Consider the following 272108-nt stretch of genomic DNA (forward strand, 5'->3'; position numbering starts at 1 on the left):
TTTCCTTATGAGAGCAACAAAAAATGGAGTCCATAGAAGTTCGTTCCTCATTTTTTTCCTACTTTTTTTTAATTTTTCGATATTTTCTTCTGCGCAAAAAGAAGCATAACGACAGGGATTTCCTTGGTTTTAAGTGAACGCTGACCATTCTGTGGACGTTCTTTTGTTCTGAATTACTGCTTAAAATTCCATGAATCTTGTCGAAAAGGAAAATGATCACGATCGTCAGATCAGTAATGCCCGAGACACCATTTTCCTAACTTGCATTTTCCCACTATAAAGAAGTTTTCAGCAAAGCAACATTATTTTCATAATTCTTTTTTTTCGGAAAACCTAACCAACTTAACCCAAATTTTACGTCAAACTGTGCTCATTTGAGAAGTAGGTTAGCGGACCAAGTACTTCCATAGATATATTTCCGCGAATTTTTATATTTGTGTGACAAACAGTTGTGGAATTTGTGCTTACAACTTCCATTGGAATTTACAACATAGTTTTTTTCTCCAAAAATTCAAGATTAAAATTTTTGGTAAATCTATCCTCAAAAGAGGAATATACACACTCCTGAATTTTTGTATCTGAATGAGAAACGATTATAAAATCATCGTCCACAATTCTGAATCACTCGAGGTGATGTTTAGATTGTCGAGATTGCCGAAAATCTTAGTTTGGAATAAATGAAAAATGTTTGATTTGATCGAAGCTAGCAGTTAATCGAACAATTCGTCGATTCTTCAGCCGCTATTACAACGAAAGAAGAAAGGTTGTCCAGAAAATTCCATTTCCACTTGGACTTGTGGTCGAACACTTTTTGACGCAAATGACGTGCTTCGAGTTCGTTCGTATTTCCGCCATTCACGCATCCATCAGCACGATGTTTTCAATGAGTGTCAACTGTGCATTCCGAACATTCCAAGGTCTGCCTACCCTCTTTCCTCATGCAGATTGCGGAGAGGCGGGGCGGAGCTGAGCAGCAGCAGCAGCGGCAGCAGCAGTTCTTCTGCCGCATAGCTCAAATCCGCTTCCAGCAGTGGCAGGTTATTTGGACTTGGTAATCGTGCTTCTAGAAACCACCAATCGCTAATATTTCCCTTTATAACAATCCACAAAAGACCATTCTTTTAGCTCTATGTGTCTGCTTTGCGAATATTTTCCATCAAGAAGATTTATGTGTATACATATGTGGTTGAGCTAATTTTAACTTTCTCAATGGGATTTCCTTGTTAAGAACGCATAGCTCAAATGATAGCTTGATCATGTATCGACCTTGATCATGCATCGAACTGATCCGTTCTCATTCCCTACAGTCTTCGAGCACCACATCCGTTTTAGAATTTTTATATAGATTTAGCATCTTTAAGCTTATTCGCATTAAAAAGTTAACAGCCTGGAGCATCAGTTAGTTAGAATATTAATTATTTCTCCTGGGGAAGAACCGCTACGTTATATAATATGTTTGAAGGAGGGAGAGAAAAACTTTTTGAATCCACAAACCTGTTCTCTATTTTTGAACTGGTGCATTTCTTTGGTCTTTGATTCCTGAATATCCAACGAATTCGTATTTGTGGTATGTTTTCTCAGATTCGCGTAAAATTGGAGAATTTTCGTAGCGTAATCTTATCTTCGTGTCTTGCTTTTTTTGCTTTCATTGTATCAGATTTCATCAAAAAATAATGTGCGTAGACAAAAGAAAAATTTTATTTTAGTGACCCTAATTTGTTTATCTTTGGGATCTAGCTTAGTCGGCATCAACTAGAGCTTCTAAAGAAGTGGTAAATGATTTCAAAAAAAGCAATAAAGTATATAAAAATAAAATAATAATGTATAATAGTAAAAAATAAATGAAATCTGTTAATTCCACGGAAATAGGAAAAAGGAGGACTAAAGGATAAAGTCACTGGCGTTAATCAATCCTGCCAGACAAGTCTGGTACCAATTTATTGACCTCAGATTTCATGAAAGGCTTCATTCACTCTACGACAGTTTCGAACCATCTACTGAACTTGTCTTCGCAGCGGAATCTCTTACCAACTGCGCCACAACATTCCCGGATGAATGGGAGGGAACTTTTTAATAATCCCATCAAGTCATTCTGAAAGGCCAACGGTAAAAATTGATGGAATGTGGCTGGAGCCCTTAACACCGGTTTTCCCCTGATGATAAATTCCACCGTTCAAAAACAACCACCACCAAGTCGATGTATTACTTTCTTTAATCCTTGACTCCGAAAATTCTGCGTGTGTGTGTATGTTAGGTGTTTTTGTGTGTGTGATTTTTGAACGAGCACATCACGGTGCCGTAAAAATCAAATTTCACACTTCAGTGACGAACATGGCAACGACATTTCTATTCTTCTTAGGACTTTTTTTTCCTGAATTCTGACCCAATTTCCTGTCATTTTGCGGCTTAGCGAAGCACTTTCGTCCGATGTCCTTCTAGAGAACTGAGATTGCTTCAGCACGCACTTCTTCATAAACTAAATAGGAATTGTGATCGGAAAAGGGTTGTTAATCTTGAAAGAGTTTTCCTTGAATTTTGCCTTGAGGTTCATGTCCTGAACAAGAATGTTGTTTCTTAGAGGTCGTGCACAAATCTGTATGAAATAATGAGACACTTCTTTGCTGAAAAATGACTCTGAGAAATTGTTAAGAATCACTTTTTAGGTTTTAAATTAGCCAACAAATATGAATGGAATGCTTTCAGTGGAAAATCTCTCAATGAAAAAAAAGTAAAGGACCTAACAATATGATTTATTCGCAACAACTGTCACATGTTTGATAGGGAATCACTGGAGTAGCGCTCTTCGGATGTGATATCCATGCCACAATTAGCTTCGATAGTAAATAAACGTACAAGTTCCCTTGATTATAACATTTGTCTCTCATCGAGAATAAATCACCTCGACAAAGTTCATTTATCTTCTAGGAGGTTTTTAAGTTTTTCAGGAGGTTAGAAATAGATATGGATGAATCATTCCATTTTCATATTCTCCTCACCTATCTTTTCTTTTTCGCCATTATTGAAAATCATCTCGTAAAAAAGCGATTTTCCTCTTTTTTATTAAGGAATGTTTTCCAAATCTTTTCATCTAGGTATAGGAAGTCAGAATTACGAAGAAAATACTTCAAACAGTTGAAAAAACTGGATAGACAACCGGGGAAATGGGGGCAAATTCATTCATTTTTGATTATTTATGAGAACATGCTCATACTTAGCTACTTCCTTGGTAACTGTTATCAAAGCGTTTTCTAAAATTATTCACGAAAAGAGAAGAACGAAAAAAAATTGCCAGAAAAAAACAAAGGAGAGAGTGAAGCAGTCTACCAACTTTTTCCTAATAATTTTGGAACATAACTGCTCCGTAGCCCACTCTTCTTCTGCTAACGCGTCTATTTATTATATTATTATATTTCTTATATTATTATATTTATTACACAAGTATACTTACTTATACCATTATATTTACCACATTATTATATTTATTACATCATTATATCCTTTAGGATGTTATATTTGCCAGTATTTATTATTTATTATTACTTATTGTCTATATTTATTTAAAGGTATTTATTTACAAATTATATGATAGATATAATAGTATAATAAATACAATAATGCAACATACATATTTATTAAAAATATTCATTCTCTATAGTGTTTAGTTATTATAATAATAATTTATTTGTAATATTTTTTTCAAATTTATTATATTATTTAATGTTCCCCGCACTATTTTCTCTAAGATGCATTTCTACGAAGATCGGTCTCGTCAAGATTTTCGAGGATTTTCTTAGATTCATCTCTTCCAAAATATAGGAATATTTGCAAATTTTCAGCTGTGTACACCAGAATTCGTTCCGGTTTGGAGATCCAGAATTCGTTTTGTTAGGGAAATATTTGAGATGGTGGTACGGGGATTTTGCAACCACATGAGACAGATGCAATGCATCACCTCCGCTTGTGTGCGTGTTGGTAGGCGGGAGAGCAGCGCGATTCGATCTACATCCATCCACGGGCTCGTCGTGTTTACTAGTCCACATCGATGTCCATAGGCTTAAAGAAAAAAAAACGTGGCATTTATGTTAAGCGCCCCCGTTCGACACAACAATATCTTCGCGGGACGCACTGGTATTTTGCACATGACACATTAATGGCCGGAATCCCCACTCGCCGCATCCTTCGTTCGCCGGAGGGGGGGGAACGCGCGCACTTTCGAAAGTAATGAATGCATAATTCTTTAGCACTTTAAGCACTTCGTTGAGGCACCCAGCGAAGCCTTTATTTTCAATGATGAATATGGGCGATAGAAAAGAGCTTTAGCGATGATATACGGTTGTTCCCGGCACTACATAGCTGGAAGAGATTTTTCTGAATATACCATGGAAATATCCGAATCAATAGCAGCATGTCACGAGAGTCCAAAAACACACGGAAGGCGATTAAAGCGCTAATAATTGTTGTTAAAGGATACTTGGGTTTTTTTTCTGGAAAATAGAAATTTCTCATATTGATTAAAATAATGGAAAAAAAGAAACACTTCCGTGCACTGCTAAATTTCCTAAAGTCCTTATGTATAGTGTGAATAATTACATAGAGAAATTCATTGCACTGATGCTAACAGTTGTAATTTCTGGAATGCAATAAAATGCTCTATCTCTCGATACTTTTTTTTCTTATTTTCATAATTTCTTTACGAGAAAATTTTCTGCACATTCTCTCGAAAACTACAACAAAACGTTGTTTCCTGTTAAAAAAAAGACTGGTTCCTGAAAATCTCTTCAAATCCTGCGGAAAAAATAAAAAGCAAAGGAAATAGGAGAAAGGGAAGTATCAGCAATAAAAATATGGCATGCTCTGCTCCTTTGGGTGCTTTGGGCGTATGCTTCAGTTTTCGCGAACATCACGTACTTAGTCCAATATTTTTACGGATTTTCTTCACACTGTGCATCTTCTGCTGCAAAATGGAAGAAAAGGTTTTTTTTTCGGCTCAAAATTTGATTTTGTAAGTATCACTAAACGGACACTACTTTTTTCACAAACATCTTTTTTCATCATCATCTTTTTTCACATTTCTGAAGACTATTTCAAAGAGAACTTTTATTAACGTGTAGATGCTTATAAACCCACTCTCTCAATCCAATTTGAGTGCCAGTAGTGAACATAAAAATAAATCTTACACCTTATTTCTCTCATTTTGTTCGCTTTTTATCCTATCTATGCACCATTTAACCACAGAATTCCATAAAATGGTTGTCGTGGTACTTCTGGGATTTATATCCTTTGGATAGTTCGAACATTTCTTGGAGCTGTATTTAGGGATTTTAAAACGTATTCGAGAAATTTGTTGCTTAAAATTTAATTAATTCTATGATTAAAGAATTTAGGTTTGAAAAAAAATGATAAGAAAGATCTATAAAATCTATGAGAAGTCTAAATGTATGAAAGAATTTTATCCTATTATTAATGTATTTTTGGCATATTTATGACCTTATAATTGCAATTATAATAAAGATGATAATATTATAATAATAATGATCTTATAATTCCAATTATAATTATAAGTAAGTATAACCGCAAAAATTCTATTTTAAGAAACCTTCGTGGCGTCACTGCTGCCGTCACTTTTCCTTAGCAACCATTAACGTGAAAATGTACTCTATGGGTCTCATTTCAGTCGGAACAGAATTTCCCTTTGGATTTTCGTGTTCACACGTTGGTGTGTGGTGCTTGGATATATGCGTGTGTGTTTCGTGTGAGGTCTTAAGTTGAATATTTCGGTGCTCGTCTGAACTCCCTTGCGAGAACGTGAAACGCCAGCAACGCATTGATCCTATTTTAGACTCTACGACGAAAAGAAATCCGCTCGTCAATGTGCTGCTATTGTTTTGAGTGCAATCGTTGTTTAGCGCTGGATATTTGTGTGTGTGTGGATATCGCTATCGCGTGTCCATTTCTCCAGTATCCTTAGAAGGGCCCTACTAGATATCATAGTCGTACTGATGTCCACGGAAAACTCCTGGAAAATTCCCCACGAATTTTTCTTTCCTTATTTGTTAGGCACTTGAGGGTCCGTATCTGATTTTATCGTATTTCATCCATGAATTCGCGTTATCCACCACGAAAAGGACCGCGTCAAGCTCCACTGACAATAAGTTTCCACATTTTTTCTTACAAGTTCTTATTTTAAAAAAAATTGCTTTCTTTTTTTTTCTTCCTGGTGCACCATTCGTTTATGCGAATAAAATAAAATAAATGAAATAAAATAATAGATTCGATTTGGCGTGAAACTATTGTCAACAACAGCCAATGAGTTAAAATGAGGTCTTCTCATGTCTTTCGCAAAATTTCAGGTGAATTATGTGCTCCTCTGTACACAAAAATTATTTCCACTCTTTCCTGGTGAACTTCTGGAATTCTTCGCTGAATTCATCGCACAATTCTGAGGATTTTTTTCTTGGCAGTGACTTCTAAAGCTCCTGAATCCTTCTCATCTACCGTCGTTGAAGGTTCTGCCGAAAAAAGAGGCAGTGTTTCGTTTGGTTGGGGCCCCAAACAGAACATTACCCAAAGAATAACAAATATATGTGTCTGTGCGATGATGTCATTCATATTATGTGCTGAAGCACCGGGGAATAAAATTCTCCAGTGGGAAATTGTCTTTTTCCCCTCGTCAACGAGTTCCTCCATTGTACATATGTTATTCAAGCATTTTTCAGCGTTTCCCGGAAGCTGTAGACAAAATAGTTCCGGATGAAGTTTATGGATTATGTTTGAGGGGATTCTTAGAGCTCGACGAAGCACATTTTTGCACTTTTAGGTACGTTTCCGGGGAAAAAAATCACCTCACTGCCTATCACTCATCTTTAAGCTTTCAACCCGTTATTTTTCTTTTATTCGAATGATAGCTGTGCCTAAGAATTGCTCCTGAAAGGAATTTAAGGATTTGACATCGGAACCAAATAGAATTTAAGCGAAATAGCGGCAGCTAGATCCACTTTTAGGTTCAACCGTTTTAAAGAGAAAAGTAACCGTCACTAATCAACTTGTTATTAAGTCCTTTTGTAGGATATTACTGTATTTTCCACAATTTTTTTGCTCAGGGGAAGTACGTTTGTAATTTTTGGTTGTTTTTACATAATTTTAGTGTCATTTCCTTATTGTATTGTATACAGAGACAGCGGCATCGAACCAAACGTTTGAGGTATTCCTAATCCGATTTATCCATGTTCACATTTATCAGAAACCCTACTGTCTGGATAAAATGACTCATTGTAATCTATTTATTCATTTGTTTATTTCTTTGTATGTCTATCTACTTAATAACATATATCAATGTTGTACTAGGAAAAAAAAACAGAAAAAAGTGAAATATTTTGTCTGATTCAGAGCATTAGGAAGAAATGGCGCGCACGATTTATTGACAGTGGAATCTGGCGCAGTCCGCTTTGTGGCAAATAACATGTCATGAATAAATAAAATTAAATAATAGTAAATAAAATAATAAATAATATGTGAAACATGACACATAACGTTTTTATATTTGTTCGAAAAATCGTACATTCGTCGCAATAAAATTTATCTTTTCCTTATGCAGTTAATTAATTAGTAAACCAAACTCATACCAGAGTTTTTTTTTATTTTTGCTTTCGATTCAAACCATGATTTCTGCTTTCGGAATGGAATGGATAATAGACTAAGTAGTACAATAAACAAAGGAGGAATAATATTTAATGGACTAAAAAAATCCTTGTTCTCTCAGTTTACGTGAAAATATAATAGTTTGAAAATAATTTTATAATGAACCGATACTAAAACCGAAATATGTGAGTGCGGTTTAGCTCCCATTAGAGTGAATACAAGCTTTAAAATCAAAAACTGACCGCATCTTTCGCCGAAAAGTGGAAAAATAGCTTTTTTCTGTTCAAAATTTGATTTTTTAAGTGTTAATAAGAGGGCGCTTATTTTGCTGACTTTCGAAATCTGAAATATTTCAGGATTTTCTTCTTAGCGTGCAGGTGCTTATGAATTCTATCTCCCATTTCACGTTGAGCACCAATAATGAGTTTAAAAAAAATCAAATCTTATATTTTATTCCTATCATTTGGCACACATTTCATCATATTTCTCCATCGTTTAGATTCTCCATCGGCAGAAGTCTATAAAATGGCTGCTATTGTCCTTAATAGGATCAATATAAGGTTGTGTCTGGATTTTCTTAACCCCTTCATTTATAAGAAAAGGTTTTTTTGAAATGTCGCAAAAAACATTTTTTTTGTTTTGTTATCGTGCTTCTAAATGAATTCAGCATTGCCAAGTGTAGTTGTTACGTCCATTCAATTTTATTTATTTAGTTGTTATTCCATCACATGAACAGTACGCCGTGAGAAATTAGAGATGAGTCAAGAAGACTGCCAACATGCTGCCGTTTTTCCGTGATCCATTGTTTGTTTTGGTGATTTTGTTCTTTCCTTCTTCCTGTGTACTGTTCCTATTTGGAATTTCATAAGCTCTTCTTCGATTCTTCTAAAACTGCTTCGTTGTGTTTTTTCTTTCTTTCGAAAAATTAACTAATCGTTATATTGGTTTCAAATTTCTTTGTTTTCTTTTCTCTTTTCTTCTTCTTTCCTTTTCTCCTCATGGTTTTTCCTTGAATAACGGGGGTGAAATATCCTATTTCTTGAGATAATTTATGAGGATTGGCTGTGGCTAGGTTATTTCGGAGCATTTGAAACCTATCGTCAGAAGTCTAACTCCAGAGGTATCTCCATTAGAAAATCTGGATTTATAAAGACTCTGTCGCATATTTATGAGCAGGAAAACATATATTTGTCAGCGATTTCACCGTCTGCGCTGTTATTTTATGCACTTTTCGTTCAATATCAATTTGGTTCGAGCCTTTGTTTCTTTTTTCTTTGAAAGGATCTCCTCCTGGGAACTTCTTCCAGCATCTGTCAGCGGATTCATTCCCCTGTCAACCTTCAAGAATGAATTACATTAAAAAATGCTGAAGATTGACTTCTCCGGAGGCATCCATGAAGTCACACACTCTCGCTTTCACATCACTTTCAAAGCATTTTTCCCAATGCTCTCTTAAGTACTTAACTTGTACCTGGCAACTTTATCCTTTACCATTATTACCGTTTTCATTTCTCTTTTTTTTCACTCATTTCTCGTTATCGATGGTGTCGATTTCCAATTTTCTACCTACGGAAGTTGGTTTAAGCACTCACATCAATTTCTACTTTTCCTACAGCTGATTTTCCTAACCTTTGCGTGATAGGCTACTTTTTACTCTGTCCACAGCTATATACGTATGCAACGTATGTAGATTGATGACATAAAATGTAATCGAAGCAAACTACAGTATCTCGTTTATTTAACTACAGTGTTTAAACTACAGTATCTCGTTTGATCTATGATTTGAGAATAAACAAATCAGATCAAGAGAAACGCTGCATGTTTTGATCGAAATGGAAAAAATGTTCTTTTTGCTTAGCTGGTTGATTTTTGTGTTAGAAAACAAGAATTATTTTTTTTTTTACCAGCTTTTGAAATCTTTAAAATATTTCAGAAAGGAGTTTTTGGCTTATTAAAAGTCGAACATTTCGATGAGTAAAACACTTTCAAGCACAAATTCATGAAGTTTACAGAAGAGCACACAAAAGTCTTCCGCTTTTTTCTCTTTCTCTCTTTTTCTTATCGATCGATAGTTAGGAAATTTCATGGAACGTTCTGTGGCTAAGTATGGCACGAGGCACTTCGGGCTTCATCATGTCGTCGTGTCAGCCGTCTGTCGGTTGTCTCAAAATTCAAACGCATAATTTTCAGATGAATCTCGTCGTTGCACTCTTTGTGCTGATATCCAGCACAAATGAATTTGTCATCTCTCAATGGAAATCGTTACGAGAAAACGTAGAAATTATCTCTGATGTAGGTCCGGATAAAGAGAAAAGGTAGGTGGACAGTAAAAGGAAAAGGAAAGATAAAGGAATTTTCTTATTTTTGGCAACTTTCCAGGCTCCTCTACATGCATAACTCTGATGGACCACTTTTCCTATTCGTCACACCATGTATAGCGTCAGTACATTGGCGACTTTACCGTTTCAAAGGAAGTCAGTATTTGAAAGAAGTTTTTGAAAAAATAATTTTTCCCAACAACCTTATTGATTCGTCTACGTTGTTCTTCCCAATGAAGAAAGAGTTGGAAAGAAACCCTTTCAATTTTTAAAAAAATTTTTGATTTTCAAATTAACTTAAACATGAAATACATCGAGCTACAGTTGACTGCAGTAAAATTTCACATAGTGTTTGAAAATCCGTGACTACAAGTTTTTTTTTCAATTATTCTTTCCATATTTTTGTGTTCCATAGGTACATCGAATATGAAGGAAAATCTCAATATTTTTTTTACCTGATTTTTAACTTCTTGAATATGAAAATTGACGAGAAATCCCTAAATGATTTCTATGATGATAATTTTCAATTTTTTAAGTCATATTCTATTATTTATTCTAGTTATTTTTAATGTGGTTGATTTCAATGTTACCGTTTCTTTATTCGTATATAGATGTGCTTCGGGACCTCCATACCTCTATTCACTACCGTAGCCTCCGGAATTTCAACGGTTCCATGAAAGCGTTGCGAATTTTGAAGCAATTCATTTATTATTTTATTTACTATTTATTTGTTGCGTTCATTGTATTTGTTATCTGTTAAATATATTATTTTTTGTTTATCTCATTATTTAATTGTTAGTTATTACTTATTTTTATTTACATTTAATTATTTCCGATTATAAAATCTCAGCTGTAGCTGTTACTAACAATTAATTTGATATGTTTTCATACCTTTTTGATTTTCATCGCTCCATTTACAATAATTTTACTTTCCTGCTTCTAGTTGAATTTCTAATTAAATGTTTATTTCTTGAAATACAATTATCCTTCATTTATCATCTCATGAAGAATCCAATATTTTTTAGCTCTCTCTTCCTCAAAATGTTATTTTCTCAAAATACAGACAACTTAAAAATTTTTTTCGATAATATTCTATGTAACTATATCCTGAAAAAAATATCCGTATCGAAATTAAACCGTGAAACTCAACATAAAAAAGGTATTCTTTTCATTTCTATGCTATTCCGATTTCTCTACGTGATTTCTCTTTCCAGCAGTATGTAATTTTTTGTACATTTTTCAAGAACTCTGCAATTCATGTAGGTACGGCTCTTCGACGGGAAATATAATTCGCTTTGGAATTTTTCGATATCGAGGCTCTAAGAAGATGCAATACATTTTTTCATGGTGTTCAAAAGTGCACTGAAGGCAGATATTGGTTTTTTTCCGCGTTTCCCATTTATCTGGCTTTACAGAGCAGGTTTTTTGAGAAAATTTGCTTAGAGATGCATTTCCAAAGGGGGAATTTCATTAGAATTCCTCATATCGTTGAACATTTATTGCGCAGAAGCAAAAACTTTCTCTTGTTTTTCTCCTCTTTTTTCTTTTTAAATTGAATTTTCAAAAACAAGAAAAAAATTCGCAAAACTATTTACTGTGACTATTGCTAAAACTCTTTGCCCTAAGAAGAGAATTCCAGAAAAATTCACTCATGGATTTTCATGGAGTCGGGAAAAATTTCTGCGGTTCTTTCCACGTCTCGCATAAAGCGGTGATGTGGTGAGCGGAAAATCCACCAACGCTACAATGGCCGTAAACATAATTAGCGCCCACCACAACGCATTCATTCGGCGTTGTTTTGCATTAGGAGCCCAGCAACGTCTCCACACAGGAAACCATTATCACCACCGAGTTTTTCTCTGGACTCAATGGACAACATAGGGTCGGGAAAGGGGGAAGAGAGTGCGGCTCTTCCGTGCATTAGTGAGCTTTAAAGTATGGAAAAATGGATTATGCAGCTGCGAAAAAAAACCATTTTCTCTATGCAGAGCTTTTGCAAACGCGAACATGTGGAAAAATATCTGGAAAAGATGGGATAAAGTGTATTTTGCGTAAAGGCGTCAGTGAAAAACTCCCTTTTCACTTTCAGAGGCTTTGAATAGGTAGCTAAAAATTCCCTTCAGGTTCATTTTTTGTCACAGAATAAAAAATAATGATGGTATAGTAGTATTAAAATATAAATAAATAAAAATTATGATGAAATGCTAAAAAATAATGAATAATATTCTAAAAAATGGTAATTAAATGCAAAACATGAAAAGGAACGGCAAAATGAGAGTGATAATGAGGGTTAGGAAGTTTCGTTTTTATTTAAAAAAAAATTAAAACCATATCTTTCTGGGACGTTTGCAGCACTCTCTTAACTTATAAAAATCTCTAGAATAACCCATATGTTTTTATCCCGGATTTGGTTAATGATGTCAAGGAACTTAGGAGATTTCAATTCCTCCAGAAAAGCTCTTGTGCAAGTGTAGCGCAGTCGGTAAGAGGTATGATTGCGACTGCACGACGGGCCACGACGGAGAAACCGCACCGAAGCCAACCAAACCTTCGTTGTTCCGGGTTCAGAGAGAGGTTGATGCCAGAATTATTTTGAAGGATAAAACACCTACTTGACATATCAGCTGACCCCGCGCAAGTCTTTGTCCGCTGCGCTCACAATCCACGATTCTGAATTGAAGTTGCGTCGAACACGCGTGGGCGCATCCCGAAGGAATTGATTAACGCCGTGCCCTCTATCCTTTTATCCATTCAGACTGCTGTTCCGGGTTTATTTTCAGGAAGAAAAAAAACTTGGAGAGCACACGAAAATCGGATCTTTAACCTCTAGGTATCTTAAGATAGGGTAATGTATTATTGGTTGTGAAAAGTTTGTGAAAAGTCTGATTCCGTCCCTGAGGATATTTGTAAACTTGATCAAATGGAATGTGAAAAACAAAATGACAGGAGAGTTTTGAAAACTTCGCGGAGAGAGGAAGTGTACTTGATTTCTTTGTTTTTGTTTTCGACGACTCACAACGCTTTTGAGCGATTGCTGGCTGCTTTCGAGGGGAGAGACGTTGTACGAAAGCACTAGCACAGCACTAGCACGGGGTCACTCCGAAAGATGTATGGATGATCGGATGGTAAAAGGAAATTTCTGTGGATCTACGATGTAAACGTTGAAATCCTCGATGATTCAGCGGAATTCATAGAATAATTGCGATAATAATTGTGAATAATTGTGTGTGGTTCGTTTTTATGGCGACAAGTCGCTAAACAGTGGGACCTTGATGAAAAGAACATTGGGACACGAAATAAATTCGGAAAATAACTATGCTTTATGACTATTTTAAACACATTTAGTGATCAATGAATGAGCTGGTCAAGCTCGAATGACTGACTGAATGAATGAATGAATGACTGAATGAATGAATGACTATGTATTAACTGAGTAAATAAAAGCGCAAATTTGGCGAAGTGAACGACTGAATAGAGCTTCATACAATTCATGTGAGTGCTGTACAGTACTGTATGGAGTACTGGTCATAAATTCAATTCTTTTCAATTTAATTCAATATTTAATCCATATACTCGTATAAAAATTGTGGAAAAACATATTGAATTTTGGCCAAAAGCGCTTTTAGGTTGATTGCTACCCCATTTTTCTAAATATTTCCACCAATATTGATACTTTTTTTTCACATAAAACCAATTTATATTCTTCCCTCAAGACTGAGGTTGGCTGTATAGCTGTTCATTTAAGACAAAAGTTACTACATGAATAAATGCACATGTACTATCCGCCCAGGCAAGCGTTTAGGTCCCACAATGAAATCCCCTTGTACCATGTTTATTATGCAGGGAGCCAATATAAGGATATTGGATTGCATGGTTTGAAAAAAAAAATGCACCAAGGACTGCATATCCAACGAATTTATTCTTCCAAGGACACGTATCTATTGGTTCTAGGCTCTAGAGCATCTGAAAAAAAAACGCGGCTTAGGCAGATTTCAGAAGAGCTCAGCAGCTCTTTGCATTAAAATCTGGATAGGAAATAAAGGAGCGCTTGTCCATGTTTAGAAAAGAATTCTCTGGAAAAACTCTGTTCTGGATTTTGTTTGCCAATGCATTATTATTAAAAAATCGCGTAGAACTAAATCGAGTGCAAAATTCCTCTACAAGCCTATTTTACATAACATTCACTATGCATTCATGTTTGCCGGAAGGAAAAAAACTAACCAGCACGGAATTTCTTTTCTGGACACATACGCGCCGCTGTGTGAAATACGAAACGAAGGGAGCTGAGGGGTTTTCTTTGCGGTGATGATGGTGGTCGTTTCAAACCGTCGATTTACGTCAAACAATCGTAACGCATGTGACGCAGTTGAAAGGGAAAGGCGATTTTTCCTCGGGTGAAAGAAGGAGGAGAGAAGGATTTTCTATGAATTCGTGAGGGATGGACTCGACTTACTCGGTGGATCAAATTTTCATAATTGGGAATTTTCTTTGAATTTTGAGTTAAGAATAGTTTTTGGAATGTTTTCAAACCCTTCTTTAATCCAGGATTTAAATTTATGCAAACGTGTGCTATATGTTCGGCGAATTAATCATTTATTTTATGTATTTTATTTATTCATACGTATTGATAGTCAGATAATTTTTTTCCAACAACTAGTGGAGCTCAAAAAGTCCATTTCCCCACTTTTTTTCCCAAAATTTTCATTCATTTCTCTTTTTAATTCTTTAAAAATTTGTAAGAATTTAGCACAAGGAATTTCACACATTTTTAGATTCTTGCGGTAAACATGAAATAATCGGATATACTGACCCGAGGTAGAATTTCTAAAACTCCTAGTTATCATAGGAGGCAATATTGTAGGCGATACAATTTTTACGTCACATTTTTCTCATCTCTAAGAGGTCCCGAATTTTTCAGTTTTTGTGTGAGGAACACATCCTAAAAATCACCCACATCTTGAAAACCTTTCAGCTTCTAGAAAAGTCTCCTAGTCAAACCGAAAAGAAACGAAGAATTGTAACAGAAGAAGAATCTCTTACCATGTGATAGTGTTGCTTACTGATTCAGGGCATCATGTAGTATTGCTAAAACCAACATGAAAATTTACGCAGATTAGAAAATTTTTCAATTTTTCCAAAGGCTCACTCATGGAGCACTTCACACCACATTTCATTGAAGTCGATTTGGCAACGCTTTAGATGCAAATGTGTTTTTTTTTTTTCAGAGTCTGCAATTTTCCTTTGATTCTTTATTTCTGCTTTAGGAGTTAGAAGTTTTTTCCTCATTCCCAAAATATTCCTTTTACAGATCTCTCTGATCTAGCTCCGGAGGAATCATTGGATTCACCAAAACTTGAGCTGATAGCTGGTCAGGAAGACGATAGACGGATGACCTTCTTTATGCAGCATGTTCCGAAAGGTTAGAAATATTTTCGATAAAATTATTTGTGATTTTATCCAACAAAACTCATGCGTACGTTACCGGGTTACTGTAATGGTTCCTATTCATCCCATTATTTTTGCATTCAGACATTTTGCCTGCGTTTTTGAATTAGCGAAACTTTTGAGCTAGAAAATGTACGTTTCTAATTCGTGGTCACAGGAAGTAACTGCCAGAATCGTCCAGTATTTATTTCATATGGAATTGCAGACGTTATTTTCACCTTTCGTAAGCTTTATAGGGAGTTTTTGTTTAAAAAAAAATTCCTAGAGGTTATTCTGTTCGAGGTCCACGCACATACTTTTATGGAATACGGTACCATGAATTTTGAATTATTATATAATAATTTTCGACTGTATCTCCTTGATTTTCTTTATTTTTCTTTAAATAATTAATTCCCTAATTAATTTTTTTGATTAACAACAGGAAAATCCCTACTGTAGATTTATATATTATCAGAAAATCACTGCAAAAACAGTATATGTGGTAGATATAAGTGGTCGACAAGTGGCACAACAAAAAAAATTGCAGCTATATCCGTAACACAAAGACATTCCACGGATACTCCATCGCTCGAGACTACCGTAATCCTGGCGTCATAGCCGTGTTTTTTTTCTCCGCTCTTCGCAGGAATGTGCTGTTTGTTAATGTCACATGGCATGGTTTGACCCTGAGGCCTGGGGCGATGATTCGGCGCGCCCGACGGGGGCGACGAACAGTTGCAGCGGCGGTCGGCGGCGCCGAGTGCTGCGAATGGCTGCGAAGCGCAAATTCCACACATTCCACGTACTCGACAACTGTCTACTTGGAGAGTGCCGATAGATCATCAAAGGGAGAACGAGACGAGGGGAACTGAGGAGAGTTATGGAGTGCAGAGTTATAGAATAGAACCATAGGGTTTGGTTTTTGGTATTGATCCCAAAAAGTGTAAGATGGAAAAAATTGATAATTTTTGAGATTTTAATTTTTTTTATTAGATAAGATAATTTCTGGAAGCATTTCATTGCGTTTTCCATGTATTCCATCATTATTTTTCAGAAGAAAAAGCCAAAAAAGAGCAAAAAATGGGTAAAATGTAGAATGGAATTGCATCGGCAACATTCCTTCAATCTATAACTGATTGCATATCCCAAAAAAAAAATACAAAATGTTCCATCTCATCTCACATCATTTTTGGCTAGGAAATTTCGTTACCGGTCCATACTTGCCATCAAAAACCAATTAGAATTCACTAATTTGTGATGGCGTTGACAAAAGCATATTTTTATTTTGTCCTCAGAAAAAAAAAATCGCTTTGAATTATTCGTGGCCAAAAACAGATTGTACTCTTTCATATGGATAAAGAAATGAATAATAGAATGTTATTTGGAGGAAGAAGAAAAAGAAGTTTCAAAAAATTCGGAAATTAGAAAGAATTGGAACTTTGATTTCGTAAAAATTTAACAATTTTGGATGTATGGAGCTTTTAAGCGCGGATCAAGGCGAATGACGTTTCTTATCTCTGCCTTGACCGTAAATTATCACTTCTCTGGAAAGATAAAAATTTGAGTAAAAATTTAAAAAATTAAATAAAAAATAGAACAAAAAATAGAAAAATAATGAATAAGAAAATAAGAAAAAATAGAATTAAATTTTGAAAAAAATCGAATGCGTTGTTGCTAAATCCTAAAGGGATTCATTACTTCATCCTGGCCACTTTTTCCCGCATCCATCGAGAACATTGCTCTGATTATTGTATTGGAAGACGCTTTAACAGTAGTGTTCTAGAACAGGATGATCCATTTCATGAATTTCATTCCTGTTTCGAAATCTCTGGAGATATTGGTGATGTTTTTTTTAAAGTACCGTTTCTGAGAATATTTCTTCTATTGAAATATCCATGTTTTCCCACATGCTGCTTTTTTCATTCTTCTTTTGCTCTTTCTCTCTCTCTCTTTACACTTCTTCATAGAAAACAAGTAAGATCTAGTCAGAATGTAATATTGACTTTGAATCTACCGTAACCAACTGGCTAGTTGAATTTTTTCTGCATACGAAATAATCGTTCATCCCCCATAATGATTTAGAAAGCACATTTTTCCTTGTTGACAAAAAATGAAGAGAGTTTCTTGGTGTTCATAGCTTTTTTTTTTTAGCTTCTCATCAAAAATTCATATTTTGCAGGACCTCTCCTCCTGGTGCTGACCTCGTCAATTCCATCATCCGCTCGACTATTCCTTTCACATTCACAGGATGAAATGGATGCTTTTTATCCGCCTCTGCCTCATGATACTCGTCTAGCGCATGCGGTTTCGAAGAACGATGAAAATTCTGAGACAAATCAGGTGTTAATCACATGGAAAGTTGCCGAACGAGTGAGGTTTGTTGCTTTGAACGAGTTCTTTTCTTATCTACAGGTGCTGAAACATTCCTACTATTCCATTTCTCAGTACGGAGACTTTTTTTATTGAAGGAAAACTTTTTCCAAGGGACATGTTTCTGTTTTTTTGGTCTTTAACGTTGTCTATTTTGCTGTTATAATCCCATGCTGTTGCCTGAAGGATCAGAAATTCTTCGTGTTGAGAAAAAAAGCATAGGGAGACTGGTAAAGAAGAGAATTCCGATCCGAGCTGCATTTAAATATATACATGTGTATAACTAGAGCTTCAGTGACAGCTAAAATTGCTAAAAATGTTAAAATTTTGCAAAATTCAAAGTCAGAGGATGTACACATAATTTTCATTTTTTTCACTGCATTGCACTATTTTCATTACAAATAGATTTTCATCTCAAACTCTTAAAAAATGACTTTTTTAGCATTTTTGAAAATGCATTAGAACGGAGTTTTACCTTATTTCCATGGTTCAAGTATAAAATAAATAAGTAAACAAATAACAAATATATAAACTCTTACATTAGGGCTTGGAAACCACAATTACCTGCATAGAAAGGAATAGGGGCTGTTAAAATTCCCGATGCTCCGGGTGAGCAAAAGGAAATAAGAGAGTCCACGTTATCCTGGATAGTCGGTGAATTATCACTTTATAGCACAGCGGAAGCGAATCGTTACCGTTTCTGCGCGATTGTCTCCCGTAAAGTTCCCGATTGGGCGGTTTGCGGAGAACTGAACGAAGGTCTCGAATCCATACATTGTGTTCTTCAAACTAATAATTCGATGATTATTCAAAAATTAAGGTAAGTTCTCCTTCTATACCGCTCAAACATCGTAGTGCTACCGGAAAAATTTTAGATCCGGAAAGCGATACTTCATCACGTTGTTCGTTCGTGATTCACTTCATGGAAGTACGTCCTCATATGAGACGCTTGAGGTGAATCTACGAAAAAATCCCGAGAAAAATCACATGGAAGTGAAGAAAGAGGAGGTAAAAATTGTGTTCTTCGTGGTTTTTTTCCACCGTAATTGTTTACATTTATTTACATGAGTATTTAAAGGGAAAATTATTACATGATGCTGTGCTGGAGACCGGTACGTTACCGGCGAAAAAGGCCGCCACTATCGATTATCAGTTCGTGGTTTCCAGTAACGCGACGCAAAGTGGCAAAGTTAGTTGATTTTTCCGATTTTTTTTTCGCCTGATGTAGGCAAGAGTTTTCCTTTCATTTATTTCCTCTTTTCCTCTTCTAAAATGTGTACATAGTTAGCTAATATAATGTTGAAAATAAATTCACTTGTTATTTCAGCACAATTTCTTGTGTAATTTGATTTTATTCAATTTTTACTCCAAAAATTAAACATTGGGAAATTTGATTCTAAGTGAATACCGTAATTTTACAAAGGTGTTTCAAAAAACTACTCCTACATATTTTTGCACTCCCTCATTGAACTCTCTGTCAATCCATAGATTTTGGAAAATCGAGGATCCTCTACGTTACTCCGTGGAATTTTATTGTGTTTTCTCATTCGACGGCTAGAAGTGTTGATCACCAAAAGCACATATTATGTACGATGTTTACTTGCTGGTATACTGTAGCCGTAACGGCCGGCGGTGAAAGATTCAGTGATCTAAACTCGGAGTTCTCCGTGCTGCTCAGTTCACTTTTTCATAATAAAGCGGCTATAGTCCAATCGCAAATGTGAGAATAGTTTTTCCTTCTTTTGAGGAAATGGGAAGAATGGGAGGCGAGCTAGCCCTTCTTTTAATACTCAAATTCTATGCCGTTCATAGTCGTGTGATTTTTGTAATTTCCCAGAAACAGATATCTTTTCTGAAATGGGTGGAGTGCTTTTATTCTTTTTCTGCAGAAGTCAAATAAAAATGAGCACTTTGAACTCACGGAGATGTGATGTAGCCAACAAAAATACTTCCCGCAAATTCCTTCGCTCAAAATAGCACCGTGCTTACGTCAATGCCGGCGGCAGTTGTCAGCAGCAACGACTGTAAGCAAACGCTTTGCGAAAACCGAATGTCATAGAAGTGAATGTGTAATATTCTGGAAGTAAGTGCAGCAAAAGTAGGATTTTTATTCTTTCAGTGTGATTTTTGAAAAATTCGTCTGTCAATGAACATCCGGATAGCAAGATGTCGAATTGCTTTTTAATGGGCTGTACACGAGGTTGTTATCGATCGATTTTATTGGATAACGCTTCGGGAAACTTTTTTTTCGAGAGCTTTTAATGGGCGATTACTTGTTTTGTTGGAAAAATACGCACAGAATTTAGCTGTGAATCGAATCGCCCATTTCAGGGTCCGAAGAAGGCGATTTTACCGGAACGTTAGCCAATAAAATTATTTGACAACCTAGTGTAATTTAAAAAAAAAACTGCAACTGTTAAAAAAAACTGCAGCAACAGGAAAACATTATTTCCGACAAAATATGCATTTTTTCTGAGGAACAAAGAGGAAAGAAAACAGAAATCGAAATTTTTCGAACATTTGCACCCGTTCTTAAGAATATTTCTAAGATTCAGTGGAAAATTTCTGAACAGGAATAGATAATTATTGATTTTCAGCAACGAAGAATTTTATCAATTTTATTTTTCTCTAGGTTCTACTCATAGTTCATGCTTGTGATGGCTACGTCCGAATGTCTGTGTATAGAAATGGGAAATTGTTGAAGAGAAGCGAACCGTTTTCAGGATTCAGGAGGTATGCGTTCAATTCCATACAAAATATTAGGTGTGAGTGGAATCTACATTACGGTATACATATGTATGATGAGAGTTACAGATGGTTTTCTTTTTTTCAAGTTTTTTCAAGTGTCACAGTATTTTCTTTAAAACTTCCAAAAAAACTTCTATGGGATTCTGTAAAAGCAGATGAAGAAAAGTTAAAGAATGTGCGATAGTGTGTAAGTGGCTAAAAGGGAATGAAAAGAGTCCGGGACAGCCTCGAAACGAAAGAAATTCCTACTTTTTCCAAGTAAAACTGCGATATGTGCCAAAAGTAGTCTAAGGACCCCCTGGCATACAAATTTATCATTTCATGGATGATCACAAGCAACTTAAATCGATCGTTCCCCCTTAGAATCACAAAATTGACGGCAGACACGCATTATAAAATTGATACATATTAATCAAACTCTCTATATGATTTTATTCCTGTATTTCTAATTTTTTTTTGTTCAGATCAATTACTTGTTCGTTTATTTTTATGTCTTCTTCTGAACAACTTAAAAAATGCACTTGTGTCCTCAAAAGAAGTTTGCGAGTAGGAAGTAGAGAACTTTTTAAGCGGTTTTTCAGAGTAAAAACAGAAAATATTTCTCGTGCTCGTAGTTTTCGCTCTGGTAGTGTTGTCAAAAAAAAATCTACTCGATATTTAATTTCTTTTTCCGGGAGAGGCAAGGAAAATTTATAGTTCCCAGCAGTTACATCTGTAACTGCGGTGACTGCGACACATGTGTCACATTTGTTTCCAAGAAAAATATACCTGATATAGCATTTCTTTGATTTCTTCCCAGATCAATATGTTGGTGTATTATTACTACTATAACGTCACATTATTATTACTGTTATATTAGATTATTACCACTATCTATTATATTATTATTATTATTAAGTACAGGTGGTGGTTGGTTCATATTTGAATATGTCAGGTTGGGTTACACCTGGTGCCGATGTTTAATACTTTCCTTAAAAAAAGAAGAAGTTTGGAAAAAACAAATTAAACCATATAAATCTTAGTTTGGGATATCGAATCCTATCATAGAGCCCTTTTTCTTGCTAACCCGGAAATACAACTTTTTTGCTCTTTTCTGCTTCCTTGCTCTTTTTTAGAACCTATTTTTCATATAAAAATTATGAATTTCTTTGGCATTTTCCCTTTATCAAAATATTCCTCATCCGTAGTGTTGGAAAACACATCCATTCAGATTTCTGGTAGTTAACGTACGTTCCGGTCAACTTCGATTCCAAATAGCCAACGATGATCCAAGGACGAAAAGTGTGCATTTATGGGCTAGCACTCAAGCGGAAAAGTCACCATATCCGAAATTACCCGAGGATACAAGGTGAATTTAAATTAAATTAATGAATTTAATCATTCCAACTCAATCAAATATGTTTTCTTCTCTTCTTCTTTTCTTTGGTGCACCCTTGGTGTAAATAGAATAAATGAATGAGTAAATAAATTTACTTTGATCTTACTGCAACAACGTTATTGTATTATTACCATTAATATTATTATTACCTTAGCATTACACTTATTATGTTGCGTTGCTTGGAAAAATCTTCTCTATCGGTTTTTTCAATGTCTTCTGCAAGCGCCAGAGAGGCACCCTAGGAATAATTGATCTTCCATAAGGATATCGCAACTTCTATACATCAAGCATGAGGCGAGACTTCGTTAGATAAGTGCACTTCGTATGCCTATACGTGCAGATAACTGAGTGGATCCCCGGGGAGGCTGCGAGTTTAGAAGAGCGAGCTCCATCTTTTCTACCTTAATCTGCCTCAATAATTCACTAATCCTGCGGAATTTCCCCTTCAGGTCCGATTCTTCATGATGTGGTTCCACTGTGTTTTTGACCTTTGCTCACCCATTTCATTGCCAGAAAATGTCCTGAAATTCAAGCAACATTCAAGCTAAACATGTGCGGGGGGCCTACAACGATTATGATTGATGGCGTAATTGTCGGCCAGCAGAGAAGAGACGAACAACACAGCGATTATTTCCGGACATACTGAAATAACATAGGGGTGCTGTACAACTTGAACCGAAACAAGATTTTTGGTTGAAGATAAATAATATCTCTAGGATATTCATGGATAATCTTCGGTGATCGTAGTCAGACAGCGGACCCACCTCTCATTAACTACCATTTCTTTGTTTAGTGTTATGGTCAAATACAAGAGAAAAACCGTTTTCAGCGTGAAAGTAGTACGACGCTCGTGCTCCACAGCAACACTGCAGTGGTTGCGTTCAGCTGACGAGCATGCCGAATACTGCATCTATATGCGACGTGAGAACGCCAACTACTTGGAGGAACTTGTGAGCAAGGTAAGCTCGTTTTCTGATCAAAAATTCTGGTACCGGACAATTCGCAACTAATTGAACCATATCAAAGCGAACCGTAGTGGAGAAGTCTCGAAGAAGATGTTATTACGGGAAAAAACTGCATGTTCAAATATAAAGTAATATATCTGTCCTCTTAAGTTGCGCCGCACACAAAACTGCTAGAATCCTTCATTCTTGACTAACGTTTAGGTCGGTGAGTTCGCCTTTTCCAGATCTTGAAAAGTTGGAATTTATCCGATCCGCCTGGTGAAACCCTATACGCGGTTGCTGTTAAATCTCTCTTTAATTTGCTCCGTCACATTACCTCCTCTCCCAACTACTGCTCTTCTTACTAAGTTCCGCATCTTCTGACTGATTTGGTCTTGACTGCCGCTTGTCTGGTCAGTCGTTTGAGGATCACGGAATTTGCTGAACCCTCTTGCTTAAGTTTCACCGCCAGATTCGCTACTAGCTCCAACGTGCTCCTTGTGCCTTAGGCTAAGTTGGCAGTCCGAACCATGATTTATCGATAACTGGACCAAAGCTAAGCGCTCTGGATTGGGAAGTAGATGCCATAAGAACATTCATCACTTTCTGTTGTAGGAGAACGATATGTTTGACTTGTTATCCGCCACAAAAAAAAGACAGCGCCAGTTCTCTCTGACAATAAATCGGGTCCCGGTTTTAGTTAAATTTGTTAAACTTTTTTCATATGATTTTTTGACTCAGACAAAGTGTGTTCCATTTTTTATCTTTCTTATCTGGTTTAGAATTGATGTATGTGAATAAATAAATAAATAAATAAATAAATAAATAAATAAATATCCGCTCAACGAAAAAAATCCTAAGTCTATTGTTAGATCTTATAGCCACAAGTGGAAGCGTAGATCGTATATAGGAACGGAGGACATTCTTGACGCGACAAACTCAAATAGGGTCGACTTACAGCATAATTTAGGAAAATTACTCTTTGCTTTTCATATTTGGGGTCTTGGATGGATTCAAAACGCTTCCAGAGCCTTTCGCGTAGTTATGTTAGGTTTACGCACCAATATCGTGATCTTAGCTTCGAAATTTAGTCCGTTATAACACCGTACCTTATGACTTCTGCCGTCCTTTTATAGTAACTGTGGAACTACATATTGTACTCATCAAATAAGTGGTTTAACTACTTTCACAGATCTGCACATAGTAGCAGCTTCAACCGCACCGCGCCCCTTCTGTAGGGCCAGAAGAGAGGGCGGAGAGAAAGTTTACGTGACCAAAAAACCAGAGGAAGGGCGCAGACTGAAGCGGACGCGTCGCGGTCACTTGGCTGAAGAAATTCGCTGTCAATTGCATTAGCGGACTTGGAGGCGGAGTATCAGTGTTGAGCTTTCCCCCCTCACAACTCACATCTCTCTACCTCTAGCAAATTTAGGATGAACAATAAATTATTCATAAGAAAGAAGGGTTGTTTCTGAGTCACCCGCGTTGCTTTTCCTAAGAAATTGAGTGGGGTAAAAGTTAGCGATGAGACCATTGCTAGCTTCACTCAGACTGCAGTGGTGGTTGGTGCTAGAGAGGGTACCTACTCAATCACAACCGCCTCCGCAACAATCTTCAAGTCGTTTTCACCTTACTTTACACACAATACAATAAATATTTTAATTGCTGCGACATTACAAACGAAACAGATGACAGCAAGAGGTGAACTCACCAATGATAATTTGAATGCTGCGACCTGTTAGTCTTCCATGTATTGTTCTAGAAGTATCTACGGGTTTAAAGCATCACCACCTACTTATTCGTTTCAGATCTGTAATTTTCAAACCATCTCTACTTACTTGCTGTTATTATTTATGTTATACTAAACCCGATCAATGCATCGATTTCTAGGTGAACAACCTTTGTGAAGGAGGACTCGAGTCGTCGAATCTTGTCGGTTGCTATTCGCATCGTGGTCCTACTTTGGAAGCGTTGCTTAGAGATGATTCCGTGGGTCTCATTGAGACCACGGTAGTCGGCCTGGAGCCTGCGAAAACGTATCGATTCGATCTGCTAGCCACGCCACTTCAACGTCTTCACGCGCAATCGCTACCATACCGAACGGTATGGGTTCGAACAGGCAATTCGTGCTAGAAAAACTGCGAATTCTACGCACTATAGTGTATATAGTTATTGATCGTCATATTAGTATATACTATTGGGTGAGGTTTGCTACAGAAAGAAAGAGGTTAGAAGTGAGACAAAATGCTTCGGGGAATGTAGCAAACTCCATTCACAGTGCCAAAAGTCAGGTTAGAATGATCTGATGGGATGTGCAAGCAGTTAGCGCATGAAGTGGTTGGGACCTTCACTTGTCTCTGCAATTCGATTGGAGTGAGGGTCCCACCACGAGCGCAACCGCTTCAACAACCAAGCTTCAGGTCTTTTTGACTAGACCGTGTATTCCGTTGTTTTGCTAAAATACAGTATTTGATAATTCTTTACACTTAATGAATTAAAATTCATATCTTTTATAGTGAATTATAGCAATCTGTATAGGTATCTGCATTTTGTAATGTGAACTGTCACTGTTCCGGTGATTTTTTTCCTACTAGTTCGATCTCCAAGTCTTTCATTCCTTCTTGTGAAAAATGGATGTTATCTCTCTTTTTTAAATTAAATGTTATATGATAATACAGGTATTTTCTAAGTCATGCTAGCAATTATAGTAGATCTGTGTATGATTTTGCACTAAGAAATGGTTCGTGTCTTGTCATAGTTATCATAAGTTTATCAATCGATAAATCTTTTATACAAAGCAGTTCAATGTACATACCAGAAAAAAAACAACTTCTTGCCGGCATCTAAACACAACAAAGATTTGTTGCGATTTCAATCGAAGGCACATGATACACCGATACTGTAACAAAACTGATTCTGTAACTTCACATTCCACACAAGATAATATAGAGTACTGAAAAAGTACCGGTAGTAAGCAACAGACAGTGAGAGCTCGACTAAGCTATTTTTTTTTCAGCATTTTTGAGTTTTCTTGACAGTTATATTATCATTCAGCGATCTTGAGATGCACCTGTTGTCTCCACGATGACATTCACTCTGTTTTCGTAAATAACTAGACCTCTGGGATCTCGTCCAACGTAGCACCTTCGCCGACTTTTCACGGATACCCAATAGCGAATCATATTATTTTTGTTGTTCCGTAGTTAAAACATGAAGTCTGATCGACTGATATCGCGAACAGAGGAGGCGAAATACAGTCATTCTGGCGACCCTGACGAAACATAACACAATTCATAACATAACATATTTGTGCACATCACATAGTCCTCCATGGAATGGTCGTCATTGCCGTAAAGGGATGAACTGGAGCCACTGCGGGCAAAATTCCCGGAGCAATAGTCGCCATTTTCAAATTCTGTTGATATTGTAGTGCTAACAAATGCTGTGCCATAAAACTGAACCCCGTAGGAGGCCTCATCGGCGGAGAAACCATCGGTGTAACTCGAGCGGGAAGCGTTGGCAGCGAAAGAGGTGTCGACGTTGACGTTGCTGGTAGGAAACTGCGCGACTCTTGCGATGTGGGCGGTGACGATGAGGAAGAACGTCGTCGTTTCGCAGTAGTAGGCCCATCAGAGCTCGATTCAGCCCTGGATGGTGACGATGCAGCAGATGTGGGGTTCGAGTCACACCTTTTTCCTTGCGACGAGAACGTTTCGGCAGTAGCTGGTACAGAAGTTGTGACGGTTTGTGTGGAAGGCTGGTCTGAAAATTGTTCCATTAGTTGTAGAGTTTATTTTATTGAAGAGGACCTTTCAACTTTGTTTGCTATTCCTAGCACTCCTAGCTAGTCAGATCGGACAGGATGGCCTGTTTTCAATATGAAGTGGCCGTAAGCCTCGGATACCGTAAAATGTCAAACCGTGTGAGTATAGATAAAACGGTATCTATAGAACCATTCAACCGTCAAATTTCTTGAGAATAAGACTTAAGTAGGACAGGTGTAGCACAGTCGGTTAGATGTTCCGCTGCCTGCACGATCGATCGGAGGTTCGAATCCACCCTATATGTCGCCAAGTTTTTCATCCCTCCGGCATCGATAAATTGGTACAAGACTTGTCTAGGAGGATAAAGACAGTGAATTAACCCATCGGCTAGCCCACGCAAATCATTGTAGAGCCCGTTCTTAAACCTTAAGCGATTCTGAATTGAGGTGAAGTATTCGAATACGGCATAGTAGATTATGGGAAGGAGAGTGATTCCGTCCACTTCTTCATAATTACCGTAAAAAACGGCCCGGAAGATACGGCTTTGGGCGTTCTGGCGCACTTTTTTCTACAAGAAGTTCAACTGGAGCGCGCCAGCCTTGTGCGGCGCCGCATCATCCAAGCCGTTTTTTTTACGTCAATTAGGAAGAAATGAACGGTATCACCCTCCTCTCCATAATCTACTATCCCTTACAAGAATACTCCACCTGAAGTCTGCACCACCTCAGATTTGTGGGGTGATGCCTTTAACGCCAGACACTTCATCCTTTATCTTTCAATGCTTGAACACGATATCAATCAAAGGAGCTTTCTTTGTTCTAATTTTCATTTTCGTATTTCCTACCTTAGCTATATTGAGTATTGGACCCTACGGCATTTATTTCTTCAATTTGTCTGTCACTGTCAAACATTGTACATACAACCGCTGCCGAATGTGTTCAGCCAAGAAAGGATTGAAGACAGCATCCTTTTAATCTGACGTGGTATGCATTTCTCATGGAAAGCTTCTATAGAAGGGTCGTCGATTGCGGAATACCACGCGGTTCCGCTCATCTCTCCGTCGTGAGAAACGACATGGAAGTCGTTTTAGTTCCTACGAGATGCGTTAGAACGCGCCTCTATGCACATATCCCGTTTCTTCCAGCAGTCATTCATTAGCTTAACTTGAGTAGAGTGGCGAGGAGACCTTATTAATCCTCGAAGGCTCGCTCGTTGAGCGCGTGCCGAAGGATGGCGCCTTGCAACGTAAGCCGTAGTAAGAAAGGTCGGCTTCCGGGCCGTTTTTTACAGCAATTACGGAGAGATGAGCTGAACCACCTGATTTTTCGCAATCTACGACCCTGTATGGAAGCTTTCCATGGGAAATCCATACCACATCGCCTTTAAGGGATCACCTCACGAATCTGGAGTGGTACGGATTTCCGGTGGAGTATTTGTATACGGGATCGTAGATTATTAGAATTAGGTTAGATTATAGAAGGGTGATTTCGTTCATTTTTTCCTAATTGTCGTAGAAAACGGCCCGGAAGACACGGCTTCGAGCGTTCCGGCGCACTATTCTCCACAAGGAGTTCGATTGGAGCGCGCCAGCCTTGTGCACGTGCGCATCTTCCGGGCCGTTTTTTATGACAATTAGGAAGAAATGGACGGAATCACCCACCTCTAGATAATCTACGATCCCGTATACCAATACTCCACCTGAAATCCGTTGAGCCTTTGAAATAGGTTCCTCCACCGAGCAAATGAAGTAAATCGAGACACATTCTTTCACAGAAACTTATCTTGCTCTTCTCCATCACCCACCCACCCTCCGAAAGGTGTAATAATGTGTTAGTGTCGAATTACACGTTTTAGAAGCGTGACAATCGGTCGAGTCGTATATAAACGAGTTCCAATACAACCTTTTAATATGATGCATGTGGGTCTCAAAAGGAACGACGAGCTGCCAGCCGTCAGCTGGTACAGCGACGGAATTGATGATTTGATGTAGAGATGTTTTCCGATGTTTGCCATGACCACACCTTAACTCGACAGACAACCGGTATGCGAAACCAGTGGGTGAGAGTTAGTTGTCCTAGAGGCCTTTATGACTATGTGTGTGTGGTAAAGGATGGGATTTATGCCTTGTAACTAAAAAAATTCTCTTTTATCTTTAAGGCATCACCCCACGAATCTGAGGTGGTGCTGATTTCAGTTGGAGTATTTTTATAAGGGATAGTAGATTATGGAGAGAAAGGTGACCCCGTCCATTTCTTTTTAATTGCCGTAAAAAACGGCCCGGAAGAGGCGGCGCCGCACAAGGCTGGCGCGCTCCAGTCGAACTCCTTGTAGAAAAAAGTGAGCCCAGAACGCCCGAAGCCGTATCTTCCGGGCCATTTTTACGGCAATTAAGAAGAAATGGACGGAATCAATCTCGTCCTCATAATCTACTATGCCACCTAAAATCCGTACCACCTCAGATTCGTGGAGTGATGCTTTTAACGAATGTGTTGTACCTGCCCTACAGTATATTTATATTTTAACTAAATTATTTTATCGAATGTCGGATGATATTTTATCGAATTGCTTCGAAATCACTCAATGCTAGCCACATCTTCGTCCTTCCGAGTCCGATAAATTCTTAGCAAGTCTAGCAAGTCCTCTACTATTCTGAATCAGACGATCACGGATTTCGGTCAGACGCGTTGGCTCATCTCAAATGATTGATCAATGACCTACACATTATTTTTTATTCTTCAGTCTAAATATCACAAACAGCTGCATACGTGCCGTTATGTTCGAGTAACGACGATCGTCGTCGACATGTAAACACCACCGTGTCGACAAACGGACGATTGACCGACCGGTCACATCAACACACTTCTGTTGAATTGTGTGTGTATGCGACAAGGTTCGAAAATACTTACACACAGAGATGATTAATCGTGGTAGCGTGGATGCTAGGACCCGGCACGCCCGTCTAAGCAAATATTGACCAGTCTTCTTTCCTTCTTTTTTATTGTTCTATTCTTTGAAACGTTACGAGTAGAGCGATGCGTCAAATGACAAACAGTAATTTTCAACTTACTGTACTGGTATTAATTTTTCAGAAGAAGAAAACCAAAGGTTGCGTTATCCGGGAAACATTCCACTTGTGATGAAATCCAGCTTTACTACCACTACAGACTTAAAAAGTTACACCATCGAATAAAATACGGTTTTTGTGTGCTCTTCAAGCCCCTAATCTCTGATTTTATAAGGAATATGACGGATTTCTTGCTGCTTTTCTTAACACATCTTCCTAAATCCACAAGACGCTGCTTTTATCTCGTTTTCACGCTTCTTTTGCAGATTCTGGATAAAAAAATAACCGGCACATACCTCGAAGATTTCGTAATTTCTTGAGATAGTCTACAGTCATTTCGAGGATGTCAGCTTTTTCCCATTTTGCGTGTCCGGCTGACTAAAAATACGCGTTGTGCTAAATTTAAACATATTTGTAAAATTTTCTGAAATAAAATGAAATTTGAATGAAAATGAATAAAATGAACGAGAAAATACTATATCATTTTTGTCATTTTTCATCGTTATTTTTAATATAACATTTTCAGCATTGAAAAGGTTTGAGAAAGTGATATAAATTTGATTGGAGCTAACAATAATAATATCAGTTATAGTAGTGAGAAAAATAATTCGCAAAAAAATGGTTATGAGACAGTACTAAGAACAATCTATTTAAAAAAAAAACGTTTTTTAATTTGTAGGACAAAAAGGTCTACATAGAAAAACTTAAAACTTAAAAAAAAATCTACATGTACAGAATTTTTAGCCTTCTAATCTACGTAGGTTAAATCTACCTTTTGGGTTCCTTGTGATACCTTTACGCTAATTCCGGCGCGCATATTCGTCATATTCATCAAAATCGGGAACCATATATCTATTTACTTATTTACTCATCTGTTTATTTATTTAATACGCTTAATAGCGTGCCAGAAAGGATTTAAAAAGAACAAATACAAGATAAATCCGTAAATACACAGTGAAAAAAGGAAAAAAACAAGAACGTGACGAGCTGGGATCCGCTACCCGTGTACTGTTCTGGCCCCCGGCTATTTAGTTCTGTGTTACAATAACATATTATATATTATGCATAGATACTTTGGAAATCTACTGTAGTGGAAATCAGGAATGTAGTCTGGAAAATTTATGACGACAATGAATTGAATTGTCACAGTCAATTATGATTTCTTTGAAATTAATTGAAGTGGAGAAGTGAAAGAATTCGTTACTGGTGTCCAGTGTTTTATGAGATGGGATGGGCACCGTTTAAGTGTATGATTTTTTTTAAAACTTTTCCACATTTCAATCAAAAAATATTATGTTAATGCATGCGATGACGGTTTTTTTCCTAAATTCAAATTTAAACTGGCACATAGGATAAGATGAGAGTATTTGCTGTTTGAAAGTGCATTTTTTTCTGTACAGAATAATGTTTTTGGTTTTTTTCTATACGGATTCCATTTCCGTTAATTTTTAGATGAATATAATAGTTGATCTGCGTTTAAAAAAATCTAATCGAGGAAATCTTTAGGTTTTGTGGAAACAAACTTACTTGTTGGTCGTTTTGTACATAGCGAATACCGTTTTCTACGAAAAAAGTTATTGTTCAGTAATAAGAGGGAATAAGGTGATCCATGTGGATCCATTTTGTCTTTTTCGAAAAAAAAAATCTCTTGATGATCCTAAAGCTGTAGACTTTTGGAACGTCAGTATCGGGAAAAAGTGTCTGGACAATTCGAAAATGCATTTTATTATATCTATTGTATAATTCATGTTTTCATGCTTATTACGGTAGTTAATCCATTCCAGAAGGGCTTTTGCGTAGGCAGAAGGGATATGGTCCATGGACAAAATTAGAATAAACAGTTTTATTTGACTGTTTTTATTTATAAATGTGACGAATTGCAACGGGTGTCTGCACTACACGAGTGTTTTCTTCATTTCATTTCAAACTTTCCACATTTCGACGACACTCTCAAAAGGTGGTCGTCGTCGAATTCTAAGCGCGTGCGCAAGGTGGTCGGTCGTCGTAAAGCTATCGGCGTTTTCGAAGCGGAATAATTGATGCGATTTAATTTTAATTTGGCGTACGTACGTACGCCGTACGCGTACACGCCGCGACTCTCTTCTGGTGGCGCGCAAATTATTTAGTAGCAACATCAAACGTCGAACTAGATCCACTCCCCCCACCTCCCGCCCCCGTACATACATCGCCGACGATAGATCGACACATCATTCGCACGTCACAGAAGCACAAGGATTTTAGCAAGAAACATCAAGGCTGATAGCTAGTATCCTCAAATTTCTACTTGATTGTTTTTTCTTTTGGGTTAGATTGATCCGTGGAAAGCACAAATATCAAGTGCTGACGAATCGAGAAAAAAAAAGTCTGGAGAAAGAAATCCAAAAAAAAATTGTCCAAATCAAGGTGGCACATTTTAAGTACTTAGGTAGTAGTTTAAGTTTTCACAAAAAACATCGTTACATACATGGACGACATATGTAAATTTATATATAATGAATTTTAAAAAGAAGAGCAGTGAAAAACAGTAGTATCTTTCGAAAAGTAGTCTCTTCTAATCCTTTAGAACTTAAACATATCTAAATTATAATAATATTTTTGTAGTAAACTGACATATATGTACATTTTTCCAGTGTACATATTTCAGTGCAGTTATAGCCTAAATAGTCATTCTCAACATAATATAAATATAATGAAAAAAAATCGTGGGTGACAAATTTCTGCGTTCATATTGCATCTGCAAAAATTGCAAAATCAGCAAAAAATGTTCAAAAATTTTCTTTCTTCGGAATTTCTGAAGATTTCATCAATTTTGTCAAGGAAAGCTGTGTACGCTACAGAAATACGTTCAAACACGACAAGCGAATTTATGGAATTAGAATCCAAGAAACTTTAGGATGCAGAGCACCTATTGCTTCGTTTGTTCGAGAAGGAGAAAAGGGCTTTACGGTTAGAAGAACTGTACCAGAAATAAAGGAAGACTAAAAATTAAATTTCATAATGAAGAGCCTTAGAAAAAATAAAATAAAACTATTAGAAAATATTGTATTATATATTATATTATATTATTGGAAGATAAAATAAACAATTCGATTTTCAAAGTTGAGCAGAGAAATATTAGGAGGAATTCTTCAAGAACTAAATATTTACCGCATGTTTATCACATATCAGTATCTCCTTCAATTCACTGAGGCAATGATTGATCCGAGCACGTCGTTTCTTTTCCATCATCGGCTTGTTTGTCTGCAAATAAAAAGGGGAATGCTCCAGTTTCAGGGCATCACATCCAAATATTTCTCTTATCACTCTGATTACTACCAACACAGTATTTTTAAGCTCAGATACAGTATCCTAACGCCAGACGGTCGACTTTAGATGAGGTAGATTTTCAAGGATAATACTTGAAACTCTACAGTTTACAATGATATGTTCTTAGGCCAAGAGTCCACAGAAACTATATTTTCGTAGACGTTTTTTTTCCTTATCCACAAAAAGTAATGTAAATACGAAAACTACTGCAACTGTTAATTAAACAATTTATTAATAACAGAACAGTAAATACTGAGCAGTCAAAATATCAAGAGGAAAGTGAATTTTCCCGCAAAAGCTGTGAATAAACAGAAATACAAAATACTTAGCCTCACCTTTTTCATATGACCTCGTTCATCACTTGAAAAACTTTCGATATCCGAGTACATTCTGAAGATTTTTTCTATCAATTGACGAAATATCAACGAAACTATGAATATTCAACGTAACGAAATAAGGCTGACAACAATATGTTTAGGAAGGAAATGAAAAAGAATCACAAAACGCAGGGAAAAGATACCGAGGATCAAAGTTAAGCTCTCGTACGGATACGTAAGGATAGATCTCCGCTTCTTCGAAAACAGCACTCGAAACGATTGAACTGTCTCGTTAGGAAGAAATGAAAATGTACTTTATTTTTTTACCTTATTTTTTATTGATCTTCAATGCACTTGAGGATTTTGAAAGAACAATATCGAATATTTTGTCTCCTTAAAGAACTTGTGTCAGGATAGAGAGAGAAAACCATGAAATCACGGAAAAATTATGAAAAATCCATTATTCAACACGATATTGTTTTGATTTCCACGGGTGAAGAAACTGGTGCGACTCAGAAAAAAATCTGTCGCTACGCGCCTCCGCTGGAAAAGAAAGCATTAAATTTTGAGTTAATTTTTCACGCATATTGATGCATATTTTTCCTTCAAAACGAAAAAAAAACTGTGTTTTGGAACGTTGAAAACGAATTTCACGAGTTTTGGTGAATGCTAATCCGACGACGACACGATCCAGTTATTGGGAGGATCGAGATTGTCCCCACAGATGCGTAATGTAATGGTTGGTGAAGAGGACAAAAAGGAAATCTCCATGGAACTACTGGCGGATTCGGTAGAGCATTGTAAAATCCTCCTGTTAAGCTCCCATAGGAGGGTCAGTCTGTCATTTATTTGTTATCTGATATTTGTTAATTTATTTATTTGTTAATTATTTGCGCGATCAACCACGATGTCATGGTTACTCAGGGTAGTATCGGACATACACATGCAGTACAAGATACGGTAGCCGATTATTTCAGTTCAGGACCGCATCCCAACATCTGCTCCATAGTCTTTGGTGCAGTCATGGTGTCGTCGCCGTCGTCGTCATTGGACGCCGCCGCCGACTTGACTGCCCAACACAGTGACGATTCCTTATCGCAACGTGCTGCAATCGCTCATACAGCCGACCGAGCGCTCGCCATTGAAAACAAAACGACGCCACGAATACCGTATCGACGGTGGAAGATGAACTTGTTCGGTGAAAGGACAAGAAACACTAAGAAGTTCAGATCAGAAGTCAGTGTAACTGAACTGCTATGGTGACTACGAGGAGTATCCATGTGACAAAGCGAGGATCAAATTCGGGATCTGAGTAATTTACAAGGCATGAAGACCTTTCTTCTTCTTTATGTTTTAAATTTATTTGGGTATAACATGAAATTCAATTAACGACTTAAGAAATGATAAAGTTCTTGAAAAAAAAATCCCTATAATTATCTGATACGGTAATTATGATGGTTCAATTAATATAGGTGAACTCAAAATTTTATAGGGAAGAAAACTGGAGCACTTCAGAAAGAAATTCACAGAAATTGGCATTTCTTCCTGATAGGAAGAAAAGTTAAGGAAACTGAGCTCCTATCACGATTCAAGATCTAAAAATACGTCGCCCTAAGCAAATTGAAGATAAGAAATCAGATGAAATCTCAAAATTACACGACGACACCGCAACTTTAGGAGAAAACGAGTTCGAGTCCACTTTACTTTTGGAAGGATGCAGAGCAGAATTTAGCGAATCATCTGATGCGCGCCCGCAAAATTCCTTCAAAAATGAACTAACCAAAAGTTCACAGAACTTATCATAATTCATCTTTTTCCGATGGTGTTCGTTAGTTTTTGAAAGAACCACCTAACCAACTAGTTGATACAGTAATTATGATGGTTCAGTCACAATTCAATGATTGATCTACATAGTTTAATTTTGAAACGATTTAAATGTGACCTACCTACTTTCAGAAAGTGCAGAACTCTTACATACAAGCGGAAAGCAGAAAAGGTTATCGACAGCCCTCAAATCTCTTAAAGTTACACCTATATAACATCGTAAATGCTGATTGTAAAATCCTACAGTAATCAACACGGTTTTATTGTTACTATTGTAAATTGTATCGTCTCTATATGAACAAAATAGAGCTACTGTCTAGAAAAAATGGCTTCGTACTGTTTTTTTTTTTGGTCCGCATAAAGTATTGCCGTATTGATTTTCACAGCATCGTAAATGCTCAATGTAAGATCTCACAATAATCCACACGGTTTTATTGATATTAGAGAAAATTCTAGCGGGTCCATAGGGAAAAATTCCGAAGAAACAAACATATTTTTTTTACAAGACGGGTACTGCAAGTGCACCACAACAGAAGAAATCAGATAGCGGTTTCTGTCAGACTGGAAATAGAGAATTCGATAAAATAATTAAATATTTTGACGTGCTAATAAAATTTTCAAGTACTTGGTGGTCCTGAGAATTTCGTTTGTGATAGACGTAAAATTGTATGTGCAAAAACTGTGATTATAAATAATCTACATCGTTCTTGATAGAAGTAGATCTTTCAAAGAAAAGGAAAAAGATCAAAGAAAAATCTTAAAAATGAAAAAAAAAACATTTAATGAATTCGTTAGCAACAGACGCTTAAAGAAATGTTCAAAAGGAGGAAAATTAGGTAAGGTTGATTATGAGGTTCCTCTCAATATCCTTTCTTGAAAAAACTGAACATGCGGCTCAATAAAAAAAGGAAGAACTGAACATCGTTTAGGAATGAAAAATCATTTTCTCTAAAAGCTCTATAAACTGGTGATCTTTGAAAGTGCTATGAAAAATCCAAGAACTTTAACTGAGAAATCTTATAAGTTGAGTAGGTAACAGACAAAAGTTATCCTCAACTAACCACATTTTTTCCTTTCTTCTACTTTTATTTTAGTCTTTTTTTTACTTTTTTATCCTTTTAAGAGGATGTAATCTGCATTTATCCATTTTGTTTCAACCAAGCAAACTATTTTTCAGGATAATAAACGTTTTTGCGTTCAAAATATGGATGAAAGTACAATTGTGAAATTAGGGGTTTTCTTAGAAACTTTGCACGGAAAACGATAACAGATCAATTAGTAGATACATCAGTTACATTTCTGGATATTATTAGATTGGTTTCGCAGAACGAGAGATCCAACATGATCCACGAAAAAAAGGCGAGGTAGCGACTGAATGAGGCCACTTCCGGACCGAGTACGAGTGCAAATAGTATTCGGCTGATGTCAAGGAGGTGATTCCCACGCCCACTGCCCAGTATGTAGCAATTAGGGGATTAGCATTGATGTATGCTGATCAACTTAACGTCGCCCGCTTCGCTCACTCGGTCGGCACACTTATGTGCTGGAGGCTGAGGCCGTAGGTTAACGCGGAGCAGCCTTCCGGTGGTGGCATGCGGCCGACCGCAGTAGCTGCTCGGAGAGTAAATATTGGCACTAACCGTTCATCGTTACCACCGCCGCCGCCAGCGCCACCGCTGCCGACCACCACGCAAGCACGGGTCACAAGCATCTGATCGAAAATAGCAACGCAAACAACGCTCGACTCGACAACCAACTGATTCGGTGTTGGTGGTTTGTTGAGTTTTGACGAACGAGGGAGTTGTCACGTAAACAAGGCGCATGGTTAGGAAGAATTTCAAGCTCCAATTTTTTAATTCCTAGAGCAGAGATCCCTTAGAGACGCAGGAGATCGTATTTACGATATTGAGTCAGTGAGATAGTCTGCAGGTTGGTTTATTTCGACAAATCATACACAAAACAGGAGAGTTTGACTAGCCAAATATGTTATAACCATTTTTTGTGTTTTTCCATACAAAGGACAATCGTAAATACTCCGAAAAGCATCCACGACAGCGATGAGGCGATGATTACAAGTTTTTTTTTTCTGTGAAGAATTGCTCTGTCGTACTACCAATAGCAAAACAAAAGTAGCAAAAAGAGTTTTCGCTTGGTAAACTGCTAGAAAAAATTCTGATTTAGAAAAAAGTGTCAAAGATTCAGAAGAAGTCAAATAACCACTGCATTTACTTTATTTGAGTGGATCAATCACACCGAGAAAAAATCTCGAGTGCATTCACTTTTTAGCGGCAGAAAAAAGAAGTAATTTTCTCTGTTTCACAAAAGAAAACGTGCGAATCAACAAAAATACCCAACCACACCTATCAAAACTGGATCCTAGCGTTTATTTACACACGTAGGAAATTAATTACTCGCACCTCCTCCGAACCAGCTTACGGTAGATACGAAAACAGCAGTCACACCGTGAGTGTGGCACTAGGAATGCATAGAAGTGTGTGTGTGTGTGGTGGCACACGCGCATGTCGTGTGCCCGACGGGTGCGAGATCGGAGCGAAGCGCCGCCCGTCCGCCGACGACGACGGTGGCGATTACGGTAGCGTGTACGCTGGCGCGCGCGCACGACACATGATGTCCGCGTACAGTAGCCGGCCGTCGCCGTACGTTCACCACATCATCACACATTACGTTCGTTCAACTCATTGCAGATCTATCTAGATATGATATGTATAGCTAAGGGATTTTACGAAAAAGATGGCTAAGGAAAGGAAATGTGATTTTTTTTTTCGGATTGAAAGGGTATCATCAGATCATCATGGATCGAGGAAGAGGAAAAGAAAAGTGAGGATCAGAATAAATTTTAAAGAGTAGAAGTATTGGAGACCTATCAAAATATAACATATTAATAGCTAAGAGATTTTACGAGAATGATGGCTAGACGAAGGCGTTTTTCCGGATGGAAGGGAAATCACCGGATCATAATGGGTCGAGTAAGCAGAAAAGAAAGTGATGTTCAAAATAAATTCTAAAGAATAGGTCAACAGATTTGTTTCAATTCAAAACTTCATTTCTACAAATTTTGTAATGTTTCATGGAACGTTTGACGTTTGGAATAATCCTCTTTAGGACGGTCACACGAATTAGATTTTCCCGAGAAAAAAAATGCAACTGTCACTAGAATGTGTACTGGTTGTAGAAAATGGAAAGATTCGAACGTCTGCTTACACACGGTCGAAAAAAAAAAAACAAAAACGAATGAATCACTAAGAAATATAATTTTTCGCAAAGAGTCTTACTTTTCCGCTTTTTATATGTTGTATATTATTATTTTTGAATTTAATTAATTTAATGATTTTTTTCTCGATGAATATTAAATTCGAATTTTATAAAAGCTTGGAAATAGAATTTGTCGCTATTGACTCTAGTAACTACTAAACCCACTAAGGATTAGGGAGTCCTAAAGTACCCTCGAAGTCAAACACTGGATGGAAGAAATCCTGTTGGGCGTAAATTCTTCTTTTTTTTCAATGAATAACCATTTTAAGCAACATTTCTGCGAAAAAAGAACACTTCACTGACACGTTAACGAAAACAACAATTGGAAGAAAACTTTAGATGTGAAATTAATGAGAACGGTTCCAGTTACTTTTTTCTTTCGTGCAAAAAAATCTGTTGTCACACAAATCATAGACTGAAAGACGTTGAATTTTTGTATTTCTGAGCATTTTATTAAAATACAAGACAGGAATAGTTTACACAGAATTGAAAAGACAGGAATAGTTTAGTAGATTTTGTTTCTACATAGTATGTTCCGTTTTCAAAACACATAGAAAAACAAAAACATGACCTAAAGAAAATTTATAGAGTTTACACAGAATTGAAAAAATCCCGGTTTTTCTCGTCTTCAAGCGGAAAAAATCCCATCATTAACATAGATTTTGCTTTTACATTTATCCTGAGTATTACAGAGCATCTGAGGTAGAACTCATAACTGAAAGATCGTTCCTTCGTTAGGAAAAAAACTGAAAAAAAAAACAATTCCTGCAATTAAAAACGTTATTTGCGCTCATTGAAGCAATTTACGAAATGATTGAGGCAATTTAAAAGAAAATAAAAGAAAGAAAAAATAACAAAAGTTTTTTTTTGAATTAAAAAATGTTAAAAAGCTGTCCTTCTTTATTGAGCTACGCAAAGTGTGTAGAAGGGAAGGGTCCTCAGCTCTTGTAACCAGTTCAATAGTGCCGCAAAATAAAGTGAAATTTAACGAAAGTCTCAAAATTCCGTTCAAAATCCTTGGAGGCTCAGGCGATTGGATCCAGTGGCTCTAATATTTACGGATTGGGCTGCTAAGCCGCTTGCAAAAACCCCTAAGGTTAACAGTTTTGATACGACCTGGTCGACTACGTCGGCAGAACATGGGGTGAACATCACATCTACTGTTTTTCACTGAGTTTCCGAACCGTTTGAGGGTGTTCTGTAGGATTATGAGTCATATAAGGCGATAAATCACCGATAGCTTTTATCTTTCCAAATTCTGATCGAGGGGATAATGCCGAAACATTAGTTTCTAATAAAAAAAGATTAACATCAGTGTACAGCTCAAGTAAATAAGTTTTGAAGAAAAAACAGCCTAGCAGAAGTAAAATTCAGAGCAGAGTGTGAGAAAAAACTGAGCTCACTCAGCTGTTGTGGGCAGACATCAGAGGATCCAAAGAAATATTATTACTTCAATCTCGAATGGAAATCTCTTAACAAAATTCATTCAAATAGTGCTTAAGCTAAACTTGCAAAAATACTCAAAAAAGAGAAGAAAAATAAGAAGAAAAAATACTCTACTTAGCTTAAATGAGATACTTGTATAAATAATGAAAGTTGATCATAAAGTTGTATAGAGATCGGAATCTGTCTGATCATTCTATCCACACCAAAAAGTATAGGAATCAAAAAAAGGACGATAATTCACTTAAAACACTAAAAAGCGTTATTTAGCTACTTATCATATCTTTCACCATTACATTCAAAATTCCTCATTTCCTCACCTCCTTTCCTCAAATCATCGTTTTGGTCTCTCTATATCTAGAAATTTGAATCATAGTAGTAAAAGTTTAGCAGCATGACATTGTGACTGTTACGGGGAATCGAAATTCCTCGGACAATGACGTTTTGAAGAGAAAGTGACTTCTCGTGTCTCACCTCCTGCCTCGATGGGTTGGTTTACTGTACTCGTTGTCTCTCACACATACGCCCACACACCCACACACGCTCACACAAAGCGGTGATTTCTTGAACGGTTACGATCACTCACCTGATCTGGCCGAGTTGGAGCGATTAGCCTTACGCGTCCTACCTACCTATAGCGACCTGTCAGTGGGTATTAGAGCATTCATTGATAGAATTTCACGATAACGACGCCATCAAACGTCGTACCGCTTCGGGCTCATCGTCGTAGAACTTTCGCATACGCGCAGATACGTTAATCTCCGTGCGGAAACGATTGGGAATTCTCCGATGGCAGAAGTTCTTCGCCTGAGGAAACATAAACCGTGTAAATACATATTTTCTCCGGCAGGTCTTGCCTCATAAGAGGACCAGCAACTCATGTGTGTTTTGTTCAGAAGGTGATCGGTGCTTGGTATTCAATAATACCTGCTGCACAGAATAATATTATATATATATATAACATAATACATAGTAATACATAATGTAGTGCATAGAATAGTACATATAATAATACAATAATAATAGTAATAACATAGTGCTTGTCTCGTAGAAGATATGGGGCAAAGCACAGTAACAGGTGATTATTGAAAATTTTCAAAAATAATAAAATGTAAAAAAATATAAAAAATATAAATATAAAATAAATATAAATATAAATAAATAAAATATAAAAAATATATAAAATAAAATGTAAACTAGAGCCATCCAAACATTTTTTCGGCTTATTTTCATTTTTAACATTTTCGTGATTAATACTCACAGCAGTATAAAAATATGATAATAAAAAATAAAAATAAATAGAATTTTCTCTTTTTTTATCATCTTATTATTATCTTATTATTATCCCATCATTATTTATTTTATTTTTTATATTTTTAAAATATTTTTTTGTCCAGTAAATGAATAAGGAAAAGCCGAATTTTTGAATATTACGTGAATTTCTCAAAATTAGCAGAATTTATATGAAATTTGGAAATCACCACCCACAACGATTTTCCGCTTTGATTACGTTATTCATTTAATTTTGTGCAAAATACTTTCTACTGTTATTTTTACGGGGCTAAGAACTACAGAGTTTCATCCCGTACTCACAACGACTTGTTTTTTTGACGCTCAGTAAAATCAAAAAAAAATCTTCGACTTATAGGTATTCTTCTAGGATTCTGTAGAGTTCTTCTTCTCCGAAACGTTGCCCGTATTGAAACCTTCGTTAAGATGATTGTCGGATAGACTAACGACGAATATTAAGGATAAAGAATAAAATGCTGCTTGTGGATCGATCCCTTTTGAGCTTATTGTATCACCGCTTTCGATTTCACCTTAGAAACCTTCATAATTTATGAACGCGTGGCCCAGTTAGTCAGGGACCAACCGATGTGTGATGCCAACCATTTTATCCTTCTGGTACCGATTTATTGACCCTCGAAGGATGAAGGACCTGGCTAACCGTGGCCAGTTCCAAGCTGTCTACCGTGTAGACACTGCGGGACCCTTTTGTCAATGCGTTTGTACTTCATAATTTTTATTTCCGATGATATTCTTACCGGAAGGCATCAAATCCCAATCCCAATGCGAATTAGGGAAAATATCTTTCTCTATCGCGAACAAAAATTCCACATTAACAACAAGAATCATGTAGAAAACAGGCGAAAAAAAAACTGAGGAAAAATTTGGAGAGATTTTGACACGAAAAAGACGATGAGGACCATGGAACTCATCGAAGGAGTACGCCGTGTTTTGAGAAAATGTGTTCGTATGTTCGCACAGAGTGCATCGAAAGTACTTCGACGTCCCACGTATCTTTTACTTAAAAATATATCAGTTGCGCTACAAATTGACCAATGAATAGAATTGTTTAAATTTGTTGTGGTTGGAGCAAAGAGAGAGAGGAAAAAAACTCTCGTTTCAGTTTAATGAGATTCTAACGAATAACAAAGAATCTTTCTGTGGCTCTCATACACACACTTGCACAATGAATTCCGATCTCGACACAAAATTACACAATTCCTGTCAACGCAAATTACTTCACGTAGGCAGCGGAACGTTAGATCTTGGGGATTCTGTTATTGCAAACGACACACCGCCACCGATCACATCGGTGAGCGTCGTCGGCAACGCAAGGAAAAATCGCCGGAAGAAATTTGACACGTAATTGCCAAGTGCAATTCTGACAGACTGCACTTTTTCAGATCTTTCTCGCAGGTAATCGGTCTTATTGCGTCGAAATGTCTACCCTGTTATAGCATGAAAAGATGGAGATGGTATGATGTTATGGAATTTTCGAGAAATCCCGAGAAAAACGAAATAGAACAGCAACAGAGAGAGAGAGAGAGTTCTTCTAAAGAAATGATCATAATTTGAAAGAAATTGTCTCACGACAGAAATGGTGTGAATTTTTGAAAAAAAAAGAGTCTCAAAAATTTGCAAGCAAAAGTAAATAGTAACCTTTTGAAGAAACTCACAGTAGATCTAAAAATAAATGTAAATTTATTCCTTAGAAAAACTCGGAATTTTTCAAAAATCAACACTTCCTCAAGTATTTTCAGATTTCATGTTATCCGCACCTTATGAAAGTAACCGAAATAAATTGTTATTCATAAGAATAAAATAAAAATATGGACTTTTTAGAGAAATTATATTCGAATTAGGAATTAGAAACGCAACACCTATTGACTCATTATTATCCCCCAAAAACTACTGAAATAACGGAAAAATCCGAGGAAATTTTAGAAGCGAATGTTGGCAAAGTGTTTTATTTTGACGTATGAAAGGATGTGAACACATTTATAGATGATGCAACGAAACGATGCTGGACAGAAGGGAATCTCGGAAGAAGAATGAGTAAAACGAAAAGATAAATTACTAAACAGCGTTGAAATGAACTTTTGGAAGTCCAGCAAAGGTAACAAGAATTTCAAGATAAACTAACTAACTAATAAATTTAAAGATTCCAAGACAAGATTAAAACTTTCAAATTTATTTCAAAAATAAACACCTATTCTTCTCCTTCTCCTTCTTTTGCTGGAAAAATGTTGATGTTGTAAACGTTAAAATAATAATCATAATTGAAAATATAAGAACTAGTTTAAAAAGTTCTACCGATGCATATTTTGAAAAATATTCTTTTTGGAAAGCATTTATGAGCTTCCAGAAAATCCCACGCTCCTCATTTTAGTGAACCGTAGTCTATAATTTTACCATTTTTCGTGACAATTCACTCTTAACGAGCAAAAATTTCGCTTAACAAAAGTAATGATGTGTTTAGTGTAAGAGTTTTTTTTTAATGGATTGCCTAAGAAAAGACTTTGTGAGATTTTTTCTCTCCAAAAAAGATTAACTACTTTCTGATACTGTCAGATCTTGTCCATACATATACTTTTATCTATCTCGAAAATGTAATTTCTCCGAATTTCGAAACAAAAATGTGGAATTGTTCAGTTATTCAAAATAACAAAATGTATATACATATATGTGACCTCGAGCAACAATGACATTCTTCATTGAGTTTAGGTTTCCAGAAATATCCTTGATGTAGTTTTCGTTTTAAAATTTCCCAAGACGAATTAAGATTAAGATAATTTGAACAAGATGAGAACATGGTTATTGATCGGTGAAATGTCAAAATTTTTACCAAAGATTCTGTGCAATTTTGGAACAAAGTCCTCAAAACATCTACATCAATTCACTAATAGATACACTATCGGAAGAGAACTGCAAAAGTTTAAGTTTCCAGAGCAAGGAGTTATGAAGAAAGTAATCAATGTTCGAAAATTTTGCAGTGGTTGGATATCCGCTGAATTCCGTAAAATAGGAAAATTTTACTGAAGGCAAGAAAAGATAGAAATATAATGGACGTTTTGAATTGTACAAATCCCACGTTCTGAGCCAGAAAACCAAAAAAAACAACAAACATCAACAATCTTTGACTAAAAAAGGCATCTGATTATTTAAAAAACCGAAGAAATTTCCCCTTCTTCACGATCACTCAAAGAATCAAATAGTTCTCTTAGGCTGTGCGAGCGAAGTGGGATTTGAGAGTAAATAACGAAACCAGTCACCATAACTATCCAGAAATCGTCATTAGAGCAATTAGTAATCACCGAAGGCCCGTATCGCATATCGCAAACCACGCGAATAGTCACGGATACGGACCGAATCCGTGAATGATGGCGACGTGATGGCGCGACAACGCGTCGATGTCGGAGGCGACGGTGGTGGTGGCGGCGGCTGCGGTGACGGTGACGGCGGAGATGGTGGCCGTCGTGTGCGTGGCCCACGTCAATTCATCAAATTGTTCGTTCGTTCGACTCATTCATTCGCTATCATCACCATCACCATCACCCACCCACCCACACGTTTAGAACACTAACCCCATAGAAGAAATTGAGACGTGACATTGCAAAATCATAACTGGTTACGATTTAAAGATTCTTTTCGTGTAAAATGTTCCGAAAAATGCGTCAGAATGTTGTAAGACGTTCGGCTAATAAATGGTCTCACATGTAAAATTTCAGCTTCCTTCCACGTACCAATTTTTTTAATCAGAATTCTGGTAGTGTGGTTACTTTAATCGATTCATAACCGTATTTTATTAAATCGTTCATAATTTGTCAGATTTCCAAGTGTAGTGATTAAAGTAACTATTATTGATTGTTAAATTTAAAAACTCCGTTCATTTATGGTTTCATCTTTAATTTTGTTCACGTCCGTCTAAAAAATATTTCTACTGTATATAGTCGTCACTATTAACATAAATCATTGTCAACATTCCAGTATAAAATTTCGTTTGAAAAATAAAATCTTCTTGGAAAAAGAAATTTCGAAAGAAAGAAAGAACGTTTTCTAAAGGAGGACCTTTACGGAGATCTACAAGGATCAATTTTCCGGACAATGTGTTGTATCTTCTTGCTGTGAAGTTTGACTATGGAACAATCTACTTAGTCCTAGGGGAAATCTTCCATGCTCTTGCTATTTGCGCTTTTTTTTATCGATATTCGTATTTTTCCCTCATTTATGCTCCTGCCCTCATGGAGGGTGGAGCAATTTCTAAGAAGTTTGATTGTGACTAGCTGGTGGTCGACGGTTCGAAACCACCCTGGAACCACCAAGCATTTCAGGTCATCCCTCTGAGGTCGACAGATTGGTATCAGAGTCCTCCAGCGATACCCCAGCAGCCAATGGAAAGTTCTTCGATCTTGAGCGTCTGAAGAGGACTAAATTCCCGAATTGTTAGCGAATATAAATAATTAAAAATATAAATACTAAATCATCATGATCCCCTACTATTTCTTTTTTATGCACTTTTTTCTTTCTTTTTGAGGTCGCACAGAGAGAATTCTCGACAACGCATCTCAATTCAGTGCTTTTATCCTTCCCCTGATGAGGAGTCTGATGCCAATTTATCGACTTTGGAGGGATGAAATGCTTGGTGGCTCTACGGTGGTTTGGTGAGATTATTGCTTTACAAATCTACCAAAAATATTTTTAGAATATATCTTCCATAAAGTGATTATACTGCAGCCGTAGAGCCGTAGAGAAATTCTCCTAATTGCTTGACAGATTACAGTTGAATGGAAAACCTACGTACTACCACTTTACCATTTAATGACTTCTATTATAAACGGCATATTTAATACTGAGAAATAAAATAAATTGAAAAAAACAAGAGCTAACGCAAGCACAAATAATATAGAAGAATGTTTTAAGCGCAAAAGAAGGCTTTCCCAGCGTCATACGCTCTATTAGTACTACGATAATACTTCTCTTGTTTTTTTTAGTACGATACTACACATTTGCAGATTGTGCTTTAGATCATAATTTTACGAAAGTAATTAATCAGAAACAGAAAATTTATTGTACCAAAATATAATTCTAAAAATACAAACAAGTAGCAGGGAAACAGAAAAAATTCTGCAAAGTTTTTGAGCATATTGAAAATTGTAAATTAAATTAGCTACAAAAATAATAATTAGGTTAATGCAACAAAATTTTTAATACAGTAAAAGTAACATGGAACTTGATGAATTGTAACAGGCAGGTTTTTTCTTCGGGGAAAAAGAACCTACAAAATAATGATGTGTTCAAGACAATGCGAATGTCGAAGTATAAGAGTTACTGTATATCTGTTTCTTCTACCGATGAAAACAACGGTTATTGATTTTTGTGTGATAGTTATTTTTGTGAAGTTGTGAAATTTTGTGAAAATTTTGTGAAAAAGAAAGTTTTCTAAAATTCCAAGAAAAAAGCACTGCACTACATACGGAACCAACAATGTCACTGTAATGCTCTGGAAACGTGCATCTTAAGCTGCATTACAGTATTTACAGTACGCCCACCTAGCCCCTATATTTCGGAAGAAGGGCATTGGCATTTGTATGATGATGTAATTATATTGTTGATCTATGTAATTAAATCGTTAATTTGTAATAATAAAGTAATTTTTTTGGAAAAAAAAACCTCTTCAAAAGGACGAAAAAATATGCAAAATTCGCGTAAAAGTAAAAAGTGTAAAAGACCGACTTCCTTTCATGGAATTATACCTTTATGTCCCTCCAAAGATGGAAAATAATCCCAAGAGAAGAGGAAAAGCGGTTCGGGAGTTTCATTTATAATTTCTCTCGGATACTGTAGTGATGAACTGTAACATGGATTATCAGTGAGAAGTGTTTAGGAACGAACATTCATGGATCCACATGGATGTTCCCCTCTTTTTTCATTTACTCGTTCTGTTTTCCTGAATGGAAGTGGTTGCTCTGTTGCCCCAAATCAAATTTCCTACAATTTTCAGTGATGTCCTTTGTTTTGTAACCCAGTACGCTTTTTGACGTATTTTCAAAGAGGAAATTTCCTTATTTCCTTCTTTTTTCATTTTTTTTTAATAAATATTAAAATATAGTACCAGAATCTTTGAATCGCATCGTTTCTTTCGTTATTTTGGTAAATAAAAGTGCAAAATTGAAATGTTATGTTATTATTTCACTAGTTATAAAAAGATTACGGTAATTTGTTTGCATGGCGATGTGGAAGACCATCAAACACTGATCATACATCAGACAAATGCAACAGCATGATATATTTTAGCGAAATTGGTCGAGAACTACGTAAATGTCCCTATCAATGAGCATTTGGTCAAGTAACCCTTTAGACGACAGCGCGTCTCAACGGGGACCCGCTTATTTACACTTATCAACGCTTTTTTTAAATTGATTTCCTACTTTTTAGAGGTTTTTCCGCACTTGATCGGTTTTCTTGATGGTGTACATCATCGAATAATGTTACGCTCACGCAACATCAGGAAAACTCATCAGGATCAGGAAAACTTGGACTTGGGTCACGGCGGATCTGAAGAAAAGCTCATTCTCGTCAATAAATTAAGAGAAGAGGAGATTTAACAGCTACAAAAAATTCCAGAGTGAGAAGCACATTCGACTGATGATGTTTTCAGTGCTAAATACGAGTTCATGGCTTCTATCCTCAAAAACAGAATTATCCTGGACATCTATAAGAAATCCGAACGTGTCCAGAAGAGAGAAGTGCTTCGACCGACCTATCTGTACAGATTGTAAATCACAGGCAACCTTAGGTCTAACCCAATGTGCGAATGAGATTTACCCACAGCTACAATCGGTCAGTCAATATCGTTGCGGGAACTTTCCATTACACAACCAACGATTAAATTGAAGGATTGTCACGCCTTATTCGTCTAAAAACTCTTCTTAATGGAATTGTGCCAATGTCAGTAAAAATTGGCTGAAAGGAGATGTGATATGTGCTGGATCAGGTGAAACAACACTTTTAGAGTTTCTCGTAAGTAACGAAACGTCAGCAGGCCATTAAATAAAATGAAATCTACAGCTGAGGGATTTTATGGACAAAATGTAAGAGAAAATTATTCAACATTAAGTCATTTATTTTAGAAATTTCTCTACAGTTTCTACAAAAGGATAAAGTTTGTGAAAGCTTAAAATGATTAAAAAAGAAGGCAGAACATAGAGAACTGGATAAGTGCATAGTGAATGCCAATATGAGATGTCCAATTTAATTAATTTTATTTACTTATTTATTCATTTATTTGAAAACATCTACAGCCTTGTTCTGTAAAAAATAAGCGGAATTCGAGTTTATTTACAACTTTCAACGTCTATTTTTCATGATTTCCTAATTTTATTATTCTATTGAGCTCTGTTACATTTTGTTTTTCCTTTATGGTACACCTGTAGATGTTTTCGAATAAATAAATAAATAAAATTAGCTAGATTGGATGCAGAGTTTACTGGAGTTTAGAATATGGCCAACAACAAGGACTGCTTGGCAGTGTGCCATGATCTATCCATGTAAGTTGTGGACGCGCACGCAACCCTCAGCTAATCACCATTAATTATTCCTAACCAGCAAATGTGGCGCACTCACGAAATTCGCAAATTTTGAAAGCTCATTGAAAATGGGAATTAGAAAATTTTATGGAAAGTTGAAAAATCTCATCCTCTTATTTTTGTGCATGCGCCCATCATCTAGCAATAGCTAACAATTGTTGCCAATATGAGTGAATTCAGGTGATTCGCCCGCAATCAGGATATTGCAATCAGGAAGACTCTGATCTTTAGTGATTTATCGATTGATAACCGAAAATTCTATTTCCTTACTTTGCTTGGAAAGAGTTTACTTAATTAAAATTTGGAAACAGGATCCGAAAGAAGAGAATTCGCTTCTACGACAGAACTTGGAGTAAGTTTGTTTTGGTCGAAAAATGCATTGAAATCATTTTTACACTGTACTGAATGATTCATTTCATATTTATTTTCATTCTTCAATTTATTATTTTTCATCTTTATCTTGTACTGATTGGTTCATGAAATAAATAAGTGATGGAAAAACCAAGTTCAGAGAAGAATATTCAATATATATCGAAAATAAAATTAATTCAAAAAATAATTCGAGAAGAAACAAAAAAAATTGAGAACTATTTAAATAGCAAGATAATTGTAATGTTACTACATAATAATTAAGTTGATATTGTATGTAACCGAAATAAAAATAATAATAGGATATTAGTATTGATCGAAACAAAAAACTTTCAAATAACACTCAGTTGCTCAACGAATGCAGAACCCGGTCAGGTATGTACGTCATGAAAATCAACTGATGTTCAGTTATTTTGCTCAGAATTGTAAACACAAAAATATAACTAAAAATGTAAGTATAAATTATATTCATATAGAATTATACAGTTGGTAATTACAAAGATGAAGTTATTATTAGTTAACAACTCTATGGTCATGATGAAGAGTAGTACTTCATGAGATCTCAAGAGAAAAAAAAACAACAATCTAAAAAAAGACGTTACATCATGTTGCGATCGGCTACTTAATGAGCGCATATATTCTACGTAATCGTTTTGTGGTGTTAGCGCAGCGGTCATTTCGGTGCCACACACACACATGAAACAATTCGGGCCGGACACTCTCCGTGCCGTCACCACTATTTCGCCGCAAGATGAGCCTGCACAATTTGTCCGTGCGTACTAGATGGATGACAGTGATTACGATCGTCCTTCCAGTTCTGCAGCACCAACAGTGGTCGTCAAGAGAAAAAAAATGTCGCGACCGCGATACGGTATGAAGCCGGGCGGCCCGAATCGGCTGCGGAAATAGTGTGCGTCGCGCAGGAGACGACGCGCAGCAATTCGCCGTGACGACCGACCACTCCACCCAATCGCTCATCGTACGTGCACTACGTTGCGAGCGCGCGCCCACACCCAGTGTATGCGCGTCTCGTTCGCCACCGCTGCGGGATAATGGATTACCGTAGTCGACTGTCAGATAGCTGGGTGGTCTCGTCACGATATGTGCCGATCGACAATGACTGAGGACATACGTGGACGTTGATTAATCACTGGCTTTGTTAGGAAGGTGATACGATGCTGGTCGATGCAGCGAGAAATTAACACCTTCATGTTTCAGAAATGTTTCCTCGTACAGGGAGAAATTTTTACTCAATTGTGGGGCAAAACAAATGAATAGAAAACTTTCCTGAAATTCAATCGTAAGCGAACTTCATTGATGGAGCGGATGACCTTGGGAGTTGTTTATCAGATAGTGACGATGATGTGGGGAAACAACTTTGGTAACTCCATCACTCACAAATCCGTAATGACTCAGAAAAATTGGAAAAAAATGCGGCCTCTTCCAAAGGCACACCAAATCGTCGAATTCAAAATTCGGCAAAAAAAAAACTAGCAACAGAACCGACAATTTTATTTATTTTCTGCTCAGGTCCACTATGAAGTGGCTCTTTTTGTAGCTGTACAGGAATCGACAGTAAACCTACTAACTTAGTGGTATCCATGATCATTTGGAGGCACTCAAGGATACTCCTCTTTCATTTTTGAGGACAATACTTTCATCCATAATTTAATTTACGATAGTAGTAGATCATGTTATCAACGCTGTTATTGAGCCCCCCAAAAATTCAGGGCAGTTTTCACAAAGCTACCTTTCTACGTGGATGTAGTTTGCATCGTACAATGAAAAAATCCTTATTCCATTTCATTTTGCATTTTGTTGAAAGCAACGTATCACGAAATTAACTATGATTGAATTTCCACACGAATATAGAGAGGAAGTAATCGGTGTAGTTGGTAAATATGATCGTAATCACGTTCACTTCCACTTAGTGAATGAGAAAAAAAGCGTATTGCACCTCTCCCCCTAACGATGCGACTTTTTACGCGATAGAATGCGGACGATTTCATCGCTCACACGATGTGGCGTCATAGCAGAGAAGATTTTGAAGTAAAGATCACGATGTTGGAACCGCGAACCTAGTACTGTGGAGGTTTGGAAGCGTTTTGGATTCATTCCAAGAGCCTAAGGATGAATCCCAAAGAGAATGGCTATGTATCACGCGAGAACTCGCCCCTAATTAAATTTGCTTTTTGATTGCGGTAGTCACGTGGTCACGGGTATTTAGCAGCGGCAGGAAAGTCCTCTGATCTGAGTTACGATCTACTCTTCTACTTGAAGCTATGAGATCCGGAAATATACTTAGGATTCTCTTTACTGGACGGAAAGAGCGTTAGATTAGATAAATCACTCTTAATTTCACCCTTTCAGGCTCTAAAGAAGGTGAACTCGCCGAAGCGTTCGCCAAGAATAAATGATTATGAAAACCATGTGTCCGGCTCAAATTTAGAAGACTGAGTTTCGTCGTTGTGTAACGTCCGCAGTCGGACAAACACAAATAAGAAATCGCCCTATTACGTGCACTACAGCGGCTGCACCGTTCTACTATACGTACTGAGTTACATCGTTCGGAACATAGCACAACCAAGGCTGCTTCACGCATCTTTTTCTGAATTACTGAGAAGAATTGAAATTGGGCGTCATCACGCTCATACTCGTAATCAATACAGATACCTTATCTATTTGCGCACAAATCTCTCCATTGTCAATTTCCTGATGCGCCGCTTTTGAAGTCTTTTTTATTTTTATCTCTTACTACGACTGAGCGAATAGTAAAATTCAAAATTCGGAAAAAAAAACTCAACCAAAGGACCTATAGTAGAGTTTTTTTTTTGCTTGCACAACAGAAATTCCCTTGAGGATACATTGAGTTCCAGGAAAAGCAGGAAAGAGGTAAGATACAATGTTTAGATAAGCACGCATTAAAAGCTAAATAACATGTGTTGTTATCACATGGAACACTCATGACGATGCTCATAGCGATTCTAAGGACTATGTAGATTCTTTCTTGGATGTGTCGTGCTGCCTTATTTATGTTTTCCCAGTGATCCTTATTTAATCGTTGTAAGACCAGCTCTAGATGAACTCACTGTACCAACAGGACGGCAATGGCAGCGTATGTTAGCCGTCGAACGCGTCTATCTGGGCTGACACAGTACTTACTTAGACACTTACACAGATGGCCCATCTTCACTGGACGTGCGGGTCCCACCATCTTTCCGACTCGTTCTGTCCCCTCGCCACTGTCATCTAAGATGATCTCGAGTTTCGTGGGCGACGTTGACGAGGTCCTTCACCAACCAGCTGACCTTTCAGCTGATCCAGCCGTGCAGCGAAAACGCCACACCATCTCGTTGACAAACTCAGTCGAGGGCAATTAGCATCTCTTGGGATCCACACCAGCGTTCTTTTAGTACATTTATCATCGATTCTTCTCATAATGTGACCAGCCTATCTATGCTTTGCTTTTAGTCCGAAGCTTATACTAAGCGCAATCAGACCTTTGAGAATACGCTACGGCACGTACAGCGTATATAACTTACACAGTTACATGGCAAAAATTAGGCAGACATGGCAAAAAGGTGCTGTTTTCCAGCACACTGCCAAACTTCTCCCATATAGGTAAACTAGCCAGTGGGAGCGTGGAATCTTTGGCAACAACTCTCCCTTTCGTTACGCTGAGTTCTCGGACAGTGCCCACTTGAAGTACTGGGGTCACTCGATATCCATACGCAGCTCATACGAGACAACGAGTCTCGCAAGATATGAAACAGTGACCAATGGATGGATTCAGCGAGAGCTCTTGCTGTGGATCGAGAGCGTTGGGCAGAGCTGTATGTCCGAAAGAGGATGTTCCTTGGCAAATGTGTGGGCCACCACGTCAGGCGATAATATCAACTTGTTGTTTAAGTCAAGTAAGTCAAATTACTGCAGCAGAACTACATCGATAAGTTCTTCAAAACGCCATCGCTCGCGTTTCGTCAGCAGTGCGCAGGACGATGCGCTCGCGTTTACCGCAGATGCCCCGCGTTACTCAGGTTGAACAGCACCGCAAGAGACCGGGCAGACACCTTACAGCCAAACTGATGGTCTCTCCGATCCGATTTTTGCTTCCTCGTTACCACTTGTCATACGCCACCTCGTATTAGGTAAGGTATTTGCGTTGCGTAGCCAGGCAATGGTTTTCTACATCTAAAGATGGTGCATTCGCCCGTACATGGTCACGTGAACGCACAATTAGTTGGAAGTGGTAGCACGTTGCTGTTCCCTAAGTTAAACACGGTCGGATTCCGAAAAATCCCACTTTATGCGTGTAGCTGAGATCATGAAGAATCAAGCCCTCTTTGGTGATTTTTCGTCGGATTTAGTCCGCCCTCCCAACAATGTTTTTGTGGAACTCTGGACCATTTAGATAAGTTTATTTATCTGGAAAATTTCTTCGATGTGTCACGCTACTTCGGCTGAAACAAGCTCATTTTTGATGCTTCGAGGTTAGTTTTTAGAAATTCCTTTCTTTGAGACTGAATTTACATGAACGTTTTTTTCTGATTGAAATAAAAACTTTAGTTTATTTGAAAATAATGGTGTATGCAAGTTACATGAGAATTGGCAAAAATATTACAATATAATGTTCAGAGAATATGGGGTATGGATTTTTCGCATCGACCGATTTATGGTTGCATGTCAGTTGAAATTTAGAATCACAAAAAATCAACATAACCAAAAAATTAAAGTGCAAATCGCTTTGGAATTGAAAAGTTGCCCGAAGTTTGCGTAAACACCTAAAAGATGCGTGGAAATCGGGAACAAGCGAAAGAGTTCATATAAAAAGCAAAAAAAAATATAGTAAAAAAAAACAAAATTCGAAAAATATAATGAAATAAAATATAATTATATGAAAAATTTAATTATAAAACATACAAAACTTGAATATCGAATAAATATAGTGCAGACGTTTTTAAACTTTCACCAACTTTCGAAGCAACTATGAAACGGTTTACTGTCTCCTCTGAATATTTCGATATTCGAACATTCGACTTGTTTTTTTTTCACCAAAGACAAATATGAAATAGTCGCGTGTCGTTGTCCACAGAAAAAACAATATCGATCTTCAGCTTTTTTTTCTTCCAACCTCTATGTATATTGTAAGATTGAACACAGAAAACTGTTATCTCTTCAGAAGATCTAATCGTCTACGTCATCTATATTTACGACGCTGTCTCGTTCACCTTTACTGACAAATCGTTCGTTTTAGCGATGAAAAATAGAAAACGCTAGGTGATTTATCGTATGCTGCACCATGAACGAAATCGTGGCACGTGGGACGACGACGATAGAGGAGAACCAAAAAGATGACATCTTAACAAAAGGGATTAGGATTTTTTTTTTCGGACGGAAAGTCGTATTTTCCTTCTCCACTCGGTGAAAATTCGAAAGTGATTTTTGTAGATCCGTAGAAAGTTGGGCACGGTTCATAACAATTCATGCTTTCTGGCACTTGGAGGATTTCTAGATTCTCTCTTCGTTGCGCTGAATGGGCGCTGAATGTTCCAGGAATTTTCGTGTGTATAAATCCATCTTTTTCCAAAATATTCTTCGCATTTTATTCGATGAACGCTGAGAAAACGTATCGGATCATACGAGCAGTCTGTGCTGTAGGATAAGGTGATGGATGATGGGCGCAACGCACAGCGCGAAGAAGAATGATAAACTCGCACACACACACACACACACAGCGTTCCATCGTTTCACATCCATAGGGGGCCGCTTACGTCACCGGAAGAAGAAAAGGCGATGTGGAAGAATTGAATGGAATAACAGTGAATTTCGATCGGATGAAGGTATTTTTGGTGAAATCTGCAGTAGAACTCTTACTCGTATGCGTTTTCCTATACATCCACAATAATTACCAATAATAATTACTAATATTTTTTTTATTTCACAACACTAATGATTGTAAATTAAAAAGGTAGTAAATTCTAATTAATGCAGTGATTTTATAATAGAAAGTTTGCTATAGAAATTTTAAAAAAAAACCAACAGCATAGAATTTATAAAATTGTGCCTAACATATTCTTGAAAAATCGAAAAATTCCTTTAAAAAAATATTTTCTGAGTTCAGCAGTCTACTGAGTCAAAAGGATACGGTCAGTTGAAAATATCCGTTGACCTTGCATACCAATTTTTTTTAAAGTTTCCTAAGATCCTGTATGCGTCGTATAATGTGGTTGAACGATTGTTAACTTATAATTTCTGTAAAATTGTTTTTTGAGGATTTCTTTCCGATAATTGAATCTTACGATAGAAAATATTTCCAGCTATAATGACACAGGATATTTCTGCAATGTCCTCAACATTTTCGCTTCGAATGAGCATTTCCATCCTTAGGAAGAATGTGAAGAGTTTAGATCAAAAATCTGATTACGAATCCGAATATTTTAGTCGGTCAGGATACAAAAACATTCCCTTAATTTCACGGAGTTCACAGCTTCGTTAATTCACGACACAAGAATTACCGTATTCGCATCGTCTTAGTGAGAAAAAAAAATCTAATTTTTTTTTGAATAGAGACAAAAAAATTAATGCCGATATTTTTTTTGACATGCAGCTAAAGATAGAACCGTATCAATCGCAAGACGACCTATAGGTTCTCAAATCCTTCTTCAGGATTTGTATATTTTTACAGGACCAATAATCTAGAAATTGGCCGTCAAAACTTTAATTATCACATTTTTATTATTTTATCTAATTATTATTTTAATTTAATTGTTTTTATCATAATTAATTTGTTAATCTTTTCATTCTATTTTTATTTTTAAAGAAGAAATACCGTTAACAATAACGAACTCGACACATTGCAAATCAGCGTAATGTCTTTGTTTACAAATGTTTATTCGCGACGAAGTTACGAAGAACAGCAGCGCAGACACCTCTAAATACGCTCTAAAATTCAGAAACTAGAAGACTCTGTTTCTCCAACGAAGCAACTCTTTACATGTCTACAGGAACAAAGAACTAAAAACTTGTGAAACTGATCAAATCACTTCTGGAGGTTAAAGCCAGTTTTGAGCTGATGTCACAAGAATCCCCTTAATCGCTCTCAGTTTCTGGTTTCTCTTGTTGTAAAAAGTTGTCACGTTTGATAAATTGAGACGTGTGTGCTGCTGATTCCTCTGAATGATTGTTTTTGTACAGTAGCGATGTTTCGATTTTTTTTATCATCCTTGAAAATGAGCGCAGTTCTCAGTGGAGCCCTTTGGTTTATAGAATAAAAAAAACTCCTAGAATAATAAAGAGAAAATAATAAAAAAATAAAATACTTAGGAATTCAACTAACTGTCAGTGGTTACAACTCCTTAATTCCAAGTAAGTCTAGCAGTCGAATGGGTCCCGACGCTCTCCGCCGAAAACAAAGAGCTTTTCGGGCTCTCTCTCTAAAAAAACAGGAGTGATAGCCGCTATGTCCTTCCCCTACGCCCCTTTCCAAGAGCACTGGATCTCATCGAAATGTGATTGACGTAAGAAATTGATTTTTCCACGTTCCCCTCACCTCTCCTATTCCTCCTCATCCCTTCAGGCACAATTTTTTTCTCATTTTTAATACTCAAAAACGCTTTGCTCTTTTAACTTTCCACTATCGATTTTGTAAGATGATGATCTGTTTCTCGAATTTCCATACAAGAAAGTAAAGAAAGAGGGGCTATTTTTGTTCCGAGGGGCCTTCAATTCAATCTAGACATCAGGTTGTACTAATTGAAATCCATAGAAACAAAAGTGTGCATTTTACATATCTTTATTACGTCTTCAATCGAGAAAAGGGTTCTTTTCAATGAGAAAAATAAAACCAACGTAAGAATAGCAGTGGAAATCTTCATGTATTGCGAAAAAACAAACCGTATTTTTCTTTCAGGAAGAGACATCGATAAACAGTCCTATGATAGGAAGAAAATGTGCGAGAAGGAGGATATGTAATCGAGTAGAAATTCTGGTATTTCCCTAAAATTTGCGTGCCAAAAATTGAGTGCTCAAAAAAACTGGTTTCTGATAAAAAAAAATACAGACCAGCTCAGCAGTTGATCGCTGAAAGACGGACGCTGCCATCTGAATGAGGAAGCATTCTTATTATGTATAAAAATTAACTAACTATGTAACTATAAACTATACACTAAAATAAAGTAATCTTTATTGTTATTATTACTTATCACTGTATTATTCATTTATTTTATTATGACAGTTCATTTTGAGATAAAAGTAATTAATTGCTGTGATTTCCTGGCAAGCAGCCAACGACAGTGAAATGAGAAGGTACCAGATATAAAGAAAAGATCAAAGAACCATCCGATCACCGCTCCCAATGGTCACACGATCATGGATTTTTTTATCAGCAGCTGATCTCTGTTCTCACGTAATCGTTCTATACGTCCATATATGCATGAGTGAACCACCTTTTGAGCCGCCTCCGATCGCCGATGATCGAAAGTCCTTTGATCGATTCGAGATTTTTGCGTGATACTGCGTACAACACGCAAAAGATCTTGTCGTCAAGTTTTTTCAAGGGATGACTTTGACAAATTTCCATCCGAAGACAATTCGCGATAGATTTGATGAGCAGCTGCGGAGAGGACAGGGGAGGGGCCGCCGCCGCCGCTGCGGCTGCGATCTCACACTACGCGCCACCATGCACAGACAGATATATTCAGTGAGGGACCCAATTTTTTAAGCTCTCCATAGTTTCACACGCAGAGAATTGGGATAGATAAAATCCCTGGGACCTATCTTTGCTCAACGCAAATCCAGATAGAAGCACTTCCATGGTCCGATTATTTGATTTCACAGTTCTGCTATAACTTTCCGAAAAGAACAGCTGGGATAACTTCAGGAATTTAGCTTAAAAAAGGATCAAAAGGGTCATTAGGAGAAAGGATAGAGGCTAGAATTGAAAGGGTAGATCGTTTCGCCTCTACCTAAGCGATCCACTTTGGATTAGCATCTCTTGAGGCTCTTCCGCAGGGAAGAGAGGTTAGTCGGAAAGAAAATTAATAGTAAAAATACTTAGATACTTAGATACTTAGATGGCCCGTCTTCACTCGACGTGCGGGCCCCAGCATCTCTTCCACTCATTTCGTTCCCTCGCCATTGTCATCCAAGATGTTCTCAAGCTTCGTGAGTGACCTTGACGAGGTCCTTGAGCCGTATCCAGCTGAGCTCTCAGCTGGTCCATCCGTGCAGCGAACACGTCACTCCATCTCGTTGGCGGTCTCCCTCGGGGGCGTTTAGCGTCCCTTGGGATCCACTCTAGCGTTCTTTTAGTCCATCTATCGTCGATTCTTCTCATGATGTGACCGGCCCATCTATGTTTTGCTTTCGATACATACTCCGCTGGGTCGCGAAGACGGGACATTCCTCTTAAGTCGGAGCTACGAAGACCGGCAAGGTGTTGTGTGCGCCGGTTAAACTTCAGGAGACATCTTTCAAGGGCTCTGTGGGTAGTAAGTAGCTTCCTAGACGTGGCCGCGGTGTCTGCCCACGTCTCCGCTGCGTAACAGAGCGCTGGAAGGACTGTCGAGTCGAACAGATGGGCACGAAGATCATGGTCCGTCAGTTGGTCCGTAGCTTCCCTGACGGCTGCGAATGCTGCCCATGCTGCTCTCATTCTTCTATTCAGTTCTTCCTTCAAGTCGTTTTCCATGTTCATAGAACGTCCGAGGTATACGTATGACGGAGTTTCCACGACTTGGGAGCCTTCAAGTTGTACTCCTCCGTCCTCACAGTGCGCGTTCTTCATGAACTGTGTCTTCTTTCTGTTTATTCGTAGTCCTATTCTCTTCCCTGCTTCGTTCAATTCGTTGAGCATCGTTTCTGCTTCATTGGTACTGCTCGAAAAGAGAACGATGTCGTCCGCGAAACGGAAGGTTCGAAAGAAATCTTCCATCAACACGTATGCCCCTTTCTTCCCAGGATAGTGATTTCATTATCCATTGCAATGCAGCCGTGAACAGCTTCGGCGATATGGTATCGCCTTGTCGTACCCCCTTTCCAATGGGTATGGTGAGAGGGCGGTGGAAAAGCTGTATCCTAGTCGTGCATCGTTCGTAGCAGTTGGCTAATGTCCTCACATACGACGCGTCCACACCTTGATCGACCAGCGCTGACAGTATTGCATTCGTTTCTACGCTGTCAAAGGCTTTCTCATAGTCGACGAAGGTTAGAACAAGGGGCAGGCGGTATTCCCGGCAAACCTCTATGACCCTCGACACGGTCTGGATGTGGTCCAAGCAGCTGAACCCTTGGCGGAATCCAGCTTGTTCTTGAGGCTGGGCTTCATCCAGCGTCCTAGATATGCGCATGAGGATGATCTTGGTGAATACTTTGTATAACACGCTCAGCAAGCATATCGGACGGTAGTTCCGAAGGTCCTCTCGGTCACCTTTCTTATGGATAAGAACGGTTCGCGAGGTCTTCCACTGGTCTGGGATCCTTTCTTTCTGAAGATAGGATGTCATGTGCGCTGCTAAGATTACATGAAGCGGATGGCCACCAGCCCGAAGAAAGTCTGCTGAAATAAAATCAGGTCCGGGGGCTGTGCCAGGTTTCATGCTCTTGATAGCGACTCGTACTTCCGAAGGGAGAATCCGTGGTGGAGCTTCGCCAGTGGGGATGATTGGGCTTGACACAGGAGTTGATGAACGGAAAAGGTTCGAGTAGAACCTCTCCGTAATGATTTCCATCTCACGACGAGAAGACGTGCGAGTCCCGTCTTCGCTGAGCAAGGTTGCTAGCGGAATATTATATTCGCGGAGATCCCTGCGGCACTTCTTTAGACTCGTTCTTCTTTGTGCTGCTTCTAGAATCTTCTTCTGCCTGTACTTCAAAAGATCCTCCTGCAACGCTTTTCTGCAGCTAGTGTTTGCTACTAACCGCTCAATGTGCGATGCATTCGGATCAAGCCTCAAAGCCCTTCTTCTTCCTAACAATTCCTTGGTGGTCTTCGAAATTCGATCCAAGTTTGTCGTGCGCGACTTCGAGGCACGTTCAGCACAGGCTCGTAATCCTCTGAGCAGCATCTCGTAGTCCACGTTTGGGTCCTCCTCGATGTGCCAGTCACCTTGGGACAGGGAGTCCTCGAGTACGCAATCGTCGTAGACGACTTCTTTTCTCCTTCGTTGCCGATAGCAGATGTTCTTTTCCATCGTGTGGCTAAGTCGTATTTTCGCACGAAGGAGACGGTGATCAGAACCACTACAAAAGGATGGTACTACTGAGACGTCAAGTAGACACCACCTCCGGTTGGTGAGTATGTGGTCGATCTCCGCACGAGTCGCGCCATTGGGCGATTCCCATGTCCACCGACGATGATCTTTTTTCATGAAAAGAGAGTTCCCATGAAAGAGGCGAGCGGCGGACAACAGCCCGGCGAGACGATTGCCATTTTCATTCCGGTCCCCTAGTCCAAATCTTCCAATCCTGTATTCCTCTTCTGTGGCCTTTCCTAGTTTTGCGTTGAAGTCTCCGACAACGAATTTGTAAAAGGACTTCTCGTTGTGGACTACTTCCTCCAGCTCCTCGTAAAACGCGTCCAATTCGGAATCATCAGCTGCTGATGTTGGTGAATAGCAGTTGATGATACTGATGGATTTTTGGCGCAGAGGGCGGAGGCGAAGAATGGCCAGACGAGGTGACAGGATCTCGTGAGAATCGACGAGATGGACGACAGATGGGTGCACAACGAAACCAACACCGCCTACATTTCGCGACGGAACCTTCTCTCCACGAATGACGAGTGTACCGTCATTCATCTGTCGTACGTCGCTCCTTCTGCACTTCGTCTCCTGCAGAGCAATCACGTGAAATTTGATACGCTCTGCAGCTCCGGAAGGGCATGCAGGTCGGCGTCTGTGGAAACTGTTCTCGCGTTGTAAGTACACAGTCTGAGACAGTCTCCATGGCGAGTCGTGCGTGTGTCGCCTTGGTCCAGAATCAATGACGTCCTGAGCAACCTGAGATTTGATCGCCTCTCACCGGTCGCCATACCGTCCGACGTCTGAGACGGCAGGGCCCAGTGTGCAGGGTACTGAGGCAGTGAATATGCTGGAGTGGCAAAGAGACTTTTCCCCAAACTAAGCAGCCATGCCACGGCGAGCTTAGCTTTCACCACAGGTCGTCGCCCAACCTATATGGATCAGGGAACCACCTTGCGACATTTTGCCAAGACGGTGGTGAATCTTAGCAGTGGTTTACTCTTAGCTAGGCTTCCGATTCCGAGAAGTCGGAATGTCGGATGTGTCGAACTCCTTCTCAGCTTGGGAGACCCTGCCGGAGGACGAACCTCCGCTGTGCATCGCAGTTCGACGCCCAGTGTCACCTCCACGCCACTATGAGGCGGTAAACCGTTGTGGAGGTAAATAAAGAATAACAAAATAAGAAAATAGAACAAATAAAAACAAAGCCATTAACGGCAGTTAACTATTTTGTGATCTAGCGTCAGTAGACTTTTACGAGCTACACCCGAATAAGGAATTAAGGACAATAAACAATACTAAACCCTTTAAATACAAAAAAAAAAGTTTCTAATTAAGGAATCATGAAAAACAACTGTTAAAAATTTAGACAGCTTCGCGCTGTCGTCCCAGAATTAAAAGAAATTCTGAGCATATGAACTTTACAGTCACCGATGACACAAATTCTCAGCGGAGCCTCTCTCTGACTCCCGGGAAGAGTGCTAGTTCGTAGTATTTAATTTTCAATACGAGATCAAACTGTTCTATTTTTCAATTAAGTCTTTTTTAATTTTTATTCAACATGGACGCGTCTGCGACTCTCGTCTTTGCATGATTTTTCGTTTTTCGGTTGTTCAGGAGAAGTCCAACAATTAATACTTTCCCAAAATTTCACCACATATACAATATATGGTTTCTTTCAAATCGAAAAATCAGCTTGTGCGGATATCTGAGGTTTTAATTCACAGGTGGATCGTGGTTGTCTCAGGATTATATTGTTGTTTGTTACAAATAATTTGTTTTTAATCGCCTATGACGTCACAATTCCTAGGAACTGTATCGACGTTCGTGGCAACAAATTATAGGCACCAAAAAGAATTGTGTTCGGTTAGTTTTTGCGATGATGTACAGAGCGAATCTCACCAAAACTAGTCAAAAGGATTGAAATTTGATGGATAAATGAATGCTCTGAAGGTTACATTTCAAAATGTAGCGAAAGAAAACACAAAAATTGTTAAAAGAGGTATTATGGTTCACTACACCCGACAGTCGACCAATTACTCCTTCTTCTAGACAAAGTTTCCTAAAAAGAAACCTCTGCACAACACAAAAATAGGATACGTAATGGACGTGTAATGATTCAAGCAGTCGAAAACAGGAAGAAAGAGAAATATGTATTCGTGCAGCTTTCCTGAATGAAAGAAAGAAAAAAGATGATGGACCCTATGGAGAGATTAATGAAGATGGAATGGGAGTGGGGAAGCTAGAAGAATGGGGAAGAATGACGCAAAAACCAACTAATTTTGTACATAGCTCTGATTTTGGTCCACATTCTTCCCCACTTTCTTCAACAACTGTAATGTATAAGGGGATAGGAGTGTCGGAAGTAATACGAAGACTGAAACTAGGAGATCACAAGCTATATATCAACATTGAAATACAGAGGTAAATCGGCTGCTTTACAAAAATATCTCGGAAAATTTACTGTGTTCTGCTTTACCTCCTGGATAACATCGTAAGATAATTGTTTGCTGTTTTCTTTGTTTCGTCACAAACGTCTCTAGCAGCTAAATTTCGATTTGCTTTACCAACACGTTTGAGTCAAACTATTTACTTTCTACTTTAATGGCATGGATTAGACAAGAACGATACTATTCTAAAAGATCCTTCAAATATTTTTTTTCAGCAGAAGTAGTCTTGAAATTAAGCTTCAAGACGTATGAACTTGCGTTAGGATATAATATATGAAGGCCAGAGGAAGAATTTCCTCAACATTATCAATGAGGAAGAACAAAACAAAAGTACAACAAAAAGTAACTAAAAAATGGGTGAACATAGATGCCGAGGGTTGAATTAAGTAGTTAGAAAATTTTTCGTACTAACTACATGCGAATTCTTCTTACAGCAACCCTAAAATGTTAGTGTTTCCATTTCTACACATGGACTGACCGAGCAGTGAGCTAGTATACAAGTTTACCGAACTGTCAGCTTTACACCAATGACTTTGATGGAGAAGGGCATCTGGCGGGCTGATATGAACGGGGTCACTAATATCTAAACCCTGTTTTGGTAACTTTGATAACTCTTAGATCTTAGCAGCTCAGCTCTTAGATACCTAATCTTCCTTCGGAATCCTCGATGGGTTCGAGTGCTAGATCACCAGAGCCAGAATTGTACGTGGAACTGAAAAATTATACGCTTGGACTGTATCTATCTAAGACGGAACGCGATCGCGATTATAACCACCAACAAAGATGCTCAAAAGCTCAAGAACCTTACCGAAAATCGATGTCTCTCTATCGCCCAACCCTCGTCCCTCAGTTCATTCATTATCCATTTTATTTTTATATTCTTAGTTTTGGGTGGGTGTGGCGCAGTCGGTTAGAGTTCCGCTGTAGCCACACGGTCGAGGGTTCGAAACCGTCCTAGTGCAAACTAAGCCTTCCATCCGTCCGGGTTGTAAATTGGCCGCTTGTCTGGGGGTAAACCGACGTTCGGGGCGATTTTGCTTTTTTATTTTTTTATTAATTTTTTTTGTTTTGTTCTTTGTTGGTTTGTTTCTTGTTGTTATGGCCTTTTTTTGTACATATTATATGTGTATTATAGTGCTGTTCATTTGGTTTGAGCATCCCGATCTGGGTGGTTGGATTTGTGGGTTTGTTCGGGTCGTGATTGAAGGGGGGGGGGTTCTTCTTCATCGGTACCGAATGGCGGTTGGAGACAAATGCTCGGTGTTTTGAAAACGGTGGTTTTGGTCGTTTGAAACTCTTAGACTGATTTCCGGGACTCTTCGAAGCTTTCCGAATGCGTAGTGAAAAGCAACGTTTGTATTAGCTTCTTTTACTGGTAAACTTTGTGAATGCACCGAAAACCGAAATTCACGAGCTAACAGAAAGTATCTATCATCCTTCCATCATCATATCGTATCATCCTTCCATATCATTTTAAGGCATCACCCCACGAATCCGAGGTCGGCACAGATTTCAGGTGGAGTATTCGCATACGGGATCGTAGATTAAGGAGAGGGGGTGATTCCGTCCATTTCTTCCTAATTGCCGTAAAACACGGCTGGAAAAAAACGCCCCCCCCGCCCCCCGCGCCCTTTTTTTTCCCCGACCCCCTTTGCCCCCCCCCCCCCCCCCCCCCCCCCCCCCCCCCCCCCCCCTTTTTTCCCCCATTAAAAAAAAAAAAAAAAAACACCCCCCCCCCCCCCCAACTACGATCTCGTGTACGAATACTCCACCTGAAATTCGTACCACCTCAGATTCGTGCGGTGGTGCCTTTAATTAACCAAGATTGAGGTTGCCTTAATATCACACCGGCACGTTATCTATCTTTCTCGACGAAATGTAAGGCGTGAAGCGTTAGTTGTTCATTCTTAGCTTGTTGTTCGAACTGTACGGTGAAATCGTACATAAACTGTCTAAACCGATTCGTGGGATGTACTACAGTTTGCAAGACGTGTTACTCGTAATCCGTGTTATACTCCATTGCGTGGCAGAATCTATCCACATTACGGTACAATGAGCGCCTCCATTTTACTATCTTAGTGCTCTAGAATCTGTTCATTAGCAAGAAATCCTCCCATTTCTTCTTCAATTTACTTCAACGAAGTCATAATTGGCCATGACAATAGAATCCATTGTCATTTATGCATGTTCAATCCTAAATTCTAACTGCTATTCTAAGCTGTTTATATATAATAAATATCAAGTTATTAGAACTTTCAACTAAATCACTTTTCTCGTTGTATTCTTTTCTTCTGTCTTCTGTACTTTTCTATATTTGTTTTGCATCTGTCCTCGTCACATCCTTTTTGGCACTTCATTGAGCCTAATCATGCTCTACAATAACGCGCTTAGTCCGTATGTTTGTGTGTGTGTGTGTCTGTGTGTCTGTGTGACACGAAAATACTCCATAATGATACAAAGTTCTACACTGGTGAGGTACCGAACCATCGTCATGCACCTGAAAGGCGAACACTCTACCTTTTCACCATTGTCCAAATATATGTGGATATATATGTTGGCTTTGATAAGGCAAGTTAGTTTCTCTCATGTGTTAGTGATGGTAAATAAACTTTTACGTTAATGTATACTTCCAAATTTGCAAACTATCATGCTATATAATAACGGGCGTAATCTATCACGTGCATCCGTCTGTATACGCGTGTCTCAGTCAAGAAATCCCAAAAAGAGAGGGAGACGGATACCACGGCGGCGGTTTGGTGCGCTGGAACCTCAAAATTGGGTGAGACGGGTCCCACTGCGTCGGATTGGTGCGCGGGAGCCCTAAGGCGGTAGAATGGGTTCCTGTGGTTCCTTCGCATATCTATTTTCCAGCATGTCTTCTCATGCTGCTAACATCCTTTCTTCAAAAAGAAATATTTAGTAGCCAGCAGTTTACGCGATCTGATGTAGAATGCTATTTTTATCACTACGATAGTGATATTCACGTCATTCCATGTTAGCACATCATTCTGTGCTAATAGTTGAGAACGGAGGAGACTCATACTTCGAATGATGTTTCCAATTGTGGAGGTTTGAGAGAAAAATAGATGTAAAATTGAGCTGGATTGCTCTCCAAATATAGAACTGAGCGCATAGGGAAAAACCATAAAATCTTTCATATCTGCTTAGATTTTCGAAAAAAAAAATTGAAGAAAGCGTTGATAGGAAAAAGCAGCTATAGTTTTTCAAGAAAAAAATGTCGCTACGGTTATTTCTGTTATTTCTTATTGATCGGTGAAGGCGAGCGAAACCAAAACAAGCCTGAAGTCCGGCTTTGGCCGGACGCTCAGGCTGGTAAATAAATAAATAACCAGGATAACGCATTCACAAAACATTCCGTACTATTCGATAGTGAATTTGTAGCTCTATGCGATAACAGTGTACTGATTTTTAATTGCACTGAATCCTTACACTTGGGAGGATTGAAGCAGCTCTGTTTTTCGGAAAATTCCACATTTTTCTCCATGTTTTAATTGTGAAAGCACTTCAATTTGAAAAGGATAGATGTATGGATACCATTACAAGTGATATTTATGCTAGGACACAGGATGAGCTCGTAAACCTTTTCAGATCAAAACAAATCAATCTCGTCTTCTCCGAACGTTCCATATGGTGTTGGTGGTCCAAGATCCACCAACAAACGACTCTCTGTGACATCTCTCTGGTGTTGGAATCTGGTCTCAGGAAGAAAGAAGTAAAGAACGATGAGGAATATAGATCTGAATACTATTCGATGTATCCCTCAAATATCGATTCAGACAAAGAATTTGGAACTCACGTAGGAATAATGAATAAAAGGTAGCTCCAGCCTTTTACACTTTCATTTAACGGATAGTAAAGAAGTGTAGTAATCATGGAGCTTATCCAATTCACCGCAACAGCAGCGCCTAAAATGCCGTAATTTATCTTTCAAGGATTTTTTTAAAGGTTACATCGATGTGAAAGTTTCTCATTAAGGTTATGATTATGCATTTAAAAAAAATTCGCTTTAAATCAATGCAAGTACAACTTATTATTTATTTCTATCTTATTATCCCATCAAATAAAACTATCATAATATTAATAATGAGGAAACAACAATAAAACAATATTAAATAAAGATTATTATTAAAATATACTAAGTGAAAAATCATCTGAAATAAGATCTAAATGGATGATTTGTTCTAATATTCTAATCGATTTCATTTCTTTACTTTGATAAACCGAGCTAAATTTAATGATTTTAATTGTTTTAATTTATTCAATTATTTCCCTTTCATGTGATGCACATGAATTTACGAGTTTTGGGTCTTGGGATAGCCAGTATTCTCCTGAATTAAATACTATTATTATAATAAATAAATAAACAAATAAATAAAACAAATAATATTAATATTAATAGTTGAGCTCACCGAGCGATACGCTGGCTGCTTCGGCAGGGACAAGTTCGGCAGGAATGAAATATGCAACTGGTCCTGCACCCAAATTATATCCAATTCCGTAGATGAAGAAACTGATGAAGTATAACCACGAAGCCCAAGCTTCATCTAAATTAACAGATTTAGCACATCAATGTCACTACACTACAACACATTGTTTTTTTCCCCAATCAATAATATAACATATTGCAACGCTGCCAGTGAAAGAGTCCTTTCGGAAATCTTATTATTTCCTACCTTATCATACCAGAGTAAACAACATCAATGTGACCGACTGACTGACTCTGCTGCACTCATGAACACAGAACGATTGATTTTTTAGGGTAAATGGAGAAAGAGGGAGCTTTTTCAGGAGTCGAAGCACTTCAGTGAGATCCGGACAACAAATGGAAAGGATAGGAGGAGGTGAGAAGCAAACGTGGAGTGAAAGAGATTGGAGAATTCTGCTGCAATCCGAACTAATAGTAATAATGCTACCAACGACAGAACAGTGATAGTGATAATTTTCGCGCTTGAATAGTCCTGAAGCATACTGGTGGCATTCGAATTCTCAACCAAAACTCCTTTTAGGAGTTTCCAGAAAGGTAGGAAACACAAGTCCTGAGCAAAACGAAGTGATCCACAAAATTGACGTTTTATGTGGCACCCACATAACTAAAGTGTAGTGAGGACGGTTACTTTTTTTTCCCTCGGTAACGTTAGCTTAAATGTCATAGATCCTCCACGACTAATGCTTAGGTTCAAGGTCCCGATTGATTCAGTTATTTACTTCCGGAAATAGGGCGCCACTGAGCGCCTCCCGCCCCCTTCCCCTCCCCAGCTACATTTTACCCCCGGTGTTTAGTCATATAAAATCGACACCAAGTTTGGTGAAGCTATGTAGCGCTAACACCACACTTCGTTAAGCGATCCTTTCTCGTGACCTTTGCTAGCACCACATCACGAACTGAAAAGATGAGTAGTGCTAGCAATGGTCCTCCTTCAATCCTAACCGCTACGCCCCACAGCACCGCTACGAGCGCAGCCGCGTACGTAACTGCACCGAGTTTCATGTCGTTGCGACCATACTATAAAAAGGATAAAGGCGTTGGCGTATCAGCACACTTGGGATGCGCTAACATACAAACTTTGTCGCCGCCAGAACAGAAAGACGGAAAGCTTGGTTGGCGCTAGGGTGGTTTCGAACCATCGCCCGTGTGGCTACGGCCCACCTCTAACCGACTGCGCCACACCTTACTATAACTGTGTGACATTGCTGCAAGTTCAGCGATCTTTTCTATTTAGTTATGACATAGATTGGATTTTGTTGCAGCGAAGAACTATGATACTATACGATATACCATTAAATTAGTCAAACGTTACCTATGGAAAGCAGGGAGAAAATCAGCAGTAGACAATCAGCCAGAAGACATAACGTCAATGTTTTGAGCAAAAGAGATCGTCGAGTGGTCGTCTCTACCTGTGAAATTTCAATCATTACCGAAAATTGACATTAAAAGAAGAAATAAACTATAAATTATAGAACAAAATGATTTTCTTACAAGTTTCAAAGCAGGGATAGTCATAGCGATTGATACAAGCGAACCTAACGCTGGTAAAAATGGTATCAGTACTGCTGTGAACGAAACCGCCGAGAACATACTGAAATATCGTAGCCTCCTTGGACTCAGCGATATTTTTCCCACTAATTACAGATAGCGAAGAAGATAATCGCGTTCTTACCTCGTCGAATATGAAATCGAAGCCATACTTCCAGAAAAAATTTGACTAGCGCTTACCACCATCCCCAGAAGGATACCTTTTCGAATGCTTGAATTTGTGATAGCGGCCGAGATGCACACTTGACTGGGCATCTGAATGATGAGAATTTTATCTTTGAGGAGAAAAATTGTTCTAGGGAAGAAAAGCAAAAAGAAAAGAAAAAGTGCAAATGACACAGCACTGACCTCAGGAACCATGTCCCAGTATTCTTGAATGGCTTCGTCATCATCATCGTAAGCGATTCCATAGAAAAACATGAAAAAAGCACAAAATCATGGAATGTTTTAGCAACGTCACGGTCCGAGCACTTGCTATTATCTACCAGGTTGGCAACAACTTCTGTTACACTTTGCAACATTTTTTTCTGTAAACTTTTTATTCTCACACGTTTTTTTTTTCAATCACTGACATATCCTCCAACGGTATCGAGGACATCCCGCCAACGACCACGCATTTTGTAGTTCCTCTTCCTGTCGAGGTCCGAGCACTTGCGATCGAAAAGTGACTGAAGGGGCGTTTTGAGTTCATCCTTATCAACAAAATGGCGTTCTTCCAGGTGAGAAGCCAGAGATCAAAACTAGTCGTAGTCGGAGGGGGCAATATCAGGACATTATGCCGGATTGGGAAGGATGGTCAGTTAATAAAGACTGCGCAGCTTCATCTGTTTCAAGTTCGCGGAATGTGGGTCATGAAAGAAGAAGACTTTCCCCTGTGTACCTCTGAGCCCCGCAGCCACCCGGTTCAACTTCCAGTGCTTTTTCGTACTAGTAGTGCAATCATATGACAGAAGCTCCGAATGAGTGACTCCCTTACGATTCCGCCCGCGACACAACATCGTCTTCTTGGATTCCGGTCGAGACGTGGAACTTCTTAAAAGCATCACTCCACGAATCTGAGGTGGTACGGATTTCAGGTGGAGTATTCGTATACGGGATGGTAGACTATGGAGAGGGCGGTGATTCCGTCCATTTCTTCCTAGTTGCCGTAAAAAACGGCCCGGAAAATACGGCTTCGGGCGTTCTGGCGCACTATTTTCTACAAGGAGTTCGACTGGAGCGCGCCAGCCTTGTGCGACCCCGCATCTTCCAAGCCGTTTTTTACGGCAATTAGGAAGAAATGGACCAGATTGACCCTCCTCTCCATAATTTACTATCCCTTATAAGAATACTCCACCAGAAATCCGCACCACCTCAGACTCATGGCACGCTGCCTTTCAGAGCACCGCCAGAAGCAGAGCCATTAAGCTGGAGCGTTAGTGATAGAATATGGAGAACTTAGGATAAGATAGAATAATCTGTAGCATGCGGCTAGTGGGTCTGGGTCGAGTAAATTAATTCCTAGGCCAAAATCTTTATATTGTAACAGAACTTTGTAGCCAGCCTAATAAATAGATCCGCGAATGTGAGCGGGAACCCAACTCACTTAATTGACTGAATAGCTTGGATGTAGCTGCCAGTTTGAAGGTAATAGTTAGGTGTTTCAGGGATTAAAAAATCTGCAGCAATTTGCAACACTCCTAAAATAAGCAAGTATTATCACATGTGATCTCTGAGAAACGGGAGAGTCAACACGCTAGGAATAGCAAACTTTTCTCACCAAGTAATCCTGGAGCGACCAACAGATATCCCCAAGTTTCTGTGCCACCAAGCATGAAATCCAATGAAAGTATCGCCCCGATAGCGGCACCAAAACATACGGAAATATGTATGAAACAGCTTAGAGAACTCTGAAGTAGCTCGACTCGGCCGTGCTCATCAGGGATCAAATTTGATCACGGAACGGAAACCCGAAATACCTTGATCTCCTTCGGAGCGATTTGTTGAACGAAAAGCGGTAGAAGTGCGCATGCTATACCGGTAAATACTCCAGTAATGATTCGTCCAATAATGAGAAGTGGCGGGAAATTCAATAAAAATGCTGCCCACCAAAAACAGAGATATCATAAGAGAGATCGAATATGAAGAGAAAAAAAGAGATCCACCAGTAAAAAAAAAACTAATAGTTACTATTCTGAAAACTCACATGGTAAGTGATCCTACTACAAGAAATATATTATTAAATAACATTAGTGCACTTTTAACGCCACATCGATTCAGCAGCGGAGTGACCATCAAGCAACCCAGCAGAGCCCCTATACTCTGACAGGATACCACTATTGACCTAAAATTGTTTCTGATTTTAAATTATTTAATTTTATTTAATTTTTTGGTTTCTAATTATCAAAAAAGGCAAAAAAAAATGTTACCAAGCATCGGGAATGGAACTAACCAAAGCAATGCAACAGAGCTGGACGATAGCACCACTCCGAATATATTATATAAACTCTGGTTCATTGATCGTTGAATAACTTCTTCGGGAACATTCAAAGCGACCATATGATACCTACAAAGGATATGATCACGGTTACCATCCAAATATCTTCGAGTTTCCAAGAAAAAGCTTGAAGAAAAATTCAAGCAATAATAGGGACCTGAAAATAAGGAGAAATACCTGACAGCCTACCACACAATGTAGTGAAAAGGGCCGACACTGTTGTATAAAATTTAGGTGAAACTTCGCGAAACTCTGTTTTTTCCTTGTTTTTCTTTTATTTCATGAGTATTTTTTAATGAATAATTCTCCTCATAATACAGTTCTGGCTGTATTAACGCAAAGAACTTGATGAATTGGGATAGAATTCTGCGGAAGACAACGGATATCTGTTCTGGAATGAGATTCGAGTACTTTTTCGAGCTTATTAACCTTAACTTCCAGAAAGGAAGAGAGCAAATCGCTTTTATCGGTATCCCAGGGTGAAAGTTAACAGATCTGTAGAACTGTTCCTGAAGAGAAAATGCTGCAAGGTACATAAGTGCCAAGATCGAGGGAAGAGGTAATAGTTCTGTGGCACCTGGTCGGTGCTGAATGTTTTCAACTAAGCCAGCGCATTGGTTATTCGAACGGTGTAGGACAAAGGGAAGGGAACATCCGTGTCAAGCAAATAAAGAGTGTGAGTTGCAGCAAACGAGTCGCGTCTACCCAGTAGAATCGAATCAAATGTTTATACTACAGGGGAATTTCCTGAACTTCCTAGTCGGTTAGAAATCTCTAGTCTTCATAACGTATTAATTTTGTACCTCACTTAAATCCTTAGATTCCCCTCAACTTATTACTCGAAAAATCCTTTCAGCTTTATGCATGATTCAATTTTTTTTACTGAAAGTGACTTTTTAGCGCAGAAATAGATACCCCTTAATTAATTAGATATGTGACAACATCACCGATTGTTCGAAACCGCCCTAGTGTCAACCAAGCGTTCATGCCTCCGGATTGATACTGATTGTCCGTTTGTTCGCAGACTCAGGGCATATGCCTGCGCTCGCCTACATGACACGTTGCCAGGTGCCTCGTAGAAAAATTCGATCGATAATCCGGTTTTCCATAACGTTTTCCCGGGGATATTAGGAGAACTTTGAGTGTGACCGCGCTCGTACTCGTCGTCTACATCACTAGCTCTATCTTTTCGTGGAGAGTTCCCTACATCGTCAGTTTTGTGGAATGCTGCCTTTAACACAAACCGAATATGTGGAGATATTTGAAATGCTGGTGAAAGATGATAATGAGGATAAAGGATGAAGTGCACGGCATTGATCAATCCCTACGGAGATACGCCTACGCGTTCGACTTCAACTCAGACTTCGTTTGAGGTTTGTGAACGCGCGTGCAGCCTTACAATGACAGAGGCTAGCCGATGTGCCAAATTAGTGTTTTTATCCTCCCAGAGAAGTCTGATACAAATTTATCGACCTCGAAGAGATGAAAGGCTTGGTTTTCACTAGGGCGGATTCGAACTTCCGATCGATTGTAGCCACAGAGGAATCTCTTACAGACTGCGCTACACCCGCCTCAATGAAAGATAACGAACTTCACCAAATAGATGTTAGCAACTTAATGCACCAATCCTTAATGAGTCAAATAAAAAAAGACGAACCCAACTGGCATGATTGTAAATAGTGAAGTCAGCAGTATAATACATACAACTTTGCCACGATCCTCATGTCTCATCAGAGTTCGTTTTATGGAAAAAGGCAACGGCATCTGAATTAGCAACAAAAACACTAGCTTTTTTTCTCATTTGGTGATCAATATTTTTGAAAAAAAAAGTTCAATAAATGTTTCGCTAACCTTACTTAAGTGATTCAGAACATTCCTTGACATGCTAGGTGTGTTTTGAAATCTGGAACTCCCTGATTACTAGGATAGGACCTTAGGAAGTTTTAAAAGAAGTCTAAAAGTTTCTTTTTTCAATTTAAAAGTGCTTGTAGATCCATGGGAATGGAAAAAACGTACAAATAGAGAATAAATGAAGAGATTTGAAGAGAATTTAATGCAAAGGAATTTTTTGGGGTTATGAAAGAACCGGTGCTACCGAAAAGCAAACGTCATGTGAGTGTAATTAGTCGACTAAAGTGAATGAGCATCAATGACAACATCTCTTATCATTGTGGTGACCCGGTCACAAACCACATGAACGAACGTGGGCGACGGCAACAACGCTTCACTTACCGTTTTGACTCGTCAGTGCGTACTTAAATTCATGGATTCCCGTGTCGAGTTCGATAAGGACGTATGGTCCCTTCTAGGAAACCAAGATGAAGTACATCAATAAATTCTTCTAGGGATTTTGGTGACACTATAAGGTTTATGTGAAAGTTTACTCGCTAATAAACTTTCCATTTCTTATCAAACAAATATTTACTTTCGAATTTTGAAAATATGAAATTATTTCTGTTCATCTCAACAAAAAAAAATAACTTTTCTTATGCCATAAATAATTCAATGGTGTTCGACACCACTGAAAACATAAATGGGAGAAAAAAACAAATAAATAAGTTAAATGCAATGTTTTTAATGAGAGTGTACAACAGCTCAAAGATATTTGTTATTTCAGCTTCTGTTGAGACTTCGAACTGCACTCGAACAAAAAAAATAACGGAAATATTCGCATACTTTATTCTTAGTACTAAAAAACCGATTTTTCCTTCTTTTTTCAAACTAGTCGTTGTGTCGAGAAATAAAAAGTGATTAACGTCCCTAGTATCTCCTGAAATCATCTACCGCTTCCAGTACATCACCTCTGTAAGATTTTAAAAAAAATTGGCATTTTTATCATTAACTCAACCAAGCTCCTAATCATGAGGTAAGGTCAGCAGATAATTTCAGAGAAGCCATCAATGAGCTTTTCTCAAGCTTTGGCAAATTTCAAGCCCATATTTCACAGTATTGGGATCTCACAGAACCGAAGCCATTACGGATAAGTCCAAAACTTTTCTGAAACGAAATCAACTCTTTTACAAAAACAAATTAATGGGAACAATGAATTCTCCTGTAGAATTCGCTGTTCATAGTCAGTAATGCGTTCTGATCTTCGCGAAAAAAAAACTGCATAGTTAGGGAAACTAGCTATTATCTTCACGCTTGAACTGTTTCTTTGTGTCAGATAACGCTGCTAATCAGAGCAGGCTCGTATTCTTCTTCGTTTTTTGCTCCTGAAATGGTCTGGATCCATGCTGCTGTTGCAATTTTAGTAATTCTTCTTACAATTCTCCAAAGAATTCGACTAGCAAAAAAGGTAAAACTTTTCAAATTTTCTTCTTTTTTATTCTTCCACTAAAAATTAACATCAAAGCATCGGCGCATTGATTTGAATGCGAAACTGTCGAGACAGCGTAAGGAAAGAGCGATCAATTTCGAAAGTGCCAGGAATAATGCCGAGAAAATTGATCCAGAAAAAGCCGAAGCGATTCTTTCGTGGAGTTTTGAGGAACTCAAAAGTGAGTCTTTGACCTCAGATATCCTTTTAAGACTATCATTGAAGAAGTAGACGCATGGTTGTAGGAGTAACACCGATTTCATTGATGTATTCTACATATTGTTATTATTATATTATCATTATTACATACATATTTTATACCGTATTATTTTTTTTAATATTTCACATATTTTGTAGTTTTGTTCCGTTAATTCAATTTTCGCAGAATTCTTGTTCACTTTTTAAGTTCTTATGCGCTTTTTAAGTTTCTTTTTAAGTTTTTTTAGGTTTTTTAAGTTTTTTTTTTAAATCTGTACCTCTTTTATATGTCCTTAATATAGAAGGTCAACAGTATATTGAGATCATCTTTAAAGGAAAACTACAAAATGGCGACATAAGTTGTACAGATGTACTGAGGGCGTACCAGAAAGCTGCCCTTTCGTCCACAGAACGCACCAATTGTGTGTGCATGTTTATGGAGGTAGTTATTTTGAGTTTCTTGTAATATTTATGTACATTTTTCCAAAGATTATCATAATGGGTGAGTGCAGTGCAATCGGTAGGAGGATCTAATGTGACTACCGGATTTGTCTGGTGGGATAAAAACAGTGACTTGATTCGGCTGGTTTTTGCAAGTTATTGTAAAACTGTTCATATTGTATGTTCATATTTATTGTAAAACTGAGTTCATAAATTTTAAACGGTTCTCAAAGGAAGTCGAAAACGTAGGAGCATCCCAAGCGGGCACTTTATCCTTTGATTAACGCTGGACCCTCTATTCTCATTATTACACATATCATACGTATTGATATTAGCACTGAAGACTGTTTACTGTTTCTTCTCTTGAAATTTACACGCAACAAACGGCAAAAATGAATTAGTTGATCCCTAATTAACTGAAAAATGTTTCCGGCCAATATGTAGGCGAAATGTTATCTACTACAGACGACGAAGCTATCAGTTACCATATTTTTCTAAAGACAACCCAATTTTGGGGACTTTTAAAGTCTCCGAAATAATTGCCCTGATCTTCTTACATTTCCATCCTCATCCGCTCCGGTGCCTTTAGACTGGAACCTTACTCATGCTTGAGTCGTAACGTCGTCTTAAATCAATCGGATGCAACGTATTTTCTTACGTAACTTCATACGTTTTCTTATTTTGCATGATACAGGCGCCGTCTTCTTCCCCCCCCCTACCGTATTTGAAAGTCCATTGCGCTCAACCAGCTGAAAATATTTAGGAAAAAAATTTTGTCTATATTCGGCTCTTACCCGACACCAGAAAAATGTAGGACGCTGCCGCCTGTTTCAGGGTATAGTATCGCTTTTATAATTGGTTGTCCTCATTTCACAATTGTAATTTTCAAACCAACCAGCAACTGGAGTAGACAAGAACAGTAGATAACTTTACTGTGTACAATAACCTTTAAGGTAATTAAATGAAGTTGATATGTGGAATGAAAAGAGAACAATTTTACAACATTTATTTGTGAGTCACTCTCGATTTAAAAAAAAAAAAAACGTTGGATGCTTTCTCTGGAACAATAAAAAAAGAAGCAGAACCTTCCAATATCTTCTCCATTACAGGATGCTATCGAAAGAGCAAAGCAGTTAGATGAACAAGCGGCAATGCCAGGATTTCAGAAGCCTGCATTGTTTGGTATTCCAGTCAGCATAAAAGAAAACATAAGGGTGGGTTCAATTCACATGTTGACTTTTTCTTTTCAAGCATATAACTCAAATTCACTAAAATGTAAACCAGCATCAACCATCATCAGCGGTTTACTTTCCTGCTTAAATGGTGGCATATCACGAAACTGACTAGGAGGATGAAAACTCCAGGAAAACCGTAGAATTTGGGTTATAGATTACGGAAATCAGAGGAGTTCCGCTTAACTTTCCCATAATAATCGTGAAAAACAAAAAACAAAACAAAAAACATAACAATCATAACAACGTGAAAAACGGCGCGGAAGACTTCGTTCTATCTCATTAGCGACGCGTTGCCGTTGTGCACGCTCCGCGTCCACGAGCGAGCGGTTGAAGGTCAATGATGGCCCTCCACCAGCCTATTCAAGTGAAACCTATCAATGGGCTGCTGAGGAGACCAAGACGTGCACGTAGAGGAGCGTTCTAACGTACATCGTAGGAACTAAAACAGTTCTCACGTCGTTTTTTTACGACGATTAGGGATAAATGAGCGGAACCACCCTCCGGATTCAGAAATCTACAACCTCATCTCTGTTTTTTTTTTCCCCGCGGATATCCTTACTACGTCAGATTCGTGGTGCACTGCCGTTAGTCCTCGTTTTCACTTATTCCCCTCAGGGACAGAATTCAAATTCACCAATTGAAGCAAACCAGAATCAGATACGGTTCACTTTCCGGCCTAATCAAATTCTGAGTTCACTCTCATTGCTTCGCCTTCGTCACTACCGCAGAAAACAAATATTACAATTTTACCTTTAGCCAAGCCTTTAGCCAATGATGATTGAAAGAAAAGCGCAGAAAAAAAAGTAATTGGAAAGCCATGTGCTCAGATTACAAATCCAATCATAAGAGTTTTTTTAACCAGCGAATCCACGAAAACCTGACCGAATTTTCAGGTGAAAAATATGTGTTCAACCTTAGGATTCGTGCAAGAGCTATACACTCCTTCTTCTAGAAAAAACGCTGTGCTTGTGGATCAACTTCTACATCATGGTATATTTTTATTCTGAACGGTACTTTCAGCTAAGATAAATACTTCTGTTAAATACTATTATATACGAAAATACTACTAAATAAACAAATAAATAAAATAAGCGATAGATACTATTTTCAGGTATCAAGTAATTTTATTATTTTTTTAAAATCAATAACTTAGTAATTAATTAACCTCAATCTTTAGGTGCCATTCCGTTTGTGCATACAAATATCCCACAATCACTACTTAGCTACGGTTGTTCAAACCCCATATACGGTAGGTGTGTTTGGATCCCCCACAATGCAGTCGGGGTCCAGTTCAGAAGTGGTTCTCCGTTTACTTTTAGGAAATTGATAAATTAATGCTCATGTGAAACCAGCATGATAATTTTCCAAACAGCTGAGGTTCACCAGAAAAATTCCCGAGTTGCTGGGAAATTTCTGGAATTTTTGCTTCGTACATCTTCAGCAGCAATTCCGATTTTGTTTCTATTGAGAAAAGAAGAGAATTTTGCTTAGGGATCCACAATTTCTTCATTCTGTGCGAAGAATCACCGAAGATATCTACTTCAGGACTTTGGAGCCCACCGAAAGATCCCGGACTTTCTACATTGGGCTTTCAATCAGTGTCTACAAAAATATTACCGCAAGAATACGTATCTAAATCCGATTCTGCTGCGATTTGTAATTTTCTGCCTAGTAACGGGTCAGCAACATTAACAAAGCTGCACAAAGTCTTCCGGACGACGCTTCTTGTTCTATAAACTGTGAAGGTGAATAGAACCCGACGAAAAACAATGTTTATAGTAGAAAGAATATGGCACTATGTATGATTCACATGTCAACTTGTCCGTAATATTCAGGAGTAACAACGAATCCGTATAACCCGGAACGCGTCCCCGGAGGTTCATCCGGTGGTGAAGCAGCGCTTATCGCTACAGGCGGTAGTGTGCTCGGTATTGGAACAGATATCGGTGGCTCCATAAGGATTCCGAGCACTTTCTGCGGAATCGCTGGCTTTAAGGTAAAGTTTTACTTACTTATTCCTTTATTTATTTATTGAAACACCTGCAGGTGTACCATAAAACAAAAGAAACAAGATGGAACAGAGCTCAGTAGAATTTCACCTGAATTGTACACAACAAGACTGGCCCTTCAAAGCATAAGGGCTGGTGGGTTGGCAGGTCATTCTCCTGCTACGGAAGGTGAGAAATCCTCACGCGAGTTCCTTTTCTCAGAACACTACGGTGGATAAACGGATACCAGGGTTTGGATGATCAACTTAACCTCGAACGGAGGAATCCGTCAGGGACCCTGAGCGAACGGGTGGGGGGACCCCAAGGGGCAAAGGCTCACCAACTTTACTATCCTTGAACGACTTTATTACGGAAATCCTTCAAGAAACGAGACGAATTTATGTTAGCTTCTGTGCTTCATCTCCATCCAGGGAATCTTGACAGCTATCTAGGAATTTTGATGGATATCTAGTTGAATTTTTTTTTGCCCATCAGCAAAAAAAAATGTAAGCACCACTGAAACACATCCGTAGTATGTTCGTTCGGGTATTTGATAGAACCCTGACTCTTATATGTACCAGTTACTCCATTACTGTAGATGTTCAGCCTTCATCACTTCGTGTCTCACACATGTTCACCCCGTCAACACTTCCTGGTCGACAGATGCTCATATCCAATGAAGGTCCCATGGCTAGAAAAATTGGCACATGTATTGAATACTACAAAGTAGTGAGTGTTATTTTCGTTTTTTTACACGAAAATCTATGAAAAGTACTAAAATAAGGCCAATCATAAATTCAGTACTAAATTACCTAAGCCGGAATCGTAAACGGAACCAATTCCTGCTCGTTATATACTTTTTTCTGTCTTGCACCATATGTTTACTGTATTGTCCATTCTATTTTTGTATTTTATATTATTTACTGTATTTATTTTGTATTTGTCCGGATCACATCTTTCTTAACAAGTCACAGACGGGAAGAAATAGATAAATAAGTAAATATATGCAAATTCTATCGCTTAACCTTCTTTTGATCTAGATTTGGTCGGATCATTACCTTAACAATAAGGATCCGTTCGTGCCGCCAGTAAAATGGCAAGAGGAGATGTTCAATTCACAGAAGAAGCTAAGAATTGGTAGGTAAATTTCATCTCAAAAAATCGATTTAAAAAATTTACACAATGCATGGTTAGATGCTGTGAGTTTCAGGATTTTATACTCATGACGGATTCGTCACTCCAGCTCCAGCCAATCAGGTAACTCTTCTCCTATTCGTTCTTGCCTATAATATCGTTATTCTTTTCCTTAAGCGAGCTGTAATAGAAGCGAAGAAGATTCTAGAAAGCTACGGCCATACATTGGTACCATTCTCAATTCCAAATGCGGAGCAAATGTTCCAGTTGTTTATGGGAAGTGTTTCACCGGATGGAGGGAAATTCTTGAGTAAAAGACTTAAACGAGTAAGTGAGCTGAGCCAGCAGATGTGAGGAAACTGTAATTATTTTTGAATTCTAGGATATTGTTTTGCCTGAATGTAGGCTACATCCGATAATGTTGCTCCCAGTCCCACTACAACGACTGATAGCACGGCTTTTTATCAGATATCCACGAATGAAAGCGGTTCTCACATCGGTCCCAAACAACTGTCAAGGTTTCTATGTCTATCTCTAGTTTTTCGATCTTTAAAAAATCCATCACACTCTCACACGAAGCCGATTCGGACCCTATTTATAATGAAATCAAAATTTCAGATTTGAATAGCGTTTACGGAAGAATCGAGAAGTACCGCTCTGATTTTATAACACAGATGATGGCACAGAACATTGACGCTCTCCTCTGCCCAGCTATGGTAGGGTTCTTCCTGTGTACATGGAGTCCATGCCACCTCAGTTGTGGTCGAAATTATATTTGCAGGGAGTTTATCCGTTGAAAAAAGGAATGCCCAACAAACTTTTTGTTGGATGCTGCTACACGGCACTTTTTAATGTCTTGGATTATGCTGCTGGTAAACTTTTTTTAGCTTAGTTTTACTTTCAGTTTTACTTTTTATTTCTATATTTAATCTTCATAAGGTCAGCTTTTGCTAAAAAAAAACGACATCTGCGGGAAAATTAACCAAGAAAATTCCAAGCTAGAACGAATTTCGTTTCTTGATATTGTAATTAAAATACCAAGATGAAAGGCAGGGGGGATTAGGCCTGAAGGGTGGAAATGAGTTCAGATTTAGGGCTAGGACTAATTCCATTCCCTTTATCATTTGAAAAAATTAGCTCCGTCGTGAATCTAGTTGTTTGTTTGTTGTTGTTTGTTTGTTGTTGTCTGTTTACTTGGGTTAAACACTATTCAGTAAGGTAAGCTCCTTAGAAATGAGGTAATCAGCAATAATCTTACAACATGGGCACCTGACCTCCGTAGATCCGAAAAGGATATTCAAAGGACAAGTCGCTGTGGATTATTACTGGTACTTAGAGTGAGGTATTGGTATCAGGATGGGCTGATCTCTGTTTCAACAAATTTTTCTCGAAAATACTAAGAGTCCTTCTTGTCATGTTTGGGCTAGAGTTAGCGTGAATCTCATATATCTTGACCGGAAATATACCTCATTCAGGAATATCTCTTTCTATACATTCATACTTATAAAGAGGAAAGAATCTTTTCTTCAATATTTATCGTTTATTTTTGCTTTTTTCTAAGCACGGATCCCCTTTTCAAAATCAAGCAACTCTGCCAAGAAAAGTTGAAAACGAAAAAGACCAAAAATCGAAAAATTCAGCCCATTGCCCGGAGATGTGAGGATTTTGAATAACCGGATGGCTTGAATTTTAAAATGTTTTTTTTCATAATTTACGACAAGAAGAAGAATCGGAAAAAAAGAAATTTCTCATTGTAAATAAGTTGAGATAGTACCGTAACGAACAAAGGGTGAAGCTCTTGGAAAGGGCAGCAAGTTGAAAAAAAACTGGTATAACCTCTGGAAATCGAGAAATAAAGTTAGAATAAATTTTAGCGATTGCAAATAGTTACTATAACGCTTAATTTTGGAAAGAAAAAAAAACAATTTAAATAATTAATTTGATCCATAACCGAAGTTTTTCTAGGTTTCCAAACCACACCTTCACTGATAGTATGAAGGCGTATGAATCGTATACAGAAATAAAATTTTGTCACCTAATCCTAATCACTTTGATCATATTTCAGGTGTAATCCCATTCACAAAAGTCAACGAATCTGATGAGGAGGAACTTGCATCATATCCAGAAAATGACCCATGGGACAAGCTCATTAAGTCGGATTCCAAGGTACAAATTATGTAACTATGCAGGATCTGGGGGCATATGCTTACCCTCCACATCCAAACCAGCGTTTCATCCAAAACGCCGTCAGCTAACAGTGTTTTGAGCAGAAGTTGGTGAACCTCTGAGTCTTTGCAGCGGCTTTTAACGTTGCTGACCCTGATAACTGACGTATTCGATGAAGCAGAGAGCCAAAGTCGTGAAGTACGTAGTGAGTGGACTGAGATCCCAGCCAAGATCAGCTTCCGCTAATCCCTCATTTCAAAGGCAGTGTATCACGAAATGGTTCAGAACCCCCACAAGACCCGTAGAGTTCGGAATGTATGTTAAGGAGCCCATCGTAGCTCCGCTCGGCCTCCCGTAATCGTCGTAAAAAAAAAACCTTTTCTCCCACGAAGTAAGTTGGAACGCACCACCCATCCGCACGCGCAGCGTCCATGAGCGAGCGGTCGAAGATCAATGACTGCCTATTCCAGGAAAAATGATAGCCTATTTCAGTAAAACCAAAGACCAGGCCAGTGCGAGTACCACAACATGTACAAGGGGATGTGTTCTAACGTAGGAACGAACGGCGTTCTCACGTAGTTTTTTTGCGACGATTAGGAGAAGCTGACGGCACCGCACAGGGTCCCTTAATCTACAACCTGAACTCTACGGGTTTTCGGGGTTTTGGTACTATGTCAGTTTCGTTATACGCTGCCTTAGCACGAAATATGCGGAAAATGTGTAGTCTCGAAGAGTCACGACTATCAACTTTAAATAGAAGTCATCGTAAAGCAACTTCATGGCAAAGATTCAACTGCTATCCCTGGTTTTGTAGTAAAGAAAATAAAAAAATATAGCTGGCAGAATGCTGGGAGCATTTTTGACTTTGCCACAAATACTTCAAAAAACAACCAAAGAAGAAATACCCAACCAACAAAGTCCCTCTATGCGAAAAAAAAATGGCGGATTTTGATCTTTGGAAACAGAGGCAGTGGCATCCGACTTATTATTAGCAGTAGCAGTGCTGCATAGTCGTCCGTTATCATCTCGGGCACGTTGCCATCAAAGTGGATGGCACAGTCGGGACAAAACGATATGAAACTCGGTTCATTTGCGTAAGCGGTTGTCATCGAAGTATTGCGGTGGGCGTAGCGGTTAGGATCGAGCGGGACCATCGCTAAGTCCAGCCATGAGTAGCGCTAGCAAACGTCCACACTCGATCCTAACAGCTACGCTGCACCTCACCGCGTCGAGCGCAACCGCTTACGCAACTGCACTGCTACATGCTGTTTGGATATGAATATTTTGGTTTTTAATTCCTGTGTATACTCTATACGTCTGAATTCCTCCAGGATGGCATCTAATGTTGCGATGAGATGTTTAAGACGACTTTTCATTTTCTATTCCACTGACTTTCTATGCTACCAGGGAAGCAACGAAGCAGAAAAGTTAGCAACGAATACACTCTAAGTCGGGTCAAAACGATCTGAAACCTAATGCAGTTACGAAAGCTGCGCAAAAAGCGGTGCGGTGACCCTGGTGGGTTGCTATCAAGTGGGACCCTCACTTGCTGGAATCGAACTGCATGATGAGTAAAGGCCTCAGTGCAGCCTCTGTAGTTTACTTCGAGCGCATTCGCCTACATAACTGCATCAGGCTGCATGTCATTTTCATCCGACTATAATAATCCTGGCTCTCGGCCTAATCTAATAAATTGATAAGTGGTCGTCATATCAAATCTCAAACGAAGGGTAGAGGATTCGCTTTTTTTTAGTAACGTTATAAGTGCAGTATTTCCTTTTGTGTCACTTCAACGAATTTACAGGATTGTGTGGGTCTGCCCGTTGGCATACAAATTGCTGTGCCACCATATAGAGAAGAACTCGCTCTCCGCCTTCTCAAGCAGATCGAATCCCACATGATCGAAAGAACGGCCGATATTGACCATGACTGATTACAGTAACAAATGTTACCATACTACAAAGAAGATGTAATAAAGAAAGTGTCGTTATTTTTCCTATTTCTCTTAAAGTCACAAGTGAAGTTAAAACGGGCTAAAGCTCGGCACAGTTCCGTAGGCGGCTGCGCTCCGAGTGTCAGAACGTAACGATTGGGATCGAATGGAGTATCATCGTTAGAATGGCTTATCGCTGCAGGATGTTTGAAGCTAGCGAGGGTTCTCCACGACCTCAACCGCATCGCTCCACTCCACCACCTCGAGCGCGGCCGCATACGCAACTGCACTAAACTTCATGTCGTTTTGGCCCGACTGCATCATATTTCTCAGCCCCTAAGGCTATTCTACTGGATGCGACAGAAATAACTCCTATATTCCAAAGGAGAACTGAAAAAAACTGGTACGAGTTATCACTGAATTTTTTAGTTACCAAATGTAGACATGGGAAATTTTACTTTGAGTTCTATGAATTATAAAATACCATCGAAATGGTGGCGTTGACGGCTGATACACATTTTGATCCGTTTTTAGAAGGAAATTTCTTCAATATGTTCTCGAATGGAGTCCTTTAGTTGATCTTAGGACCGCGGACGAAAACCTCGGCGTGAGCTACTTGTACAGAAGTCACGGAGACATAAATCAGAAGGGCACCGTAGTCAGGGAACTGCCTCGCGTGAGGACACGATGTTTCAGTGTCTTTGGAATCGCACATCTCTGGAACGAATCCACGACACCGATGCTCTCCGCGTCGGTGTCGTAGATTTTGTCATTTTTGAAAAAAAAGTCTCCACCGTAAAGCCACGATGCTCACCCGATTACGGGATTATGGCGAGTGAAAACCTTATTACGTACCCTACCCAGCGGAATGGGCCTAACCACTATCCCTGCTTTGGGGATCCCACAGTGATTTTCCGGAATGTGGGAGAAATTTCTGCCACACCTCGTATTTAGTGCAATGATACTGCTGCCAAGAGAGTAGGAAGCTGAGTGGTAGCTGCAAAAAAAAAAAACTAGAACTATCTAGTGGGATAGTTTGACTAAACGTTCTCCAGACTGATGAAATCCAAGAAAGTCGTCTACTTGAACTTGACCATGTTCACAGCTCCATGACCGTAAAACTACCGCACGAAAAGCTGAATCTGTGAGGCGATGAAAAATGCCTAGGTGCACTCGATGTCGATGAAAATCTCAGGCCAGACGTCATATAGGTCGATCCCACACTAATTTTTGCTACACATCATACGGGGAGAGATCAGTCAGTTCGATGATGACAGTCCTAGGTAAAGATACTGGAAATCTAGTCAGCTCGACGATGAAATCAAAGTAATTTAGTAATGCCAGTCAAAGATGATGGTAAAAAAAGATGACAGACAAGAATTTCATCTCATTTCCTGATATTTACTCAAACACAGAAACACTCAGCAATCAACAGAATAACAACTGATGCAATCCTATTTTGGTTTATAATAATCATAATCTCTAGTACTGTATCCTGACGGTAGCAAATTGTGGACCTTTGCGTGTCCAAACAATCCGCTGAGCTGATCTTTTGTAAGAGAAAACTGGTAGTTTGGTGAAAGCTCTCTCGGCGGTTTGTCAAGAACGCGTACGGGTGGTAGAGGGCGAATCTGGAAATAATTGACAGTCACTTGAACATTACACATAAACCACATGATTTCCCTTCAAATAGCAAACCTTTCGTCCAAAGTATCCGTCTTTCTTATGGAACAGCCCACTGGCCATTTTGTATCCAAAACGTCGATGCATCTGAGCTGATCCATAGATTTTGTTGTCAAAGTCAGTATGTGATAATCGACCGACAGTTGCCATACAGGTACGATGTAAAGAGAATTCGTGTTTATGCGGTAGCTGAAAATTAATACATAATACGCCTTTCAAATAATTAGGAACTGAACCAACATGAGATGTATGGTGCATTTGAAACGAAAAAAAAAAAACGGATGAGATGCCAAGGTTCCTTTTGGAAGAGAAATTCATACAAAAAGTTTCCAATGAAATTATTAAAATTAAATATTTTTCGTTTCTAACACAAAGAAGAATTAGGAATGTTAAGTAAACAGATCTGCGATTTATGGGCCTTGGAATGCTCAAAGCTTAAAATGAATCTAACTTGAAGTTCTCGAAAGTCTCACCCGAATCACAGTAAAATCTCCCTGATGTCGTACAATCGTGGCTGCAGTTCCTGCTTTAACAACAAAAACATCGCTGTCCAGATTCTCGCAAATTTCTGGATACCGTTCAACGCTGTTAACTAATGTTCCGGGCACCAAAGCACCAAGTGGATAAGCGTTTCCTTCCACACCAATAACTGGATTTTCTGGGATATGACAACTAGTGGAAATAATATCTCCTGCTCTAAAAAAAACAATAAAGAGAAGTTGATTGATACAGAGATAGTTTGAACTCAAATAAAACATTTAATATATTTCTAACTTCATATTTTCAGTTGCAAGAATCCATCGTTTTCCTTCTGTACCAGCAATGAGGGCTATATACGAAGTTCGGTTAGGGTCACGGCGGACTTCAAGTACCCTTTCATCGTATGTTTCGCCCGCTTCTGTAGGTCCTCTGGAATGCATAAATAATATCTCCTGTTTTAGAGGAAATGAAAAAAAGCATTCATGGGTCACGTCCTAATAAAAATGTTCCAGTTTTTAATCCTTCTGTTGAAACCATAAATCTCTCTGTAATTCATCACAAACACGAGAAATTCTAGTGCCAAAGCATGCGCCAAACGAAATCGGATCTCCCTCTGTGCTGAATAAAATGTCATCAAATCCATCCCTATCTCCATCGGATATTTGCTCTATCGGTGAGTGCAAATCAAACGACACTATACAACCAACAGTTTTGAAGCATGCTTGGGTGACTCTTTATCAAAACGAGAGAATAATGCACACCTTCTGTGATAGTCGACCATAAAATAGTCGAACTTCACTCCACCACCAATGTGTTGATTCACCTTCCTTCCCGTCTCAGGATGACGACCTCCAAGTCTTAAAGAAAATCGAGAGAATTGATCACAGAGAAATTGCAGGGATAAGTAAAATTTCATAAACAGTCCTATCAGATATAAATAGAGGGAAAAGGTTGTAAACTGAGATAAGATAACAATCAACAGACCTATTTATACGTAATGGCTGGTGTGTGTACTTTCCATCAGTTTTTTTCTGCAAATCTTCCATATCCCATAAATATCGAGGAAGAGGTTTCGTACCTCTGGCAGGAAAGAAACGCTTAGCTACTACCTAAATATGCAGAAAAAAACTGGATTCTCTGGAAAAAAAAACCGGCCACCTTAAGTTTTACGTATTGGTTTTCAGACAAAACGAAGTTACCTGAGCTCCCGGTGTTGCGCCCCGCAAAAAGCCTAAATCTAACAGTGCTTTCATCATTTTTACAAATCGTACATCTGGAAGTAGAACTAAAAAGAATCAAAGGTGAGCGAGAAAGAAGAGAAAACAAGAGAAAACCATGCAAGAGATACGCTTCCTGAACATACACTATAGCGAGAACTTCAAAACAAACCCACTTTGAAATTTTATCCAGAACGGAACAACGACTCCTATAATAACGACTAAACAGTTGCACGCAAATATCTACACCTTCAATTCTGGCAGTATCACATCTTTGTCAATATAAACAATAGAGGAGCTGAGGAAAAATGATGGGTGAGGAGTGTACTCGGGCAACGGGACAAAGGTTGCAATCTTACGATAAAGACTAATAGCAGAAAATTCTGATTCAATTTCAGACGTCCCTCCTATAAATTCAATTTCCCTGTAATCATTACATATTATTACAATATTATATAGTCGGTAATGCCAATTAGCTATCAAAAAGTCGTTAAGGAGACCGTGGAGACCATGAATAAGTACGAGAAGTAGCACGTTATCAACATTATCTTCCGAACATTCTAGAACCATATCTGAAGCATCACGACTAACTACTTGTTTTTGTTTCGAAAGCCAATTCTGTTCCGCTTGACTGAGACATGGATCCTGAAAACAGTTCCGCAGAGCACTAGATTGGAATCATCTCAAGAACTAGTTCCAACAACGGAACTCAAAAGTTTACAAGGATAAGATAATCCCGCAAAAATAACGGAGCCTCTACTAAGTCTGCGAGAAAGTGAACACTCACCTGAAATACCATCATAGCCTGAAATTCACGACATAACTGCAGAACGAGAGCCAGCTGATGTGCTCCAGGTTCCCAGGAAGCATCAAAATGACCGTTCCCAACTACGTACACTTGACCAATCCGACGATTTCCGATAATGGATTTTATCTCGGGGATGATCCATGAACTGAAAAGGGAAAAACAATATCTGGTAGCTCTGAAGGAAAATACAAAAACACAATATACCACAAACCTCAGTCCACTGCTCTTTATCTGTGAATCAGCTTTTTGAAGAGCTACTCGGATGTCATCCAGTGAACCTTCTATCCTCTGAGCCAGTCTTACTCCAGATTTCTTCTGCCATGACTTGCCTTTTCTATACGTGACTACCTTAAACCCGTCATCCTCCATCTACAAATCCTTATTCCCACAGCACGCAAGAAAATACACAACGTTTTGGTCATATACAATAATTGCGATGATACAGAGGGAGGAAAAACAAACAAACAAAAGCAGATAGAAATATTTAACAAATTGTAATATTGCAAATTGCAAATTAAACAACACTGAACACTATCAGTCACTATTTGTATTCAGAAACGCAAAACGTGTTCTCCAACACATATCTCTCCAATGAAAAACCTATAAAAATAAGATGTCTAGTAAACTTCGGCAGCAATTATGTACCGTAGAAGTGAAACTGACAACGGGATTCTCTGAGCTCACAACTGGCAAAACGTAATGACTAGCTCGTCACTGTCTTAGCCCACAGCGCTTATCGGTTATCAATAAGAACATGAGTAGTCTTTGGACGTCGCTTCGTTTCCACATACAGAAACCGCCATTGCCAATCACCATCTCTTTGCTCCATTTCCGCCTGTGCAATGCCCTCGTCACGATCTCCCTAAGATCATGACGAAATTTTAGGAGCAACTTACACAAGTTATGAATAACTATGTGAAAGGAAAAGAAGTGACCTTCAAATGGAAAAGGACACGTATTCGTTGTCTACCGTCTTTTTCATACTTGTGGTGAGCAACATGGCGGCGACGACCTCGAGATGTCTCTTCGCCGAAGCCAGCAATTGTAGAACCAAAAAGATCTTGGCAGCGTCCATCTTCTCTTACCAAAGCGAGAGCACTGAAATATGAATTGATTCAAAATTGAAGTGAGCAAGGAAGTCGAATAGATAGTCACTATTACCTGCTATATATCTTCTGTGGACTATCCTCGGCAAAAAATTCACCAGCTAACAGGTAAACGAACACACCTAACATCCCGACGGCTGCAGCAACAGCTGCATACAGGAATGTGTTGGATGCTTTTTCAGCAACCTAAAAATGAAAGTTAGTGAATGTACGCGCCTACGGTTAGAGAAAACACTCGAGTTAGAAAGTTCTCTTGGTTGAAAGAAAAACTTAACAAAAATTCAGCGTTACAGTGGGCACGAATTGAATGTATAAACCGAAAATCATTCAAAGGGAAAAAAGATGAAACTCAACTTCCCAGTAAAAGTTGTCGGTTTTTGTTTCTCTTTGATCAAAACCTCCTCAAGAATCGAGCGTTGTAGCCCAGTCTGTTCCTGCTTTCTGGGCTCCGCTAATTTTGTGTCCTTCTTCGTTTTATCAGAAAAATATCGAAGCCCACCTATTGATCTGCACGTAACACCATCAGTACTAATTCTTCTAGAATGATCTTAGGAGTGTGTTTGCTTCAACCAAAGTTTTCAAATAGGAAAATGTGGATTTACTACCTCCAATTGGTGGTATCGAGATTAAATCCCCGAGATGAATAAGCTATTCGAGCTAGATAGAACACGCGGTTTCTTCCATTTCTGCTAAGTGTGAATAAGCAATTTGAAGTCATAATACCAGCATTGAACCATAAAAAAAGACTGCACTGAAATGAAACCGTCGTACTGGCTGTAAAACGCTTAGTGGAATGAAAAAGTGAAGAAAGAGTATAGCATAGTAAATCAGACCTTTAGACGAAATGAATCAGCAATCAAGAGAAAGAAGCATAACGGCAAAAACATTACTGCGTCTACTATATGATCAGAAAATCTTCGGAAAAAAAACTGAACACAAACAGGTCCTATGGTTAAAATTACTACTTGAGGTTTAAAAAAAATTGGTATCATTTATTAAAGTCTAGCTTATTTCCTCTTCATTGGTCTGACTATTAGCTTTCATTAGTAGGCAAAAACAGTTCTTGATATTTCCTGGATCGATTTACTACCAAGATATGTTTGAAAGAGGTTCAAAATTTTTGAAAGGAAAAGTCGATAGCAAGTAATTTAAACTCTAAAGATTGCCCTCACTTCACTGGAAACAACAAGTTCAAGAGAGAAAAGCATTCAACACGTAAATATGTGTAAAAAATAGCAGAAAAAGTTTTATCCGATAGATCTCAATTCACTTCGTCGGAAGTGAATAGAACGGAGCGCAGACTCATGAAGTGCTCGTCGAACAATACGACTAGGCAATTAGCAAAGGATCGCCATCGTAACAAAAATCTATTAAATTTTAAGACCATCTGCATGGTCCACACCTAATACAGAATCTCTTAATCTCTTCTAATCCCATAATCCAAAAGAAAAACCTTTTAAATGTAGTGTGGTTCTAGAATTTAGTTTCTGAGATAATTTTCGATGATGGCGAAAAACAAACAAACAAACGAGGACTACCGAGCACAGAAAAAAAACTGCTAATAAGAAGGTGTCAATTTTCATCTATGACAAATGTGCCCAATAGAGAGACCTAGGAAAATATGTTCCACAAAGCAAGCCGGGTTCCACTTCTCTTCGATACATGGCAGGTTGGTAATGACCATTAGTTTGCTGCACAACACAAACATCGTTAACGTTTATTTCAGTTTCAAAAGGCCAATTAATCTAACACATATTAACCGTATATACAAAGTATAATAACGATCTTCTACTATTTATATTAATACGGAAAGCAACACCGAAAATGCGTGAGTGGATCGTCGAAGACTTAACCATTGACCAAAATTAAAATCACATACGAATGCACGTCATAAACCATGACCTCAAAAGCTCTTATCCAATTTGTAATCTTTACAATTACAGACATTACAGCAGTGACGCTTAACTGCGAATTTATTCCAGCAAACCCGCCATACTGAAAAGCGAAATCGTGCATAGATCGTGGACCTTCTGCAGTCCTTATTTACAAACCACCAGGATGCTGCTTAAGAAAAAAGACTATTTTTTGTCACAAACAGTGAGCACCTGTCACGGTTACAAGAAAGAGAACACAGAGTTAAGCGAATCCAAAGCCTTCGGTGCATTCGCGTATGGCCATCAGCAGCGAATCACGTAGCTTCTCATACGATTCGTATTGCGGAAGATCCAACTGGTTGAAGCTACAAAACCAATAAATTTAAGAAGGGAAATCATAAATTTCGTGACGATGAAAAACAGGATTACAGTTGAATGGTCTTTAAAAAAAAACAGAAGTCTATTACAAATCATATTACCAGGTATGTGCAGCAGGTAGACGATCTCCTCCGCGGCAATCCATATGAATGCTGAACTTTTGGATACCATTCATGCCTTCCAAGCTCGCAAACCCTTGTAGAGGAACCTACAAAACATAGAACAGTGCGGGAACTTGAATGAAACAAACAAAAAAAAACAAAAAAAATCCACTATCGTCATTTAAAAATATTGTCAGAATGATACCTTGCTGGTTCCTGTGACAAACTGCAAAAATTTCGCCCTATCTTCTGGTTCAAATGAGCGAAGTGCCCTCCAGAACCACTGAATCTAAAAAAAACGCGAATTAGTTACTGATAACAGTAACGGAAGACACGAACTTAAGGAAGAAGTAAGAATAAACCAAGTAGTAGTAGTTTGGAAACGACGTAATGAAAATGTCAAACCTGTGCACTAGTTTTCGTGTACATTTTGTACTCCGTGTTGTTCGCTAAGTCATCAATATCCACATCAGGTAGTCCACTAATAAGCAACTCCAATTCTTGTTCATTGAACATGCTGATCAATTGTTTAGGTATAACCTCATAAAAACCAGTAAGGAATGCGTCAAGTTGTTTTCGTATTGATCCTAGAGAGATAGGGCTTTTCGAGGGGGTGAATAATAAATGACAGGAAAAAAAAACTTGACACTCACCAGTCATCTTCATCTGACACACCAATTTCACATACTCTTCTTTATTTGCATCAGTCACGTCGATTTTTCTCCCATCGGGCTTCAGATCACGAATAGATCTGACCCCGAATTCTTCCACCTACGAGGTAATCGATTTACGAAATACTGCGCATAGGATATGTTATAGGATAGATAATATCCTACCTCGAGACTAAAGCTTAGGTCTAAACCTAGATCGTCAATGGGGTTGTTGAGCAAAAACTCAAGTGAGTTGTAAAAAGCAGGATCCTGTGAAACAGAAAATTATGGAAGTTAAACATTTAGGAAGAAAAAAAAACTTAAGGTGATTTGAATACAAAACAACCTCGCTCTCGATATCTTGGTACCGGACTGGCAAGTTGAGAATATGTTTGTAGAAGGCACGAGTGAAATAACAATCCAGAAGTTTGTTGTCATAAATTGCCTTTGCAATAAGTCGTCCAACGAACTGTAAGCAGTATGTATATGAGTAGAGAAAAATATTATACGTAAAGACAAGCTCACTTTGAAATAATCCAAGTGTTCAGGATTAATATATGACGCCTTGTTTATCATATAGGTAACCATATCACCCGGAGCAGTAATGAATAACGCGTAATTAGGGTTAAAGATCTCCCTGGTTATAACAGAGAACCATTCACGAAGAAGTCCACCGGCATCCTGACCTTCCTCTCCTAAGAAGGAAAGTAATAGAAATAAAGCAAAGTAGAAATTTTGAAAAGAGGTATGAAAAACGGTACCTTGGAATATAATGTAGAAACGGTGCTTCCACTCATTCGGACGAAGCCGGTACAATTCACGGAATGAGTCGGAGAAGATCTGTGATCTCCTCACTTGCACTTGGACGTCAGCACGGCGGAAGCTAAACGTCAAATCTTTTTCTCTCACGTAAACACAGAACAACATCAAGGAGGAATAATCGAAGCGATGTATTTAATTTCTCAAATAAGAAAATTGCATGAAAAGTGTATGAATTTATATTCTGAGGAATATTTTTGCTGCTGTCTTCAATGAGTTTCCTAATCCATAACTTAAAAATGAGAAGCTTAGCAAAAAAAAAACAAGTTAAAAGAGATATACATAATATCTAGGAACAACAAATTAAGGACGTGCAGGGATAAAATTCTGAAAAACTGGTTACCCTCGGTCTCCGTCCATCTTCCCGAGTTCTTTACGGAAGTACTTTCTTTTCACATCAAAATCGAGCAACTTGGGGAATTGAATAAGTGCCGCGAACGGTCCTCCTGGTGATAAGGCAGTATTGTTCTGCCTGAGGACTTGGTTGAGTACTTCACGGTGTTTCTCTGAAAACAACAGAAGTAAGATGTTTTCGTATAACTTAAGATCCGCACGGGAATAAAGCACAAACGAAAGTTCACCTGCGAAAGCAATCATTTTCAGTGTGTCAGGATCATCATGATGATCCACAGTTGAATTCGCAGGACGAGGTACTGCATGAACAAGGAAGAACGCTTCCGCTGCTGGTTGAAGGGCGAGAACAGCATGATGATCGGATGCTTTTCCGAGGCGAAGCAGACAAGTTGAAACGGAGTCCCAGAGTCCTTAAGATAGAATTTGGATTACCAATATAGAAATGAGGATTAAGAAAATAGCATCAAACAGGAACCAAAAAAAAGAATTTTTGTCGCACATGAAACCAACACGACTACTTCAAGTCCAAAATTATGCTGATTTTGGTAGCAGAATTAAGCGGGTAAAGTGAATTTTTATGTTTCAAAAACATTAAAGAAGATGGTCAGGTCGTAAAAGCTACTGTCCAGTTAATATTTCCCGATCAAAAATATATACATCTTTGACTACAAATGAAATTAGCAAAATAAAGATTTTCGCTCTATAAAAGTATTCAATGAAATTTCATTACTACTAAACAAAAAAAAATTCAGAAATACCATCTAGTCTTGTTAAGCGATGACTTAAGACCACGTCCTCGTTGTTCTCCTCTTGAGTTATTTTCTTCGGCATTTCCTGATTGGCATTCAAAATTGATGTTCCAGGAGATGTTGGAGCAGCAGGGAGATCGACAGACTCAGAAGTATGTGGTTCAGCTGACGTCGATGAATCATCTACGGCAACTGGATCAATCGTTCTTTGCTCGTTAGTCGAATTTGAAGTTGCTTCTGTTGCTTTAGATTCTTCTTCCTTCTGAAGCTCCACAATAAAAAAAAATGCTCACAGCAATAAAAACCATCTAACTCAACCTTTTTCTTCTCTAACTCCTCCTTTTTGCGACGTTCTTCTTTCATTTGCCTTATGGTGTCACGAATCTTCGACAAAGTTTGCAGAGCACTTAGCAACTTGTATTGAGCACCAGACTTGTCGGTAAGCATCGTTACAGCGGGCAGTTGGAGTTCAGGGCAGGAACTTGCACTTAAGGTCTGAAAGAGAAATTGATCACATGAATAGAGAATGAATGAGAAAGAGAATGAATGAATGAATAGAGCTTTCGTTAAAGACTTACAAATCGACTAGTATTTTCAGCATCGAGCACAAGGCGACCAATACGGGTTCGAGTTAATCGACGGTCCCTATCTATTGTAGTATTTGTTGTAGAGATCGCTGTTGAGTTCTCATTATCAACGTTGAAAGATGGCGCTTTGCTTGTCGAAGGCACTTCGTCGGACAAAGGTGACGGAGTTTCTGGTTCACCGAGCTCTTCAATAAGCCGATCTATCTGAATAAAAATCAAGTGGTCCACACAATTCATTCGTAAAAGGATTGAGCAGCGGTAGAAGTGAAAGTGAAAGAAACCTGTGGCTGTAATTCTAGTCCAACGTTTTCAACAGCCGTGAAGAGTTGCTCATAAATTGCATCTGTTATGGAAGGAGGAAGAGCTCGCATACATTCAACCAACAGGGTACTGTAAAACGAATCTTCATCATTACAGTCAACTATTTTCGAGACAGGCACGAGAAAAGAGAATATTTAAGAAAGGGACTATTCAGTGGCGTATAGAGTTTTTGACATATCAGAAGAAATGCAATTCTTTGCGTGTGGAAGCAGACATACTCACTCGATACTACTACAAATTCTTGGGGAGTTACGTCCTAGATAAGGTACACGGCCACTGATATCCCAAAGTGCACCACTGTATCCCACTCAAAGCATTTTTGGTGAACTTTTTTTTCTACACCAGCGGTGCACGACCTGCTTTCAAATGACCTTTCCTATACTGGGCGAAAAGAGTCTCATCTCACAAACACAAACATATAGTAACGAAGTCTTTTTCCAATCCAGCATCACTCAAACAATCGAAAAAACCAGGATTGAAACAAATACTAGAATGAAAACATGTGAAACGCACCGTCCATCCGCCAAGCCTTCGTTGCTGCATGAACCACGCATTAATACGTCGATCACTGCTTTCAGCTGACTTTCAAGTGGATGTGGACCTTCTAGATCACCCAAAAGCGTCATTGTTTCATTCGGCAGAGTTTGGACAACCTGTAACTTTACTCATTATTCTGAGAAAAGAAAGGAACAGTCAAAAAAAAAATCCCATACCGTACTGATAACCCGCAATAGGCGATCCTGGATAGTTCCCGTTTTTGCAACGACTGGCTTACTCAGATGCTTCATTAGACGCCCCACATGAGAAGTTTCCAGGGACATACGTTCCCCGCTTTCACGTGCTTCTTTAGCAGTAAGCGATTTACATGATGATGCCTAAAACGAACAATATTTCCTGCTGCTGCTGCTGCATGCTTACACATAATAGAATCTATCTCTAATCTTAAATGTGCGCATAGTTTACGTGTATCACATACGCATAATTTACGTATGTCACATACATAGTATAAAGGATAAAGGGTCTGGCATTAATCAATCGCTTAGGATGCGCCCCCACGTTCACTTCAATTCAGAATCATTTGAGGTTTACGAATGTGTAACTGGCTTATACAATGATTTGCGGGGGCTAGCCAATGTGTCAAATCAGTGTTTTTATTTTCCCAGACGAGTCCGGCACCAATTTATCGACTTATGACGGATGGAGAGCTTGGTGAGCACTAGGGCGAATTCAAACCTCTGATCAATCGCGCAGGAAGCGAAACCTCTAACTGTTACACCCGCCCTATACATACTATAGCTGCCGCCATTTCTCGAACACATATCCTCAACACTGCGCATGTTTACATTCCCTTTTTTAAAATGTGAATACCGCATGCTATTCATTTTCCATTATTTATTAATGCAAAAAAAGCTAACTCTTACGCACAACATCAAACTTAATTTATTTCATGGCAATTCTCGAGATAGAACCATTATTGGCAAGGCATAATTCGGAACTCGTTTTACAAGAACAACACAGAGCTGTGTACTCAACGCAATCCTATGTTTTTCTTAGATTTTCTTTTTCTTATTTAGAAAGGACGGCGGTAGTGCCCATGCATTAACTTGATACACCATGCATTCTTTCAAAATTTCACGAGATAATAAGAAAAGATAAAATTCTACTAGAGCAGTAATAAAAATAAATCCGCTTCACCACCAAAACACATTTCAAATCCACAAATAATCTGTTATTCCCAATACATGATAATGAAGACAAAAGTGAATAAAAGTTATCACCTGTACTAATTCCCAGAATAAATCCATAGGTGGGCTCGCATCACGAACAGTGGAGGCGTCAGAATTGTTGTCTTTTGTCTGGGTCTGCTGCGCCTTTCGAAGACTCGATGGCAAGAAGTGGCCAGGATAAGTTTTCGCAATTGTAGCAAGTGTGTCCAGAACATTCTTGGAAAGTGGTAGAGACAAGAGTGGATGAATGGCCACTAGATAAGAAGACATTAATTGATATAAAACAGTAATTCTTAACTCCGACAATGTCCATCTACATACCTTTTGAAACATGTTTGCCAATTTTGAGCGCACGTTCGTTATGACCCACACCGGAGACGGTGATAGAGTCGAGCCACGAAGGACAAACAGACACTAACTGAAATTCTTCGAATGCAGGCGAAAAATTATTGAAATACGATTTTACGAAGCTACATATCACGTTACCTCCTCCTCGTCTACTGTCCCATCATGAGCTTTTTCGAGAAGAGCAAGCAGGCACCAAATCACAAAGTCGCAAGTGTTTGCATGGGAACACGCAAGGCGAATAACCTGCAGAATAAGCATAGATGACATTATAAAATAAGATTTTGTGCCTAGAAAGATTTTATCAAAATCGCTTTTGAAACATTGTCATAGTTGATGCTAACGTGAAATTAAGACGTTTTCTTTCTCTCTCCATTTTCTTCAACAAACTTTACTTAGACATATCAGTGATTAGTGGAAAGATTTTACGATTATTGTTTTATATTATAACGGTAACATATTATAGGATGGTCTAAAGGACATGAAGCACGGTGCATGTAGGCGGTTGCCGTCGAAGCGTAGCTGTTAGGATCGAGTGGGGACCACTAGCATCGTCCAACGGTGCAGTTCACGATTCACGTTCACGGTCCCATGTCGACTCCGACCGCCATTTCCACCGCCTCGTGCTCAACCGCTCACGTTATATGCTTCATGCTACGGATGTACTCCCACTGTGCTTCATGCCATTTTGACTCGACCATATACGATATTACTTTCGGAAAGTTATCACCGTTCTGCCACAAACAGTTCTTCGACGATGTCTTACCTTTTGCAGGCGCCCGTTGCTCAGCCGATTGTCAACAAGGAACAACATGGTAAGGATTAGAATAGAATCACGGTCTAATAACTGCAGTGATTGGGTATTTGCTGTATTCGCTTGTCCAGCAAGACTTCCTACAGCAGGTGCACCGCTAGTTCCAGTCCCGCTTCCACTTGTTCCCAATCCTCCATAACTGGTTCCAAATCCAGTTAAGTTAACATTAGAGCGAAGTCCTCGAGACCTTGAGGATGGCATTAACAAATGTCGGAATCGTAGGATGTTCTGCAACTAAATTGAATAGCTTTTACTTCGTTGTCATCAAAGAACCAGAAAAGAAATTTTCTTTGAAGAGTGTGTATGCTCACTGGTTCAAGACTGGCACGTGCACGCCGAGCTTCATCTTGCATATCGGCTGGAAGGCGTTGTAATTCGGACTCGTCCATTTCAGCCAATACCTGTAGAGTTACAGTGTTCACCAAAGTAGTACATACTATATTATTCCTTCAACCTACTTGAGTTCTTTCATGAGCTGGAAGGGAAGCAATCACCGCCGCGCCGTCCATTTCAGGCTCAGGCGGAACAGGTGGAGCCGGAGCATTGGCTCGGCGTAGGGCTTCTTCTGCCTCCCTAACTGCACGTTCATGTTGTGCAAGAATCTCCTGAAGAAAAAAGAAAAATGATTTTCCTTCGTGTTCAAATCCTGACCGTAATATTCAAATCTAACCTCCTGTAACTCTGGAGGCAGAGCAGCGAGGAAATCTTGATCGATAGGTTCCACTGCCGGCACCGCACTAGGACCACCTTCACTGTTTCCGTCCTAAGGCAAACATTTATAGAAGATAGCCGCCGAAACATTTAACCTCACAAAGACAATTTCAATTTTTCCGAAACATACAAACCTGTGCAACTGCTACAGTAGGTGGCTGCGCGGCTCGTTGTGCTCGCTGTTGTCGACGATGGTCACGGATTACTTCTGCGCGCATATCTTCAGGAAGGGCAGCTAGGAAAGCCGGATCAACTCCGTCAGGGATCTCAATATCTGCAAATACGAAGATGGAATTACAACGGTTGTACGAGTGTATCACTACTGATATCTTACCACCAAGGATGTCTCGGAATTCTTCTGGGATTGTATTGTTGCTATCTTGTGGAACTGTGCTACTTACCGCACCATCTGCTGATGGTTCATCTGTAGTTGTCTCAGTATGTCCAGAGTTGTCAGACCTGTACAACAATTACATTTAACTATTGAAAACAACAACATATACAGTCAGATTTAAAGGATGAACTTTGGAAATAAATAAACGATGCGGATAGAAAACAAACAACCATTAAGTGAAAGTCAGAATCTCATTACGAAGTAAAAATGAAAAGAGTTAGCTTTTGTTTGGCAAAGGCAACTGCGAGGGATATTTAAAAAAAAAAACAAAGAACAACATAAACCATAACTGCTGACTACTTCAGGAGTTCACAACATGTACGTACCTATCGCTTGCTTCTCTCTCTTCTCCATCTCGACTGGGATTTTGAGCAGTTGATAACGGGGGAGTGATCATGCGTTCTTCATCTCCTTCTGCTTCAGGCAATGAGGATGCCACCGTAGCTGCGGATGAATGCGGTGGTGCTTCATCCATTGATACATCCGCTTCAACATCTCGTGGTTCGAATGCTTCTTAAATAAAGTAATATTAGTAAACGCTTCAAATCAGATCAGCAAAAGTTTTGATACCTGATGTATCCATAGCTTCTCCATCGACCACTGGCAAACTCGGTATATCACCGTCGTTCACAGTATCGCCTGCTGCACTTAATAGCGCAGTGGTTACATCAGGCTCTCTACTGCTCTGGACGGATTCATCCCAAGCCTGTCGCGCCACCTCAGTAGGAGGGTGAGCCAGAACAGTTGCCGTGGCATTAGAAGTCCCTGTTTCCTCACTTGTAGAAGGTGCATTTTCGGACGACGTTGGTTTAGCGCCGTCTTCAGTTACCTTCTTCGCAGCTTCTTCAGCGGCTTCCTTGGCTTTTTCCTAATATGAAAATGTACAGCAGTAAACTCTTTACTTGAAGCGAAATAGTTACCTCATCGACACGCTTCCTTGCTACTCGAGTTACGATTGTGTTAATAATAATCGCAACATATTGCATGGAGACACCATCCATCATGTCGGCACCATCCGTAAATCTGTCAAGAGCTGAAGGGGCTGAGGCAGGTTGCCGCATTCGCCGCTCTTCTGGGCTATCAAGAAGATTGGAGCTCTGGAAGTTCTGGCACATCCCATAAGAAGCTTTCATAGTCATTTGGATGAAAACAACTGTGCCACTACCAAGTTCTTGAGCACTATTCGAGGTCAATCATCATCATGACGATTGGGCACGACCTCTCGAAACAATCGCCCTCGCAAAATTACGCAATCATACCGAAAGAAGGCGGGTGTGACGGCAGTAACAAATTTTTGCAAGAGACGGAAACGCTTTGTAGTGCACCCATAAGATTTGGCAAGTAATGAAAACGCTCAGGTGAGAGCAAGTGTGAGCATCATTAGGCTTAGACGTTCATTAACAACTTCGTGAGAAGAGTGCTTTAAGAAATGGTCTCGAGGATGTTTCGTAGAGAATTTCTACAAGACAGCTAGATTACTAACCTTTGGGACATGCCTCGTTTTTGGTATTTAGATGAGACACAATAAAATTGGCATTTTTGCCAATAGAGAAGACTGGGAAAAAGGAAATTTAGGGTCCCAAAAAACTCAATTCAACCACTTCGTAGAGCAAAACTTCTCCTACGAAATGCTTTAAATAGTATTTCTCAGAGTTCTGGGTTCTCATAAAGTTATTATCGACCAACTAAATCTGATCTGAACATTTTTGTTTACCAGTTATTAATGAATTCAAGTATTAATAGTTGAAAACTATGTAATGTTAATTTGCTAATCTCTTAGGTGCTGTTTTAGGCTTTCAACACTGATGAACCAGCGAGGTCGTCATTGCAGAGGATGTGCTCTATTTTCAGTTTTTTTTTTTTTTTTGAACAAAGGACTTTTCATGGTTGGTGCGCCACCAGCCATGGAAAGAACACCGATGGTTAAATTCCTACATCTTAATACGTCTTTCATTTAACAACAACCTCTCTGCTCTTTTTCCACCTTATTCTTTAATCATTGCTCCTTTACAACATCCCACCCATCTCCTTGAAGTCCCAACGTACGCTTGACCCTGGCACTATTGTTAAAAAGAAATCATTCTTGGGAACTTACCACATTCACAATACGCCCGTTTACGTTCATCAATGGTCCGCTTCGATCTCGCGCATGCAAGTCAAATAACCTATCGAAAAGCTGACTGGTTGGTCCAACATAACCACGATCCGTTCCTCCAATACGGCGAATAGCATTTTGTCTTGTAAGAGTAACAGGGATTCTTGCTCCACCGCTATCCAACAACAAGCTGCGGTAGTTGCCCAGCTGAAAGCAGTAATTATTGTCCCCAACGAAAATACTTGCCGCAAGAAAAACAGAGTATTAGTGTTCGGAGATCAATTCTCAGATGCTCAAGAAAAAGAGAGGCATTTGGTAGACCACTAAGTCAAAAAGTTAGTTCTTCAAAAGGTCAAAAAGTTTCTTGTCTAACGATGCATCGCAAAAAGCGAAAATTTTTAAAGAAGAAAAGGTAAGATAAAGAAACTGAAAATTACATCTGATTTTATCTCATAAAACCACACCATAAAAAAATCTAACGAAATGTTAATAAAATAAGTACAAATAGCAGCAGCAGAACCAAACATTATTTCCGATGGGATCTACGAGAATTGCCAATCAAATAACTTGAACACACAACCATACAACATCTCCATACATTCATTTTCTTGAAAAATCAAATATTCAAAATGTGTTTGCTTTGAAAATATTGGTTAATAGAAAAGTTGTGAGCATTTTTTTTATTTTAAAGTAAAAAAATGTACGCAGAAATAGAAAAGTTCTCTCAGTTCTCTTCTGTTGTACATTATCCGGTATAGAATTTCTTCATCTATGAGAATTTACTGCCCCAAGTTTTTTTTTTTCCAATAACATTGATTAATGTTTTAACACAAATAAAAAGCACTGCTCGAAAACACTGTTTTTGCTCCCAAAGGTGAAAATGTTGGTCCCTAAGACGTATCACACCCTGGTCGACCACCTGTCGTGGACTGAGTGAAGATTCATTTCTTCCAACAAAAGAACGGCTGTTAATTGATCAATAGCGTACTCTTCATTGTTGTTCCTCCTATTGTTCAGGACATCTTCTACCCATCATTCAATGGATTCTCCCATCCTTCATAGTGTTTCATGCTTCTATTGTGTTTGTTGGAAGTTCTTCATGTTCATTCGATACCCTCCACACACAGCACAAAAATAAGAAGCAGTTTTGGCGGCTTTAGCAGCTCGATTTAAAATAAAAAAAAAGCAGGTGTCAAAAATGTCACGCTTTGTCCACTTGACACTCAATCTCAATTATTCGAAAAAATAAGAATCGATATACTCAGAAGATAAAACATTAGTATCTCATGGGATCAGAAATTCTTTATCGAATGATGTGGAACATTTTGAGAGCAATTCTTGTTTCTATGTGCACTTTTTCAGTTTGAAAAAAAAAAACGCCCACGGTACTCCTCAACCCAGAACATTCTTTACTACTCAAAACACCGTGTTATTAACGAAAACAGGACTCTGTAAAAAAAAATTCGCTTAAAAAGGTCTTTAACATCTCATGCTAGCATCCCCCAAAACATCTTTTAAGCACTGCTCTAAAAAATACAAAACAGGTTTAAAAAATTATTTCTGGAAATTTCTGACTACAACAGCCTTTCTTCGTTTAACCGCACTGGATGAATGAAATTTCATTCTTCCATTAAAAGCAAGTTTTTCTCTATAGTAATTAGTATTCGTAAAGCAATTTGCGAGCATTACAGCGAAAACACGAAATACACTCTATGAACATAGAAAACATAAATTAAGCACCGGTCCACCTAATTTACTCAACAAAGCTACTCGACAGCGCAAATCGTCTCGAAAAATAAATAGATGAAAGTCGAAAAAGTAGGACAGACATACCCTGGCTATGCGTTCGAGCCGACCGACCGTTGGCGCAGATTGTAGATTATGTGACGGTTGCGAGTCAGCTATATGAGCTGGACGAACCATCAAGGGATGCACACCAGCGCTCGACTGCTCTCGACGCGCACCACGATGCTCCCTAGGTATTCTGCTTGATATGTAACGACACGAAGTATAAAGTGCAAATAGTGGTTAATTCAAAGGAAATTTAAAGTAGAACCTGTTGATTCCAATCGGAGGTCCAAAGATAAAATCGTCAAATCCAAAAGAAGATAATCCTGGACGGTCGAGCAATTCAAATGACAGGTCATGAAGCTTTAAAAGAAAAGAGATAAATGGAAAACGGAGCATACAAAACTACGAAATAACCCACAGTATCCTCGTCCTCGTCTGGGTAATCGTACATTTCTTCGTCATCGTCTTCTTCTTCCTCCTCACCATCCTCACCGCTCTCTTCAGCATCGACCCTAACCGTTGCCTGCACTTCCCCTTCTCTCCGTCCATCTTCGTCATCCTCTTCTTCTTCTTCGTCTTGGTCCTCACCATCCATAGTGTCATCTTCCTCGCGATCATCACCTTCCTCATCTTCTACGGTTCGATCTTCGTTGTCTTCTTCACCAGATGACATGGAATCTTCCACTGCTTCCTCGTCCATTTCCTCATCCATAACTTCACCCCGATGATGGTCATTTTCTCGAGGTTGATCATCACGATGTCCCGAATTTTCGCTAACGCGAACATAAGCCTTAAAATAATGAGAATATGGATCTACAGAATCTGAGTTGGGTATTTTGATATGAATAAAAGAGGTCAAACCCTGTACTCTTTTGATTCGAAACTTCCAAAAAAGGAAAATGGATAACGTAGATGTATTTTGTTACAATATTTTCCAAATACAGGAATTTCTAGCATTCAGTCTCTTGAGATAATCTACCTTATAAGGTCTGAGTACTGGTTCCGGATGACAAATGAATCTACCAAAATTTTAAAAACTGACTTGAACACTTCGATCATCTTGATCCTCTCCCATTTCATTGGAATCATTAAGGAGGTTATTGGCTAAGATCTCGCTGAGATCGATGGTGCCAGCAAGACCTGTATCTTGACCACTACTTGGCGAGGGAATTCTCACTGCATCAGCAACAGCGGCATTGATTACAGCCTGAACAAAGAAATGAACGAATGATTTGAACAAGACAACAAGACCGCAAAAAAGAGATTTCGAACACTAAGAACTCGACAAAGTAGTCTACGAAATAGCAATAACTCCAACAAAAAAAAATGAAGAAAATAAACAGCAGTACAATGAGCACCTCCTGTTTCCCAACTTTGAATAATGGGTTACTTTACAACTATCTTTACTGTACTTTCATATACGCTGTCTCTAAGCTCTTGAGCTACCACAAGTGCAGGCCCCTACTTTCTTTCAAATAATATTCTATTACCGATTATTTTACATCAAATAATGATGTATAATGATGAATAATCATTCTTGTACTGGTCTACTAAAATGAAAACGAAAAAAAATCGAAAAATTAAAACAAATACAGTTTCATTATACTTTCATCATACTAGCAATTCCAACACACCTGAGCTCGAGCTACATTTCTTGCACCATGGGTGATACTAGCAGAATTAGCTGACGCCCCAGAAGAGTTCGTGCTTCTCATCAATGTTTCTAGGGTTTTTAGCACTGTATTGACGGTATCAATGGCTTCCTTAAACACACATTCATTGTAAACGCTTGATCTGTCACTACGATTAATACGAACAATTACTTTCTGAGACAACTGTAGATAAGTAATTGTCTTCACTAGGTCATTGCAGATTCTCTTTTTATGGAACAATTTGGTTATAGGGCTTGGAGCTCCTCCGAGCAAATGACGATGATGAGAATGCGACAATGATGCGGAAGATGATGGACAGGAGTCAAGCATCATAACCAGCAAGGAACATAGTTCACTGACCTGACAATAAGAAATATACTTATAAATCAAAATTTAAAGGCGAAAAAATAGAATGTCCCAATACTTTGAAGAAATTATGCACAATACAACATTTATACTTCAGTCGTGAATACCTTGCTGCAAATCGCAGTAGATGTCAGGGACGAGCTTCCAACAGAAAGAAGTGAAGCCTTCATATCAGACACTAATGATTCCTGCGCTTTCGGAGAATGATTACATGCAGCCAATATTGAAATAAGTGTTTTCAGTGAGCCAAGAGTATCCTGGAAAATTACAGATAACTATAAGGTTTTTATGTCGTAAGAAAACGCAAGAAAATCAAACTTTTTCTTGAGTTCCGTCTATGAAATGCTCTATGAGCTGATGAATCACGCTTTGACCATCCTCTTTGGCTTCGCAAATCAATGTTGCTACACCTGGGTAAGACTTGACCAGTTCAGCCAATAAGCTCAGGATTGCTCCTCGGCTGATCTAAAACGAAAAATTTCAACCATAAAATGGAGAGTCGCAGTCCGATTAGAGCTATCCGAAACGACTCGCAAACTTTTAACTTATATGGTTTAATTCTTTTAACTTTTTCACATTTAGCTACTTCTTCTTCCTTTTAAACTTTTGCGACTCGAAATGAAGTCCAACCTTTTTTCTTCATCAACAGTAGCCTCATTAACAAATATCAGTGCAGTGCATTTTTAATAATTTTAAAAATTAGGAAAAAATTTAACTTTGTATTCTTTCAATATCTATATCTTATTGTTTTTATTTTCTATCTTATTTGCCAACCAGTTTTATATCTTATTTGGAACCGTGATCAAAATAAAGTCAGAAATATGCGGATCTCTTTTTTTTTTCTTTTTCCACACTTCTACTCTAATGTTGATCCTAACGTCTAACAGGAACTTAATCTAATTTATGTTCGAATCAGAGTGAAGGGTGCACCTTTTGCACTATGCAATACTACGACTCTTACTCAAAAAGCATACAACATCTCAAAAACAAGTAGATTTAGGTGTGCTTCGTTTATCTCACAGCAACATTAAAGTAGAACAATTTGAACACTTACCATCCTTGTGTGTCCTAAAGGTACACTACTTTCAGACGGCCATTCTCCGTGAATACACTCTCGAAGAAGCAATTGCACTATCTGAATGAGTGTAGATTAAAAATGAAGAGGTTAATATATCCAAAAATAGACAAATATTGAAGCCAACAATATAAACAGATAATAAAAAAAACAACTAATCCAACGAATACCTGCTGAGTTCGCTCATTACTGGAAGGAGGTGAGAAATGGGGTTTTGCTGAGGTAGAAACCATCAAGGTGCCATCAAGTTTCGCAGACTTCTCCATTGTATTAACAAAAATAGCTGGACACCTAATTCATGCAAATATTCATTGAAAAGAATTGAAAAGATTACTATAGACAAAATTGAATTCTAATTTCAAGAAAGCAGAACAAATACCTCGTTGACAGTGGTGCAAGCTTATTAAGAGTTTCGCACCAGTCCTTCGGTTTGTTTTCGGACATGCCAAGATATTCGGAAAGAGGAGTTGACTGTACAGGATTTGTAACAACCCTTACACTTTTCTCCATAACCTAAATAAAAAAAAGTTGAGCTATTTGAGATTCATATCAAGAAATGTGAAACCCTCTCGAATTCTAAGGATTCTCAAAGAGAGGATATATGAGATAAGATTAGAAAACAAAGAGGATGAGTGTGTAACAATGGGTGGCAATAGAAATAATACGCAAATGGAGCTGCCACGAATGTTCAGGGTGTTTAGGTTCTGGAAACAAGCGCAGAAAAAAATCAAAGAAGTGGATGACTTTCGATCCTGCAATGTTTTTTCTTCTCGAAAACTCGAAGCCCCTCTAATTTTTAGAATGAGCGCAATGAATTCTAGGTTTAAAAAACCTACTGACTTCCCTTGACTAAAACATCGGAATGAGGAGTACCGGGCTTTGCATCTCGTTAAAGAATGCCTTCATTAGTGAGGGCAAACAATAGCAGTAGACACGAAAAACGGAGAATGTTGGTTCACTAACTACCTGAGTCATCATATTCTCATCATCAATGCACTGGCGAATAATAAGTGACGTCAAAACTGAGGTGGACGGAGTAGTGGAACACCGCAATTGGAGCACTGCAGTTATTCCTCCTTGCTAAATCAAATAACAATTTTGAAAACATACGAATAGCTTTAAAATTCTTTCAACCTATAAAATCTCCCCACCTGGATGAAATTTACGGCGCAACTTGGATCTCTTGTCAATCTTGCCACAAAAGCTAGAATAGTGTGAGCAGCAGTGTGGTGAATAAGAGACTTGTGCAATAAGCTGACAACTATGACGAGCAATCGCGAGGTTTCTGCAGTAGTCCAAACAGATTCCCGTTCCTTCAAAAAGTAATCACGGTATATTAAGAATTAACACTATGCGAAAAAGGTGGATCTTCAACACGAACCGATTTCTTCAGAGTTTCGATGTCAATTTCCGCACCATCTGGTAGTTCTGCGAAAACGGCTTGATTGCATGCAAGTCCATCCGTTTGTTTCATCAGGGAGAAATCCACAGTGAAATCCTTCTCTTTTCTGAATAGAGGACAGTTACTATTAACTCCGAATAAACCACTATGTCAGGACTCCACTAAAACGACCTTGGGATTTTAAGCACACAGTTTGTTTTGCCAGAGAAGAATGCCTTATTCAGTTGAAGCTGGTTCACAGGTGAATATGGCTGCCATTTTTTGTGACCTATAAAACTGGAGTCATCTTTAACATGTATGAGTCACATGAAAGAAAGAATTACAATAATTGCAACTAATACGCACTTCTTCCTGCACTAATACGTTCTTCTTCAGCATGATACGACCATTTTAGCTGGGGTGATGCTGCTTTTAGAATATTTCGACGTTTAATAGCTCGCATTCCCTTATCGTATAGATCAAGCCATAGAACAACAGGTGAGAGTAGCCTGAGGAAAAAAAAAATGAAAATAAATGTTCAACAACGGTCACCGGACTAGACTTACCCATTTTGCATATAGTCAACGTCGAAGTTGTCATACACAAACCCGAGAAGAAGGAGCATCGTTGACACCATAGGTTGTGTTCCAATCGCCTAAAGTTAATACTTAGAGAAAGTCCTAGGTAATTATATACTATGCACACTGTATAGCGAATTGACCTCAAGGTATTCGTCAGCCACGTGATCAAAAAGCAAACATGCGAAATGAATCCTTGTCGCAAGCACACGAACAGCGTGTTCCGATGGTCCGCTCATAACAGAGCGTGCCATAGCAATGATCTGAGAAGGCTTGAAAATTAACAAGAGAAAAAAAAGCAGAAAAATTTTGAGGAATAAAGTGCAAGAACACCTCTTCAATCATGATTTGGCCGATCAGCTGACGACGACGCCATTCTTCCTCCAGAGTGTTGACCATGCCTGACACAAGGTCAGCACATGAGAATACAAGATCCGATCCAAGCTCCATAAGACGCTTGCACAAAGGCATAAGTTCAACACATGCACGAGAAATTGATAAGTCTGTCTGAAATAGTATAACCATGACAAAATGAGTTAGGAATGATTGAAAAAATATGTGTTCAAAGAATGTAAAAAAAAATCATATTAACTGGACTGGATGAATAAAAGCAGAATGATAATGAAAGCTGTTCAAAATAGATATTTCGAACAAATATTAAAAAGTTCCCATATCCCAATTCATCAGAAAATTCCAATCAGATTTATTCCGCCTTTCTAGCGTTCAAGATGATAAGGTAAGCATAGGTAGCTGAAATCAGTATAGCACCTTTTAGCTCAACAAGTGCAATTTTACGCAGTTATAGCACCGAAATACAGTGCAGTTACTCAAAAGAAAACAGAAGCTTTTTCTCAAAATGATTAAACTCTATATAATCCCCCAGTTGAAGGAGATTTTTTAAATTTCTGGGCATTGTGAATACGGTACCAGTTACTGCCAATTAAACTACTGACACCATGAACGAATAATATCATAGCGGAGAGGCACTAATTTAAGGATACACAGTCAAACATAGTACGCCCTGATAGGAACATGCTACAGCGATTGCAACCGCGTAATTGAAACAAAAGGATGTTGCAAAAAAAAAACGTTTAGGGTCTTCAGGTGATACACTTATATTTTTTGAAAAAAAAAAACCTACATCAATGTTGAGCTCTTTGAGAGGTGTGATTATAGGCATTTCTATAGAATCTTCTGCATCAAGTGCAGCACTGGTACCCGCTTTCTTACCAGAATCCCTGTCTTCGTTTGTTCCACCACCTGAAAAAGAATCAGAAATGTCTTGAATTGGGTATGTTCGCAGAGTTAAATAATGAGTTTCATGCACTTTCTCTAAAAAGCTCGAAACTCACTTGATGAGCCAGCAACTCCCAAAAGAAAGGGTAGATTGGCATCAACAAATTCACCTTCTTCTAGATCTCCAACGTCGTTACTCCGTTCAAGAGCCTTAAAAAACAAAAAATAAAAGGACATCATAAATATAGCTATGTTTAAGAATCAATTAGCTACCTGCTGAAGTCCTGCTGCATTTCTATTAATGAGCCATTCAGTAGCACCTTCAGTTGAGCCAGTTTCTTCCAAAGCTTGTACAACCAGCTCATGTGGAAATCCCATATCAACCTTTAAAAAAAACTCCGGGACATATGAGATGACTAAGTGAAGAAGTTGCCACAAATCTAAAAGAAGACACTCAGATCTTACCAGCAAAGAAACACTTCCTTCAGGTAGCAGTTGTCTCAGAACTGCATCTCTCTGGGATTCTTCCCCGTCAGCGGCTTGTGCTCTCGAGTCCACTGTTTCGTCATTTTGGGGACGCTGGGTTTCCTCACTCGCCGGAGTAAGGCTATGCGCAACCTATTAAACAGAAGCGACATGTTCAATAAAGAACTTTGATACAAGGCAGAGCAAACCACATACATCTTTGTAAACTGATATCGCCGTTTCGCACAACGTTTGGCAACATTTCAGGTCAACTTTCTCGTCCGACAATTTCGAAAACAAGACGCAAAAAGCGCGGAAGAAATCCTGAAAGATCACTGTTGTTGATAAGAGGCTCAGTACTTGAGCAGCAAATTAAAAAAAAAAACGGGAATTAGCCAATAAGCTGCAAAAAAATAAGGACAAATTTCAGCTCGAATAAAGTGAATCCGTTTCAAAGGAAATGCGACAGATTTGCAAACCCACGTTATGTACTAGCTTGAGATATTTTTTCGGATCGAACTCAATTGTAAGTGGCTGGGGTTGGCGGTACATTGTGTGAATCATATTCTGCTTATTCGCCAGCCGACTCGCAAGACGGAACCATTCGAGAAATGCGAGCTCCAACCAGTCTGAGCCAAATTGTCAGATATCAAAAGAAAAGTAAAAAAAAAAACACTGGTGATCAATTTACCGTTATATTCATTGCTGAGAGCAGGAGCGAGTTTCTCAATCATGAGGTCACAAAATGCATTATGACATCCAGAAGTATAGAAACGTTGCAGCATTGCGTGAAATGGTTGACGACGATCATCGAAAAGTGCAACAGACATCTGGACTATAACTTCTTGGAGTCGTCCAAATCTGAAAACAAGATACTCCAGCTGGTCTTAAAAAGATAAATGATCAACGCACTCCATGGGTGGTGTCGATGAACGCTCCGACAACTTATGACAACTCCATTTTAAATCACGGAAGAATCCAGCGAAAATCTCATCAGCCATTTGCTGCGCAGACTTCGACATGGTTGATGCAGAAAAATCGTAACGGCGATTGCGCCTCGTCGGTACGAAACAGGATCTCGATAGTTGGCTGAGGAACTCCGACACAGTCCTACAACGTATACGCTCTCATATTCAGTAAATTGCAAATCTACTACCAAGACTCACTTGTTCGCCTTGATTACCATATCAGCAACGTTCTTGTGTCGGTGCCAGAAAGCATTTTCAGCCTGCGTTATTCCAGCTAAGGCCCAAGCCGGTTGGCGAGCGGCTGTGGCAGGTGGATCAACAGCAACAGACATGACATTATTTGGTTCAGACGAATTTGACCTGCAAACCAAATCTCAAAGAAGAAAATGAAGCATTTAGCGTGGTTAAAGTAGATTTTTTTTTTGTTAGACGTTCACGGACCACAGATTTCCCTGATAAAACGTAATTAGCAATCAAGTCATCAAGAGAAAGGCAATGACCAAAAAACTACTTCTAAACATGAGAATATCGCAGCACCCTTAACATTCTAGTCATTGATCTCTTTTACAAAGTTATCGCTTATTCAAAATAATAAACGCTTCGGAAATATGGAACTCACGTCAACGGCGAACTGGTTCCAACACAAAGCGCTTCGATTTCACTAGGGTCCGTTTGAGTTGTGGCGACGGTCTTTGTTGGTTCAATCATTTTAAGAAGAGCTGTTTCCCAAGCTAGCACGCGTGCCACCTAAAAATTCCATTAATACTAGGTCGATTTAGTAACAACTCAATGGGACCGACTCTCATACTTCTAATAATATATTTGATAATAATTCTAATAATATAATAAAAATAATAATAGTAATAGTAATAATAATAGCAAAACTCATTTGTAAGAATTATTAGATGGACATCTTCAGGACTCTGATATCTTCAAAATAAGCTAGAATTCTACACGACATTTATGAAAATCGAAAGTAAAGAAAATTCCCAAGAAGAAACTACAGAACCTTTCACATCTGCCCTTTGAGGTCTTCAACAAACATTAATGGTTTTATCCCTATGCAAGAATTAAACTTTTGTCAGCAACAAAAAGCAGCTCACAGCACCTAGGAGATCATTGAAGATTGAGAAATAAGATCAAATAAAGTAACCATCAAACAAATTCAAAAGATTACTGCAAGATATGGTCTAAAACACACTTTGCGGAATCCTATGTGTAGTCTCTTCCCTGTATCAGTAAGCCAAGCATCCCAAACACGGTTTCGGAGGTCTCCCTGAAACAGTGTCCTGTATGGTAGATTAAAAGAGCAAAGTTCGCCGATTTACCTGTGTTGGTGGGACCGAAAGGGCATTGTTCTTCGTCAACATGCTGAGAATGGGAACAGCATTGCTCATACTCGTAATAGCTGCCACTATTCCCTCATCACCGAGTGGGACGAGCAGAGAAGCCCCACCAGTGTTCGAATCACAGAATTCACGAGAGGTACGCGCAACAAGAGGACCGATAGACTGCAGGAAGACCTCCATGATGGCTAACATCAGCTTATCGCCTGATTTCACGTGTTGCTGAAGAAAGTGACGACGAATTACGCCATGAGTACTACAAAACAGAGCGCAAAACAAATTAAACTCACCAACACAAACTTCACAATAGATCCAACGCTAGACGAGAATGTACTTGCTGCCAAATCTGCCGCAAGTGAGGGAAGATTACATAAAGACAATATCTGGAGTACAAATCGTTATTAAGTCAAAGGTTCTCTGAGATGTAACGTCAACGAATAAAACCTCCTGGCACATACCTTCTCCACGCCATTCTTCTCCACAAAACCCTCAACGAGATCTGCAGCAGCAACTTGAGTTATGATAGCTTCGAATATCTGAATATCAGATGTAGAGGACAACGAAGGAATTTCATATGTACTAATTGTTGCATAAAATCACACCAAGGATGCATAAAAGATTACCTTGGTGAAAATCAGTAGATAATCGCCAAGTGGCAGTAACCGAGAACCATCCTTCGCGTCCGAAGGGCAGTCCATTTCTAATCCCTGTAAGGAATAATTATTTGAAACCTGGATTTCAAACGGTGCGATAAAGTATTTGTCGCTCAAAAATTGCAAAGAATCAAATTACCATTTTATCAGCTACGCACTGTCCAACTCCACTAAGTTCGTCCATACTCATTTCAGCTTCTTCATCATCATCAGACATTTCTTCGATTTCAGGAGGGGACATTGGTAGCTGAAGATTCAATTTAAAAGGAGATGAAATAGACTAAGGAAACACCTTTCCAAGATATGTAAATACCTGTTCAACGTTGGGGGTGTTAGAACCACTGCCGAAGCTCTGGCTGGCAGCTTTGCTGGCCGATCTTGATAACGCCATTACAATCTTTGTATTAGGCGGAGGATTACTGCCAAGTTCGACAAGGCGATTAAGCATCTTAAAACGAGAACAATAAGATATATCTCATTCTAGTACATTAATGTGGCCATACCCCAAGAACTGAATCTAGCATCAAGGGTTTCAGGGTAGGTTGGTGCCGCAACAAATCATCCAAAGAGCTTCCGATTCCTTGAGCAGCATCATCTTAAAAGAATTCAATGTACACATCATCAGCATGGAAGCACAGCCTGGCTTTCGACAGGAAAATGGATAATACATACTCATTTCACTACGTTTTTTCTTCATAGTAACGATGAATTTGATGCTGAGAACGATGTTGAACAAGTGATCGAATGGAGCATAAGCTTTGAATTGTTTCAGTCCTGAAAAAACAACATCTTCAAACAGGTACAAAAACCATTTTCATGATTTTTGTGTAGATGCGCCTATTTTTTCTCTTTCGTGAACAACACTCGCAACATTTTATCAGCGCCTAGTTGTAGAGATGGTCAACCACACGCAGACATTTTCAATTTCGAAGTCGTTTCCAATTACGGCGGAGTTTTAGTTTACGCTGCAACACTCCACAACCAGTAATGCAGAAAGTTAAGTGATTTCAAACCGCTTCCTGGTAAATTGGCGAAGTGATCCTCATTACTAGCGCTGCACCCCACGAGCTAGGCCACCCTCAACTAGGGCGGGTGCGGCCCCTCCCTATCGCACGAATGTCTTTATTATTCAGTTCTGAAGGAATAATACACAGAGGAACGGACGATAACGCTCTTTAGCAAAGACCTAGAGCACTGCTTAAAGCGTTGAGAATTTTTGCTGTCTCCTTGAAAATAGGTATGCACAAAACCTGCGAAGTTGGGAATCTCCTATTTTCGCACCGCATTAATGGCGCGAACAAACAAACAAAAGCTTCTGGATGTATGGTAGTCAATATGTTATTTCACGACTACATAAGAATTCAGGTCTATATGAAACATTAGCACTGATGGATTTCATGCACGATCCCCTTAATAAATAAATACAGGATTCGCTACCTTTCTCGTTGAGACAGAGGGCTGTGAACACATTCCCCATATGGCTGATAACATCTCGTGAGTTTGGAAGCTGGAAAATTTATTTGTACAGAAATTAATAGACAACATCTACCAAAATATCACCTCTTTCCGGAGCATGCTCTGTAGAATGACATAAGGTACATGTCTGTTTTGAAGAATCGTGAGTTGAGATGGCTCCTGGAAGGTTTTTTTTAAGTCAAGAAATGATTTGAAACAAAGGATTGGGCAAACAGGATCGCACCTGATAGATAAAGTTCACAACGAGCTGAATGGCGTGATGGTAAAGCGATGCCGAGTAGTACTCTGAGTTGCTGATGATATGCATCAGTGCATCCGGCAATTGTCCTTCCATTACTGACCAATGTTACAGATTAAACAAACATGAAACACAGAAAATTAAAATAAGTCAAGTCTCTTACTGTGTCTCACGCTGTCTTGGAATTGACTATCCTGAATCGCTCGCTTAATGAAAGTGATGAGGGCCTTAATCAGGCCTGATCTTTGCGGATGACACGTCTTTCCTACTGGCGGTGCTCGTACAAAAACGCTTCCCACAGTGTCGTCGTCCACATCCCCGGAAGTATCAATTACAAACGGCTGCTCTTTGCGACACTCATCTACTTCGTACTGGAATACATATTTTCTCGTTCAAAGTTTACTGATATCACGTATATAAGTTCCTTTGATCAAACACAAGAAACATACAATCAAACGGTCGATACAGATGTCCATTCCTCTGCAGTTGTTGAATCCTGTTACATCGATTGTGGTGAAATTGTCTGTTATTCGTGTACAACGGGTAGCTAGAGTCGCTTGGTCAAGAGGAAGAGCATGGTGAGAAATCACGCTCAAAAGCGTTTGCGTGAGACCGCATGCCGCCAAGGTTTCGCCTAAAACCATTCCACTAAACTCCCAAATATTTCAGTTGTTTGTTGAACACATATACACATGCTCTCCAAAGTATAAGTTAAGTAAAATGTTAAACAAGGTTAAAATAGATAAAAACTATGACAAGCAGCTCTAGTCCAACTACGAATAGTTTTTAACAAACGAAACCAACCACCAGGATCTGCATTGCTGAGATGATATATAAACGACAACAGTGCTGTGCTAAGTGCGACACTCGGTTTTCCAGGAGTATTAAGCAGATTGCGCTTCATGTCTTCAACAATACTCCTTGTGAATACAGCCAAGAAGCCGTGATAAGACCCGGCACTCAACACATCCAGAATTTGAGATGTTCTGAAAGTGCAAAAAATGGAATCTACTGTTACAAATCCTCACGACTTGTAATAGTAGAATTCAAGGTCATCATGTCGAAACTATAAATGTCCAAATCTCATTCTTAAAAGATTTCCTTAAAAATACTTCTTGGAACGTTTCTGTTAAGCGAAAAAGGGAAACACATTCTCTAACTCGATAGAAGTTGTTCTATTTCTATCTAAAGTATTCCAGTCACCACATCAGTTTGTTTAAAAAAACAGCGAACTAAAAATATCGATACAAAAAGAACAGAAAAGCACAAGAAGATAATGGCTGCCGTAAGTATTGTACTATTTTTGTTGAGGATAGTGAAAATAAAGAAAGAAATCGTATAGAAGACACAATCACTGTGCGATCTTCACCAATGAGAATACAAAACTGTGAGTGACCCACTTCCGACTCCTTGTTTACAGCATCATCAAAAGTGATAAACCTTTATCTCAAATTTCTTTTGGAAAAATATCGCTCAACTAGAACGCTTCTTCTTCAATCCCCTTTTTTGCAACACTTCACTCTCATATGACTGCGAAAAGTATATGGATGTGGAAGATGATGTGTGACAGGACGGCTTTTTAGTACTGAGATACAGTGTATACAAAAATCGATGTAAGCAAATAGAAACTATTTAGGTAAAGGTCAATACAGACTGAATGACAATTTTGTTTCACTGCACTACTATCTATTAAAAGAAGGACCAATCGTAGTGGTGAGTAAAAGAGAATTAATAATATACAATAATAAAGCTCGATAAAAAAAATCGCATATGAAGGAATATCATCATGCCACTGTCCTACATTTCCCTATATTATTTTCCGCAGCTGCTATGTCACTTCTTCTGTGTGAATGTTTTAGTTCACTTTTTGCAATCAAATGTAATTTTGTAATGTGCATTTTTAAGAATAAAAATCAATGGGCTAAAATGGATTACTGCCAGTATTGGGAAAAAATTATCCCAAAAAGAAAAGCCCCCATTAATTTCTTCCCCACTACAAAATGACCAAAACACTGGGCTACGAAACCACAAAAGAAATCTCACGCTACACGATAGACGATGAACACGAACAAACAGAAATCGGAGGTAATTCCATAAGCAAACTACCACGTTCAAACCCTAACCATTGTTTTTGAAGTAGATCCGATAGAATCAAATGACATTATATTCAATATAAAAACGCAACAAGAGCCTCGTACCTGCTAACTTTCTCTAGCGACACAACACTGCACAACATCCGTAGGGCTTCGGTTTGTATCGGATCTATGAGCTCGTGTGAATTTAGGTCTACTTTTAAAAGAGCGACAGCCTCTTCAATAAAGCCACTGTACAGTAGTGCACTGATTTGAACTTCGTCTGGCTGACATTTGCAATAGACTGGAAGGAAGTGTGTTGCTGAGGCTTAGTATGGAACTATCACTAAATTTAATTTCATGATCGTACTTAGCGTCGATATGGAAAGCAGGCGCACGATGAGGCATTGCATTCTGTGTTCGCGAAGTTCGAAATTTCGCAGCATTCTTATTCTTGCTAGCAAACTATATCGATCCTCCGGCGTCATTCCTGTGGCGAATTCGTCTACGACTTTGAGCAGCGGCTGATTCACCTGAAAACGACATATTTAAAGGATAGAATATGAAGCTGTCACCCTGAAAGGAAAAACTACTGAACCTACCATGCGACGCTCGAAAACTATTGAGTTTTTGGCTTTGCTGTCTGTGAAAGTGAACGGAAACAACGGTGGAAGCTTCACATCGCTTCGTACGCAATCTTCCATTTTTAAATTGCGCAGTTTCCCTCCCCAGCACTAAAGTAGCAGCAAATTAACTGATGAAATTCCATGTAACCTTCCAAGAAAGCGAAATACCTGAGCCATTGCAGTGAGACTCATAACAAGGGAAGCTTGATCTTCTGGACACAATCTTTGCGTGAGGAATTTTGAACGTTTGCTGATGGTCTGCAGAAGTCGAAGCACCTCGCTAACCAAGTCCATATCCGTGCATTCCGTAAGGCGAATAATGCGCTAGAATTTACAGAGACTAATAATGTGATAAAAGTTGCAGCAGCTAATTGTGAAAGTGAATGGTTGCTACTAATGAAGACATGAACAGGTGACAATTCTGCATGAAAGTGATCATGGGACAAACTGTCAGTTCAAAACAATGAGCAGTAACTTCCGTTTGCATATGCCACTGAACAACTTTTTGAAAAGAAGTTCAGCAATAACAGAAACGTGGGCTAGAGGTGTATGAGTTTAGATAGACTTCATTAGACATAAAAGTTACGAAAAACACTAACATCCGTGCTTGCGTATATACGTCGAGTAGATGTGCAGTCAAAAAGAAGCCCCGTGAAGCGCAATATAGAAATTGTGTTGTACTTCGTTATTGGGCACTTATCCACCTGAAAATACACATTTGCATCTTCACTGCCATTATTTGCCAAACTTCCAAAGACCTGAAAAAAAATTTAAAAAAAAAACAAATAAATGGATCATTCACCTTCATTTCATGGTTCTGTATAACAGTCGCATCTTCCAGGATTTCGTCACATCGATTCAATACATCTGCCCAACGTGAAAGCTCTGTCTAAAAAGTTGATATGCAATGGACAAGCTTGGTAAAATCCTTGAGGTGGTTTGTTTGTAGTTTGTTTATCAAAGAATTTTAGAAATGATAGTAGGATCTGCTCACTTTTCCTAAGACCGCTTGAAGATCTCTAGCTCGATTCAACTCTTCGATGAAACGCTCCACAGTGGTTGCACTTTTGATAGTTTCAATCAAATTGGCACAAAGCGGAGGCTGATATAAGAAGTTATTTATGGATTTGAAAGATAAGGTAACTCAGAAACGTTCCTTACCAACTCTCCGTTGCATGCTGAAAAATTCTGATAATCGATTTTCATTTGCGGCGTTGCATCCAGGATTTATTGATATACAAACAAACTGAAATAAGAAATAAAGAATGTTAAACAATACATGGTAATACTAAGAAGAAGAAAGAATGATAGATAGAATGAGAAAGAGCGTAGAATATGCGATTCCAAAGCAGTTGTGACTGGATAGGTCCTAGCAGCGATGAATGCTGCCGACAACTGCACCGTACGAGTAGAAATGGTGTATTCAAGGACTCAATGAGTTGAACATAAAGAAGAGCACTCAGCACCCAGAGCACGGTGATGATGACAAATTCGCCTCGGGAAGGTGATTTCGAAACTTTTCAATCCATAACTTTGAAAAAAACCAAATCAGCACAGGTATGTAGTACGTCACAAGCAAAACCACTGCGGTGGATGACGATGCACGAACCCGAAAACACTCAAAATTGAAGGACTCTCACCCAGCTACTGTAGTTGCGATTAGAGCATCGAGACTGTCCCTCGTCCACGCTAATCAACACGCAATTGATTTCGCCTTCCTTTTTTTTTGCGATTCGTTCTGGTTGTGGTTCATTTCTGTTCTTTCATCGAAGACATGCGGTTATAGGTCATATACTCGTCGTTTCTTCATTGATTCAGTTAAAGTATTGAACTTCAGCGTCTATTCCCATTGCTCCTTGCACGAATTTTTCCACGAAGAATTTATGAGTGATAAGCTGTGCTTGTATTGTCCATATTTCAGGTGATGGACTTTTCTGCGATTGATGAAATTATCGAGAGAGCACGGAAGAACGATGACTATAAAACCACTGACTCCCTTTATAAAGAGGCAATTTCGGAGATAGAAGCAGTTAGTGTAAATCTTGGCGTTTCGGAGAAAAAACAACTACGGCATGTAAGTTGTAAATGGTTGAGAATCGTTTTTTCCTGCCTTTAAACTACAGAACAGTCGTGGACTGAATAGAATTGACCCTAAAGCCACATCATCATCATGAAAGAAGAATCCATATATTTTACTGTTTCCGAATCCAGTTGAAGTTCTTTTTTTTTCCTTGAACCTTGGATGTTCTAATCTGATAGGGCAAATGACACTCTCAATTTATCGGTATTATTTTGTTTTTTTTAATGGTACTGAATACTAATAATTACTTAATTTTTAATGGTATATCTAATGAAGAACTTTCTTGCCCAATTAGAAATCCAAACATTCAAGTTATTTCTGGTTCTATGCGCGGATTTTTCTTGTACTTTGCGCTTAGCAGCATATTTGCCAGCTGGATGTTCCGAAGTGTCTGGCCACGACTTACCTTCACTCCCCACCAGCCTATTACTTGTTATGCTCCATATTCAGGTTATCACACTTCTGCGTAAGGAACGTAAAGCGAAAGCTCGAGAAGCAGAAGCTGTTAGAGAACTATATGCAGCGATGCAATCGCTGGAGAGCCCCATCGATGCACCTCCTGCTGATCCGGATGTCTGGCCTGCTCCTCCTCCGAAAAGAACCACCACCCAGAGTACTCGGACGAAGACAGTATCCACTAAGGTACAGATAGTGATTTCTGCGCACAGATGGAAGCTTAGCATTTTGTTTATTATCCTCTGAATTTTCCTCGTCTTATCCAATGTTTTCGTTGTTCAGAATCGTAATAATGAAGCTAATGAAAGTATTGTCGTGAAGAAACCAGTGAGAAAGTCAAGTAGTCAAAACGCATTGTCCGACAGGAAACCCAAACAAGGGTGAGTGTTCATCAGTTGCTTGATTTCTACAAAATGACAAACTGTCACCAGGTAGAAATCAATCAGTATATTGCAGCGCTGCGGCAGCCAGTACTTCAACAGTCTCTGAGCCTCCAGATTCTGCCGCAAATCCTCCTGAAGAAAAACGACAGGACGAGTTTGTCCCAAAAGGATATTGTCCGGTACATAACAAAGATGATTTTTGTTACATTGAAGTCAGCGTATAACGACTTTGACGCAGTACGAAAACCACACCGAAAGCCCAGAGTCTGGATTGTAGATAAGAAAGTAGAAAACAGCGTGATTCCGCTCATCTGTCATTAATCGTCGTAAAAAAATGGGGTGGGAGTGGCGTTTGTTCCTTCTCCTTGCTTACGCTACGATCCCCTCAACAGCATTGGTTTTTCTTGAATAAACTAGCGAGAAGACCTCATCAATCTTCGACCGTTCGCTCGCGAATGCGGCGCTTGCATAGTAGTGGCACGTTGCAACTGTTTTCTTAGGAAAGGATACGTCTTCCTCGCTGTTTTTCTACGGCGATTAGGAAAATACGGACGAAACCACGCTGGTTTTCGTAGAGGGCGTTATCGTCCGTTCCTCTGTGCATTATTAGGTCAGGTGACGCGGGTCTAGTTAATGGAGTGCAGCGCAAGTGTTGGGGATCCTTTTGTCAACCATCGAAAAGTTTTCCAACCGTTCAGAAGTGAAGAGAATCTCACCTCCAATTGTCCAAAAGTGAAGGAGGTTTAGCTTCGGCTCCTACTATCGTATGTATGCTACAAGCCGAACTCTAGGCATTTCCCCGTGGTTTCCGCCCCCGTCAAAATCATGATACGCTGCCTTCAAATACTAAAGCTTCATCATGGCGTCGCATGTCTGTACTCTTCCTTCAGGACCTAGTGGAAGCAATAGAGCAAACAATGACACGTAATGGTACGGAGGTCTCATGGGATGATATTGCGGGTCTTGAGGGTCCCAAAGAACTATTCAAGCAAACTATAGTACTTCCTGCACTCATGCCTAGCTTTTTTAAAGTATGTTACTGTAGGATGTTTTGAAATTTCTGATTTGACCGTACATTTTGCTGCATTGCATTGTAGGGGATTCGGCGGCCCTGGAGAGGAGTTTGTATGGTTGGACCACCAGGAACTGGAAAAACTCTTTTGGCAAAAGCTGTTGCAACAGAATGTAAAACGACTTTCTTTGCTGTAAACTGCGGAGATCTTGCTAGTAAATGGCGTGGAGATTCTGAGAAGATGATCAAGCTATTGTTCGAGATGGTTGGTACTTTTCTGTATCTAGTCAGCAGTGCACATTACAGATTTATATTTGTCTATTCCTCAGCAATCTTGAACTGGACTGGTCTGTTCCGAACATCTGAGTTCAAATTTTCATGTTTTTACCTTGTGGTTCCAAGGTTAAGTGTGAGCTAGCTAAGGTGTCTAGTTTTTGATTTTTGAGGATGTTCTCAAACTTTAGTCTTACCTCACTTAGTTGGGAAAATTGCATAAGAATTATACAGTAAAAAAATCGTTTGTGAGAAATATTGCGAAAACGATGGAATTTTCTGCGAGTATATAAATATTACACAAAGTGTGTGTTTTGCAACTTCTTGGTCACAAAACTTCACTTTATGTAAAATTTAGTTTGTTTGAGACTTAGCTTTCACTCCTATCTTTCCCATTCATTATTTTCAAGGGTGTTTTCCGATAAGCATGTTGGTTTTTCCTTTTCAACCAATGTACGCTCACGTGTAGAGAAAAAAACCACATATTTACATTAAGGCTCGTCACTTTGCTCCGTCCACAATCTTTATCGATGAAATTGACACTATTGGGAGCCAACGAGGGCAAGCTAACGAACATGAAGCGAGTAGACGGTAAGCACCTTTCCACGTGGAGATAGTTCTCATTTTTGGAGTGAAGATATAGTGACGTTGTTCTTTGCCGTCTATTGTATTCCCATTTAAGCCTTCACCACTGCACCACAGAAAGAATGTTATTTCCAATATAATACCAATGCAGAATTATTTCCTCAGTACAACCAATTGTTCAGTTGTTCTATATGCTCACATTACTCTTAACATGCCTTCATATGACCATTTATGACCATGAAATCAGTGTACATTCGGAACAAAGCGACCTGAAACATGATCTAGTTGCGCAGGCGGCTGCGTCTCGAAGTGACCCAGTAGAGCTGGTGTATGCGATTGAGGTGGTACTCATCTTTGTGATTCAGTTCCAGCCATAGGTGTGATAGGAAGGAGCCGGACCCTCCTCAGGTGAAGGGGGTCTAGCTCATGGGGGGTGGTCCAGATGATGAGGATCTCCACAAGTGAAGGGGTCCCTTCGAAAACCGTCAAGAAGTGAAGGGCTCCTCGACTATCGCATGTATGGTTGCAGCCACTGAGGTTACGCAATTTCACAATTTTGCTTTAGGTGGTTTAATCCGCCTATGAGGCTTGACCGGAGCTCATAATTGGTCTAAAGATTGGTCCGGCGCTGTGGAGCCAGAGGTTGCTATGGAGGTTGGGCCATCATTAGCTTCACCCGGACCGCAGAGATAAGTAAAGTTAGCGAAGGTCCCGTCTCGATCGTAATCTAGCTCCAGCGCTTTGCTTCGAGCGCAACTGCACAGGGTTTCAGTTCTTTTGGTAGGACTATACAATGTTATTTCGCACCAGCGTTCCATCAAACAGTAGTGTGTGTAAACTAGACTCATTACTCTACCTCCTAAAAAAAGACGTGCTTTTACACATGATTTAGCAAAGACACACTTCAGCGAATCTGTTTCCGTCTGTTTTATACAACCGCCATACAAAATACATACAACCGGGCAGCCGCTGAATAATTTGGATTTCCCTACGAACGTCCTATTCATCTACCTCATTTCACCTTACCTCATTTCGTATTTAGCGTCAAGTCGCAGCTGCTTGTCGAAATGGATGGATTCGCTAAAGAGGAGGACGGAAAAAGAGTGCTCGTTCTGGCTGCAACGAACTTTCCTTGGATGCTAGGTACGTGTATTTTTGTGAAGGTGATGTCAGTTTAGTTCATTTTTATTTGTTCTTCAGACGAAGCACTGCGCCGTAGGTTTGAACAACGGATTTACATCCCATTGCCGGATCAACCAGCCCGACTATCTCTGTTACGTTCATCTCTAAAAGAAGTTGGTTAACTTTGATGAACGCTCATAATTTTTTGAACAGCGAACATCTTGGTTGCCCAGTTCTCTATTGCACTAGTAAGACGTACTCTCTGCTTCTGCCATCCCTAGTGTCAAAAACGGTTTTTCTTTGTCTACTTGGCATTTCATTCCTCAGCTCTAAAATTGGAACAAAACTGGTTTTCATTAAAAAGACGTTTACAGGTTTTTGAACCATACTTGGCTAAAAATACGGAAGAAGGTGCGGTAAAATGAACGTGAAATAAGGGGAACTGCAGCAAAACCTAATAAAAAGAACTTTGACTTCCTCCTCCTGCTCGTAGCTTGCTGCTGGAACATACATACATAAAATCAAATGTGAACGACCCTTTTTGTTTAAACAAAATTTATTTAATAGGAAACATCTGCATTTCTGCAAATTATTTTTCTAAATAATCTCCTTGTTTTATAATACATTTTTCCTAACGTTTTGGTATTTTCGCTGTTCTGTTTTATTTCTCCATTCCTTTATCCAAGAATGAAGTTGGACGGGTATCTAATCGGTTTGTGCACGAATGTTTCCAATTGATCGTTGGTCTCAAATCGCTTGCCTCCAATTGCTTCTTTAAAGTGTTCAAACATGTGAAATTCGCAGATCGTTAGTCTGGAAGGTGGATGATAAAGCGTTTTCTGGTGTGTTTCCACTAGTTTCTGCTGCGTCACAAATGCGGTGTGGGTTTCACTGGGCTTCTTTGGCTTTCCTTTCTCCACTTGATGCTTGCACGCATCCAGCCTAGAATCATCGCGATTTTCACATATGTGAACCTCTCAAAGAAGCATTTCGAGGCAAGTGATTTGAGACCAACGATCACATGGAAACATTCGTGCACAACTGCGCGTACCCGTCCAACTTAAAATTGAAATTTAAAAGCAGTCCAGTCACTTTAGGTCCGTGTGGATGACGATGTAGATCTTGAGACCTTCGCTGGGCAACTAGAGGGGTACTCTGGCGCTGACATCACGAATGTTTGCCGAAAGGCTGCGCTGATGGGAGTGAAGAGGTGAGAAATATCAATTCTATATATTTGAAACATTTTTAACTTTTCGCTGAGATGGAAATTTGGAACAGAATTTCGAACTTTCCTTCTTTTTGTAGACTTACCAAGGCGATGACGCCAGCCGAAATAGCCAAACTTTCTCCAGAAGAGCTAGACCTTCCTGTTACTTGGCAAGATCTACAAGAAGCTCTCGGCGATACTAACCCGTCTGTTTGTGAGGTTAGCTTGCTTGGTTTCCGTGAGCACTAGACTTTTTTCTCGCAATTTTTTCCTTCCGATTGTTTAATAGAGTAGAATACCCGGATGTGAGATGACTGAACTTCCTAAAGTAGCAAATCTGCCGACTAAGAAATTACAAATATATCAGCTTAGAATCGATTAAAAACATGTTTCTTTCATAGTGTTGAAATTTTGAGTGAATTCGGCCTTTTCGGACCAAATTATCCTTCCTATACATATTCACTAAGAAATAAATTAATGCTTAGCAGTGAGGTGTCTTCAGCATCGTCAGACTTGCGCACTCAATCTCGACACTGACTTGAATACTGGTACAAGTGTGAAGAGTTGCATAGTTGTCTAAGCTGAGTAGTCTTTTGGTGCTCACACGATTTCTTCAGCAAGTCTCTTGCGTATTTGCTGAGAAACGTGCAAAATACGTACTACGGGCCTTTTGTTTTTCCTCCAGAGAATAGGACACTGAAAATTTTGGTAGACGTGATTTTAGAACAGTGAAAGAAGTGAGGCACAATGGCATGGGTTACACGCGTCTGAAGGACCCAACGAGTCCAGGAATTGACAAAAGTATGTGGCGAGAAAGCTGGTATTGAGTTACCCAATCTTACATTAATGCAACGAATGAATCTGACCACGTGGTCCAGGTGGACTATGAGAAGTGAGGAGACCTATCAAGCCGTCAAAGGAAGTTTAGCGAGAGGTGCTCAGGAGTATTAAAAGCAGACATAGCATTCTCGCGTCCAAGCGAAATGAAGCACGGTGCAGTCGCGTAAGCCGCTGCGCTCGAAGCGGCGCGGTGGAATCGACGGTTGGAATCGACGTGAGACCGTCGCGAACTGCTGCGATGAATAGTGCTAGTGAGGGTCCCCATGGATTCCAACCGCTACGCTCCACCGCGCCGCTTCGAGCGCAATCTCTCACGCAACTGCACCGTGCTTCATGTCGTTTTGACCTGACTATACATTGGAAGTGAACCGGACAACGAGGAGGATTACAAAATCAAAACGAAATAGAAACAAAAGTGGCAAAGGTGAACAAACAAACTATTAATTTACAACAAGATCGCTAAAATACAAGTTTACGAAAAAAAATGCTGTAGCATTGGCCAGTGTCTCCAATATCAATGAAATGTTAAATTATGTCAACATTTTTTTTAAATAGTTGGGTCCTTTCGTACGAATTATGAGTGGTGTCATTTACGTATGCTTAACTGGATGCTTTTCTGAGCGAATATTTTTCTTTCAGGAGAATATCCAACAGTACACCGCTTGGATGGAGAAGTATGGCTCTACATAGTTTTATAGTACGACTCTATGTCTTTCGAAGTTTAGTGTTTTCTTTGTAACATTTGTTCTTGTAACTGTGGGGTTTTGTGCAAAAATGACCGTGTTCTCAAATGTGTACTTATGGGTTTTTTTAAACAACTGAACTCAGTCATCTTCTTGGCAAAATTTACTCCTTGTTAGATTCCAAATGTACAGTAGCGCTCTTAAATATTGGAACTACCTTTATTGAACAATCAAAGTTCTGCTGTATTTCCTCCTTGGGTCTAATTGCAATGGAGTCTGAAGATTTACCACTTCTTAAAACTAATTTCGAAAAATAACATAATCACGGTGGTCGAAGCCTATTTTTGCTACACTTATTGAAGCTTTCCTACCATCAGTATCAGTTATTTCCGGTTCACGAGAAGCTACTTTCAATTATCGCATCTTCGTGGACCCGCTTTACATTTTGGTGAAAAATTGTGCCTTATTGCAAGAAACACCAATAAGACACCGTTTTGAGTTAATTCTCTAAAAATTTTAAATATAAAATGATCTCTGGCAGTCTTTGCTGCTGTCTACTTTTGGCGAAAAAAATTGCTGTGTATGTCGACATATTGGGGCTGTTTCCTTCTCGTGATTTTATAAGGGATTGTTTTTTTGGTAATTAGTTTATCATCTCATAACTAAACAATTTACAAATGATTCAAAAGCGGAAGGTTGAACGGATATGTCCAAAATTTATTCTGCTTGTTTGTTATTGCTTTGAATTTTCACCAGTTTGATAGTTGCATTAGTATTGGTGGATTATTAGTAGTGATGCGTAAGGGAGAGAAATATAGATTCATTATCTCAGTCCTTCGATGAAGTAGGTATGATTTAGAAGCCCTCATGTGTTTTCTGTAAATCCTCGAATTCCATTGCAATCGTTTCATGTTGAGATGAGATACACCAGAATTTTTTTCGTTCCAGATGGGAAATTCACATATTTTTACGCGCTACTGTAGTTGAGGATTTCTTCCATTCATCAGTTATGTCTCTTCCTATTTTCTTGTGCAATAACGGGCAGCCGCGAACGTGCTAGCAACGCCCCGTTCTACGATCTTGTTATGAAGTACGAAAACATATTTCCTCTAATTCTTGAGAATCTTCCAAAGTTTGCGAACACAAACTTTCCTTCTCTTTCATTCGCATATATGAGCTTGTTCTGATTGTGGTACACAGAACAGTGCCAGGGTGTTGTGATAATCATCAACTGTGCATTTTCTATCCCTGCATTCCAATTCTTAAAATGTGATATTCTTACCAAAAATCGAATTAATTGGCTTAGCTTTGATTACAGTTGGTTTTACTCATTGAGTGCAATTAGGTACATATTTAGAAGAAATGAATAAAGGTGATTCATTCGATTTGCGTCAAACAAAATAATGTATAAAAAAAAATAAAAGTTTATGAGAAAGAAAGCAGTGGGAGCAGGAAATCTGGTACTCCAATATGGAAAGTTTATCAGCTCGTGTGAGCTGATCTCAACACTGTGACATAGCTACAGTACGTTGTTAGCCTCATACAACGACGGTACCAAACCTTTCCGAAAAGAGCATGAATTTCATGTTGGGATCTCTATCTCGTTCCTGATGTTAACGTTCTGTTGCTAATTTTCACGCTTCTCCTCTTAGAAGGAAGTGTAGAAGTTTCTTTCAGAGAGCTTTCTTTTGTTAATTTGCCTTTTCAGCAAATATTAAGAAACAAATTAAAAATTGATTGATTCGTATTCATACTTCAGTTCTGAACAGCTCCGAAAGGCAGTCAGAATTCACTTCACTTCCATTGTTGACACATCCCGACGTAGACGTGATTGTTTATCAGATATATGTATACACCGTTCACACAAAAGAACTATATTTTGCATCTAAATTTCCTAAACTCTTCTTTACTGTACATCCGGGGCGCAGGCCGTGGGAATTGCTTGCCACCTTCATTGACAAAGTTTTCCCGTTCTTCGTTATGCTTGAATGATACCGCTTCGTCTAGGTCCAACACTGGAGTCACACAAGCGTTTTTCCCTGAAATAAGCCGTCGACATCCTCAATAAATTAACATTGTACTGACCGACCTTCGAAAAGAGCCATCCATTCGTCTCTGGTCTTAGTCCGGAATATTTGTTCCATTTCAGCAATCATGCCAGCTGGATCTGCGTACATATCCGCCATGTTCTTATCCATTCCGAGGACTGGAACATTAATTTTTACTAGATATGTGGGCGTTATGATTTTTGCAAAAAAACTGAAACTGATGAGAACTATGATACAATCGCAAAGAGAACTACATCATGTGCTGTATACATTTAATTGGATTAAAACGACGAAGCTCGGTGCGGTTGCGCTCGAGGCGGGGAGATGGAGATAGCGGTTAGGATCGAGTTGGGACCACCACAGATTACAAGGAGGAACGGTGTCAGCAAAGGTCCTCCCTAGATTCCACCGCAGCGCTCCGAGCGCAGCCGCTTACGCAACCGCACCGAACTTCGGGTCGTTCTGAGCCGAGTATACTTCTAGCAGCAAATTTACGAGTGTCGTACTGATACTGGCCCTACATTAGAAGTTTGGCCTACAGTAGACCGGCCGAGCCTCCGTCTATCTCTGTTTCAGGAATGAAAGACAGCCATTAGCCGCCCCTTAATGATACGTTCTCGGTCTCCTACTAAGTCTCCTATTAAAGACCTCACCCCACGAATCTGGGGTGGTACGGGTTTCAGGTGAATTATGTCTATAAGGTCGTAAATTGTGAGGAAGAGGCTGATTCCGTCCATTCTTTCCTAATTGTCGTAAAAAAACGGCCCGGAAGATGCAGCGCGTGCACAAGGCTGGCGCGCTCCAATAGAACTCAGAGCCGTATCCTCCGCGCCGTTTTTTACGGCGATTAGGAAGAAATGAGCGGGATCCCACGTTGAGGACCGCTTCGCTTTCAACGCAATACTGGCGGGAGTGATTGGATTGTGGGTGATTGTCAGCTAACATTCACTACAATCATGGAAGACTATAACCTGTTTACTGCCACGGTAAGTAACATTCTGCAACACCCTTCAATATAAGTATCTGCTACGTACATTTGAGTTTTGGAATTGGTTAACTGTCTCTCCAGAGTTACTGTTGAAACATCGAAATTGAAAAAAAAAGAAGCAAGACTCACCTTCAAACAAGTTGGAGTTAAATTTGGGTTCGAGAGCACCCACCGCTAGCCATTTTTTGTCTTTTGTTTCGTAAGATCTGCAAGATTAACATGTACAATTTGAAATTGTACGGCGTCTAAAAGAAGGACGGATACGGGTTTTGAAGTACAATTTGAAGTACATTTTTGTTCACAGCCGGAAGGAAAGAAGAAACATTGGTCAGCGATCTTTGCTACAATTACAGTTGACGACGAGTGGCGGAAATGTTGTGGTAGAAGATCTCGATTCGAGAAAGACGTTGCGTTGCTCGCGCGCTGACGCGTCGCGGCAGCTCCCTTGAACACGTTCGACGCAGACTATATACATGGTCCGAGCTGTGTACTTCAATTATAGTTTCCCACGACAATGGAATAACCATCCAGCGATCACAACCCATTTGTAGATGTCATTTATTCAAAAACAAAAAAAATCCCTTTATTTCAGAATAACTGAATTTCTCTATTCCTTGGGAACAAAGTAATTCCAAAACGACATTTTTACGCTCCTATTCTCTAATTTTAGGAGAGGTACCTATCGATTTATAAGTTTTCAAAGGAATAATGGACATCGGAGAAATTCGTAGATTGTAATTGTAATTTCGTAAATTACAATTTTTCACAATGGTTGACACTTAATTTCGCTGATTTAACACTAAACTGCATCAGTTACAGATATTTTGAGGAAAAGTGCTAAAAATGAGACATGTAAGGAACACTCACCTATAAATTGGGCAATCTCCAGAAAATGCTGCATATGGTTCAGTCCACAAATGCGCGATGTCGTGATAACGCCGGACGAACGATCCCAAATATGAAAGACCTTCGGACATTGAGCAATCAATGATACAACCGTGTCCACCTTTGAAAATAAGAAATTAGCGAATATTTTCTCTTATTATGCTTCGAACGATTTTGCGTTTCTATCAAATGATAAAGGGGGGAAAAAAAAAATCTTATTAGCGAAGAGGCCTCGATCGAAATATTTGTCCGAACCAAAAAAAACGGGACCATAAGATTCATAATTTCTTTGAGGACGCTCACATATTTTATATACTCTTTATTTCACATAGTTTCGCGTTTAATATAGAACTTTTATTGTTGTATTGTCTTATTGAACGAGAAAAAAAAACTATTCAACGTTTATGTTCGGTGAAAAAAAAACGACGGGTGCGTGAATCATCAGTCTACGATTTTTTTTTATTCTGAAAGGTAGTCAATTATCTGTTTCTTCTTAAATAAAAATAACTCAACTCTCAGGTTTATCCTTGCTGCGGGAATAATACCAATAGAGATTTGTTTTTGCAAAGAAGCAAAGGAACTAGTACTAGAACTTCAGAAGAATAGATCTGGCATTACCAATCACCCTTAGTTTCTTTTGGGAAGAAGACAAACTATCAAACTATTTTCACTTTCAATTTAATTTTATTTTGCATTATTTTCCAGATTAAACTTTCGTTTTAGAGCTATTTTCAAAAATTTTGTGAAAGATAGATGAAGGATCCCACAGATTCATTAGTGGTCACCTTTTACTACTGCTTCAAACGACTTCACCTAATGCTTCAAACGATTTTGCGTTTCTAGTCTCAGATGATTTAAGAGGAAGCAAAAGATAGGGTCCTTACCATTCTTTTCTCTTTTTAGTAGAGCGGCGACTATCCCAAATGCAGCCGTTAGTCCTCCACCAGCAAAATCCGCTAGCAAATTTACTGGAGGCCATGGACGCTGACAACTATGACCGGAGATCGTCGGCAGCAAACCTTAAGTGTTAAGTGATTGTTAGCGAAATTTTTGATGCAGAACAATTTCCGATAATTAGTATTACCAGTAATAGCAACATAGTTAATATCATGTCCAGCTTCTTGAGCTAAGGGACCAGTTTGACCGTACCCTGTTAGCCGACACACTACCAGTCCTTTGTTTTCCTAGAACAAGTCCTTCGAAAATATGCTCCATTGCAATGTTGGGATGAATCTTTCTGGAAGGCAGCTTGTTCTTGAACTTGGGCAGAGACAGCATAATTATTTGAAGCTATATCTTATCTATCTTTTTTTTTGCGGTTTCTTAAAAATAGAAACTAGTGCAGCTGTTACATAGCTGGACAGCCATCAGCACTCATGAGAGATATTTAAAAAAACCAACAATGACCACCAAACAAGAACAGGATCAGAGTTTTAAAAAACCAACTTCTATGAAAAAACAAGGATTTGTTAAGCTTAGCAGAACCTCTAGAAGGTGGACTGGATCAAGACCCATCTTCTCCAAAACTCCAGGTCGATATGGATCCAAGAGAACATCGCTCTCTTTGCAAAGTTGTCTCAGCTTGGCACAATCTTCTACGGACTTCAGGTCCAAACCTTCTACTGTTTTTTTGTTGGCCATCCTTTGCTCTATGATACCGTCATTTGGCTGCAATAATTCGAGATGGATTTCTACATCTCCAAGAATAAATCGAAAAAAAGTACCTTTTCGATCAGCGTTACGGTTGCTCCAAAATCGGCGAGTACCATTCCACAATGTGGTACTGGAGCAAGGCCGGCCAATTCAATTACTCGAACTCCTTGCAGTAAAGTACGATTCATCTGGTAAAACAGCAAAAACTGGCTTATGCACGTAGGAAAACGTTCAATTACGGGAAGAGTTCAATGTAGTCACGAGGGAGAGGATAAGAGGACGTTTCATTAAGATAAATAGCTTGCAATGAGCACTTGAAGTACTTCGCATGCATGGGCAGAGCGCTAACACTTTTGGGTTTTCAGCAGGAAAAAAAAATTAGTGAGATATGAGAAACGAGAAGTGTGACGAAGACGATGATCTGGAATTGATGTGCGAGTCCACGTCCACTGGCGGGTCAAATTGGCGTAGTTCTGGTTCTAGGCCTATGATTCTAGGCAATCTCGCAACAATTGGGAAAACCACCAAATAAATGGGAATTGTGCACTAAACACTTTGTCGATGCACGAGAAATAATCCAATAATCCAGAAAGTAATTAACGTTATATCGATCCTTAGGGGGTTAACCTGTCCAGTTCGCCGCTCATTCTCTCTTGTTTACTGTCGATAGGACGCACATCGATAAGAACAGCGAGTGTACAACGCTGTAGTTTGTGGAAAACATGCCATCCACTGAGCGTTCGAGGTGTTTTCTATCATAAAGATCAACGCTGCGGTCTTTACTCTCTTCTCCATTATTATTGTTTATTTATTTATTATATCTATTATCTAGCTAATTAATAATTTCAATGTTTATTTAATTATATATTACTTATTATTTATTTATTTACACGAGAAACAATGCCAACAAAGATCTTTCAAGAAAATAAAACATGCTTTGTTCACGGATTTGAAGTAATAATAATAATAATAATAATAATAATAATAATAATAATAATAATAATAATAATAATAATAATAATAATAATAATAATAATAATAATAATAATAATAATAATAATAATAATAATAATAATAGTAATAATAATAATAATAATAATAATAATAATAATAATAATAATAATAATTTAAATACCTACAATTGACATTATGTATAAAAGTTGTAAGTTTTTGTTTTCATTGCGGTGCCATCTTGTTGCCGCTTTTCTTTTTTTGGATTGACAAGGAAGTAATCGGTTTCGTGCCAATAGAAATGGGTGACATGCAAAAAAAAGGAAAAGAGAAAGGAAGAAGATGCACTACAAATTCCTTCAAGAAAACCTCTGAAGGTTTGTTGGCAGATTTCCTCATGGGATTTGAGCAACAAGGTGTAGAAGCTGATCTGTGTCGAAATGTTGAGTATTAGTATTCACTTTCCGATGATGTGTAACACAGTCGGTTAGAGGTTCCGCTGTTACTGCACGATCGACGGATCGGATGGTTCGAAATCGCCATGGTGTCAACTAAACCTTTCATCCCACCGGGGTCGACAAATTGGTACCAGACTTGTCTGGGAGCATAAAAACACTGGCTTGACACATCGGCTGGCCACCGCAAGTCATTGTAGAGGCCAGTTACACGTTCGTGAACCTCAAACGATTCTGAATTGAAGTGAACGTTCTGGTGGCGCATCCCAAGCGGATTGATTAACGCCAGATACACTTTATTATTTTCTTTACACTTTCGACTGATCTGTTGTTGTTCTATAGCAGTTTTGGTGTTGTTGTCACATAAAATACAATATATGTAGTGACGGGTTCTTGTGAAGTTTCCTTGAAAACAAGAATAAAGCAGAGAAAACAGAAGATTTAAGATTTAGCTTGATTGTTTAAAAAAAAAACTCGTCTTTTCATTGCAAATCACCACGCCTATCTAGCGCTATCAAGCGATCAAGCCTATCAAGCGCTTGAAGCTATCAAGCCTATCGCCTGTCAAGCGTTGAACTCCTCATTTTATACTAGAATTCCAGAACTCACCACATCGCTCTTTCTAAAGTTATCATCTTCAAGAAGACATCATCTTGAAAGATTATTTTCAAAAATCGCGTTAAAATTGCTGTAAGGGCTAGATGTTAGTTGTTGCTAACAGAAAAATTCAGAATGAGCATTTTTATTTTTTTAAGGGCTTGCATTCAAAGACACATTGAAGCTACAATCGCTTAACAAAGTGCGCACGTTTTCCCCGCGATTTTTTATGTGTTTATGAGTCTTTACATTTATTGGATCGATCTACAAAAGGAAAGAAACGAAGAATTAATAGTATAAAATTATAAGAACTATTATGTTGTAGGAACCTTTCGAGATTTCGCCAAATTCACTGCTCTGCTCCTAAGATTAACAGATGCTGAAACGCCTCACCACTTCCTTGTTTTTCTGATTTACTCCTTCCGTCCTTCAAGTCCCGAAAGAGCATTTTAATCAGCCTTTTTCTGTTGTGTTCAAATACATATATTTATTACAAGTTAGTAAAACAACACAACAACAATCCTTACGAAATTACTACTCTGAGGCTTCAATCGTATTGCTACGTATATAATTTCTATACAATGCCTCGCTCTGCATAATTTTTTCATCACGAGAATCTGTTCGTTGCGGAGGTGAAATCTCAATACGCGCTACATTCGTTTTAATCACTGGATCGGGTGGATTCCATCCTTTCTTGCCAATCAGCCAAAACGTCTCCATTACGCCTTTGCCCTAAAAATCAATAATGAGGCGCTGGTAAACGATGTGTTTCTTAGCATTTTTCGACGTTTCCTATGAATCACCACTGGATCATCACTCCTTGGATCAGCGCAGAGGTTTTTTTTTTAAGAATTCAGCGCTGCAAAGGCAAATACTGAAGCCTACAAATACATTTATTTACATCTGTGGTTGTCACAGAATCCTTCTATTGGAAGAAGAAAAAGATTTTTCCTGCTTTCTTTCTACTGAAAGGAAGAATCGTTTTGTTTGGACGCAGGCGAACTATCCGTACCTCAGCTACCCGTGTCTTGAACTGTTCTCGGCCAAGAATATATAGGAAGCTAGAGAATACATAAGGATTGAACTATAAGTGAATTCAACGGCAATAAATTGTGAATAGCGTGGAAGTGGCGGAGTAGGTAAGAGGTTCCGCTGTGGCTGCACGGTCAATGGTTCGAAATTGCCCCAGAGCCAACCAAGCATATCACCATCTCCGGAATCGATAACCTAGTACCAGACCTATCTGAGAAAATAATACCACTGATTCGATTCATCGGCTAGCCTCCTCAGGCCACTGACTGTATAGGCGAGACATACGTTCGTAAACCTCAAACGATCATGAATTGAAGTGACCGTGTTGGCGCATCCCAAACGGATTGATCAATGCCAGTCATGTCATCCTTTGAAGTATGCGGTGATAGTCGAGAGGCTACAAAGTAGGTCAATCGCTTCCCATGCAAATGTTATTAACACTTTTTTTACAGTCGGCAAAGATGGAATTTCTCGTGCGATGCTCAGTAAGCCATCAGATATACTTGAATTAACCACGAAACAAAATTGGATGTCTGTCCCTTTTAACGATCTGCTAGGAGATACGCGCACTATTTTCTCTACTTTATTGATAAGCCCTGCGTTTTATTCATTCCTTATTCCTCTGACTTTCATCTTCACAATCAATTGTGAAACACGCCGTTCTTATCGGGATACTCAGAGACAGACTTTCCGGCTCAAGCGAAATGCAAGCGAGCCTTCTATCGCTGAAGAGACAACAGAAGGAGCTAAACAGATCCCTCAGCTAAACAGAACTTCTAGAGACTTTGCGTTCATGCTAGTAAATAGTCATTGTAAAATGAGGTTCGAAGCCTACAGTTTATGATCTGTTGGTTTCCTATTAGTGGTCTGGATGCGACCGGAATCTCCGGTGTGAAAGCCCACAAACTTTCGAAATATATTTGGAAACTTCAGTGTTCATTCAATGAGAAACGATCTTATTTTTGTCCGTGATCCACTAACTTTTATTATCACTTCTCCTCTTGATTGAGTTTCATAGTCCTCAGGATATTTACCGTTGAGCAAGTTGCGGGCTTCTTTCGATAGATGAATATGGCCGGCTGGAAATGAAAAACTCTTCGACAAAATCAACGACAGAAAGTTTCCGAAAGCTTTTTTATACGTTAGTCATTATTAATCGCTAATTCTTCTTGTTGAACTTTTCCATAAGCACTGTAAAGTAGCCCTCTTTTACCTTTTCCATTACTTTCCATACGTGAAGCCGTATTAACTGTGTCTCCAAACAAGCAGTAACGTGGCATACTTAATCCTACGACACCTGCCACACACGGACCTGAAAAAATATTACTTCAACAGATTCAACCACTTTGTAACACCGGAGCCGAACGAATGAATAGCCAATTTGAGTTCACCTGTGTTCATTCCTATCCGCAGTTGAACTCGTTCTCGTGGGAGTGGGCTGAATCGAAATTTGTCCGCAAAATCCATAAATGACAACGATAGGTCGGCAATTTCTTTGATATGTGTGTAGCCATTCCTTGTTGGTAGTCCCGACACACATAGGTAACCATCTCCAATTGACTCAACCTTTGAAGAGGACCGAATTAATTTGGAGACTCGTGTATTCAAACGAAAGCTCGGATTATTTCGTACAAAAAAAAACTTGCATAATTTAAATATACGTAAAAGGAAACCTTATAAACGCAGAGTTCTTCAATGATTGAGTCGAAGCCGCCGTAGAGATCGTTTAACAAACTGACAACCTGAAGCAAAATTGGAATGGAAACGATTTTCAGTAATTAATTGGTAATTATTCATCCAGTAACGACCATTATCTGCAATTAATTACCATTATCTGGAATTAATTAGTAACTATTAGTTTAGTAATGATCTTTACTTGGAATGCAGAACACTTAGCAGCCAGCTGCGTGAACTTCACCACATCCGAGAAGAATACTGTAACACAGTCGAAACCCTCAGGCTCAACAGTTTGTCCTAGTTTCAAGCGATCAGCTACTTGCCTATAAAGAATGAAATCATTTTATGATGCATGGGCATCTTGTCGAAATCCGCTGCTTTGCAGGCAATCTCCATACTTCTCGCTAAAGGTTGCGGCACGTGCGAGAGGTGACTCGCAACAATGCTGGTTAAGTTTACTCCAAACAAACGAAGTGAGGAGCTGGCTTAGATCAAAAAGTACACAAGAATCCCTTTCGCGTCGTCCGTACATGCCTCGGACGAACTTGCCGCTCCGCTTTCCTACTTGGGAAGATCAAGAGAACTACAGTAATAACCTGTATTTGACCTGCGAACGTGTAATTATGGAAGATTTGAATTATTTCATAGTAATAGTAGCAGCAAGATCCTTATTCGTAAACATCAACGCTGTTGTGATATCGATTGTCAAATTATCGATTGAGGGGTGCAGAGAGCTAGAGTGCTGACGGCATATCCGTCGGGGTTCCGACACCACCATCGTGCCTGTCAGGACGGCACAATACGCCAAGTTCTCTGTTTTCTTACCCACGGAACTCACCTTGGTAGCATTCTTCCAAGGAGAATGTCAGCTTTCTTCTTCTCTTCCTGGAGTTGTTTTGTTCGTTCCTCAACATCCAACTCAAGTGTGGTGGTATATTCCTCTAGCATATTAAACATATGATCCATCAAGTTCGCCTTTGTGTCAGGCATGGTTGACTACAAGAACTTAAATTAAAGAAAACCATAAATTCAGCCTTATTTGTTCCATTTGACCTTGAGAAGTTTACAAATCATCTCTGCTGCTGGGCGCTCGGATGGATTCTCGGACCAGCAATCCCGGATGAGGTGGAGCTGAATGACCTCGCTCGAGAGAAAAACGTGAGAAGAACGTTGAAAATAGTACGATTTTTACCGTTGCATTGCTTATTTCCGCTTCAGCGCTGAGATCCGGTCGCAATGGAATAGGTCCACCTTTTTTGATCATATAAATTAATTCTGAATTATCGGTGTTGTAAGAAAGCCACAATTAAGAAAGAACTGCTGAAATTTTACATCTTATTTACCATCGACACTCTCTTTGCGCTCGTGGATATTCCACGCTGCTCTTCGTGTAATAACTTCTGAAGAAATAATAGCAAACGAAAACACATCTCCCTCTTTAGAGGTTCTGGAATCCCTGAGGTGCTCGGGAGCAATCCAAAGAAGACCTTAATAACTTCTGTTGAGATGAGGATGTGTGGTGGCACTAATTAGAACACGAGAGGAAGATTCTACGTTTTCTTTTTAGCCGCTCTTCCTCCGCCAGTGATTCGATGCCGTAATCGGATATCTTCACTTGCCAACTATCGTTGACTAGACAACATCCGGAGCGAAGTCGTCCATGAGATCCGATGAAAGAAGCATGCAGGAAGCGCAACCCCTTAATCAGGACGATTTCTCCGCTTCTACCGAAATACTACACAGATCACTTACTTCAGCAATGTCTCGCATAATGCAGAACATGAAAAATGGGTCAAACCACAGCGATCCTTTTGATATAAGGTCCTGAAAGTAATGAAGCGAAATACACATATCGAGACCACAAAATGAGAAAAGAAAAATTTGCTTGCCTGCAATGTTCCTCTCTGACACATTCGCCAAATGGCAACATATTCCGCTCCATCGATAGACAAACCGATGAAACGGTTTAGGTTATCGTTATCCAGTTTCCTCATCTGGTGAAAAAAAGCGTAGCTCTGGTTCCAAAGCACAAATTTTTTATTTATGTGAATGTTTTGATGGATGGCTTCGAAATCAGTGAATACATAGTTGGGACATCAATGGAGTAAATTAGTATGACTCGAATAATTGAAACCATTTGAAAATTTCTGGCAAAAGTGAATTAACAAGATGCAAGCTTCTAGTTTTTTCACAACAAAATTTGATTGAGGCACTGTCGAAAAGAGAAAAGAGGAAGTTTTCTTCCATCGCTCCGCTCTAATCAAAGGTTATTTGTAACTGCTACGATTCTTCAAAGGTTATTCATCCCTTCCCATCGTTTTTTTTTCTAGGTCCTAAGAGCTCAGACTACGATTTTCAATGTGATTCATAGCAAATATGCATCCGCTTAAGCTATCCACAATTTCCCTTGGAGAAATACCAGTGGGAGCGCCACTGAACCATATTATTGTTTCTGTAGGGTTTATCTTATTTTTTCTCTTAGTATCTTTACCCCACATGCCATGGATCTTCTAAAACTAATGCTTAGATTTTGTGGCTCCGACCAACTTAGTTATTTACTTCCAGAGATAATCGTACCGCTGAGTGGTCCCCCACCAAGTACACTTTACCCGTCAGCTGCATGTTATTTTGCGAAACCCTTGACATTTTTGTTTATTTACAGATGACACCATAGAACACTTTACAAACAGATGAAGCCAAATCAGTTGAGAGGCTTCAGCATACCTTTGGAAATCTCACATAATCCTCCTGTGTGATAGCACTTATTGGATGTTTTGTGGTGAGAACTGCATCCTTGTCGATGAAATACACTGTGTAGTTACCGAAATTAGCTTCCGAATTGAATCGTGAATCACCGGTTATGGTTGAGGGTCCTGACTGGAGTGAAGGTTTGCTTAGATGTTGAAGCTCTTTCTGAAAAAAGGTTTTGTTTTCATAAATATATTTGCCTTAGCCGTGGTATTCTAACGAAAGGTGGTTTCAGATACGCATCATTCAAGAAATACTAGGCGACAAAAAATATGAGAGGAAGTTTAGATGGTGAACTCAAGGGACGATATTTACTGCGGGATTGAAAATGTGCAAGATTTCACCTTGCTAGGAGGTTTTCTTAGCTTAATATAGGGCACCTGCCATTGCAGTCGCAGTTGTTCTTGTTCCATTTGACGAATTCTGAAAACTCGTAAGGTATTTTCATTCCAAAACACTTAAACTAATGAGTCACAGAACCACAACATACCTCTACACCTATGAGTCTATTAGGCACCCAACTAATTTCTGTTACACTTTTACAACATTTCGTTTGCGACTACAACTGCTTATTCTCACACACTTAGCAACCACTGACGTATCTTCCATCGGTATCGACGACATGTTGCCAGTGTCCGGACAGTTTGTAGATCCCATCCTTGTAGAAGACCGTGGACTTGTGACCAAAGAATCACTGAAGGTTCGTTTTGAGCTCATTCTCATCAGCGAAATGACGTCCCTCCAGGAGATGAGCCAGAGATCTATTAGTCGGACGGGGCAATGTTCGAACTGTATGAGAGAGGGGGTAGTATGGTCCAGTCCAGACTGCTTCATCTGAGTCAACTTCACGATGTGTGGGCCATGGAAGAAGAAGACTTTCTTCCGCATTCTTCTAAACTTTGGATGCCACCCGCTCCAGCTGTTCGCAGCACCTCGCAGCGTTGATAGTAGAACCAGGGCCCAGAAGGCCCTATTGAGTGACTCCCTTGACATTCCAACACCAACACAACTTTTTGGACTTTGATCGGACTCCCTTTACGAAACAGAGGAAGTGGAGTGTCTCCAGGAGATGAGCTAGAGACTGGAAGTCAGACGGGGGCAATGTACGGACTGTATGGCAGATGGGCTGTATGGCACCACCAGAAGCGGCCATCAGAGAGGAAGCGTTGGTGATAGAGTACGGAGTATTACGATAGATTAATAATCTGTAGTACTGGGCTAACAGGTCAACTCATTAAATTCCTGGAGCGAAATCTCTAAAGTGTAACGGAAATTAGTTGCCAGTCTAATGTTTCATGTACGCATTCGTTTTCCACGCGTTCTCATAGGACTATTCTGTGTGAACTATCCCGTAAGTTGCATAAACAGAAGTTGAGAGGAAACAGACTGACAAGAGAGCAGTTTTTATACTCTTACGCGAGTGAGAGTATAAAAACTTAGCCTATAGGATCGAGAGTGGTCCCTTGCTAGCAATACCCCTCCTTGCATTCCGCGATGGTCCCACCTCAATCCTATTCGCTAGTTACACCGCACCGCTTCGAGCGCTGCCGCTTGCGCAAATGCGCCGAGCTTTATGTCATTTAAATCCGGCTATGGACATAGAGTCTTTCCTGTAACGTCGCTCTATTGCTCGCGACATTGTCGGTCTATTACAGCCTGCCCCATCCCGTCCTAAACTACTGGCACTCTCCTAAAAAAAGAAAGGAAAGGTTTGATTTCACTTGTCTTGCAGCTACGTACCGCACCACTTTTTCGAGTTCCTGGTGGCCAGTTATGTAGCGTGGGCTACTGTATTTACTCCGAACGGAGCGAGAGACATAACAGTTCTTAGCCTATGGGCTCAATAGGTATTGGACGCTATTTTAATCGTAGAATTCCAAAATCCTTATCAATTACCTTATGATATAGACGAAGAAGAGAATAGTGGCTAACAAGAAAAGTGCGAGTATAGCTGCTCCCGTAATCACGTACACTGAGTACTTGTCCCAGAATGCCTCTGGACAATCTGTGCCACTGTAACCACAGACAGGACGAGAAAGTGGACTGAAAGTATTGTTTATGTTCTGTAGGTGAAATAAGAAATTCAGGAGCAATACCGTTTCCCACGTCGCGTTGTCCAAATTGAAGTCGCTTCATCCGTATACCCTTTAGACATAACCTTGAGAAATTATCATTTACTGGAAAAAACGGTTGAAATCACAAGTGGTATAGTTTGCACGACTTACAGGGACTCCATTGGCCAAGGTGAAATTTACAAAGGTGACCTGGTTGTAGTTACTGTCAAGACCATACACGGAGAACAGTGGTACTCTGCTTCCATTCTCGTTGATAGTGACAGCTCCGGTGAGACCTTGAACAGTGCTTATGCAATGTGAGACTAAACGTTGAAATGCGGGGGTTTAAGGGGATAATTTAGAGTTTAATTTCAGGATTTTGCGTCCAAAGTCAACTTGGACCTAGAACTGCAACGATAACACTCAATAATTTAGCAAAATGAATACGGAATATCGGCAGAAGTGTTGTATGAAAACGTAATACAGATTGTATTATGGAAAAAAAAAAACTGATCCATAGTCGGATCAAAACGATTTGTAGCTCAGTGATTTTTCCAATCCCAATCGCCAGCTCCACCGCTACTTGAGCGCAACCGCTTACGCAACTGGATCAAACTTTTAACAGACTATATTTGTGCTTCGCGGCTTCCCAGCACTAGCTACGCGTGCGTCTTTGATTGTGTGGTAGAAATCATGTATGCTTACAGGATTTTAGCAATTTACTTCGATATTTTATCATGCCACGAATGAATTCGTCGGTAGGAAATAACTATAGCGTGGAACAGTTCCACACCCTTTGAAGGCACGAAATTGTTTGCGATGTTGAGATCTTTCCAGAACAAGATAGGATTAGGAGTTTAGGTTATTATGAGTAAGAGCGAGATTACGCTCAATTTCTGCTTGCTGTCCTGAAAAAGTGCGTGAGAAACGACGTCACTGGTCATTTTTCCAAACGAGGCGCAGTTAAACGCACCGCCACCGTAGTCGTGAACGAGCACAGGGTATTCAATGAGGTCTTTTCAGCAGTCTATCCAAAAAAAAACGGTGGATAAGCTGATCCACTAAGAGAAGCGGCGCGTATACAAAGTGGCGTTCTCACGTGCCTCGTAGAAAAAAAAGTACCAGTTAAGCCACTTTCCGCACCGTTTCTGAGGAAGCTTAGGGGGTATTGAGTGGGATTACGCGTATACTCATTATTGACACCAACTAATCCAGCATTTTCCTGGAGTGATCGGAACATTATCAATTTCGTGGTATGCTATCTTTAACCATAGCCTTCTTAAGAAGTAATTTTTGAATAAACGCCTTTTCCGCGAAAGTGGACTAAGTAATTGGCAAGAGATAATCCATCCAGTATTAGGATTTGCAGAAAAAAAAACACAAGAAATTTTAAAAAAGGACTAGAGCCTCTACTAAAAAAGAGTTCATTGTGATGGTCTAGAACGTCTGTTAGGGAACTGTGATCACACTATACTGACGACCTCACAATCAATATCAAAATTTCAACATTTGACAGATGTCTGCGTGGTATCTAACAGCATAAGAAAATTTTCAATATTTACTAGTATTTGTTTGTTTACTTGTGTTGTTGATATGACCTTCGCAAGTCTCTACAGTAAAAAGCCGTAACTTGTCCTTGACTGCTAACAGCAAAGCTCACCAACAAATGATCGTCTCATTGAATGAGAAAGAGTTGAAGCGTTAGATTGTCCTCCTACCGGATCCAGAGTAAGCGAGTCGTTCAAAGATAGGCCGTAAAGGTAGAAAACGTCGTGAAGATAACGAGCCCATGTGGCCATCTAAAATGAGGCACTGATCCTCTCTTCGACCATAATAACGCATGATTCTCACCGGCTTTCCATCATTAGTTAAGCATGCGTTAGTGGAGCAATACAATGGATCCTCTCTAACTCGTGGCACAACATTCTCAGTGAAGTTTTTTAGTGTCTCTCGATCAACGTCATCGCCGTTCACATCCACCTTCGAGATATGTTTATAATCGATTCTAAATGATTCCTCAAAAATCTTGAATATGTCTAGTCGGACATACCACGAGTAATTTCAAAGAGGCCTCTTTGACTATCTGATCGTCAGCATGATTGTTTTCCAGGTCTTCCCAATAAGGAGTCAAACCATTCGCCACTGAAAACACACAACAGTAACAGAAACTTGCATTTCTAAGAAAGCAAAGTGCAAGTTAGAAAAATCTGTCGCACATGCTTCGATCGATTCAGCTCCTCCGCCTGAAAACAATAAGAAGTGGTGAAGAATCTCAATAGGAAAGTGAAAATGAGGTCATTCTTATTGAAGGAGGGAAGAAGTATTGCCGTAATCAAATTTCAATGGTGTAAATCACATCGGCACGTTGGAGAAAAATTAGCACATGCTTTATAGAAGTACAACCCTAGTTTGGAATCACTTTCAAACAAAACACGTCGGAAAGATGCTTACTTTCGGCATTTCCTCGAACTGCTTGTCCTAAAAATAACGAAACTGAAACAAATATTGATATCAAATATTAAAATGAATATGAATAATGTTCCTGTCTTCACGAAAATTTGGGAAAACTACTGAAAGATCGTGAAAGTGCTCGAATCAAAGGTACTCTACTACTACTCGACGACGGATCTAACGAGTGAAGAAAAAAAAAACCGCTTTCACTCAACCGTTGGACAAGAACCGTGAGACTGGGTTCTACAAAAATTACGTATTTCTCGCTGCTGTTAGAGAGAATCGCGAAAAAGACGAAAAAAAGAAGAAAAAACGCGAGAATCGAGAAAGAAGCGAAAATATTCGTTCATCCCGTAAATAATGAGTTCCCTTACTTTCTTTTTTGACTCAAAGGCATCACGCCACGAATCTGAGGTGGTACGGATTTCAGGTGGAGTATTCGTATGCGGGATCGTAGATTAAGGAGAGGAGGGTAATTTCGATCCACTTTTTCCTAATTGTCGTAAAAAACGGCCCGAAAGATACGGCTTCGATCGTTTCGGTGCGCTATTTTCTGCAACGAATTCGTTTGGAGCGCACCAGCCGCGTGCATACGCTGCATCTTCCGGGCCGTTTTTTACGGCAATTAGGAAGAAATGGACGGAATCACCCTTCTCTCCATAAACTGTGATCCCGTATACGAATACTCCACCTGAAATCCGTACCATCTCAGATTCGTGGGGTGATGCTTTTAAAGTAGCAGCTTTTGTCCCGAGCTCCTGTTCACTCGCATTCGTTTTATGGAAAATGTGAAGCATCTTATTCTCAGGACCTAATTTTCTGGAATACTTCAGTATTTTCCTTACGCCTAGTTGTGGACCATAATTCTAAAACGCACACACACACACACACACACACACACACACACACACACACACACACACACACACACACACACACACACACACACACACACACACACACACACACACACACACACACACACACACACACCCACCCACCCACCCACCCACCCACCCACCCACCCACCCACACCCACCCACACCCACCCACACCCACCCACCCACCCACCCACCCACCCACCCACCCACCCACCCACCCACCCACCCACCCACCCACCCACACCACACACACACACACACACACACACACACACACACACACACACACACACACACACACACACACACACACACACACACACACACACACACACACACACACACACACACACACACACACACACACACACACACACACACACACACACACACACACACACACACACACACACACACACACACACACACACACACACACACACACACACACACACACACACACACACACACACACACACACACACACACACACACACACACACACACACACACACACACACACACACACACACACACACACACACACACACACACACACACACACACACACACACACACACACACACACACACACACACACACACACACACCCACCCACACACACACACACACACATAGGTGGACCATAGCTCCAACGTACATTTGCAGCTGACAGTTTGCGTATGTTTATAATCACAAGAATTTTTAAGATCTGCAAATACGACCAGAAGCGACACAGGATCGATAAATTTATGGTTGATTTACGGTTTCGAATGAATTCAGGAAGCTTCTGAATTACATGCAACTCAAACGATCTGTTCCTTAACTATTTCTACTTCTTTAATTTTGTTCATTTTAACTAAATGACATTCGAAAAGTATCTAGCAACGTACCAAATGCAAATCCACGCATTCCTAGGAGCACGTAGACGAACTCATCCGAAACCATGTCCAACCTCAATGCTGTTTTCATAAAAGTTCTTCTATCTTTAGCAGTGTCGAGACACATTACTATTACTGAAATATCGAAATATCTATAATATTTTCAACGACAAGTTCTGGCTTCGAAGTGCAAAGGACTACTTCTCGCTGCTCTTTTTGCACGAAGCATTTGATTTCTGAAATTGTCATCATCTTGTCGATTCCACACCGACTTTTGTACCACTTCCACCATGTAAGTTGATTCATCAGCGAACGCTCCCTGAACACAATGGTTTGTCGTCGTTCTTGAAAAGTTTCTATGGCTACGTTGTGTTTACCATTGCGTCGTCGATGATACTGTCACAATATTGAACTTCGTTTGGGCTGTAGAAAATTGCCACCCGGTTCCAATCATACATTTGGAATAGTTGCAGCACGCTTTTCATCATACTGAAAAAGAATTTACGGTTTTTTTAAGGCATCACTCCACGAATTTGAGGTGGTACGGATTTCAGGTGGGATATTCGTATACGAGACAGTAGATTAGGGGGGTGATTCCGCCCATTTCTCCCTAATTCCCATAAAAAGCGGCCCGGAAGATGCGGTGCACAAGGTTGGCGCGCTCTTATCGAACTCGTGCAGAAAATAGCACGCCGGAATGCTCGAAGCCATATCTTCCGGTCCGTTTTTTGCGGCAATTAGGAAGAAATGGTCGGAATCACTCTCTCCATAATCTACGATTCCGTATACGAATACTCCACCTGAGATCCGTACCACCTCAGATTCGTGGGGTGATGCCTTCAAATCAAATACGCCCTAGATTCCTAGACCTAAGAAGAAATTGTTCATTTTAAATGGAACAAGGAATTAAATTATGCAGAGTGCAAAGTTATCTTCACACATTCTAAACTGTTAGAAATTTTTGAAATTACTGAAATCATTTTGGTGGGAATTTCACACAGCACCTTTATAAATAATGCGAGTAGTTCTATGAAGGTGACCGGAATATCAACAAAATGGATCAGGCTTCATTTGAGTTTTCCCTTAACAACCAAAACAACAAAGCTTCATGGTTCTGAGCCAACAGTTGTTTTGATCACTTGCAGAGGAAAAAAGAAACAACATAAAAATGACAAAAAGTAGAATTGGCTTTGATATTTATTGCACACCTAGAATCCTAATAGGTACACTTCAATCCAAAAAAATCGAGATTTTGCCCCAAAATCTGTTGATATTTATGGGATGGACGCTAGTTTTGTGCGAGTGGTTGTGAATAAAAACGGAAAGAGACAAGAGGCCAGCAAGGTTCACTCTCTACTTTAGCGTTCCCAGCCAGCTGTGATGTTTGTTACTCAGGGAAGAGGTTCTAAGGACCAATAAAATATTGGTAGCATAGATAAAATTCCTAGTAATTAGAATTGGAATAATAGATAGAGTTTTTTAGCAATCGTTTTTTGCATGTATTTTAGGCAGAAATTAACAGCTCTTTTGACAAAATACCATAATTGCAGTGAATAAGTTCGGAAATTCCGATAGATAAAATAAGCCCACAGATTTGGGGAGAATGAACTAGCGGTAATGAACCTGTAAGAATGCTTCGAAGAGAAAACCTACAACTAGTCGTATTTTGACATCCGAGTAAATCCTTAAAAATTGAGATCTTAATCATCACCGTTTCAATCTAATTTCAGCATTATAAGCAAGCTACCTTAGTGAGTCTGGTAGAGCTTTAGTGAGATAGGGGAAGCGTTCCGAATCACTGAATTCAGAGTCAGATAGAAATCCCCATCCAAGCAATGTTTTCTTGTAAAACGTCGACAGATGAGCCATAATTTTAGCCGCTGAAAGTATGTTGCTTATTTTTTGACTTGAAGAAGTTATTTTGAATGGGATGACCTTCTGGACATGGTGGAGCGATCACTACATCCATGTTCCGATTCTTCATAAAATCTACTGCAACACCAGCAGCTTCAGACCCACTGCATTCCGTATAGTTGACGAAGAATCTTCAAAAAAAAAAGGTCCGCATGAAAAAATACAAAAACAATTTTCTTCTATTTGTACAGCTAATTTCTATTAAGTTTAATTTTGATGGAAGTTGATTAAAAAAACATGTTCTTCAACGCAATTGATCTAACACTCGCAAAAGTAAAGAAAGAGCCTAAACTGCGCGGCGCATGTATCAGAAAGGATAAGATTTTTGACTTTCGTTGAATGCTGTAAGAAGGCACAAAGAAATTAGAGATAGAAGATATTTGTTAAGCACACATTTTACAACAAATGTACACGGTGAATGCAGCGCGATATTGCCAGAATTTAAACGAACAGTCCTTTTAAGAATCAGTGACCTCTCCGTCGAATGTGTAGAAAAACGTTTGTGATTAACAAATTAACAAATTAATCACAAAAGCAATGATACTACTGTTAATCATTCAAATTAATTGCGGTTTATGGTTTTATTGAATAGCGCGCATGTTTACGGAGCTAGCGGTAACTGATTTTCAAAACAGAAACCTCTATTTACGTTTACATCGTAAATCCAATCAATGACGTATTTTCGTCTGCATTCGAATATTCGAATGCCGATTTTCTACCTACTGTATTTAATCGCGTAGAAGTTGCAGTGAAATTCGATGTAATTACATCTCAAATCCAATCAAATTGCTTTGTAACGACACGTTTGTTGGTATTTCAATACAAATTGAGACGATTCTGTTCACAGCACCTGAACTGGAATCCATATGTAAGGCCTTCTGCTTCCATACGATCTAATGCAATTCCAATAGCGCCACCACTAAGCGAGTGTGCCATAAATGAAGACAATACCTGTTCCGTTGCTGCTATTCCTACATTGATCTAAATGCGAAGGACTAGTTTAAAGCTCCTATGAAAAAAAATAAGATCTAGATAACATATGTTATTTCTAAAACAGTCTGCACAACAGTATGTGATAAAGAAGACGTTACAACTCGCCGTTTTCTTCTGCTGTGAAAATACTCCCGAAAATAAACAGAAAGCAACGGGAAAAAACATAGCGAATGTGAGGTTGTGGGTGTGAAATGAATGTGCGAATGTGATCTTCACAGTCGTTGGCTTCTCCTTTTTAAATTAACAAGCAGTCAAGAATCCCACATTTTGAAGCCAAACAAAATCAGTACGCTTGGACTTGCCGACAACATTGTTTCTGTCCCTTAACACAATGAAATTTGTGGAAGGTGCTATGTTAGTCTGTGCACAGAGCAGGAATCAAAGGTTGCAGCAAAATTTGCTGAATTCTTTCATAAAACATAGAAATGAAACAAAGTAGATTAGAGGCAAAGGTAAAGAGACACTTTCACTCTGTGTGAACTTTCCTTTTTTCGTTCATAAGTTCTCTGTCACTATCTTTCCTTCATGAATAAGTGGAGTCGTATTTACCAAAAACTACAATTCCTATACCTACCACTGTGAAGACTCAATAACATAATTACAAGAACAGTTAACGACCCTAAGATGCTCGTAATAAGTCTAAAAAATGAAAAGGATTCTCTGTCTTACGAGAATTTCAGAAAAAATTAAATATAGGTGCAAGCATCGCTTGTAACATTTTCCTGTTCTATAAAACACCACGAATACGTGCGTACGTCAAAATTCTCCAGAAGAATCTTGAAGTTACAATAACTTCGTTTTTGACCTGCAGACCATAGTCGTGTGAATATTGGTTTGGTGAGGAAATTAGTTGTTAAACAATTCTATCAATTATCAGACGTAGAGGATCCATCATGCACTGTTTTTTAAAGGCAATGTTGACAGCACTTACTGGATACCATAACCCTCTTTATCGACATCGTTGTGGGACCAGCACTTTCTCCTAGCTACCGTGTGTGAATGTGATTTCGCAATCATGTAGGGGCAAAAGAAGCCTTCGCAATTTACATTTTTGGCTCTGTAGTTGATTCACGTTGGTTTTGTGTTACAAATTTTTTGTATCGCATTATTCATTCTTGAAGTACTTCTGTATTCTTTTGTTTGTTCGACTTTTCGTCTTGGAACAATTTCAGTGCTGATACTTCCAGATTTCTAAAATACTTGGCAGTCTTTATAGTGTTGACTGTAAAACGAGGTCAGTCTTACATAAACAGTAAAGTAGGAGTATATCCTTCATAAATAGTTTCCACCTTGAAAAAATAGCTCTATAACTAACGGTTACGCACAAACTACAGCTATTGCTATCTATGACTTAATCTATTAGTAAATTCCGTAGTCCGACGCCAGTTTCGACGAGCTCCCCAATTTCAGGAGTACTTCAAACTTGAGTAATTGAACTGATGCAACCGATCCATGCAGCCACTTTCTTGTAGGATGCTTTAGTCACACTGCCAGAATGTCAATACAGAACCAACAAATAAACTTACAAGATTTCTAAGAACTGTTGAAGTCTTACTTTTACGGATATTAGAGGGTGCTGATCACGGACATCACGGACCATATGAGCAAAGCCTTTTGACAAATGAAGATTTTTGTCGATTTCATTCCACCTTCATAGTGATTATTATTTGAGGAAAGCAACGAAAAGCTTTGCGAGTGTTTGTGAATACGATAAATAATATTTGGCATTATGGATATTGACATCATGTTGGAGACGCTTTTCGCCAATTGTCGATCTTATTGATTTTTGCAATTCTCTTCGCAAAACCGGCACTCTCCTCACAGAGACACAAGCGGAAACAGTTCCAACAACGGATGCTCAGCAACATAAATATCAGGTTCAATGTTGTTCTTCGTGTATAAACCGCCCAGCTTCTGGTTCGAGGGAGTTTTAATGCTCTCAGAAAGAGAAAGCACGGTTGACAGACATGCGATCATCGTGTTAAGAATGTGTGTTGTAAGGAAATTATGAAATTGTGAATGTTATGCGTGTATAGAAAAATAACCAGAATACACAACCTCATAAGTGCTACATAAATTTTGTCATAGCTGTAATTCTAAGCCGATGAACGTTATCTCCAGTTCGTGTTTGTGAACACTACTTATTAGTTTTTTTTAATTACTTCACGCTTTACTTTTTCTTAATGATAGTTATATAATATGTCAACAATTACTCGGCAGGAAAATTTATTCTCTCATGAACACAAATCGACTTTTCAGATTTTGGAAAATACGTTTTTTTTTGCGTTTTCGTTACTGTCAGCAATGTGGAAGTCACCGAAGAGAATTTCAAGGTGTCATTCCATGTATTTAAATAAGAAGGTATTTATTCTACATTAATAGAATACGACAAGAAGTTATTATAAATTAATAGAATAAAATATCCAGTAACTATAACACTACCGATCTGAGGCTTCGATGGTATTGTTACGTACATAACTTCTATACAATGCTTCACTCTCAATAATTTTTTCATCTGGGAATTCTGCTCGTTGTGGAGAAGAGATGTCAGTCCGCCCTTCATTATTCTTGATAACTAGATCAAGTGGAATCGATTCTTTTCTGCCTATTAGCCAATATGTTTCCATTACGCCTTTGCCCTGAAATCAACAATTAGATGTAAGTTTTTGATGGACTCCGTGACCTTTTTTTGTAATTTCTTCGAAATCACTGTTTCAAGAATCATTCCGGAAGATTTTTTTTTCAAAATCTTTGGATTATGAAACCAAAAATTGATGCTCACGGATATACATATGATCGATCTCATGGAAAACTTTTTCTTTAAGGATGGCGGATTGGGATGGATTTTTGAGGATTTTTGAGGACTTCTGCCGACTCGAATCGTTGCGATAGCGGGGTCACGCTTGCACTTTCTACAGTGTTCCCCATTGCATAAAGACCCGTACCTAGCATTTCTGCTCTAGTTCTTACTTCAATCTTGGTGACTTCGTAATATCGAGTTCGATCTTAAAGTCACTTCGATATCTTCACGACTGATTTAATGTAATGTCCTTAAGAAAGTACCATCTAAACCATGTCGAGTCGCGCACTCCATATTAACCATGTCACCGCTTCAGCAAGGTCCTATTATGATGCACCATTTCAACATATATTATATGTGTTGACGCCATCTTTCGATGTGAAAATTATGCCGTTGTTATGTTTCGTTTGAATTGTAGTACAACTGTTACTACATAAGTCATTGTAGTTATTTAGTATACATAAACCATACGATCCACGAACACGAAGGGCACGTAGGATCCTGGAGCGGTACGTTAGAGAAAGCGTGGTAGCCCCGAAGTTTTCAAAAGAGAGCCCTGCACATGTCGTGTAGTAGCACAAATCAGGCGTTTATCGCGACCGTTCCAGCGTTTTCAAGTTTGTATTCATCACTAGTGCTTAAGAGAGTTCTGCGAAAGTTTTTCCGTACAACATCTACCCTTCAAGAGATCCTCTCACTGACCTAAATTGCTGCCTTTTATGCCGGTCATGTACGCTGTGTTCTTTGTGAATCCTGTGCTCTAACAACTGATATTCAACTGGAACCAGGCAGCAGTATGGTTGTTTTGTCGTGAGCCCCTCGCTACGCACAAATATGGGTCAAGGGTTGGGTCATCTGGCAGCCTATCTTAGCATTACCCCCTGGGGATACGGCACTCGGAACAAAGGTCACTGATGTCCATTGCTCCTTCATGAGAAATACCAGGGCACGACTTTTTTTGATAGGAAGAATATTATCACTTGGAGGAGCTATTCTTTTAGCCGTCTTTCTCTCTTTTGAGTTCTTCACGACCAAAGCATGTACGAGCTGAACATATCATATAGGAGGCTTTTATAATATGTCGAGCGACTCCAACGCTCATTTATTTTTTTAAGAGAAGAACTTATTTTGCTTCATGTACTACCAACTTTTATTATCACTTCTCCTCTTGACAGAGTTGCATAGTCGTCAGGATATTTATTGTTAAGGAGACTGTGTGCTTCCTTCGATAGATGAATATGGGCGGCTGAAAGTGAAAAGTTCTTTAAAAACTCGAAGAAAAAAGGTAACACTACATCAATTAGCCACTGTCGGTCGTTGATACTTCTTGATAAAGTCCAGTATAAGTGCTGTATAATTCTCTTACCTTTCCCATTACTTTCCATGCGTGAAGCTGTATTAACTGTGTCTCCAAACAAGCAGTAACGTGGCATATTTAATCCTACTACACCTGCCACACACGGGCCTAAAAACAGATACTTTCAGTGAACTCAGTCAGTTTATAGGACCGCAAACGGATTCCAAACAGTCTATTTGAGCTCATCTGTGTTCATTCCAATCCGGAGTAGAATTCGTTCTCGTGGAAGTGGGCTGAATCGAAATTCGTCCGCAAATTCCATAAATGACAATGACAGTTCGGCTATCTCCTTGATATGTGTGTCCCCGTTCCTTGTTGGTAGTCCCGACACACATAGGTAACCATCTCCGATAGACTCAACCTTTTCAAAAAGAATCGAGCCAATATGAGCAGTCGTGCATTTGAAGATAATGTTTGAATTATTCCGGGTTTCCACTTGGTGTCATTGGAAAAAGAAGTTTGTGCAATCTAAAGATTTGAAAAGAAGACCTTATAAACGCAGTGCTCCTCAATAATTGAGTCAAAACCACCGTAGAGATCGTTTAACAAACTGACAACCTGAAACAAAATTGAATTAAGTAAACTTGAAATCCTCTCAGTGACCAGAATGGTTTTTACCTGGAATGCCGAACATTTTGCCGCAAGCTGTGTGAACTTTACCACATCAGAGAAGAACACTGTGACGCAGTTGAAACCCTCAGGTTCAACAGTTTGCCCTAGTTTTAGGCGATCTGCTACTTGTCTACAAATAAAACCAGGAATCGAGAAAACTATCGATGCTGTATTTTTCCTTGGTAAGTACAGTTCTCAAGGATGAGTGAAAACATCAAACCTACTCTAGAAACACTCGAATCAGACACACTAGAAGCACCCAAGGCCTCATTTTTTGGTCAAAGCTAATTTTTATATATACATATATATACACATCTACAATTAATGAATCTTTCTTCGTTTTCAACTCGTCCGTAAAGAGGATAAATGTAAAGCGTGTTTGGTATTGAAAAGGATTAAACATTTCAAAAACAACGATGAATGGAAATTTCCCTGACTTCCTTCTCCAAACCATTCATTTTGTGTTTTTCAAATGGCACTTCTTGTTAAGTAGAAGTTTTTTTCAGAAAGGAGTGACCACATGTCCACTACTTCATTTTAAAAGTGATGTCGTTTCCGAATTCCTTGCTACCATGCATCCTTTAGTCATTGCTGAAGCTCTCCCGTTTTCCCTAACTCATGTGTCTCAATGTTTTAAGGGTTTTCCTTTCTTTTCATGACAGCTTCAGTAGGTTCTATTTATCCAACTTGGCACTGAATAACGGTGTTCTTGAAATGATTGTGACTTTTTTCCAAGCATGATTCACACAGAAACTTCAACTTCGTACTTATAAAACTAACCTCGGTAGCATTTTTCCTAAGAGTATGTCAGCCTTCTTTTTTTCTTCCTGAAGTTGTTTTGTTCGCTCCTCGACGTCTAACTCAAGTGTTCTGGTGCATTCTTCTAGCATATTAAACATATGATCCATTAAGTTTTCCTTTGTATTAGGCATAGTTGACTAGAAGGAAATGAAATAAAGAAAGTCATAACTTCAGCCCTATATGATTCATCTGACCCTAAGAAGTTTACAAATCATTTCCGCTGTTGGGCGTTCGGTCGGGTTTTCGGACCAACAGTCGCGGATCAGACGGAGCTGAAATACTTCAATCGATAGAAAAACGTGAGAACCTTAGAAATAGTATGATTTTTACCGTCGCATTGCTTATTTCTGTTTCACTGGTCATATCTGGCCGCAGTGGTAAAGAGCCACCCTTTCTGACCATATAAACTATCTCTGAATTATTGGAATTTCAGTTGTGCAAGTCGATTCGTGTTACTGTTACCCTGACAACTAATTTCTGTTACACTTTGGGGTTTTTTTTAGAAATTTACTTAGTTGAGCTGTCAGCCTAATACTATGGATTATTTATCTATCCTAAGTATTCTATCATTAACGCCTTGATGGCTGCTTCTGGCGATGCTCTTATTTTACCTCGTGAAGAGGCTTCAGAAGCTTTGAAAATCGTGTTGTGTTGCTGGTGGAAATGTGAAAGGAGTCGTTCGTTGAGAGTTCCTCCCATGGTTCTACCTATTAATGCGGAGAAGTACTGCGAACAGCTGGATCGGGTAGCTGCAAAGCTTAGAGGGATAGAGAGAAATGGATCGGGTAGCTGCAAAGCTTAGAGGGATAGAGAGAAAAGTATCCTTCGTGCATGATGCCCATATATCGCGAAGTTGACCCAGTTAAAGCTGCGCAATCTTGACTGGACTATCTTTTCCTATCCGCCATCAAATTGTGACGCTTCTTCTTCCTAGCGTTTGTTCCGCGTTGTTTCAGGGTTCGTCTTTTTGCTTCTTGTCTTCCATACGGTTCCATCCATCGCATCCGCCGCACACAAACACGCATCTATCATATCCAGCTTCACACGGTCCAACCAGCGAATCCTTGGCCTCCCGCGCTGGCTCACGCCTGAAACGTCGAGCTTCGGAGCGGTTTTGGCAACAGAATTTTCCTCTCGCTGCAAGACGTGACCAAACTATCCACAAAGGTGTCTGGCTAGTAGCCCGGTCCATGGGCCATCAAATTCGGAAACTGCCCGCCCGAATTCCACGTGTTCCGATCTCCTTTTCATCATCCGGGACAACGCTAGTTCGTTGATCAAAGTGACCTCAAAACGGACCTTCAATCATTTTTTGGCACCAATTCCCCGAATTCTGCTATGAAAGAGTACTGCAAACTGCCTGAAGCATGGCAACATGTCGTCGACACTGAAGGATAGTGCCATTGAAATACAAATGAAATGTAGGAAAGTGTAACAATAATCAGTTGTCGTAACAGAAGATCCTTCTCCCTTTCCGCATTTTTGAGCAGGAGAAACATAATTAGCTTCCAAAAACTGTTATTAGCTTGCACATTATTTACCATCAACACTTTCCTTGCGTTCGTAGATGTTCCATGCAGCCTTTCGTGTAATAACTTCTGAAGAAACAATAGCAAATGAAAAGACATCTCCCTCTTTAGAGGTTTTGGAATCCCTGAGGTGCTCGGGAGCAATCCAAAGAAGACCTTAATAAGCTCTGATGAGATGATAATGAATATTGGTAGGAATTGAAACATGAGTACGTTTTCGTTTCTGGCGGTCTTCTTCGGCCAATGACTCGACGCCGTAATCGGATATTTTCACTTGCCAACTTTCGCTGACTAAACAACAGCCCGAACGGAGCCGCCCATGACATTTTATGAAAGAGGCATGCAGGAAGCGCAACCCCTAAAACAGTACGATCTCTCGACTCGCACCAGAATACTGCGTAGATTATCGTAGGTTACTTACTTCAGCGATGTCTCGCATGATGCAGAACATGAAGAATGGATCAAACCACAGCGATCCTTTTGATATAAGTTCCTGGAATTGAAACGGCGATCCTCATATCTGATTACTGCAGAGACAAAAATAAATCTTATCACCTGCAATGTTCCTCTCTGACACATTCGCCAAATGGCAACGTATTCTGCTCCGTCGATAGACAAACCGATAAAGCTGTTTACATTATCATGATCCATATTCCTCATCTGATAGAGACAGTAAAAGTCTGATTTCAAAGGAAATTCTCAACAAACAATAGACGTAAATTTGTTATTTATGAGTTGAACCTGCATTCTTCGATTGAACAGTAAATTCAAGTGCACGATTTCTCCATTGCTACTTTGATGTCTTTTTATGGATATCACCATAGAACACTTATGAAGAGAAATAAACCAAAGCTTCTAAAAAAATCCAACAAACCCTCGGAAATCTCAAATAATCTTCTTGCGTGAGAGTAGTTTTTGCATGTTTTGTAGCGAGGACTAAATCCTTCTCGATAAAATAGACTACGTAGTCACTGAAGTTTGCTTTCGAATTGAATCCTGAATCAGCGGTTATGGTGGAGGGTCCTGATTGAAGCGAAGGTTTGCTCATATGTTGAAGCTTTTTCTGGAAAGGTTTTTTTTTACAAATTGTTCACCTTTCCCATGTTTCGATACTCTTATCAAAATGGTTCCATCTGAATATAATTTGGGAAAATACTAGTCAATAACAAAAATAGGAGGGAATGCCCCAATGTTGACTTCACTACCTGTTGTGACGTAATAAAAATGAAATTTTGCAAAACATACCAAACTAGGGAGGCTTCCTAGTTTAATGTACGGCACCAGCCACTGCAAACGCAGTTGTTCCTCCTCCAGTCGGCGAATTCTGAAAAATTCAGAGGCATGTTCGTCTTAAGATTCACGAAATAGTGGGCAGACGTTGGTCCCATCTAAACGTGTATATCCATTCTTCGTGCGCATATATGCTCATATCATCTACTTTCGTCAGTTACCAGAGAAATTGTTCGAAAGAGGAACTGGTAGGAGATGATGTCAAGACTGGTCTCTACGACCATCAGTGTCATGTTCATCATCTTCATCTATCAAATAAAACTTAGACAAAATTCTGTATCTACTCCTCGCACTCTGACCATGTAGGATCGATCAGTAAGGCCATCATGAATAAACCGAATCCGTGTGTGGTTGGAGTTTGCGCACAAAAAAGCGTCATCGATGAATTTGTTCAAACTGATCAGTGCGCCTGTAATTTCCTTAAGACCTGCGTCCCATGGGATTGACGGCTACTGTGCGGATGAGAAAGCTTCTACGGCTTATCTGAGTTATATTAGTTGGATTCCGGATGATAACTGGGAACGGAGCTGCATAGGCCCTGTCGCGTAACAAGTTACACCGTTAGAATGATCGGATCACACAATCTGCACAGCGTAATTTTTTTGGACTGCTGAGAAAAATTCAGTTTGATCACGCTCACGCTAGTTGTAATCCACGCTCCTTCTCTATTAATTCGTGATGAGATCCCAACATCATCAAATTCCTGCTTTTAACAGCCTTTAACAGGCCCTACATCTTCTCTCTGCTCTGCTCTCAGCCTCAGAGTGGCACCCTGTTGAACATCCGAAGCGTCTTATCTCACAGAGTATTTCAATACACTCGTGTACAAAACTTAAGGACGAGACAGGTAAAATAACATTGTATAAACAACTCGGAAGAAATGAATGAAAGTGAGGACTATGTTGATGGAGGTCGTCCATTCCTGCACAGGAAACTGAACTTCGCATGACCTAAGGACACTGTGGGTATAGCGCAACTGTGGACTACAGGGCCCCATCACAAGGACTCCTTACCAATCTTGCGGTCAGCGTGGGAGCACGTCACAGAGCATGCATTGCTATCCTTGGTGATCACACAACCTGTTAACAACCATACCCCACCTTTTGTAATATCTAGGAGACCATCAGAAATCGCGGTTACTTTAGTGGAATTACTATCTCTGAATAAAAGTGCCACTTCTGTTCGTTTCATTGCGTAATTTCATGTGTTACTTTGTGTGCTATACTGTAGCAGTTCTTTCTATGTGTAAATCACGTTTCATCGAGCTATGCTACACACTTTGCAGTCACACATGATGCAAAAGTTACTTTCGTGCATAGGTTCTGCGAGCCAGTGTAGTTAGTTTCAACTGTTGGTTTCGTTGTGGAGTGTTTATTAGTGGATTCGAAACATTGGAGTAACAGTAGAGGCTCCATTCGAGAGAACTCCAGAGGAACATGTTCCTTAATTTATTTGTTAGAATCAGTTGGCACTTTATCGACTGGCATTAAAATTAACTTCTTTTACAGCTAAATTCCTCACTTGAGTGATGTTTTTTGTTCGCAGTTTTGGTTGTTGTGTTCATACTGCAGTCTCGGATCATAGTCGTTATAAAGGTACCAGCCTGAACGTCCGGCTAAAGCCGGACATCAGGCTTATTTTGGTGTTCGCTTCGCTCGCCTTCACCGATCAGTAAGAAGTAACAGTTGCGAAATTTGTTGGGGAATTAGAATTGCTTTTTCTATCAACGCTTTTTTCAATTTTTTTTTACCCGAAAATTTAAGCATAGATGGAAGATTTTATGGTTTTTCCCTAAACGCATCGGTTCTATATTTGGAGAACAATAGAACTTGATTTAACATTTATGTTTCTCTCAAATCGCCACATTTTGAAACCATTATTCGAAGTATGAGTTTCCTCCGTTAACAGCTACTAGCAAAACCAACTTGCCTTATCAAAGCAAAATATTTAGCTATATGGCTTAGACAATGGTGAAAAGGTAAATTGCTCGCCTATCAGGTGCATGGCGATGGTTCGGCACCTCACCGGTGCAGCGTTTTGCATCATTATGGAGTATTTTCGTGACACACAGACAAACACACACACACACAGACCATGCGCGTTATTATATAGCATGATGGAAGGAAGGACCGTACTGAGCCAATGTGCTTAATAAGTATCAGATGCTGTTTTAGTGATGGAATCTCAAAAGCTCATCCATTACCTTAGTACATAGACGAAGAAGAGAATAGCAGCTAGTGATAAAAACAGAAGTATAGCTCCTCCTACGAGTACATACACTGAGTACTGGTCCCAGAATGCCTTTGGGCAATCAGTTCCACTGTAACCACAGACAGGTCGAGAAAGTGGGCTGAAAATGTTATTTATGTCCTGAAGGTGAATTATGGTCGGGTAAATAAGATATGAAGCACGATGTGGTGATAGGACGGTGCGCGAGCGGTCGCGCCATAGCAATGCAGTTTTTTTTACCGGACCAAGCAGGCTGCGAGCGGTCAAAAATGGCGTTGCTCCTGCGCAAACTCTCGCGCACCGCGCTTCATGTCGTTCTGACCCAACTATAGTTCATGAGCAATACCGTTTTCCCTGTCGTGTTGCCCAAATTGTAGTCGCTTCATCAGTGTACCCTTTAGACATATCCTTGAAAAATCCTCGCTTACTGGAAGAACTGTCACAAGTCGCATAGTCCGCAAGACTTACAGGTGCTCCATTTGAGAAAGTGAAATTCACAAAGGTGATCTGGTTGTAGTTGTTGTCAAGACCATATGCAGAGAAGAGTGGGACTCTGGTCCCTTTATCATTGATCGTAACAGCTCCCGTGAGGCCTTAAGCAGTGCTACGAAATAACAGCATAAAACTTGTGAAATGGTAGTTGAAAAGTTCGACTTTCAATGAACCTCGACATAGTTGAACTTATATTATCGAGTTTGATAAGCTGTACACGAGGTTGTTAAATAAATTTATTGGCTAACGTTTCGGCTATATCGCCTTCTTCAGAGCCTGAAAAGGGCGATATTCAATCTACAATTCAAACGACCAACCTCTCCACAAGTAAACTGATAAACTCCACGCCTACTTTCAATCAGAAATTTAGCGACTGCGCTGAATGCTCACCTTAGATCGGAGACGCCTAGCATGGACCGCTGACTGATCGATCACGAGGGCGAATGGTTCGAATGTCACATTCGGATCGGAAGAACCATTCGAGATATGGCGCGAGTTCCCGCGTTATCGACAGACATTCACCCTTGCGGTTCATTTTAGGGTTTTTGGCTTGGATCCAAAATGCCTCCAGCGATTTTCGAGCCAACGTTTTAGATTCGTGCGCTAAGATTCGGACCCTAATTTCAAAATCGACTCCGTCGTGTTTTTGTGTTCTATGGGCACCTAAAGGTGTCCCTTCTCGTAACCTATTCTTGCCGCTCACGTGCTCTTTGATGCGGACATACAGCGGTCGTGCCGTTTCACCGACATACTCGTCGCCACAGTTCGTGCAATTTGAAACGTCAACGTTTGAATCGTTTGTACGATACCATCTGTACAACACCGAACTGTATTATTTGTCCCACAGGTAGACCAGGAGACTGTTTGAGATCCGGGGTAATCTAACTGATTTCTTGCACGAACTGTGGCGACGAGTATGTCGGTGAAACGGCACGACCGCTGTATGTCCGCATCAAAGAGCACGTGAGCGGCAAGAATAGGTCACGAGAAGGGACACCTTTAGGTGCCCATAGAACATAAAAACACGACGGAGTCGATTTTGAAATTAGGGTCCAAATCTTAGCGCACGAATCTAAAATGTTGGCTCGAAAATCGCTGGAGGCATTTTGGATCCAAGCCAAAAACCCTAAAATGAACCGCAAGGGTGAATGTCTGTCGATAACGCGGGAACTCGCGCCATATCTCGAATGGTTCTTCCGATCCGAATGTGACATTCGAACCATTCGCCCTCGTGATCGATCAGTCAGCGGTCCATGCTAGGCGTCTCCGATCTAAGGTGTGCATTCAGCGCAGTCGCTAAATTTGTGATTGAAAGTAGGCGTGGAGTTTATCAGTTTCTTGTGGAGAGGTTGGTCGTTTGAATTGTAGATTGAATATCGCCCTTTTCAGGCTCTGAAGAAGGCGATATAGCCAAAACGTTAACCAATAAATTTATTTAACAACCTCGTGTACAGCTTATCAAACTCGATAATATAAATTGTGAAATGGTAGTTTCTACGCAATTTTGACATTGAAATCCGGATCTTAATTGCAAAACTTCGAGGTCGAGTACAGCTGAAACTGCAATAGTGATGCTCAAGAGTTCAGCGAGATAAAGGCAAGATATCAAGGGAACATTCATTGGAAGCCTTATGCGGATTCTACCATGTGTTTATGTCTGTATGGAAGAAAATAGAAGAAGAAAATAATGCATTCACATTAGGGTCAACTGTGGTTTAAAGGCATCACCCCACGAACCTGGGGTGGTGAGGATTTCAAGTGGAGAGTTCCTACACGGGGTCGTAGATCATGGAGAAGAGAGTGATCCCGTCCATTTCCCCCTAACTGCTGTAAAAAAGGCCCCGGGAGATGCGGCGCGTGCACAAAGCTGGCGCGCTCCAATCAAACTCGTTGTAGAAAAAAAGCGCCGAAATGCTGAAAGTCGTATCGTTCGGGCCGTTTTTTACGGCAATTAGTAAGAAATGGACGGAATCTCCTTTCTCTCCATAATCTACGACGTGTAGGCATAACCCACCTGAAACTCGCACCACGCCAGATTTTGAGGTGATGCCTTTAAGGCTTATAAGATTTGAGCACGTCACTTCCCACTTTGAACAAATAAAGAAGTGACCTTAGAAGTGAGCTTCCCTTAAAAGAATTCTTCAAAGAAGAAACCGGTGTACCTACAACGATGATTTCAATGAAAGATTATCCTTATGGACTTCACTCTGACAAGAGGATAAAGGATAAGGCGCTTCCCTTTGATCAATAGTTTCAATACGTGTCAAAGCGTTCGTCTTCAAAAATTAGAATCGATTGAGACTTATAAAAACGGTTACGTTAGTGTTTCTACCCTTTCGAACAAGTCTGATATCAGTTTATCGATCCCGGGGAGATAAAAACTAATTTGGTTGTGTTCAAACCATATGGAACTCTCTGCCTCACAGACATAATGGTGACTTTTTATTCCTGGGCTTCACCCAACTTGACAGAAAAAAAAACAACAACTAAGAACTGAAGAATGGAATCAGAGATGAAGACAGCATACAACGAAATTGAGGGTGTTGGGATTTTTCTATGGATAGATAGGGCTAGGGGTGTAGTTCAGGAGTGTGAGCGCTCTTCTTATGCTACTGGTGTTAGTTATCGAGAAAAACAAGCTTCGTAGGTGGGAAACGGCCTCGTTTCCCACCTACGAAGCACCTGAAAAAGCGCCGGGTCGCACAATGTGTTGACTTTTAGTGCGTTTTCCCTTGTTTGCCGGCGGCGCATGTGCATCTTTCGCAGACGAGACCCGCTACCGAGTGCCTCTTAGGGGGATAAGGACGAATTCCGCGCCTTTTTTCTGGATATTTAGGGGGAATCGAGTGCGATAGCGCTCATACTCGTGAACTACACCCATCCTATCTAAACATGGAAAGATCTCAACATCCTCACTCTCGTGATGTGCCGCCTTTGAAACATCTTTGCAAAATTCGCAGCTTTTATATTTATTTACTTCAGCTGTGGCCAAGATTGGTAATGATCTTTATTAGCAGCTAACGTTTCGGCGTTGTCGCCTTCGTCAGAGCCTGGAAAAATCAGAGTCATCTTTAATTTGTCCTCTCAACTGCCTCATCACCTACAGAAAGCATTCAAGCAATAGGCTACTTAACGAGCAACAAACCTATCAGGTAGTGCTGACCCCATTTGTTGAATATGGTAACGTAACGGAACAACACTTTTTACAACTATAAGTCACAAGGGTTTTTTATAGGGACCTGATGACGCGTCACGTAAATCAAAACTCGGACAGATATGACATGAGGCTACTTTGTTTGTGATCGCAATATACTCATCCTGTTTATTTTTGGACTTTTGGCGGTTATTCAAAGTACCTTTAGCGCCCTGCGCGTTATTATCTCGGGCTCAAAAAATAGTATCCTAACTTCTACCTCTATTTCGGACTTTTGATGACATATTCTTCGTTGTGCTCCAAGTGGGGTAGAGAGTTTAGATTTTGTGAGTCTATCTAGGTGCTCCTGAGCCCAAATACGCAGATGGATTCCTATTTCCCCATATAATCGTCACCACACGACCTGCACGTGATACGATACGCCACTCTTGATACCATGCAATCCTCCTGTCATGTAGGCAAATCATGCAGGTAAGTTGTGCAAAGTCGGTCATTTGCACGATTGCGTACCAGATAACTAGAGGTTCGTTGGTGGTATTTCCGCAATCTTCAGGTCGTTCTGTAGACCGACTTGGCGTGGGCAACTTCGTCCGCTCTGCTAATATCATCACATATGTAAGACAGACAGAAAGGAACTTTTTTTGGCCCATCCACTACGTTGGATCTTCGAGAAGGTTGTCGTGCATGTCGAGCAACACAGTCTTCAGCTGGGTTCCCGTTGGATATTGCCACTTTATGGACCAGATTCTCAGACCAGGCACTAGCTGATGGGTTTGCTGTTTGTCGTTAAGTACGCTTATCGTTTGAATGCTTCCTGTAGGTGACGAGGCACTTGAGAGGACGAATTACAGATGGCTTTGATTTCCCAGGCTCTGTCGAAGCCGATAACGCCGAAACGTTAACTGTCAAAGATCATCACCAATCTTAGCCATAGCTCAAGCAGATCAATATATACGCTACGAATGCCGAGATGCCAAGATTCAAGAACAGTCGAACATGGGCAATAGTCTTTGTAGAATGTTTATGAACTTCTGATTATGCTATATCGCAGTCCTAGCTTAAACCTAATTCTGAAGTGATTGGAGATAATTGTATTGGGTCAAATTGAACATGTAATTGCTCCGTTGTCATTTCTGTTGATGTGATTTTGATGGATTGTCACGTTTTTACAGTATAAAATCCATAATTTGCTTTATAACTAATAACAATAGAGCTCACCAACAAATGATCGTTTCATTGAATGAGAAAGAGTTGAAGCATTAGACTGTCCCCCTACCGGATCAAGAGAAAGTGAATCATTCAACGACAGACCATAAAGGTAGAAAACGTCATGCAGGTGACGACTCCAAACTGCCATCTAAAATAGGCGGCGTTTTTTGCAGAACAATCGTAAGAAACGATCTTTACCGGTTTTCCATCATTTCCTAAACAGGCAGTAGTGGAGCAGTAAAGTGGATCGTTTCTAACTCGTGGACCAACATTCTTTGTGAAGTCGTTTATTTTCTGGGTATCAACGTCATCGCTGTTCGTATCAACCTTCGATATGGTCATAATTAATTTCAAAATTTTCACCAAAACTTTTGAATCTGTCCAATCATGCATACCACAAGTATTCTCTTGGAGACCTCCTTGACTAGCTGGTCGTCAGCGTGATCATTTTCTAAATCTTCCCAGAAAGGAGTCAGACCATTCGACACTTAAAACACACAACGTAGCGGAAACATACACTTCTAATAAAGCAGAGTGCATGTAAGAAAAGTCTCGCACGTCTGTAGAGCAGCATTTTCGCCAGAAAACAAAAAGAAGTATTGAAGAATGCACAAGAAAGTGAGAGTGAGATGATTATACATAGTTGAAGACTATTACAGTTGTGTTGAGAGCTCGATGTATTTACACTTCAGTGGTGTAGATAGATCTAGCAATCATATAGCCACTTTGGAAAGGTACTGGGAAACTTAGAATTAAAAAAAAACAAGAAATCATGCTCGTGCATATACTCTATAAAAGTGCAAGATGTTTTGAAATCCCGTCACGATTATTTGCACTTCCTATCAAAATTCATTTAAAAAAGTTGCTACTGCTTACGTTGCGTTGTTCCTCGAGTTGCTTGTCCTAAAAATTGTAAATTTAACAGAGAAAAAACTGCCCTGTGTAATCATCCACGATCGTGGTAATGTGCTAGATTTTTGACTGCAAGAAAAGTGGTAAAACTACATAAATATAAGAAAATTGAGGAAGCAAGATTAGCCGACGGTAAAGTTTAAGATATGCACCTTCCTTAACTTTGAGCATGACGTGGATTTCACAAGAGCAGCTCCAAGACATGATTTTCTATGAACGGCGCCGTAGCAGTGGAGCTACGAAAGCAGTCCGCAACCTCAAAAGTTCATTGGGGAAAGGAACCACTCCTAGCGGGACTGTCTACCTGTTTTTCGCTCGCTTCGCAAAGATCTTTGACAGCAATCCCTGGTCAGTCGCCTCCGTCACTAGGCTCTCAGCCACAGAAAAATGCTGACTCGATGGATCCCTCATAGATTGGCGGATGACAATCTATGAGGGATCCATCGTGGGTACAGCCGGGAGTCCATCCACCAATTTCTCCTTCTCCGCCCGCACCAAAAGAATTTCATGGAAGATCAGATTACTGGATATGAGAATTGGGCACTCTAAGATTCCAATTCACATCGTGCCGTGTAGTCATATCGTTTTGCCTCGAGGAGAAGATCTTCTAAATCGGACATGCACCCTAGAATGGCCTTCTATTGCTGCTTTTGGGACTCGAGTAAAATGCTGTACTACGAGCTGCTCCCGCAAGGACATACTATCACCGCTGTCACTTATGCCGCTAGGCTCTGGAACTCTGAAAAGTTATCCGAGAACTGCGGAAGATGTCAGCTTCGATGCATCTCCCTCATGATGACGCGAGACCTCATATACCTAAAGAACTCATATAGCCATCAAAAACTCAAAAAGATTAGCTGGAACAGAGCACTCTGATCTTTTGTATCTTCCTATCATAGCCTCCTCTGATTATCACTCATTTTGCCCCCTCAATGTTTTCGTGGCTAAGAAATTCCATTCTCTTCAATTCCAACTTTAACCTAATTCGATGACATTAGTCGGACGTTCCCGACTTCTTGGAGTTCCCAGCCTCCGCAGTTCTGGGGGAAGGGGTCGCTGATTTTCCCGTTAGGTGGAGCACTGGGGTGACTAACAATCGCGATTATGCTGTTGAATAATTTCCTCTGTATGCTGAATAAAAAAAAACAAAGAAGAAGAAACTATAAAATTGACAAGATTTTTTAAAATCACTCTAACATTATTGGCTTCTCAAGAAGTCGGAGACGAGTTGGAGGACAGTTGAAAAGTTTTGGTTCGATTCATCTAATTCTGGATCATCGTTGGTCTCAACAGAGTTCTTAAAGTAGCAACTTTTATTGACGCACATTCGTTTTGATGGAGCATGCGATCCCTAGACAATATCTTGCAAATGTCAATGCAGTGCTCTGCCTCTGTGATTCACACATAACTATGGCAGACCTCTAACATATCTAGGTTCCATATATAATTAATTGCGACAGTTTTGCGATTTCAAATCAAGGAACTCCGAGCGTGACTAATTCTTGGTTAGTTCATGTTTGAAAATCAAAACAGTTAGTTGATTTAATTGAAATGAATTTCACGTTCCCTAATAAAACGTTGCTTGACGCCTGTTCGAACTGCATTCTGATGGCGTGATTTATTTCTCGATTATTTCAACAATCTTTTTTCAAGAAAATATCGTACCAAATGCAAACCCTCGCATTCCTAGCAGAACGTAGACGAACTCGTCCGAAACCATGTCTAACCTCCGTGCTGCTTTCATGAAATTCCTTCTATCTTTAGCAGTATCGAGACATACTACTATTACTGAAATCAAAATATCTATTTCCAATCTATACAGTCTCGAAGGAAATTGATACTTCTTGATGATCTTTTCGCACGAAGCATTTCATTTCTAAAGTACTCGTCATCCTGTCGGTTCCACACCGTCTTTTGTATCACTTCCACGTAGTAGGTTGATTCATCAGCGAACACTGCCTGAATACAGTTGTTTGTCGTCTTTCTCATGAAGTCTTCTTTCTACATTACCATTGTGTCGTCGATGATACTGTCACAATATTGAACTTCGTTTGGTGTGTAGAAAATTGCGACACGATTCCATTCAAACATTTGAAATAATTGCAGGACGCTTTTCATCATACTGAAGAAGAAGTTTGAAAAGGTCAGTTTCTATTAAATATACCTTAGACCTTAGTTTGCAAGGACGAAAAATTTTTATCTCCAACAATTTATTAGGTTGAGTCGAAAGTTCTAAGAACATTATGATAGCGATGATTTTTACAGATAATAATCCAGCAAAGAGCTAGTAGAAATGGACGCTTTAGCTACCGTTTGATAGGGTATAAAAGGTTCTTCAGAATTTAGTTTAACAATTACACCAGAGTAGTTCCTTTCCTGCCACCATGCCGCGCAACTTCAAGACGTCGTCACTCCATGTCCGCAACGTGTTCTTCATCTATCCGGCCAAGATATCCCAGGATATCGATAGACTTTGACGGAAGTTTACAAGGAGCATGCTACCGCTAGACGTGCACTCTACAAGTGACACTCGATGTTTGCGACGGGAGACGGTTCCATCGAAGATGAAGGCCGTTCGGGACGCCCAGTGAAGTTGGATTTAGACTTGCTGCGGAGACAGGTGGAAGCCGATCTGTATCAAACCACTCGCGAACTGACGTGCCCAATGGGTTGACAAAGGTACGGATGCAGAAGACGTCCCTAAACTCAATATACACGCCAAAAAGGTTATGCTCAGCACCTGGTGCAGCGTAAACGTCATCAAATATTGGGAGCTGTTCGCCGGGGGATGTACGGTGATAGTGGACGTCTTCGTTGACCAACTGAAGAATTCCAAGGCAAATCTGGAAATTTCACACTCGCAGCAGCTGCTTCTACTTCCAGCCTACTTCTAGCCCGACAACGCTCAGCAGCACGTTGCAAGAACGACCAAGGCTGAACTGATGAAGTTCGGGTGGGCCATTTTAGCGCACCCACCGTTTTCCCCAGAATTAGCTCCCTCGGATTACCACCATTTTTCCTATGAGCAGTTCTTCAAAGACCAGTCCCCACAGTTCTGAAGCAAAGGCATCTACGATCTGCCTAAACACTGGCAGAAGACCTTCGATGCCAATGGGGCATACTTCAAATGATTGACAGTTATCGTTTGAAAATTGTAAGATGTCCGAAAACTTTTGACTCAACGTCATAAATCATGCTTGCAAAGTTATCTTCACAAAGCATAATATATGATTCCATTCGCCCTGAATTTTTGATTCGAACAAAATTACTGGCTACTATTACTATTAAATAATAAGAATTTTAATGAGAATTTCACGCATGTCTTTTGGAAGAAAGAAGTTTGCACTGCAGGAAAAAGGAGCCAGAAAAAATCAGCAAGAATCTGCAGGTTTTCACCGTTGAACCAGGAGAAAAAAATTTCGAAAAGAAAGACAGACTAGACTAAAAGAAAAACCGTTTAAAGCTTCTGCTTGCACATTACTTCCTATTTTTTAGTAGTAGGAAATTAATACTTCAAAATTGTCTCTTTCCTTTGCCAGCCTTCGGAAATGCAGATTGAAATTGAACACACATTTCCAAGTTTGTTCTCTGAAACGTGAAAGTGTCGTGTCTGCATCATCTATAATTTCGGCCTCTACAATCAATAAATTATCGGAAATTTTTCTTACGAAACTGGCAGCAGAAATATGTGGATTCTAAATCTGTAAATTTCTCGGCTGTCACCTACATTGGAGAAAAAATGTCAATGATAATACCATCCTACTTCCTGACCTCTGACAACTAGAAGAAATTGGCAAAAACCGAGATTTTTCTGAAGCTCTAGAACACTCTAACCTTATGCATACTCTGGAGTAAGTTACCTTAGTGAGTCTGGTAGAGCTCTGGTGAAAAAAGGGAAACGTTGCGGGTTACTGAATTCGGAGTCCAAGAGAAAACCCCATCCAAGTAATGCTTTCTTATAAAATGTCGAGAGATGAGCCATAATTCTTGCTGCTGAAAACATGTTGTGTACCTTCTGATTCAAAGAGATTGCTCTGAACGGAATGACCTTTTGGGCATGGTGGAGCAATCACTACATCCATGTTCTGATTCTTCATAAAATCTACCGCCACACCAACAGCTTCCGATGTACTGCATTCCGTATAGTTGACAAAGAATCTTGAAAAGATCTATAGGAGAAATGCTAAGAACAGTGCGCTATATAAGCGAAATTTTTCTGTCTTTCGCATCTCATTTTAAAGAATAAAAAATCATGACGAATTTAGCTGGCTTTTCACCGTCTTTTCCACCAAAATTTGCTAGTGGTTTTTAACATATAAATAGTTGTATATTTACCCAATTTGTTTTTATTCTGCTTCGTTTATTTTTCTTTCTTTTCTTATTGCTGGAGTTTTGCTAATGCACTGCTTCAAGGGTTGGGTTCAAGAAAACACACAGTTGTAGTTTTCAAAAGATGGCAATCGAAAGAACAGATGCTGCTAACTGTTTTGTTACGTTGACATCGATGCAATCTAAATTTTTCCCCTGAGAAGGTATGTTTAGGATGGTTTACCTTATTTATAATATATCAATTGATTTGTTCTAAGGTAATAAGGAACATCGTTACATCATTCGCATTTAAGTAAATGATACACGTCGTTGGGAAGTGCCAGAAAGAAAACTGGAAGAAGGAAGGAGCATATGGCTCCGAAGGGGCTTAAATTTTGGCTTTCGTCCAGTGCTACAAAAAAAATTGAAATTAGAGAAACACCAGATATGCATCCACAGTAAGCGAAGTGCGTTAATATTAGAACTCAAAGGAACAGTTCTTCTAAGATTCAGTGGCCTCTCCTCATAATGTGTTTGAAAACTTGAGCCCAGCGTGAATTCTTTGAGTATCTAATGCCAACTGAATATTACGAGCTATTTTTGAACAAGGAAGAATGAATAAACCCACTAAGAAATTTTTTTAAAGAACCAGGAAGTGGTGAAAGTAGCCGTTGAAATCTATGCGGCCTAACGTCGTGGGTGAATTATAAAATTAATAGCTCTTACGACATGTTATCCTAATATAATAAGTCGTTTCGTTAGTTGATCTCGTAGGATTTTTTTTACCGATTAAAATCGCCCTACCTTCTCCCATACATTTCAATTTTACTATGGTGAAATTCGAAATTAATAACAATCATAATCGTTTGCTATATGCGGATGACACATTACTTTCCTTGATATTTCGACGGTTGTGTTCACTCTACCTGAATTGGAATCCATACGCGATGCCTTCTGATTGCATACGATCTAATGCAAGCCCAATTGCGCCACCGCTAAGCGAATGGGCCATAAACGAAGGTAGCACATTTTCCACTGCTGCTATTCCTACATTGATCTGAACATGTTGAAGCATTTTTAAGGCCGCTGATGTGGAAAAGTTGTAGCATACAACACATTTTATTTCTGAAACAGCCTGCACTTCACTATCTTATGTAGAAGACAACATATGTAACTTCCCGTTTTCTTCTGTTCCTTTGAAAATACCTCTGCGAATAAGTAGAAAGCAATAAGAGAAAACATGATGAGTAATAGATGGTTGCGTGTGTATTTATGGCATGATCTCTACACTTGAACGCTCCTCCTTTCGAGATTAAAAGAAGCCGAACAGAAGAAGCCCACGGTTTGAAGCCCCACAAAATCAGCCTTCCTGGACTACAATAGTTCCTTGACTCTACCTTTGGGTCATACAACTCATTAAAATTGATTTTAAAAAGTGCCACTCAACTAATCAAAGAAGAGAATGAGAATAAGAATCAAGAGTTAAAACGGAACTTGGGAAATTCTGTCTTAACTTGAGAAATGGAACAAAGTAACAGTTGTGTAATTCTTTTCCTTTGTTGCAATCTTTTGTAACTTCTCGGTATTCCTCCTCGCTCTTCCTCTCGCAATCCTTCCTTCTCTCCTTTTTTTCTCTCTCTTCTTCTACCTTTTAACGAAATGATGACAACCGCTTGTGATTCTCATCTTTTCCGAAACTTTGAGGACCTAAAACTTGCTTCGATGATTTTCTGAAGTAAATACGTTGTGAAGAAGCACTTTGGTGAAGATGTTATTCAAATAAACACGGATATTACAGTATTACATATACGCAGAAATAATATTGTAATCAGAATTGTAATGTTTGCGATCTCTCCCGAAATTCGAGCTTGAACACCTATCAGTATTTGGGATAATCCAAATATTAGGAATATTAGAGGTTCCGCTTCCTGCACGATCGATCGGAGGGTCGAATCCGCCCTCGTGCTCACCAAGCCCTTCATCTTTTTGCGGTCGATAAATTGGCACAAGAATTGTCTAGGTGGATAAAAACACTGACTTGATATATCGGTTAGTACCTGCAAGTCATTGTATAGGCTAGTCACACGTTCGTAAATCTCAAACGATTTTGAATTGAAGTGATCGTGGTGACCGATCCCAAGCGGATTGATTAACACTAGACAGTTTATCCTTTATTCTTTATACAATTTTAATGTCGCAAATTTTACCACATATTCTAACACAAAGTTCCTACTGTGCAGCATGCGCTACAAAAACCTAAACGACTACGATTTGCAGAGAAACGTGTTGGCTCATCAAGTGGATTGGTACGTTAGTGACTTTATCTGACCTTTGACCTTAAATATTAGCCAGTTACTTTGATATGGGGCATGTCTACTCCAATTCTTGTAGTGGCTTATTCGGCGAGCTGGACCAAGGCGTATCGTCCTTCAACATGTCTCTCCCCGACCTTCTCGATCTACAACAAGATCTCGCACAGAATCCATCCACCCGTCACTGTTTCATATTCTGCGAGACTTAGCTTTTCTGCCTACACCGATTGGCTCAAGTACCGTTAATCTAGAATGACCGCTGTTTCTGTGTAACGAAACAGACGGTTCTTACCAAAGATTCCATACTCCCTTTGAGCGTTCCACCTATGTTCTAGATGACAGCACCTTTTGGAATATCTGGGTAGCTTTCGCTATATAACAGTGCAAGTTATATGATCCGTATGTGCACAGAGAGCACGCCGATTGCTTAAACATGTAGTAGAACCAGGTCCTCAGCAATGAGGTAGCAATCAATTACCTAGACGGGATGTCTTCACTGTAGCAATTTGAATAAACTCGGATTCGCAAAAGTCTACGTCACTCGTTGTAGGAGCTTTGTGTAACTAATGAATTTATATATATATATATATATATATATCAGTCTGAACATCCGGCTAAAGCCGGAATTCAGACTTTCTGTCGTGTTCGCTTCACTTGCCTTCACCGATCAATGAAACTTAATAGTAGTGGCATTTTCTGTGAAACTAGATTTGTTTTTCTAACAAAACTTCCTTAATCTTTTTTTTAAATTATAAATAAAGTCGGAAGATTCCATAGTATTCTTTCTAAACGCGTCAGTTCCACATTTCGAGATCATTCGAACTTCAGCTTCAAACACTCCTTCGATGCCAATATAATATAGACACAATTTGAAAGTATTACTCGAAGTATGGGTTTTCTTCCTGTTTTTTCCCAACAGTTCTCACAGAATGATGTTTAACATAAAATAACGTGAAAGACATCATCGTACTGATAAAGCTAAGGCCCCAAGTGAGATCATGTAAAGTGATAGATACTATTTAAGCAGCCGTTTGCATGGTTGTTTCCTCTATCTGAAGAAGGCATGTTACCAACCTGCAGGAAACGTGCTGAGAAATAGACATGTGGAGGAGACATCGAAGAGAAGCACAACCCTGGCTATGGCCATGGTTATTAATCGGTTAGAACGACCCATTTACCTTTTGCGACATGCACACGAACTTACTGTGCTTCACTACTGCACTACGGCGTATCAGTTCGACGCCGTGGGACCCGTCGCACCCATTTTATAGATATGTAGCGCCGGCGTACCATTCCTACATCGTTGGACCCGTCTCCCTCCCTTTTGGAATCTCCTGACTGACACATACACGTTACAAAATAAGCTCGTTATTATGTGGCATGATCGTGATGCTTGTTTACACGTAAATTTTTATCTTTAGCATATAAATGTCACAACGAGCTTCCGGCTTCGTCGGCCTATCGCTCTGCCAACACTAATTTTAGCACAATACTATTGTGGGAAAGTAAAGCGTGCTTTAAAAATATTTAACTGCAAAATCCCCAACTACAGATTGTTTCAGAAGATCAAGGATTTTTTAGGACAATTTGGGACCAACATGTGTAAAAACCTCAGTTGAGACGTTTCCACTGATTTTGTATTAAAGACAGGTCAATATCAATAATATTAAAAACCGAACGTGGATGTTGTATTATTATATTTCATATTATGTATAATATATTATTATGCTATATATTATGCACATTATTATATATTCACAATTAGCTTTCTCGATTGCCTAGTGTTGAGTCTCATTTAGATAATGACGACAAATGTGTCCTCTTTTCCGAAGTCCGACATTCCATTATGTCGGAGCATTTCGCGCCACGATCAAGCTTAAACATCAGGATAGATTCCTTCCACCCCTTACAAATACCCTAGAGAGGCTATTCGCTTGTTATCTGTCAGAATGCAGGGTTCCTAAGCAGTGGAAGAACAGCAATCCTGTTGTATTTTGGATTGAATTGATTTGTTGATGAATTTCTGACGACGGAAAGCCATGTGAGCAAGCAGGATTTGGAAAATGGTTCAGGACGGTTGAACAAATTAGTATCGTTTCAAAACTCTGAGAAGTATCGTGAGAGTGTAGGATGCCGTTGCGTCCCACATTTGTGGACCTGAAGAAAGCTTTTTCAGTTGAAGCGGTCATGAAAGCCTTGAATAACCAAGAAATAAAGGTACTTCATAAGCATAAAGGTACTTCATAAGTTAAGTACTAACGTCACGACCAAAATTTCAATACAAGATAATAATGACACAGTCGACGTGAAAAGAGGTTCGATAGGATGACACAACCTCACCCAAAATGTTCAGGGCCACTCTCGAGAATGTTAGGATAGGGATGGAATAACATGAGAGTGGAAGTTGATGCCTGACAGATACACATTCTTCTTTCCGTGAATGACATCGTTCTGATAACTTGAAACATCGAGCAGGCGCAAGGGGTGCGGTCCAAATTTGATGAAACGAATAGAAACATCAGTTTTCAGCTAAACCTGGAAAGGAAGATGTTCCTGAGTAGAGGACGGTTCTCTGATCCCACATTCACGCCCAACGAAACAAATATATTCGAGTGCACCAATTAAGCATATCTACATCTAGGAAATGAGCATGATGAACGACCTGATCTCCGAGGTGGCAGGAGGAAACGAGCGGCTTGGTAAGCTTATAGCAGCATCAAGAATTTAGTTCGATGAACAACAGTAACCAGCTCCGTGCTCATCTATTCAAGACCACCGGTCTTCCTACTCCTTACACTTTGAGCATCTACGGCTTTCGCAAGAAAAAGGAAAGTGCAGTCGGGGTCAAAGGCATAAACTGAAAGGGTGATGCTAGGTCTCACTCCGTTCCAAGCGATATTGAACGGACAACAGCAGAATCGCAGATTCACAGATAGTCACACATTTTCTACACTGTCATGGAAATCAAAACACGAAGCTCTGAGTCCCTTGAAGAGAAAAGACCCTATCGGCAACCTTGTCACGTGGTCTGGACAAATGAAAGTGTTCCAGCAACTCGGAGGAGAACAGGATTGATACGAGTTACAGAATACCTCCATTTTGAGTTATCATTATTTGATAATTCTTACGGAAAGTGTTCGATAATTGGATGCATACTATAATATAAGCACATTTATTTGCTGAACCAGTGTGAACGTCCAGCTAAAGCCGGACTTCAGACTCCCTGTAGTGTTCCTTTCGCTCGCCATCACTGATCAATGAAAATTAATAATACTCACATTTTCTGCAGAATTAGAATTGTGCTTTTCTAATAACGCCTTCTCCTTCTTCTTATAAATTTAGGCGAAAGATTTTAAAGTTTTCTTTTTAACGCGTCTTTTCTACATTTGACATTCATTTCAGAGAACATTCAAATTTCAGCTTCAAACACTCCTTCGTTTCCAATATAATATAGACACAATTTGAAAGCATTACCCTAAGCATGGGTTTTCTTCCTGTTTTACCCCATCAGTAATCACAGAATGATGTTTGATGATAAAATGACGTGAATAGCATCACCGTACTGATACAAACAATGTACCATATTATCTTGTAAAATCAGATCCTGTAAGCAACTCTTTAAGCAGCCGGTTTCATTCGTGTTTCCACTATCTGAGGAAAGCGTGCTACCAAACAAACGTGTAAGGAAATAGACGCGCGGAGGAGAAGAGGTGAAAACTAACGCGCGCAGTGACCACAGATATAAAACGGTTGCATCTCCCCTTTACCTTTTGCGACATTCGCACGAAGTTACTGCGCGATACTACTGCACAGTGACGACTCACCAATTCCACTCCGTTGGACCCGCGTCAATCCATTTTACCGCTTTACGACGCCGACGCACCAACGCGACGCCGTAGGACCCGTGTCGCCTCATTTTACACAGCTATCTGGCGTCGGCGCACCAATTCGACGCCGTGAGACCCACCGCACTCTTTTTTAGAATTTCGTAACACACACACACAACAGACACATACACACACACACGTGACAGACTAATCCCGTTATTATACAGCATGATCATGATAATTATCATTGACACTGTTTTCATCCAGTAACTTCGAGGTATTTGTATCGGATCGTGGAAGGAAAGTACGGTTCATATTCACTTTGAAATTCTCACAGCTGGTTGTTGCATTTTGGATAGTCTTCCTTTTTACTTTCAATTTGAGGTGCTATAGATGAAGACTGCCGCATCCTACAAAGCAAACAAGATGAAAACACATGCAGATACAACTCAAGAATCTAACCACGTAGCATTTGACTCAGATGAAAATACTGTAAGTGAAAATTGTGGATAACTTTTCTTGCAATAGATTCATGTTTTCTTGCAGGAGTACGTTGTTCCTACCAATAATCAAAGTCCAATGACAACGCTCTCATCAAGTGGTGCTTCTAATAGCTCGTAAAGTTTACAAACATTTTGCAAAAAGTGTAATTTCCTGTCAAACTCAGCATATTAAGGCGTTACCTCGACGAAATCGCCTTACTAAAACGCGGAAAAATTACTCGAGATACTCCGAAGCACACGTATAGGAGAGGAATATCTGCTGAGGATTCTAAGCCTAGTACTGTCCTGTGGGTGAAAGAAAAACTCAGCTTTTAGTTACGTATTGGTTCAGGATTGAAAATTTAGACAAATAAAGAAAATTCGCACAACTTCTACGTCAAAATCGTGCCTGCTAAACTTCTGTCATCTGCAAATAAGCAAAAGCTGGATTCGAAAGAAATTAATCGATGTGGATCAATACAATAGATGATCGATTTTAATCAGTCAGATGATCTTAAAGGGAAATTCGAGTTGCTTATTAAGCACTAAGCACAAATATCCTTCTTCTATAAAAGAGTTCGCAACGGGACTAGCGGTCGTGTTTCAGAGAAACCACCTAAAATTGCAGTGCTCTTCTTGCGCTCACCGCCTACATATTTCTGGAGATGTCACTTTATTATGCTGCCGAAAGATTCTACAAGTTCTTTATTCGAACTGATTCCTTCCTCGACATTGCGACGAGTTTGTGAGGATCTCATCAAACTATGTGCTCTCCTTTTCCCCGTTGTCCGCATTCTGTCCCATGCCGATGCATCCTTATAGGGTCCCTTGGACAATTCCAGTAATTAGACATCTGAGGATGATAGGAGTTTTTTTTTAACTGACTTCAACAGCCGGAAACAATTGGAGCTATTTCTCAGATCATAGGAATTCCTAAGATCCCTTCTCAACACTATTTCAGGCCTATCACAATGGCCGAGCTGAACAGCCGTGGGCTTAGAGTCGATCATGATCACGTGGTCTACAATATCCCGGAAAGGTCAGTGCAACTTTTCATGTCACTGAGTGAAAAAGTTGTTAGAAAACCGCACAAACTAAAACAATGACGTTTGGTATCAGCTGATAAGCAAATTTCCCACGATAGAGACTGCTCAGCGACCTAATTTCACGAATCCTCGGTAAGAAACTTCTCTCTCCACACAATTTCTTGTTACATATCTCATCTCGAAGCATATCAGAGAGGATCTCTTTATATTGAATATTTTTTCCACAATAGAATGCAAAGAAAAGGTCGGAGCGATTACCTTTTGATTGTAAAACAATTTTATTGCAAATCTTCTTTCCCACTTTTGGATTTAAATCTTTATTTTAATTTGTTTCGGAAAATTTTTGGAACGGTGCAAGTCAAATCTGTGGCGGTCATTTAGACATGATATGTTGTTACGTCTGTACGTAAGCAATGTATGATGTCTGAACAAAGAGTTTGTTCCAATCTCTCCATTTTTTATAACTTTCAGACGATAATTTTCATGATAAATTTAAAGCAACTATGCGAAACTTCCATTCAACACTAGCTCTGAATATCTTGTATTTCAGTTCGGAGCAAAGAACAACTTCGTTAAATTCGAAAACATCACATTTGAGAAGTTCTTCAGGAATTAGCGCTACCTCATCGACATCAGGCCTAAGCTCTATCCACAGCGTGATAGTGAGTACATATGGTATCTCTTTGAGCAAGAGGATTCGTGCAACTCGATACGTTCTAGAAATCACCTAAGAATGTAAAGGAGTACGAAGTAGGGACTCCTGAAGAAAATGCAACGTTGCGAGTCAGTTCAATAGCAAACAAAGGCAGAAGGTGACTTTTTATTTGCTAAAGAGTTTTTTTTAAGTAAGGTTTGCGTCATTACATTAATCATCGTTGGCTCTCTTTTCAGTTATGAGCTGAATGTTGACAACGATGTTTGCATTTTGCAGCAAAGTTTTAAGGTGTTTATGTAAAGATTCAATCAACAATGGCGATCATTACGTAAACATCAATCATTTTCAGAATGTCGTTCTCATTACGTGGAAGAATTAAGTATCGGATTTTGCACATACATACATTTCTGATAAACATTGTGTAGTTAAAACGATGACGTTGATATGCATTGTGTACTGAAAACTGACATAAGAGGAACAAGTACAATAGATGTTAAACCAATGCAGAGTATCAAATTCACATACCAGTGTGGAAACCATATGAATAACAGAGTTTGAGGCGCAGATGATGAATAGGAGCGTGGCCCCGCTCACTTCTCCTTATTTTTCTTTAAAAAAACGACGTGAGTTCGAGGACGTTGAAAAAACGACGAGTGAGCAAGTGGTAGGAAATCAATGAGGTCTTTTCAGCAACCTATCTAAGTGAAACCAAGGAAGGCACTGCTAAGGACCCGAAGAATGAACAAAGATGCCACATTCTAACATACCTCACAGGAACAAATATGGTTCTTACGCTGTTTTCTTAAGACGACAGGAAGAACTTGAGTGGCGCCACCCCAATATTCGTGATCTATATCCCGAACCCTATCTGTCCCATCAGATTTCTACGTTTCGTCAATTTGTATTAGCGGAAAATGAAAGCTGATTCAATATGTCATGATCGTTATTGGTACGATAGCGCGAATGAAGTTTTTGACCGTTAAAAATAGGCTTGTACTTGCGAATGGGAAATTTGGTGGAAACGACGGAATTAAAAATGCGAATATATTTTCCTCTAGCATTCCTGAGATGACGAGGATCGTCCCTTCAGAATGGATCAACGAAAGGGTGCCTGACTTATGGAGACACGCTATCACAATTCCTCTCCACAAGAAGTTATCCGCCACTGAACCATCGAGAATGTCACTGCTGCGTGTTATGTACAAGTTTTTGGAGCGGATTGTCCTGCATCGACTGACAAAACGCCGCGAAGAAACAATTCGCGACGAACAAGCTGGGTTTTCTGCAGATTCCGTAAATTCCTGACATCAAATCAAAACTATTGGTGTCATTGACATCATGTTGTATCTGGCTCAGAAGTGTTTGTAATGGCAAAAGATTTCGCATTTTTCTCACTAAAACTGTTAGAATTACAACTTCGAAAGTTATTCATTGAACTATCACTCAAGTTTAATTACATATCTATCAGCTAGATCTGTCGACTTGCTCACCTTCTCGTCCTAACGCTATTAATTAGGCACAAGTGCTAAATCCAGTACTAGGTACTGTCGTGCTCGAGTACGCTCTAATGAGGATTAACAGGCATAAACCCACTACTACATAACACGATATAAAAACTACCGGTTGTACGACACTACGAAATCGACGATGTTGGGGTCGTTGCAGGACAATGTAGGGTTCAGCTTGTAAATAAGGAGTATGAGCACACCACGCTTGATTCTTCCTAATCCTCCTGGAAGATGGCCCAGGTTCCTGCAAGGTACGTTTGAAGGCACCGCTCCTCCATGAGCAGCGGTCGACAGTCAATGAGATCCCTTCAGCAGTCTATTCAAACAAAAACCTTGAATAAATTACTAGGTGAACCGGATGTGTACTAGGGTGGCGCGTTCTAACGTACCTCGCAGGAATCTAGGCCGTTTCCCAAGCTGTTTTTCAGGATGATTGGGGTTGATTGGGAGGAATTGAGTGTAGCCACGCCCATATTCGTATGCTAGAATCCAAACTCTATATTGTTCCACAAAGACCCCATCAGTTTCATGATATGTTCCCATTAAACAACAAAACAATCATATCATTGTTGACGTATGTCTGCAAACATAAACTTGTGAATAGCAAGTAAGATTGTATGTCATTTGTATTTTCATACTCGACAAGGACTGGTCAGGCCTCAGCTCGTCATGTACTGGAACACGTTTCTACGTCTCTTAAATAAGTGAGTGCAGCACTGCACGGTTAGATCAAAATTGCACCTGTTTTCCTTTAATATCCTTTAATAATTTCAGTTCAAAGGATAACACGTGTAGTCAGTCTATGGAGCACTCAAAAAGTAAAAGTGCTGGTAGAAGGTCTGGCTCAAAAGAAAGACGGCGGAAACTTGATAAAGTCAAAAAGAAACGTCGTAAGAATGTGAAAGAAAAGAGTCAGAGAATAGACAGAAGTATCGAGAGGTGCAATGCAGATATTACTGGAACAATCTTTTGCTAAGTCTCTTATAAATTCAGGGAGGAAAAAAGCACCACAAAGTCTTTTCAATCACAGGAGCAAGAGTTTCCCCCAGAAGATAGAAAAAGCCAAGTGGTTGGGCCTTCTTCCATAAATTTGTAGAACTTCCTGTAATTTTTAGATATGCCAACAGCAAGTGGACTGCATTGAAATCGAAGGTGTGATTTACTTCAAAGGAAGGAAACTAGCCAAAGGAGGAAGCGGCTCAGTGAGTTCTTGATATAACAAGACTTGAACAAAGATCTATCATTGATGATGTATTGGTAGGTGTGGCATGTAACAAGAAAGGACAACGGCATGAAGTTCGCATTGAAGGAGGCAAGCCTTAAACGCAATGGGGCTATTTATCGAGGAGAAGTGGAGCGATTACAAGCATTGAGCGGTGCTCCTCACATCATAGCTTTGGTGGCGCAGTAAGTTTCCCACTCATTCCCCTTCGTTCTGGGGCATTGATTTCCGATAGAATTTCCAAATTTTCGAGCTTAAAAGTAAATGAGCGGTGATGTGTCTGGAAGGTTTGGATTGTGCATTTTGAAAGAAAGTTTGCAAAACCTGAATACGAATCCATACGAACGAACCTGTGTAACTGCAGACGATTCTTCTGAAAACATGTTCTGCAATAGCGATCTGCGATGAAGAATCAGTTGGAAGTGTACGCAGATGATTTCATTCAAGATTCGGCGGAATGCAGTAGCCACATAGTCGTACTGCTGCATACTGATTCGACAAATCTAGCACAACATTTTCTTTTATAACGCCTGTACTGCTAAGCGACAACATTGATTAGGCCAACGGACGCGGAGTGTTTGGGAGAGCTAACTTTGATGAGATCAGCTTCAGTTTTTATCCTAAAAAAAACTCGAGCATGTTTACAGAGATGCGGATTTGGAGATCACCTCAGATTTCTGGAGAAATCCAACACAAATTTACAGTGCTAATACAAACACCTACCCTGATAATGAATCTTCAGTAACAGTAACATATACAAAACTACTAGTTGTCTCTGCAGTCTCCCGTCTATTTGTCAGAACCTGAAACTGAGCGATCTTGGAAGCCGTTTACCGTATTATTTGTTCTGTGGTTCGGAGCAAATCGGAGAAACCTCTTTGTGAATACAGCTCAGAGTATGTCTAAACGCCAAGATAAACCCAAAATGTTTGGTTCCACTTAAGGTCGTCGCATAGAAGTTCAACACGACCACCCATTTCGTATAGCTTGATATTGATGTCCGCAGAATGGCGGATAACGCACAAAACACAAAAATAAATAGTGATGTAAGTGTATGATATAAATAGTGAATAGAGTGACTATCTAGCTGGGCATGAACAACGACGTTTACGGATTTCAACTTATGGGGTCAGATGCAGGCGAGATGAGGGTAGCAGCACACTCACTGCTAGTGAAATATTTTTAATGTACGACGGTCTGCTACCATCACGCTCATACGACTAATGATGTAATGACTTACCTGACTTATCCTGCGGACTGATATTATCCCCTAACGGAAATGGCCGCATCTTCGCTGAGGTGCATCGTCCTTGAGCATAGCTCTAGCCAACCTTCCCGATCTTCAGCAACAGCTTGCGCAGAATCAATTCATTCGTCTTTTAGTGTCTCGCCTGAACTGCCTATACACGTCGAGTGTCCTCATGTCCTCCTTCACCACCTCAGTCTAGAATTTCCGCTTTCGGCCAGTTGGCATTTACCAACTTGACCTCGACACACTCTTCAGAACTCGTTGGACGAGACGATCTGCTGTTCCCCTCAGAACATTCCCAAAGAAGTGAAGACGATTTAGGAAGTTACTTTCAATGGCGGCGCAAGATGTTGATATCTACAACACGCCATCCCATCTCGCATACACCACATCGATTTCCGCGTAAAGATCTTCACTGTGGCATACCGTAAGCCAAAATTACGCAGGCAGCCATCTAGGCAGCTTCCTTTCCGCGCAATCAATCCGTTCCATCACCATTGACAGTGCTGTTCAAGTTTCCGATCCGTACATCATGATGGGGTAAACTGCAAATAGGTAGACTCGCAGATCGACTTCGTTGGTGATAGGGGTGGAACACAGGCATTTTGTTAAGGAGTTAATTGCAGAAGTGGTCTCAGCGCATCTTTGCTGAATGTCTTTCTTGTAGCTGGTGTTGTTCTTCAACATACAGCTCAGGTAACAGAACTCATCGACCAGTTTGATCGATTGTCCATCCACTTTTATTCCTGTTTGGGGTCTCGAAGAGACCCATATCTGCTTGCACTCATCAGGGCGTAGACGAAGTCCACAGACTGCATCTAGCTTCGATACAAGGTTGACAACATGTTGAACTTCCGCGCTGCTTTCTGCGAATATAGCAACATCGTCGGTGTACTCGAGATCGGTAAAGGGCAGCTTCATGGTGCTAAGACGATGTGGGCAGGATGCAGGGTCGGTCGTTATGTACCCACAGCCGACTATCTGCGGCCGAATAAGTGCCTGTAAAGTGGCTGTCGGTACTCCAGAGCCTAGAGGATATCTTAGGCTAGCTGCGATCAACAAGCCACATCCAACCATCACCACTGAGCTCATGGCTGTGCTTGTATCGCAATTACGTGGTAGAGTTGGACCTCTAGGAAGATTCAAAGAACAAAAAGATAGCATTTTAGCAATTTAGAAAGTGAAAAAACGTAAAAGAACGAAAATGCCGAATATGAAGCGAGAACGCAGAAATTTCTTCGGGAATAAAACATCAAGAAACATAAAGCTGATAACGTCCCAAAATTTTGAGTCTCGTAATGGTTGTTACGTAGCAGCTGTAGTAGTTGGAAATTTTTTAATATGTTTAGTTAAGACATCACAGCATTGGTTGCGACTCCGGAACAGAATAAAATCTGACATTTTCTAATGTTAAGTTTGATTAAGTTTCTTTTACAGACAACCATTTATATGTTATCTTTCCCTTCTTCTTCCTTCCAAAACTTTCTCTACTTCTTTAAGAAGTTCTTTGACTCCATAGTGGTGCGTTTCTTAAAACTCGAATCTTTCAGTCACATACGGAACTCTTTGAACCAACGGTGCGCTACGGAATATTCGAAAGCGTTTTCACCACCTCAACTTTGATTCAGCATTTCTGACCTAATTCCGTCGTCTCCATCAGGTCTTCCATTTTTCGTCTTTTGGATACAGACGAGAACCTCCGATACGGTCGGTGATCGCATATGTCGGTCTATGAACGAGCTTGATTTTAAGAGCTGACGGCTTTTGTCGGTTCAGCAAGGCTTTGCAGTGATTCCTCCAAATTGGAAGAATTGCTTCACCGAGAGCCACTCCATTGGCATTGTTGAGGATTGGAGCACATCTTTTCATACTACCTCTATACTGCTTTATTAGAGCATGGGCTTTCCGCGGTTTCTTGTCCCTCCACGCCTTTTCAAACATCTTAGCTTTTGGCGTCCACTTGTTATCACGGTCTTGTTGCCGTTGACGACACAACTTCCTTCTTTGACGCGTTTCTTGGTAGAAATGGCCATTGCTTCGGGCGGTGGCCATATACAGAATTGTACGTGGATCTTGTCTACGCAAATGCGAAGGCAAGCTTCTACCGCGGCAATAGAACCGCGATAGTTTCCCTTGGATCGTCTTGGATGCACGTTGTGAAGTCGCTAAGCTTTTTCCTAGTCCCTACTCCAACTTTAAGATCTGCCATGTCGATTTTCGGTTGAAAAGGAACTCCTCGGTTTCTCTTGTGGGAGGTAACTTGAAGCTGAGAACTGGACGGTGGTCAGAGCCACACGCTCCCAAACAGCTCCAGGTTCTCGGATATCTCACTGAGGAATGTTGCTCGTCAGAACATGGTCGAGCTGAAGTTTGAGAGTTCTCATCTTCCCCTCGCGCTGGTCTTCAGGTGTCAAACGAGTTGACCCCTGCCACGTTGGCTGATGGCGTTGATGATTCCTCTTAAACGTGGAAGCGATGATGAGGCCTGTCTGTTCGCATAAGTCGGTCAGAATACCACCGTTATCCGACGTGTGCCCCACTGGATAATATCATTAGAAGATAAGACAAAGTGACATCGTATTCATAAGTCACACACGGCAAAACTCGTAAACTATCTAGCTGCGCAAGAAATAACCCTCACATGAAGTCGATGTCGCTAATTTTCGACGAATTCGTTAAATTTTAAGGCGCTGCCATTTTTCACACATATCATTGACGATTATATATTTCACACGAGGACTCAGTAGCTCCTACCAAAATACTCTGGATTTACCTTCTTGCGCACTTAAGTTGTTACATTTTTGAAAATCGTTTTTTTTTTTTGACTGGATGTGATACACTACAGTTGATGTAGTTCACTACAGTTTTTTTTGACTGGATACATGAACGCATAATGGTCCTATTGGGTAACCCAAATAGTTGTAACGAAATTAAAGATTTGAATCAACAATTTTTCAGCGATTTTTTATCAAGTGAAATGATTCTGCGTATGGTGCTTGAGTTAGGGGAAATCGATCTTGAATGCGAAATGAAGCAGAAGGGGAAATTTGACAAAGAAACCACCAGATCGTTTGCGTTACAGATTGCAAAAGGCATCAAAGAAATGCACGATCGCTGTATGTTGATCTCATGATTGTATCTCAACTATTGGAAGTTTTTTTTCCCCTTGCAGCTATCCTTCATCTTGATATGAAACTTGCAAATGTTGTTGTTATTCAAGGGGTCCTGAAAATAATAGATTTGGGTCTCTCCGCAACCTTATCAGACAAGGAGGTACGTTAAAATATTCTATCCAAAGAGCGTTTCAAACGAGTTCAGCTAATCGCTTTGCGGTTACCGTTCGCGAACTAAACCGGAAGCCAATCAACAACAGGGAGTGATTCCATCCTGGAACAAACTACAAAAACGAGAAGAACGCTACACACCTTTAGTTTCACTCGTCTCTTTCATTTTGAACATTCATGTCAGGTGCATGACACATCCAGCTGCTAGAAGGTCGGAAGAGTACACATGTCGACTAAAAGCTATACGGTGTCTGTTGTCTGCAATAACTGGGCTACTAGAAAATTGTTCAGAATTTTTTGATTCCATCCAAAAATTTGTCATGAACTTTTATAGGATTTCATTATACGAAATTTTATGTTCGGATCTAATCGACCGCCGGAGCAAATAGTGCCGCAAAGCGATGGGACATACAAGGTTTTGCTTATCCTACAACAAATGTTCGTACATAGACTATTTCTTCACAGCTGACAAAAAAGGTGGATATATGGGGGTTTGGAATCGTGGTTTATCAGATGACATACGGGAGAAGGCCATTTACTGAGCATCCTGAAAAGACTGTAAGTTCCAAAATTTAAAATGAACTAAGAAGAGGTCATAATTTTGTTCAGTAAATAACTTTTCACTGCTGCAAAATAGCTGGTGAAGTGGTGTCCAGCAGCAAAAATATTCCAATCGCTAGATCGCTACTAGAGGTCGCACTGCTCTTGGCGCCGTCGATTCTCAGCCGAGCAGCGAGACACACCCGTGCGCGCTATCAGCGGGAAAAATAAAGGCAGTATGTCACAAAGTCGACGGTGTGGAGATGTCTTCACGAAAAGATGAGTTTAGCGGTGCAGATCACGTATATGAGTGCAATCCCACCCAATCCTCTTTAATTGTCCTGAAAAAAACGGCGTAGGAAATGGTCTCATCGATCGAATTGTATTACCTAACCACATGCTACCTATACGAGCGCAGGCATAGGCATACGCGCCGCATCCGCGTGCGAACAACCAATGGATTGCTGACGGCCTTTTTTTCAGGATAATTAGGGGAAACTGAACGCAATCGCACTCGTGATCTACACCACTAATCCCACCTTTTCATTAATTAAGAAATCCTAACATCGTCAATTTCTTTGTATGCTGTCTCTAATTAACACTCGATAAAATCATTAATTCGCTATCGCCATTGCTGTAATCATCTCTAATCGTGATATTTTTCTGTGGGGTCATATAAAACTGTGGTATTATGCATTTTTGTCGCCAGTGGCTTTTCGAAATTCTCTACCTTAAGACTTCGAAGTCCTATAAGTTATAGGTTCCCCATAGGTTTTTATAGCAGAAAATCTTGCCGCTTCGCTTAAAGGCATCACCCCACGAATCTGGAGTGGTACGGATTTTCGGTGGAATATTCGTATACGGGATCGTAGATTATTGAGAGAAGGGTGATTCCGTTCATTTCTTCCTAACTTTCGTAGAAAGCGGCCCGGAAGATACGGCTTCGAGCGTTCCGGCGCACTATTTTCTACAACGAGTTCGATTGGAGCGTGTCAGCCTTGTGCACGTGACGCATCTTCCGGGCCGTTTTTTACGGAAATTAGGAAGAAATTGACGGAATCACACTCCTCTCCATAAACTACTATTCCGTATACGAATACTCCACTTGAAATCCACCTCAGATTCGTGGGGTGATGCCTTTAATTCAATTTATTTTGCGGGCTAACGTAGCTAAGTTCCTCAAAACTCACATATTTCATTATCCAGTTATGAACAGTTTGCCATGACCATCTTGTCTGAAAGGGTTCCATAGAGAAAAATATAATTACGAGCAGGAATGATGTAAAAATTGCTACAGCCGGCTCAAAACGACTAAGTGTGGTGTAGGCCGGACGAAGAAGCCAGCGGTTGCGATCCAGGTGATAGACCATTGCTAACTTCTCCAAGACTCCAGAGCGACCGATGGTTCCTCCCCGATCGCAACCGCTGACTCTATCGCGTCGCAGGGTGCGCCACGCTTCGGGTCACTTCGACTGACTGTAATTTTAGAAATTAGTACAGTTTCGGCACACAGTGTTCACTTTCTTAAGTGACTTTGCTACTTATTTATACTGAAGAAGATGAAGTAGTATCATTATATAATATGGAAACGAAAATGTGTAAAGAATACTAAGGCTGTGTTACGGTAGTATCCTCAGTTTGCATATGAATACGACGGTTAAGCTTGAAATAACCACTATTTACTAGCTCTCACGCTGATAGATGGGGTAATATTTATGTATAAAAACTAAAAACTTCAGATGATGGCAATACTGGACCCGAATGTTCGAATACAGCATGATATTGGAGCTGACCCTGTCATAACCGAGTTTCTTGAGGTGAGTACGTTTCAGAACTGACCACTGCTTCCAGATAGAGCAGTGAGATTGTACATTATACAATTAATGAACATGAAAAGAAAAGCAGCAGACGTTAGATCTTACTAAGTTCCTCAATAACTGCTTTTCCACTTTAAAATTTCTCAAAAAGTGGATGTGTCTGACTCTCTAAAGCAACTTAGTAGTTCGTGAACCATATCCTAGTATGCACTTCGAAGCAGCATACCACGAAATTGACGATGTTGAGATCCCTTCAAAAGGTAGGGATAAGAGTTTAGATTACGAGCACCAGCATCACCACCGTCACCCACCAGTCGTCCTGAGAAACGGTGCGGGAAACAGTCTTTATGTACGTGTGTTCCTACAAGGAACGTCAAAACTGCTTATAGCTGCTTTATAGGCTGCTAAGGAAACCCACAAGGCATACAAAGTTCACGTCAAGTTCAGCCTTTTCTTATGTTACCACGTAAGAAAAAGCATACAAAAAGGCGGTTTCCCACTCCATTATTCGGGATAATTAGGGGGAGATGAGTCACAGATGAAAGGAGGCGAGAAAGTAGGAAGCGGGATGACGATCATATTCGTAATCTTTCCTTCTACACCCTTAACCCTATCTTTTCCTTCAGAGATGCCGACATCGTCAATTTCATGGTATCCTGCATTTAAAGGCATCACCCCACGAATATTCTGGGGTTGTACGGATTTCAGGTGCAGAGTTCTTATACGGGATCGTAAATTATGGAGAGGAGGGTGATTCCGTCCATTTCTTCCTAATTGCCGTAAAAAAAAGGCCCGGAGGATGCGGCGCCTGCACAAGAGTAGCGCGCTCCAATCGAACTCGTTGTAGAAAATCGAAGCCGTATCTTCCGGCCGTTTCTTTACGGCAATTAGGAAGAAATGGACGGAATCACCCTTCTCTCCATAATCTACGACTCCGTATAGGCATAACCCACCTGAAATCCACACCACCTCAGATTCGTGGAGTGATGTCTTTAAATAACGTTCTGTCACTACAAAGAGACATAAGGATCATTTTCAATGCGCCTGCGACACACCCTAAGATCAGCGATAGGTGGGGAGAGTCAGCTATTTGTGCAGCGACGGCAATGAACCTGCCCAAGGATACACTTCATCGCTATTGCTCAGGCAAGGCATGGTCGGAGGTATGCTCGGGGTTTGCAGGAGCCTTTTTACAGATCTCCGAGCTACCTATAGCTTCTCTTTATATCTACACATTTCTGTCCCATCATATCTTTAATGGTTAAATATCGAAAATTGTGCCAGAGTAAACAGCTCAACACGTCGTTCCTCTGCGCCTGCCGCTCCTTATTATTAGTGAAAATAACCCGAAGTGATGTAGTTTACATGGAAGAATCCTCGTAACTCGGCCGTGAAGCAGCGCTGCAGCCAGCTAGTACAAAACAAATGTGAGAAAGTGCAAAAACGATTTTCGGCCAATCTGAAACATTATTTTGCTTCGTGCTAAGCAGCTCTTTCGTTTGTTTTCGATATTCAGATGTGTACAGTACGAGAAGTCGAGAAACGGGCCACAATAGATCAATTATTGGAGCATCAATATCTTGCAGAGGTCAGAAAAATACTCTCCTTATGCACATTACACCTACTCCTGAAGGAACAGGAGAATTCATTGCAGGTGGCCACTCCGCAAAGGGTGTTCACACCTGGGCCAAGAGGAACAGCTGGAATTAGCACGATCAAGAAATCGTGCGTCACCGCTTCAGCGGAGAGCGATGCTTCTCGAGTTCCACCGACAGCAAGTCTTGAAGCATGTTCGGTAGGGGAGTGCCCTACGCAGGAACAAATTTAAGCACGTACTTGCTGAAGATAGCGAAGAAACAAACCAACCATGTCTACTATTCTTACATGCTATCAAAACCGTTACATAAAAACTCTAAAGTTGAGAACGATTTCGGATGAGAAACCAAAGTCGTCTGTCGTTTTGAATAAATTCATTAATGATTACCAATAAAGATTTTTTTATTAAATGTGTAAATTCTATAGAAATGTTACAGACTATATGGGACAAACGTAGAACTGGCATCACAGTTAATACTGTATAAATTGATCCAATTAGTAGGTCTAGGAGCATTAGTACTGGCTTTGATAGTTTCATAACTTGTTCGGAGACACCCATTTATACGTTCCCGTGAACACGTAGCCGTAAGCTTGCATCATTTCGTCTGCTTCTTTGGGACCACGACTGAAAATATTCGATCAATCAGTTATTAGCATTTTTGTGAGGAAAAAATTAAAAAGATAGCGGACGATTGAAGTTGGAGAAAAAAAAAGCGCGGCCAATAATTAGCCTTATAACCACATATGACTTAAACAACCTTTTAAAAACCTCAGATATTGGATACTGAACAGTCCTACAATAATGAAAAAATGATTATGATTATGACGATGATGATGATGATGATGAAATGAGGTGATCTATTTCACTGCCACGGTCGTTTGTGATTATGTACGTTCTCCGCGATGACGTAGAAGACCCTCCTTTCCACTATCTCCATTTAGCGAACGGAGAATCTCAACTTGCTACTAATCGAACGGCCACATACGTTCATTTTCCAGATGAACTCCCTGGACTGCCTGGAGCTACCGGATGGACACAGTTGACGTAGATTTTAACATTCCAACCTCCTCAACTATCACTTCTTCTTGTAAGGTGTGGAAAGAGATTGCATTGGTTGATGGTGTAGATTTCGAAAGCGGCCTAACTGATATTAGAAACAAATGGATGCGTTCCTTATCCTTCTAAGGAGGAGAAACGTGCGAAACGTTTTTTTTACGTTTCTCAGCTAAAAAAATATTTCCGCTCCGAAACACATCTAGGACATAGGTCAAGAGATGCTGAAAGAAACATCGGCAATCACGATCGATCGATAGGGAGGAAAAAGTTGCTCTGTTCTTAACGGACAAGCTGGGCGATCAGCTCAGTATAAATAGGTTAAAATGCAAAAGTGCAAAAACAGGACTAGAAACACGTATACCGAGGAAGCCAACAAGAAGTTCATGAAGATGTTTCTCCTCCCTTCCATTCGAAGCTTCGTCGGAATTTTTTTCTTTTGCTTAGAGAGGATCACAAACGAAAAAAGAAACACGATGGTAGTTCATCGCAACAATAAAGATGCCAAGAATAATGTAGTTTTAAGAATCCAATGACGAAAACGATTTATTTCCAACGCGTTATATCTTTGGAGAAGCATTTTTCTTCTCCACACGCTGCAGGGTCTTCGGAGCTCTTTTTTCTTGATTTTGATACTCTTTTTTCTTCTTTTTCGGCTTACGAAGTATCGATTTATGTGGTCTCAAAAACAGCAGTGAATTCAACAGTATGGCTCACGAGCTGCAGGGAACCGTGAACTTAATTCCGAGCTCGCGGAGTGTTGCAGAGAAACGAAGAAGACGTCAAAGAAAGAACAACTGCAGTAGTGGCTGAAGCTGCAGAAGCAAAAAGTGCATTCGTGACACTCGTCGGAACATCGCCTATCGTAAAACAAAAATGCCTTCCGCAGCCCAGATGGTGCAACCTCAGCATCGAGAAAGAGGTGAGAAAATATCCACTCATGACTTTTACTCCGATCTCCTCGGCAGCCCAATCACCTGTCTCCTCACCACTTGAGAAAAGATGCCATCCCAAAGATCCCCCGAAGTCCGACGCATCGGTGAAAAATCGTACTTCATCCGGTTCCAAAAGGATCAAGCCTGAACATCTGAAGAACCTTCCGGCAGTCCTTATCAGCACAGTTGTGCGGTTCTTTACAAGCTGTCGAAATGTGGTCTTGGAAACCAAATAGGAATACTTAGAAATCATTCGCCTTCGTATAAAAGAATTGAAGGATACGAGTCAATACGGTAGCACGTACTGTTCATCTCTCTGTTTAGTAATCAGGGCCTACTACAGCCTCCCGTAATAAAGTAGAGCTTTTCGCAGAATGAAACATTTCGAGTTCCTTAACACAGCGACTTACCTTCCAAACTTGTATTCAACAGGTTGTACTCGTTTTTCTTCGATTTCCTTTAGGACTGGTGTGAGAATTTTCCAAGCTCTCTCAAGCTCATCGGTTCGAACAAAATTGATTTGAGATCCCATGAAAACTTCGAGGAAAAGACGTTCATAGGCGTCGGGTAAACGAGTTTCCTAAGATAAAAAGACTTCGAAGAAAAAACAAGTAAGTAATCTGGTTGTTACCTTGTATCGCGCGTTATAAGTGAGATCAAGCTCCGACTCTTCTACACCAAATCCCATGCCAGGCTTCTTGGTCATTAATTTGAGGTAAACAGCTTCGTTTGGTTGGACCCTCATGACAAACTCACTCCTAGAAAATCATACGCATACAATTTATTAAAACACAATTAAGACTGATATGTTGACAGACCTCTTCAACTCGCCAGGAGGATAAATATCACCATTCACTTCTTTGAACTGCACTCGCACTTCCGCTTTGTTTTCGTTAAGCGCTAAAGAAAAACTGAGTCGAAATACTGAGAATCCGTCTCTTCATTGATTCAGGAGAATGTATAGAACCTTTTCCACAACGCAAAAAGAACGGAACTCCTTCCCATCGCTCGTTATGGACGTGAAGGACAGCTAATGCATATGTAGGAGTTATTGAGTCCTCCGGCACGTCTTCATCGTCCTTATATCCTGATGAAGCCTCTGGATCTGCAATGAATTATCCTATCAACGTAAAAATGCAATCTTCTTCAGTTTTCATGCGCCAAGAAATTGTCTTCTTAAGGGCATCATCTCACGAATCTGAGGTGGTACGGATTTCAGGTGGAGTATTCGTATACGGGATCGTATATTAGGGAGAGAAGGGTGATTCCGTCCATTTCTTCCTAATTGCCGTAAAAAACGGCCCGGACGATACGGCTTCGAGCGCTCCGCTACGCTATTTTCTACAATGAGTTCGACTTGAGCGCGGTAGCCTTATGCGCGCGCCGCATTTTCCGCACCGTTTTTTACGATAATTAGGAAGAAATGGACAGAATCACCCTCCTCTCCATAATCTACTATCCCGTATACGAATACTCCACCTGAAATCTGCACCACCTCAGATTCGTGGGTTGATACCTTTAATTCCTACGTTTACTTTTCAAAATGTATTATGTTGCATTCCTTTCTACTCGAGATTTGAAATTAGTCTTTAATTTCCAAAATGTTGTATCGTATGCTTATAAAATACAATATACATACGAAAAATAAAATAAGTTCACCAATGAGAAACACCAAAAGTTTTCAAAGTGTCCCCACATATTTATGAATGAAGATGAGTACCAGAAGCACTTTTTAGACGAAGCGGGAATGTTTGCTTTTAGCTTTCAAATATTTTGTCATACCTGATGGTTTATACATAATTTTCTTTCATCCAAAACGAATAGCAGAAAACTGTGGTCTATGTACCTATGCGACCTAAAAATATCCGCCGTAAATGAGAGATTAAAATCAATTAACGTTTTTCATTCAAATATTCCCGAGAAGTAGAACGAGGAACTGTCAATGATGCCCAATTCATAAAAGCGAAATTCCCAATTTCAGCAACGGATCTTTGATCCATTAATGTTCTGCCCCATCCATAGAGAGTGATTCAAATTAGGAAAGACTAAGGAATTCAAACAATCTGAGGTTGTATTCGTCTCACGGTGTCGATGCTTGAGAAAAATGCATGAACTGGTACTCAACGATAAAAATAGTTGAAGCAAAAGGACTATAAAGAACTAACGTTCAGAATCCGGGTTTGCTACGTACTGTCCGAGAACGAGATCTTTCAACTTCACCGGTTTGATTGCTTTCAGAACTTTCACCTGAAACAGAACTAAGAAACCGCTATCACATACAGTGATATTTGCACGTTACTTTTTCATCTCTGATGTCCTCCGCATTCAAACTAGCCGGTTTTTCCATGGCCACTAAAGTTAGTATCTGCATCAGATGATTCTGCATCACGTCCCTGCAAAATGGATCCACAGTTGTAATTTGTAGATGTTCACTTCAAAATAGCTAACCTTATGATGCCGGCTGTATCAAAATACCCTGCTCTTCCTTTGGTCCCAAAATTCTCCTTAAACGATATTGTCACCGTTGCGATATTGTCTCTGTTCCACGACGGTCCAAGGAAGCGGTTGCCAAATCTAAACGAACTCAAATTCTGTCTGAGATTTTAAAAAATTCGTTGAAAATCTGGACAGCAAAGAGTATATATAAAAGAGTAATATAGTAGGGTAGTAAGTAAATTTAGATAAATGTCCTGGAATTGTCGTAAATTTAGACAAATGTCGTGGAAATAGTGGAGCTTATAGATGATATAAACCGCACCGCAGGACCATCAAGTTCTGCACCATTTCCTTGCCGAGATAGTGATCGATGCGATAAAGTTGCTCCTAAAACTTTTTACAAATCAACATTTGTAGAAACTCCTAATACTCCAAAAAAAACATATCTTCCATGAGCAGGTTAATAAGCATAGGATACCTCTCTAAAAAGCTTCGATAAGTGGTTAGAAAGCTTCGACGATGACTCCAAATCATGCCCAAAAGGCTTCTCAATTATCACACGCGTCCATGAATCACTAAGCAAAATATGGTCGTAAGAAAAAAAAGTAGAGTTAGAATTAGGATATCTTAACACATCCAAACCAAATCGTAACCAAATCATCGCTTCTTTGACCAAAGTCGTAACACCTACCCATGCATGAAGCGGTCAACATAAGCTGGTTCCGTTTTTCACAAACCGCTAAGCTCACCCGTAATCCATGCAATGTTCTTTCAGTTCGGTAGTGACTGGCTCAAAGACAGCTGGTGGAAGTGCGAGATAGTAGAGACGGTTCACCGGTTCTGTAATGAGTGTATTTCTTCGCTAACAATGTTGAGTTATGTGTGTCGATTCAGCACTTTTTTCTAGAGGAATTCCATTCCAAAACGACAAAAATTCAAAAACTTTGAGCATAGGGTGGGCCATGTTTCAAGGGATTTGCAATAATTTCGACTACAAAAATACATAACACTGAACCATGCCGCGGAAGAAAATGATTTTCATGAAGGCTCTGGGACAGGATAAAAAGACTGGATCAAAATTCCATCAGTCCGATAACGATTCTTTCTTTCTCACTCGAAAGGCTTACAATTAACATTCACATGAAGTTGAAATAACTGTTCTGTTTTCACAATGCGGAGAAGAATATCACGGCACCACACCGTACACGATATTCACTAATTCATTCAAAAACAATCTCTGCAAAGTTGGAGCTTCACCACTGTAACTTCCTGGTTTCTGAAAAAAAAATCGTCTTCTATGGAACATTAAAAAAAACAACTCAAAATTGAATAGTATACTAGTTTTTGATAACCTTGTACAAACAATCTCAAAATTCTATAAACATACAGGGAGAATGGAATTAACAGAGATTTTTTTTCTGAGAGTTGCTGCTTGCTGAGGATGATTTCTTCAAAAGATTTGCTCGTTCACTCTCACTGAACCATCACACTGCCTGATATGTAATATATAATAGTATTAAGTACACTGTTTTTAAATATCATGTAAATCTTCATTTTCCATCAGCACAGTGTAGGCTCCCAAAACGTAATTATTCCTCTTGATTTCGATCACTTTCGCTATATATCATTCCTCGCATACATCCTCGTGACTCCATACTTCATAGCTCTATGGGGCGGCATCTATAGTAGGGTCAAAACGACATGAAGCAAGTACGCAATTGCGTACGCGGCTTCTCTCAACGTGCTTAAAGGCATCACCCCACGAATCTGAGGTGGTGCAGATTTCGGGTGGAGTATTCGTATACAGGATGGGAGACTACGGAGAGCGGGGTGATTCCGTTAATTTCTTCCTAATTGCCGTAAAAAACGGCCCGGAAGATACGGCTTCATTCGTTTTGGCGCACCATTTTGTACATGAGGTTCGATTGGAGCGTGCCAGTCTTGTGCGGCGCCGCATCTTCCGGGCCGTTTTTTACGGCAATTAGCAAGAAATGAACGGAATCACCCCCCTCTCCGTAGTCTCCCATCCCGTATACGAATACTCCACCTGAAATCTGCACCACCTCAGATTCGTGGGGTGATGCCTTTAAGTGGAGCGTGGTTAAACCCTTGCTGGCACCACCCACCGCTGCAGTTTGCGACGGTCCCACCTCGGTTCCAACTGCTGCCTCCATCGCGCCTTTTCGAGCGCGTACGCAAATGCACCGCAACCACACTCGTGATTCACGTCATTTTGACCCGACTATAGGTAGTACCCTTCAGACAAAAAAAAACGCGCTGTTGAGCTTAATGGGAAGCAAAATTATCTTTCTGCAACGCAATTTGTATGTTGTGGGACCTCTTACCACCGTTCAACACCGGTCTGACTATAGGATTACGGGTGACTATTGGATAGGAAAGAAAAAAAAAAAACGAATTTTGCAATGGATCACTAGAATTGTGGGAGTAAAAAAACTAACGATCATTGCTTTTCTTTTGGATCTCGTCAATGAATACTTGCAACTTCTTGAAACCGTCCGGTTTATCGTACATGCCCTAAAAGGTAAGCATATTCGACCTATTACAGTAATAGAGTAAAGTTGTAGGCTAAATTGTTAGTAGTGTTAGGCTAGTAATTGTTAGGGATATTAATACTTACACGCAAGTAGATGCACTTCCCAATGAATTCTTCAAACTTTTCTTGTTCGATGTCACGAACCTAAAGACAGTGTTCAAACAATGCTTGAAAGGAACAGTTTTTGCAGCCCGGAACGGCCAACGCTTTAAAAAAAAAAGAAAAGTCAACAAACCTTGCAAGCTTTTTCAAACGATGCTCGCAATTTTTCCATCGTCAGATTTGATCGAGCGTATCCAACGATAGTGATATTGGACGGAAGAAGAGAATCACGCCATAGCCACCACAAAGTCGGATAAATTTTCTTCTTCGCTAAATCACCCTGAACGAAAACTACTAAAATATTTTTTATCACTCTTCAACCTAGTTTTTGGCTAAATTCCTATCGTTTTGCTTCATCACTCACGGAGCATAAAAATTCTTTAAAAGTATTCTTTAAGGCTAGCATATCACGAAACTAACGATGTTGGTGTCTCTGTGGGAAAACATAGAGTTCGGAGTCAATTCCTCCGATGAAAAATGGCTTCGAAAACGTTTGTCCCCGCTTTAGAATGGGCCACTTTTGTACATGTTCTGATTTCCTCAATAGTCTATTCATTCGTGAATAGGCTACTGTGGAGACCTCATTGATTCTATCCGCTCCTGGATGCCGCACGTGCACAAAGGTAGTGTGTTTTCACGCACCTCGTAGGAAAAACGCCGTTTTTCCTACGCCAAGACAATTAAGGGGAATTGAGTGGGGTAACGCTCGTACTCGTAATCTACACTCAAATACTAATATTTTCCGGTAGGCTTCCAAACTACGTCAATAATACGCTGCATTTAAGTGTCAAAGCAATGAGAATAAGAGGTTGCTCTTGACTGCTACTTTCGTAACAAGGTAGAAAAAAGTGGGAAAAAGAAAGAAACGAAAGAAAGAAATAAATTTCACATAGAACTCATAAAAATTTAGTAGATACCTATGGTTAACGTATGTATTTTGGATACAGATCCAAATTTTCGTAGGGAACCTAGGTAATGAAAGAACTAATCATTTTTTTTCTACTACAAATTGACTGGGGACAAGTGATCTGACCCCCCAAAATTTCGGTAACTGTGAATAAAGACCAAGAGCGATGTCGTTGCAAAAATCATCGATCGCACTCGTTCAGTACCTGCATCATGACAAACATTGAGAGCAATCAGAGACCATACTCACTGGATGTCTCACGTTAACTGAATAGCGCCAAATTATCGACTACGATGAGTATCATCAAACGTTGGGTTTATGGAGAAAACGTCTTGCACTCAAACAGTAAATAAGTCCTCCTTCTGGAGGGACTATTCTTTGGAAAAAAAAATACTCTTTGGAAATAAAATATAAAATTCATTTACAGACCATCGTGTATTGCTAAGTATATTTTTTTGACAAATCTTTTAACCACTTGTAACTTACAGATGCACCGAATATCACGAACACGTAGGGTGGATCGAATTTCAGTTGGTTTTCCATGGATTCGCGTATAAAGGCTACGAGGTCGGGCGACAGCGGCTCTGACGCCGAAACTGTGCGCGGATGACGAGACATGTCTGAATGAGCCTAATAAAACCGAGTGCGAAACATATGAATATCGAACATTGGAACGATGTTTGAGCCAAACTAGCAATCTTGATTGAATTCTATGGATCTTTCCATTTCAGAAGAGAGACAAATGGAGATAAGTGGGTACAGAATTAATCGCTATCGAAAAAACCAGTATTATATAACTCTAATAATCATGGTGAAGAGAACTATAATAAATAGACGTTGCTTCGATGCATGTGACCATCTAATCAGAATGATAAACACTTTTAATGTACCGCCGACCCTGCGTACCTAATTGTATCCAGAATCAGTAGAATATGATGATCCCTAGTTTGAACGCAGTTTGGTAAATTCCTCAAATTCTCCATCTCACGTCTGTTACTCTGCTATCAAACGCACAGATTTTGTTCATTTCCAGAAAACCACACTCATAAATTATATTTGTACATTAAAATAATGAATGAACCAGAAAATACGCAATTAAATAAATTAACAAGCCAGAAAAAATAGCCTACTGACAAACAAATAAACAAGAATGGCTCACAGCTAATCAAAAGCGCCAAAAACGTTTTTCTTTAGTTAGCTAACTTCACCACATTCCGTTTCGAACGTTTCATGATTATCAATACCAGTTCTCACAGATAATTCTGCTGTACAAATGTTATCATTGTTATTATTACTGACTGGATGCACCAACAAGTAGCATAAAGGCATCACCCCATGAATCTGAGGTGGTACGGATTTCAGGTGGAGTATTCGTATACGGGATCGTAGATTAAGGAGACGGGGGTGATTCCTCCATTTCTTCCTAATCGCCGTAAAAAAACGGCCCGGAAGATATAGCTTCGAGCGTTCTGGCGCGCTATTTTCTACAACGAGTCCGATTGGAGCGCGCCTGCCGTGTGCACACGCCGCATCTTCCGGCCCGTTTTTTTACGGTAATTAGGAAGAAATGGACGGAATCACCCCCCTCTCCATAATCTACTATCTCATATACGAATGCTTCACCTGAAATCCGTACCACCTCAGATTTGTGGTATACTGCCTTTAAAAATTAATAAGAAATTTTCGAGAAAAAAGCTAAAAAGTAGTCGTGAGAAGGTTTTTTAAGAGGTATCAAAGAATGGAATGCGGCAAACAAGTTCGCTATAACCTAACCACTTGAAATCTTGCTCCTGACTTGTTCTTGTGAAGAACCCACGTAAAAGGCCCATTTTCATGGACCAGCGCATTGAGATCCTGTTTACACCTTTGTTACGGTAGACGCACATATCTACGAAAGAAAGCTCGCTTTCGTATAAAGAGTTTTTCTTTTCTTTTAAATCCAGGTGCTGCACTTAGTCGAATCCAAAACCTTCGTCGTCGCCGAAGGAGAAAATGATGCCTGATTTTTTTTCTGAATTTGAACTGCTTTTCTACCACCGCACAAGGAATGCAATAACTTAGTGCTAGTGTTGGACTAACACCTAAACCGAAGCTGCAAACGAAAATGTCACACGCCAAGCCTTCTTGGCTCACCGTTTATGATGAATTTGTGGTACGACTGTCCGAAACATTGGGACGTGAAGGTCTGCTCAATCCACATTCGCTGCACAACTCTACACTAAAGACGATTTATGTTTTTCCTAAAACTGCGAGAGAGTGAAAGTCAGAGTAACATATGCCAAATGATGGTATCCTTTGAGAGTGCGAATTCAATGGAAATTTAAATCACATATATGACAGATGCTCTGTAATTTTTTAAAATCACTCCAAAAAATCAAATGGTTGGGCTATTTGTTCACGTTATTCGTCGTAGAAACTAGTACCGATGAAAACAGTTTTTGGAACCATGCTATCCTACTAGTATTTCGATCTCAATCTGAACTGCAACTACTTATCCTGGTCATTTAAATCGATTCGTAATCGACCACTTCCATTTTATAGATTGAAAAAAAAAACTTGAAAGAAAAAAGTTACTGGTACTCTGAGAACAAATACTATAAAAGATAAAGGTCTGATTCACTTATGATAGAAAGTTTACGAGAAATTCCTTAAATCTTCGGAGCCTTACACTTTTTGTACTTAAAAAGTTCAGATAGGAGATTGAAACAGACATTCTGAATAATGAGATGCACGAAGAAAGAGAAAGTTGTTCACCTTCAAACGCTGGAAGCGAACGAAAAAAGAGGACGAAGAAGTACTTAAAGAGGACGTAGCGGATTTAGACGTGAGGTGTTTCTTCCAAGCAGCAAGAGGTTGTACGTTTCAGTGCTATCCAATCGCAGTCGAAAATACTACGAATCTAGTCTTCAGAAATGAAGAATTATGTTAGATTAAAAGAGAAATTATTAAATTAAAGACTTAAACGAAAAATTATACGAAGCCATAGGTGAGATGGGGCCGGACCCTCCTCACATGAAGGGGGTCTGGCTCATGAGGTGCAGCTCAAGTGCCAACCATCCAAAAGTGAGAGGGTCCCTTTTCCAACCGTTTAGAAAAGAAGGGATTCCTTCAGACTTTAGACACCGACTCCGACTATCGCATCTATGGATAGAGCGAAGAACAGCTCGACTCAAAATTCTTGACTTATCAGAGGTAAGCGGCTCATATGACTAACTCATGAGTTGTGGTAAGGCAATTTCCGAATCGGTGGAGAAGGTTAATAAACCGAGTGAACGGATCAGGGGAAAATAGAACAAAAGCGAATACATATCAGTCAAGTATAAACGTGAGACACCAGCGCAGGACCCTAATCTGCGTGGGACGACATGTATCTCTCAAACATATCTCTTTTATAAGGACCCTAATCAATTAATTGTCTGGACGTTCACGCGAATTTTCACTCATATCAGTAACTTCAAAATGGAATTCTCGAAAGATTGTGAAACAAAAAATGATTTAAGTCAAACAAATGAGAAAACTGGAACAATAACCGATCTTATAATGGGCATCTCAGGAAATATACGTGAACATTTTGAAGTGTTGTTAGGATTTGTGTTGAAGGTTCCATAGAATTTTCTTCGACTAAAGAAATTCTTCTGCCTATGACATATTCGTACTCCGAAAACAAATACGATAAAAACATAGCAATCCGATTGGTTATCAGGGAAATCATAGGCGAAAAATGTGGCATCATAGCACTTTTCAAAGATCAAGAACAATGTGTTCATCAAAACAAATTCAATATTACATATGTATTTCCACTTTCGAGTACACAGAACAAAAATGAAACTAGTTTTGTAAAGAAAAAACCAAGAAAGGATGCGAGAGCCGTGAAATTGAAATCCTAATAATATGATTTTCTATGATGAAATGCATCGCAAACATTCTAACTATTTCTAACAGTTGTGAAAAATCCGCCGTACTATTTATACTCGCGGGAGTGAATCTGTCCGCAAGTACACCCAGCGAGAAAGTGCGGGTGTGGCAGAGAGCCCAGAGGCAATAAAAGGACGAGACAGCGCGCGTTGACGACAAGGCTGGGGACAATGGATGATTTATATCAGAAATTGGTCGCAAAAAAAGTAGAACAAAGAACAAAACATAAAAAAATAGAACAAGCATTGAAAGAGGACAAAAAAAAAGTAGAAACGTCTTTGTCAACAATCCCGGTCGGAAGGTCTTACTCCCCGTAACAAGAGAATCATGAGAAAAAGGCAATTTCGACTACTCTCTTAAGCAGTTAATTGGAAACTGTGATAAGGAGCTATTTCTTCAGAGCTTCTCGAAGGTGAAATCTCCTAAATTTTTCTAGGAAAAAAAAAACACTCGAAAAAGCGAAAAAAAAACATTCCGCAACATTTTAGCACAAGTGAATTATACCTGTCGGGTTTCCTCAAAGCTATGTATTTCAGATAACATTATCCTCCTTCATATGAATGAGATCTTCCTTATTTCATGTGAATCATCCTCTTTTCTCGTTATTCACCGTATCCTATGTTCTTTTCATACCCACATCCGAGCACGGCGCAAAACTGTGTTGACGAGAATAACTGGTTTGGTGTACTTATACAAAGTTGAGTGTGCGTTTCAGTCAGCCAGTGCTACCATGGAAACCTATCGGGCCGAGCAGAGTCATAGTCATAGGTACATAAGTTACAATGGTGGAGCACCAAATGTAAAAGATCCCTAGGAAATCCATACTAAATGCCTTTCTTTTAAGCTAATTTTTTCTTCTATTCAGCGTAATATGGCATTAAACCATGTAAGCAGTCAGCATTATTTGTCAGAACTCGAATAAATTCTTACAAGTAATGCCCATTCACTTCTTTCATAGTATGACTTGTACAGAGATGGCGTCCTTCATCTATCATAAAACTGTTCACTGGATAGTTTGGGTAGAGTTTCGCATAAATTGAACAAAAAAAAAAGATGATTTTATGTTGTTGTCAAATCAAAGTAAGGTTGTTTTCATGCAGTAAAGACGAAGAAAAAATATATTTTGGATGTTTCTCTATTGCGGTAGATAAATAGTAAGAATCTTTAAAGGAATATCGCAGGCAAAAGCGGCGAAATTTATTCATGACAATAATGACTATACGTTTGAAGAAAACTACCGTAACAAATTATGCCTGCAAATATGTGACGCCCTCCCCTAAAAAGCCTAAAAGCCACTTTCAGCAGAATTTCACTCAACAAAGCGGCCCATTTTCATGTAATGATCTATTATATTTTTATTTCACTACGTTAGTTTGCAAGCTCTCAGCAGAACTTTGAAAAAGTCACACACGGGTCATTCCGTAAATTCAGAGTCTCAAAAAATTATTCTAAGGCGTAGATTGTTCAGGGGACACTTGAGCTATGTACAGCGCTAGTATTATCCCTAGATCACTTTAAATCCAAATTTTTCGTTAGTCGGCGAGTTCATCCAACTCGCCGACTGCTTCTAACGCTTCAACTTCGAAACTCATAAGAAAGATTATTTAAATCAATTCTATTGTTGGGGCAACCAGCAATCTCTCCAAAACAAATTAGTCATGAAGCTATTGTAGACGAAACTACATAATTCTTGAACGTGGATGCTAGAGCATTCAAGAGCTGATTTTAGCAGACATACTTAAAACTGGAAAAGATCCCGAGAAGCTACATGATTCTGATTCTGAGAGCTCAAGATAGTTCTGGTATTAGGTCAATTTCTGAGCTTCCAATTTGCAATAGAGCGCCTTTTAGGACATCGAAAGCTGAAGATTTCTGGAAGTGTGTAAGATCTCTTTCTCAAGTTTTTTTTTAAAGAGAAAAGTTGTGATTCAACACCATTTTGGTACACAAATCACTTATTGTAACAGGAATTCCTGATAACAACTTGTCTTGCCAAATCACCATTCACAAAAATTAAGCACAAGATGTTCCCGCAAAGTACACCAACACTATAATAGGTATCTGATTCTGAAACTACACCATTTGTAGGGGTTTCCACAAAAGAAGTGTGACCAATGCCATCCACAAAAATATCCAGTCACATTGAAATAACCTCCATTTCCGAGCATAGCACAAAAATCATAAATTTAGTTTGTGAGGAGAGTGAGGAGAGAGTTTGTGAAGCACTAGGGTCGTAGCATCATTGAGGTAGTGAATGATCGATATAAGGCACTGACATGCGTTAAAAACAAACAATACCGGCACGAGTCAATGCAGAAATGCGCGGCGAGGAGGTGCCAATCACAATCACAGTCTCCCTCCTCAACGAAACAATCGGCGGTCTCTTTGGCAACGGAAGCAAGAAGTTAAGTAAAAAGAGCACGAGCTACACAAATCTTAACTGCTATAATTTGGCCGATGAAAATATAGAGAACTCCACTTCAGAAAGCACATCTTTACTCTAACTAACTGGTGAGCAGAGTCTTACTGTAAACATCCCAGGGTATTGTAGCGAAGAGCTCACACGGCGCTAAGCACCCACATTTTTCAGATAGGTACGTTCCCTAAACTTCCACAAACTTAGAACATGCCAGGTTGGAAAGGTTTGAGAGGAAGTGAAAAAAATGCACCCCTTAAATTTTTTTTCTAGAATCGAATGATTTAATTCGAATTGGAAAACGACTACTGATAACAACTTTTTTCGCAACTGTACAGTAAATTGAAGTAATTCAACAAATAACATTTACTTAGTGTCTTACTTTCGCTAAAGTCATTTCTTTGAATTTCTCATTAGAAGAAAGGACTTTTGTTCTAAATTTCTCATTTGAATACGGTATTTACAGTTTCTTTTCTGCCTTAAATGTTTCATTTTTTTTGCGTTTTACTTCTAATTCACGACAGACGTAGGGTAAAATCGGTAATTCTTCGACAGGAGACGAAAAAGACGTGGATCCGTGCCTTTATCGTCTTTCTTTTTTCATAATTCGCCTCAATCTGGTCTGTGTCATAAACTGTGGCCATAATTGAATTCGTGTGCTCGAGCTCTATCGATTGAGCATAATTAAAACTCTTAGAAGCTATTACTAAGACACTTTGTGGGAAAACTGCCTGTGGCTACATTTTAGCAACGGTGACTAACAGATAATTGCGCCCCAAGGATATACTATTTTTGATATTATTTGCAAAGTAAAATGATAGTTACGTATTCGTAATGTAGACACTATTGTAAACAATTTTGTAACTCTCACAGCTATAAATCCATAGCCTTGAAGATGTTGAAAAAAAATAGAAAATTTGACTAAACTAACATCTTTCAATTCCACAAACGATCGATATTTCTTGGCCTAATAATTTGTTTACCTAGAAAATCTGGCAGAAACCTACTTGCTATGAGATTCCTTTATCTCATGATTCTCTAGATTCTGTTTTAATAGAATAATTAATAAATTAATTAAATTTTAATTTAATTCTGTTCTTCGTTTTTTGCAGTTAAAGTTACAATTTCTGTGTTCTACATTGTTTGCTGTGATTTTTGGAAGTTCGTAAATCGTTAACAAGATGTGCATTTCGTCGACACATCCCCTTAGAGAAAGGTTTCCTTCCTGAGCATTGTTTTGACTTTTTTCCACAATGTGGGAAAAAATTAGCTGTGGCCTGTAAAGATGAAAACTTTTCATGTGATCTTACAAAAGCTCATATTTTGTGATTTATCTGAGATTTCGTCAATATTCAAGTGAATATGTTTTTTAAGAACAGATTATGGTGAATTGAATTGACTATTGAATGGTGATGACTTCGAAAAATTCGGTGTCATTCAAATTTTCATCACAAGCTCCGTCAGCCTTTACGGAAGGTTATTATCACCTAGGCGCGCAGGCTTATCAGATACATTAGGCCACTAACTGAGTTAGTGCTGTGTTACCGCATTTTAAAAGAATATAATAGCTACTGAAGGAGAATATTATACTTCCGTAGCAATATTCTTGAAGAAAATGGCTCTTCCTTTCCTACGCCTTTTCCTCCTCTAAAAAAAGTAGTTTAATCCTAATAAATTCTTTGATCTGATGAATACACTTTAATTTCGAATAGCAATGGATTCAGGGAAAACAAAATCGACTAAAAAAAATCAAGCGCGACTCGATTGCCAATGTGAACAGAATTACCAAAATGTGGATAGAGAATAACGTCAAAGATCGGCAGTTGCATGGTTCGGCAGAACCCCACTTTCATTATGTGAATCTTCAATTTCATTAATTTCCAGGAATAAAACAGACTATTTCGAAGAATGTCGCTCTCCAAGTATAGCATTCTCTTCTGTAGTTATTCTATTCTTTTAAAATGAAGTAGCTGACGGTGTCTGTGATGAAAATTTGAACGATACAGAAGTTTCCGAAATCAATACCGTACAATAGATCTTTTCCTTCTGAAAAAACATAGCCACTCAACTCGAAAAAATTCCCAATAAATCACAAAAACAAATGAGGTTTTCGTAAAAATCCATGGAGTTTTTATCTTTATAGGTTCAAAATTGACCACAGCTGAGGCACACTCCAATTGTTAACAGTTTACAAAATTCCAAAGAACACAATAAACAGTGAAAACACCGAAGTTGTAAATTTGGCTGCAAAGAACAGAAAACCCTGTCCAAATAGAAAGTCAAGAGACCCCTTCCCTGTTCCTCTCCACAACTGCATTTTACCAGAGATTCAAACGTGCCATAAGTCACCATTAACACCTCTTTATCAGTTTAAAAAATAGAGAAATTTCCCCAAAAGACACGTGTATACGGTAAATATGATATTTTGAAGATGCACTAGATTCAACAACTTCTATGGATATTTCCACAACTGTTAGATTTCGCTTCTCCGACTCTAGCAGTTATTGCTTGACACTGTTGCCGGCTGAGATCTTCGTCGAAGAATGTCGTCCTTGAGCACAGCTCTTCCGAATCTTCTCGATCTACAGCAAGAGCTCCCACAGAATCCACCAATTCGTCATTGTTCCATAATCTGCGAGACATCTTGCGCATTGGCATCTTGCGTGAACTGCTTATCGACACCGAGTGACCTGAGCAACAATGTCAAATGTCAACAACAACTCATGTCAGCAGTGTCCAGCAGTTCAGCATAACGAAACGGAGGGTTGAGATTCAACGCTCCCTCTATCAAATGACTTATTTGGGTTCAGCTTTGGCAGTATGCTGGACAACAACACCCTTTTGAAATTTCTGGATAACTTCCGCTATATAGCAGTGTCGAGGTTATGCACCTCGTACGAACCAGAAATTGTAGAAGTATCTATGGAAATCTGCGACAACTCCACGATGAAAACACTGCTATGAGCTCCAACAAATGTTCCTCGAAACACTTTCTACAAAGTGGCTTACGTGCCCCAAGAACGAGAAATATTTCGTGCAAGTCATCTTTTCAGGCGTGTTTTTGCAGAGATATTTGAGACATCATTGTCAGCATTCATGAACGAATGGGAAAGGGAAGGGGTGTGGTTCCTCAATAAAAGCTGCTACCCGTGAATAATCTTCCTAGTCACCCTTCGTGAGGAAATTTGTATTTATGAAAAGTGTCTTTCATCGGAAAGTGAAAAGACCGCGCCCCATGCAATGCGAAGTAGGACGACTTATCCAGACGTTCAAATGTTTTAAATATGAAGATTGAAATGAGACAACTGCAGCCTATTTCTGACACATATCCCAGTCACTGTGATTCTAAACACACATGAGGAAATGGTACGTGGACTTACAAAATCTAATCCCAGATGAGTTCGAAGAACTGTAGAAATATGCACACATGAGTATTGACCAAAAGACACCCCCAAGGCATTTCATTGCAAACAATGAAAATGTATGCGACAATCAATAACACGGAAGACAAAATCCAACTCCGGCGACAACATCACGCTAGGAGAAACCAAATGAATGACTAAATGAATCATCTCCTCTCTAGTGTAGAAACAAATACCGTCGAACTGGTGCGCCTGCGCCAAAAAGTGATAAAATGGGGTGAGAAGGTTTCCAGAGGGTAGAACTGGTACGCCTGCGCCAGATAGCGATAATATGGGGTGAGAACGGTCCCACAATCCACTGGCGACAGAAAGTGATAAAGTGGGTGAAAAGGGTTCTAAGGCGTAAATTTGGTGTGCCGCAGTAGTATCGAACAAGTCCAAGTGGATTTGCCAAGAGGTAAATGAGACGTTCTGAAGCGTTTCACGGCCATGACGACTAGATTTGCTGCGTTTCACTCCTACGTATCCCTCTGCATAGCTATTTCCTTTCAAGTTTACCTCATCTGGTTGCTAACATCCTTTCTCCAGAAATTAAAAACATGCATCTAAACGCCTGCTCTGAACATGCATCCAAACGGAGTAGTAGCTAACAGTTTACGTGGTCTTAAGCGGAACCTTATCTTTACCAGTGCGACAATGAAGTTCACGTCATTTTACGTTGCACATCACTCTGAGCTTATTGTTGCGGAACAATGTGGAGAACAATTCATACTTCGAATAATGTTTTCAAACCATAGCGCTACCGAATGAATAAAGTGTTTGCGAGAAGTGTTTGACGAGTGCCAATTAATCCGCTGCTATATTCCGCCACCGCTTGAAATGCGCCACCAGATTCAATTCAATTCAGAATCGTTTGAAGTTTACGGACGTGCAACTGGCCTATGGAAAGGCTAACAGAATAGATAATGAATAGATAATAAGTCAAGTCAGTGTTTCTATCTTCTCAGACGAATCCGGTTTCAATTTATCGATTTTGGGATGGAATTCTTGGTTGCGTCTAGGGACATCCGATCGCTAGAGCAGACATCGAGAACTCTCACTGATATAAGTGTGAAATCAAATTTGAATATCCTAGAAATGAAGTACTGACTCCTTAGCGAGAAGACTACGAATCTTTCACCAGCACTTTCATTTCTATGAAGAAAAAGGGAAAGAGAAAAAACGTTGTTACGGAAAGGAAAAATATCAATCTGGAGCAAAAATGTATAAAAAAGGTACTAGTAATTTTTGTTGGTCAGTAATGTCAAGCGAATCGAAGAATTGTGAATTTTATAATAATTTGAGTTATTTCATGCAGAAGTGTGAAAGTTCGGTGCTACCCGAACGTCCAGATTGGTACATGAGATAGTGAAGCCAGAGATGTTCCCGACTATATCACCTAATTGTGAACTTTGAAAACAATAATCTGGGTCAAGCCGATATTTCTGAAATAATTCCTATTGAAATCTACAAGAATCTCACTCTTTTCATTAGTGCTTCCTCTGCAAAATATAAAGAATAGAAAATAGGGTTTCGCAACAAGCTCGGCACGGCGGATGATTTAACAAATGGCTTTGTTGATGTACCTAATGTATGAAATTAGTGAAAAATGGTCGCTGATTTTCTGCGCATGCGCCAGGAAAGCCGAGACACCAATGGGATCTGCAAAGCATGAACACTTGGACCGGAACCTCTAAGTGTATTAGCCACGATTTCGCTGAATATTTACTATCAAATAAAAACCGTTGGAGGAAAGTGAACTGTTGTCAAAAGAAATGTAGCATGCTAACATGCGCTATATACAAACAAATTTGCGGAAAATTCGTACATCATCTGGAGAGATTGATGCAATTATGAAGCGAGAGAAGCCATAGAAGAAAAAACACGATACCACTTCTCTTCTTCGGGTCGAAAGAGCGGGTGAAAGGAGAAACACTTCACCGAAAGTGCTGTTGTAATATGTAATCGCTGTTCAAAAGGGTGACAAGAGTTTGGCGCACCCAATAGCAAAACGGCTCGAGAAATCGTGTGACAACTGGAGGTCAAGATAAGAGAAGACCGAATGATAACGACTTTTCCACATGAAGAGTCGAATAACGAATATTTATTAAAGATCGCACCTAATGAACAAAGTTGGTAAGGAGAACATTTGAAACAACGGATACGAATAGTTCATTAGTCCTTTCCAGATTCGAGATTGATGCGATCTCCAAACTTTGCATAGAGGGTTCTCTTCAAATTCTCCATCTCTTTTTGCGATGAATCATTCTCATCCTAAAAAAAAGATTTATAGGTGATACCCCGAATGCCAAAGAAATGATAAATTGCTAAATGTTCAAATGTCTCACCGTTAATTGCTTGATTTTTTGCTCCGTCTCCTCTCTCAGTTGATCTAATTTGGAAGTCATTGAGTCCTAAAAACTCACAACGATGACTGCGATTAATTACAAACGATGAAGTAAACTGCATGGATATTTTCTAGAAAACACCATAAATTATCCTCGGCACAAACCGGGAGAACCAGCGGTAGGAAGTACGATCCTGTCGTATTGTCAGAAGTTGCGAAGTAATTTCTACCATAATAAGAACTAATGTAATACAAAATGAAGAGGTTGGTTACTAGCCATGTATTTCTCCTCACATTTCTTCAATTGAAAGTCAACGAATGGAAAATTGCAACACAACAACTTCTAACTCACGCTATCAAAATGAACGAACGTTTGACCAATTCGAAAAGGGATAGAATCGTTATCTTCCTCATCCAACAACAATAATTCATCAGCTGCTTCGTTGATGTTTAGTAGGTCGTTCGAAAGTTCTTTGATCTCCTCCTATAATCAAATTTCGTAATTTTAAATTTCTTATTCGGCTTCGTCACCTCGCCTTTAGAACAACAAGTATTAGACGGAGCTGAGAAATTTGCAAGCACTAGCACACTAGCAAGCGGTCTGAAATCAATAAGGTCCTCTCACCAGCTTTTTCAAGTAAAACCAAAGAATAGGCTGCTGAAGCAACCGGCACGTGGACAAGGGTTTTGCGTTTTCGCGAATCTTGTACCAGTAAACGCCTTTTCCACGGCACTTTTCAGGACGATTAGGAGGACACGCTCATACTCCTACACTCCTAATACTCCTCTTCTCTCTTTTTTTTTTTGAACGAAGACTTCAACATAATCACTCTCGTGATACACGCCTTTTAAGAGCGCAAATTCTCAGAAGTGTCTTCGCTTACGATTAAAAGCTCAAATTGCCAGTTTCATCGGAATCTGATGAGAATGAATGCATATATTTTGCATTTGGTCATCCTTCGACTCTGTCACAGTATACACACAGATGTACTATACTGTTTCAAAAGCTCCAAAGGTTTAACTTAATGTAATTCTTCGCTTAGTGGACGCACTTACGGCTTCTGAATTTGTTCGAAACATAGTTAAAAAGCTATCAACATTGTTCAGCTAGGGTCGTTTTGGGGAGAGAGAGAGAGAGGGAGAGGGGGAGGGGGGCACTCAGTGGCGCCCTTATTTCTCGAAGTAAATAAGCAAAACAATCGGGGCCCTAAGGCCAAAGCATTAGTCTTAGAGGATCTATGACATGTAAACTTACGTTAATAAGAGGAAAAAGTAAGTTAGAGCCAATGAGTGCCTCCCCCCCCCCATGCCCAACGACACTTTATCCGTCCAGCTATTTTATCGTAATACAAAAAACAGGGAAAATGTAGTTGGTGGGCTCAGAACACCAACTTTAGCTTACGTTTCATAGAAGCATACATTTTTTTCGTCCAAGACTAATGGTAAGGTCTTAGGGCCCCGATTGATCTAATCATTTACTTCGAGAAATAAGGATGCCGCTGAGTGTCCCCACATCCCATCCCCAACTACATCCTACCCTAAAAAACTGACTACAATCAAATTTTAATAGATACCTTGATTTGCGTGAAGCTCTGGTGAAGACGTGCGAATTTGTTAATGAGCTGCTGATCGGCGCTCGTTACACTTGCACCAGACATTCTCTAAAAAGGTTTCATCAGTACATGTATACAAACACACTGCCCAGATCAGATCACGAATTTTAATTGCCATCAACTGACGAACAACAGAATTACCACACAATAGCACTATTTTGGCTTGTTGACTTCAGCAAAACGCCCTTGGACAAAAAAAAAAAACAAGAAGAACCTGTCGCTTCTTCATTTTGTAAGTTTCACCAAGTGACTTCCTTTAAACAAACCAACATCGCAATCACAAAAAAAAAGAAAAGAGAAGGTGCGGCATGGAAGAAGCGAAGAAAGATATCAGATAGCACAGAATTTCATTGCAAACAACAACAGGAGGAAGAAGAAATAGGGACATCTGTGGGAATGCGAATAAAACGAATAAAATTCCAAAAACAAAAAAACAGCATAAACTGGTATTATTGTCGTTTGAAGAACAAAAAAATGGGAAACACCGTTGATTCAATCTGGGTACGAAAATGAAGCGTAACGAAGCAGATGGAGCCCATCACTATATATTTGTACTAGAGGTTTACTAAAATAATCTCGGAGCACCGTCGGAGCGATGGAAAATGAACAGGAAGTGAAGAGTATCTAGAGCAACGGCAGCATAAGAAAAATTAACTGCTGTATGACATGTTTCGGGTTACTCTTGTTTTAAAAGCAGTAACGTTGCTACAAATATCGACACAGAAAGAAAATCAACTACTTAATGTTATCAAAGTCGTGTTTCGTCCCTAGGTCATTTAGGATGAAGAGGCACTTCGAACAGATGCATGGCTTGAAGCAAAAGAAACCACGGCGCCGGTCTTGAGCATTTTCTCTATCTTTCAAAAAAAAAAAGAAATAGATAAAGACTGTGTGAATCGAAGTTAAATAGTTCTTTCAAATACCTAAAAATCTCTACTTCTTGATAACAAGAGAAGTCCGTCAAGTGCGAGAAGCTCGCCATCTCTCCCAAAGAAAGGCGCACATTTTCGTGTACCAAATAGGTAACTGCATACAGTGAAGAATTTTGAAGCAATTATGCACCTACTCAGTAGTTCTGCTCCTAATCATGCAATATTTTATGGAGAAACGATGGAAAATAAGATGAAAACAGGTTTGATGATCTTGCCACGCTCCGTAAAGAGGAGCCCAAAGTTTGGCATCACTGAGGACGCGACGCGTCACCTCGATACAACACATTTTACACGAACTATAGATGTTACGGGCACAAAGGCGCTAAATTTGTCCTATTAGAAAGGTGTTTCGAATTTCATATGAAAATGTGCAAGGCTGGAGGTGACTCTCTTCATTGTCTGGCTTCACCCTATTGCAGTTATGCACTCAAATCGGCAATTGATCATAGCATCATTTATCAGACCAGGAACGGTCATGTTGCTTAAATTATGGGGATAACACCGTTGAGATATCCAAGCAGAAAAATATTTATGTAATTTCAGCAGCTTCCGTTGCAGAAGATTGAAATATCGCCAGGAATATCGGTCACTTTCTTCCTTGCACACAACACCACCAACTCTAAAATGAATTCATTTACAACTCTTAGTCCTCTGAATTCCCTTTTTAACGCTCCGCTTTTCTGCGCTTACTAGACTGATGCATTGACTCACTGTACATCATTGGATTACTAAAACAAACAATTATTATATAATTATAATTGAAATATTATTATTATACATATTATACAGGTAGCCGCAGCACCAGCAAGAACATCACATATGCGATTCCCTTAGATTGTTACTCTTTAGTCGTTCTTTAGCATATTTATTTTCTGGTCATTGAATTGATGTGAAGTCAAAGTTTACAATAGAGATCAAGTGAAACTTAGCAAAAACCTCTGCCCTCAGAAAAATAAGCGAACTAATTTGAAGAAATAAATAAATAAACATGTTAATACGAACTACCAGCACCGCTTGTTAAAGTCCGAACACGTGATCTCCCTGCTATTTTCCACTGATCTCAGGACGGAACTACGACTTCGCAATCGGACCTTCTCTGAATCCCATACTCGGGCTAGAAAACAATCCCCAGCTGCATGGATGCACTCGCAGTCACCGGTGAGAGGTTGAAAAACGCACCGTCTTGTACGCAACTTCCTACTCCAAACTGCACAATAAACCAGCGCAGTTTCACAGAACCGCAACTAAAATTAAGGCAATGCTTGGGAATTTAGCAATAAAACCAGATAATATTCCAGCTGCTGAAAAAGTTCTTGAAACGGTCAAAAAGTATTTCGGCATGAGGACAATGTTATGAATAATCGAGCGTCTGACTCAATCAGCTGAGTCTAAAGTACTTCTTTCCTTGCTTTGGGAACTAGTGTCCCACTGACACACAGGCGGATGGGCAACACACTGCCTTTTAAAATAGGATATCAAAAAGCTGCCATATTCTTGATCGCTGTATGCCACAACCCATGTAGGGTAGGGTTGGGGGATCGAGGAAGTGAAAGCGAATAGCCCATTATACAATTAACAAAAGCAAAAGAAAATGGAAAACGAGTCGAATAACCTACAACGATTATCAATACAGACCGAAAGGAAAACGACAGAAAATATTCCTCAAATGATAAAACAACTAATAATGAACAAATAACTAACGACCTCAAAGTGGACAAACAGACTGAAAAAAAGAAGTGCCAAAAAGAAAACTAAAATGTCAACAGCCTGATACAGGTCACCCTTACAAGAAATGAAGGAAAGATATACCCAAAATTAGGCGTCATAACTCGCGAACATTAAGCATGATTTATTGTTATGTCTGCGTCAAGCCAAAGTCTGCAAATATAGTCGGGTCGAGACGACATGAAGCACGGTGCAATTGTGTAAGCGGCTGCGCTCGAAGCGGCGCGGTGCGGATAGCAGTTGGGATCGACATGGGACTATCGAGGACTGGAGCGATGGACGGAACTAGCAAGGGTCCCCCGGATTCTAACTGCCGCTCTCCAGCGCCCCGCTTCGAGCGCAGCCAGTTATGCAACCGCATCATACTGTCTTGTTCGGTGGAACGTAGAGGCTACGAGGGTGGTGAAACCCTTGCTGGCATTACCCATCGCTGCAGTTTGCGACGGTCCCACCTCGGTTCCACGTGCTGCCTCCACCGCGCCGTTTCGAGCGCGTACGCAAATGCACCGCAACCACACTTGTGATTCATTTCGTTTTGACCCGACTGTACATCCAACCTTCGCATGTTGAATACTAAATCCAATAAGTTTGATTTCTCGCACTGTTAATGCTAAGTGTTGTTGCATTCGATATCACAAGCTAAACACACACTTAGGAGGAAAACAACGTTAAAAGACGGTGAAGGAAGTGTGAGGGGGGTGGGGAATGTAGTTGGACAAGGACAGACAGTGGCGCGCTTATTTCTCGACGATCTAACTTGCTTTTTTCTCTTGGTAACGTTAGCTTACATGTCATAGATCCACTAAGGCTAGTGCTTAGGTCCTAGAACTCCGATTATTTAGTTATTTATTTCGAGGAATAAGGGCGCCACTGAGTCCCCTTCTCCCCAACTGCTTTTTATCCAGAGATGGCGCATACGTTTACAATGCTACAAACAAGGAAGTAAAGTAAAGAATCGACTTCATGCTGGAGGTAGTGAAGGCATGAAAAGCAAAACCAGAGAATATTCTGATGCCGTGAGCATACGTGTATTGTGTGTCGATGCACAACCAACAATGTATCTCATGTCAAATGTTCGAGATCATGGAGCTTGGTTTCTTCTAGAAAGTCCGGTTTATATACGCTTACGAGGACTCGGTCACATATCCTAGCTTTGCCGCGCCGCTTCGAGCGCAGCCGCCTGTGCAAATACGCTTGGTTTTAGGTCGCTTTGGCCTGGATATACTCCCTCATTAAAAGCATTGATATTCTGTCCCTATGTATCCGACTATAACTGGTGATAGAATAGCGCCGATGACTCCAGAAAGAAGATTTCACTACGACTACGACAATGAGATGATTCTTAGGATTTACTGTCGCACAAAGACGATCAGCAAAGAACTATTGTAAAGAGGAATACGAGATCCGAGGAGTTTATCCGTGCGATATCCCGGTAAAGTGCAGTTAAGGGTACCCAACCGCGCACTTATTTCTGAAAGTGAATAACTAAGTCAGTCGAAGCCGTAAAACCTAAGCATTAGTTTCAGAGGATCTATGACGTGTAGGCTACAGCCACTAATGAAAAAAGAAGATAAATCTTCAAGAACTAAGAGCGCGGTTGTGTATCCCTTGCCCCAACCACACTTGTCACCGATATCCAAATCGATCCTCATCTCAACGATAACCGAGTGCGAAAACGCATTCAAATCAAAGCTTGCCACCATTGAGGTCGCAAAGCGTGAGATTTACGGAATAAGGTGCCGATTGTGCGGTCCTTTCAGAAATGGAAAAGTCGCAACATAATTTGAAATGGGATGAGAACTAGACATCTATTTTCACATGACAGTGACACAGTCGCAAATGAACACTTGATACAGTTGAACTTACATGAAATATGAAGAAGATGAACAATTCAACGTAGTCACGACCGGGGACTAGTGGTTTTGGACAATCATCTGTTTTTATCAAAAGAGAGAATTTCCAAGGTGCCAGATTCATATACTAACATTGTTATGACTTAAGAGCGCTAAAGAATAACGATTTAATTGTTCGAATCGATATCGGTCGACTGTGTCATGTGTAAACATGCATAATCCGACCTAATGAACCTTTCATATTAATTTACTTGAAAGGACATGGAGGGAAATAAGAAGGGTCTACAGAAAACAGCATATTTCTGATCTTTCTCATTTCTTTCCATTTCCATCCAGGTAAACAAAGAGACCTTACGGAAGGTACCACAAATAAATCCTACAAATGAACCGAATATTTTATCAACGATACAATATGGATTCGCACATCCGCAAGAACACCAGCGCGCTTGCGACGCGACCGCCACGCAACAGAATGGGTTAAGCTTGGTGCGGCACCAGTTCGAAGGTTCTTTACCAATGCTAACTGACTTAAGCCGTGTAGTGCAATAGAGAAGGGAGAACGCCACAGTGTAACTCTTTGCACCTGCAAAAGTGACGAGATCTCTTTTTACGCTGTTTCGTTCCGTCAACTCGATTTGTGTAAAGAGTTGCTTTGTCGCGTCAATTAATCTGTTGCAGCGAAAACATTTCTGGATTTTTCATTTTTTGTTGTCTCGTGTTTTCGTTGTAATACTTGCAAACTACACTACAAACATGCTACTACAAGAAAATGAAACATCGAAGATTTCCGCGAATGCTGCCTTTAAGCGAATGTCTTTCCGCTCAGCCTTAGGATAGAATGTAATGCAGCCATCGTGCAAGCGGCTGTGCTAGAGCGTAGCCGTTAGAATCTAGAGGGACTTTTGTTGACACCATTCATCACCGCCCTCCGCGATGGTCACACCTCGATTCAAACCGTTAACTCTGCCGCGCCGCTTCTACCTCTGCCGCTTTCGCAACCGCAACGTGCGTAGTGTCGCTTCGACCCGATTACGCTATAGATCCATCGGAATTGGAGATGCGGAAACATACCAGGGGAAGCCTAAGATCTCTACTCAATTCTGGGAACAAAGACGGTTTTATAACTTTGCAGTACCACTACCATTGTGCTTCATTAGATTTATCTGTCCACTCTCACTAATATGGACGCAGAATGGGTGGATTAGGGCAAAATAGGCTTTTCAAGGACGGAATACCAACTTTTCAAATGCGAATTGGAAGCACTTCCGAAATATCTACTACAAAACAATGCTGACTGCACAATAGTGCTTGCAAATAACTGTTCCGCAATTGTGTCAAATAACGGTGCAGTTGTAGTTCCGTATCAATAAAGCTTAATTTGCTGTTGCATGCTCCGTTGGATCTTTCTTTTGACAGACATCCTATAAGTTTGCAAAGAGGTTATTCTTCTTGAGGTTGACCCGTGAATTGATATTGGTGCTGTTTGCGCAATCTCAAAAACTCTTCGCCCAAACGTTCATTATGAGCCTTCGATTTTGGCAAGGCATGGGGAATAGGAAGTACCAAGGGATCGTGCCGTCTAGGGCAGGCATGTCACGTCTAATTAGTTTAATGCTATAGTCGAATCAAAACGATTTGGAACTTGGTGCACTTGCGTAAACGGCCGCGCTCGAAGCGGTTGAATCAGCGGATGAGATCGATGTGGGACCACCACTAGCTTCACTCGAACTACAGCGATGATTGATGCTAACGAGAGTTCCCACTAATCGCTCCACTCCTAATGGAGTTAGCGATGCTCCATGTCGAATTCAAACTCTCGCTTCACCACGCCGCTCCGAACGAAGCCGCTTACACAACAGCACCGAGCTTCAGGTCGTTTTCACCGAACAGTGTTTGCGCTTTTCAATTGATTTTCTTGAGCTGTAGGCAAAATTGGTATTGATCTTCCTTTATTAAACAACAGCTATCGTCTCGGCGTTATCGCCTTCGTCAGAGACTGGAAAAAAATCAAAGCCATCAGCGATTTATCCTCTCGAGCGCCTCATCCTGCAGAAAGCATTCAAACGATAGGTAAACTCAAACACATCAGTTAGTGTTTGAGCTGACCTTTCATACTAATGTTAATACATGCACATAGTCCAAGTATAATCCTGTTCTTTCTTTCTTTAGGAAGTTCGCGAAACATATATATGTTCGGAAACGAGCGATCATAAGATCCTTCTGTCAATAATTTTTAAGTGATGTCAAAACGGACTTTCATTCCAAAGTGGAACTCCCACCACAGACCACCGGTCGTATTTGGAGGATATCGACGGAGCACGCGTAGCAGCACGCGCCAATTTAGCAAACCACAAGCACTGGAAGCAGGTTTGTTCGGACTTTTGTGGATTTAATTTGACCCTGCAAACCGTTAGATGTTTTCAGCCGACGGTAGGGTTCGCTTGTATAGTGACGCGATAGTTAAAGGACCGAAGCAACAAGGAGTCACAACTCATGAACGATTGACACAACGCGTCGGAATGTTTCGTAATGCTAAACATTCCAAAGTTGTGGTCAATGACCTTTCTACTGCAGTTAGACAAGCGGTAAGTCATGGTTGTATGCATCGTACGCATACAGATTAATTACAAATTAATCTGTATGTGTACTGCGCTGTAGTTCGTTTTCGCTTCCAAAAAGCCGTAATATCGTAATACGTCGGTATAAGAGGTTGCGTCCCAAGCGATGCGGCTTTCAACCACTCGCAGGTATAGTCGAGTCAAACGACATGAAGCACGGACAGTTACGTAGGCGCAACCGCTACGCTGCGCCGCGCCGCTTCGAGCTCAGCCGCTTGCGCAACTGTCCGTCCATCATGTCGTTTTGACCCAACTAACTGCTATAATGAAGTTTCAATCTTCCAGAGTTTTCGATTGTGAGCCGCAACAAACTACTTTCTCGAGTTTCCTTTTCTCTCTGTTTCTCTCTTTTCTCTTTATCGCTTGCGCTCCAACATCAAGTTACGAAGAAGAATTTGAAGCTTCCTATAGTGGCCTGGAGAATCTCTTCCAATGAGAAGTACAGAAAAGACCGTTCCTTCTACAAGGTCGTTGTTGGAGATTTCAACGCCAAAATGGCCTCAGAAAAACGCCTGAGGAACTTCACATTGTTACTCACTGCAATAGAAAGGGCAGGGGAGGGGATTTCCGAGTCCATCGCGGCGATAAAATCCATCCGTGGAAATTCGCAGTTTCAAAAGCTATCTTCTCTACTGTGGACGTGGGATTTGCCTGTTGGAGGTAACGACAAAGAGGGTGTCGCTGTTGAACCAAAGTTCTGCACGGAAATGGACCACCGTCTCCATCGAAGAAGATTTTCCTTCACACGGAGAGAAGAGAAAGCCGCTAAATTCAGATAATGAAATTCCAGAACTACCATTAACTAAGATCTCTTCGCCAGGCTAGCCGGGTCTTTGGGAAGACCCCGCCATTAGCAACATCGACGACGAATACGATCGGCTCGTAGAACTCCTTCACGATTGCATGAGGAAAACAGAGTTTTAAAACCACTGAGAAAAGCTTGTCTTCGGAAATTCTGAACCTCACATGCCAAAAAGTTGTTCGGGATGCACGCAACCAGAAACTCACGTACGAGCTCACAAGACTTTGCAGAGAGGCAATAAGAGAGGACCTTAAGGAGAGAAGAGCAGTAGTGGTGGTTGAAGCTGCAGAAGCGGAAAGGTCATTCATTATACCCGCCGAGACTTTGCCAATGGCGAGACGAAGATGACTGTTTTTTGGAACCGAAATGGAACAACCACCACATCGAGAAGAGGGGCTGGGAATATCATCCACAATTTCTGCTCTGATCTATTCGACAGCCATGTCCACTTGTTTTCTCACAACCTAAGTAAAGACAGACTTGTCGTTCCAGAGGTTCTTCCGTCCGAAGTGGTAATTAAGTGACACATCCCATTCCAGATTTCGAGAGTTGCCATAAGTACGTATGGGGAGGTTACACCACCTTGTCAGATCCCTTTGTTCACGCCGATGATGATATTTTTGTAGAATGGTGAAAATTCGGTAATAGAGTTGGAAGACTCTCGCACCTTTATGTTCTGAGTGAAGACGCCCTGTTTGTCCAAGGCTTCTATAAAGGCGTCTCAACTGACTCGAAGGGATTGTTCAAGTCGATGAAGGTGAGACATACCGGCATCTTGCACTTGCTACAGCGTAAATGTAGTCAACAGCGCTGAATCCTTTTCGAAACCTTCCTTCCTCGTAAGGCTGTCTGACACCTTTCCATTCCTTCTAAGAATCACTCTTGTAACGAGCTTATAGATGACAGATAGTAAGCAGATTGGGCGATAATTGCCGATCTCATATGGTTTTCTAGCGAAACATTCCATTTTGACAGGTAATGCGTAAGGAACCTCGTTGGTGTGTTGTTGAGGGCTGGCAAAACATTTTTCGGATGTTCAGATTAGTCATGTCGTGACTGGGTGCGACTCTTTAATCGATAGATTGAAATCTGCTTAAAGGCAGCATACCACGAATCTGGGGTGGTGCGGATTTCAGGTGGAGTATCCGTATACAGGGGCCTAGATTATGGAGAGGCGAGTGGTTCCGCTCATCTCTTCCTGAATCACTACAAGCAGCCGACATCTGAATGCTGTTTTGTACGATGCTTTCTATTGCAGCGCGCCACCCTTGCACGAGTAGCATCCCTTACTGCCTATCAGGGCAGTCCGAATTGATTTTCGACGAATCGCGAGGCGGAGGTAGCGCAAGGGGTGGAGCGTTGCAATAGATAGCGTCGTACCGAACAGCATTGTGGAGGCGGCTGTTTGCAGGGAAGCAGAGAGAGGCATAAGTGCGATAGGGAGAAGCCGGACCCTCCTCAGGTGAAGTGAGTTTAGCTCATGGGGTGCAGCTCAAGTGAAGGGTGTGCTTTCGCCAACCGTTCAAAAGTGTAGGGAGTCAGAGCACTTGCTCCGACTATCGCATCTATGGGGAGAGATGAGCGGAACTACCCCCGTCTCCTTAATCCACGACCCCGTATACGGATATTCCACCTGAAGTCCGCACCTCAGATTCGTGGCATGCTGCCTTTAAGACCAAGCCTGTCATCCCTACCGAGTCAATAAGCTCGTTAAAGCAGACTTGTCTGGAAGGATGAAAGGACTGATTTGTCACATATATTAGCCCCTGCAGGTCATTTTATAAGCTTTATACATTTTTTAAGCCTTAGTTCATCAACGCCGTGCACTTTATCCTCCCACTTTTTCCTTCTTGGTTACACAGGAAGGAGTTATATGAACATATCCGTACATTCTAGTGGCCGCAGTTCCCCAGACTTCTTGTGGTGCGCCCATCACCATTTAAACTTTGAAGAGAACAAATCTCCGGGAATTTCTGTAACAAATTCAGACAAGTATTAGTGGAACTTTTTCGCTGCTTCGATGAGAGCCGCACTGAAACTATTTTCCATGGATAACGTATTACATGAAGTCGAAAAAATTTCGCATACACTACGACAAACATACTTCTTCATCTCGACATAGACAATATTCTTTCTAATATCAGATACAATATAATTCCTTTCTAATATCCCAAAACCTCCATTCTTACAGTGCAACAAGCAAATCAATCGTCTGGTTGCTGCGGATAACTTTTGCGGGGAGGTCTCCAGTCCTGTGCCCAATCCGAGTGCTAAAGATGTTCGACAAACATCACGAGTGCAACTAAAGTTTGTTTCTTTAATATCTCCATTAGAGAGCTAACGCGAACAAAAATTAGAAAGTGTAATATATTATCACATAGTTGTCAGCCGATTAGTAATGAGAGTACAGATGACTGTGAACATCCAGAGGAGTGGTTGAAATATGCATACAAATCAACAACAATAAATGATAGTGGTGAGTTTCTTCATAAGTTCTTTGCTCTCTAGAAGTGTAAGTTGTACCAACTTCTCGCTTGGTTTTCGAAGCTCCTCCTAAGCATCACATGCACTGATCAAGCAGCAAGCAGGAGAAGAAATCCACTACGATTGGTTCTATGCTCTCATCTAACTTTAGGATACGAACCTATCCTCAGGCGTAAGAGAACTGCACTGGGAGATAACCGTGTTCCCAGCTGTTGCAAGAACGAGAATGAACAGCAGTCACATACAGCTGATAGATCACGTCGGTCTATTCTCAAAAAGAGGTAGGTATGGGTTTCTCACTGATAGAACGGAATACAAATCGTATTGTTGGGAAATAACAGTTCTTTTGAACTTTCCCTGTTGTGTACAGATAGAGTACATTATCACTTTTGCTCATACCCTAGGCCGGGCGCTCAACATAAGGAGTGGGGATGGTAATTGAAAAACCGGTAGTCGAAATAAAAAATGAGTTAATCTTGTAAGTTTCTTGGAGTTCCTTTAATGAGTCTTAAAAGTTGCAAAATATTCTAGGATTTTTTCCTATGATATAAATGAGTGAAGTTTTGTGCTATTTGGTGCTTCACCGGCAATAGTTTTTTTCGTCCACAAATGGCTGAGAATTGACGGCCGATTAAGATGTGTTCAGATACTTCATAACACTAGTTGGTACCATGTTGATGGAATCTTTCCATCAATAGGGAAGTTCACTTAACTTAATATTCTTCAAAGTCGAACGCTGTTACTGCGGCTTCATAGTAGTTTCATTTGAGTAAGAAGGCTTGGGTTGACACCCAAGTCACTCAATTTTAATTGGCGGTTAAATAATAATGAGATGACCTGTATATCCAGATTTCCTTCTCAGCAAAACTATTTGGAGTAGTTGAAGAAAAATTGTCAAGGGTCTAGATATTCCACCTTCGTAGTTCTTAAAAGTGATGAGATTCCAAACTTGGTTTTTTTGCGATTGAAGAGCATCAAGAAATTGAAGAACATCCACTCTATTTGCACAACAAAACAAATTCAATTAAAATTAAATAATTTGCTGTATTAAAGTCTGATTAGATTATGCACATTCCAGTGCGAATGTGAAAACGAGTGACGAAGACGATTCAGATGACTGTTCTTACCTCTATCAGGACACTTCCATTGCTCCAGTCCAACAAGTACGTGGTGATGTTTTCTTCTTTTTTTCTTAATTCGATAGTTTTGATGTGTTACCAACATGCTTTGATTTGATTTATTATTGATTTGTATCTGGATGTGACTTTTACAGGTATATTGATACTAATCTCTATATCTTCACAGTTGCAGCGTCGTCAAAACGCTGTTGCTGAAATCGCTGCAGAGCACAGGGAAAGAATGCGAACTCCTGAATGTCGTAAAGAACAGATGCAACTAAATTTTCCAAAGTGAGTGTTCGATCGAAATCTGCCTCTTCTTTACATATGTTAATAATCTAAAAGTTTTTAAAGGAACTCGAGATCCTTCTTATCACTTGGTGATATTTCTGCACGAATACTGTCAGCCTTACCACCGATTTATCTTCGTGATGATCATCATGATAAATACGACGCCGTCGCACTTCGACTTCTCGCTGACAATATAAAGCGAAGCAAAACTGGGCCAGGATCGAATTCCAGCGTGAGCGCTCTTCTGTTTGTATTCTGCCTTCTGTCCAGATGAAACATGATTAACTTCATTTTTAGCATTGGGCTCATCTTCACAAAAAAAAACTCATGTATTATTTGGTTTTGTATGCTGTTTAGCGATTACAAATATTCAAGTAGCAAGCTTACTTGAAGGAAGAACCATCTTTAACACCCCGATTGCAGTGATTGCAGTGTATGCGAAAATATCCTAAGGACCCATAATTTCGGGGCAATTTTGCTTACTATAGTTCTATATGTCGCTGAACAGGAAAATGGCAAGCATCGCACAGACTAGTTCAGTTCCGATCCCTCCCAGACCTGTCGCCGCCTAGCCTCTGGTGATCAGTGTTGAACGTTGGTAATGTAGTGACCTTAGGACAAGCTTTGTGAGCCTCTTTCTAAATACTAGAGTGAGGAGTAGAGAAAAGGACTACATACGCTTGACGGAATATCCTGAGCCGGACACAAGCATTTCTCTTTTGGCCAACACTGAAGAAATGGTAACCTCGTCGCAATTATTCTTTCTCGGGAAATTTATTACATCAATTTAAAGGCAGCATATCACGAATGAGATGGGTTCTCTGCAGCAGTCGAAGCTCAGTAAGTTCTCTTCTACTGCCTATTATGACTATGACTGCCTACCCATACCACGTCAGATTGGTGGTATGCTACCTCTAAAGGCATCACCCTACGAATCAGGGCTAGTACGGATTTCCGGCGAAGTATTCGTATAGATTATTGAGATGGTAGATTATTGAGAGAAGGGTGATTCCGCTCATTCCTTCCTAATTGCCATAGAAAACGGGCCGGAAGATACGGCTTTGAGTGTTCCGGCGTGCTATTTTCTACAAGGAGTTCGATTGGAGTGCGCCAGCTTTTGCACGCCCCGCATCTTCTGGGCCATTTTTTTTTACGGCAATTAGGAAGAAATGGACGGAATCACCCCCCTCTCCATAATCTACTATGCCGTATCCGAATACTCCACCGGAAATCCGTACCACCCCAAATTCGTGGGGTGATGCCTTTAAGCTGCGATTTTGTGAACACCTACTTTTTTCATTTTTGGTCTGCCTTATGATATGTTAACAGTTTTGTTAAATTATGTCCAAGAGGTCGGAAGAATCATATCAGGAAAGAACTAAAGACAATAAAGTTGTCTGAAAACTTAACTGGACGTGGTTCTAGAAAAAGTTCAAATTTTCAACACTCAACGTCTAAACTGAGTTTTAGCTCATCCGTTCCTTTTTGGATCGTACAGGATGTATTGCTGTGGGGGAAGAAACTAGTCAGCTTGATGACAACGCATATGAAAATGTATTTCAAGACTAGTAAGTAATATCATTTTTGAGTTGCTTACTCTTGGAAATGATTATCTGATTTAGTCCGCTTGGTTTCAATCTGCTCTCGAGCCCAGGAACACCCGAACTTGAGAAGTTATTTAATCGTACTGTGGGCGCTAGTAAACTCGAGGATGATCCTGAGTTTTCGATGCATCCTGACCAGCAGACGTTCCACTTTCCAACCAATACCAATCAGGTGACCATTTGATCTTTTTTTCTTCAGCGACAATTGATATGATTTTTAATCAAAAGGAATTCAGGTTTCTTCTTTGATGACACCAGCATCTTTGCATTCGAACCACCAAGAAGCAACATTGTATCATAGTAAAAAAGCCAGCCCGGAGAATTATCATGGAAGTGTTGCTGATTTTAAATTCCCTTTTTCTAGAAGTAAGTGTATTTTGTTTCGTTGTTGTATTTTGTTTCATTGTTTCTGTTTCTTGGTATTCTTGGTCTTGGTGTTATGTTATGGTTAGTGGAGCACGGATTGGATTGGATACTGTAACTCAAGTTATCGTACTGCTCGGTCTCAAGCGCCCTTGTTATCTGGAAACATTTGAGCTTCTTTGGTGCTATTTGTCCGAATTATCGCGAGAATCCACGCGCAACGACCCAGCTTGTGCGTTTGATTTTTTTTTTGCGTTGTTGGGTGCTTGTTGGTGCTGGGTCGTTGCACGTGAATGCTAAACACTTTCTTACCGATTTGGATGATATCTTCATTTACATTACAGGGGCGTGGCCAGCGTTACCACGTCTACAGAGGGTTCTTGTGACAACAAAGAGCCATAAAGGGCATGCTTTTTGGATTAAATGTTTAGTAACCTGATAAGGAAGGAGGATTGGTGGATACTATTCGATGGAATGAGAGCTTGCAAGGTGATGTAAGGAGCTCGTGCTTACCGCTTCACATTACCGCTCACTTATCTTTTATTGTATCCGTGTCATTTGTGCTGCATACGACAGCACACACGTAGTCCATTTTTCCGCGAACTGTGTACCTTTTTTTTGCATGGACACGCGAACGTGTCCATGCAACCTCATGCATTCAGCATTTGGTTTACGAGCTCATCGTTACCTCATACGAAAAGACTGGGATTTTTCCCTCTTGCCTTTTATAGCCCTTTTTAGGTCCGTCGTCGTCCGCTAGCTCTTCTCCAGGCAGTGAAATTAGGTTTGATTGGACAATTCCAGAAGCCAACAAGTACTAGCGAGTCCATGATGATGATAAATCTTGTATCATTTTTTTTTTTGAAATTTTATTGCTTGATAGCAGTTTTGTTGTATTTCATGTGTGTGGCAACATCAAAATGCCTAATTAATGTTCATGTATCATGATTTAGAGTCTATTATCATTTTATTGTTGTCTCAATGTTTTTATTTAGAGCATTTTATAAATCTTGCGCGAGGCTTCAGCTAACGCCAAACTGATTTAACCTCCTCTCAACGGAATTCGACCAAAGTATTGCGCACAATTATTTGGACAGGTATGAAAGGAGCCGCAGTTGGTTTGCTGGAACAAAACTTTTAATAAGTTGGATTGCAGTGGTCTCATATTTTGTTCAGAGTCTGTAGCTGTTTTTTTTTGTTTTGGTGATCAGTTTGTTGAAGAAGAAGATTATTGATTAAACCTGGAGTTCCATATTTCTATTTTAATTGTTATTGTTTTATTTCATATTTTAACTTTGATATATATATAAATATATATGTATATATATATATATATTTATATATTTGATATATATATATATATATATATATATATATATATATTAGTAGAGTCAAAACGACATGAAGCACTGACAGTTGCGTAAGCTGCGTATGAAGCGGCGCGCTGGAGCGTAGCGGTTGGGATCGTGTAAGGACCCTCGCTACCGCCACCCGTCTCCGTGGTTCCACCTCAATTCCAGCCGCTGTCCCCAACGCTTCGAGCGCTTATTTCATGTAGTGTTGACCCGACTATACTATATAATAATAAACAATTTTTAATACTCATAATTTTCAAATTGAATCCATGTATAAAATTCTGAGGCATACCATATTGAAACAGTGGACTTTCCCGGTCCTCCTTGAGGAGATTTCTAAGGAAATGCCTTCACTGATAAGTGGTAGAATGTATCACTATCATGTTGTTTTCACTTATCAGTTGTACACACATCCATTTTTTCAGTGGTTGTGGTTCGATTTTTTTTCTCTGTAGCGACTTCTCTTTCGCCAAGCTCACTAAGTGGAAAGAGTACAATTTTCGTTTTATCCTTCAGTACGTCAAATTGCAATGAATAACAGAACTACTTCAAAACAGCTTCAAAAGAAAAAGTGAGGCTGTTTCAGATAATTAAAGAGTGAATGGAACCAAGAAAGCATAAGGCTTTTTACTGAATGTAAGACAAGAGATTAGAATTGACCCTATCTATATTTCTTATACTTGAGAAAGGTGTTTTCCATGGAAAAGTTATGCCGTCAAACTGAAACATTGTCAGCCAAGAGCTTTATATATTCCTAGGCTTACGGAGACTTCAAATTCGCTAGTACACCAATCAAACTCTTCAAACGGATAGATCTTGATTGTCATTTTGATCGATTGCTTGTTCCTGATTATCATTTTGGCTGATTTTGGATGATTGTCACGTTTTTATCTGGTGAGAAGGATTTCTAACTGTTAATTCAACAATTGCACCTTCATGAAACCACAAAATAGCTGCTTGTTCGACGTAAGGAACTGCCGCATAATGATAGCGTTCATCAAAATGGAGCGCTTTATAGAGTGGGTCGAAAGTTTAGCAGTATTTCATTATGAACTTCCTATCCGATGTATGGCTTCAAATTTTTTATTCTCTCAGCGAAGATTGGTACTAATTAATTGATCACGGAGAGATGAGAGGCTTGCTTAGCTTAAGGGGTACCGAACCACCGACTGTAGTCGTTTGGCGGAACCTTTTGCCACTGCGCTATACCTGTCCGTCGACCTTTGCAATAAAAGAAAAATGGAAAGAATTGGCTCTGAATTCACTTTCATTTGTATTATCCTTAGACTCGGTTCAACTTCTTGCTGATCTAGAAAGTAAGCGACCTTTACAACCTCATTCGTATGGTACTTCTCCTAGGCCCAAATCCTAAAACAAAAATCCCGTAACTATGTAATGTTTGGTGAGGACCATAATGATAGAAAAGGTTGTGTTAAATTGAGGACTCCTTTTATTGAAGACAGTCCATAGAGGAGATTTTCAGACTTTGCTTGTGTCTAGGAATAAGTAGAGCACAGACTTTGTCGTAGCAAAATTGCGAAACACCTTTCTTAGGATTATGAATTCCAAACCGATCAATTGGGGCGAGGAAACAACTTTTTACACCAGTAAAAGCAGAGGAATGTAAGCGCTTTATAGTCGGGTCAAAACGACAGGAAGCACGCACAGTTGCGTAAAAGGCTGCGCGGTGGAGCGTAGTGGTTAGGATCGAGTGAGGACCCCTGCAACAACGGTTTATTGCTGCCATGGCCTCACCTCGATTCTAACCTCACTCTCTCTACCGCACCGCTTCGAGCGCAGCCGCTTACGCAACTGTCCGTGCTTCATGTCGTTCTGCCCATGTATCCGTGGATATGATTCTTCGCACAGGTACGTATAGAATGCTGTTTTGCTGGATACACTGATCAATCTGGTCTTAAGGAATCGTCCCACTCCTTGATTTGTATGAAGAGTTTCTCGTTCTTACTGAAATCCCCGGAAACTGCTTCCGACGTTAATTTGACGACGACAGCAAAAATGTCTTACTGGTTTGCTGAAAACAAAACAATCTTGATTAAATTTTGTATAGCAGTCACGCTGGGGCCACGTGATTGGCGCTTAGTGTTTTAAGCATGGAATTGGTGGTAATTATTCATGCATGTTTTTTTTAATCGATTTTGTCATTTCTTTTTGGAAATTCGTTTTTCTAGACATACTACAATATAACACTTACAAATACTATTGTCGTCTACATTATTCTAGTAGCCTTGGGGAAGTATCTAATTCGTGTTCTTTTTTGATCACAAATTATATGTCGGTTCTTAATATATGCGAAAATTGTTCACTGGTGAACACTGTGTCAAAAATAAAAAGCTACGAATATCCTGCAGGCGTTTGATTTATTTCATCTTTCTCATTTTTTCAGAGAATAACTGCTATTTATTTTCTGTCTAATGGGTTGTGTGAAGTTATTAAAATTGCAAATGTATTTGTTTCAAATCTAGGGATGTATTCAAATTTCTCTGTTTTTGGAGAATTTTTATGAGAATAGGCTCTCAATGTTGAAGTCCCAAGTAGATTTATACGAATATATAATTCTTACATGGTTCCTGAAACTAGATCGTCAAGTTTGTCGAACATTCGGCAAGTCGTTTAATAATTTGCTCATCATGTCCAGTTTTTTTTTTCACATACACCTCAGACTGAGCCCTACAGAAGACAGACCTATGCTATATCGATGGATCGTCTCGAAGGACGTTGTTTTCTTCTGGCAAACAATGTGTTTGTTTGCACTTTTCACTCTCCAATAACCGTGTTTTCAACTCCTTCTAAACCGATGTCGAGGTGTTTTGGGGAGCTGAAGTTGACTGGTAAAAATCCTGTACACACCTCCGATATTAAAAAGTGGAGCAGAAGAGCAGAGGAGCAAAAAAGAGAGGGACTCTGGATATTCGATAATAAAAGATCAACAGTAAGACATAGATTATAATTTGTCGGCTTTTCTTTCTTTGTTTCTTGTATCACATCCTTTTCCTGTTTCATGAAAATACACGTGTCCTCTTCTCTTATTCCAACACTCTTATTTTTTGGACCTCTTCCGGTTCCAAAGACCCTTTCAGGATAATCCCGCCTATTTTTATACACTCGTTCTCGCTACAGGCGATAATTTTTCAATCTTCGGTTGAAATTAGGCAGGACGTACAAACGAACATTTCCATTTATATATTTGTATTGTTTTACATGTATTTTTTATTTTTTGTATTTTTTAAAAATATTACTTCACATTGCTAATAATTTTTTAGTATTATTTTATATGTTAGCTATTCTTATTTCATTTCTATTTTTTTTAATATGTCTATATTTGTAGCAATTTGCACGTTTTTGTAGCTTTTTTTTCTTGAAATATAATAGAAAAAAGTAAAGTCGTTACAGATAAGGAGATAAGTTCAGTGTACCGCAAAGTCTGTCGGACATGGTTGATAAAGTAGCATCTGTTACGCGAGCAGATGTAGAAAAATTTACGGAATCGATTGAACAATCTCTTCGTAAATTTGATCATTTCAGTAATGCTAACTATCGTCACTTCTGAACAAATGATTAAATCGTTTGATGCAGTCTTTTTATGAGTAAATCTAATGTAAATAACTAAATGTAAATAAGGTAGGTGGTTAAAGAAACCGAGAGTGCAGAACTTTTATGTCCTTAAAATCAGTTTGTTATCATTTGTTATCACCCTTCCCTTTCTTTTTCTCACAACAGGGATTTGGATTTGTCGAGTTGTTTGGGTTTTTCTTGTTTCTTTTTTTTGTTGAAGTATATGAAAGATTTTTGCTCAAGCCACGCTATAGAAATAAGAATCTAAAGGAGATGTGAGAATCAATGTGAGAATCACCATTTCAGCTTTCTACGTGCACAGTTGTCTGCACATACCGTACACAGAAGCTGTAAACAGTTCCTTCACTTTTTGGAAACGACATGATGTTCTGTAACTCACATATTTCAATTGAAAATTCAGAAATTTTGTGAATTTGAAATTGCATTGCGACCTGAGTTAAACACTGTATTTCAAACTGTGATCTGTGAAAACGGACGCCTTAAGTTCGTAAGGTACGTAAGATCTGTTAGTGAAATTAACAACTTACTCGAAAGTTCAATTGCGATTTCCAAAGAAAAATAAGACTTGTTATTTATTAGCTATTGGATATCCTTCTGTAGCGTGAAAGAACCATTGGCACAAAAAGAATACTTTCAGGATTTCGAAATTCGAATTATATTATCAGATCAAGGTTTGACGTGCGCAGGAGTCCATTCCTCGTAATTCTTCACAAATTGCGTTATGCTTTCTTAAATTTTATACTTCATTTCTCTGCAGTCCGATGCGTCGGTCGGACGGACCAATTATTCTGGTGTTATGTATAGTTATTTTCTGCCTCTTCTCTCTTCAGAGTTACCCGAAGTACCAACTCGATCAGGTTTATGTTTATTTCCTTTATACCCTTTATTTGAGCTTATGTGTAAAAAGTGGCAAAAGTGTTTTTGTTTTTTCAGGTCGATACCGGGCCAGACCCTCGTGTGAAAGGACAATTCAACGACTGGAAGAAGTGTATCGAGACAAACATTTCTGTCTACAAGAAAGACGCAAACGGGGTAATTAACTAAGGTTTTCAATAGAAACAACCTGAAGCGCCATTTAGAAGAGTAGACAGTGACTGATGAGTTGCCATTGAAGAACTCTTCAAACTGAAATGAAACAGCCACAATTCCTTACTATTTGTTAAATCAAATCAAAATATTTTTACGTTAGTGAATCTTTCAAAAATTCTCAAGAATTTCGAAATTTATGGAGTGATCTAGTTGTACTTAGTTGCAAAATATCCCGAAAAGGTACAGATATGCATAGGAGGAAGTAGTAGAGTGGCGAGCAAGGAAAGTAAGGATGAGAAAACAGAAGAACACGCTTTTCGCTCGTCTCGTTGGCCGCCTACAGCGAGGACGTTTAACGTTTCTTGGGATCAATTCTAGCGTTCTTTAATTCCATCTATTTATTGTCTATCGTCGACACTTCTCATAATGTGGCCTACACTCTGTTCTTCGCCCTCGATATATATTCCGCTGGGTCGCAAAGACAGGACATTCCTCTTAAAGGCAGGACTGCACGAATCTGGGGTGATGCGAGTTTCAGGTGGGCTATGCCTATACGGTGTCGTAAATTATGGAGAGAAGGATGATTCCGTCCATTTCTTCCTAACTGCACTAAAAAACGGCCCGGAAAATGACGCTTCGAGCGTTCCGAGGCACTATTTCCACAACTAGTTCGATTGGAGCGCGCCAGCCTTGTGCACGAGCCGCATCTTCCTTCAAAATCGAAATTAATGTCTTTTTTGAAGTTGCTGTAACGTATGGGACCTGTTCTACAAACGTTAAGAAGTATAGGAACTCCGTACTTCAGAAAGTAAAGTTCTGAAAAGTTTTTCTTTTTCTGAAGTCTAACCCGACGTTATTTTTTATTGAAAAAAACAATAAAGGGAGGAGGAGGATGTGCTTGACAGTATTCAATCTTTAGAGATTCGTCGAAGCGTTCCACACCAATTCAGGATCGTTTGAGGTTCCCGAATGCGGCCTAGGCGGTCACAAACTGATGTATCAACGATTTCAAGAACGGTATCACCGACAGTCTTTCAAGCGTGAACATACCATTTGGCGACATCTGTCCCAATCGCGAAAGTGATCGTGCAAATATTGGGTCGTCATGTAAATAATAGGGTTTTTTAATTTCGTTGCTGCATATAAGTAAATTTGAAAGAAGGGCATTGTTAGTCTACCAGAAACATGGAAGAATATTATAGAAAATAAAGAAGAGTGTGTTTCAGAAAAGAAAAATTGAAAAAGAAAAGTTTTGCACATCTCAATTTTGAAAAAAGAGGAACATATGAACAATACCGCAACATTCATGGTATGACCGTATTCTTAGTCAATCCGCTCTGGATTCACTCACTCTGGACTCTGGATTCGAATTCACTACGACTTTGAATTCTTTCAGATTACAAAGGCTTCCCAAGAATTGATATGTAACCAATCCTTTCCTCTTTCAAGGTTTTTTTAGATGACTACCGCTCAACTGCGCCGTGTAGTTGAAACAATGAGCAAATTTATTATGACCTTCAGTTTTCCATCAGTACTAAAAGGCAGTTATTCAGCTCTGGTTCAATCTCTGGAAAGGAGTGAAACTCTGCGAAAAACTCCCTTTCATGGCAGATCTGCAAATTGAAATGTTCCACAATAAAGATGAAACTAAGTACCACATACGTTCATTGCAGGTTTGTCGTTTTAATTTTCTTTTCAAATCTTTAAATAAATGTAAAGTTTTAATTCTCACTTGGTCATCGAATATTCACTGTGTTGCGCCGGATTTTAAAAAAAGAGCCTGTAGTAAATAATCGAATATTGTTTGTTCCACAAATCATCACCTACCAGGATGAACAGTTTTTCTCACAACACAAAATAAACGCACAAAATAAGTGTTTGAAATTGATGAATAAATGAGTTTTTTTTGTGTTACGTGCAAAACTTGTAAAGATTAATTTGCACATAACGAGAAGCGCTGGTTTTTTTCCTGGAAATAATTAATTAAAATGCTACCAGGAACATCCCTCAAAAAATTCCAGAAGGTGGGATCCGGTCGTATCACGGATCTTCTAGACTATCCTCCATTATTTTGTTACGTTCATCTTTTAGCGTTTGATCGACACATAATTTTCTGAGTTCATTTTCTCTAACTTTTATTTGTTTGCGGATGATTTCCATTCTAGAAACCTAGTGTGATTGTGACGTTAGGGATCGGCCACGACACAGCAGCTGAGGAGTCTCTGGTTAAGGTGAAGAAATTTTCGGTTATTGCAGTCTTGTACATGGTATTATGGTTGTAAGTTCGTATTCAGAGATTGCCGGAAGGTTCCGAATTTTATGGAGCAGACCCTATGCATGAAGGCAACGAAGAACTCTTCACGAAATTCGGCTCATACTTTCCTTTTGCTGTTGGCGCAAAGTCACAGGTTTCAACAGCGAACGTCCTCATCAATGGTAATTGCAACCATAAAAACAACAAGGAGATTTTCCAAGTTCTGTTCTCTTCACATATAAGTGTATGGGATTGGTAGCACCTCAGCTTACCAAGTGAGAATTGCTTTTACACCATTACGTTCGGTGGTGTGGAACTGCGTAAAGTTACTGGTACGGATGTGAAGAGATGTCTGTCAGATGCTTTCACCATCAATTCATTTCATTGCCTTGCACTCCGGTAATTTCGTAAAGAGCTGCTTTGTTTAGTAACCTGGGTCCCCTCCTTTCTAGTCTTGGGGAAAATATTTCGTGTTCCATTTGAAACACCTTCAAACTTCTTCCCAAACCACACGTACTATGGGAGACCAGTTTAACATCGAGAATTCCCTTGAATGTTTTCTTTGAGTGAACCATTGCGATAGCAAGCCGCTGATGACTAGTAACCTTTTCAGATACGTATGTGGGCCGCAGTGTAGTTCAAATCGACCTCGCTTATTTCCTCTCCGAAATCATAAAACACAAGGTGCTTGCCCTCTCTTAAGTGTTGACACATATAGCCCTCATTTTGTTGCTTTTCTTTCTCAACGACAGCATCACAGGTCTACGATGATCTATGGATTGACGCTGAGGAGGCAGAATACGACATGTTCCCGTACTTTTACCGAGGAGGTGAGCTAGACCAGAACGGTATCGTTCTCTGTCAGTTCAACATGGAGGTAAGCCTACGTTAATGAAGGGAGTGATGAAAAGCTAAAATGTCGAAAGAGGAGAGCCAAAAAACATCTAGCCAAAAAACATCTCCAAGTGTTCGCATCCATATCGCATAGTGCGGTCAAAAGTTTTGTGGTGTAACATAAAGTATGCGCTCACGTACAAACAGCGAATGCGGCTGTGGGATGTAATTCAGTAGGCTATGGGTTGTGTTTCAAGGAGAGAGTTAAAGGCAGCATACCACCAATCTGGAGTGATGCGGATTTCAGGTGGAGTATCCGTATACGGGGTAGTAGATTATGGAGACCGAGGTGGCTCCGCTCATCTCTTCCTGAATCACTCAAGCAGCCGACTCCTGAATGCTGTCTTGCACGATGCCTTCTATTGCAGCGCGCCACCCTTGCACGCGTAGCGTCTCTGACTGCCTATCGGAGCAGTCCGAATTGATTTTCGACGAATCGCAGGGCGGAGGCGGAGCAAGGGGTGAAGCGTTGCAATAGTTGGCGTCGTACAAAGCGGTATTCTGGAGGTGGCTGTTTGCAGTGATGCAGGGAGAGATGAGCGGAACCACTTCCTCCACCTGGAATCTGCACCACCTCAAATTCGTGGTATGCTGCCTTTAGCCACCGTAGGTTCCCTTGAAAGCACAACAGATCGTACCAGGACGTCGAGAATTTTTAAATGACATTCAACTGTGCTCTGCTGCTAATTCAATTTCTTTCGGATATTTTCTACCACGGTGAAGGATAGAGTGGTGAGATGTATGAGCCCCGCACGCGAAGAAGATGCTTGCACAGTATTTGCCGCGCGCAGATTCCTCCTACCATTTTCTGAGCTCACTAAGCAAAGCTTTGCGGAAATTGTGCATATATTTGTAATTTTATAATGTTTTTGTATATTGTATATTTATTTGTATTTGTATATTTGTCAGTTCAATTTGCGTACGTAGATACTTAAAAGTATTTTGAGTCGCTTACGGTTTCTCGTTCCACAAGAATTCATTTCGCGCCACTTTTCATAAAAAGATTTCTTTAACCAATTGATACTAGCTTTAGGAGGTACCATCAGATTGTAATTAGTGATTTTTTTTTATTTTCTTACGAAGAAAATGCATAGAAACGTTACGGTCATTCAGAAAGATCACTTCAAAATACAGGTCCACCGCTGGGACGAAGACGTGATGAAGGAACGGTTCCGAGATTTTCTTTTTAAAATTCTGGAGGAAAACCGTTACGCCTTCTTTCGACCTGTTCAGGGAAATCATCTACGTTTATACTTTTTAAATTTCGCTGACAAACATTGCGTTTCAAAGTATATGTTTAGGAAAACAGATTGAATAATTAGTTACATTAGATTATTTTTGTTAACTTGGTCTAAGATATATTTGTAAAATTGTTCACAAATAATTTTGCTTGTCTTTTTTTAACAGGTTTTAATTTTATAAATAACTCATGAATGTTTTAAAGCTCAGAATCGTAATCAAGGATTCTTCTTTTCTATACAAATTACACTATATTTTTACTTCTCTAGCATAACTGAGTCTTGTCAAAATCAGGGAATTTTCTATATCTTACTTGAATATATTGTGTATACGTTGTCGAAATAAAACTTGACCTTCTGTCCTTTGATGCTACATGCAGAACTTCAAACACCGGATAGAAACTAGTTTTAAAAGCTTCTAAATCATGTTTACTGTTGAAGTCTCAGCGTGAACAAGTGCAATTTGAGGATGAATGCGTTCACTAATATAATACACATAGCACTGATGGTTCACTGAATTTATTTGAAATATTTGTGAATTTTAATAAATTTAAATTGAGGAACAATTAGGAGCGTAAACATGATCACTTTGATCACCTTGACTCAGACTGTAGTCAGACCATATCTTGCGTTGCCACTAATTCCTCATTTTGTCCCGTTTACATTCGAGAACCATCCAGTGGTTTGTTTCTTTGACAAGGGACGTAAACAGCATTCAATTTTTCTTTATATAATTTCGTAAAGAAGTCTGACCGTCAGGTCGGCGGTCTTCTTGTAGTGCGCTTGATATGGCGTGGAACCCAACCACTCACGACTGTGGTCGAAAGGTTGTGTGTGAAACGCATCACGTATCCCATGGTCAGCGGCCCTTCTGTAATGGTGGTTAGTAGGGTTAAGCATGGTAGTGGACATTTACTCTTTCAAACAGCACACGTAACCGGACGTTTACGGATGAGAATATTTGTTCGACGCCAGTTTTGAGTATTTTCATCGCTTGAGCTCCAACATCAAGCTACGAAGTAGAAGAAGTCGAAGCTTCCATATGAATGCTATGTCGTCGCTTCCATATACTTCCATATGTCTACTTACACACTTCAGGTTTTCTGTTATCTGAGGATTTCTAGTTCCTGAATGCCTTTACATTCAAAGAAAATGTCCGGTCAATTCCACCTATTCTTCTCCATCTGTCTTGGTAAGTTTTCAAATCCGGGCTTTTTTTCTGTAGAAAAAAAACCGGTACAAACCAACATTTGCATATGTTTTGCATAATTTACTTGTAAAATAAATATATGTGTTATATTACCGTATATAAATATGCGGTAATGTAACGGAAAAACTAAAGAAGTCGATAGAGGATTAGCGTACAATTACAACAGAATTAGCTGTCGGACATGTTTGAAAAAGTGGCATCTATCGCGAGGACAAATGTAGAAAAATTTACGCAATTGACCTGATAGTCTCTCCATGAATTTGATCATGTCAGCATTGCAAAATGTCGTCACTTCTGAGTAAATGATGTCAGTTGATGTATGTTCTTGTCAGTCTTTTCGATCTTGTAACTAATAAGGTTCACAGTTTCGTTGAGTCGAGAAGTTGAGTTAAGAAGAATTTAGAAGTTAAGAAGGAAGAGAACCGAGAGTGCAAAATCAAATTAGGATTCCCCTCTTTTAACGCATAGACATTTTCGGTCGATTGTTGAGTTCGAGTGATATTTGTTCTCGTGAGGAATTTCAAATGTCTCCTTATTTGTACAGCTGTAGCAGTTGCGAATTTTACGGTCATGCTGAACCTAATTTCTGCTTTTTACAAATGAGAATTTCTAAGCACATTACAAGAATTCACCTCACAAATTCCACGTCACGAAAGTGTTTACAGTGAAAATATTTCTTTAGGCTTTTTTTTTGGGATCCGAGTGAGTTAGGGATGTTAGAGACATGTTAAAATGAAACTGAAAGTATCCTAGCGATGAAAAAAAAAATTGCATTCAGAGAATAATTAATGTGGAAGAACAATCGTGTACATTCCCAACGGAAAACTCTATCGTGCGACACAATGGTTTCATGGTCTTCCACGAAAAGCAGTGGATTGAACACGAAACATGAAATCTAGACTTTGTATCGTTTCTTGTGCAAGAGGAACACTGCGGAATTATTGACACGCAATCCTTCATGTATTTAAAAGCATCACTTCACGAATCTGAGATGGTACGGATTTCAGGTGGAGTGTTCGTATACGGGATCGTAGATTATGGAGAGGGGGTGAATCCATCCATTTCTTCTTAATTGCCGTAAAAAACGACCAGGAAGATACGGCTTCGGACGTTCTAGCGCACTGTATTCTACAAGGAGTTCGACTGGAGCGCGCCAGCCTTGTGCACGCGCCGCATCTTCCGGACCGTTTTTTACGGCATTTAGGAATAAATGGACGGAATCACCCTCCTCTCCTTAATCTACGATCCCGTATACGAATACTCCACCTGAAATCCGTACCACCCCAGATTCGTGCGGTGATGCCTTCAAGTTTCCGATCACTTTTTATGGTCTTGACGGGATACCTCATTTAGAAAGGTGGGCCCAGGAAGGAATAAATACAGTGGTCCGGAGCAGTAAAAAAAGTTATCAAGTCGATTTTCATCTTGGAAACAGTATTTACAACAATGCCAGTTAAATGAAATATAATAGTCAGAAAATAGGAAGTAATAGAAAAAAAAATAAAATGGGGAGGACGAACAGTTGAAACCCAAAGTTAGAACACACAGTAGAAATTTTGAGAAGTACCAGATAGTTTGTTCCCATGAATTTGATGTTTTGTCGCATGTTGATGTGATTTTTACAAAAATTGACCACAAACAGTGACCGTAATCGCACCTCATGGATGCACTAGCATATAAAACTTTGTATTTTACATGAACTACGAGCTACTGGCGCAGGTTTGGTGAGATCGAACATAACTGGTCACCTACTACCTTGTTTTTTGTACTAGTTAAACTCTAATTTTGACAGATTTTTTGTCAGAATTCATCGTTTTAATGTTTAAATAAAGAAAAGTTGTAAATCAACGAATGCTTTAGGTTTTTCTTTTCAGGAAGATCCCAGTCCTATGTTCCACGTATTGATTTCTTCACAGTTTTGATTTTAGGTATGCATATTCCACGTGAGATGTTTTAGGAGTTCATTACAGTTCAACGCGCATAATTTTAATTAAATAATCATTCACATTCCTAATTTTAATTAAATAATGATTCACAATTCTGTCATGTGGTGTTTCTGTTACTTCACTAGGTCTGTTTACAATGTAGCAATATTTCCAATCAAAACATATAAGAACTATGTAAGACATGGGGTGAGAACTGTATTTCATAAACTTCATGATCTTAAAAGCAGTTTTATATAATTTCCTGTCACTCCTCTCCTTCTTCTCATACAAAATTGAGAAAATCAGTTGTCTTGGATTTTCCTCATTCCTTTTTTTGAGACGTAAAGATGTTTGAATGGTGTATTTTTGCCCAAAAAATCCACAAAGGTAGGTAAAAACCTACAGGTGTGAGAATTCTGGGCCACCATATGAGCTGTCCGCCTTTCTATGTATTCTATTGTGAATTGGTTAGTGCTTGTGCTCCCTCTTACAGTTGAAACACAGAGCACGCGGTTCCAAATTCGCTAAGAAGAAGTTGTGTACTGTAAAATTCTATCAATAATATTTTATTGGTAAACATCGCTAAATTTATTACACGATAGAATAACTGAGTTCGATTCCAAGCTAAATTGCACTCGATTTTTGCCAGATGAATATTGAATATTGTAAAGAGGATAGGATAGTATTATCGTTTGATGCCGGAGAACTGTACGACGAAGATTTATCGAGAATGGTTTTTTTTTCCTCCTCCTACAGTCGTCGCGAGGTACAGTCTTATATACAGCGCGGAATGTCAGCAAGAAAGCGTTGAGAAATGTCAGCAGTGCGGAATGTCAGCATTTTCCAGCAATCAAGAGGTTAGATCTCCGGTGAATTGTCAGCAAAAACTAATGATGAGAAAAAATCTTACATTGATCATTTTGGATTGGAATTATTGCGTTGTCGCTGTCAGTCTTACATGTAATTATGTGCATATACCGTACCTAGAAACTGTAGAAGAAAACACTTCCTTTTTCCTTTTTCTTTTCCTTGGAAAAAAACATGGTATGCTGTAACTTGCACCACGATTCAGTTGTTTAGAAATTACATGAATTTGAAACCGCATCGTGACGCAACGGACGCACAGCATTTAAATTTGTACTTTGTGAAAACGGATGCCTTAGATTCGTAAGGTACGTAAATTTTGTGAGTGGCATTGAAGACGTGCCTGACAGTTCAAAAAATGCACGAATTTTCAAAAAATATTTGTTATTTATTTACCATTTGACATCGTTCATTTGCGTCAAAACCCTCAGTGGAACAAAGAGAGCGAAGAGAAAATTTCAAGGCTCTGGAATAGCCCGTTCTAATCTTAGATCAGAACTTGATTTGTACAAAAATTTTCACTACTTTCTGTAACTCTGTACAATTTAAATTGTAATTAGCTGAATTTCGTAATTCTTTGCAGGACGATGCGTCGATCAGAAGGACCAATTATTCTGGTATTATGTGTAGTTATTTTTTGTCTCTTTTCTCTACAGAATTACCCTAAGTACCAACTCGATCAGGTTTATGTTTATTTCCTTTTCACCCTTATATGGAGACCTTAACGACTTGGAGGAATTTCTTCTTTTGTCAGATGGACACCGGGCCAGATCCTCGTGTGAAGGAACAATTCAACGAGTGGAAGAAGTGCATCGAAACAAACATTTCCATCTATGAAAATGATGCAAAAGGGGTAATTTACTGAATTTTCCAGCAGAAGCAAATTAAAGCACTGTTTAGAAGAACAGGCTGCAGTCAGTGAATTTCCATAGAAAACTATCCAAACTGAGTGAATCGAAACACTCACATGTTCTCACTACTTCTTTTTACTTCCTTTTAACATGGGGTACTTCTTCGTTAAAGGCATCACCCCACGAACCTGAGGTGGTACGGATTTCAGGTGGAGTATTCGTATACGGGATAGTAGATTATGGAAAGGGGAGTGATTCCGTCCATTCCTTGCTAATTGCCGTAAAAAACGGAAGATGGGGTGCCGCACAAGGCTGGTGCGCTCCAGTCGAACTCGTTGTAGAAAATAGCGCTCGAAGCTTGGAGTAAGGAAACGCTTTGTTTAAATAGGACGATTTTACTGACGACGATACAGAAGCTGCAGAACTTACCAGTTGTTTACATCCGCCCCACTTGAAAGATGATATTGGGGCGCAGTTATTGGGTAATTCCATAAACGTTACGCTTTCTTCAATTTCATTGCGTTGAACACGTGAATTTAGAAAATGGGTCATTGGCGGTTTGTAAGGAACATGAAATGCTTCTAGAAAACGTGTTTCAGGCCAGAAACGTTTTGACTTCCCTAATTTTGAGAAGTGAAAAAGTGTAGAATACTGTATTATTGATGGAAGGATCCTGCACATAGTCAGAAGACTCCGAATAAAATCACAGCGTTTATTACGACATTAGATTTTTTCCGCGGAGATAAGTTTTTTCAGGAAGTGACATATCACCGAAGAAATTTCTCTTTTTTCAAGGTTTCATATTATGAGACGTAACGCTCAACTGCGGCATTTCTTCTTCTGAAAAAATTATACTTCAATCAATTTACAATCGATGTGCTCTTTGTCTACTGCTGAACACAGAAGAGGAATTATTCAGCTTTGGTGGAATCTCTGGAAGGGAGTGAAACTTTGCGAAAAACTTCCTTTTATGGCGGATTTGGAAATTGAAAATTTCAACAATGGAGATGAAACAAAGCGACACATACGTTCGTTGCAGGTTTGTCGTTTAAATTTTGTAAGTGATCGAAATTGATAAAGAAATTAGAAGTTCACTTAAATGTGTTACGTGCAAAACTTGTAAAGATAAATTTCACATAACGAAAAACGTTGATTTTTCTTCTGGAAATAAATAATTAAAATACTACCGGCAACATTCTTCAAAAAATTCCACAAAGTGAGATCTGGTCTTATCATGGATCTCCTAGAAAATCCTCCATTTTTTTATCCTTTTAATTCTTGATCGTTGCATAATTTTCTGAGTTAATTTTGTCTTTTAGAATATATAATTTTTTTCTCGTTTCGGAAATTATCATTATTATTCTTATTATTGAACATTGATTATATTTATTTATTCCAGAAACCCAGTGTGATTGTGACCTTAGGGATCGGTCACGACACAGCAGCTGAGGAGGCTCTGGTTAAGGTGAAGAACTTTCTGCTTAGCGTAGTCTTGCACTTAATATTAAGACTCTTAGTCCATCTCCAGGTATTGCCGGAAGGCTCCAAATTTTATGGCGCAGATCCAATGCATGAAGGGAACGAAGAGCTCTACAAGAAGTTCGGCTCATACTTTCCTTTTGCTGTTGGTGCAAAGTCGCAGGTTTCAACAGCGAACGTCCTCATCAATGGTAACTGTAATCACAAAAATAACAAGGGAATTTTCCAAGTTCTGTTCTCTTCACATATTAACGAGCGGTTTTGATAACACCTCAGTTTACTCAGCGAAGAATCTCTTAACGTTCCTATCGTGATCGATACGAAACAGCTCAAAGTGGATTTTGTTACTCACGGGTGTAAGAAGTTGCTTGTCGGATGTTTTCACTACTAATTCACTTCACGGTGTTTTAGCCGGTTAATTTTGCAGAGAGTTGCCTCGTTTTGTTAAACAATCTAAGTCCTCTGCTTCCTGACTTGTAGCAGACATATCGCTCATGTTTTTTTTTTCATCGTTCATATTTTCTGTTTTAGTCATGACAAACTTCAAACTTTATTCCGAGCCCATTTTCTGTTAAATCAACCTATGTACGGAAACGTCCCCCAATATTTGATCTGAGTTAATCTTTCCGATAATAGCTCAATGATTGCCAATAACTTTTCAGGCACGTATGTAGATAAGAATGTAGTGCATATCGATCTAGCCTATTTCCTTGCCGAAATCATAAAACACAAGGTGCTTACTCTTTCTCAAGCGTTGATACTTAGAGACCTTATTTTGTGGATTTTCCTCGTTTCTCAACAAGGTATTCACAGGTGTACGATGATATATGGATCGACGCTGAGGGTGCAGAATACGATATGTTCCCGTATTTTTACCAAGGAGGTGAACTAGACCAGAACGGTATCGTTCTATGTCAGTTTAATATGGAGGTAAGCTTACCTTGACCAGGGGAGTGATGAAAAGTAAGAACTGCGAAAGAGCCGAGCCGACCAACATTTCCAACTTTCCGCATGCATGTCGTGCTGCCAAAAATTGAATTTATGATGAAGAATGTGCTCGGGGCCGGTGCAGGGTAGCGGTTAGAGGTTCCGTCTCCTGTATGATCGGTCGGAGGTTCGAATCCGCTCTAGCGCTCACCAACCCTTTCATCCCACCGGGATCAATAAATTGGTACCAGACTTGTATACTGTATAGGCCAATTACATGTTCGTGAACCTCAAACGATTCTGAATTGAAGTGAGCGTGGGGGCGCATCCCAAGTGGATTGATTCACGCCAGGAACTTTGTCCTTTTATCCTTCATGTGCTCATGTACAAAACAGCCAAGGGGACTTTGCGAGGTAACACGGTAAGTGGTGGCTTCTATTTTAAAGGCATTAAAGGCAATTGCCATAAAAAAAACGGGCCGGAATATGCGGCGCGTGCACATGGCTGGCGCGCTCCAATCGAACTTCTTGTAGAAAATAGCGCGCCGGAACTTCCGAAGCCGTATCTTCTGGGCCGTTTTTTACGGCAATTAGGAAGAAATGGACGGAATCACCTCCCTCTCCATAATCTACGATCCCGTACACGGATACTCCACCTGAGATCCCAACCTAACTCAGATTCGTGGGGTGATGCCTTTAAGGGCGGAGCTCACCGAGGACCCCTCACCGCGGTCGTCTATCGTAGATCCTTAGGAAGGTGTTGAATTTTTAAATGGCATTCAGCAGTGCTCCGCTATTAATCCAACCATTCTTGGAACATTTTTTACCGCACCACATTGTGAAGGAAAGAATGGTAGCATGTGTGAAGCCTGCAACAAGCGAGCACAAGGAGTGCTTGCACACTTTTTGCTGCGCGCAACTTTCTCACGCCATTTTGTGAGCTCGCAAAATTTAGCAAAACTATGTGTTCAATTTGCGTTGCTAATGCTCAAGATTATTTAGATTATTTAGTCAGAGAAGTCTCAGTTGCAAAAGAATTTATTTCTCTACTTTTTTCGATAAAAACTCTTCAACTAAGCCATACGAGTTTTTACGGGGATGCCGTCAGAGTGTTAGTTTTGTTGTAGTTGTTAAGTAATTTTTTTTCGAATTTTGTCAGAAATGAAATGTAAAAGTTGTGACCTTTGAGAGAGATCATTTCTAAATACAGGTCCACAATCCGGACGACGCGATGAAGGAACGGTTCCGAGAATACCTTTTCAAAATTCTTGAGGGAAACCGCTACGCATTCTTTCGACCTGTTCAGGGAAAACATTTACGTTTATATTTTTTGAATTTTGCTAACAAACATTGCGTTTCAAAGTATGTGATTAGGGAAACAACTTGAATACTGTCTTATGTAGGACTTCATTTGTTAATTCGTTTTAGAATATATTTATGTAATTGTTTCCAAATAATCTTGGTTGTCTTTATCAACAGTAATATTTACAATATCTCATCTTAACTTATGATTAACCCATGAATGTCTTAGAACTAAGGATTGTAATCAAGGATATGTATTTTTCCTCTCCACATATTGCACTATATTTTTACTTCTTTAGCATAACCGAGTCTGATGAATATCAAGGAATCTCCTATACCTCGTTTGAAAACATTACATATGCATTGTATATATATATATATAAAACGGTGTCGAAATAAATGTTGACGTTCTGTGTTCTGATGAATTTCAAACAGCGAATAGAGACTAATTTGCAAAAACCCTTCTTAATAATTTTTACAGATGAAATATCAGCGTTAACAACTGGATCTGGGGACGAATGCGTTCACAACCATAAAACAAGTCGTTCTCAGAAGGAATTTTCCCAACCTGGATGCTTAATCCTGATAATAGATCATGATACGTCAGTTTTTCTGTCTTTTTCCTTATTTCTCCTTCTAATTCTTGCTTCATCTACATACTAGCAGCCTGGAATTTTTATTTCAGGATTTCCATTATTTTTAAATACTCTTTTTTGTAAGAGACTGTCTCTGGTTTCAATCCCGCCTATTCTTCTCTATCTATGTTTGTAAAAGATGGTGCTCTTTCAATCATGCCCCTGATTTGTTCGAAAATATCTTCAAACGAACATTTGTATATGTGTATATATATGTTGTACATATTTATCTATTTACATCTATATTTGTGAACGCTTTCGTCTCCAGTTCCAGTTGTTAACGCTAAGATTTCATTTGTAAAGATTATTGTACATATATTGTACATATTTATTTATTTACTTATTCATGTTTTTATATCCCTTTACATTTTGTTACATATATTTTTACTTTTTGTTTTTTTTTTTAAATAGCGTTGGAAGCTATTTTGATACTACTATTTGATAATTATATATTATTGTATTACATTTTTATTATATTATATTACTATATTTTATATGCTATTATATATTATTTTTATTTTACTTTATATTCACATTTATGATCATGTTTTGCCATGTGCAAATTTTCATGTAATAAGATGGAAAAATTAAGCAAATACGTAAAAGTAAAAAACTATATGCTCAATTTACTTGTAAAATAAACACATTTGATATATTACCGTATATAAATATAAATATACGGTATCATTAATTAATATTACCGTATATATACAAATATAAAGTAATGTAACGTAAAAACCAAATTAAGAATTGAAAGAACCGAGTGCAAAATCGGACTTGTATTCTCCTCCTTTTAACGCAGTTATAGGTTTTTAACGTTTTCCGTTAGTTATAAGGGCGAAGTAAAGTAGTAAGGTAGTTATACTGTGGATACAGATTAAGCTTCTATGTTTATTTTTTTTTGTATTATTAGACAGCTGATACCGGAAATATCATCTGCAGGGAAGGTTGGGTCCATGGATGTGACGTGCACCTCACCGCTTGCGATCTGAGTCCCATTTTAGGCACCGCCGCATCGGTTCCCTCCGGTCCTTGTAATCGCTTTTGTCTCCGAATGCACCGATTATGCTCTGCGCACAACTGTTCGCTTCTTGTGCTAACTCATCACTCTTACACATTAAATGTTGAGTTTAAGTGATATTTGTTCTCGTGAGGAATTTCAAACATCTACGTGTTTGTGCAGCTGTAGCAGTTGCGTATTTTACGGGGTCATGCTCATCCCTGAAGTCGATCCCGCATATGCAGACCGTAAATAGCTTCTCTTAGTCGTACTCACTGTGGATTTCACTTCCAAGCGTCTTTTTTTTTCTCGTTTTATAAGCATCTTAGATATGATAGCTCCACAGTTCCATTGGTTCGGATATAATCCTTGTGAAGGTCCCACTAGTTCCTAATAAAGTCATATTTACATTTTCAATTCTTAACTTGAAACACACTAGTTAAAAGCCCTTGAAAAATTGAAAAGTTTTTTCTCTACACCAAATTCATATAAAAGCGTAAAAAAAAGCTTAGAGAGTTAAAGGGAGAGTTCAGGTAAATTTCCCGTGTTGCCATTTTTCCGCTGATGTTTGGAAAACTCTTTTCAAGTACAGCCGCGAAAACACTCCCCACAGATCAAGAGGAGTAGGGTTAGGGATCACCAAAGATCTCATTTTATCCTACGAGGCAACTGCAGTACTTCCGTCTATAAAACGAGAAATAGAGAGCTCTTTGAGTGGATTTCTTTAGTGATGCGAGTGACAATAGTTGCAATATTAAGTAATATCAATACAAATAAACTTTACGCAATTTTGTTTATCATATAAGCGTAGAGAATTGCGCTGTTGCGTAAACTGGGGCCATTCCTAAATTCGTAGTGGATTTTTCGTGTTTTTCTTGGAATTCTTGAAAACTACGTACCACCTAATCGTTAGCTAAAAAATGGGAGACTTCAATACTTAGACTCTGAAATTCTTCTGGACGCTTCCTTCAAAATTTGAAAGTTTGTGATCATCTGTGCCAATTAATCATTGTCTGATGCGTCTTCCCACGCATTTCGCTGAGTCAGTTGGGAAATTTCCACTGACGTATGGGGTGCGGTATTATGTTCACAGAAACATCGCTATGCGGCGCATTCTTCTTTGAAATTCCCTCTAACGGGACGTATTTTTTCTTTCTGAGGAATAGATTTTCTCTAAATTAATCTCTAATTTTGCTTTACGGATGTAGCCTGGTCTAACTTTTGTTTTTTTTTTTGCAAGCACGAATTTTATGTTCCTAGAAATTTCGACAGGCTGCGCAATCTTATTTGATTTTTTGCTTTATGCATTTTTTTGTCTGGCTTGTTTTTTCTATGTTTCGATTCTCTGTAAGTCAGAATTCTTAAATAAACAACAACAATAATTCGTGTTTCAAGTTTACAATTGTTATGGAACCACCAACAATGGGATCTCAGAATAAATATGAAAAACCATCTTTTTAGACTATTTTTAAAATTCACATTTGTTCATAAATTTGAAAATATGTTGGGATAAAACAAAAATATCGCAAAGATAACAAAATTTACATGCATCCGTAATGCATATGGAAGCACAAAAGTCCTGATTTTCAACGAAAAACCCCATCATTTTTCTAAGTCGTGTTTTTCCTTCTGTTCTTTTTTTTTTTTTGGGGGGGGGGGGAATATGAGGAACGGTGAAACTAATTTTCTGTGAAACAACCTCTTTACATCCTCTTTGGCGTCCACACAGCGGACATTTCATTATTGTTGCATGAATACTAGATTTTATATGGTTTCTCATGCTAAGAAGAAATTACTGGGCTGGAGTATGAACAGTTAAAAGACAAAGTTAGATTTATGGATTTTTTGGGAAATATAATAACGTGGAATCGATCTCAATTTTTGTCTTGGCGCATGGATTAAAAAAATTAAAAAAAAAAAAAAACCACGTCGTCTGTAAGAACACCTTGCATGTCATAAAAAAGTTTACGAGTCAGAACGTCCAGCTAACGCTTGACTTTCATCGTTCTTCTGGTGTACGCTTCACTCAGTTCAGTGGTAAATGAAAATTTGAAGCAGAATCATTTTTTGTGAATGTCCATCATTGAAATAAATCTGTTTTTGTTAGTAACAAATGTTCTCTTTACCCTTCTTATAAACATAAACATTGTTGATTTATTTTTTTTTTTGATTTTTTTTGAAGATTTTACAACCTTCTTGCTAAAGTTGTCAGTACTTTAAGAATACTCAAACCTGATCTGACATGCATTACGTTTTTCTAAACTTCTCCCGCCACAGTATCGGAGCTTTTCTCGTCATCTTTCTAGCAATCAACATAGAATGCTGTGTAGAGAATATGAACTTCATGATCAACATCATCATGATGCTGATAAAGTAATTTCTAAACAAATCAGCTGGCAAACATGGTGAGGATAACGCACAAAGGAGTCCACACTCGGAGAAGTACATTTGGATGAAACACCACGCAAGCTTCCTAGCGCTTTCCAGCGCTCGCGCACCGTCATCGATGGACCCGTCCCATCCCATGCTACTACTTTCTGATTTGAACATACATTTTGACCTCTTCGGATCTTTCGATCCCATCACGTCTCTCTCCTTTCCGGCGCTGAAACATCTACCTGACGGCGTGGGACTCGCCGCGACTGCCTTCTGGTACCAACTCGTATAACTCACGCCGTAGGACCTCTTCAGCGGTCCCTTGCTATTTCGTGGTGAAAACATTTAGTGATGTTCAAGATCTCAACCTAATCACGATGAAAAAAGTATTGAAAGCTAAAGTTTCTTATACGTTGAGCATATGGGTTTTGTCGAAAAAAAAGAGGCACAACAAAGTACAACGGTGAAAATAATCCACATAGAAAGTTTAAAAAAAAAAACAAAAAAACTCTGTGGACAAATGCTGAGAAAGACGAAGACGCTCAAGAAGAGGTAAGGCAATCTACTGCTAAGATTAAACCTGTGACAAACTTTCACTTTTAATTCTTTTTTCCGCCTGTGCTAAGCTCTTCAACATAATCACACGACCTCTCCCCAACGAAATTTAGGGACGTAATTGTTGTTTTCAAATACGTTACATCACCAATTCTTTCGGAAAAAACTGTCATGGAGGATAATCTAGCAAAGTACCTTTTCGGATTTTGCAGGAAAAAGTACTCTATTCACTTCTGAAGCACTTGAGAAGAAAACGTTTTGGAAGAGAATGCGATAAGTTTGCGATTTGTAATAGATAGAAATAAAACGATAAAACGCTGTAGGAAGTAGGGAGGAACTTGTTGTACTATATGAAGTTTTATTCAATAAAAAGGCAATTACAAGCAGCTACTGTAGTATTTAACCTATTTAAGAATTACGACTATATAAGAATTGGAGAAAAACACTTATCTAGGTAAATTTCCAGTTGCGTAATGAGATGGGCAAAATTTTGCTTGTTGGCGTTCTCTTGAAAGCATCACTCCACGAATCTGGCGTGGTATGGATTCGTTGGGTAAAGTGTATCGGGCGATTATGAAAACGGATGGTTCCGCTCATCTCTCCCCTCCCTCTCCCCCTCCCCCCCCCCCTCTCTCTCTCTCTCCCCCTCCCCCTCCCTCCCCCCCCCCCCTCCTTTCCTTTTCTTTTTTTTTCTCCCTATCCCTGCCCCGGGCGGGGCCCAAATTATTGCAATAGAAGACGTCGTAAGGATCCGCAATCCGAACCCGTCTGTTTACAAGGAGAGATGAGCGGAATCACCCCTGTATTATATTTCACTCATCCGCTCATTTCTCCCTGCATCATTATAAACAGACGGTTTCGAAGTTTTGGTTCCTTAGGATGTCCTCTCTTGCAATGCGCCACCTTTATACTTGAAATCCATTATATTGTACAACTTTGAAACATAGCGGTAGATGATGAGTTCCTCAAATGAGATCAGTGTATCTCATAATAACAGAATATCATACATTGATATGTCCATGACGAGGAGATGAGCGGGCGGTGCTCAGGTGGTCCAAATGGTCGTGGATCCCAGATTGGTGTAGCGCCAGGCTACGTCGTTACGAGGGGACACACGACGCTGCAGAGGTCAGCAGCAGCGAGTCGAGTTCCGCGGGTACCTCTTGCCCGGCACCCGTTACACTAATTTACAAATTAAAAAGGATAAAGGATAAAGTCACTGGCATATCAATCCACTTCGGATGCGCCGACGCGTTTTACTGGAATTCGTAATCGTTGAGGTTTCTGGAACGCGTATTGGCCTAACAATGACGGGGACCAGCCAGTGTCAGTGTTCTTATCCTCTCAGACAAGTCTGGTTCCAATTTATCGATCCCGAGGGGATGAAAGGCTTGGTTTGCACTAGGGCGGTTTCGAACCCTCGACCATGTGGCTACAACGGACCCCTAACTGACTGTGCCACACCCAAAAAAACACAATTACATTTAATGATAATACAATAATTACAAAATAAACACTTGTTATTTCTTCACCATTGAACATCTTTCCATAGCGTTAAAACCATGACGCCAGTGGCACGAAGAGAAAAATTTCGGGCTCTGAAGTCAAGAATTCTAATCCCAGATCGAGGCTTAACTTATACAAAACTCTTTTACTCGTAATTTTGAACAATTTTAGTTACAATTTGGTAAATTTCGCACTTTATTTCTTTGCAGGACGATGCGTCGAGCGGAGGTACCAATTATTGTGATGCTATGTGTTGCAATTTTTTGCCTCTTTTCACTTCAAAGTTACCCAAAGTACCAACTCGATCAGGTTTCCGCCTATTTTTTTTTGCCTCCAATTTGACTTTGCCATTTGACCTTAGATGTGACAACGACGTTTTTGCTTTATTAGACGGACACTGGGCCAGACCCTCGTGTAAAAGGACAATACAACGACTGGAAGAAATGTATCGAAACAAACATTTCCATCTACGAGAAAGACGCAAAAGGGGTAATTTAAAAAATTTCTCAGCAAAGACAAATTTAGTAATGCTTAGATGAACCGGCTGCAATTAACGAATGGCCATAGAAAAGTATTCAAATTGAGATGAAGCAAACACATGTTCTTACTATTTGTTAACTCACAAAACTTTTACGCCAATAAAGGCGTTAACAAAGAGTTATAGAAGTGAGCTAAGTTGCTGTATGGTACGATCATAGAAGGAAATCGGAAAAGTAAAGGAAAGTGAGAATGAAAAAATATACGGACGCGCTTTTTCACCAACAATTAGTTCTTGTGATTTGTGGCTGCACAGTGATCAAAATGTGACCAAATATTTTCTCAAAAGGTTTATCTATGCATAAATAAAGATAAACTTTATGAAGAGGTTCTGAAGACATCAAAGATTGGCGGTACTTTTCATGTCTCCTTTAATCTTTTATAAATCAACTCGGATCTTCTTTATTTCAGTTTAGTATCAAGTTGTCAGTTTCCAACTAATGAAAAAGTTTGTTTTACTGAGGCGGATTCACCCGAGACCTTTCAAGCAAAACGAAACTCATTACTTGGCTACAGCCGCCCCATTAAAATGAGCGGCTCAACCCATAAATAATACATATTTTCAATTTCGGAATAGTTAATTTGGAAGATGGTGCATTAGAAGCCTTCCAGAAAAATGAAACAGGATCACGAAAAATGAAGACGAATGTGTTTCAGCTAAGAAACGTTCCTTTTACCTTAATTTTGAAAAATAAAACATTAGAGTAGAGACCAACGCATTATTTATTAGATGACACTACCATAGTCAATCCGCTTTGAATTACTATAAATCACAACGTAACACCGAAGAAGTTTCATTTTTTTTTTCAGGATTTCGTAGGTGCATGAATTTGAAATGTCAGGCAAAATTATTACAATCCCCATTTTACCATCAATGTGCTCTTTATTTGCCGTTAGATACAAAGAGGAAATTATTCAGCTCTGGAGGAATCTCTGGAAGGGGATAAAACTATGCGAAAAACTTCCTTTCATGACAGATTTGCAAATTGAAAATTTCAATAATGGAGATGAAACAAAGCGACACATACGTTCATTGCAGGTTTGTTGTTTCACTTTTGTGAATTGCTAGAAATTAGTGAACAAATTAGTTTCAAATTGAAATTTGAATAATTTCTTGCATTACATGTAAAATTTGTAAGCAAAATTTTTGTATCATATAACAAGAAGCATTCATTTTTTTCCTGGAAACGAGTAATTGAGATGATAACAGCAATAATCTCCAGAAATTTACGCGAAGTAAGATCCGGTCTTATCATAGATCTCCTAGAATTTCATTATTTTTTAAGTTCAGAGTTTGTTCATCACAAAATTTTTTGTGTTTATTTTGTCGAACACTTATTTGTTTGCGGCAGGTTCCCATTTCAGAAACCCAGTGTGATTGTGACGTTAGGGATCGGTCACGACACAGCAGCTGAGGAGGCTCTGGTTAAGGTGGAGAAATTTTCGGTTGTTGCAGTATTGTACATGGTATTTGGTTGTAATTCCATATTCAGAACTTGCCGGAAGGTTCGAAATTTTATGGCGCAGATCCAATGCATGAAGTTAACGAAGAGCTCTACAAGAAGTTTGGCTCATACTTTCCTTTTGCTGTTGGCGCAAAGTCAGAAGTTTCCACAGCAAACGTCCTCATCAATGGCAATTATATTGATCATCTTAATAATCAATAATATAGTAATATATATAATGATAATAATAATCAATAATCATATCTACACCCTCGTGGTTGGCGATATGGAACCTCATAAAGTGAATTTTGTTACTCGTACGGGTGTAAGGAGCTGCTTATCGGATGCTTTTACTACTAATTCATTTTTAAGTGTTTTATTTCGTTAATTTTTTTAAGGAGTTGCCTTGTTTTTAAGGGTTTAAAAAATTTTCCGCTTTCCGACTTCTAGCAGGGCATATCCTGTTTTAGTTATAGCGCTTTCCGAAGTTCCTTTCAAATCCTACCTACTATGTTAAACCAATCCATAATCGAAAATTTCCTTGAATATTTCCTTTGAAGGAACCTTTCCAATGAAAAGTCCATGATTATCAGGAACGTTTTCAGGCACCTATGTAAATCGGGATGTTGTGCATATCGACTTAGCCTATTTCCTTTACGAAATCATAAAACACAAGGTGCTTACTCTTTCCCAAGCGTTGATACTTAGAGACCTTATTTTGTGGATTTTCCTCGTTTCTCAACAGAGTATTCACAGGTGTACGATGATATATGGATCGACGCGGAGGGTGCAGAATACGATATGTTCCCGTATTTTTACCAAGAAGGTGAACTAGACCAGAACGGTATTACTCTGTGTCAGTTTAACATGGAGGTAAGCCTACGTTGATAACGAAAGTGATGAAAAGTAAAAACTGCGAAAGAGCCGAGCCGACCAACATTTCCAACTTTCCGCATGCATGTCGTGCTGCCAAAAATTTAATTTATGATGAAGGATGTGCTCGGGGCCGGTGCAGGGTAGCGGTTAGAGATTCCGCCTCCTGCACAATCGATCGGAGGTTCGAATCCGCCCTAGTGCTCAGCAACCCTTTCATCCCACCGGGATCAATAAATTGGCATCAGACCTGTCTGGGAAGATAAACACACTGGCCGGGGTAATTTTCGAGGTAATACGGTAAGTGGTTCTAGGATAAAACTAACCGAGGACTCCGCACCGCGGCCGTGTATCGTAGATCCTTAGGAAGCACAACAGATCACAAGAAGACAAACGTCTTATGGTGTAACACAAAGCATTTGCTTACATAGAAAATTGTGCAGGCGACTGTGAGAGGTAGTACAGTAAGTGGTGGCTCGTATTTCAAGGACGAGGCGAACCGAGGACCCCGCACAACAGCCGCTCATCGGAGATCCTTAGGAAGCACAGGAGATCACGCCGAGACGTCTAGGATTTTTAAATGGCACTCACCTGTGCTTCATTGCTAGCCCAACCATTTTTGGGACATTTCCTTGGGCCATCCGGTGAAGGATAGGGTGGCGGCGTGTGTGAGTCTGGCCCTTAAACGACGCGAAGTTTAATGTCTGCGCATTCACTGCCGTGTGTTTTGCGAGTTTGCAAGTTTTGCGAATTTTGCGCAGCTACGTGTTTAATTTGCATTCACTACTGTTCAGTAATGTTTCGAATCCATTACAGAAGGCTCAGGAAGTCACAGGGAAAGCTCTACTATTTTTCACTACTTTTTTCTTTTTAAAAAATCCTTTAACTGAGTCATACAATCTTTTACGTCTTTTATGTCATCAGATTGTAGTTCGAAAGCTTTTTTTTCAAATTTTGTTGGGAATAGAATGAATCTAAGCATGTATATGTGTCATGAAGAAAGATTATTCCATTTCTGAATACAGATCCACGATCCGGACGACGCGAAGAAAGAACGGTTCCGGGAATTTCTTTTTCAAATTCTGAAGGGAAACCGTTATGCCTTCTTTCGACCTGTACAGGGAAGACATCTTCGTTTATATTTTTTAAATTTTGCTGACAAGAATTGTGTTTCGAAGTACGTGTTTAGGAAAAAAGATTAATTAATTTAGCTATATTATTAATCATTTGATAATTCGGTTAAGAACATATTTGTGTCATTGTTTCCAAATAGTTCTGTTTGTCTTTGTTTACAGTAATAATTGCAACAGTTCATCTTAACACATCACAACATCACAGGTTGCACTAAATTTTTACTTCTCTAACAGCTTTAAAGGCATCATCCTACAAATCTGAGGTGGTACGGATTCCAGGTGGAGTATTCGTATCCGGGATCGTAGATTATGAGGAGGGGGTGATTCCGTCAATTTCTTCCTAATTGCCGTAAAAAACGGTGCGGAAGATGCGGCGCGTGCACAAGGCTGGCGCGCTCCAGTCGAACTCCTTGTAGAATACAGTGCGCTAGAATGTCCGAAGCCGTATCTTCCAGGACGGGATCACCCCTCTCCTCATAATCTACGGTCCCGTATACGAATATTCCAACTGAAACCCGTACCACTTCAGATTCGTGGAGTGATGCCTTTAACAGTTCTCGCTGAGTCTCGTCAAAAACAAAGAATCTTCTGTACCTCGTTTGAAAATATTGTATATACGGTGTCGAAATAAATGTTGATCATTTCCCTCTGGTATTACACGCGAAACTTCAAACAGCGGATAGAGACTACACTAAAGGGTTAGGACCTTCTAAGTCATGTTTATTGGTGAAATCTCAACCTGAATGAGTGAAATTGAAAACAATTGTGTTCACAAATATGGAATACACAGGACTTATTATTTAATAAACTTATTCGAAATATTTGTGAATTTTTATGGGAACAATTTGGAGTGTAAGCTTGATCACTTTGATCACCTTGACTCGTGTTTTCGTAAGAATTGAACCCGATCCCGGGCGAGATTCGCCCTGAAGTTTCTTTGTTTGCAATCGAATCGAAGATTGTTAGATTCTTTTCTAAAGGACCTTCCGATGTGTAAAGAAGTCTGACCATGAGATATGCGGTACGTTCAACATCGCGAGGAATCCAGCCGCTCTGGGCACTGTTTCGTTGAAACGCACCACATATCCGATCCGGTTTTTGCTTGGAGAACGGCAGCCTTTTCAACAATTAATCACTGACGTAGGATCGAACTTCAAATTTTTCTTACTTGTTTGAAATTGAATTCGATGAAGCATGTGGAAACATCGGTTCTCAGTTAAATCTGCGAAAACGGATGTTTACGAAGAACGGATGGGGCTCCGACACCCCCAGCTCAACAAAACGAAAGTTCCAGAACGTACCGGCTATTTTTATCTGAGCCGAAAAATAGATGAAAATCACCTGACTCCAAGTTGGGCAGAAGGAAACAATCAGCATGAAGAGCAGATAAAGCACAGAGGATGTAATGAAGAAAACATGGGATATCCAGCTCCGCGCTCACCACCAGCGCTTTTATCACCAGTGCTCCTTCCGCTTCAAATTTATGCCATAGAAAACTAAGAATTTTGCAAGTACGAAGAAAATTATGTCAGTGAATGTCGCCGCATTCGACGCAGTAGCATAAGGTGGGCCGAATGTGACGCGTCCCTCTGAACCAGAAAAAGTGACTGATTGGGTCCCACGCGATTTTACTCAGCTCACTACAGGAAGACCGCAGAATGTCGGGTCTACGGTTTCCCTGCACGGGTAATTGGTAGGTTGGTGTCCTTGTCAAACGACGTGAATTGTATAGGCGATTACGCTCTCAGTTGGATCCTCGCAGAGCTGCAGGTCCCAATTAAAGCTAACGGGTCCTAGTACGAGCTTATCACGATGGATCACTTGCTAGACCGTCTAGTTGCTGCTGTATATTGAGAAAATGAACAAGTCAATCAAAAAGGAGACAAAAAAGTCAGGAATTGAAGGCATCACCTCACGAATCTGAGGTGGTACGGATTTGAGGTGGAATATTCGTATACGGGATGGGAGACTACGGAGAGGAGGTGATTCCGTCCATTTCTTCCTAATTGCCGTAAAAAACGGCCAGGAAGATACGCCTTTAGGCGTTTTGTCGCACTATTTTGTACAGGGAGTTCGACTGGAGCGCGCTAGCCTTGTGCACGCGCCGCATCTTCCGGGCCGTTTTTTACGGCAATTAGGGAGAAATGGACGGAATCACCCCCCTCTCCATAGTCTCCCTTCCCGTACACGAATACTCCACCTGAAATCTGCACCATCTCAGATTCGCGGGGTGATGCCTTTAATGCTACCTGTACCTGATGAGGTTTTAAGTCAAGATAAGGCTTGCGCAATGGGTCCACTCACGGCAGACAACTGCTGGTAAACGTTTCAGAAATCTGATACAAATCAGCATGTTCCTGCCCTTATTTTACTCAAAAATTGTCTATCAGTTTCCTTGATTGGCCTAATCATTGCCTGAGGCAATGCACACCGTCTTAACTCGATTCGTTCAAAGGTGACTCACTTGTGTAGCACCCGTCAAGGACGTGTCAATTCGTACACTTCACTTTTCCTGGCATATGCGTCTCTGATCCTCAATCAATGTCATAGGGCTGAACTTCGGATCACCTCTTTCGTGGGGTAAAGTGGGGTACTCTTGGCATCACCCTTTCAATTTAGTGTTCTCTGGCGCTGATCGCATTTTCTTTCTGCTTACGAAATGTCTACGTTTCCGGAGCGTAGGTCAAAGAGGGAAGAATGGTGGTGTTGAATAGGTGAGCTTATATGGAAGATGCAGCAGTTAGAGCTGAGAAAGTCATCTCTAGCTGTATCTTTAAGCGCATAAAAAACGCTTGTATACGCGAAATTAATAAATAACTCCTCCTTTATTTCCCTCCCTTGCAAATATTCTTCACTGATGAAAACTAAGATCTCTGATTTTTCGGTTTACTCGGTTTTCCATTAGCAAGAGAGAAGAAGAAAAACCTGAATGATGGATGAGAGAGAAATAAAAGGCGAAGAATGAAACGATGGCAACTATATATCCCTATTCCAAGTACTGGTACAGTGCATCTTCAAATACATCCTTAAAAGAGTTTGGAACGCACATATATTTAGAGTTGAACCAAATCAGGTTGATGAGTGGTGTAATCTCCCTCGTGGTGGAGTTCTCGTTACCTCCATAGAGTTGAGAAACTGAGAAAGCACCATGCTGTGCCACTTTCTGCGCATCTGCCTACATGATCTCATTACAAGTCCCGTTCCATTTTCATCCGAATTTATGTACTCGGAAGGACGCATAAAAGTACACAGAGATACACACATTTAGATTAACGCTCAAGTAAATGTACGAGGATACGAGGGTGTCTCCAGCCTAATGAGGTAGGCTAGAGTGTTGTTATATGAACTAGTTTTCTCTACAATATTCCCATGTGAGAACAAGAAGCCGATATAAATTCACTATCTCCGTTTCCCTTGTCGTGGTGCATTCCATTGTCGTCGGTCCACCTTGGAAATACTGTGAGCTCTTCAACTCGTCAGTTACAGTAGTACACAATGATAAATACCTTTTCATGCGTATAGAGCCATGAGGACGACAGAAAGACAGCGACTGTAAAACCGTATATCCTTGTCCTCAACCGCTTACGCTGTATTTCGCTCCATAAATAAGAATGCCTCGAAAAGAGTCTATGAACGTCTACGTTGCTACAAATGCGTTTAGGTCCTTTCTTCATTTGCACTTCCAGGATGATGTTTGGTTTCGGGCGTGAACTCACGATCCGTCCTCCGTGGCAAAGCACCCAAAAAAAAAAGATTTGGACTCGGAAGAAGTTAAACGTTCCCTTCATACCAGATATGATCAGGTGCTGCAATTCTTGATCTGGAGTCAGTGATCCATGAAGGATAGAGGATGAAGCCACCTGATCAAATACTTCAGAATGCCCCCTTCAAATCAGAACACTTTGAGGTTAATGAACGCTTGGCTGGCCCGTACAACAGTTTGAGGCTCGCAGCTCATGTAAATATTTTTATACTTCTAAAGAACTTTACGGTAGAGATCTCTTTCCGGTCCGCTGGGATAAAAGCCTTGGTTGCCTTCGGGGGCAGTTCCAAACCACTGACCGACCGTGATCGATGAGAACAAGTCAAACCAGCTTTCCTCAAAAAGGTAGTACTTTGAAAATTCCCACAGTTATGTGGAATATGCTCCGTCCCAGTGGATAATTGTCGTGTTCTCGGACCCTCGTATTGCTGAATAGTGCAGCAATCTTTTAGGAGTTCTTCTAGTCAGAAAATTTCTGTGTACTATAGTGATCGTAATCTGTTATTCATTAGGTTCAGGTATAAGAAGTATCAATAAGGAGGATTAGATGGTGGGCGGCTCGTTTCACGCTCACTGATTTCTGTTATTGTGAAAAAATTGTCAGCGGCAGCTCATCTTCCTCTTATCTACACCCTATTCAACTAACTATCGCGTTGCTCCAGCAACCAACTCGATACTGAACAATGCGCATCCTCATTTACGCTCATTTATCGAGGAGTCTAATAAGTTCGACGACTTCATCAACAGCACACGTGAAATTCCTCACAGTCTCATGATTTCTGTATTTTTAAAAATCAGGATTTCTCTTTTTCTGAGGTTCTTGTTTTGGCATCGTTAGCATAGCCAGACTTCTAGAATACGATGCTCGATTACGGTTTTTCGAAAATTGGGTTTTAAAGGCTAAATGTCACGAAATTTACGTTAATGGGATCTCATCACGAATATGTAGTAGTGATGTATTTCAATGACTACTGATATAAGCGTGGACATTTGTAATCTGGAATAGGCCGTGAGAAAGGCTTGTTCCTTCTCCTTCTTACACAACGATGCAACTTATTACGTTTCTAGAACGCGGCCAATCCGCAATGGCCGCATAGTCATGAACTACACCTCTACCTCCATCTATTTTGTTGAGGAGATCCCAACACTGTAAATCCCGTCATATTTTGCCTTTGAAGGAGGTAATGTATTGTAACAGTGTTGCTGTACTGAATTCGTCAAAATCCGAGTTTCAAAAAAAAAGGGCTCCATTTCCGCGCTCGCAAAAAGCAAAGGAAGAGGAGCGAGCGAAGCACTGCTATACTTTATAGTAATTATTTTTCCTTTTTTGACTAACCCTAATTGGAGGAATTGGATTTAATTTTTAATGTTAATTCCATTATCTTGGAATGTTCGGCTTTTGCTTGTTAGTTTCCCCCAAAGATGAATGTAATGATCTATTTACAGTGAATTATCCATTTAGATAGATTGCTCATTTGGTTTACCTCAACACCTCAACATTTCTCTTTGCTACAAATTGATATCTCATATCTAATGCTTATCTTTTTTCCCAAAATGTGTGTACGAAGCGCTTAGGGTTAATCGGTTTGGTTAGGATACGCCATCGCGTTCACTTCAATTCAGAATCGTTTGAAGTTTACGAACGCGTATCTGACCTATAAAATCGCTTGTCGGAGGCTAGCCGGTGTATCAAATAGGGGCTAGAAGGATCTCGAACCAATAATTGAACTTAGGGAAATGGTTGGGGTACTGATTCGAAAGACCGATCACGCAGTCGAAGCGGAACCTCATACGAACTGTGCCACAACTATTTTAACACGTGACGAGCACACGGTTTTTTGCGCATCTGCCGCATATTTTTTGCGCGCCAAGTGTTCAACCGCATAGTCGGTCAATGTCCCAAAAAACAAATAACGAATACCATTAAGTATCTGATAGTTTCTCATTGGGCAGGTTTAGTGTAGCGGTTAGATGTTCCACTTCCTGGACGGTCGATATGAGGTTCGAATCCGCCCTAGTGCTCATCAAGCCTTTCATCCTTCCGGGGTCGATAAATTGGTACCAAAGTTGTCTGGAGGATAAAAAAACACTGACTTGACACATCGGTTAGCCATCGCAAGCCATTGTATAGGCCAGTTACACATTCGTGAACCTCAAACGATTCTGAATTGAAGTGAACGTTGAGGCGCATCCCAAGCGGATTGATTAACGCCAGATACTTTATCCTTTATCCTTTTATTCTTTAACTTCTCATGAAGTGTTTCTTTGATGCTGTTCCCCAACATCTCGGACAGAATCCCATGCGGTAAAAAAGTGTCCGGCGGCATCTTCGAACATTGTCTTTAAAGGGTCAAGAAAAAAATCATGAAAAAGAAAAATCGGACCACCTTATGAAGCTGTGGAGCCGAAGGCGTAGGGCAGGATCCGAGCCAGATACGGAAGTTAATATATAAAGAGGATTTATACTTGCACGCCGCGGTGTTAACCATCTACGCTCACTTTCACTCTAATGGAACCTCATGTACGTTTAAGTCGTAATCCAGGAGATTACGTTTCGTTTCGGATGATTGATGTATCCAGTGATCCGAGAACACTGCTATGTTTTGCTTTGCTATGTTCTAATGACTTTAAATAACACTACTACTGACAGGATTGATCCTTAATGAATATTTCTTTAACAGGTTCAAAAAAAAGAAAACGATGAGTGCGTTTGTGTTTGTGGAGGTGTTCGGCTACGTATGCGCTCCTATATCATTAGCATCCAACATTCTACTGCTGCTTATAATCAGAAATTCTAACAGTCGACATTTGGTACAGTATAATGTTCCACTGTCATTGGTTGCCGTATCCAATATTGTGCTATCCGTTATATTTCTGCTGTGTCAACCGGTAAGCCAAAAGTTACTTGAATCATTGAAGAAATGAAAAAAAAACAGCAGGATCCTCCTTTTTCTCTTTCTAGATGAGTTATTAGGTAAACTACCGTGAACTGAGGAAGTAAACACATATCATTTCAGTGTGTACTTGTAAACAACGACACAGCGTTGGTGATCCTATTGGGTCCCGCCACATTTGTTCATCCCGTATTCGCTGTTATTTGTTTTGTTATATTTGAGGCAACGGTTATCCTATGTACACTACAAGTCGCATCTGTATATGCTTTCAAATTTTTTGCATTGAAGTACGTACCACGATTGTTTTGTTCATTCCTGCACCCCGGGGAAACGACGACAGCAATGAAATCATCAATTTAAAAGCAACATAACACAGGAACTTGACGGTACTGAAGAAAAAAGAAAAAGAAATAAAATAAGTAGAGTAGATAGTGTAGATCGCGAGTATGAGCCCCATTACGCTCCTATTTATCCTAATTATCCTGAAACCCCAAGCTGAAAAGCCGAATACCGGCCTTACCGATAGAATTTTCCCTGGAGGCACTTAACGATTTGACAGTCGTGGGCACATACTCGTGATCTACACCCTAAGCATGAGCTTTGGTGAAGAGATCCGAAAATCGTCAATTTCAGGATATGCATCCTTTAAACCTCACTCGCTCGGATAGTTCTGTTAGCCTTCCTTGATTAATACATTACCGTTTACAATAGGCCGAAAAAATATTTTATTTCAGTACAAGGGAGACTGTCTAGAAAAGGCAATAAGCTAAGTCAAAAAATGAACCTGGAAGAGCAAATAAGTTGAAGAAATTCCGGATTTTATCCGAGCATATTAATTTCCATTCGGTTAAGGATGTTATTCATTATTGGTTTTCGGGGAAGAACCTTCCGCAACCGATGAAGAGTAAAATACGAATGTAATAGTGTTAAACACTTTCGATCTCCATCAAATGAAGAGACATAGACCATAAAAATAGATAATGGTCAACGTAAAAAAAATAGAAATAAAAATACCATGGCTTAAATCTTTTTTCGGATTTAAAGAGTAAAAATTGAAGAAATCCGAATGCATGGAACCATCCGCTGTTCAGCTCGAAATGATTAATGAGCTCGCATGAATGGTACAATAAGGAAACAACTTCCAAAAAAAAAATCTTGTGAATTTGCAAAATACTTGATATTTCAGGCGAAACAATGTGAAAATTTGGCAAACGTGCCTCTTTCTGACGTTGGTACCTCTGATCTGCTTTTGTATCGTAGCTCCAATGGCTTATCTTTCATTTGAAACTGCTGTTCAAAATCCGTTCAAATATGAACATTACAACAGAATCGTACGAGGATTCACTCAATTCGACTCACCACCGTTCTACATCGCATATCGTTTAGTGGGTTTCAAAAATTTTGTTGACATTTTTCTGCGTTGAGCTGTTGCGAATTCTCGCTGAGTAGACAGTTTCTTCATAATTTCTTTGGGTAAAACTTTCTCAATGCTGGCATGATCTGGACGGTTACAAGGTTGGAAGAAAAATGGGCTACTTATATGTATATTTTATCATTATTATTATTATTATTATTATTATCACTATTATTATTATTATTATTCCCATTATTATTATCATTATTATTATTATTGATATAATAAATTACTCCGTTTTTTTTTGTAGACTAAGGTATGTACCTAAAAAGATTAAGTGCTCTGGCACTTAGAGAGTCACGCTTCTTTAAATTCTTTAAATTCCTTTTTAAATTTTCGGCAGTACCCCCCATTCATAGCATAAATCCATGAGTAAAAGGGAAATAATACAAAAATTTAGTTTTTTCATGCCTCATTAATTATACATAATGCATGGGATGAAGCAATGGGAAGATGCTGTTTTTTTTTCAAAAAATATCTTTGGGATTGCCTATATACACTTATTTTTAGACTCCCAAAATGAAAGAGAAAATATTTGTATTTCTTCCATACGTTTATATTCATATTTCCAATAAACTCAGTTTTAATTTCTACAAAAAAATCTTGTTCATATTAGCAACGATCTCAGTTTTTAGTTTATTTTTAAATTAAATTTAAAATTAATTAGAAGGCTTTTTTTCAGAATCTGTTAGGGAAGATATTTCTGCTCATTCTGCTGCTTTCGTGTTGCGTTGGATGCACTGTTGTAGCAGTGATTACAATTTGGTCATCTCCTCTGTTGGCCTTTATAAACAACAGCATGAATCAATCCGGAAGTCGTTCCGGACAGATCGTCAATGCTTTCCGAGTGATTGTGAGTTCTTTTCTTTGTACGAACTTCCAAATAAATTACGTAGTTAAGTATTCTAAATGACAACTTGTTAAGGGATGCTCCATTGGAATTCTGGTGGTCCTACCGTTGGTGGTTTTCACGGTGTTCGCACTGTTTGATCTACCCATGTACAGTTATTCAATTCCACTTTTTTTGGGCGTAGCGTTTGTGCCAATCCTTAACGCTTATTTCGTTATCTTCAATATTCGAACGTTCCGACGAGCTCTCTCCGATCTGTTATCTTGGAAACACAAATCCACCGGGACGGTCTCTCATATTAGCTCAGATCCTTAAATCTTGTGTCTATTGGAAAATCGAGCCAACTTCTTCGTTTGAGGAATTTTGGAAACTTCACTCTCGAACATACTACTTCATGTAAATATATCGGTGTTTTTGTTGTATAGGTGGTTATCATTCTCACATTTAATACCTCATCTTGTCAGTAGATTATTTTATTGGTTTACTGTTTATTAACACAAAAAACGAGTAATTAAAGAGTAAATTCACATGCTCTTTGTAACTTAGCATCTGTTCCTGTGAACATCAACGAACATAAACAACTATGGGTGTTCACATCTTCAGCGTCTTTCTGAAAATAAAACAGTTTATGCAATGGTTAACGCTTACTTCCAAGGAAATTCTGAGTTCAGGAGATTTCCTGATATAGTCGGGTCAGAACAACTTGATGTTTGGTGCTGGGTTGAGTAAGAAGTTGTATCCAGCGGTTCGAAGGGGGGAGGGGAGTAGAAACAATTTTTTGGCGACTACCTAAGCATACCGGTTGAGTGTGGCGCAGTCTGTAAGAGGCTCCGCTATCAATGCAGATCGATTGATGGTTCAAAACATCGAATTATCGCGGAAGTTAAGGTATAGGTTGTATACTCGTTCAATGACCCCTGCGATTTTGTCGCGTCCCCGAATGCTAATCAGCCTGGTCCAGTTCCGGAGACTCATTGACGTGTAGGTCCGGTGAGGAACACGGAACAACATTGACGTGTAGGTCCGGATCCTAACACTCCAGGGCTACGACAAGATGGGTGCATGGGGCTAGAGTGGATCCGCACATGGTATAGCCATGCTTACGGGCAACGATAGTTCACTCCCTGCCGCGAGGATCACTACTTTGGGAGGCCCTAAGCATACCGCCGTACTTCCCCGTACTTTATCCTTACTCTGGCCCGTCACCCAGTGGGCGCTGCGGCCTGGGCTCTTCGAGCCCTTCGGCAATACAAGTACACACACTTACATACATACTGTTTGCCTAGCCACTTTATTGGGACTCCTGTGCACTCTACTGCATCCAGTACACTGGATACTTACTCATAGTGTTACTCATCCCACTCTATATATATATATATATATATATATACATATATATATATATATATATATATATATATATATATATATATATATATATATATATATATATATATATGTACTACAATACTAAAGGGGAGGCAACCAGCCACTCACTGCGGGCCCAGCAGGTGCAAACGGACGTATGAGCGAAGTCCTGGTCGCGAGAGCATGCACTCCACTCCACCGGACAGCCTCAGGAGCGCCGGTTACCTCTTGCTCGTGCCAGCTCCTTCTCCTCTCCTTTTTATCAGATGGTATTGCTCGAAAGTGGCGCTGATGTTCGATATCGGTCGCATCCGCTCATCGATTATGTCCACTTGCCAGGTGACATATTGATGGAACGAATTTCGAAACACGGAACGGCTTTTTTTATAGAGGCGAAAATGAGCGAAAAGCGCGCGAAACGGAGGAGTGCTGTGGGACCTTTGTCGCGTCCGCGGCACGCGCCCTTTAGGTTTTGTGAAAAAAGTCACGTCAAATTCCGACTGCTTTCAAATATACCCCAGTAATAAACCATTCATAACCCCATTGTCGCTTTCTTTGAAGGTTTGTCACATTGTATGAAAAGGTAAATTGTCCGTCTGTCCGATTCCCTTGTGCACTCAAAGAGCAAATGCACAGACTCAGCTGATTAAATCGTTTCATTGAAGGGGCGATGAAGAGCGTCGCGGCAGATTCTCCGCGAGTGCTTCCGAGACACTACTTGTCCAGTGCAAATGCCAGGATACGCAAACATACCTCGAGAATACTACCGTGAGGTATGTTCGAGGTCACGCTCCAGTCGTTAAGACATAGGTCATAAAGACGCAAACTATAAAGAAACATGTAAAGAGAAGAATGGAGTGAGTTGTCCAATTTGCTGAATAAGTTGGAAAACAATGCAGTTGAAAATACATGCCATTTTGTGTTGTTCTCTGACAAGACGGGAGCGAGTTTTGTCTATTACCTTGCTGAAGTCTAGATATGTTACGAAATGAACTCCTTTCCCTCCTACAAGTTTGAGAGGTCAGAAATACAGAAGGGTCTTCTGCACGGAAATAAATTAGGCTGATAAAAAGTTTGGAACTTACAAGGCAAGGATAATTCTCATTCCTGCTACTTTTGAAAGCTGCAATGTTCCTTTTTTTGACGAAAATTTTCATATACCTTATTTGAGGCTATTAGATAAATTCTCCTCTCATATTTTACGTGAGGATTTTTTTTTTGCCTCTGGCACAGTTACAAGATCACCTCACATCACAAAACTCCAATGAATGTGTCTGGTACTCCAAAACAATTTAGTAGCTCATGAATTACATCCTACCCGCTGATGCAGCGTATGATTAGTGGTGGATGAGCAGGGTTTCGGAGGGTGACGAAGACTTGTCCGCTGTGAACAAAATCCTCACACATCATCCCATTATCAACATTATCATTGATAGCATCGCTATTATCATTGAGTTCAACCATATTTTGCTAAGAGAAAGTGAAAATATGACAACCGAGGTCCTCACCTAGGCTAGCCACCATTTTTACATTTTAAGGAAACTATAGAACTTTTTGAATCTCTCTGATAATCAATATACGTCTGGTATCATATTTTTCTTAAATGTTTTGCAAGCGGGGACTGATATCCCACGTTCCTATCTACGCTGAAGAAAAGTAATGTAAAGTCCGGCCATGATTGCTGCTTGCGTTGGTGTGAGAATAAGGGGGAACGGTAAAGAGGGTCCCGGCCGATTCTTCGCGAATGCCTCCGAGACATTAAGTGTCCAGAGGATATGCCGGGAGATACGCCAGCATGCCTCGACAAGGCCACGCCCTATGGAGACCGAGACGACCATCCTACTAGATGGTTTCTTTGCTATAGAAACACAGACAGCGACACAGTTGCAAGGAAAGAAGAAGATCTAATAAGAGACCCAGACAACTACGTAGTTGCAAGGAAATAGAACGAACAAAATTTGAAAATGAGGGTTATTGAAATTACTGAATCGAATAGAACATGACAGGATAGTGTAGTAGAAAGTAGTTATGAAAAGCAGGGTTTTAGAAAGTGTAGAATGAAAAGGAGCATGAAAAACTAGGAATTATGCACAGTGTTTGTGCGAAAAATGTGTTGTATTTGATTTAAGTATACTACATGCTTACACTACATAACTCATTCATTATGCTCTGCTTGATTCAACGAACGAGAGTGAATGCAGCGAAGTATCATCAGCAGGAATGTAGAAAACATCACAATTTTATAATTGCGTAGTGTGCTCAATACTCAAATTGGACACATCCTTCCCATCCCCTACCCCCTTTGAATATTTATTCAAATTACAACTATTTCAACATCTACAAAATCTTTGTCTCCTGCTTCTTTTTCTTCTTTTTGCTCCAATCATCACCTTGAGGTATGCGTCCGACGCCTCGCACCTATAAAGGTCATGTCATCGCCTATCGATTAGCGTTTCGTTCAATAACAATCTTCTACTGTCACTTAATAAGAGAAAAAAAATATCTCTCAAATGACAACAACTTTAAACATAAAAACATAATAACACATAATTTTTTGTAACATAAAGAAGAACGCAGTAAAGAAAGTAGAAAATATTGCTCTGGATGAATACTACTAGTAGAAACTATAGGTAGAGTGCAGATTTGATTTGCTTAGTCAGACAAAGGATTCTAAATATATAGCACAACAATTCCTAAGTACGCAATATAACTCTTACTCATACGTTGTGATGACTGGACTTGGAAAATAGGACTAACCAATCCATCGAAGTTTTGCTCAACTTTTCCTCTCTCCTTCTTCCTCTTTTCCTTGATCCATATCGAAATACGAACCTACAAAATTGGTATAGCTATAAATTCGCGTTCTTACATTTATACATTAAGACTGAATCAACAAAGAAGCAACGAACTAAGCAAGAAGCAAAAAAACCGAAAACGAAAGAGAAAAGACTGAACGCATCCAAACAAAAATAAAGAATAGCGCAAAGAACAATGATAATTGTTCTCAAATGCTTTGCGTTCGCGCCAGTTTCCCTGAATTTCAAATCTCCCTGGGTGTTCTCGTCCACCGTTCTGTTTGTTCCACTATTTCGATTTCGCGGTTGTCGCGAACGTACGCGTATTCACCACGCTTGCGATGTCGCATATGACGAGGAATAAGTGGGCGGAGCGATTGGCGGAGCCACCCAGTTGGGCAGCAGCGAGAGATAACTCCTTAGGGATACGTTTCCTCGCTAATTGCTCTGCCGAGGCATGATCGAGGCATGCTCGAAAATCCGCAGGGACCCTCTTTACACGCACCCGCCAGAGGGATGGTGGACATACCTTGTTTACGTATTATTTTTATTTTCCATTTCATACGCCCTGTAGTGGTATGTGAGCAATCGAGTGAATCTGCTTTGTTTCGCTTAGAGTAGGTGTCCGCATTGTGCGTCCTAGTTTTGCAGCTGTGCGTCCATACTGTACCATTGATTGTTTTCGTAATTAGTGATTTTTTTTGCTTCTAGACAGTTCTCTTCTGCTGTGGGAGGAAGGATTCCATATCGTGGAAGGAGGTTATGTTGAAATGTAGGCTTTAACAGCTCCCTACCCCCAAACGTTTGAAAAAGCGGAAATAGCGTAAAAATGCTCTTAGAATGCGTTCTTCATTGGTATTAGGCGTGTTCAGTCAGGCAAAAATATAACAATTACGGCGGGGATCAAACTCTCGACCTTCGTTTTTGTGGTCAGTTATTGTAAATGGTAGAATATAGTGTGAAAATTGTCTTAAAACGTGTTCACTGTCGCTCTCTCTTTTTTTCAACTTAACAAAAATTATGACTTCAGCGGGGATCGAACTCTTGACTGTCTCTTGGGTAAAATTGCATGAATAAAGTAAGAAATAGTGTGAAAATAATTCTAAAACGTGTTCTACGAACAAATATCATTATACTATATTACATCTTTTTGTTTTACTTACACAACTATTATTTATCAATATTCAATTATATTATTTTAACTCATTTGTTAAGCGCCAATTTTTTGTTCAATTCTATTTATAATACCTATTTTTTGATTGCAGAATGAGCGGCTAAATCGCAAAGAACGAGATGAAGAGGCATCAATTTCCGGAGAGTCTTCTATGGGGTTGGTGGAAAGGGTCGTTTTCAGAAACTTTTTCCCAACTATATGTTTGAGCCTAGCTATGATTAGTAGCTATCGAACGCCAGTGTTGGATGGTTTTTTTTGCATCGTTCGGCCCTAGAATGCCAAAAGAGGTGCTTTGGTGCAAACTAGCTGTTCTATGTAGCTTGTGTGGGCTTTATCAAATAGGTTTATTTTGACCTACCATCCACGGAAATTTTAGCGGTGATAGTTGTAACAAGCGAAATTTGTAGTAGCATTAGGTCAATATAACCAAGAAAAGCCGTAACGTGTTAACAATAGCGCAGATTTAGCAGCATCTGCTGTTTATGTGTTATAGTATTGTCTGGATAGAGGACGTCTTATAACTATGGAGTTTTCCGCGTTCCATTATGTGATAAATTGCATCGTTGGAGGTACGGGATCATATAAGGCTGTTTCACGCGATTTTTTTTTCTGGATTTTTAGGGGAACTCAACATATTAATCTCATAACTGTGGACTACACTTCTATTCTCCTCTATTTGTTTGAGGTTCTTCAACCGTGATACGCTGCCTTTATACAAATTGGAAAAATTCTACATTGTTGCGCCTGATGTTAGAATGTATTTTACGTGGTGAGAAAATATTTCCATGAACTGTTAATTTTATTAAAGGGAAATGAACCTTTTTTAAATTTGATTTCTAAAACACCATGGTGTAACTCTGGATGGACAAGCTGTAGCCACTCAGGAAAGCTCATAGACATAGATCATTGACATAGCATTCAGTATATTCTCACTGAATCCATGCAGAATAGAGAGTACACGTGAACGCAATCGATGAGATCTGAACCAGCGTGCTGTTCACGACTGTAGCCATCAGTGTCACTGAAAAATACTCTACATAGCAGATCTTGCTTGATTATAACTCAGTAATAAGCTGCTATCATTTAATTGCCGCTTTCTTCAGATAGATATAGATATGTGGGAATAAAAGGAACGATGAACATTAGTTACGTTTCATTTCCATATGGTAGTTCATACGTGATGTGGTGGTATGGAAGCGATTGCGCAAATCTGCTCTATTTTTTGTTACAGTGTGTTTCAGTAATATGCGTACTAGTTTTGCAGGTGCGTTCATACTAATATCTATCGTTTCTCTAGAGTTGATTAAATCTTTCACTTCTAGACAATCTCATTCTGCAGCGGAAGGAAGGAAAGTGGATCATCGAAAGAGACGGTGATGGTATGTAAGGTCTAGTCGCGTTTTGCGACCCCTGTTCAATGCTACAGTAACCGGTGAAGTTATGAAAATCGTTGAAACGCTAGGCGTTGAAATTACTCACATGTATTCGCCGCAAAGCGTATTCAACCGAGTGGACGCGATTGGTAGAAGGGAATGAAGGAAGGAGTGTGCAAAGAGAAGGTGCACGCGTTGCGGCAGCATCATGTGTCAACACGGTTGAACGTATTTGGGGTGGACTGTGTGTGGTACTGTAGGAAGTGTTGCTACGAACGAAAACAAGAGTTGGGCGGAACTATTAAAGAATTGTATTGCGTCAGATTAAAAAAAAATCAAAATTGTTGATCATTTCAGGCAACTGCGATATTAAACGACAAAGGTAGGTGTTAACATGCCCGATTCAGGTAGGCTATAATTTTCCGTCTGGAGCGCATCACTAGATGCTCACGTCCCTGGATGCTAATGTAACCGTAGGATATTTCGAACGCTCAGGAACTGAATGAATGCACTGAGATGCACTAATGACACTACTTCTGGGTAGATCTCATTGTGAGCGATGCCTTTGCGCGTAAGCAACTGTGAGCACATACTGTTACTGGAATATGGGATCACCCACTATTTTATTCCCTGGATTTCCTAGAACTCATCTCAGCCTCGTCCTGTACATGGATGGTGTAAGACCGCTGTATATGGGCGTAAGAAGAGAAAATGGAAGAAAGGTGTGGGAGAAATGGATTCAGCTAGTGTTTCCCTTAACGGATGTTATTTGATGATGATATGATACCCATTGGTATATGGTAATGGCTTCTTAAGATACGTTACTCACCCATATTATTGTAGTTCTCATGTGGTTTAATGATCCTTAATAGGAATGTTTCCACAGAATATAACTCATCACTTATTTTGTTATCACTTCCAAAATATGTACTAAATGTCTGTCTTGCATCTACTTGACTTTGTTGTGGTTTGACAGATTTGCAATTTCGGAACGTATTGCGTCGCCAAGACTCGATACATTTTTGGCGGAAACAAGCACTGCTGCACACCTCCGCAAATCGATGGGACGGTAATCGATACGGCTATATCGCCGCTCGCTACGCTAATGAGAAAGAGATTCTTCTACAATCATGACCATGAACTAATCCTAATTATGCACAATAATGGGAATTAATGAAGAACTATCGCAGTCGAGAAGAAGGAATGAGCTCTGAGAATCCTGTCGCCTCCATCGCCCTATCAATTGCGTTCCATACATTGGTAAGTGCAGAGGTGGAGATGCCAGAACACGTCCGGGCGACACAATACGTTTTACGGAACATGTATTTTGCGCAAAAATGTTGCTTCCAATGTATTTGAAATCTCTACAGCATTCCAATGACTCCTGTTTGCAGATGAGAAGTTAGCCAGCCCAATACCATCCCAAGAATCTGATGCCTCAGCGCAGGTGGGAACCAAAGATACTGACAGCAAGGAACGACGTGGATCAGCTGAGGAGAATGGCAGTATCGAAAGACCTCAACCGAAACAAGTGTTCCCCAAAAGGAGAAAACGTGCCAAGCTCGATCCTGCTGATCTATCAGAAAGCATAAAAACGGAACATACTATCTATGAAAGGCGTACAAAAACTCGCGACGATTCAGCTCAACCCTCAATGAGGTTACAGCAACATAGGAGTGACAACCTTATATTGGAGGAACCCACCCAGAAAGTGCTCTCTCAAGAACCTATGGTGGAACAGTTAACCGATGCTTTAAATGAAGTGAAAACGCAGAATACGCAGAGGCCGGGGAGGAACGTGCTTGGCGCGGACTTGTTTGAAGAGGATACACAACCACAAGTAGTTGGGTCAGAATTACCGGAAAGGCAAGCGAGTTCACCGCGACGGCGGAAGTCTAGACGCAAAATCACCACGTTGCTTCCCTACCAAGGTACTCCGGTGGTGCATGCGACAGCTTCGGAAAAAGCTGCCAGATCGAAGTCGTCAACACCTCTCTGTAAGCAGGAAATCTCAGAGGTTCGCAACCACTTTTAGTTGATTGGATTTGCTCCCATGCAGGACACTATGTAGCGGTTTATACTCAAATGTATACAGATTGAGGCGATCAGACCTAGAGCGCTCGAGAAAATCCAGAAAAGTGCTATTTTAACTTTTTCATATGTGTCATGAATGGTCTTCTCAGCCTGTGGGACAGTGGGTGATGCTTATGTTTGGGCGGATAATAGTAATGCTCGTTCGATGGGGTCAGGGTAGCCAGCGAAGGGTGTGAGTGTCCCGCGAAGAAACTGCATTACCTACTACAGATTTATCGCGGTTGTCCAGACAAGTATAACTAAAAACTACTATTCTTAATGTTTCTAAGAACGATTGAACGGAAGAATTTCAGCTAGGCGACGGTGCAGGTACAAGTGAGGCCGTTGCACAGGATTCTAAGAATGATCAAGGAAGAGGGTAGAAATCCTCAAAGTGTAAAATGTTGGTAAGTGAGCGAGTTCTCCTCACAATTCCTCAATCAATGAAAGTAAATTCACAGTGATCTTTGAATTCTGGTCCTATTTAATTTTAAATTCCATCTAGAACTGTAGCAATAAGTAATTACACTTTCAGACACGGAGAGATGTTGCTCATTCTACAGTTTCTGCACTGCATGCAAATCTTTGTGAAATTGTTGTTTATAACAGAAAATAAATAAAATCTATGGCTTTTGTAATCTTACGTCTTGAAAATTCCGATTCAACGTTTATTCAAACCAACTTCTCTGTGAAGCTGGTAAAATTGGTTTTCTTCACCAGAACCCAGACAAATATTGCTTCTCGTGCGTTACAGCGGCCTTTTCCAAACCTGACAGGTTCAATGGTTCGAATCCGCCCTAGTGCCAACCAAGCCTTTCACTCCTCCAGGGCCGCAAAAATGTCAATAGTGTTGGTGTCAATTGTTTGGGAGAACTGTTCCCATAACATCGTTAAAGGAAATCGAAAGTAGTGAAAATGACGGCAGTGTTTGTACAGCCGGATATGTTCAATAGGTTGAGCAAGTCACTCCTTTGATGAGATTGAGTTCAGATCAGAAAGAAATCCAAATTTGACTGAAATTTGGCGTGACTAGCCTGCCCAGTTCTTCTTGGATCCTAGTTAAGAGTGAGATAAGTGGTAAATGCTTCCTTCTGTTTTTAAATTCTTTTCAACTAGTTTTTGAGATAACCAGAACACCCAGAGAGATCAAAATTTGCAGCCCAGGGTATTCCTTGATGCTCTCTCAAAATATGGTTGCTGATTTTTCAACCGCGCTACTGTAATCGCTTTCGGTTGCGCGCCAAAGTATATATAACTTTAAGAAACATCCAATAGCTCAGCTCGATTTTTTTTTTCTATAAAAACCATTCCATTCTGAAGTGTTTTACAGTAAAGAATTTTTTTCAATCCAAAAGCAGTCATATTTTTCCAACTTTTTTCCTCCTCTCAAAGATTGGTTGAGAAAAAGTTGATAAGTTTGCTAAAATTCTCCGGTTCATGCTTTTGCGCTCCTCTTTACGACTTTTAACTGCCTGCTAAGGTTTACTGAAACAAACTACATAGAACTGCAAAATGAATATGAGAGTGAGATTCTTCTGCTATAAATGTATTTGGTAAAAAAAAAGAATGCGTTCACCTAATTTTATAGATACGGCGGTGAGAGAAATTGACTTCTTGCGCTGTTTTGTTATGTGAACTATTTCAAATTGGGTTCAATTCGCTCATCCAAATACTCCTAATAAATACAATAATTTTCAGATAAAACATACTAACTTTTCGTTTGAGAATTCTCAATAGCATCTGAAAAGGTTCCGATGTAAGAACAGTGACAAGCAACGTGGTCTTGCGCTGAAACCCATGGGTCTAACATCCCTGTTCCTGGGTCCTAATTGCCCATCCAAATTTGGTTTCGTCGTGAATCATGGATTTCCATCTCCTACAGATCTTTAGCATCGTACTGAATATCCAGTGGTTCGTTTACGTCCCTTGTATTTGATCTTTATTTGATCTGCTTGCGCTTTATTGTTATCGACGTCGTGAAATCTCCATGACGTTTCCAAAAGTTCAGAATGCTTTATTTTAAAAGCTGAATGAGAAACTTGTAAGAAGACT

The 272108-nt window shown here is 39.6% G+C and overlaps 29 protein-coding genes across 49 annotated transcripts; 12 read left to right on the plus strand and 17 right to left on the minus strand.

The window, feature by feature from the left end:
• Nucleotides 1-9828: 9828 nt before the first annotated feature.
• RB195_003324 (uncharacterized protein) lies at nt 9829-24953 on the plus strand (the record flags this gene model as incomplete). Its single annotated transcript, XM_064200926.1, has 11 exons — nt 9829-9953; nt 10018-10112; nt 15265-15375; nt 17560-17755; nt 18424-18570; nt 18626-18758; nt 18829-18939; nt 20383-20483; nt 21709-21846; nt 22706-22835; nt 24711-24953. The coding sequence occupies 11 exons, from the start codon at nt 9829-9831 to the stop codon at nt 24951-24953; spliced, it is 1530 nt and encodes a 509-aa protein (XP_064056807.1).
• A 1183-nt stretch (nt 24954-26136) lies between these two features.
• On the minus strand, nt 26137-36806 carry RB195_003325 (uncharacterized protein; the record flags this gene model as incomplete). Of its 2 annotated transcripts, XM_064200927.1 has the most annotated exons (5): nt 26137-26582; nt 29945-30026; nt 32796-32888; nt 33290-33344; nt 36736-36806. In XM_064200927.1, 5 exons carry the CDS (start codon nt 36804-36806, stop codon nt 26137-26139), a joined length of 747 nt encoding a protein of 248 aa, XP_064056808.1. The 2 variants fall into 2 exon arrangements, with proteins under 2 accessions (XP_064056808.1, XP_064056809.1); XM_064200928.1 differs by lacking the exon at nt 36736-36806 and having other exon boundaries at nt 33290-33343.
• RB195_003326 (uncharacterized protein) lies at nt 33996-34534 on the plus strand (the record flags this gene model as incomplete). The annotated part of the gene is made up of 2 exons (XM_064200929.1): nt 33996-34103; nt 34196-34534. 2 exons carry the CDS (start codon nt 33996-33998, stop codon nt 34532-34534), a joined length of 447 nt encoding a protein of 148 aa, XP_064056810.1.
• Nucleotides 36807-58135: 21329 nt separating the features above from the next.
• Nucleotides 58136-58906, minus strand: RB195_003327 (uncharacterized protein; the record flags this gene model as incomplete). Of its 2 annotated transcripts, none has more annotated exons than XM_064200931.1 (1): nt 58136-58906. In XM_064200931.1, the coding sequence occupies one exon, from the start codon at nt 58904-58906 to the stop codon at nt 58136-58138; it is 771 nt and encodes a 256-aa protein (XP_064056811.1). The 2 variants fall into 2 exon arrangements, with proteins under 2 accessions (XP_064056811.1, XP_064056812.1); XM_064200930.1 differs by having other exon boundaries at nt 58136-58837.
• Nucleotides 58907-58916: 10 nt separating this feature from the next.
• RB195_003328 (uncharacterized protein) lies at nt 58917-60848 on the minus strand (the record flags this gene model as incomplete). Its single annotated transcript, XM_064200932.1, has 1 exon — nt 58917-60848. The coding sequence occupies one exon, from the start codon at nt 60846-60848 to the stop codon at nt 58917-58919; it is 1932 nt and encodes a 643-aa protein (XP_064056813.1).
• Nucleotides 60849-66350: 5502 nt separating this feature from the next.
• Nucleotides 66351-69215, minus strand: RB195_003329 (uncharacterized protein; the record flags this gene model as incomplete). The annotated part of the gene is made up of 7 exons (XM_013435706.2): nt 66351-66498; nt 66558-66666; nt 67171-67305; nt 68560-68656; nt 68739-68838; nt 68920-69050; nt 69144-69215. The coding sequence occupies 7 exons, from the start codon at nt 69213-69215 to the stop codon at nt 66351-66353; spliced, it is 792 nt and encodes a 263-aa protein (XP_013291160.2).
• A 1161-nt stretch (nt 69216-70376) lies between these two features.
• On the minus strand, nt 70377-73155 carry RB195_003330 (uncharacterized protein; the record flags this gene model as incomplete). Its single annotated transcript, XM_064200933.1, has 7 exons — nt 70377-70474; nt 70555-70684; nt 70754-70806; nt 71033-71118; nt 71227-71340; nt 72929-73035; nt 73123-73155. The coding sequence occupies 7 exons, from the start codon at nt 73153-73155 to the stop codon at nt 70377-70379; spliced, it is 621 nt and encodes a 206-aa protein (XP_064056814.1).
• Nucleotides 73156-74491: 1336 nt separating this feature from the next.
• RB195_003331 (uncharacterized protein) lies at nt 74492-83685 on the plus strand (the record flags this gene model as incomplete). The annotated part of the gene is made up of 15 exons (XM_064200934.1): nt 74492-74569; nt 74627-74771; nt 75124-75230; nt 76339-76443; nt 77358-77454; nt 78300-78460; nt 79059-79181; nt 79493-79589; nt 79663-79709; nt 79764-79913; nt 79969-80104; nt 80205-80302; nt 80368-80458; nt 81652-81752; nt 83557-83685. 15 exons carry the CDS (start codon nt 74492-74494, stop codon nt 83683-83685), a joined length of 1665 nt encoding a protein of 554 aa, XP_064056815.1.
• A 1454-nt stretch (nt 83686-85139) lies between these two features.
• On the minus strand, nt 85140-88242 carry RB195_003332 (uncharacterized protein; the record flags this gene model as incomplete). Of its 2 annotated transcripts, XM_064200936.1 has the most annotated exons (11): nt 85140-85316; nt 85384-85557; nt 85842-86064; nt 86143-86277; nt 86610-86705; nt 86833-86957; nt 87048-87121; nt 87242-87274; nt 87566-87710; nt 87853-88018; nt 88085-88242. In XM_064200936.1, the coding sequence occupies 11 exons, from the start codon at nt 88240-88242 to the stop codon at nt 85140-85142; spliced, it is 1506 nt and encodes a 501-aa protein (XP_064056816.1). The 2 variants fall into 2 exon arrangements, with proteins under 2 accessions (XP_064056816.1, XP_064056817.1); XM_064200935.1 differs by lacking the exon at nt 87242-87274 and having other exon boundaries at nt 87048-87133; nt 87503-87710.
• Nucleotides 88243-88414: 172 nt separating this feature from the next.
• RB195_003333 (uncharacterized protein) lies at nt 88415-89697 on the minus strand (the record flags this gene model as incomplete). Of its 2 annotated transcripts, XM_064200938.1 has the most annotated exons (7): nt 88415-88473; nt 88537-88559; nt 88665-88735; nt 88809-88971; nt 89035-89165; nt 89378-89516; nt 89585-89697. In XM_064200938.1, the coding sequence occupies 7 exons, from the start codon at nt 89695-89697 to the stop codon at nt 88415-88417; spliced, it is 699 nt and encodes a 232-aa protein (XP_064056818.1). The 2 variants fall into 2 exon arrangements, with proteins under 2 accessions (XP_064056818.1, XP_064056819.1); XM_064200937.1 differs by lacking the exons at nt 88415-88473; nt 88537-88559 and having other exon boundaries at nt 88607-88735; nt 89378-89486.
• Nucleotides 89698-91115: 1418 nt separating this feature from the next.
• RB195_003334 (uncharacterized protein) lies at nt 91116-118027 on the minus strand (the record flags this gene model as incomplete). 3 transcript variants are annotated; one of them, XM_064200940.1, is made up of 82 exons in its annotated part: nt 91116-91218; nt 91333-91439; nt 91538-91621; nt 91738-91919; nt 91986-92103; nt 92169-92252; nt 92329-92451; nt 92508-92677; nt 92744-92865; nt 93145-93307; nt 93383-93565; nt 93914-94166; nt 94223-94399; nt 94483-94695; nt 94773-94881; nt 95326-95465; nt 95526-95687; nt 96591-96793; nt 96861-96957; nt 97026-97130; nt 97651-97926; nt 98010-98099; nt 98157-98303; nt 98369-98461; nt 98544-98683; nt 98744-98868; nt 99130-99316; nt 99374-99671; nt 99724-99900; nt 100899-101105; nt 102732-102873; nt 102955-103049; nt 103108-103479; nt 103732-103896; nt 104324-104452; nt 104513-104701; nt 104815-104964; nt 105026-105172; nt 105762-105842; nt 105953-106073; nt 106162-106295; nt 106749-106862; nt 106934-107095; nt 107164-107290; nt 107356-107452; nt 107530-107672; nt 107730-107818; nt 107885-108004; nt 108075-108248; nt 108883-109001; nt 109094-109187; nt 109251-109361; nt 109443-109595; nt 109659-109766; nt 109926-110071; nt 110134-110303; nt 110355-110552; nt 110609-110770; nt 111030-111157; nt 111612-111686; nt 111739-111978; nt 112047-112139; nt 112215-112292; nt 112380-112463; nt 112549-112656; nt 112723-112857; nt 112913-113004; nt 113082-113183; nt 113847-113916; nt 113970-114044; nt 114109-114221; nt 114287-114494; nt 114573-114757; nt 114928-115109; nt 116322-116499; nt 116566-116728; nt 116798-116929; nt 116990-117145; nt 117421-117525; nt 117624-117710; nt 117816-117923; nt 117983-118027. In XM_064200940.1, 82 exons carry the CDS (start codon nt 118025-118027, stop codon nt 91116-91118), a joined length of 11592 nt encoding a protein of 3863 aa, XP_064056820.1. The 3 variants fall into 3 exon arrangements, with proteins under 3 accessions (XP_064056820.1, XP_064056821.1, XP_064056822.1); XM_064200939.1 differs by having other exon boundaries at nt 97651-97932; XM_064200941.1 differs by having other exon boundaries at nt 97651-97932; nt 102732-102882.
• A 273-nt stretch (nt 118028-118300) lies between these two features.
• On the plus strand, nt 118301-125469 carry RB195_003335 (uncharacterized protein; the record flags this gene model as incomplete). Of its 2 annotated transcripts, XM_064200942.1 has the most annotated exons (14): nt 118301-118378; nt 118453-118644; nt 118743-118895; nt 119352-119543; nt 119640-119737; nt 119814-119919; nt 120631-120771; nt 120838-121017; nt 121522-121616; nt 122653-122753; nt 122811-122905; nt 123830-123942; nt 124038-124158; nt 125419-125469. In XM_064200942.1, the coding sequence occupies 14 exons, from the start codon at nt 118301-118303 to the stop codon at nt 125467-125469; spliced, it is 1716 nt and encodes a 571-aa protein (XP_064056823.1). The 2 variants fall into 2 exon arrangements, with proteins under 2 accessions (XP_064056823.1, XP_013291173.2); XM_013435719.2 differs by lacking the exons at nt 118301-118378; nt 118453-118644 and having other exon boundaries at nt 118746-118895.
• A 1153-nt stretch (nt 125470-126622) lies between these two features.
• RB195_003336 (uncharacterized protein) lies at nt 126623-131224 on the minus strand (the record flags this gene model as incomplete). 2 transcript variants are annotated; one of them, XM_064200943.1, is made up of 9 exons in its annotated part: nt 126623-126723; nt 127412-127501; nt 127552-127668; nt 128628-128704; nt 129366-129504; nt 130268-130402; nt 130468-130567; nt 130869-131051; nt 131108-131224. In XM_064200943.1, the coding sequence occupies 9 exons, from the start codon at nt 131222-131224 to the stop codon at nt 126623-126625; spliced, it is 1059 nt and encodes a 352-aa protein (XP_064056824.1). The 2 variants fall into 2 exon arrangements, with proteins under 2 accessions (XP_064056824.1, XP_013291174.2); XM_013435720.2 differs by lacking the exon at nt 126623-126723 and having other exon boundaries at nt 127335-127501.
• Nucleotides 131225-131922: 698 nt separating this feature from the next.
• RB195_003337 (uncharacterized protein) lies at nt 131923-151903 on the minus strand (the record flags this gene model as incomplete). 2 transcript variants are annotated; one of them, XM_064200944.1, is made up of 30 exons in its annotated part: nt 133574-133771; nt 135053-135150; nt 135285-135383; nt 135463-135637; nt 135745-135813; nt 135948-136071; nt 136587-136744; nt 136802-136879; nt 136941-137023; nt 137092-137235; nt 137303-137447; nt 137501-137572; nt 138473-138661; nt 138841-138919; nt 139080-139190; nt 140393-140539; nt 140593-140654; nt 140722-140846; nt 142211-142349; nt 142402-142530; nt 142601-142692; nt 144776-144898; nt 144965-145082; nt 145141-145252; nt 146511-146643; nt 146699-146808; nt 147528-147658; nt 150145-150309; nt 151619-151716; nt 151837-151903. In XM_064200944.1, 30 exons carry the CDS (start codon nt 151901-151903, stop codon nt 133574-133576), a joined length of 3573 nt encoding a protein of 1190 aa, XP_064056826.1. The 2 variants fall into 2 exon arrangements, with proteins under 2 accessions (XP_064056825.1, XP_064056826.1); XM_064200945.1 differs by lacking the exons at nt 139080-139190; nt 147528-147658 and adding an exon at nt 131923-132171 and having other exon boundaries at nt 133709-133771; nt 137372-137447; nt 150113-150309.
• Nucleotides 151904-151999: 96 nt separating this feature from the next.
• On the minus strand, nt 152000-169438 carry RB195_003338 (uncharacterized protein; the record flags this gene model as incomplete). 5 transcript variants are annotated; one of them, XM_064200946.1, is made up of 24 exons in its annotated part: nt 152000-152188; nt 152317-152385; nt 152446-152569; nt 153220-153377; nt 153435-153512; nt 153571-153653; nt 154782-154925; nt 154983-155127; nt 155191-155262; nt 155325-155429; nt 155644-155832; nt 156015-156093; nt 158263-158409; nt 158635-158696; nt 158757-158881; nt 163153-163291; nt 163342-163470; nt 163539-163630; nt 165721-165843; nt 165897-166014; nt 166066-166177; nt 167916-168048; nt 168104-168213; nt 169290-169438. In XM_064200946.1, the coding sequence occupies 24 exons, from the start codon at nt 169436-169438 to the stop codon at nt 152000-152002; spliced, it is 2874 nt and encodes a 957-aa protein (XP_064056827.1). The 5 variants fall into 5 exon arrangements, with proteins under 5 accessions (XP_064056827.1, XP_013291177.2, XP_064056829.1 ...); XM_064200949.1 differs by lacking the exons at nt 152000-152188; nt 152317-152385; nt 152446-152569; ... (13 more) ...; nt 168104-168213; nt 169290-169438 and adding an exon at nt 161754-161830 and having other exon boundaries at nt 166066-166176; XM_013435723.2 differs by lacking the exons at nt 153435-153512; nt 153571-153653; nt 154782-154925; ... (15 more) ...; nt 168104-168213; nt 169290-169438 and having other exon boundaries at nt 153220-153371.
• Nucleotides 153821-154042, plus strand: RB195_003339 (uncharacterized protein; the record flags this gene model as incomplete). Its single annotated transcript, XM_064200950.1, has 1 exon — nt 153821-154042. One exon carries the CDS (start codon nt 153821-153823, stop codon nt 154040-154042), a length of 222 nt encoding a protein of 73 aa, XP_064056828.1.
• RB195_003340 (uncharacterized protein) lies at nt 164722-168498 on the plus strand (the record flags this gene model as incomplete). Its single annotated transcript, XM_064200951.1, has 4 exons — nt 164722-164824; nt 166025-166109; nt 166162-166198; nt 168469-168498. The coding sequence occupies 4 exons, from the start codon at nt 164722-164724 to the stop codon at nt 168496-168498; spliced, it is 255 nt and encodes an 84-aa protein (XP_064056832.1).
• Nucleotides 169439-174895: 5457 nt separating the features above from the next.
• Nucleotides 174896-177064, plus strand: RB195_003341 (uncharacterized protein; the record flags this gene model as incomplete). The annotated part of the gene is made up of 8 exons (XM_064200952.1): nt 174896-174994; nt 175049-175119; nt 175179-175292; nt 175946-176023; nt 176581-176692; nt 176751-176842; nt 176922-176973; nt 177035-177064. The coding sequence occupies 8 exons, from the start codon at nt 174896-174898 to the stop codon at nt 177062-177064; spliced, it is 648 nt and encodes a 215-aa protein (XP_064056833.1).
• Nucleotides 177065-177621: 557 nt separating this feature from the next.
• RB195_003342 (uncharacterized protein) lies at nt 177622-177990 on the plus strand (the record flags this gene model as incomplete). The annotated part of the gene is made up of 1 exon (XM_064200953.1): nt 177622-177990. One exon carries the CDS (start codon nt 177622-177624, stop codon nt 177988-177990), a length of 369 nt encoding a protein of 122 aa, XP_064056834.1.
• An 872-nt stretch (nt 177991-178862) lies between these two features.
• RB195_003343 (uncharacterized protein) lies at nt 178863-188133 on the plus strand (the record flags this gene model as incomplete). Of its 2 annotated transcripts, none has more annotated exons than XM_064200954.1 (12): nt 178863-178897; nt 178968-179132; nt 179187-179262; nt 179309-179395; nt 179455-179600; nt 183623-183780; nt 183837-183937; nt 184283-184363; nt 184414-184506; nt 186228-186305; nt 187822-187893; nt 187960-188133. In XM_064200954.1, the coding sequence occupies 12 exons, from the start codon at nt 178863-178865 to the stop codon at nt 188131-188133; spliced, it is 1266 nt and encodes a 421-aa protein (XP_064056835.1). The 2 variants fall into 2 exon arrangements, with proteins under 2 accessions (XP_064056835.1, XP_064056836.1); XM_064200955.1 differs by having other exon boundaries at nt 179321-179395.
• On the minus strand, nt 181175-181756 carry RB195_003344 (uncharacterized protein; the record flags this gene model as incomplete). Its single annotated transcript, XM_064200956.1, has 1 exon — nt 181175-181756. One exon carries the CDS (start codon nt 181754-181756, stop codon nt 181175-181177), a length of 582 nt encoding a protein of 193 aa, XP_064056837.1.
• Nucleotides 182321-182716, minus strand: RB195_003345 (uncharacterized protein; the record flags this gene model as incomplete). The annotated part of the gene is made up of 1 exon (XM_064200957.1): nt 182321-182716. The coding sequence occupies one exon, from the start codon at nt 182714-182716 to the stop codon at nt 182321-182323; it is 396 nt and encodes a 131-aa protein (XP_064056838.1).
• A 302-nt stretch (nt 188134-188435) lies between the features above and the next one.
• RB195_003346 (uncharacterized protein) lies at nt 188436-196507 on the minus strand (the record flags this gene model as incomplete). Its single annotated transcript, XM_013435727.2, has 15 exons — nt 188436-188526; nt 190301-190470; nt 190522-190648; nt 190709-190790; nt 190858-190995; nt 192056-192137; nt 192190-192283; nt 192339-192464; nt 192649-192713; nt 192805-192901; nt 193076-193166; nt 194786-194861; nt 194965-195024; nt 195116-195262; nt 196376-196507. 15 exons carry the CDS (start codon nt 196505-196507, stop codon nt 188436-188438), a joined length of 1578 nt encoding a protein of 525 aa, XP_013291181.2.
• Nucleotides 196508-204662: 8155 nt separating this feature from the next.
• RB195_003347 (uncharacterized protein) lies at nt 204663-204878 on the minus strand (the record flags this gene model as incomplete). The annotated part of the gene is made up of 1 exon (XM_064200958.1): nt 204663-204878. The coding sequence occupies one exon, from the start codon at nt 204876-204878 to the stop codon at nt 204663-204665; it is 216 nt and encodes a 71-aa protein (XP_064056839.1).
• Nucleotides 204879-207796: 2918 nt separating this feature from the next.
• RB195_003348 (uncharacterized protein) lies at nt 207797-209626 on the minus strand (the record flags this gene model as incomplete). Its single annotated transcript, XM_013435728.2, has 4 exons — nt 207797-207895; nt 207970-208035; nt 208321-208452; nt 209543-209626. 4 exons carry the CDS (start codon nt 209624-209626, stop codon nt 207797-207799), a joined length of 381 nt encoding a protein of 126 aa, XP_013291182.1.
• Nucleotides 209627-215890: 6264 nt separating this feature from the next.
• RB195_003349 (uncharacterized protein) lies at nt 215891-224192 on the plus strand (the record flags this gene model as incomplete). Of its 3 annotated transcripts, none has more annotated exons than XM_064200961.1 (13): nt 215891-215963; nt 216330-216458; nt 216516-216676; nt 219703-219818; nt 219893-219987; nt 220147-220276; nt 221074-221158; nt 221301-221404; nt 221468-221636; nt 222875-222972; nt 223027-223180; nt 223245-223374; nt 224113-224192. In XM_064200961.1, 13 exons carry the CDS (start codon nt 215891-215893, stop codon nt 224190-224192), a joined length of 1524 nt encoding a protein of 507 aa, XP_064056840.1. The 3 variants fall into 3 exon arrangements, with proteins under 3 accessions (XP_064056840.1, XP_064056841.1, XP_064056842.1); XM_064200960.1 differs by having other exon boundaries at nt 221307-221404; XM_064200959.1 differs by lacking the exon at nt 215891-215963 and having other exon boundaries at nt 216332-216458; nt 221307-221404.
• A 2387-nt stretch (nt 224193-226579) lies between these two features.
• On the plus strand, nt 226580-251234 carry RB195_003350 (uncharacterized protein; the record flags this gene model as incomplete). 4 transcript variants are annotated; one of them, XM_064200965.1, is made up of 24 exons in its annotated part: nt 226580-226595; nt 226647-226684; nt 228958-229019; nt 229078-229177; nt 229254-229352; nt 230903-231022; nt 231515-231580; nt 231644-231785; nt 232217-232287; nt 232364-232480; nt 233632-233704; nt 237997-238042; nt 238318-238417; nt 238489-238587; nt 239505-239624; nt 239985-240050; nt 240114-240255; nt 240727-240797; nt 240878-240994; nt 242201-242290; nt 248755-248853; nt 250267-250378; nt 250952-251022; nt 251103-251234. In XM_064200965.1, 24 exons carry the CDS (start codon nt 226580-226582, stop codon nt 251232-251234), a joined length of 2169 nt encoding a protein of 722 aa, XP_064056843.1. The 4 variants fall into 4 exon arrangements, with proteins under 4 accessions (XP_064056843.1, XP_064056844.1, XP_064056845.1 ...); XM_064200964.1 differs by lacking the exons at nt 248755-248853; nt 250267-250378; nt 250952-251022; nt 251103-251234 and having other exon boundaries at nt 240878-240965; nt 242201-242262; XM_064200962.1 differs by lacking the exons at nt 226580-226595; nt 226647-226684; nt 228958-229019; ... (3 more) ...; nt 250952-251022; nt 251103-251234 and having other exon boundaries at nt 229082-229177; nt 233632-233786; nt 242201-242377.
• A 10550-nt stretch (nt 251235-261784) lies between these two features.
• RB195_003351 (uncharacterized protein) lies at nt 261785-264105 on the minus strand (the record flags this gene model as incomplete). Its single annotated transcript, XM_064200966.1, has 3 exons — nt 261785-261883; nt 263395-263467; nt 263960-264105. 3 exons carry the CDS (start codon nt 264103-264105, stop codon nt 261785-261787), a joined length of 318 nt encoding a protein of 105 aa, XP_064056847.1.
• Nucleotides 264106-267790: 3685 nt separating this feature from the next.
• RB195_003352 (uncharacterized protein) lies at nt 267791-270439 on the plus strand (the record flags this gene model as incomplete). 2 transcript variants are annotated; one of them, XM_064200967.1, is made up of 6 exons in its annotated part: nt 267791-267874; nt 267933-267989; nt 268341-268365; nt 269378-270000; nt 270167-270249; nt 270371-270374. In XM_064200967.1, 6 exons carry the CDS (start codon nt 267791-267793, stop codon nt 270372-270374), a joined length of 876 nt encoding a protein of 291 aa, XP_064056849.1. The 2 variants fall into 2 exon arrangements, with proteins under 2 accessions (XP_064056849.1, XP_064056848.1); XM_064200968.1 differs by lacking the exon at nt 270167-270249 and having other exon boundaries at nt 270371-270439.
• Between the last annotated feature and the right edge of the window lie 1669 nt (nt 270440-272108).

This window comes from Necator americanus, chromosome IV, assembly GCF_031761385.1.
Source record: "Necator americanus strain Aroian chromosome IV, whole genome shotgun sequence".
NCBI classification, from domain to species: domain Eukaryota; kingdom Metazoa; phylum Nematoda; class Chromadorea; order Rhabditida; family Ancylostomatidae; genus Necator; species Necator americanus.